Source organism: Panthera uncia, chromosome D4 (genome assembly GCF_023721935.1).
Source record: "Panthera uncia isolate 11264 chromosome D4, Puncia_PCG_1.0, whole genome shotgun sequence".
NCBI classification, from domain to species: domain Eukaryota; kingdom Metazoa; phylum Chordata; class Mammalia; order Carnivora; family Felidae; genus Panthera; species Panthera uncia.
Genome location: NC_064807.1, coordinates 24,029,424 through 24,256,381, shown reverse-complemented (window position 1 = coordinate 24,256,381; position 226,958 = coordinate 24,029,424). Strand labels below are relative to the sequence as shown.

Below are 226,958 nucleotides of genomic sequence, written 5' to 3'. Positions count from 1 at the left end.
TTCACCAGAAAGAGTCCACTCTGTTCCTAAGCCAAAGCCTATAGATGGAACACTTTACACACAATAAGAAGAGAAAGAACTTCAAATGGTACTAAGAAAACCAGGATAATATAATGCCCCAGAAGCCAAGGGTGAATTTCAAGGAAGTGGTCAATTTTATCTTATTTTTTTTTAATGTTTTTTAATGTTTATTCATTTTTGAGAGACAGAGACAGAGCACAAGCAGGGGAGGAGCAGAGAGAGAGAGAGGGAGACACAGAATCCAAAGCAGGCTCCAGGCTCTGAACTGTCAGCACAGAGCCCAATGTGGGGCTCGAATTCACTGACTACAAGATCATGACCTGAGCTGAAGTCGGATGCTTAACCGACTGAGCCACCCAGGTGCCCTGGAAGTGGTCAATTTTAAATGCTATAAATGGATTAATCAAAAAGAAAAGAAACAGAGGAAACTTGCACAGTAGTGAACCATCTCTTTTCTGTTAACCTTTCTTGGGGCTTTAGTCTATTGATCACTTCAATAGAGTCAGGGGAAATGAAAATAATACAGATGTCCTATCTTCAAAAATCCATTTTACATTCCTCCTTCTGTATGTATGAAAAACTACAGCCTCCTCTCTAGCAATGTCTACTGTCCATACGGTGCTCTAGCCAACTTTTGCAACTTTTCCTCCAGAGTACCTCTTAACCCGCTGTTTTTTTTCTTTTCTTTTCTTTTCTTTTTTCTTTTCTTTTCTTTTTCTTTTCTTTTCTTTTTTTCATGCTCATTTATTTATTTTGAGAGAGAGGGAGAGGGAGGGAGGGAGAGAGAGAGAGAGAGAGAGAATGAGAGAATGAGCTGGGGAGGAGCAAAGCGGAGGAGTAGAGAGAGAGGAAGAGAAAGAATCCCAAACAGGCTCCGTGATTCCAGCTCAGAGAGAGCCTATCATGGGGTTTGATCTCACGAACCCTGACAACACAACCTAAGCCTGATACTTAACCAATTGAGCCAACCAAGTGCCCATTAACCCACTATTGCTGTAAGTTTCTGCCATACCTTATCATGACAGAAAACAGAAGATGTAGCAGTGATTGTTGCCAAAGCTTGAGATTTAATGTAGCTATTCAGAATGATGGCCTTCTTGATGACTAGAACAGTTTAGCTTGGATACTGTTTAGGAGTAGAGGGAAAGGTGATGGGGACAGAACATCATTGATCAAGGCTCCTCCCTCTGTTAACCTTGAAAATGCAAGCTTAGGGAGTATTTAGAGGTCATCTTGATCTCTTCAAAAGCCTATGCCTGTGGGTAGAGCTGCTGGCAAAGATTTTCAAAAGAAATAAACTCAGCCAGACTGTTCCTTTGGCTCTTTGCCCCTTTTATTTTCATCATCCTTTCTGTGGACACAATGCCCATCCTACAACCATAAAGACAAAAGTCATATACGAGGGAGAGTAAGACCAAAAGCAAGGAGCCTAGTTCCTTGCTGACATTCTCAAATGGCTGCATCAGCCCTGGAGTGCCTACCTCTGGATTTATTATATAGGAAAATCCCCTTTTTATTTAGTCACTATAGCCCGGTTTTCTGTCGAAGTACAATACTACCCAGCCATTTGATTGTCCGCCTTCCTCACCAGATCATGAGACGTCAGCAACCACATCTATATTTGCTACCTGTAAGATAGGAAGCTTTCATAGGAAGTTCTAGAAAACTCAAAATTGCCTTAAACTATAAGGAAGTTTAACTCACGTAACGAGATCCAAAAGTGAGATAGACTTAAAAGTTGACATAATTCAGGGGTACCTGGCTGGCTCAGTCAGTTAAGTGTCCACCTCTTGATTTTGGCTCAGGTCATGGTCTCACAGTTCATGGGATTGAGCCCTGCATCTGGCTCTGCACTGAAAGTACAAAGTCTGATTCTCTCTCTGCCGCTCTCTCTGCCCCCCACCTCAAAATAAGTAAACATGTTTAAAAAATCTTTAAAAAAACAAGTTGACATAATCCCATCACTCCAGCTCCATTACTCTGCTATTCTTTTTGCCTCCTCCGTGTGTTAACCTCACACACAGGTTGCCCGTCAAAAGGACGGTAGCAATTTCACACCTCATATCCAAGCTCAATCACGTCCAGAGGGAGCATGAATCACTTTCTAAGTTCTCCTGGAAAAGCTTTTCTGAAAGCATCCTACACCCCTATCTTTGCAATTCACTGGGGTGAACTGGGAAACATATATGACCCTAACCCAGTCCCCTGCAAGAGGGTGAAATTGTCCTTAGACCAGTCCAGACCACTCCTGGAGCTCAGGACGCTGAGCTAAGTGAGCTGTGAGTAAGAGGGATTCCTGAACAACATCAGGATTCTGTTGGGAGGGAAGGAGGGAAAGAATGCCGAGTAGGTAAGGACTCCCTTTTTGTATTCCCAACACCCTGTATATTTTTGGGGAGCGGGGGAAGGCAAAAAAAAAATTTTTTAATGTTTATTTATTTTTGAGAGCGACAGAGCATAAACAGGGGAGGGCAGAGAGAGAGGGAGACACAGAATCTGAAACAGGGTCCAGGCTCTGAGCCATCAGCACAGAGCCCGACGCGTGGCTTGAACCCATGAACCGTGACATTGTGACCTGAGCTGAGGTCGGACGCATAACCAACTGAGCCATCCAGGTGCCCCTCAACACCTTGTATATTAAAAAAATAAACCCACCTACTGCGCAAAATGTATAATTTATCTCAACAATAAGTTGAGAGAAGGAAGCATGTTTTACTCATGTATACTACTCCTAGCGTTTAACTCAATATCCTGAACATAGTAGGAATTTAAATTGTTGGGTTTTTTCTGTCAATGAGAGGAAACAGCCTAAATTATATAACCGTCCTGGATTCTTTTGAGATTGCTAAATTTTTCTTGCTAATCAATCTCTTTGACTCCCATGACTTAGAGCTGCTGGGGTAGACAGGAAAAATCCCAAGCCAACAGATTTACATTTATTCAACAACAATATTAATGTGCTGGTGACTTTGTCTGGAAAAGCAAATCATAGTGAAGTCCTTAAAGTTTCTTTTTCTTACCAAAATGAAGAAACTGGAGGGATGATGTTCTGCTTCTCTGGGGGCACAGTTGTCAAACTTAAAAATTCCAAATCCTCCCCAAATTTTCCAATTCCAAGATTCCTTACTGTCAATAACTAGAGATGACTACTGTTGATTATTTTTAATAGTTGAGTTTCAAGGTGTGAACATTTCATATTATCCATGGAGATTTAAGTCTCTGAAGAAGAACAAAAATACATTTTTGTTCTATATGAAAATACATATACTAAATTTTCATCACTAGGCAAATTTGGATCATCACTAAACTGACTTGGGTACATCTCTCCTCATCCTATTAAAAAATATTTTTTTTTTCAGTTTGGGTCTGTAAGGTGAGACTTCCTCTTAACAATGTCTTCTCAGCAGGGCCACTGATATAGTCACTACTTGACCTGAATGGTTGGCATTGGTGAGTTTGGTTCACAGTGCCCCAGAGCTGGGGATTGATGAACAAAGGTTTGAATCTCAACCCAGAACACTGCTGTCACCAGGGACTAACCACTGAACCATACAACTCTGTCAAAACAAGGAACACAACCGCCGCTTTTGTCACAGCCAGGACTAAAAGAGTCAGTAAGTAAGCACAATTCCAGGCACATAATGTTAACCTAACAATTTAATACACTTGTTTTCTCATCCATTTCTCCAAATTTCCCAACTAATCCTAAACGTCCATATGGCCTCCAAATGGGCCAGGAATTTAGCACGAGAGGCGTGCCTGGGAAATGGAGTTGTGGGGGACCCGTCAATCCGTGTCGCAGCCTGGGGGCGATTCAGCCCCCTGCAACGACTGGCGCCGTCACGCTCGTCGCGGCCCAGGAACCCGGATGCTGGGGGTCGCCGAGGGCGTCTTGCCCCCACGTCACCCACCCTGAGAGGCGAGGGGCCGGGGCCGAAGGCAACGCTGCGCACCGCTCGCAGTCATCGCGACTCAGGCCACCGCGCCAAGCCGCAGTACCACGTGCCCGAAGAGAGGGTGCAAACGTGCACAAAATGGCGGAGCAGTACGCCGGGGCAGGAGGGAGGACAACTGCCTGCCAGCTCCCGCCGGACCCTCCGGCCAGTTTCCGGGTCTTCGGAACCGGAAACGGGTCCCAGGCGCGCGCCCGGGCGAGAGTGGGCGGGGCAGCCTTCCCGGAAGTGCCTCCGGTCGCGGCCGGGGGCGCGGCCCCGTGGCCTCCGCTGTTCAGCTTCGGAGGGCGGTGGAGGGAGGGGCCCCAGAACACAGCCGCTCTGTCCGGTGTCAGGGCGGCTGGGCGAGGGCGGTACCCCGTTAGGGCAGCGATCCCACGGTGGGTAGGGAAGGAGAGCTGCAGAGGGACCCGCGCCCTTCCCCGCTCAGAGAGGGAAGCGAGTTTGGCCAGCCGGCGGGTGAAAGCGACGTTCCCCAGTCCCAAAGGGAGGGGCGGAATGGACGGGCCCCTTCCTCCCCGGGAGTCTGCAAAATTCATTGCAGAGAACAGTCGGGATGTGTTCATCGACGGCGGAGGCGTGCGGAGGGTGGCCAAGCTGCTGCTCGCCAAGGCCTCGGGGCCCGAGCTGCGCCTGGGGGGCTGGAAGGCCCTTCACGAGCTGAATCCCAGGGCGGCCGACGAGGCCGCGGTCAACTGGGTGTTCGTGACAGACACGCTCAACTTCTCCTTCTGGTCGGAGCATGAGGAGCACAAATGTCTGGTGGGGTACAGGGGGAAAACGTACAGCGGGTACTGGTCCCTGTGCGCCGCGGTCAACAGAGCCCTCGACGAAGGTTGGTGCCCCCTGCCAGACTTGCGGCAGGGTTCGGTTCAGCGGGAGGGTCCCAAGGAGAGGGTCCGGCGTCTGGGTTAATACGGCGAACTTGACGTTCTTCATTGCTTAAAGTGAAGCACTTCTTCTCTGTTTAAAATAGAAGTGTGAGAGGAGGCTGGCTATAAGTCCATTCTCAGTGAGAAATGATCCTAATGTTTATCATCAGCACAGCTAAGAATAAAAGTCAGTTTCCTAAAGAAAATCACTTTGATGACATCTGAAGAACAAAGGGACACCTATAACATTTTATGCAGTCAAAATACATCTGATGTAATATGACAATTGTTAGAAACTGATGAATAAATACAGATGAGTAAATAAAAAATGCTTCTGATTTTTAAATTCTTCATCCACTTTTCATGCATTCCTGTAACACTCATTTGCTCTCCTATTGTATGTTGTAAAAGCTAGGGTCTAATGGATATAAAAGTATGACATTGTTCCTCTGCATTTTCTTTTCTCCCTAAGGGATCCCGATAACTAGTGCTTCCTACTATGCCACAGTGACCCTGGATCAGGTTCAGCACATATTCCGTTCTGACACGGACGTTCCCATGCCTTTGATAGAAGAGAGGCATCGGATTCTTAATGAAACCGGGAAAATTCTGCTTGAGAAGTTTGAAGGCTCTTTTCTTAATTGTGTCCGAAAAAGTGAAAAAAGCGCTCAGAAGTTAATGCACCTGGTCGTCGAAAGCTTTCCTTCTTACAGAGATGTGACTCAGTATGAGGTGAGTTGCTTCTGTTGGAGATTTTAGAATTCTTAATTATCTTCTCCTAGTTAACTCTTTTACTTCCAGAACTACTTTTGAGAATAAACACTTAAAAGTTGAAGTTGCTTCCTTGTGGACAAGGAACAGGAACAAAATTGTTAAGTAGTGTTCAAGAGGTTACTTCTTTTATGTTTTCTAGTTAGTGTGTTTCCTTTATTCTTTTGTTCCTTTTTCATTGTCCTTTTAAAATGTTTCAAACATAAAAAACACTGGACCTTCAATATGATGTTGCTACTCAGGAATAATGAGGGCCTTCTGGAACTTCCAAAAATTTAGTTCATTGGATGAAAATTAGAAAATATTTCTAAATTCTCTCTAATAAAAAGTAATTTTTGGCAGATCTAATGTATATATACATACTGTGTGTTTTCTTTTTCACACAGAGTACTTTAACAGTGTTATTTATTTACTTTAAATAGATGATGTACTTTTTTTTTATTTAAAAAAAATTTTTTTTTTACGTTTATTTATTTTTGAGACAGAGACAGAGCATGAATGGGGGAGGGGCAGAGAGAGAGGGAGACACAGAATCCGAAGCAGGCTCCAGGCTCTGAGCCATCAGCCCAGAGCCCGACACAGGGCTCGAACCCACGGACCTTGAGATCGTGACCTGAGCTGAAGTCGGACGCTTAACCCACTGAGCCACCCAGGCGCCCCGATGATGTACTTTTAAAATGGCTAACATTTGGTATACCCTCCCAGTATACACCCAGAGTCTGTTTTTGTAAATTAAAAAAAAAAAAATTTTTTTTTAACGTTTATTTATTTTTGAGACAGAGAGAGACAGAGCATGAACAGGGGAGGAGCAGAGAGAGAGGGAGACACAGAATCTGAAACAGGCTCCAGGCTCTGAGCTGTCAGCACAGAGCCTGACGCGGGGCTTGAACTCATGACCCATGAAATCATGACCTGAGCTGAAGTTGGACACTTAACCGACTGAGCCACCCAGGCATCCTGATCGTTGGACTCTTGATTTCCACTCAGGTCATGATCCCAGGATTGTGGGCTGGAGAGCCCCGTGTTGTGCTTGGTGCTGGGCATGGAGCCTACTTAAGATTCTCTCTTTCTCTCTCCTTTCTGCCCGTCTTGTCCACTTGTACTCGCTCTCTCTCTAAAGTAAAAATGGATAAATAAGTAACATAAAAAATTTAAAAAAAAGATATGTAAATAATAAGGGGCACCTGGGGTGTGTAATTCTTGATCTTGGGGTTGTAAGTTTGAGCCCCTCATTGGGTGTGGAGATTGCTTAAAAGTAAAATCTTCAAAAGTTAATTAAATAAAAGATACGTAAATAATTGAAGTACTTTGAGAAGTTAACTCCAAATCTGGAGGAATTCTGGACCTTTTGGGACTACTTTTGAATTTCAGAAAGTGTTAAAATCAAATGTATGTTTTTATTCATGATTTAGATTTTCTAATTGCAAGAGTATAACATGTTTATTATAGCATTTGAAAAGTACAGAGAAGCAGTCTCTATTCTACCAGGAGGTAATCACTGTTCATAATTTGGTCTTGCTACATGTGTGTGTTTATGTGAATGTCTATACCATGGGCTGGGGACAGTTAGGATCATGCTGTATAAACTTTTAAAAGTCAACATATGAACATCTTTTCTATGTCAGTTCTTTCACAGCACAATTTTTTTCCATTTTAAAAAATATATTTTTAAAGCTTATTTTTACGAGAGACAAGAGAGAGAGAGAGAGAGAGAGAGAGAGAGAGAAAGCGTGAGTGGGGGAGGGGCAGAGAGAGAGGGAAAGAGAGAATCCCAAGCAGGTTCCATGCTGTCAATGCAGAGCCCAATGTGGGGCTTGAGCCCACAAACCATGAGATCATGACCTGAGCCAAAGTTGGATGCTCAACCAACTGAGCCACCCACACACCTCACATAGTACCATTTTTAATGACTTCACAGTATTCCACTGTATGGCTATCCAATCCCATATTTATTTGCCCAACTATTTTACCACAGTAATTGTATTTGATACACAGTTTTATTTTTTATTTAAAAAAAATTTTTTTTAACATTTATTTTTGAGACAGAGAGAGATAGAGCATGGACGGGAGAGGGTCAGAGAGAGAGGGAGACACAGAATCTGAAGCAGGCTCCAGGCTCTGAGCTGTCAGCACAGAGCCCGACGTGGGGCTCGAACCCACGAACTGCGAGATCGTGACCTGAGCTGAAGTCGGAAGCTTAGCCGACTGAGCCAACCCAGGCGCCCCCACAGTTTTATTTTTTTAATTGAATTTTATGTCTTGTTGTGTTCAGTTGTATGTGATAATAAGCAATACTGCACAATAGTTTAACACTTGTAATTATTTACTTAGAATGGAATCCTAGTAGTGGAATTGCTGAGTCAGAGCATGGCCTGGATTTTCAGACTTGTAATACATAAAAATGCTAACGGTTCTCCAAAAAGATAATAACAAAGATGATCAGCAGCAGCATATGAGAATGCCCTTTTCCTGGCCCCTTCATAACATGGTTATGGTATTGGTTGCTATGTTTTTAAATCTTTAACAAGTTGCATAAAATAGTCACAATTGTTTTTCGTCAATATTTATTTACTGAGATTATCATTTGTTTTTAAACATTATAAATAAACTGATAAAATTAGAAAGTTTAAATGCAGACAGATTTAGATTAGGGATTTCCTAACCCGGCTGTATTCTAGAGTCAGTCAAGAAGCTTTAGAATTCAGATACTGTATATGTACTTCCAAAGCAGCTCTGAATTAGATTATTTAGTAACCATGTTAAAAGTCCTAATAAATTGCTTTCCTTAGGTGATAGTCTTTACTCTGACATACTGATAAACATACATGAAAACAAGAACTTTTTTGATACTTTAATCAATAACATTTTATGTTTCTCTTAAACATTTGTAATTTTTGACCTTTCTAATTTGTTCATGATAAATTTATTGAAGAAAATCAACTCATGGTCATGGATTTTTTTCATTGATAATTTTTTATGAAGTTACTATTTTGAAAATATTCACAAAGAAATATTATAGAACACATAGGGAATTGTTATTTTGGATTTGCTGGTATTTTCAGTGAGATCAATTAATATTTTAGAGATGAAGACTCTGATTACTAAAATCATTTGATTACTCAAACCGTATCAGTTTGTTAAGAAAATGTTTTATTGATGACTTGAATTTGTTTTTAGATTCCTCACTTGAATCTTATGTTTTGTTTTGTTTTTTCATTTTAAGGTATTATAATCTAATCTTTGTGATATCCTAGTTGGCTACCATGGCAACAGTGGTCATGATGTGACAATTTATGTTTTGTTCCATGCTAGCACTGATTTTGTTACATAAGTTGGGTTCTTATATTTTTCTAGTTTGACCTGTGAATCTTGTTAAAAACAGGAGACAATAGCTTTTATCTATTACAGAAAGCATGATGTATTAATTGTGTCTGATATATAATTTTATTCTGGGTTTTCTTCTATTTTGTTTTTAAAAAAAATGTTAATGTTTTTTATTTAATTTGAGAAAGAGCATGTGTGCGAGTGAGGGAGGGGCAGAGAGTGAGAGTCAGAATCCCAAGCAGGCTCTGCACTGTCGGCACAGACCCCGACACAGGGTTAGATCTCATAAACTGTGAAATCGTGACCTGAGATAAAATCAAGAGTCAGACGCTTAACTGACTGAACCACCCAGGTGCCCCCACAATTTTGTTTTGTATATTAACTTTTATGTCTTGCTCGTCAATATACTAGACTTGAATATAAACCTAGTTCCCAAATGTAAGTCCAGTCCAACAATTGCCAGCCTGTCATATTTTGATAGGTTTGGGAATGTTATTCCCAAACGATGTAGGGATACTTCTTAATGGTGATTTGTTCCACCCCCCGACCACCCCCACCCCCCGCAGCATTCAATTTAATTTACAGACTTTACATCATGTCAGAAAATGAGCATATGTGTTTGCCCTGGAAAACAAAATACTGAATTTCTTAAAGGTGGCCTTAAACAATTTACTTAGTAAAAGTAGGTCTGGATTGATTGCAGTGGGTATACCTTAAGGTCAGGCAATGTTAAGTTATTTCTCACTGGGACAAAGTATCATTGGAAGTGTTTTTGGTTTTGTTTTGTTTTGCTTGTAAGTAAAGGAATCTGTATTATCATCCTAAGGAATTTTCACATGGAGCCTTTCCTTGAAGAATTTAATTTCATTTTTTACTTACTTCCATTCTCTTACTTAACACATTCTCCAAGGTGGTCAGGACAAATTTTGGGAGCCAGTAATACTGATTATTTTCCTTTAGCAGACAAGCAGTTATAAAAGATGATTTGAGATTATTACCTTTGGTATTAGGACTAGGAGTAGATTCTAATTCTAATCTGTGTTTTGGTATTAGGACTAGGAGTAGATTCTAATTCTAATCTGGGTTTTTCCATAGTTTATGCTGATCTGTATTTGTACTTTTATGGAGAACTTTTTGGTTAAGTTATAACCCAATATCCTATAATGCATGGCTAAATTTGTTTCTTCCTTGTGTAAATATAATTGGAAGGTAGTTTTGTTCTGTGGGTTTACAAATTGATATTGACTGTTTCCAGAAAGGTAGGCTTGATAAATTCTGGCTGTTCAGCAGTTATGTCTTTATCTCTGAAGTAAGTTAATCTGAAAGATAATAGTTAAAAAAATGAATGTTGTGATTCTCTTCAGAGGTGAGTTTAAGGATGATTGTTTTCCTCTTTATACTCTTCTGTATTTTACACAATTAATGGGAATTATGTTCTAATCAGAAAAATTTAAGAAACTGTCTAAATAAATGCTGTCTAGCCATTAAAAAGAATAAGCAGGTGGGTTATAGTGGTGCAGAAATATGTATGTGAAGTAATGTCATTGAAAAGGAACACTAAATAATACCACAATTACCACAATTATAGTTTATGTGCCTTGAAAAATCTAGGAAGTAAATTTGGAGTGAAAGATAATTTAATATTTATTAGACTCCCTTTTTCTTCTAGTCAAGGTCTATAAATTCTCACCAACAGTAAAATTATTGCAGCCTTGAAAAATGTTTTCAATGTGTGCCTTTCTTTTTATAGCATGCATAAAGCTTTCAGATACCCAGGTAGCATTTATATTTTTTTCATTCATCAGGGGAAGAAAATTTCTTTCTACAAACGGGCCCAAATCCTCGTGGCAGATACGTGGAGTGTGTTAGAAGGAGAAGGAGACGGCTGCTTTAAGGACATCTCCAGTATCACCATGTTTGCTGACTATAGATTACCTCAGGTTCTTGTGCACCTGGGAGCCCTGAAATACTCAAAGGAACTATTGGAGAAGCTTCTCAAAGGTTTGCCAACTTAATTAAGACGGTCTTTCTTATCTAGTTTCTTTCACAGAAGTTCTCCTTTCCTTTAAAAAATAAAAATAAAAAAGCACTTGTTTAGTGTTAAAAGCACATGTAAAGAAAAATGCCAGGGTAATTGAAATACAGAGAAAATTGCTTTTGGTTGTTGTTTACACTGCAACGGAATATGGATATTGTAGGAAATTGTTCCATTTGGACATTATGATTTCAGGGCCTCACAATAAAATGAAACCCAAATTTCTTTGACACGAAGGTGTGCAACACTGAAGTCCTGAAGGTGCAGTATCTGAAGAGTGTTAGTTAAGCACTGAAGAGCACACTATATTGTGAAATATGAGGTGGGCTGAGAGATAGGGAATATGCAGTGGGTTTCAAGTCAGGAGTCCCCAGGGTCTGCCGCTGGGTTACCTTGCTTAAGTGACTCACTTTTCTAGGCTTATTTATTTACCATTATTGGATTTGAGGAATCATTCTCAAGAGTGGGAGCCTTATTATAATAGATGAGTATAGATAATTGTGTGAAAATTAGCTTTTTGGTGTTTTTTTTTTAAATTTTTAAAATATTTTTTTTTTTTTTTTGAGAGAGAGAGAGAGAGAGAGAGAGACCGCGAACGGGGGAAGGGCAGAGAGAGAGGGAGACAGAGGATCTGAAGCAGGCTCTACACTGACAGCAGAGAGCCCAATGCGGGGCTCGAACTCATGAACCGTGAGATCATGACTTGAGCTGAAGCTGAATGCTTAACTGACTGAGCCACCCAGGTGACCCAGCTTTTTGTGTTTTAAACATTTCTGTGTATAAGAAAAATAATTACATAATTTTCACATTAATTTATCTCTTTGGGATGCAATCTTTTCAGCTACTCTTTATTTTTAAAAGCAAGTAGTTTTTATGCCTAACTTTCTCTTGTGAAATAAATTTCAATCACCCAAAACAGGAATAACACAGAATATAAAGGTACCATTGTTGCCGTGGTTGTTTCTACCAGTTTTTTATGCTGCCTTGGGCCATCCATTTTGTCCCTCTGTTTCTTCATTTGAAACATCACAAGCTATTTTATGTCATAATGCTCACATCCTGGATCATTAATTGCTGGATACCTTAAACATTTAAGCATTCAGGGCTTCTTTTCCATGTAGCTATATGCAGCTGATCTTTTTTTGGTGTATACACTGCTCGCCCCTATCCGTAAACATGCTCTTGCCTGGTTTCCCTCACCCAAATTCTCTTTTTTCCAATTCAAATCCTACACGCCCGCAGGGGCTTAGCTCAAATGCTGCCTCCTCCGCCTAGCTTTTTCCAGCTCTTCATAATTTGTCCATCTCCTTCTGAATGTATGTAGCACCCAGTTGTCTCTGCTACCGTGAAGAAAACCCTGCTGAGGAGGGATCACCGGCATAGCTGAACAGAGTTGTCTGAACATTCTTGTGCCGTCCACTTCAATTCCCAAGGCCATTTCCCAGGCATCCAGCTGCAACTGTCCAGCTTCTGAAAGGCTGTTCTTTCATCCTTAGCCAGTCTGACGTAGCGCGAACTAATTTCTCTGCCTCTTAGTTTATTTAAGCAAAGTTGGGATTTTTTTCCAAAAGTACTTTCCTAGCAAACTAGAGAAACAAACTATAAACATAAAGGAGTACACACTAGTATAGTACACTAAGTTTTAAAAACTAAAGTGAAATCTAGAACCAGGTAGCTTGACTAGATGAGGTAGAACCTTCCTTAACTGGTCTTCAGTGATACTTCTTCCAGATTTGAGTTGCGCTGCACACTTATAATGTTTTTCCTCTCTTTTCTTCTGAATATCTCCAAGGCAGCCCTTGGAAGACCTACCCAGATTTCTGTCCATTTTATCTTTTTTTTTTTTTTTTTAAATAAATGTGGTCTCTTCACTGTAGTATGAATTTAGATGTTGTTTCTGTCCATTTTATCTTTAACCCCTCTTCATCAAAGGCATATTTTTTTAACCATTTATAAATACTGTGCAATTTGGCTAAATTTATACTCTTCACTGTGATTCTAGGGCTGACACCAGTCATGGCATTTAAGGCCCACCCTAATCCCGTATGACCTTATTTTAACTTGATCACATCTGCAAAGATCCTATTTACAAGTAAGGACACATTCACATGTACCAGGAGTTAAGACTTGAATGTGACTTTTTGGGGGACACAGTTCAACATAGTTATTTACTGGATGGAGTGGATATAAGTAACACCATTTTGTTTTTTAACGTTTACTTATTTATGAGGGAGAGAGACAGAATGCAAGCAGAGGTGGGGTAGAGAGAGAGGGAGACACAGAATCCGAAGCAGGCTCCAGGCTCTGAGCTGTCAGCACAGAGCCCGACATGGGGCTCAAACTCACGAACCATGAGATCATGACCAGAGCCAAAGTCAGATGCTTAACTGACTGAGCCACCCAGGCGCCCCTAAGCAATACCATTTAAGACTGGAGGTGACAGAGTGGAACCTAGTGGGGCTGGGGCATTGCCCTACTTTTCAGTGGATCACAGGGCCTCTTAGGTACTCTGAAGCTCTGTGCTAGGGTGCAGATTGGTGGCCAGAGGCCAAATGTAACCTGCAGGTGTGTTTTGTTTGTCCTCAACCATGTTTTGTTTTGTTTCTAAATGTTTATTTATTTATTTTTGACAGAGAGAGAGAGAGAGAGAGAGAGAGAGAGAGAAAGAGAGAGCGAGCCAGCAAGCATGAGCAGGGTGGGGCAGAGAGAGAGAGGGAGAGAGAGTCCAAGCAGGCTCTCTGCCATCAGCTCAGAGCCCTAAGCAGGGCTTGAATTCACGAACTGTGACATCATGACCTGAGACGAAATCAAGAGTTGGCTGCTTAACGGACCGGGCCACCCAGGTGCCCTGGACTCGACAGTGTTTTGAGCACTTGTAATTAGTTACTAACACTTGACAGATTTCACATGAAAATCAAGCTTTCTGACTTTTGTAAAAGTAGAGAAATGTGGACTTACCTTTAGAAAGGGCAGCACACATTCTCTACCTCACCAGTTTGCATCTGGCTGCTGCCTTCACTTACTCTGTCTCTCTGATCCTTACAGGCAGTTCAGTTGTTGAGCCCAGTTCTAGTCTCAGTGGCAAAACGTAGTCAATGCCCATCCTGCAGGATCAGATACACCCCGGAGTGGGGCACTGGAGAGACTGCAAGTCCTATGGGAGCTCTTGGCTACATATTAAGGCAGGGCTGGTGGAATGATCCTGAATCCAAAGAACAATGGTGGTTTTCCTTGCTCAGGTTAACAACTTTGATTTCCTGGGTTCTCCTTGATGCATTTAGGATGTACCTAAGACAATGTTCAATTTGTTTTTAGATGTTTATTTACTTTCGAGAGAGAGAGAGACAGAGCGTGAGTGGGGTGCGGGGGGCCGGGGGGGGGGGTCGTGCAGAGAGAGAGGGAGACACAGAATCCAGATCAGGTTCCAGGCTCTGAGCTGTCAGCACAGAGCCCGACTTGGGGCTCAAACTCAGAAGCTGTGAGATTATGACCTGAGCTGAAGTCGGACACTTAGCCTTCTGAGCCACCCAGGTGCCCCAACAATGTTCAATTTTCAAGTGGGGAAGGGAGGTATTGTTTTTTTGGTCCCCTTGGAGTCCCCCAAATTTTGTAATTTTTTTTCCTGGCTATCAAATCCAATTTTAAATCCTTTGTTTTCAAGAATTTAATAATCTTGCCATCATATTTTTAAATTTATGGTTACCCCAAATTCATGTAGCAAATATTTATTGGGGAGCTAGTATGTACAAGGTGCTACGCTAGGTCCCAGGAACATTAGGACAAGCCAGACAAGGTCCCTGCTCTTGTGGAACTTGTAATTTAGAATTAATGCCTATTTTAGAAGTGGTTTAAAGTCTAAGTAGATTTTATATCACTGATTTAGTGCTTCCTGCTCTGTTTTTCCCCCCTTGCAGGAGAAATGCTCTCGTATGGGAATAGGCAAGAGGTGGAAATCAGAGGGTGCTCACTGTGGTGTGTTGAACTGATCCGGGATTGTCTTCTGGAGCTTATTGAAAACAAGGGTGAAAAAACCAGTGGCGAGATCAATTCCATTCTTCTGGATTATTACTTGTGGGACTATGCCCGTGACCACAGGGAAGATATGAAGGGAATTCCGTTTCATCACACGCGTTGTATTTATTACTGATCCAAAGTGTAAACTGACCCAAAGAAAACTCCTTGCATTTTTATATCCCATAATCACTTGCACAGTTGTGCCTTGGTACTAAGAGAAAGTGGCAGAGGTTATAGCAACAAGAAAATTGATTACCAAGTCTCACTTAAAAAAAAAATGTTTCCTGACATATCACTCTGTATTCCCAACTTTGCCTTCTTGTTGAGTTTTGGTCATATTTTCTCTTTCTGTGGACACATGACAGGAGTGTGAAGGAACTGTAATGCTTTCTTTAAATCTCAGATTTCTTAAAATGAATCATGCTTTATAATGTGATTACTCTTCAGTGATAATATTTCATCCATTCAACTGGTATTTTTCCTCAAGATGTGGTAATTTCCTACATACCTTAATCATGTGATATGACAGGGGGTGAGGGGGTAGGGTCTTTGCTGTCTGAATGCTGCTGCTCTCGTACAAATCAATCTTGACAGCTAATTTTAAACGTTTTATTGGTATTGACAGTGGGTTTTGCAGCTTAGGAGATCTGTCTAGAATTCTTTTTTTTTTTTTTCCAGAGCCACTATACTGAAATTGAATAAAGATTTTAAAATTTTTTCTTAAGCCTGGAATGGATTATTTCATTAAAATAGAATTTACTACATATAATTTTAAAAGGTTTACAGATTTGATTATTTACTTTATGTTACAGAAATCTCAATATCTACCAAGCACTCATTTCCCACCTTTACCCCACCCCCCTGCCTTCCTTCCAACATAATCTTGGTTTTTGTTAGTTACCAACCTTGTCAGCTCACCCTGACTTTGTGTGAATGAGAAAAAAGACATCCTTTCCCCAAGCACTTTACTGCCATCTGCTGAAAATTGATCATAATAATCCTACAAGTGGCAATGAGTGAAGGTGAACGCCCCTCCCAGCCCCCTTTGTTGTGCACTGCACAACTTGCACCACCGTGCTTCTGTTTCCATCCCTCCCCTACCATGACTCGGGAAGGTGATCCCATCCCCATTTCCAAAGGTGGACCCTACTGAATATGAATGGTTTACTCGTGATAATCCTATCCTCTGCCTGTGATTGCTTTAGTAGTGGGTATCTTAATTTCATTCTGGCCAGAGACATCAAAGGGGAAGTCTGCAGGGCAGCTTCTGGGAAAAGGTTTCTTCACTTTGAAGAAAGAGAACTAGGAGAAGGTCCCTCTTCCTCTGAGCAGAAGCTGTAGTAGCCATTGTATGGAGCCAGAGCCCTGCTACACCTGCCCTTCCTGAACCTGTCCTAGCCAAGGACGTCATTCCTGAGATAGTAAACACATTATTATTGCTATCATTTTGAATTAGCCTTCTGAACTTGTACTAGAAAATATCACAACTAATAGTTTCCAATTTAACCTGCTCTCAGGAGACTCCTTCTGCGTCCCTTCCTGCACCTCTCCCTGTCCTGCTTATCCCTATGCCCTTTCTTCCCTTTCCTCTTTTTTCTCTCTTCCCCCTCCTCCCTTTATCCTGCCTCTCCCTCTCCCTCCTCTCCTGTTTCCTCTCTCCTTCCTCCTCCAGGCCTACTCCATCATGTAAAGATAGGGAAAGTAGCCCAGGGCTACATGGTGCTCTCTGGTGTCCAAGACAGCTGTCTCTTCTTTTGTGCCACTGAGCATAGCTTGGACTCATGACCCAAAATGACTGCATTCTAATCTAGGCAGCAGGACTTAAGAAGCAATGAAGCTGAAGAGTGCAAGTGTTGCCAGGAAGGTTCTAGCAGCTACCACATGTGTTTTTGCTTTCGTGTCACCGACTAGAACTCAGTCATATGACCACAACTCACTGCCAGAGAGGGCAGGAAAGTAGTCCGTATTCTAGGCGTTGTGTACCAGCTAAGCTCTGGAAGAAGTATGGATGGATATCAGCAAATAGCAAGTTTTCACCACCATGCCTGGATTTTGGAACTTTCATACCTGATACAGGCTAAGAATTTAAATAACATTTCACCTGATGTGTTTAACAGCTGCTGATCAATTTGCAGATCTATTATTTCACTGGGGATTGCAAAATAGTAATGTTCTAACATTCTTGGTTTTGTGGGTCTGGTGCAAGGATAACCACTCTTGATGGATTTGAGGGTAATCTGGGGAACATAATGAATGTGGAGCTGGCCACTGGCATTCTGGAAGATAAGAATATTGAAATAGGATCTGGAAATTTTTTTTTTTTTTTTTTTGTCTCTTGTTTTGGTTGTGTTGATTCATTCTACACACCCTCTGAAAGATAGTTAATGTGCATGTGCACAGCCCCGGGAGTCCCCTCATCAGAGCCCTCCATCTAGAGACCACTTGGTTTACTGTCACTAGCATAGCTGGAGCATTAGTTCTTATTCTTTGATGACTCGGTTTCCTTTAGTAGCTTTTGCTTTGTAACAAGTTCAAAAACATTTTGGCCTTTTTTTTTCTTTCATATTTCACTAATTATTTTTTTTTTTTAATTTTTTTTTTCAACGTTTTTTATTTATTTTTGGGACAGAGAGAGACAGAGCATGAACGGGGGAGGGTCAGAGAGAGAGGGAGACACAGAATCGGAAACAGGCTCCAGGCTCCGAGCCATCAGCCCAGAGCCTGACGCGGGGCTCGAACTCACGGACCGCAAGATTGTGACCTGGCTGAAGTTGGACGCTTAACCGACTGCGCCACCCAGGCGCCCCCATATTTCACTAATTCTTCAGTGGCCACCAGATGACTTGCCTGTATAAACTCAAGTACGTTAGCCATGGGACCAAGTCAGTGTCCTCCAGCCAAAGCAAGGGGGGGGTTTAAGAAGCCGCGTTCTCTCTAGATTGGGTGCTGTCAGAAAATGGCAATTCGACTCCTGGCTATCTCAATAAACCTTGTCTATAAGGAGGGCAGGCTAGAGCGAGGAAAGAGTTGAAATTGGTAAGACAGATGTCATTCACTTTAGCCAAGATAGAAGCACGTTTGGTACTACGTGCATGGCACCATGGCCTTGTTTTTGTCTGTGCTTGGACACATTTATCAAGGGGCCTTATTTCACCTCACTTTATCATAGTCTTGGGTAGTAACCTTGTCCGATGTGGGTGTTCTGGGGGATTGTGTTCAGCAGGAGCACACCACGTGGAGCTGTACCAGGCCAGCCTTCGTAAGGGGCTGTTTTTGACCCTTCTGCAGCCTTTAGCTTCCCCCTGATTAGTGCTAAAGAAATTAATAGATTTCATTCGATTGAATTCAGAAATCGTTTATTGGGCTCCTTCACTGTTCTCCCTCCCCTGAAGCTGAATGGGTAATAGTTTAATAACCTGGTTGAGGAGGTACAGGTTTCATGAGCCACAGTATGCTATTTAGGAATCAGCCCTGAGGCAACTGCACCTTCTTTTTCCTTGTGAGTCTGTAATCCATCTCTCCCAGATCTCTTAGATCACTTTTTTTTTTTTTTTTAATTTTGGTTTTAGGGGCACCTGGATGGCTCAGTCGGTTAAGCGTCCGACGGGCTCAGGTCATGATCTCACCGTTCGTGAGTTCGAGCCCTGCATAGGGCTATTTGTCTGCTGTAAGCACAGAGCCCCCTTTGGATTCTGTGTCTCCCTCCCTCTCTCTGCCCCTCCCCTGTTTGCACTCTGTCTCTCTCTCTCTCTCTTTCAAAAATAAACATTAAAGAAATATTTTTAAACTTTGGTTTTCGATGCCACTATCAAAGATAAAACCTGAACAAGTAAGGGAATGGATCTCGTTCAGTATTTGCAATATGAAGGGCACCCCAGATCCAAAGACTAGAGTCCCTTGGCAGGGTGATGGTGGCCTAGCCTTTTATAGGGAGGAGTAGACAAGTTACAGGTGGGGGGATTTACAGGTGGGGTTGTTTTGCAACCAGAAGTCTCAGTTCACTGGACAGGATTTCCCAGTGATTATCTCCGTGTCTAGCTAGTTTCAGGGGGACAGACAGTTCTAATCTTAGGTAATCATTAACAATACAAAGAATGAGGAATTGGAGAGGCTGTGTCTGGCCTTGTTAGCAGGTTTAGGCAAAAGAGAAAAGATACATGTTGGACCCTGTCACAGGTGAACAAGGGAGACATGAGACTCAATAGTTAATCTTATTTAAGTCACTTAGAGAAGGGTGGTCCTTTTGGATAAACTGTTTCCCAGAACATAAAAGGGTGGGGGATTTCAAAAAACAAAAGGCTGGAGAGGGGCATGTAATAGGTCAACTTATAAGATATCGGAAAACTTATTGTATATAAGTTCGGCTTAAACTCACCTTTCATAAATAATTGAGATAAAAGGCTTATATAGTTCCCTACTAGGGTTATCGGAAATTACTAACCGCCCTATCTCACTTCTGTAACCTCGCCTGCTTGCTAAATAGATAACTTAGGATGCAAAACGCTTCCCCACCCCTTCTACCAAGATCTGGCCTAGGCAAGACCAACATGTAAAAAGTCACGTACTCGCTGCCCCGAGGCATCTTAGGTGTCTAAACTATGATTGATCATTTTAAACCCTCTTAGGACAAAGACCTTTAAATTGATAGGTTCCCGCCCAAACTAACGTCTGTGTGTCACAATATAATTGGCTACCATGAAATGTTGTAAATTGTAATTGGTTACGTATTGACTTGCTAAAATCCATATAAGCTCACTACTACCTTTGTTCGGGGCCATTCTCTGCACTTTCCTCCTTAAGATCAGGAGATCAGATTTGGCCTGGCTGTGAATAAAATCTTGCCTCGCTTCTAATCGGCGTCTGGTGGTCTTTTTCGACAGCACCCTGTTTCAGGGTGCCTGGGTGGCTCAGTTGGTAGGGTGTCCAACTTGGGCTCAGGTCATGACCTCGTGGCTTGTGGGTTCGTTCGTGCCCTGCGTCGGGCTCTGTGCTGACAGTTCAGAGCCGGGAGCCTGCTTCGTTCAGATTCTGTATCTCACTCTCTGCCCCTTCTCCGCTCATGCTCTATCTCTGTCTCTCAAAAATAAATAAATGTTAAAAAAAAAAAAAAAAGTTAAAAAGAAAAGTTTGGAGAAATTTAATGTCAGTGTTTTCTTAAAGTACAGACCTCAGGTTGAATGTTGTCACCATCAATTCTTTCTTGTGCCTGGGTAATTGGTTGGAAATAAATTAGGCTGTCACGGCCTAGACAACATTTTTATTTGCTCATTTATTTTATTTGCTCTCAAACCATGGGAGGTAATGACCCTCAAAGTAAGGAAGTCCAGAACTGTGAATTCTCCACAGTATAAAATGTCTGGAGTTAAGATCCAAGGGCCCAGGTTGCCCTCAGGGGACTCATTATATGCTCACTGCCTTGGTTCTGTCATCAGCTTTTGAACAAATCAGTTAAAATCTCTATGTCTATTTAATTTACATATGAAATGGGATAATCTGACTCTGATTTTTTAGTTCTGGTTCCAATTTCCTTTTTATTCATTTTCTTTTATTTTTTTAATGTTTATTTATTTATTTTTGAGAGAGAGAGCATGAGCAGGGGAGGGGCAGAGAGAGAGGCAGAGAGAGAATCTCAAGCAGGCTCCACGCTGCCAGCACAGAGCCCCATGCAGTGCTTGATCCCACGAACCACAAGACCATGACCTAACCCAGCAAGAAGAGCTGGACACTTAACCAACTGAGCCACCCAGGCATCCCCCAATTTCCTTTTTAAATCATTTTATAAAATATATGCATGCCTCAAATCATTTATAGGATGAGGAAGGATGAGACTGTGGTAGTTCATTTTATGTGTCAGGTTGGCTAGGTTACAGTGGCCAGTTGTTTGGTCAAACACCAGTCTAGATATTTTTCAGATATGACTAACATTTATAATCAATAGAGGAGTAAAGCAGCTACACTCTATTAAATGGGTGGGCCTCATCCAATCATTTGAAGGCCTTAAGAGCAAAAACGGAGGTTTTCAGAAGCAGAAACAACTCTGCCTCAAGACTGAAACGTAGAAACCCTGCCTCACTTCCCCACTTGCTCATGCAGATTTTAGACTGAAGACCATAACATCAATTCTTATCTGAATATCCAGTTTGCTAGCTTGCCCATCAGGTTTGGGGCTTGCCAGCTCCCACAGTCACAAGCCAATTCCTTAGAATAAGCCTCACTTTTTCTCTCTCTAGAGGGATGGAAGGGTAGATAGACAGATATAGATTATATATCTATCTCCATTTCTCTATATATTCTGTTGTTTCTGTTTCTCTGGAGAACCCTAATACAGGTATGAATAAGTAATATGGCAAAATAACTCCTATCTAATTCAAGAATATTGAATATAATTTTTTTAATGTTTTATTTATTTTTGAGAGAGAAAGAGAGAGAGCATGAGCAGGGGAGGGGCAGAGAGGGAGGGAGAAACAGAATCTGAAGCAAGGTCCAGGCTCTGAGGTGTCAGCACAGAGCCCAACACGGGGCTCAAACTCACAAGCCATGAGATCATGACCTGAGCCCAAGTTGGAGGCTTAATAGACTGAGCCACCCACGTGCCCCAAGAATATTGAATATAAGATTAAAAATTAATAAATTTATGGTGGGACTAAATCATTTGCAGGATTTCTTTCTGGTATAAAATTCACTGACTAAAGTCATTAGAAGTTTGGAGAAATATATTATTACGGCATTCATCCAAGTTTCTCTTTTTCCCATAAACTACATTCCTTCTTTTCCTTTTCATTTCTGCTTTTTAAAAATGTCTTTATTTTGAGAGTAAGAGAGAGAGAGGAGGGAAGGGATGGAGAGAGGGAGGGACAAAGGATCTGAAGTGGGCTCCAGGCCGACAGCAGAGAACCCGATGTGGGACTCGAATTCACAAACCGTGAGGTCATGACTTGAGCTAAAGTTGGTTGCTTAACCAACTGAGCCACTCAGGCACCCCCGCCCCTTTCTGTTTTGATTTATCCCACTGGGTTTAGTTTCAAGTGAAAGAAACCAGGCTGAAACTAGCTTAGTGAAAAATGAAATGTATAATGATATAAAAAAAAAAAAAAAAAAAGAGGGTCACCTAGGTGGCTCAGTTGGTTAAGCATCCAATTTCAGCTCATGTCATGATCTCATGGTTTGTGGGTTCGAGCCCCCCGTCAGACTCTGTGCTGACAGCTCAGAGCCTGGAGCCTGCCTCAGATTCTGTGTCTCCCTCTCTCTCTGCCCCTGTCCTGTTTGCGCTCTGTCTCTCTCAAAAATAAATAAATACTTAAAAAAAAAAAGATAAGTCCAGGGAAAGGGCTGGCTTTCCCCATACCTAGTTATGGTCCAGAGATTAAAATGCACAAAGACCACACCTTGTTTTTCTTCCTGCACTGTTGGAAGAGCTCACTCTAACAGCTAGTGATTCCAGGTCACAGAGTGCAAATCTTTGCCAGTAGCACAAGCCAAAGCCTGGGGCTTGGCTGCTGAGCCTGGCTTGAGTCCCAAGTCCCCTACCACTGTGTCCCCGCTGTGGCCTGGGGCAAAGGCCAAGTGATTGGCTGGCCTAGCAGGTAGAACAGGGGCAATTCTTGAGGAAATAGAGGAGGTAGGAAGAAGAGGAATGGTAGGCAGCCCCCAAACCTTGTGTTCTGCACCTTTGGAAGTTCAGAACTCTTCAGCAGATGAGGATCATTTCAAGTTGGGAACTCTGCCGAAGAAAAGCTGGGAAAGGGGTAGGGCTGCATTCTGAATTGGTCTAAGAAAACAACTAATTCAATTTCCTGTCTGAAGGTGGGAAAAACCTAGTAACTCCCTTTCACTATTCCTATTTTAACATTCTCAGGATAGACTGAGGATTATTTGGTAGGTGAATTAATTAGTGTTCTTTGGTTGCAGGAATGGAATTCAATTATTAAGGCACAATAACTTTGATGAAGGCTGAGTTAAAATGAAAAGAAACAATAATGGTTTCCTAATGGTGTTTAATAAGAAGTCTAGAAATACTCTGAAGAGTGAAAATGGTCTTTGGACAGTAAGTAAAAAATATAAAAATCTATGAGTTTATAATCACCCTTTCCCCATACTCCAAAAGAAGAAACCCTATTGGTTGACTTTAGAGCTTGCTAGGGACCAATTCGTTATTCTCAAAATCAATAAATGGAAGGGAAAAAAATCAAGCACGAATCCTGTCATTCCTGTATTGACTGCTGTACTGTTTTCAGATTAACCCCATAGAGGGAAAGCTCTTCTTTTTTTTTTTTTTTAATTTTTTTAATGTTTATTTATTTTCGAGAGAGACAGTGTGAGTGGGGGAGAGGGAGAGAGAGAGAGAGAGGGAGACATAGAATCTGAAACAGGCTCCAGGCTCTGAGCTATCAGCACAGAGCCAGATGCAGGGCTCAAACTCAGGAATGTGAGATCATGATCTAGGCCAAAATTGGATGCCCAACCAACTGAGCTACCCAGGAGCCCTTTCTTTCTTTTTTTTATTCTCAAGTTAGATAACATACAGTGTAGTCTTGACTTCAGGAGAATTCAATGATTCGTGGCTTACGTAAAACAAGTGCCTTCCTTAATGCCCATCACCCATTTTCCCCACCCCATCAACCCTCAGTTTGTTCTCTGTCTTTAAGAGTGTCTTATGGTTTGCCTCCCTCTCTGTTTCTATCTTTTTCTTTCCCTTTCCCTATGATCATCTGTTAAGTTTCTCAAATTCCACATATGAGTGAAATCATGTGATATCTGTCTTTCTCTGACTGACTTATTTCACTTACCATAATACCCTCCAGTTCCATCCACATTGTTGCAAATGGCAAGATTTCATTTTTAATCACTGAGTAATATTCCACTGTGTGTGTGTGTGTGTGTGTGTGTGTGTGTGTGTATACATCTTCTTATATATGTGGTATATATATATATATATATATATATATGCCACATCTTCTCGATCCATTCATCAGTTGTTGGACACATTTGGGCTTTTTCCATAATTTTCCATAATTTGTTGATAGTGCTACTATAAACATTGGGGTGCATGGGCCCCTTCAAATCAGCACTCCTGCATCCTTTGGATAAATTCCTCGTAGTGCAATTGCTGGGTTGTAGGGTAATTCTATTTTAATTTTTTGAGGAATCTCCACACTGAGAAACTCTTCTTTATAAAATAATTCCAGCTACTAAATGTGAAAAGGAAAATTAGAATTATAATATTACCATTTTGGAATCCCCAGTGAAATAATAGATCTGGAAAATGATCATCAATGTCTGTTCAAGCCATGAGGTAAAATGTTGATGGGGAACTTTTTAAATGGATGGATTAGGCTGGAGGCATGTGAACTCACTAGTAATGTTAACATTGCTCAAAGTGGAATATGCAGACATTATGTGCTTCCTGGTGTGTTACAACAGGAAGTATACAGACCTGTGTGTATGAATTACTCTTGCCAGAAACACTGAACTATGAATCTAATCAGGAATCTAGATCTAACTGCTAGTTTTCAGGAAATGTAGGAAATACAGGAACAAGTTAAAATTAAATGACAACACAAAGATGCGATTGCCAGATCTAAGAATGTGAGTGTTCTGAAGGACAAATGGTGCTGTTTCTTCAATAGATGAAAGGTTTTTTTAAAAAGCTATTTAATTTTTTTAAATATATATTTTTTTCAAAACTATGGGGGTTGGCAAAAACGTGGAGAAAAGGAAAGCCTTGTGTGCTGTTGGTGGGAATGTAAATCAGTATAGTCACTGTGGAAACAGTATGGCAGTCCCACAAAAAAATAAAAATAGGATTACTATATAATCCAGCAATTCCACTTTTAGGTATATACCCAAAAAAGTTGAAAGCAGGATCCTTTTTTTTTTAAGTTCATTTATTTATTTTGAGAGAGAGAGAGAGAAAGACAGAGAGACAGAGCACATGCACACACATATGCGTGTGACTGCGGAAGGGGTGGAAAGAGAGAGGGAGAGAGAGGGAGAGAGAGTGTCCCAAGCAGGCACCACGCTGTCAGCACAGAGCCTGAAGCAGGACTCGATCCCATAAACGGTGAGATCGTAACCAGAGCCGAAATCAAGACTTAGACGCTTAACCAACTGAGCCACCCAGGTGCTCCTGAAAGGAGGATCTTGAGGAGATACGTGTAGTACATGCTTGTGCATAGCAGCATTACTTGCAATAGTCAAAAGTTGGAAAACAACCTACGTGAGAGACAGGTAAAGAGACAAAATGTGGTATATCTCTATAATGGAATATTACTCAGCCTTTAAAAGGAAGTTCTGACACATGCTACAACATGAATGAATCTTGAGTACTGGAGTTGTTCTTTAACGGGTATAGAGGTTCAGTTTTGCAAGATAAAGAGAGTTCTGGGGACTGGCTGCATAACAATGGTGAATGCACTTAATACTACTGAATCGTACATTTAAAAATGGTTAAGATGGAAAATTTCATGTAATGTGTATTTTACCACAATTTTGAAGAAGGTAGAAGATAACTGTTATTGAATACAAGATAATTAAGGGACATATCAACTGAATGCTACATGTGGACCTGATTTGATCAAATACACCGTTAGAGAGTAAGCAAGGGAGAGAGATACATTATGTAGAGAGCGACACTGGAGTTCAATCTTTGGGGAGGCAGTGTTGACTTTGTCATCGGACACACCCAGGCTTTGGTCATGCCTCTGTCACTTATCAACCATGTAACCTTGAGCAAATTACTTGTTTTCTGTTTTTAATTTTTTTTTTAATTTTCTTACATTTATTTATTTTTGAGAGACAGAGAGAGACAGAGCGTGAACAGGGGAGGGGCAGAGAGAGAGGGAGACACAGAATCCGAAGCAGGCTCCGGGCTCTGAGCTGTCAGCACAGAGCCCATGTGGGGCTCGAACCCATGAACCGTGAGATCATGACCTGAGCTGAAGTCAGAGGCTTAACCAACTGAGCCACCCAGACGCCCCTGTTTTTAATTTTTTATCTTCTGTAAACACTTATTGTATCTCTGCAATGAGCTTTATATTTACTATCTTTTTAAAATGTTTGTTTATTTATTTATATTCTTTTTTTCTTGGTGGATGAGTTTTATTTTACACCAGCAGACTCAGAGGAGATCCTTCTCCAGAGATCTGAGCCTATTTATAATTTTTAAAATTTTATTTATTTATTTTGAGAGAAAGAGAGCTGGGGAGGGACAGACAGAGGGGAAGATGGTGAATTCCAAGCAGGCTCCTTGCTGTCAGCACGGAGCCCAGTGTGAGGCTTTATCTCACAAACCATAAGATCATGACCTGAGTCGAAATCAAGAGTCAGAAGCTCAACCAACTGAGCCACCCAGGCATCCCAATATTTACTTTCTGTTAAACACTGACTGTGCTCAATAGTGTGGACAAAAAATAATACATGGTCTCTGCTGATTCTGGAAAATTGATCAATGCAACAGAATAGAGAACCCTTCAAATAAGCCCATGAATATGTGGGAGTTTGTCCTATTTCATTGGTTCTAAGACAATTGTTTTTTACATTTCACTTCTATATACATGAACTATATGAAGTTATATGAAATATATTTTCTAATTCAAAATAATCTGACTTGGGGTTTCTGTTACTCATAACATAAAGCATGCTAATGATAAACTTTTCAACAAAGTTTTTTTTTTTTTTTTTTCTTAAGTAAACCCAAGTTGGTTTCTGTTCCTTGGAACGAAGACTCTAATTGATTCAACTATAAAAATAACCTTTAGGGGCACCTGGGTAGCTCAGACAGTTAAGCATCTGACTTCAGCTCAAGTCATGATTTCATGGTTTGTGGGTTTGAGCCCCCATGTCAGGCTCTGTGCTGACAGCTCAGAGCCTGGAGCCTGTTTTGGAGCTCTGTTTCAGAGTCTGGAGCCCTCCCCCACTCACACTCTCTCTCTCTCAAAAAATGAATAAACATTAAAAAAATTAAAAATACCCAGATCAGTGATGTATTTCGGATATCATTTAAAAAATGACCATTAACTCAGTGTTGCTGACAGTTACCATTTCAGTGAATTTTGTTGAATATTTTTACTATCTTGTGTTTTTATATGTGTATTTCTCCCCTGAGCAAAATTGAGAAAATTATCATTCTAGCTACCTAACAATTTTTTAAGTGATTTTATTTTTAAAGAATCTCTACCCCCAACCTGGGGCTCAAATTCACAACCCTGAGATCAAGAGTCACATGTTCCACTGACGGAGCCAGCCAGGTACCCCTCTAGCTACCTAACAATTTTTGAGTTCTATCTGCTTTATTCCTACTTTCAAACTTCACAACAACTTTATGAAGTAGGGGCAAGTTTTATCCCAATTCCAGGTGAGAAAAGTTGATATTATTTTGTATCCTTAATCTGTAACCATTCTCCTATACCAATTTTTTGTAAATATGAGTTTCAATGAGTACATAATATTCTTTTTTAAATGCACTATTAATTTATCAATCCCTTTCATTGAACATATATGTAACTTCCAAGTTTTTGATATTACAAATAGTATAATAAACATTCTTGCACATGATTCTTTATCTATTTTCTTAGGAAGATGACAAGAGATGCGATTATGTATAAAAGTGACTGTCTCCCTAAATACTTGCATTTACATTGTGAAAAGTTGCTGCCAACTTTATAGGTGAGAATGGTTTGTTGTTTTAATTTGCATTGCTTGATTTATTAGTGAAGTAAAATGTCACTGAAATGCAAGCCAGACTTCAGCTTTCTTGTAATCTGCCTTCTAGGTCCACATGGTCAATCTCTGGTTTTGTCCAGCACTAGACTGGACTTGAGGACTGGCGTATCTTTTATTTATTTATTTATTTATTTATTTATTTATTTATATGCTTATTTTTATTTCATTTATTTATTTATTTATTTAAATAACATTTATTTATTTTTGAGACAGAGAGAGAGAGAGCATGAACAGGGGAGGGTCAGAGAAAGAGGGAGACACAGAATCTGAAACAGGCTCCAGGCTCTGAGCCATCAGCACAGAGCCTGACGCGGGGCTCGAACCCACGGGCTGCGAGATCATGACCTGAGCCGAAGTCGGACGCTTAACCGACTGAGCCACCCAGGTGCCCCTATATGCTTATTTTTATTACAGGTGCCCTGGGACTAGCATATCTTTCTTTTAAGTCCCTACAAAACAACCCTCTGTCACAATGCCTCAGTTAGCAACACAGACTTTATTAAAGATTTTGCAGGAGAGGGGAAGGGTCCATGCTGCACATGTCTCAGCATACAACCTAAAGATCCCTGTTAGCCATTTCTGTTCTCTCTGGAATTCCCTCAGCAGCTATCCTCTCCTTCTCTGAGCCTCTTCTTAACACCTTCCCTTCCTCCATCTTCCTCATTCTTTCTCAAGAGCACTCAAATAATTCTTCTCTTGGTCTCATATGAGCAACATTATCCTCTTTCCTGAAGCCTGGGTACCAACCAACTCAAACCCAGCTGTGGACTAGCAAAGCATCTTCTCAGCAAAATTGTGTCTCTCCATTCCAGCTGTTAAAAGGTAATATTCTCCATGGCATTGAAAGAGGACTTCAACTACCTCCATTTTGACCTCAAACTTCGAAATTAAGTTCTTCTTTCCAGCTTATCTCCCCCCTGCCCTGCGTTTTAAAGTTTATTTATTTATTTTGAGAGAGACAGAAAGAGTGTGAGCAGGGGAGGGGCAGAGAGAGAGGGGGAGAGAGAGAATCCCAAGTAGGCTCCATGCTGTCATTGCAGAGCCCGATGTGGGGCGAGAACCCAAGAACTGTGAGATCATGACCTGAGCTAAAACCAAGAGTTGGAAGCTTAACCAACTGAGCCACCCACGTGCCCCTTTCCAGCTTATCTCTTAACTTAGGCAAAGGATCCTGTGAGCAAAGCATCCCCTGATGGGAATTGGAACTATCCCCCTCCCCCCAAGCAATAAGGACTGCCCTGAGCAAGCAAAACCCCACGTGACTGACCCCAAGACAATGATTAATTTGACCTTCACTGCCTACTTGCACACACCCACCAAACTTTTGACCCACATTTCCCTTATTTAAACGTGGAAATATCTTCAGCACTTTGGAGACAGTCTTTGAGATGCTAGTCCGTTGTCTTCCCAGTGTTGGCCTCACTGAAATAAATTCCTTTCCTGTTTCACCACCACTAGTCTCTCTGCCTTTGGGTTTTGTCAGCGCCCAGTGGCCGAACCTGGTCGGTTTGGGCCTCCCCGAGCCAGGTGCTCTTGCGCTTCTGTGCTCGGCTGCATCACAGAAAGGCTACAGGAAAAGGACATCTGTGTCCTACATAGATCACTAGAGAAGGTGTGAAGGATGTATTTGTGAGGGCAAGACTGGAGACATGGAGAAATCATAGGTTCTCACCCTGCCAGGTGTGAAAGTGCAGGCTGCTCCATTCCAGTGCCAACCACCTGCCGCATTCAGCTGCTCTGCTTCAGTCTAGAGAGGAACAGAGGCCCATTAACCAGCCTCTACCCCTAGTCGCGGGAAGGACACCAGAAGGCCAGTTGCCTCTTGGTGCAGCTCTCTGGGTCACTCTTAGAGCCTCCTTTGACTTAGTAGGAAAGCCTCTCATGTGTGAACCCTCTATTCCCCACGCCACAAGGCCGAGACCCCATGACTCTCTCCTTGGCACTCCCAAGTCCCACTTATAAAGACTTTGAAAGGAGATAGGGTTGGAGTTGGAATGGAGTCAGCTTTGTTCTGCTGTCATCCTGGATGGTGTGGGAGGAGATGACAATGACTGGTATCCACTTTACAGTTTGGGGAACTTTACAATTTGGGGAACTACCAGACAATGACTGGTACCCACTTTACAGTTTGGGGAACTCCTTAAAAAAAGGAGTTCTAAAGATTCAAAATAATTAGTGAATTCACATTTTTGGGTTTTAAAAATTCAAAATACAGGTTTCCCTGCTACCTGGAAGTAGCATGGTCCTGCAAAAACTTTTGTAAGCCAAAATGGTGTAAAGCAAAGAAGCAATTACCCTTAATTTTTATGGAAAAAAATTTTGAGCATTCCAAGACGCCCAAATACCTTCTCTTTTATTTTTATTTATTTTTATTTTTTATTTTATTTTATTTTTTTAACGTTTATTTATTTTTGAGACAGCGAGAGACAGAGCATGAACGAGGGAGGGTCAGAGAGAGAGGGAGACACAGAATAAGAAACAGGCTCCAGGCTCTGAGCTGTCAGCACAGAGCCCGACGCGGGGCTCGAACTCACAGACTGTGAGATCATGATCTGAGCCAAAGTCGGACGCTTAAATGACTGAGCCACCCAGGCACCCCAAAATACCTTCTCTTAATTCTTTTCTGATACCTTAGGGCACATCTTGCTAACAGATGCACAAAATAAATCGAGATAAAGCATAGATGCTCACAGACAAGTTCAAAGCTATGGGGGCTTGATGCTGAGGTGCTCAGTATAGTTCCCTTGAAGGCAGTTGGTGGGGCCACTCTTGTTTCCCCGGGTGCCTGCTGCCTCTATACTATAAAGATTGGCTGCAAAACAAACCTATTGTGGCTTTCGCCTTTTATCATAAAAGCGAAAATCCTCTTCAGATTTCTTCGGTTAATGAAAAGAGGTAACTAATGTAGATCTTTCAGCCAAGAGGTATAATGTGAACTTTTGAAAAGCAGGGGATACTTGTAATTCAATTTAATAACTAAGCACTTTTTTTTCCACCTTCACTTCTAAGTTCCATGAGAGAAGGGATGCTTTTTGAAAATGCTTAGATTGTGGGGCGCCTGGGTGGCTCAGTCAGTTGAGCGTCCGACTTCAGCTCAGGTCATGATCTCATGGTTTGTGGGTTTGAGCCCTGCGTTGGGCTCTGTGCTGACAGCTCAGAGCCTGGGGCCTGCTTCGGATTCTGTGTCTCCTTCTCTCTCTGCCCCCTCCCCCACTTGTGCTCTGTCTCTCTCTGTCTCTCAAAAATAAATAAATGTAAAACAAGAATTTTTTTTTAAATTAAAAAAAATGCTTAGATTGTGAGGGGTGCCTGCCTGGCTTAGTCAGTAGATCATGCGACTCTTGATGTCAAGGTTGTGAGTTCAAGCCTCATGTTGGGTGTAGAGATTACTTTAAAAAAGAAAAGAAAAATCTCTTGGGAGAAAACACTTAGATTGTGCTATTAAAAATGGGAGGCATTGAGGCATTTAAAAGTAAATAGGAGGGGTTCCTGGGTGGCTCAGTCAGTTAAGTGAGCGACTTCATCTCAGGTCATGATCTCATAGTTCTTGAGTTCAAGCCCAGCATGGGGCTCTGTGCTGATAGATCAGAGCCTGAAGCCTGCTTCTGGTTCTGTGTCTCCCAATCTCTCTGTCCCTCCCCTGTTCATGCTCTTTCTCTCAAAAATAAATAAACATTACAAAAATTTTTTTTAAAGTAAATTAGAAAAGTTAAACATAGAATAACCATATGACCCAGATCCCAGGTCTATACCAAAAGAACTGAAAACAGATGTTAAACAAATACATGCACAAATACTTGTACATGAATGTTTCTAACAGCATTACTCATATTAGCCAAAAGTGGAAACAAACAGCGTGTCCATCAAGAGATGAGTGGATAAATAAAAGGTGGTAAGTCCACACAATTGAATATTATTCAGCATCAAAAGGAATAAAATTACTGATACATGCTACAACATGGGTGGACCCGGAAGACATTGTTTAGCCAAAGAAGCCAGACACAAAAGGCCACAAGTTGTATGATACCCTGAATACAAAGTGCCCCCAATCTGTAGATTCATACAGACAGAGAAAGTAGATTAGTGGTTGCCAGGGACTGCAGGAGAGGGGAACTGGAGAGGCTGTAAACTGACACGGGGATCTCCTTTTGTGGTGATGAAAATGTTTTGGAACCAGAGGTGATGGTTGCACAGCATTGAGAATGCCTTCATGTACACCTTAAAGCGGCTCGATGTATGTTATACGAACTTTACTTCAATAAAAATAAACTGAATTAGCAGCTAAAATATGAAAACGCAACGTGAATCTTTCTTACGTAAAGTTTACAAACTGGTGGGTAGTGACTTCGGTCCGGCACGCTGAAAGCAGTCCCCTGCGAGTTGGCTTTGTAGCCACACCTGGAGGTGGTCTCTAGGCGGCCAGCGCAACGCTCTTCTCGGTGGGGCGGGGCTCCTCGGGGGCGGGGCTCGTCGGGGGCGCGGCGCAACGGCCGGCCGGGAGGGGGCGCGTTGGCTGCTGGTTTCGCCGTTGCCGGGAGAACCCGCGACAACAAAAGGCGCGGGCGGCGGCCCGGCGGAGCGGAGCTGGGGAGTCCTGTACTGTGCTCGCCGCCGGAGATCAGGGCTTTCTCGAGCCGGTCTGTAAGTGGCGCGCCGGCCTGGCGGGGCTGATGCGGCCGGGTGCGGTGCGGCGCCCTCCCGCCCTAGTGCCGCAGCGCCCGCGCTCTAGCCGTTTCGGGGAGGGGGCGCCGCCTAGGGGTCGGACGTCAGGGGCCGCCGCGGGACGGCTCGGGGACGGGGGCGGTTGGGGGGCCGGCAAAGCCGAGGGAGGGCGTCGGAGGGGGCTGAGGTCGTTGCTGGGACCCCTGGAGAACGGCATGGGGAAGTTGGGTCCCCCTAGGTAGACAGGCCCGGGGATTAGGGACGTGAGCGAACGCCGGACGGGAGCCCCACCGAGGCTGATCCTGTGTGTTTTTTGTGCCGGTGCTTCCAACTTCGGGAGCTAAACGGGATGGGAAGGCCCATCCCCCCTGGGGGTTTCGTTTTGTCTCTGGTTTCCTTTTTCCGTTGCGGATGTTGAAACTTTGGTGCAACGCTGTAGAAGTCTGAAAGCCCTCTCCCTCAGAGGCAGGTTAGATTGAGAAAGAGGGTACCCAAATTCTTTGTTTGGAACACTTTTTTTTGTTTTAGTCTCTACACCCAAGATAAGCCTCGAACTCACTATCCCGAGATCGAGTAGCAGATTCCGAGGCTAAGCCAGGCAGACACACCAAAACACTTTTTAAATAACACTTCGCCCCCTCCAAGTTGTCAAATTTTTGTTTTTCCACTTCACTTTCTATATTCTTTATCTAGTCATTTATGCATTTGGGACCTTTTCTGAGATCCTTTTGTGATTCATTGTTAATTTGCTGGGAAATTTCTTACAAAAATATAATTAACAGACCACAATTTTTAGCCAACCCACTACTTCTGAAAAGCCGTGGGCACAGGATAGAAACAGTATTAGAAGACACTTCTTTTTGATGAGTGACATGGCATCATTGATCAAAGATTCTCTTGCCTTTACTCAATTTCAAAACTCCATTGAGTATGCCTAAATATTACCAATCAGATTTCCCCTTTCTTTACATTTCTTGGCGGGACAATACACATGCTTCTGGTTACTGCAGCTGACCAGAATCTAAAGTATAAATGCTATGGATTTTTTAAATGCTTAAATTCTTGAATATTACTCTTTTGCAAGCCATATGTTTAAGGGCCTTTATTTATTGGAATAGAATAGAATTTCATTTGCCCTTGTAGCAAAATTGTTTCCTATTGCAAAAACCAAGAAAGTGAAAATATCCCAGTTACACTCTGCACCTTTTTTTTTTTAGCAGTTTTGTTGGAAGTAGTTAGGTTTGACTTAACATAGACTATGACTTTTGTTTTAATGTGATGCCATAAACAGACTTTAAAAAGCTAATCTGTATGATAAAAAACTTCAAATATAGATGTTCAGAGACATTTGAGAGAACCAACTCATTCAGCATCTTTGTAGTTTCTTTGGAAAAGTTTCCAGTACCAAGTGACTGCGGAGTCCTATAGGATACAAGAAGGATTTATCATACATACGAGTATTTTTTCACAGCCGGTTTTAACTAGAATGATTAAAAGTGACAAGATGGGGTGCATCTCTTTGTTTTGGCCATTACACATAGCATGTTGACTCTGTTTTGGGATTTTACAGCCCAAGGGAGCTGGTATTTTTTTTTACTCTCTGAGCTTTTAGTAGACTAATGTATTTGTTACTGTGATCCTTTTCAGACTTTCCCACTCACGAAATTATAATCTGCAGTACTGCTGCAGAGTTTTTTAAAGGCTAGTGAATATTAAATATGTCTTCATTATCATCTCCATAGCAAGTAGTGCCAAAAATGTTATTTTAGTCTGTTAATAGTCTACTAGGTTACTTAATGATAGTGTTCAAGACTCTCCTTCTCGAAAGAGCCCAGCCACACCCCAAACTGATTATTTTTCATTATCTGCACTTGAAAATTATCATAGACTGTTTGTTACATTTTCTTTTTAGCTTTTATATGGTGTAAGCTTTATCCTACCAAGACTGAACATTCATGTACAAGTTTTCATAAAAACATATATTTTTATTTCTCTTGGGTATATACCAAAGAGTGGAGTTGCTGGGTCAAATAATAACTCTGTGTTTTTGAGGAACTGCCAGACTCTTCCGAAGTGGCTGCATCATTTTACAGTTCCATTGGGAGTATGCGAAGGTTCCATATTCTATACATCCTAATACTTATTTTGAACTGTCTTAAAAAAAATTAAATATATTAATATCCTTTTTTTTTGAGAGAGAGAGAGAGAAAATGCGAGCGAGTGGGGGAGAGGCAGAGTGAGAGAACCTCAAGCAGGCTCCACACCTAGTGTTGAGCCCAACACAGCACTTGATCTCACGACCATGAGATCATGACCTGAGCCGAAATCAGGAGTTGCTTTTTTTTTTTTTTTTAATTGAAGCCTTTTTTAAAATTGAAGTGTAGTTGACACACAATGTGACTTCAGTTTCAGGTGAACAGAAAGTCTATATGTTATGCTATGCTTGCCACAAATATAGCTATCATCTGTCACCATGCAGTGCTATTACAAGACCATTGACCCTATGCTGTACTTTTTATCCCCAAGACTCATTCATTTCATAATTGGAAGCCTGTTATCTCCTACTCCCCTTCACCCATTTTGTCCATCCCCCATCCTGCTACCCTCTACTACCGTCAGTTTGTCCTCTATATTTATGGATCTGATTTTGCTTTTTGTTTGTTTGTTTTGTTTTTTAGATTCCACATATAAGTGAAATCATATGGGGGCCACCTGGCTGGCTCAGTCAGTGGAGCATGGGACTCTTGGTCTCAGGGTTGTGAGTTCAAGCCTGACATTGGGTGTAGAGATTACTTAAAAGAAATAAATAAAAAAAAAAAATTAAAAAAAAGAAATAAAAAGAAATCATATGGTATTTGTCTTTCTCTATCTGACTTATTTCATTTAGCATAATACCCTCTCGGTCCATCCATACTGTTGCAGATGTCAAGATTTCATTCATTTTTACGGCTGAGTAATATTCCATTACCTACACACACACACACACACACACACACACACACAATAAAATCTTGGATTGTGAGTAACTTGGTCTGTGAGTGTTGCGCAGGAGGAGCAAACATTTCTCATAAACTTTAACTTGATAAATGAGTGATGTCTTGCAATACAAGTAGTACATGATGCCGAACATCACGTAATCACAGCTGAGCCAGTGGTTCTGATATACAGGTACTTTGGATTACAAGCCTGTTTCTGGAACAAATTGTGCTCACAAACCAAGGTTTTACTATGTATATTTATATCCCCCACATCTTTTTTTTTTTTAAGTTATTGATTTTTAGAGAAAGGGTGTGTGTGTGACCTGGGGAGAAGGAGAGAGAGAATCCTAAGTAGGTTCTGCACTGTTAGTTCAGAGCCCAACATGGGACTTGATCTGACGAATCATGAGATCATGACCTGAGCTGAAATCAAGAGTCAGATGCTTAACCGACTAAGCCATGCAGGTACCCCATATATACCATGTCTTTTTTATCCATTCATTTATTGATTAACACTTGGGTGGCTTCCATAGTTCCATATCTTGGTTACTGTAAAAAATGCTGCAAGAAACAGGTACATATGTCTTTTTGAATTAGTACTTCCATATTCTTTGGGTAAATACCCAGTAGTGGAGTTACTGGACCATATAGTAATTCCATTTTTAATTTTTTGAGGAACCTCCATACTGTTTTCCAGAGTGGCCACACAAGTTTGCATTCCCACCATTAGTGCTTGAGGGTTCCTTTTCCTCCACATCCTTGCTAACACTTGTTATTTCTTGTCTTTTTGATTCTAGCCATCTGACAGGTGTGAAGTGATACCTCATTGTGGTTTTGATTTGCATTTGTGTGATGATGAGTGATGTTGGGCATCTTTTTTCATGTGTCTGTTTGCTATATGATGTCTTTTTGATTATAGCTGTGTTAGTGGGGTTAGAGTAGTAATCTTATTGTAGTTTTGATTGCATTTCCCTGCTGGCTAATGATGCTGAGCATCTTTGCTTGTGCTTATTAACCACTTTTATATATTTGAGGAACAAAGCTTTTAAATTTGATTAAATCCATTTTATCTGTTTTTCCTTATAAAGCTTATTGCTTTTGCTTTGGTGTTACACCTGAGAAACCATCGCCAAATCCAACATTACTAAGAGTCATTCTTGTGTTTTCTTCTAAGAGTTTTATAAGTTTCAGCTCTTACATTTAGGTCTATGAATGATTTTGAATTGAATTTTGTATATGATGTGAGTAGGAATCCAACTGCATTCTTATGCATGTGGACATCCAGTTGTCCTATGACCATTTATTGAAAAGTCTATTCTTTCCCCCCATTGAATTGTCTCGGCACTCTTGTCAAAAATCATTTGCCCAAAATATGAGGGTTTATTTCTGGGTTCTCAATTCTTCTCCATTGATCTTTTAGTTTGTTTTATACCAGTACCACACTGTCTTAATTACTGTTGCTTGGTTTTAGAATTGGGAAAATGTGTCCTCCAAATTTGTTCTTTTTCAATATTGTTTTAGCTATTCTTTGTCCTTTGAATTTCCATATGGATTCTAGGATAAGCTTGTCAATTTCTGCAGTTCAGCTAAGATTTTGATAGGTGTTGCATAGAATCTGTAGATCAGTTTGGAGAATATTGCCATCTTAACAATACTGTCTTTCAGTCCATGAACATGAGATGTTTTTCCATTTATTTAGATCTTCTTTACTTTCAACAATCTTTTATAATCTTCAGAGTATAAGTTTTACATGTCTTTTATTAAACTTATTCCTATGTATTTTTTAAGTTTATTTATTTATTTTTTTAATGCTTATTTATTTTTGACAAGAGAGAGAGACAGAGCATGATGGGGGAGGGGCAGAGAGAGAAGGAGACACAGAATCCAAAGCAGGCCCGAGGCTCTGAGCTGTCAGCGCAGAGCTTGATGCAGGGCTTGAACTCACAGACCACGAGATCACGACCTGAGCCGAAGTCGGATGCTCAACCGACTGAGCCACCCAAGCGCCCCTTAAGTTTATTTTGAGAGAGAGTGTGAGTGGAGGAGGGGCAGAGAGAGGGAGAGAGAGAATCCCAAGCAGGCTCTGTGTTGTCAGCGCAGAGCCTGACATGGGGCTCAGTCTCACGAATCATGAGATCGTGACCTGAGCTGAAATCAAGAGTCTGTTGCTTAACTGACTGAGCCACCCAGGCACCCCAGTATTATATTCTTTTTGATGCTACTGTAAGTGGAATTTTTAAAAATTTTTCAGGTTCCTTATAAGTATAGTGGGCACTTTATTTTTTGATATATTTATTCTACCAGGAGTCTTCAGAAATAAGTATACCATATTTTAGAAGTAGAAAAGCAGTGTTTCAGTTTTGATTATTTTTGAATAATCAATAACTTGGTTTCAAGTTATATCATAGAAATCCTTGAAACTATTTTCATGGATTTATTTCTGTTATTTGTGGCAAAAAGATGTTACTTTCCAGCACATAGCTATAAAATCTAGTAAAGGGTTTTCTTTCAATACGGGTGTACAATTATTCGGTTATTTCCTTGTCTTAATTTTCTAACTCTCCAGTTATTCAGTATTTAGATTAATGGACTGGGAAACCTATTTTTACTACAGAAAGAATGGCACAATAGAATCCCATGCACTTATCACTTTGCTGCATCATTTACCAACTCATGGCCTCTACTCCTTAGATTGTTTTGCAATAAATCCAGACATTTCATCTGTAAATTATAGGTGTATTTTTATAAGACAGATTTACTCTTTGTAACCGACTTATATTGGAGGAAAACCTGCTTTAATGGACTTTGCTTGAGAAGATGGTTAATTTATTAGGATAGAGAAGTCAATAACTAAATTTTGTTTTTATTTTGTTACACAGGAGTCCAGAAATTACATAAAATGGATATTTCTCACACTAGATACTGAATATTAAGTAAAATCTAAGTTGCTATGGAAGAAATACCAGTAAAGGTTGCTGTAAGAATCCGACCTCTGCTATGCAAAGAAGTTCTTCATAATCATCAAGCTTGTGTGAGAGTTATTCCAAACACCCAGCAAATTATCATTGGGAGAGATAGAGTCTTTACTTTTGATTTTGTTTTTGGCAAGAATTCCACTCAAGATGAAGTTTATAATGCATGTATAAAGCCACTAGTGTTGTCGCTCATTGAGGGCTATAATGCAACCGTTTTTGCCTATGGACAAACTGGATCCGGGAAGACCTACACCATTGGAGGAGGCCATGTTGGTAAGATTCTCGTCCTACCTTTGACTTTTATTTGAGACACTAGAATCAAGCTAAAATATGATAGTGCCTGACACATAGTAGGTGCTCAGCATATTAATTGAATGAAATAAAGGATAGTCAGATGAGTTCATAAGATCATCATCTTTGAAAGATTTATTTTTAAATATTGGTGTTTTAGTCAACAGTTTTTATTGTATTTGCTTGAGGAAACAAGTTTAAGACAATGTTCGGTGTTCAGCCCTTTCCATTTTTTTCCAGTCTTATTGAGATATAATTGACATATACCATTATATTAGCCCAAGGTGTACAATATAATGATTTCTATACATGTATGTATTGCAAAATGATTACCACAGTAAGTTTAGTTCACATCGATCACATCATATAGTTCTAAATTTCTTTTTCTTGGATAAGAACTTTTAAGAGCTAATATTTTAGCAGCTTTCAAATACACAATACAGTGTTGTTAACTGCAGTCACCAATATTGTATATTATTACATCCTCAGAACTTAGTTATAACTCAGATTTTTTACATCTTGACCACCTTCACCCATTTCCCCCACTCCCTGCCTCTGACAAACCTTTGTCATTTTGAACAGAACTTCAAGTAGAAAGAAATGAGTTAACATGACCAGATTTTGGTCTTTTAACATAGTCCACTGGTAAATATCAGAGTCTTACAACCAAGACTTAGAGGCAGTAGGTAGAATTTGTTATGTGGTTTAAAGTGCCTTTTTTTGGGGCACCTGGGTGGCTCCGTCGGTTAAGCGTCCGACTTCGGCTCAGGTCATGATCTCACGGTCCGTGAGTTCGAGCCCCGCATCAGGCTCTGTGCTGACAGCTCAGAGCCTGGAGCCTGTTTCAGATTCTGTGTCTCCCTCTCTCTGACCCTCCCCCATTCATGCTCTGTCTCTCTCTGTCTCAAAAATAAATAAACGTTAAAAAAATTTTTTTTTAAAAATAAAGTCTTTTTTCCCCCTATTTTTTAGCAAATTTTTATTTTATTTTTTCAGCTTTATAGAGGTACAATTGACAAATAAAATTGTACGATATTTAAAGTGTACATCATGATGATTTGATGAATGTAAACATTGTCAAAGGATTCTCCAATGTAGTTAACACATCCATCACCTCACATAAAAATACAGATTTCTATTTTAAATACTGAATATTTTAGAATATAGTTTCTCCTGCTTGTAATTCTAGTTTGGAAAAGGTGAAATTGTTAGGATTTCTTGTAGAGCTGGAAGGAACCTTGAAAATCATCTCTCTTTATTTATAAGTGAGGAGCTCCAGCCATGGAGCAATCACTGAAGGGCTTGCTCAGCTAGAGGGCTAGTGACAGCTGGGATTGAATGCCAAGTCCTCTTTTTTTTTTTTTTTTTTTTTTTAATGTTTATTTATTTTTGAGAGAGAGACAGAGTACACTAGGGGGATGAGGCAGAGAGAGAGGGAGACACAGAATCTGAAGCAGGCTCCAGGCTCTGAGCTGTCAGCACAGAGCCCGACGCGGGGCTTGAACTCACGAACTGTGAGATCATGACCTGAGCCGAAGTCGGATGCTCAACCGACTGAGCCACCCGGGCGTCCTGCCAAGTCCTCTTTTGAGGACTTGTTTACTGTATTGATTTTTTTTTTTACTAAATGCAAACTTTTGAATGTTGTACATATGTATGTATTATTGTCTAAAATTATTGCTACGTTCTGTATACATGTAATGACTCTTAATGTATTTTCTACTTTCCTGCTTCTCAAATATAGAATATGTGACTTTCAGAAACATCTCTTATTACATGTAGGGACTGGTGAGGGGTAGAGTTGGAGTCTGGCTGAGTTGAGGAAGCCCTGATTGCAAAGATTAAATGGAGAGGCCGTTAGTGCCCAGTACCCCCCCACACCACCATTTTTAGAATCAGTATGACATAGGATTAAGAGGTTAAAGATACTAGGTTATTTTAGGGTCTCAAAAAATTCAAATTTTCTGTTATAAGTTGTGGGGGTTTTTTTTGTTTTTTTTTTTTAGGGCTGTAGCCCCTTTTTTAATTGGCAAATGTTTTGCGATCTTTAAGACTCAGTATGTTCTTTTTACTAATAGGAGTTATGTTTAGAGCTTGGTGACTTAAGTATAGCTATATTGTTTTTTATTAAGAAGCCATACATACAATTTTAATTCTTTAAGGGAAAAAGTTGTTAAGTTTATCTATTCTTGGGACATCTGGGTGGCTCAGTCAGTTAAGTGACAGACTCTTAATTTCGGTTCAGGTCACGATCTCACTGTTCGAAGCCTGCATCAGGCTCTGCACTGACAGTGCGGAGCCTGCTCGGGATTCTCCCTCTCTCCTTCTCTCTCTGCCCCTCCCCCTCTCTCTTTCTCTCTCTCTCTCTCTCTCTCTCTCTCTCTCTCTCTCTCAAAATAACTAAATAAACTTAAAAAAAATATTATAGCTGCTCTAAAGTACTTTATACTTGATAACACCCTTAGAAACAGTTTTTTATTTTATCCCCTAGGTTTTCTTATTCTTTTTATTTTTTTAATATATATTTTTAAAAATGTTTAACGTTTATTTATTATTGAGAGACAAAGAGACAGAGCATGAGCAGGGGAGGGGCAGAGAGAGGAGGAGACACAGAATCGGAAGCAGGCTCCAGGCTCCAAGCTGTCAGCACAGAGCCTGACGTGGGCTTGAACTCACAAACTGTGAGATCATGACCTGAGACGAAGTTGGACGCTCAACCGACTGAGCCACCCAGGCGCCCATCTTTTTATTTTTTAAAAAAATCATTTTTTTCCCACCATGTTAAGTGTACTCTTTAATCCCCATCCCCTCTTTCCCCCATCACCCTACACACCTCCCGTCTGGTAACCGTCAGTTTATTCTCTATAGTTAACAGTCTGTTTCTTGGTTTGTCTCTCTTTCTTTTTTCCTTTGCTCATTTGTTTTGTTACTTAAATTCCATATATGAGTGAAATTGTATGGTATTTGTCTTTCTCCGACTGACTTGTTTCTCTCAGCAGTACACGCTCTAGCTCTGTCCATGTCTTTGCAAATGGCAAGATTTTATTATTTTTTATGGCTGAATAATATTCCATTATATATATCTGTGGTATCTTCTTCATCCATTCATCTATTGATGGATACTTGGGCTGCTTCCATAGTTTGGCTATTGTAAATAACACTGCTATAAACATAGGGGCTTAAACAAAGGGGTATCCCTTTGAATTACTGTTTTTGTATTTTGGGGGTAAATACCCAGTAGTGCAATTACTGGATCATTAAGCAGTTCTATTTTTAAGGTTTTGAGGAAACTCCATACTCTTTTTCCACTGTGGCTTCACCAGTTTGTATTCCCATCAACGGTGCAAGAAGGTTCCTTTTTCTCTACATCCTTACCAACACTTGTTTCTTGTGTTGTCGATTTTAGCCATTCTGACAGGTATGAGGCAATATCTCATTGTAGTTTTGATTTGCACTTCCCTGATGATGAGAGATGTTGAACATCTTTTTTTTTTTTAGTGTTTATTTATTTATTTTTGAGAGAGATAGAGTGTGAACAGGGGAGGGGAAGAGAGAGGGAAACAGAGAATCCCAAGCAGGCTTCACGCTGTCAGCACAGAGCCCAACATGGGGCTCGGACTCATGAACTGTGAGATCATGACCTGAGCTGAAATCAAGAGTCAGTTGCTGGGGTGCCTGGGTGGCTCAGTTGGTTGAGCGTCAGACTTCGGCTCAGGTCATGATCTCACGGCTTGTGGGTTTGAGCCCCGTGGCAGGCTCTGTGCTGATAGCTCAGAGCCTGGACCCTGCTTTGGATTCTGTGTCTCCCTCTCGCTCTGCTCCTCCCCCACTCACGCTCTGTCTCTCTCTCTCTCAAAAATAAATAAACATTAAAAAAAAATTTTTTTTTTAAGAGTCAGTTGCTCAACTGACTGAACCACCCAAGTTCCCCTCGAGGATCTTTTCAGGTATCTGTTGACCATCTAGATGTCTTCTTTGGAGAAATGTCTGTTCATGTCTTCTGCCCATTTTTAAATTGGATTATTTGTTTTTTGGGTGTTGAGTTGTATCAGTTCTTTCCATATTTTGAATACTAATCCTTTATTGGATGTCATTTGCGGATATCTTCTCTCGTTCAGTAGGGTTGCCTTTTAATTTTGTTGATTATTTCCTTTGCTGTGCAGAAGCTTTTTATTTTGATGTAGTCCCAATAGTTTGCTTCTGCTTTTGTTTCCCTTGCCTCAGGAGACGTATCTAGTAAGAAGTTGCTATGGCCAATGTCAGAGAGATTAATGGCAGTACTCTCTTCAAGGATTTTTGTGATTTCAGGCCTCACATTTAGGTTTTTAATCCACTTTCAGTTTGCTTTTGTATATAGTGAAAGAAAGTGGTCCAGGTTCATTCTTTTGCATGTAGCTGTCCAGTTTTCCCAGCATCATTTGCTGAAGAGACTGTCTTTTTCCCATTGCATATTCTTTTCCTCCTTTGTTGAAGATAAATTGACCATATAATTGTGGGTTTATTTCTGGGTTTTCTATTCTGTTCTATTGATCTATGTGTCTGTTTTTGTACCAATACCATACTATCTTGATTGCTATAGCTTTGTAATGTAACGAAGTCTGGAATTGTGATTCCTCCAGTTTTGTTTTTCTTTATTTTTTTTTTTAACATTTTTTTATTAAATTTTTAAAATGTTTTTTACTTATTTTTTGAGAGCGAGAGACAGAGTGTGAGTGGGGGAGGGGCAGAGAGAGAGGGAGACACAGAATTCGAAGCAGGCTCCAGGCTCCGAGCTGTCGGTACAGAGCCCAATGCGGGGCTTGAACCCACGAACTGTGAGATCATGACCTGAGCCGACGTCTGATGCTTAACCAACGAGCCAACCCAGGCACGCCCCTTTTTAAGAAATTTTTAAAATGTTTATTTATTTTTGAGAGAGAAAGAGAGAGAGAGGCAGAATGCAAGCAGGGGAGGGGAAGAGAGGAAGGGAGACACAGAATCTGAAGCAGGCTCCAGGCTCTGAGTTGTCAGCACAGAGCCTGACGTGGGGCTTGAACTCATGAACCGTGATACCATAACCTGAACTGAAGTTGGATGCTCAACCGACTGAGCTACCCAGGTGCCCCCAGTTTTGTTTTTATTTTTCAAGATATCTTTGGCTGTTTAGAGTCTTTTGTGGTTCCATACAAATTTTAAGATTATTGTAGTTCTGTGAAAAATGCTGTTGGTATTTTGGTAAGGATTGCATTTAATGTATAGATTGCTTTGGGTAGTATAGACATTTTCACAGTATTTGTTCTTCTAATCCATAAGCATGGAGCGTCTTTCCATTTCTTTGTGTGTCTTCAGTTTCTTTCATCAATATTTTATAGTGTTCAGAGTACAAATCTTTCACCTCTTTGGTTAAGTTTGTTCCTAGATATTTTATTTTTGGTGCAATTGTAAATGAGATTATTTAATTTTCTTTCTGCTGCTTCATTATTAGTGTATGGGAATGCAAAAGATGCCTGAACATTGATTTTGTATCCTGTGACTTTACTCAATTCATTTATCAGTTCTAGGAGTTTTTTGGTGGAGTCTTTAGCATTTTCTATATATAGTATTGTGTCATCTGCCAGTAGAGTTTTACTTCTTCCTTACCAATTTGGATGCCTTTTATTTCTTTTTGCTGTCAAAGTGCTATGGCTGGGACTTCTAGTGGTGAGTGTGGTCATCCTTGTCTTATTCCTGACCTTCAGGGGAAAAGCTCTCTGTTTTTTACCATTGAATATCTTGTTGGCTATGGGCTTTTCATATATGGCCTTTATTTTGTTGAGATATATTCCCTCTGGACCTACTTTGCAGAGGGTTTTTATCATGAATGGATGATGTTCTTTGTCAAATGCTTTTCTGCATCTGTTGAAGTGATCATATGGTTTTTATCTTTTCTCTTACTGATGTGACATACCACATTGATTATTTTGCAGCTTATAAACTACTCTTGCATTCCAGGAGTAAATCCCACTTGATCGTGGTGTATGATTTTTTAAAATATATTTTTGAATTCGGTTTATTAATATTTTGTTGAGGATTGCATCCATATTCATGAGAGATCTTGGCCTGTAGTCATCTTTTTTGTGGTGTCTTTATCTGGTTTTGGTATCAGGGTGATACTGGCTTTATAGAATGAATTTGGAAGTTTTCCTTCCTCTTGTATTTTTTGGAATAGTTTGAGAAGAATGGGTATTAGCTCTTTTTTAAATGTTTGGTACAATTCACAGTGGAGCTGTCTGGTTGTGGACTTTTGTTTGTTGGGAGTATTTTGATTCCTGACTCAATTTCATTGTTAGTGATTGGTTTGTTCAAATTTTTATTTCTTCCTGCTTCAGTTTTGATAGATTATATGTTTCTAGGAATTCATCCATTTCTTCTAAGTTGTCCAGTTTGTTGGCATATAGGTTTTCATAATATTCTATTACGTTTGCTTTTATTTCTATGGTGTTGGTTTTTATTTCTTCCCTTCTGTTAGTAATTTTGTTTATTTGGGTCCTCTCATTTTTTAAAGGAATCTTTCTAGAAACTTATTCCCTGGCTCTTTAAAAATTATAATAATGTGCATTGTAAAAAGTGCAATTGCAAGTGATGCTTAAGAAATTAAATTAGGGGTGCCTGGGTGGCTCAGTTGGTTAAGTGTCAGACTTTGGCTCAGGTCATGATCTTGCAGTTTGTGAGTTTGAGTCCGGCATCGGGCTCTCTGCTGTCAGTGCAGGGCCCACTTAGGATCTTCTGTCCTCCTCTCCTGCCTCCCCCATAAAAAAATGAATAAACATTAAAAAAAAAGAAACTAAAATAAATGAAAACTAGTCTCATCCCAAGGAAATAACCATTTGATGTATAGTATTCTAGAGTGCTCTAGACATTTTTCTAGGCATTTTACAAATATTCATGTAGTTTTATTCTTGTTGTTTTGTTTAATGAATTATTATACCATTATTTCTATAACTTTCTTTTTGCATTTAACAATATAAAGTATTTCATTTCTTCACTTTTGTGTCATAGAAATTTACTCATTTTTTTCAGACTATATAATATTCTACAGTTGGAATGGACCATAGTTCCTCCATTCCAGTTTTTATTTATTTCTGAGAGAGAGATAGAGTGTGACCAGAGGAGGGGTGGAGAGAGAGGGAGACACAGAATCTGGAGCAGGCTCCAGGCTTCGAGCTGTCAACACAGAACCCAGTGTGGGGCTCCAACTCAACGAACCATGAGATCATGACCTGAGCCGAAATCAGACACTTAACCGACTTCTTCCTTACCAATTTGGATGCTTTTATTTCTTTACGTTGTCGAATTGCTATGGCTAGGACTTCCAGTACTATGTTGAATAAAAGTGGAACTCTTTTGCACTGCTGATAGGAATGCAAACTGGTGCAACCACTCTGGAAAACAGTATGGAGGTTCCTCAAAAAATTAAAAATAGAACTACTCTATGACCCAGCAATTGCACTACTAGGTATTTATCCAAGGGATACAAGAGTGCTGTTTCGAAGGGGCATGTGCACCCCAATGTTTATAGCAGTGCTATTGACAATAGCCAAAGTATGGAAAGAGCCCAAATGTTCATTGACTGATGAAGGGATAAAGAAGATGTGGTGTATATATATATATACAATGGAATATTACTCGGTGATCAAAAAGAATGAAATCTTGTCATTTGCAACAATGTGGATGGAACTAGAGGGTATTACGCTAAGCAAAAGTAGAGAAAAACAAATATATGACTTCACTCATATGTGGAATTTAAGATACAAAACAGATGAACGTAAGGGAAAGGAAGGAAAAATAATGTAAACAGGGAAGGGGACAAACCATAAGAGACTCTAAAATACAGAGAACAAACTGAGGGTTGCCAGCAGGGTGTTGGGTGGGGGGAAGGGCTAAAGGGGTGAGGGGCAATAAGGAGGACACTTGTTGGGATGAGCACTGGGTGTTATATATAAGTGACAACATCTGTTGTTGCCTGAGTTAATTTTAGCCATTCTGACAGGTATGAGATCGTATCTCATGTGGCTTTGATTTGTATTTCCCTAATGATGAGTGATGTTGAACATTTTTTCATGTGTCTGTTAGCCATCTGGATGTCTTCTTTGGAAAAGTGTCTATTCATGTCTTGCCCATTTCTTCACTGGATTATTTGTTTTTTAGGTGTTGAGTTTGATAAATTCTTTATAGATTTTGGATACTAACCCTTTATCTGATATGTCATTTGCAGATATCCTCTCCCATTCCGTCCATTGCCTTTTAGTTTTGCTGATTGTTTCCTTCACTGTGCAGAAGCTTTTTATCTTGATGAGGTCCCAATAGTTCATTGTAGCTACTTGTTATTTTTATTTTACTTTATGTTTTTAATGTTTACTTTTGAGAGAGAGAGAGAGCAGGGGAGGGGGAGAGAGAGAGAGAGAGAGAGAGAGAAAGAGAAAGAGAAAGAGAAAGAGAAAATGAATCTGAAGCAGGCTCCGGGCTCTGAGCTTTCAGTGCAGAGCCCAATGTGGGATTCAAACCTACAAACTGTGAAATCATGACCTGAGCTGAAATCGGATGCTTAACCGACTGAGCCACCCAGGCACCCCTGGTGTCTGATTTTTAAATAATGCTGTTTTTTTCCTCCTATAAATAATTTATTGAGCATTTGTAGTGCCTAGGGCACCATGCTAGGCCCTGAGGCAGAATAATCTTTTTTTTTCAATAGGATGCCTATTTAAACTAATAGTCATTTTCCTGCTTCTCAGCACCTTGGATTTACTGACTTGTACCAGAAACTAGAACATTCTCTAGAAACTTTTGTGTGTTCTTTAAATAACATACAATAGCTAAATGATAGCTGTTGATGTATAAAACTTTACAAGTTCTCTCTCCGAAGGTGTCTCTGGAATATAAGTGTAACGTTGAAAATATGGCATTTAGGTTACCAAAATACCTATTGAAGCTTTATGATAAATATTTGAAATTCAGTGTTTTGGTAAGTTTTGAATTATTGTGTTTTGTTATCTTTTGAAGTGGGAAATGAATCAGCTGTTTCTAATCGACTTTATATTCTGGGTAATCTACAATGTGTATATTGCACTGTAGTTCATAGGTGCAACTATTGGCTAGTTCCTGGAAACTCAAAAAAGAATCTTCACTCTCTTGTATTAGAAAAAGCTACAGCTTTCTTTATTTGCCACACGATGGCAGTCTTGCATCTTAAATTAGGTGAAAGGTAGTCCAAGTTAATAGAGGTTCACATTTTCAGGATGTTTGTTGCCAAAAATCTAAACATTGGTAATTTTAAACCTGGAAGCTAGTTATTTTTAAGGTTCATTTGCAAGCCAACCCTTTGCGCTTGAAACATATTTTCTATGGAACAATGCTACAAATGCTGGGTAGGTTTCTAAATTAACTTAACTTATTTAACCTTAAGTCCCAATTTGTTCTTTGACTTGTTTCACACTTTACCTTGTAATTTTTAAAACTATTTAAAAAATTGTTGGGGCGCCTGGGTGGCTCAGTCGGTTAAGCGGCCGACTTTGGCTCAGGTCATGATCTTGTGGTCCATGAGTTTGAGCCCCGCGTCGGGCTCTGTGCTGACAGCTCAGAGCCTGGAGCCTGTTTCAGATTCTGTGTCTCCCTCTCTCTGACCCTCCCCTGTTCATGCTCTGTGTCTCCCTCTCTCAAAAATAAATAAAACGTTAAAAAAATTTTTTTTTAATTGTGGAAACTTTTATACATCAATATTATAGTTTACAGTTTTAAAAAATTTGTAATATAGAGAAATGTAAGAAAATAGATGTATACATTATAAATTTAGGGTTTTGGCTTTTCTTATATTTTAATTTTCAGATGTCCTTTCTTTCTCTAAATTTTTAGCTTCAGTTGTGGAGGGTCAAAAGGGTATCATTCCTCGAGCTATCCAAGAAATATTTCAAAACATCTCTGAAAATTCTAGCACTGACTTTAATATCAAAGTGTCTTATATAGAAGTATATAAGGAAGACCTAAGAGATCTTCTAGAATTAGAAACATCTATGAAGGATCTTCACATCCGAGAAGATGAAAAAGGAAACACAGGTAAATAGCATTGACTGCCTTCATTACCAAATAGATGTGATTTAATTCAGTTTCTGGATATATTCCAAAGAATCTTTAAAACAGACATAGAAGCAAAAGGAATTTGTTTTTTCTTTAAAATTGAATACCTTTTTAATTCCCAATATCCATTAAATCACCCAGGTGAAAAGTAGTTCAGACTGGTTGGTTAAATGAAGTTAGTAAGTTGTAATTCAAGATAGTTATATTCTATAATTGTCCCCGCTCTGGGCTGAAGATCAGTGAGACTTTGAAATAGGCTAAATTAGTATTTGTACTTTTTTTTTCTCCCAGAGTTTCTCCCAGATTGGAGACGGCTTCTCCCTTTGGTGTTTGTCCAAGTTGATCTAGAATTCTCCTTTTGTCCTCTTTGATTTTGTCCTGTACTTTGTTGTATTTTTCAAGATCTTTCTATGCTAGCAACTTGTTAATCTCATTAAATATCAATTTGTTTGGAAATGGGAGAAGGTTCGAATGGGTCAAAATGCAAGTATTTTAAAGCATAGCACCTCCTGCTTTTCTGATTTAAAGGGTTATATGTTCAACATAGAACATTTTGAAAACATAGAAAAGTTTAAGGAAGAAAGTTATTAAAGATCAGTTTTAATCCCAGAACCCAGAAAAAGTAACTTCTGTTTTTGGTGTGTTTCCTTCCAGATTTCTTTTCCCATGCATGTATAATTTTTTTTAATATACTTGCAACCCTACATATAACATCGCATCTTATTTTTTCATGTAATATTTATATGGTGAGCATTTTCACACAACATTAAATATTTCTCAAAGTTATGAGTCTTCATGGTCATGTAGTAATTTGTCTTCTAAATGTATTATACTTTACCTAATATTCCATTGTTGGACATTTAAGCAGTTTCCAGAGTTTCATTATTATTAACAACAATGACTTGGATGTGTTTCTAAGAAAGGATACTTAGGTAGAACCTTCTTGGAGAAACAGGATCCTGCTTGAGGAGTGTCCCCTTGAGGGAATCTCCTCGCAGTAGGAATGTAAGGTCGTTCAAACTGCCTGCAGGGGGCAGTGAAGTTTGTTGCCTTTTTAGCCCTGGCTTGGCAGCCCTGGAATTCCTCAATGTTTGAAAAAATTGGTTTTTGTTTTCTTTTTAATTTTTTTTTACATTTATTTATTTTTTGAGAGAGAGAGACAGAGTACAAGCGGGGGAGGGGCAGAGAGAGGGGGAGACACAGAATCCGAAGCAGGCTCCAGGCTCTGAGCTGTCAGCACAGAGCCCGACGCAGGGCTTGAACCCACGAACTGCAAGATCATGACCTGAGCTGAAGCCGGTCGCCTAATTGACTGAGCCACCCAGGCACCCCTGTTTTGTTTTTGAGAAAGAAAGCATACATGGTAGTCTATGGTCTTATTAGATAATTCAGTGTAGTTTATCTTTTCTGGACAGAATCCAGGCCAGTGTTTTGAGCTTCTATATCATATAAAAGGTAATTCTTGAATGTTTTTATTTTTTGTTAAAGATACAAAAATAATACATATTTATTGTAAAATAGCCCATATGCTGTCACCCCTGATAAACTTAATAGCTGTTATCAGTCCTGCAAAAGTTTTGGAAAGATGTGACAAATGCTCTTAAGACAAATTGCCGTATGTTTTATACGGTATTCCACTCACAACCAAAATGTATTTCTTTGACATCCTTATTTAGTTCCTTCGTGTAAAGCACTGGTTGGCATCCAACCTAGATGCTGCACAATTAGCATCACCGTGGAAGTTTTTTAAAAAATACTGATTTCCAGGGGCGCCTGGGTGGCTCAGTTGGTTAAGTGACCAACTTCAGCTCGGGTCATGATCTCGCAGTTCGTGAGTTCGAGCCCCGCGTTGGGCTCTGTGCTGACAGCTCAGAGCCTGGAGCCTACTTCAGATTCTGTGTTTCCCCCTCTCTCTACCCCTCCCCTGCTCACGCTCTCTCTCTGTCTCTCAATAATAAATAAACATTTAAAAAAGTAAAAAAAAAAACTGATTTCTGGGCCCTGCTTTTCAGAAATCCTGATGAATTTGTCTGATCGGGCCTGGGCATCAGTACTTTCTCTTTTATAAAACTTCCAGATGATTTGCAGCTAGGTTTGAGGACCATGGATAGTGCTAAGCTGTAGCCTAACATTAAAAAACTTTATGAAAGTTATCCTTTGATTTACAGTTACATTGTCATACTTTATAATTGGTGATGTGTTAGCATTCCCTGTTTGTAGTATAAGTACTTTAGAACTTTCAATGAACTAGGTTGTTAAGAAAGTGTCATGATGGAAATAATGAAGGCAAAATGATTATTTTTCAAGAAAACAGTGACATAACCGAATCTGAATAAAGAGGAAACATGGCTCTGTAATTCAAGCACAGAATCAGGAGCTTTATGACTCTGATTCAAAGCCCAAATCCACCTTCTTCTTTTTGAAGTATGTTTGGATATAAGCAAATAATGTGGGTGGTAAGCTTTGGTTTATTTTTGGCTCTTATTCTGCTGTTGTTGAAATAGAAACTTTTTTGCTTTTTGTGAATTGCCAACATGTTTGTTTATCTTATACTCTGATATTATGTAGGTTAAGCCTGTTTTTAAAATGAATAACCAATTTATTTATACTGAAATTTTCATGTATCATTGGTTATGACCACACAGTACCAAAACCCTTAAACCTAAGGATGGTTTGAAGACTCAAAAGAAACGGATTTCTTTTAATTAATCTACCACTAGTTAATTCTTTTGAGTTAATATTTAATTAATCTATTTAAATAAGTCTGTTAGACTCTATAAGTCAAAATACTGGATTAAAGGGTTTTTCTTTTCTCAGTCATCTTAAAGAATTGAGTGTGATATGTGACTCCAAAGAAACCAGATTGTTTAATACACACACACACACACACACACACACACACACACACATATATATAATATCTTTTAGAATTTAAATATCAAAATGAGTGCTGTCTATTAAAATAGTTCCTTTGGAAGATTATCCAAAATTACTTAATGATATTGCTGTCACTATTGTTTGAAATGCTCTTGATTTTTTAAGACACTTTCTTAGCCTGGGAAGTTTAGCAAATAATAACTGTTGTGGTTAAGTTTAAACTCTACTGGGTTTTGATTAAAATTTGGTTTAAAAACTTGCTGTTGCTATTTTAAGTGATTGTTGGGGCCAAGGAATGTCACGTGGAGAACGCAGATGAGGTGATGAGTCTCCTGGAGATGGGGAATGCAGCCAGGCATACAGGTACCACCCAAATGAACGAGCACTCCAGTAGATCACATGCAATTTTTACAATCAGCATTTGTCAAGTAGAGAAAACTACAGAGGCAGCTGAAGATGGATCGTGGTATTCCCATCGGCATATTGTCTCAAAGTTCCACTTTGTGGATTTGGCGGGCTCGGAAAGAGTAACTAAAACCGGGAATACTGGCGAACGGTTCAAAGAATCCATTCAGATCAACAGTGGGCTGTTGGCTTTAGGAAATGTAATCAGTGCTCTTGGGGACCCACGCAGGAAGAGCTCCCATATTCCATACAGGGACGCTAAAATCACCCGGCTTCTGAAAGATTCCTTGGGAGGCAGTGCCAAGACTGTCATGATCACTTGCGTCAGCCCATCCTCCTCAGATTTTGACGAGTCCTTAAATTCCCTCAAATATGCCAACAGAGCACGCAATATTAGAAACAAACCCACCTTAAACTTCAGCCCCGAGTCTGACCGTATGGACGAAATGGAATTTGAAATCAAGTTGCTTCGAGAAGCTCTGCAAAGCCAGCAGGATAGCATCAGCCAAACCAGCCAGATCCATCAAGAGGGGACTCCTGATAAAAACAGGATCCGGTCTCTTGAGGAACAAGTAGCTCAGCTACAAGGAGAGTGTCAGAGTTACCAAACCTGTGTAGAGGAAGCCTTTACCTTCCTGGTGGACTTAAAGGGTGCTGTCAGACTGAACCAAAAGCAGCAACACAAACTGCAGGAGTGGTTTAACATGACCCAGGATGTCAGGAAGGCAGTGTTCGCCTCGTTCAGAGGGAGCCACGGCGTCGGCAACCTGGAAGAAGGACCACAGCATGTGACAGTTCTCCAGCTGAAGCGAGAGCTTAGGAAATGCCAGGTATGTAGACACCACTTCCGTTAGTGACTTGTTTAAGGACTCCGTTTATTTGGGCAAGGGTCATTTTGGGATTCCAGAAGTTTTTAAAAAGGATTATATGTAAATTCTCATTTGCCTTTTGCTCAGTCTCTTTTTCCCTTTTCCTACTGCTTTGTCCTCATTTTCCTTTCTCTTTTAATGTTTTTTTAATTTTTTTAAGTTTATTCATTTCGAGAGACAGAGAGAGCAAGTGGGGGAGGGGTAGAGAGAGAGGGAGAGAGAGAATCCCAAGGAGGCTCCACAATGTCAGCACAGAGCCTGACACAGGATTCAAAGTCAGGAAACTCGAGACCATGACCTGAGCCGAAACCAAGAGTCAGATGCTTAACTGACTGAGCCACCCAGTTGCCCCTCTCTTTCAGTATTTTAACTTGTTACATTTATGAAGTAGAATCTTGGGGACCTGGTCATTAATTTAGAGGGTGAAGAGAAACATAATTTCAGAAACAAAATGAAGTACTTTATTGAGTTTTTATCCCTCTTTGAGTCAGTGGTTCTTGAAGAAAAAAAAAAAAACTTCACCCCTTGAGTGTGGAATGTTGAGTTTTTAAAAAAAGTTTATTTATTTATTTATTTTGAGAGAGTACAGCAGGGGAGGGACAGAGAGAGGGAGAGAGAGAATCGCAAGCAGGCTCTGTGTTGTCAGTGCAGAGCCTGATGTGGGTTCGAACCCATGAACTGCGAGATTGTAACCTGAGCTGAAATCAAGAGTCAGAGGCTGAAGTGACTACTGAGCCACCCAGGCACCCCGGAATGTTGATTTTTTTTTAAACAAACAAAATCATTGTATGTGACAATATTTAAGGGATGTAGGTATGTACATGTGTACATATTATGTACATTGAGTTCTGAAATACATTTGTCACTTTCCATTCAAAAACCTGAAGATTTCGTGTCCCTAGGGAAATCACGGAAAACAAGATGTACCTATTCTGCTTACGTGGGGTTTGCATTATGTTGGGCAAATAGGTATTCTGCCAGTTTTTGAAAATAGGAAAACAGCTTTGTTTCTTTTTTTTTTTTTAATGTTTGTTTATTTTTGAGAGAGACAGAGACAGGATGCAAGTGGGTTAGGGGCAGAGAGAGAGGGAGACACAGAATCCAAAGCAGGCTCCAGGCTCTGAGCTGTCAGCATAGAGCCTGACGCAGGGCTGAACTCACAAACCAGGAGATCATGACCTGAGCCAGTCAGATGCTTAACCAACTGAGCCACCCAGGTGTCCTGAAAACAGCTTTCTAGAAAGAAACCTCTATTGCAGCAGTTCTTGGACTTTTTATTCACAAGGTTTTTTTTTTTTTTTTTTTAATATTATTTATTTTTAAGAGAGAGCACAAACAGGGGAGGGGCAGAAAGAGAGGCAGAGGATCCAGAGTGGGCCTGATAGCACTACACTGATAGCAGAGAGCCCAATGGGGAGCTCGAACCCACAAACCGCGAGATGAGTTGAAGTCAGACACTTAACTGACTGAGCCACCCAGGTGCCCATACAAGGTTTTTTTTTTTTTTTTTTTATGTTTTTAAAATTGAGGTCCCCTAAAGAGCTTTTGTTTATGTGGGTTGTATCTATTGATATTTACCATATTAGAATTAAAACACAAAAATTTAAGCTATTAATTCACTCAAAATAATAACCCAATGACATGTTAAGTAAAAACATTTTTTCATGAAAAATAACTATTTTCCAAATAAAAAAACTTAATAAAAGTGGAATTGTTGTACATTTTTACAAATCTCTTTTAATGTCTGGCTTAATAGAGGATGTGTGGATTTTCATATCTGCTTCGGCATACAGTTTGTTGCAATATGTTGTTTTAGTTGAAATACATGAAGAATATCCAGCCTCATTTAGATTTGTAATTGGAAAGAGGAACATTTTAATTTTTTTTCAGATAATTATGGATATTCTTCTTGGTTATTGCACCAAAACTCAACAAGTAGCGGCATCCTAAAGGTTACTTGCAATGTGGGATTTGAAACTATTTTTGTTACGTTAAGATCTGTGCATTAAAATTTTTATTTTTATCTTGCTTTTTTTTGTTTTTTAAGAGAGAGAGAAAGAGCGCATGCGTGCGTGCGCAAGCAGGAGAGGGGCGGCAGGAGAGGGAGAGAGACTCTCCAGCAGGCTTCACGCCCAGCACAGAGCCTGTCACAGGGCTCCATCTCACAACTGTGAGATCGTGACCTGAGTGGAAATCAAGAGTCAGTTGTTTGACCGACTGAGCCACCCAGGCTCCCCTTTATCTTGTACTTTGAATGGATCTTTCATCCACGTGATTTTCAATCATCACCCATCGATCATTTGGAAAATATTTGTTTACTAAGTTACGTGTATCTTCCAATCAAGGGGCAGAAAGAGAGGGAGAGAGAGAATCAAGACTTGGACGCTCAACTGACTGAGCCACCCAGGCACCCTATCTCACAACGTCTGATACTTAAGTATAAGCATTTAAAGTCATAACTTTAAAATAATGGAGTTTTTAATTTTTGTTTTGAAGTAATCTGCCCCCAATATGAGGCTTGAACTCATGACCTTGAGAGCAAGAGTTGCATGCTGTATTGACTGAGCCATCCAGGTTCCCCAAAAATCATGGATTTTTTTCTTTTTTTAAAGCAGTAACTCTGCTCTACCTTCTTCATAATAGAGCAGGCCTGACCCTTCCTGTTTGGTATAAGAAAGTGGCAGAACAGGAAATACGATTGATGGGAAGCTTGACCTTTGGAGCACTATAGGAGTTGACAATAAGGAGTACTTCATCCTTCTAAGGTGGCTGAAATGGAAGCCCATAAAACCCCCTGATTGAGGATGGTGGGGTACTAAGTTTTTCTCTCCATCTGTTGGAAATTCTGAATTAACTTGCTCTAGATTATGTACTCTAGATTAAGATTTCCCAAGGATATTAACAGTCTTTTTGTTGTTGTTGTTAACGTTTATTCACTTTTTGAGAGACAGAGACAGAGTGTGAGCAGGGCAGGGGGCAGAGAGAGAGGGACACACAGAATCGGAAGCAGGTTCCAGGCTCTGAGCTGTCAGCACAGGGCCCGACGTGGGGCTTGAACTCAGAAACTGTGAGATCATGACCTGAGCTGAAGTCAGATGCTTAACCGACTGAGCCACCCAGGAGCCCCAGGATATTAACAGTCTTGATGAAAAAGGGCACCATGATCAGATGTCTTTGGGGAATGCTAGATTGCAAAACTCCCAAGACTTCTCAGAACTTTCAAAGTGCTAGTGTAATTAATCTCAATGTGAAAGATACAATATTCAGTATTTCCCAATTAAAAAAATAGATTTTTTTTTTTTTTTTTTGGTCTGAAGTCTTGCAGGAGTAGTAATCTTGGATACCACTAAATAGCAAATAGAGAAATGATTGCTGTCATTCCTCTCCCCATATGTCTCCTTAAAAAGTTGTTTTCTAGGGGTGCCTGGGTGGCTCTGTTGGTTAAGCATCTGGCTTTGGCTCAGGTCATGATCTGGCAGTTTGTGAGTTCGAGCCACGCATCGGGCTATGTACAGACAGCTCAGAGCCTGGAGCCTGCTTCAGATTCTGTGTCTCCTATCTCTCTGCCCCTCTCCTGCTTGCTCTCTCTCTCTCTCTCAAAAATAAATGAAAAAAAAAGTTTTCTAGACTTTCTGTTTGAGACAGAATAACATAGTGGTTAAGAACATTGGTACCAAACTCCTAAGATTTGAATCCCAACTCCTTTGCTTACTTGCTCTGTGACTTTGGGAAAATACTTAACCTCTCTGTGCTAATTAAACAATAATAACAAGCACCTTGTAGGGTTCCTGTGAAGATTATTAAAACACTAGTTCCCATAAAACGATGAGAAGGCTGCCTGGCCTGGAGTAAGGCTCAATAAAGGCAGCTCATTATTATCTCTCACTTATTTTTCACCTACCTGTGCTGAGGTTATGTATCAGTGGCAGCTAAGTGATTGGACTTAGTAGCTGTACGTGGGGCCACATGCCCCACTTCACTACTGTGAAGTCAGCTTGATAAACTACTTAGCAAGACAGCAGGTCTGTGCAGGGAGAGGCATGGACATTCTCTTTGCTCAGCCCTGCTTCCTTGAGCCTGTTACACAAGCAGGTAAGTACTTAAAAATAAAATTCCTAGCCAACAGGAGATCGTGGGCCATATCACAGGTAGAATTACCACCAGATTTTTGCTAAGGAAGTGTCACTTTGAACTTCACCATCTCCTCCTTGTTAGATGCTGTCAGGTAGTGTTTCTGTTTTTTTGTTTTTAATTTTTTTTTAATGTTTACTTTTGGGAGAGAGAGAGAGAGAGAGAGTGCGTGCAAGTGAGGGAGGGGCAGAGAGAGAGGGAGACAGGATCTGAAGCAGGCTTTGTGCCGGCAGCAGACAGCCTGATGTGGGACTTGAACTCATGAACCATGAGATCATGACCTGAGCCGAAGTTGGACACTTAACCCACTGAGCCAGCCAGGTGCTCCTGTGTCAGGTAGTGTTGTAATCCTTGGTTTTTGCCATTGGTCAATTATTGGAATACTCCATATTCCATATGGTATATCCATATGGAATACCTCTTGAAGGACTTTGTTGCCTTTTTATTCCAAATTTTGAATACGAGAGCAGTATGTGAACATGAATTTACTCAACAGTTAAACACTTGAAATAAATAATAAATAATATAGCTGTAGTCTGTAAAGCATATGTAAAAATAGTTGAATATGCAGTACTACGTGACAAATTACATTTTAAGCTCAAATGTACAGTTTACCATGGGAGAGGATATTAACCAACGAGAATTATAGTTTAATCTCATTTTATGAAAGAAGTCACATAGGTCATATGTAAACATATGAAAATGAGGACGATCAGGGTCATGTGTCCTCTCCTCATTTGGTCACTTGAGGATCCCAAGCAGAGAAAAGAAGGGACTTGCCCTAAGTGGTGCTACGAGGCTGTGGCAAATCAAGGCTGGCCTTGGTCTATGGGTTCTCTGTACAGGGGCCTATCTACCCCTCTATGCCATTGCCTGAGTAGTCACGTACATACTCTGTTTTTGTGAATTAAATCTTACTTGTAAAGGGAACACTATTTTTGTAAATCAGCTCTTGTTCTTGTGTTTTCCTATAGCTTAGTAGAAAGAGCATGGGGTTTGATCCAGAAAGACCCTGGGATTGAAGGTCAGGAGTTTGGTTTATCTACTGGGTCATCTTGGGAAAAGGTTTTAATCTCTTGGTTTCTTCATGAAAAAAGAATCATGTCTATTCAGTGAGATTTTTTTAAATGTATTTTTAATGTTTATTTATTTATTTATTTATTTTTAAATGTTTATTTATTTTTGAGACAGAGAGAGAGCATGAACGGGGGAGGAGCAGAGAGAGAGAGGGAGACACAGAATCCGAAGCAGGCTCCAGGCTTTGGGCTGTCAGCACAGAGCCCGACGCGGGGCTCGAACTCACGGACCATGAGATCGTGACCTGAGCCGAAGTCGGACGCTTAACCGACTGAGTCACCCAGGGGCCCCGAATTATTTATTTTTAATGTTTATTTCTTTTTGAGAGAGACAGAGACAGAATGCGAGTGGGTTAGGGGGCAGAGAGAGAGGGAGACGCAGAATCCGGAGCAGGCTCCAGGCTCTGAGCTATCAGCACAGAGCCTGACGTGGGGCTTGAACTCATGAACTGTGAGATCATGACCTGACCCGAAGTCAGACACTGAACCGACTGAGTCACCTAGGCGCCCCACAGTGAGATATTTTTAAAATGTCAAGTCACTATCTAGCATAAAATACACTTAAAAAAATTATTTATTTATTTTGAGAGAGAGAGAGGGAGGAGGAGAGAGAGAGGGAGAGAAATCCAGGCAAAACTCTGCACTCTCAGTGCAGAGGCCAATGCGGGGCTCAATCCCATGAACTGTGAGACCATGACCTGAACTGAAATCAAGTCGGACGCTTAACCAGCTGAGCCACCCAGGTGCCCCTAGCATAAAATTCACTCAACAAATATTAAATTTCTTTCAGTTTATTTAATTTAAAAATTGTTTTAAAAGTATTACTTGCATATCTCAAGTTTATTTGAAAGCAGGCATAATTCATTGGAAATTAAGAAAACTATTTGTTTAACCATATTTTAAAATATCTTCAAAATATCTCTTCATAGTGAAAGTGCATAAAATTACCAAATATTTGGGGCGACTGAGTGACTCAGTCAGTTAAGTGTCTGACTTTGGCTCAGGTCGTGATCTCATGGCTTGTGGGTTCGAGCCCCGCATCAGGCACCGTGCTAACAGCTCAGAGCCTGGAGCCTGCTTTGGATCTTGTGTGTGTCTCTCTCTGCCCCTTCCCTGCTTGTGCTCTCTCTCTCTCAAAAATAAACATTAAAAAAAATTTTTTTTTGAATTACAAAATATTCTTTATTTAAAAGATCCAAATGTGTTCTTAACTCTATAGGTCAGTTTGGAAAATGTGACCTCTTTGATTTTTAAAAACCCACATTTAAAAGTCTCATGGCAAAAAAAAAAAAAAAAAAAAAAATCTCATGGCAATTCTAGCAAACTTGTAAAAATAACTCCTCCTGAGTGTAGTCTAGAATCAAGTGACTGTTTTTGTTTTAAAATTCAGGAAATAAAAACCAGGAAAGTCTTTGTATCTTTATGGTAATTAATTCTTAGGTTATAGCAATGACAGGTCCTCGAACTGTTTCTGCCTTTCTTCTACAGAAAACAAAAAAAATTGCAAATGAATAGGATGAGAAAAATTTCGAGAGACATTGTCAAACCATCATGAAATCCCAGTTTTTGTGGTATTTTCTGGGCTGTCTGGAGTACTTTCTGTGGTGAATCTCTTGTGCTTTCTTTCCCTCCTCCCAGTGTGCACTGGCTGCTGATGAAGTTGTATTTAATCAGAAGGAACTGCAGGTGAAGGAACTGAAGAATCAAGTGCAAATGATGGTCCAGGAAAACAAAGGACACGTGGTATCTTTGAAAGAAGCACAAAACGTCAATAGATTGCAGGTAGAGTTTCTTGACCTATCTAGTGCTGTAGATTTAGTTGAATAGTACTTGGCTAAAAGAATAGCATTTTAAGTTTATTTATTTGAGACAGAGAGAGAGACAGTGAAAGAGAGCAGGGGAGGGCCAGAGAGAGAGAGGGAGAGAGAGAATCCCAAGCAGGCTCCACACTTTTAGTGCAGAGCCTGATGTGGGGCTTGATGTCACGAACCATGGGCCAAAATCAAGAGTCAGATGCTTAACTGACTGAGCCACCAGCCGCCCCAGAATAGCATTTTATTTTATTTTATTTTATTTTATTTTATTTTATTTTATTTTATTAACTTTATTTTTTAAAGGAGATATTTCATCCCAGTTATTTAAAAAAAATTTTTTTTTTTTAACATTTATTTATTTTTGAGACAGAGAGAGACAGAGCATGAATGGGGGGAGGGTCAGAGAGAGAGGGAGACACAGAATCCGAAACAGGCTCCAGGCTCTGAGTGGTCAGCACAGAGCCTGACGCGGGGCTCGAACTCACGGACCGCGAGATCTTGACCCGAGCCGAAGTCGGACACTCAACCGACTGAGCCATCCAGGCGCCCCTCATCCCAGTTATTTAAAAAATAAATTTTTTTAATGTTTATTTATCTTTGAGAGACAGAGAGAGAGAGAGAGAGAGAGAGAGATCATGAGCGGGGGTGGGGCAGAGAGGGAGGGAGACACAATCCAAAGCAGGCTCCAGGCTCTGAGCTGTCAGCACAGAGCCCTATGTGGGGCTTGACCCCACGGACTGCAAGATCATGACCTGAGCTGATGTCAGACGCTTAACTGACTGTGCCACCCAGGCCCCCCGAGGAGAAAACATTTTTATTGTTAGCCTGACTTTCACAAATATGAAGGTGATACACAACTTAATTTGCATATCATATTACAGTTACCTTTTCTCCATGTTTTTCCATTCTGCTGTTTGCCAAGGTAACAGGCAACATGATGTTGTTAAGAGTTGGAAAGTAAACACATACTTTAAAATTTATTAGATAATCCTTTTATACTCTTATCAGTGATTTGCTCTTTAACCTTTGTTAAACTTTATACTTTTCTATCTTAGCTTCCCTAGTGTCTCTAAATATTATACTTCTCGGCTGTGAACACCCCCACCCCCATCCCTGGTGGGGCACTTCCCACAGCCCCAAACAGTTAATTTCATTTAAAGCCTTTAGGTTCCTATCAGGGAGGAATAACCTGATCCAGCACAAGTTAGATTTTGATTTTGACATTTCATTTTTGTTTCCTTTTTTAACTCTTCTCATTCTATAATAGTTTAAAAACATAAAACATAAAACACAATGTACCATGCAGTGTTGTAACACAAAGAGAGCAGCAGCTGGGTAACCAGCTGGTAAATAGTAAACTGTCAAAAAATAGTCAGCTCTCTGCCCCTTAGAAGTCCTTTGTTGGTCCTGATCAGAGAGAGCTGCTTTCCTCACTTGATAGTATTGCTTTCCTTGGTTTGCTTTGTGGTTTTACTCTGTATCTTTGAACACTACAGTTTACTTGTTGGAATTTTAAGAAATTTAATCATTCAGTACATATATTCTTTAGTATCTAGTTGCCTTTATTGAAAGTTTTTTTTTTTTTTTTTTTTGTTCTGATTCACCTATCATGTTGTGTAACTGTAGCCTGTTTAGGTTTATAGACATATAGGATTTCATTGTATGAATATATGGCAATTTATGTTTCTCTTCTACTCTTAATGAATGTTTTTTGGTGATGGACATTGTATTTATTTTATTTTCTTTGTTTTTTTTTTTTTAAGATTTTATTTTTTAAGTAATCTCTGCACCCAAAGTGGGGCTTGAACTCATTGATCAAGAGCCGTGTGCTCTACTGACTGAATCAGCTAGGTACTCTCTTTTTTTTTTCTTAATTCTGGTATAATTAACAATGTTGTATTAGTTTGAGGTGTCTAATATAGTGATTCAATAATTCTGTACATTACTCATTCAATAATTCTGTCCTTACTGGGATGGACATTTTCTCATAGGTGTTTGTTGGTGCACACGCACATACATTTGTTTTGGATTTGTTCCTGGAAGTTGGATTGGTAGGTCATAGAGAAGGCGAATTTTCAACTTTAACAAATAATATCAAACTCTTTTTCCAGTTTACACTCACACCGGTACTGTATGAATATGCCTCTTGCTCCACATGCTTATCAATGTTTGTTGTTAATTTTTTTATTTCTCTGAAAGTTTCGGGTTTTTTTTTAAATTTTATTTTTTAAATTTATATCCAAATTAGTTAGCATACAGTGCAACAATGATTTCAGGAATAGATTCCTTAGTGCCCCTTCCCCATTTAGCCCATCCCCTCTCCCACACCCCCTCCAGTAACCCTCTGTTTGTTCTCCATGTTTTTTTTTTTTAAATGTTTATTTTATTTTTTTGAGAGAGAGAGAGAGAACATGAGCAGGGGAGGGCAGAGAGAGAGGGAGACACAGAATCCGAAGCAGGCTCCAGGCTCTGAGCTGTCAGCACAGAGCCCGACGCGGGGCTCGAACTCACGAGCCTTCGAGCTGTGAGATCATGACCTGAGCCGAAGTCGGCCGCTCAACCGACTGAGCCACCCAGGCGCCCCTGTTTGTTCTCCATATTTATGAGTCTCTTATGTTTTGTTCCCCTCCCTGTTTTTATATTATTTTTGTTTCCCTTCCCTTATGTTCATTTTTGTCTCTTAAAGTCCTCATATGAATGAAGTCATATGATATTTGTCTTTCTCTGACTGACTACTTTCACTTACCATAATACCCTCCAGTTCCATCCACGTAGTTGCAAATGGCAAGATTTCATTCTTTTTGATTGCAGAGTAATACTCCATTGTATATATATACCACACCTTCTTTATCCATTCATCCATCGATAGACATTTGGGCTCTTTCCATACTTTGGCTATTTAGATAGTGTTGCTATGAACATTGGGGTGCATGTGTCCCTTCGAAACAGCCCACCTGTATCCCTTGGATAAATGCCTAGTAGTGCAATTGCTGGGTCGTAGGGTAGTTCTATTTTTAGTTTTTTGAGGAACCTCCATACTGTTTTCCAGAGTGGCTGCACCAGCTTGCATTCCCACCAACAATGCAAAAGAGATCCTCTTTCTCCGCATCCTTGCCAACATCTGTTTTTGCCTGAGTTGTTAATGTTAGCCATTCTGATAGGTGTGAGGTGGTATCTCATTGTAGTTTTGATTTGTATTTCCTTGATGATGAGTGATGTTGAGTATTTTTTTATGTGTTGGTTGGCCATCTGGATGTCTTCCTTGGAGAAGTGTCTATTCATGTCTTTTGCCCATTTTTTCACTGGATTATTTGTTTTTTGGGTGTTGGGTTTGATAAGTTCTTTATAGATTTTGGATAGTAACGATTTATCTGATATGTCATTTGCAAATATCTTCTCCCATTCTGTCAGTTGCCTTTTAGTTTTGCTGATGAAAGTTTCATTTTTTTTTAAGTTTTAAATTCTAATCCCAGTGTAATTTACATACAGTGTTATATGGTGTACAATATAGTGGTTCAACAATTCTATACATTACTCAGTGCTCATTATGGTAAGTGTACTCTTAATTCCCTTCACCTATTTCACCCATCTCCCCACCCACCACCCCTCTGGTAACCATTAGTTTGTCCTTTATAGCAAAGAGTGTTTCTTGGTTTGTCTTTCTCTTTTTAAAATTTCCTTTGCTTGTTTATTTCTTAAATTTCACATATGAGTGAAATAATATAATATTTGTATTTCTCTGACTTATGTCATTTGGCACTTATAGTTTCTGGATCCATTTTTGTCCTTGCAAAAGACAGGATTTCATTCTTTTTTATGGCTGAATAATATTCATATATATACACATCATATATATATGATGTGTATACATATGCTATATGTGTAAATGCCACATCTTCTTTATCCATTCATCTATTGGTGGACACTTAGGCTGCTTCCATTTCTTGGCTATTGTAAATAATGCTGCTATCACTATCAACAATAGCCAAATTATACAAATACACACACACACACACACACACACACACACACACACAGACACCATGGAATATTACTCAGCAGTCAGAATGAAATTTTGCCATTTGCAACAATGTGGATGGAACTAGAATGTATTATGCAAAGCAAAATAGTCAGAGAAAGGCAAATATCATATGATTTCACTCATATGTGGAATTTAAGAAACAAAACAAACAGGGGAAGGGAAGGAAAAATAAGATAAAAACAGAAAGGGAGTCAAACCGTAAGAGACTCTTAAATACAGAGAGCAAACTGAAGGTTGCTGATGGGGTGTTGGGTTGGGGGAATGGGCTAAATGGTTGATGGGCATTAAGGAGGGCACTTGTTGGCATAAGCACTGGGTGTTATATGTAAGTGATGAATCACTAAGTTCTACACCTGAAGAAACTAACTTGCGTTTGAACAAAACAAATAAATAACACATTAAAAAAATAATACTGCTATAAACATAAGGGTGTATGTATCCCTTTGAATTAATGTTTTTGTATTTTGGAGATAAATACTCAGTAGTGTGATTACTGGATCCTAGGGTAGTTTTATTTTTAATGTTTTGAGGAACCTCCATACTATTTTCCACAGTGGCTGTACCAGTTTGCATTCCCACCAGTAGTGTAAGAAGGTTCCTTTTTCTCCACATCTCCCTAACACCTGCTGTTTCTTGTGTTGTTGTGTTTTAGCCATTCTGACAAATGTGAGGTGGTATCTCATTGTAGTTTTGATTTACATTTCCCTGATGATGAGAGATGTTGAGCAAATTTTCCTGTGTCTGTTGGCCATCTGGATGTCTTGTTTGAATAAATGTCTGTTTGTGACTTCTGCACATTTTTAAATTGGATTATTTGTTTTTTGGGTTGTTGAGTTGTATCAGTTCTTTACATATTTTAGATATTAATCCTTTATCGGGTATATCATTTGCAAATATCTTCTCCCATCCAGTAGGTTTACCTTTTAGTTTCATCGATTATATCCTTCACTGTACAGAACTTTTTTATTTTGATGTAGTCCCAATAGTTTATTTTTGCTTTTGTTTCCCTTGCCCCAGGAGACATACCTAGTAAGAAGTTGCTAATGGCCAGTGTCAGAGAGATTACTGCTTATGCTGTCTTCAAAGATTTTTATGGCTTCCAGTCTCACATTTAAGCTTTCAGTCCATTTTTAATTTATTTCTGTGTATGAAAGAAAGAGGCCCAGGTTCATTCTTTTGCACGTAGCTCTCCAGTGTTCCTAACGCTATTTGTCAAAGAGACTGTCTTTTCCATGCATACTCTATCCTCCTTTGTTGAAGATTAATTGACCATATAATTGTGGCTTTTTTTCTGGGGTTTCTGTTCTGTTTTGTGGATATATGTGTCCATTTTTGTGCCAGTACCATACTGTTTTAATTGCTACAGCTTTGTGATATAACTTGGGAATTGAGATGCCTCCAGTTTTGTTTTTCTTTTTGAAGACTGCTCGGGCTATTCAGGGTCTTTTGTGGTCCCATAGAAATTGTAAGATTGTTTGTTCTAGTTCTTTGAAAAATCCTGTTGCTATCTTGATAGGGATTGCCTTCGATGTGTAGATTGCTTTGAGTAGTATAGACATTTTCACAGTATTCTTCCAATCCATAAGCATGGAGTGTCTTTCCATTTCTTTGTGTGTCTTCAATTACTTTCATCAATATTTTATAGTTTTCACCTATACAAGTCTTCCACCTCTTTGGAAGTTTCTTCCTAGATATTTTATTATTTTTGGTGCAGTCGTAAATGGGGTTATTTAATTTTCTTTCTGCTGCTTCATAATTAGTGTAGAGGAATGAGACAGATTTCTGAACTTTGATTTTGTATCTTGTGACTACTGAATTCATTGATCACTTCTAGCAGTTTTTTGGTGGAGTCTTTAGGATTTTCTGTATATAGTGTCATGTCCTCTGCAAATAGAGTTCTACTTCTTCCTTACCAATTTGGATACCTTTTATTTCTTTTTGTTGTCTGATTGCTGTGGCTAGGACTTCCAGTACATTAAAGTGGTAAGAGTGAGGGGCACCTGGGTGGCTCAGTCAGTTAAGCATCCAACTCTTGGTTTCATCTCAGGTCACGATCTCACAGTTTATGAGATCAAGCCCCGCATCTGGCTCTGTGCTGATGGGAGCCTGCTTGAGATTCTCTCTGTCCCCCCTCTCTCTACCTCTCTCTTTCTCAAAATAAATAAATATTTTTTAAAAAGTGGTGGGTACCTGGGTGGCTCAGTTGATTGAGTGTCCAACTCTTGATTTCAGCTCAGGTTATGATCTCACAGTTTGTGAGTTCAAGCCTCACATCGGGCTCCATGCTGACAGTGCAGAGCCTGCTTGGGATTCTCTTTCTCCCTCTCTGTCTGCCCCTCTCTCCCTTGCTGTCTTCCTCTCATTCTCTCTCAAAATAAATAAATAAACTTAAAAAAATAGTGGTAAGAGTGGATATTCTTGTTTTGTTCCTAACCTTTGAGGAAAAGCTCTGTTTTTCCCATTGATGTTCTCTGTGGATTTTTCATATAAGCTCTTGATTATGTTTTGGTATGTTCCCTCTAAACCTACTTTGTTGAAGGTTTCTGTCATGAATGGATATTGTACTTTGTCAAATGCTTTTTCTGCATCTGTTCAAATGACCATTTGGTTTTTATCCTTTCTCTTATTGGTGTGATATATCACATTGACTGTGAATATTGAATCACCCTTGCATTCCAGGAATAAACCACACTTGATTTTGCTGAAGGATTTTTTTAAATGTATTGTTGGATTTGGTTTGCTAGTATTTTGTTGAGGATTTTTGCATCTATATTCATGAAGGATATTGGACTGTAGTTTTCTCTTTTTGTGGTGTCTTTATCTGATTTAGGATCAGGGTAATGCTGGGCCTCATAGAGTGAATTTGGAAGTTTTCCTTCCTCTTGTATTTTTTGGAATAGTTTGAGAAGAATTATTCTTTAAATGTTTGGTAGAATTCACCTGTGAAGCTGTCTGGTCCTGGACTTTTTGTTTCTTGGGAGTTTTTTGATTACTGATTCACTTTCATTGCTGGTAATCTTCCTAAATTCTTTAGAAGGATTCTTAGTTCATTGATTTTTAGCTTTTCTTCTTTTATAATATGTGCATTTAAGTTATGGATTTCCTCCTAAGTTTACTTGCTCAAAATATTTCCTTATATTTACTATGACTTTTATCTGACTCATGGGTAATAAGTTACTTTATTTCCAACACATGGAGGATTTCTTTTTATGATTTTTTGGCTTAATTGCATTGTGGTCCATATGATTTCAGTCCTTTGAATGTGTTGAAACTTGCAGGGGCGCCTGGGTGGCTCAGTCGGTTGAGCGTCCGACTTCGGCTCAGGTCACGATCTCGCAGTCCGTGAGTTCGAGCCCTGCGTCGGGCTCTGGGCTGATGGCTCGGAGCCTGGAGCCTGCTTCCCGTTCTGTGTCTCCCTCTCTCTCTGCCCTGCCCCCGTTCATGCTCTGTCTCTCTCTGTCTCAAAAATAAATAAACGTTAAAAAAAAAAAAAGAAACTTGTGTCATGACTTAGCATAAGGCCAATTTTTGTAGGTATTACAGACGTACTGGAAAGGAATATGTATTCTGTAATTATTGGGTGGTGGTAATCATGTTAATAATATCTATATTTTTATTCATTTTTGGGTCTTTTTGTTATATCAGTAATTTAGAGTGGTGTTACAATCTTTTGCTACAATTTTGGATTTGTCTTCCTTTTCCATAAAGTACTAACAACTTTTTTTATTGTTTATTTATTTATCTTAGCACAAGCAAGGGAGGGGAGAGAGAGAGAGAGAGAGGGAGACAGAGAATCTGAAGCAGGCTCTGAGCTTTCAGCACAGAGCTGGCCGGAGGGCTTGAACTCACAAACTGTGAGATCAGACGCTTAACCAACTGAGCCATCCCGGCTCCCCAGTACTAACAATTTTTGCATTATACATATTGAAGCTGTGTTATTAAGTACATAGAAATGATGACTGTTATATCATTCTGGTGAATTGACTTTTTTAATATTTTTTACCTCTTCCAGTGGCTTTTGCCTTAAAGTCTACTTAGGTATTCACATAGCTCTACCAGCTTTCTTTTGATTAACATTACCTGGTGTCTCTTTTCCACCTTATTTTTAATCTTTGTGGGTCTATTTTAGTTGTGTTTCTTGGAAGCAGCAAGTTAGATAATTTTACAATCCCCTGACATATTGTAATCTTTTAATTGGATTACTTAGTTCATTTCTGAATTTAACATAATTCCTTTCATATTGTGGTTATAATCCCACCATTGTGGTTTTTACTTATCCTAACTGCTCTGCATTCCTTTTTCTCTCCTTATCTTTTTTTGGATTAATTGTGTTTTTTAAATTTTTTTATTTTTACTTCATTAGCTTAGGTGTTGTACTTTTACTCTTTTAGTTATTGGTGGTTACCCTAGAGAGTGTACCATGCACTCTTGATTTAATAAAGTCTAATATTATTGGTATTTTCACCCTTTCCCAGACAGTGTAAAGACTCCATATCACACCCCCTGCCTCAACTTCTATGCCATTGGCATATATTTTAATTATCTGAATACATGAATTTTTAATAAGGTTGCTTTCTTATAGCTTAGCATGAGCACTGTAAAACTTCAGGTTTTTTTTTCCCTATTTAACAGTATAGTACGTGTGAAGTATTAAGATGAATGACAGTTTCTTGTTTACATAATTTTGTGCTGATAAAACAGAGATTGATGTTAGAGCTTTCTGGATTGGGTATAGTTGACAAAGTTTCTCTAGAGGATATGTAGAAACCTAACACACACACACACACACACACACACACTCCTGACACAATTTGTTCAGCCTTTGCTTTCCAGTTCTGTTTCCTCCCAGGACTACCAGCTACCTATCTTTTATCTCTTTGTGCTTTAGGCTTTCTTTTGCCCTGAGTAAAGGCTTTCACTTCACTGCACCTGTTACCAGTCAGTCTCCTTTGCAGCCACCTCTGCCATTCGTAGTTCTTTCTCCACTTTTCAACTTTCTTCTTTCCTGTTCCTGCTTGGATTTCACTCAGGAAGGCCAAAGATTTATAGAGATCAGCTAATCAGAATGCTTCAGGTTGGCAAACCAACCAATCAAAATATATGGGGCATTTACTTTGAGTATTTAATTCTTCAGTCTCTCTTTGTCACTGCTTACTATTCAAAAGTTTTTATCACTCAGAACCGTCTGGGGAACACCAGAAGGCTAGTCTGTGGAGCAGTGAGGTTTTATGGTTCTGTTAAGGTAGTCATGAGTTCGGGCAATGTACAATTTATTTTTAATCATTACACACTTACTGGGGTTCTCTATTTTAAACATGTTCATCTCTCTTTTACAAAGAATGAAAAAATAATAGAACAACAACTTCTTGTGGATCAACTGAGTGAAGAACTAGCAAGACTTAATCTGTCAATGACATCTTCAGCTACGGAAACTTGTGGAGACGGGCCAGACACCAGGACACCTGGAAAGAGGCCATGTACCGTACCGTTTGATACTCGTTTGGGGCATTATATTTATATCCCAGCCAGATCAGATTCCAGGAAGGTAATGTCTAAACATTGATTTCTTTCTGGTTTTGGTTTTGATACGTAAAAAATATGTATAGTATCACAGGATATTTGTACAGTCTCAGCACCTTCTCTTTTTCTGTTTGGTTTCATGGACTTTTATGTATATTCTTGCTTTCAGTCATGCTTATTTTTAACAAAAAATGAATAAATAGGAGAACATATAGTTTTATTTGGAAGGAATAGTTGAAGGTGATGTCTGTATTCACCAAGGAGAAAAAGCTATCCTTTGCCATCATATTTTCAGATGCCATCATATTTTCATATTTTCATGTTTTAGTCTGATATCTTCATTAATTTTTTTCTGTCTTTAACCACACCAAGTTGAGATGAGATTGGAGGGTGCTTAGTTTGATTTATTTGGTCTGTTTTATTATTTTCAAAATGATATTTGTCTATTATCCGGTCTTGCCAAGCTGACATAATCAAGACTGTGTGGAGATCAGTATGAAGTTTCATTTTAATTTTTATTTATAAATATGTGTGTGGGTGGTAAATATATGTACACAGATTTCTCATGAAAAATCAAGGAATCTCTACTGGAATGGAAATCTCTAGTGGAGAAGACTAAGTAACAGATTCATGAATTTTGGTGTCTATTTATTAATTTTATGACTGGAAAGGATCCGAAGGCCATGTGATGGTTACCATTAAAGGGGTAAGAAATATGGGAAGCGTCATAGGCTTTGTAGTCAGGTAGGCTTGGCTGTGAACACAAGCTCTTTGTATAGACCTGTACGTGTGCCTAAACCCATGTGGGCCCCCGGTTCCTTATCTGTCAGACTGGGGGAAACGTGGGTGTGTGTGGAGGACTTACATAAGATAGTGATGCTAAAACTGCCTGGTACACTGTGTCTTCAACACACGCCTATGGGGTGCGTTACTGTGTCCCAGGCTCCGTGCTTCAGAGTAAGACAGGTGCTATCCTTACCTGTGTGGTTTTTAGCTCTGAGTGGTTGAGTTTTAAAAATTAAATCACTGTTCTTATTATTTCAGTTTTCCTTTGTAGAGTTATTGACATTTTCTTTTTAAAAATTTTTTGTTAACATTTATTCAGTTTTGAGAGACAGAGAGCACGAGTGGGGGAGAGGCAGAGAGAGAGGGGAGACAGAATCTGAAGCAGGCTCCAGGCTCTGAGCTGTCAGCACAGAGCCTGACGCGGGGCTTGAAGTTATGAACTGTGAGATCATGACCTGAGTTGAAGTCAGCCGCTTAACCGACTGAGCCACCCGGGTGCCCCTGAGTTATTGATATTTTCTTTATGGGTGAATACACAGTAAATTTTCATAGAACATATGGGATGAAAGGTAAATTTTTGCAGGATTCAAATTTGATAACTATGATTTCAATTTAATAATTATATATCGTCTTCTGTACTTAAGCGATTTATTTATTAACTCTTGGCTAGTAATGTGAATAAATTTTCTGTTTATTCTTTTATTTTTTATTTAAAAAAATTTTTTTAATATTTATTTACTTTTGAGAGACAGAGACAGAGCATGAGTGGGGAAGGGCAGAGAGAGAGGGAGACACAGAATCCGAAGCAGGCTCCATCCAGGCTCTTAACTGTCTGTCAGCACAGAGCCTGATGCGGGACTTGAACTCACAAACCGTGAGGTCATGACCTGAGCTGAAGTCAGACGCTTAACCGACTGAGTCACCCAGGCGCCCCTCTTTTATTTTTTTTAAAGAACATTTGTTTTCCCATGATTACAAAAGTTGTACATATTTATTCCCTCTCAGTCTCTCTTTCTTCTTTTTACTAGACATTCACACACACATACACTCTGTGGGCTCTTGAGAAAAGTTAGACCCTTGTTCTTATTTCTAGTTGTTTGAATAGGCCTGAAACAGGCATGAGTGGAATAACGACTTCCGTGGTTATTGTTTCAAATTATCAAGTTATGAGTTTTGTTTTGTTTTTACAATTTTCCTTCCACCCCAAAAGATCTCTGCTAGCCATTAAAAGGAGGGGAAAAGAAAGAAGATGCAAAAGTCATGTGATCGGCAGTTTTAAGAACTCTTATTCCTACCACGTGTCCAAGAATCTAGGCCCCTTTTCTTGTTTGGGCTGGTTACTGCAGCAGACATGAGAAGGCAGGCTTGCGTGGGAAGACACATGGCATGCCAAGCCTTGTTGGTGTCCTGTTTGTTCTAAAAGTGAGGGGAAGTTTTCATATTGAATACCGAAATGAACTAAATTACTCCCAAGAGGACATCTGAAATACCATTTCATTTTCTCCTGGATTTGTATCTCCTTGGCAGAAATCTAGCTAATATTTTCTTTTTCTTTTTTTTTTTTTTTTGTGTTTTTTTATTTATTTTGAGAGAGAGAGAGAGAGAGAGAGAGAGAGAGAGAGAATATGGAGCGGGGGGGCAAAGAGAGAGGGGTAAGGAGAGAATCCCAGGCAGGCTGTCAGCACAGAGCCTGATGTGGGGCTCAAAGCCATGAACCATGAGATCTTGACCTAAGCCTAAATCAAGAGTCCAGCTCAACTGACTAAGACACCCAGGCACCTTAAAAATATTTCTTAAATGCTTGTGTATACATATTGGAGAGAAAAGAGCAAAAAGATCTTATTTATTTTAAATGCATTATTTGTTATATTATGCGTATACTCATATACTTTCATTACTGGCTTTTCTCACTTAATATATCATGAACATTTGAGAGTTATTAAATATTCTTTTATAACATATCATGATTTTTAATGGCTGAATAATATTTACCTTAACATATTATCTTAATATATTGAGATATATTATCTTAAATGTTTATTTAATATATTTTATTATATTAAATATTTAATATAATATTTTAAATAATATTTATCTTGTGTACTTTTTCCTATTATTGCACATTTGTTTTCAACTAGTTCTTAATCTGAAAAGTTAAACACCAAAATGGAATTTTAGAACATATCTACTTATGCAGAATTCCTAAAGAAATTGCCCCTCACAACTAAGTAGTATATAGGTAAATGAAAGAAAAAGTTTTAGTATTATTTATCAAACTAATAGGAAAAAAGAGAAAAAACTCCTTTGTCTCAATAGATACCAAAGCTCATCAAATGAAATGTAAAGTTGAATCTTGATTTAAATCTAAAGAAAAAATGTAACAGAGGTGTCTACTTTCTTAACATGGTAAATACGATATACTTGAGGCCAAGAGCCAGTATTATACCCACTCAGAGGGCACTTTGGAAAGAAAAAAATTAGAGGGGTCAGTCAATGCTTAGGTATAATACAATATCACAAATACTGATGAAAATCTGCCATGTTTCATTGATAGTAAGACTCCCGTTGTTTTCACATTTTATCATCTTTGATGCCAGGGTATGTTTTATAATTGATGGCATGTCATAGTTTGACAGCTTTTTTTCTTTCTTGATGGGATAAAAATAATGGTGTCTCTTATAGTTGATGGCATTTGAGATTCGATGAAATCTGATATGGAGTGGAAATAAAAGCGATAGGTAACTAATACCACTTTTAGTACTTCATACGACTGTATGCTAAGAAAACCGACCAAGTATTCTTAAGGGATATATTTAAAAAATCTGGAGACTCCAGGACCAGGGAGAAGAAGTGCTAAGGGAATACTTCACTTAAAACTGCCAAAGATGTGGGGCACCAGGGTGGCTCAGTTGGTTAAGGGTCCTGCTTCAGCTCAGGTCATGACCTCAGTTCGTGGGTTCAAGCCCCACGTCGAGCTCTGTGCCGACAGCTCAGAGCCTGGAGCCTGCTTCGGATTTTGTGCCCCTCCCTCACTCATGCTCTGTCTCTCTGTCTCTCAAAAATAAATAAATGTTAAAAAAAAAAAAAAAAAACTGCCAAAGATGATTCCAGAGGCCCCAGGGCCCTGGCAGCCATTGCTTCAGCAGAGGTCATGTTATAAATAAGAGCCAAATATGGGTAGAATAGTTGAACTCAGTAAGCTTTAAAATTCTCTCTAGCTTTATGGCTATATAATTCTAGAGAAGAAAATGGTTAGAATAAAATGTTGGCTTCTAGTGTATACACCTCAGTTAATCTGAATTATTAATCAGCTTATTTGAGTACTTATATTAGTGATTAGTACTGTTTGGGGTGTGGTTGAAAATGCTAAAGCGGGGAGCTATGGAACGCAGAAGCAACTAAAGGGAAGCAGGACTCAGTACTTAGGTGAGAAGGTGCCAGGTTTTATTGCATTGGGTGGAATGACTGTTAAGGAATTAATTTACTAAATATTACTAATTGTTGTAGAATATATTTGCTGTTCATTATTAGGCTGGCTCCTTTGGGGTTTTTTGTAGAAAGAAATTTTAAAAGCAGATTACAATTCTAGAGAACAATGTTTGACTTTGAACAGAAAGTATTATTTGCTCCTGAAATAATTCGCATTCCTCTGATGAAGAGAAACCTTGATGCCTGTTTGTTTTGGGGCAAAATGGACATGCGGGGTAATTGTGCTTGTTAGAGAAAAACTTATTGAGTTGGTTCTTCTGTAAATAATTCCCCTCCCCCCTCCCTCAAACCCCAGGATTGGGAGTCTACCTAGAAAACTTTACTCTGTGTCTATCATGGTATCAATGTGACCTTATTAGGTGGCCAACAACAGAGGCACAGAAATCAGGTATCAAGGAATCTTCCATATCAGGCGGGCTTTTCTGGGAGGGATTATGTGAGGGACCTCTATCACCTGAATCTTGATACTCTGTGATATACACATTCCACTATATGTCATAATTTTAATAGCTTCTAATGAAATCTGTTCATAAATGGAATGTTTCCTCTAATATTTTATTGTCTGCCTTTTTTGAGAAATTACTCTGAGGTTTGGTTACAGAGAGGTGGTGAAAAAGGAAATACTTGTAACAAAAACTAGAAGAAGAGTATAAAGGCAATTTCTGTTTTCTGTTGTTGTTTTCCAAGGTCATTTTTTGAGAGCTGAAGGCGCATTGCCAGTAAGAAGCATGTTATCGTATGGAAAGCTCCCAGGCTAGCCCAGGAAAATCTATTTATCCATGATACATATTAATTATGTCACTTAGAGCATTAAGTCAGCTATCCCTAACCGCCACCTGTAAAGTGTGAATACATGCATTTGGATTTCCTCCAGGGTAGTACAAATAGGTCATTGCCTCCTATCACACTGTCTGGGTTTCACTTTTGTTGGGAAGTACCCGTGCAATGTTTAAGAGCAGTGATGTTTTCACTCGTGCCTCTCTTTGGTTTCATTTTTGAATAATGTTTTCCATGAAGGTATAATTGAAGATAGCTTTCTAGAAGGAGGAAGAGCTGTGTAGGTTCTGAAGGAAGTATGTGTCTATGGGGTAAAACGGCATGGTGAAATTTACTTTGACTTTTTTTGGGAGAATGGATATTTTCGGTGATTGGCTGTTTCCATGTAACTATCTAATAACCTCTTTAAAAATATTTTGAGTAATAGGATAAAAATAAACATAAAAAAAATCACTTTTTTCTGTTGTTGGGTGGGGTAATCACTTGTAAGGTCTACACAAGTCCTTCTGTGTACTCTCTGGATCGAGTAGTTGCCGGATTTCGAACACGAAGTCAGATGCTGCTGGGTCATATAGAAGAACAAGATGAAGTCCTCCACTGCCAATTTTCTGATGACAGTGATGATGAAGAATCAGAAGGCCAAGAGAAATCTGAAATTAGGTATGTTAAATATAGACTGATTTCATAAGCATAATATATGGTGCAATAAATATAGATAGATATAGGGGTTTTATTCATTAACATGTATCTTTACCATTTAATATAAGCTTTGCCTAAAGCACTGTCTACTGTGTCTAATGTGTTATGAAACCAGCATTTGAACACAAGTCATCAATCTTAAAATTGAAAATATTTTTGCATTTAGGGCTTTTATAGCTGTTGGATTTTAATTTTCAGAGAGAATGTGTTTGGATTTCCTGATTTTACTGCCACAGTGGCAACAAACATGAATTTTCCCCTGAGTTCAGCCTGAGGGAGACATCCTTTTATTTTGAGGAATAATAGAAAAAACTGTTTATGTAATTAATACTTTTTTAACATTGTGGTCAGTTCTGGGGAAACTAATTTGAGGGCATATTAGAAAACACTAACAGACAAGTTACCTTTGATCCTGATTTTTTTGTTTTTAGACGTAGAAGTCGCTCGTGGATTCAGAAGCGAAGTTCTGTTTGTTCTCTTGTTGAATTGAATGATATTCAGGATCAAACACAAAAGTCAAGTTTGGGGAATGAAGGTACACAGACTTTCTCAAGTAATTTAGATGTAATGTTTATGACACTTCTCTTTTTCTTTAGTCAATAATTTAATTCGCAAAGGTGGGAACTTGGTAGGAGAACTTCCTTTTTGTTCTCTGTTCTCCCTCCAAGTTTTCACTTGCTACTCCTTAATTAAAAAAAAAAAAAAATGTCCCCAGTTAATTCTGGCTAGAGTTATAGGATAAATGTCTCAGAATGGGGATTTTTGTACCCAAACTTGAGTTGATATTCACATTGTTCATTGATGACAGTAAAATACATTAAAAAATTTTTTAAATAATTTATTTAGGGTTATTTATTTATTTTGAGAAAGAGTGTGTGTGAGCAGGGGAGGGGCAGAGAGAGGGAGAGAGAGAATCTCAAGGAGGTTCTGCATTGTCAGCACAGTGCCCGATTCAGGGCTTGAACTCAAGGACCACAAGATCATGACCTGAGCCGAAGTCGGACACTTATCTGACTGAGCCACCCAGGTGCCCCTAAAATACATTTTAAATAATGTACCAGGTATCTGCTGCTTCCCTGGCACACCTGCCTTCCAGTAGTGATGTATGTGACCTTAGAGCCAACTTAGTCTGCTGAGTGCTCATAATGTTGTACTACACAGCTGATGAGAATTTGTATGCATCAAATAAGCATAAAATATGTTTGTGTTGCCAAAACTATGTTGTAGTAGGAGATTTTTAACTCATTTCTCTTGGCCTATGAGTGGTCAGACACACACACAGAAAAGAGCATAGCAAATACAAATAACACAATAGGTAAGTCCTCCACTATGAAAATAGAGAGTATTTTATCTTTTAAAGAGCCTATGCCTGTTCTATTAACAGCACATTGACTTTATGTCACAAATAAAACTGAAATAAATTTAAAAATGTATAAATAGAGAAGTGCTACTCAAGTAGCCATCCTTGAGCTGTTTGTTACTGGTCTACAGCCAGGTAAGAAACTCACGCCGAATGTAAATCAGTGCACTAACTTCTTCACTGAGGGAGTCTTGCTGTGGGGGAAAAAAGTCCGCTGAATTAAAACAGTGACATAGTTGACTTACGTTCCGGTAACCAACAGTGCTGGACTACACCTTGGGTAGCGTGGTGCAGACAGACCACATTCTCTGATGACCATTAAAGTAGAAGTTAGTGGGAAAAAATTTCAACTCTCTGCCCACCTGGAGATTTTATACCTTTCTTAAATAACTCAGGTTAAAGGAAAACTCAAATCACATACCTAAGGACAATGATGACCTATGTATCAGAACGTACAGGATGTGACTAAAACTTGCTGTCAGCTAGAAAATGAAAGTCCCAATTGCCATGTATTTTTTCCTTTCTTTCTTTCCCTTTGTGTTTGTCTCTTCCTCTGCTTCCTCTAGACTGCTTCTTTCTGCTTTTATTTAACTCCACTTCTGTGGAAAATTCTATGGGCAGGAAGTTTTATTTCTCAGTTTTGCTTCTTTTTCTTTAAAGATTTAAAGATTGAATGTCTCCAGGAGAGTCAAGAGTTGAATTTGCAAAAATTAAGGAATTCAGAACTCATACTTACTGAAGCCAAACAGAAAATGAGAGAACTTACAATTAACATCAAGATGAAGGAAGATCTAATTAAAGAATTAATAAAAACAGGTAATAATGTCCTGTGAACCAGCTTATATAAGAAAAGCATCTAAAATTGCTTTTTTTTTTTTTTTTAATTTTTAACGTTTATTTATTTTTGAGACAGAGAGAGACAGAGCATGAATGGGGGAGGGTCAGAGAGAGAGGAAGACACAGAATCTGAAGCAGGCTCCGGGCTCTGAGCTGTCAGCACACAGCCCAATGCGGGGCTCGAACTCATGGACCGCGAGATCATGACCTGAGCCGAAGTCCGATGCTTAGCCGACTGAGCCACCCAGGCGCCCCTAAAATTGCTTCCGATGTTGCAACATTTACTTTAGTTTTTGACACTGAGGACTATCCACTGTAGCTTAGAATTTGGTATAACAAGGTGTGTTTCATAGCCAGTAGGTGGAGGTTAGTTACCAGAAGAACGTGGTTACATTGGGATTTCATCTGCGAATTGAGAGAATTCTGTGGACTTTGTATCGTGTTGCAAGTCTATGGGCATTTAATGTTTTTTGCCACTTTTTAAGAAACATTATATTAGGTACCTGGGAATATGTCTAAGATGTTTTCTAACCCACTTTAATACTTATTTTAAATTATTAGTCCTCATTCTCTTGGATAGTTCATTTTTAACGTTATTTATAAACTTTATATTAAAAAATTTTTTTTAACTTTTATTTCTGAGAGACAGAGGCAAAACACAAGCAGGGGAGGGGCGGAGAGAGGGAGATACAGAATCTGAAGCAGGCTCCAAGCTCTGAGCTTTCAGCACAGAGCCCGACATGGGGCCCACAAAGCATGAGATAGATCGTGACCTGAGCCGAAGTCGGATGCTTAACCAACTGAGCCACCCAGGCGCCCCTAAACTTTATATTTTAAATGTAGATCATTTTTATTTCTCTCAAGATGTAAGGATGTATTCTTGAGAGCTATTCTCTCAGTGAGCCAAGCTTTTAGCTCTTCCCCTTAGTCTCAGATTCTGCCTGGTTGGGCATATGTCCCACATCCTCCCCTCACCCTTAGCTACATTATCAGGCTTGCCTCGGAAAGCACATCTCAGGCTTTCCCCCCCCCCCCCCCCAATAGACTCAAAGTGTGAGCTTTGACTGCTTTGAAATTCAGTAAGGAATTGAAGGGATAAGAGTTTTTTCTCAGTTCCAATGAACATTGGTCCCATTTAAAGGAACTGAAGGAAATATCATCTTCCTTTTCCTTAAGCCAAGGCTGTAATTACCCTCAGATTACATGAATTATGGTGGCTCCTAGGGCAACTTGCCTTCCCACTTCCCTCCTCTTTCTGATGAGCTTGTTTTCTGTCTGGCTGGCGTCTCTTATCCTCCACTCCATAACTGCTGTGCCAAAGTGTTTTCCTTCCTCAGTCCTAGTGATGAATGTGCTATATACTGTTCCAGGCCTAGGTGTCCCAGATGGGTTTTTTGTTTTTTTTATTTTTTATTTTGTTTAATGTTTATTTATTTTCAAGAGAGAGAGAGAGCGAGTGAGCAGGGGAGGGGCAGAGTGAGAGGGAGACACAGAATCCAAAACAGGATCCAGGCTCTGAGCTGTCAGCACAGAGCCTGACGTGGGGCTTGAACTCGGGAACAGCAAGATCATGACCTGAGCCGAAATCTGATGCTTAATCGACTGAGCCACCCAGACGGGGTCCCAGATGTTTAATTGAGCTTGACTATGTTCCTTCCTCATAGGCAGGATCAATGCCAGTACATCTCTCATAGGAATGTCTAGGAACTGATTTAGGATTTAAAATTTTTTTTTCCATGTTTGTTTATTTTTGAGAGAGAGAGAGAAAGAGAGAGCATGAGCAGGAGAGAGAGGGAGACACAGAATCTGAAGCAGGCTGCAGACTCTGAGCTATCAGCACAGAGCCCCACGCGGGGTTCAAACTCACAAACCATGAGATCCTGACCTGAGCCGAAGTCAGACACTCAACCCACTGAGCCTCCCAGGCGCCCCTGATTTAGGGGTTTAAATAGCTTCTCCATCAGGGTACTGCCTGTGAAAGTTAAGGATATGTACCTTCTGGAATAAATGATTTTTAGATAGGTCACACCATCATGAGATCTCTCACTAAACGAGCACGCTCTTGTAGCCCAGTATGTTTATCCTGGTTGCCTCAAAATAGAGGCTACCTGAATGTACACAGAGAAGGTCCTCTTCTTACTTACGAGAACCAAGGGCAGTTTGGAGCTGTCCTTAGGGATGGTGATGAGAAAAAGGGTCAACGTGTGCTTGCTTTTCAAATCCTCCTCACCGAAGACTTCCCCCCAGTAGCAACTATTTCAGCCAACAATAAGTGACAACTATACTGTATTTCATCAATTCTAATCACATTCTTTCACATTTGAATATCTCTGAAATCAGGATGCACCGTTACCATCAGTGGCATCCTGGCATTTTACCATGTAACTGGTATAATGGGCACTGTACCTTTTTTCTCTGTGACTCATAAAATATTGGTGTGTTGAGCAATATATGGGGTCTTTAATTAATTAAAATATAGTAGTCATGTGCATTTTAATGTTAGTCAAATAATCAGAGAGTTATAGAGACAGAAGAAAACTCATAGTGCATTTAGTTCAGTAACTCCTTTTTACTAATAAAAATTAGAGATTTTCAGGGTAGCAGAACAAACTGGCCCTGATAATTATTCATCCCATGAGCTTTGGATTCAGTTTTCCATTGCCATGGGTTTGCTAGTCTAGTTCAAGGATAAGTTGACTACTCAGAACAGATTAAAACCAAACTTTTAGGGCCTAGTAGCTTAGAATGAAGAGAGATACAGAAATATCTATACTCTTTTTCATCTCTGTTCCAAGTATAAGAAAAGCATTGAAAAAGAATTCATCTTTAACAAGTTTAGTTGAGTGGAAAAGGAGGGGGCCAGCTCTAGAATGAAAGTTTCATAACAGATATAACAATCAAATGTATTGTGGGCCTTTTTGGATGGTGATTAAAATAAACCACTTGTAAAAGACATTTTGAGACAATTGTGGAAGTCTGAATAGATTCAGGTAGGGATTAATATTGTTAGGTGTGAAAGAAGTTTTGGCTATGTCCGTGTTTGATATAGATGTATTGAAGTATGTATAGGTAAGATGACATCTTTTTTTTTTTTTTTTAATGTTTATTTTTGAGAGAGGCAGAGCATGTGTGGGGGAGGGGCAGAGAGAGAGGGAGACACAGAATCTGAAGCAGACTCCAGGCCCTGAGCTGTCAGCACAGAACCCAATGTGTGGGGCTCAAACCCACAAACCATGAGATCATGACCTGAGCCACTGAGGCGCCCCTGGCTTTTTTTTAGAGAGAGAGCATGTGTATGAGTGGGAGAGGGGCAGTGAGAGAGGACAGAGGATCCAAAGTGGGCACAGTGCTGATAGCAGCGAGCCCGATGTGGAGTTTGAACTCATGAACCATGAGATCATGACTTGAGCCAAGGTTGGACGTTTAACTGACTGAGCCACCTAGGCGCCCCTGCTTTATAATTCTTAAGCAAATAAAAACAGAAGAAAGACATAGATAAAGCAACTATGGCAAAATCTTAATAACTCTTGAATCTCAGTGATGGGGGGTTCATCATTCATCATATTAGTTTTCTACTTTTGATATGTTGGGAATTTTTCATACTAGGAAAAAAAAGATTTAAAGGTAGCAAGAAACCAAAGTGTAGTTAGCAAAAAGCCAGAGTCACCCCAAATATTTTCTTACCTGGAGTTTGCTGCCCGCAAAGCTACACTGCAAATTCAGAAAGTCAGAAATGTCACACACACACACAAAGATGAACCTGTGACGGAATGGCACCAGACAGGAACAGCCATTGAGCAACTAATTATTAAGAGGCCAGGTGGCAAGTTGTGTTTGATGGAGATGGGTGGGGACAGCTGGATACGTAATGCTCTGCCTTAAATAGATATACTGCCCAGCAGGATTTTGAAGAATAGAGCATTTTAAAGATTTTGTTATTTTACTTGGCTGTTTGTTTTTTTTTTTTAACATGCTTTCTAATTGTTATCACTGTGGTGAAGGTAACCATGCCAAGTCTGTAAGCAAACAGTATTCTCTGAAAGTAACAAAACTTGAGCACGAAGCAGAACAGGCGAAAGTGGAATTAACTGAAACAGAGAAGCAGCTGCAGGAACTAGAAAACAAAGATCTTTCTGATATCGCCCTGAAGGTAAAATTACAGAAGGAGTTTCGCAAAAAGATGGACGCCGCAAAGCTAAGAGTCCAGGTAATTTAAAAAATGTGATTGAGCAAACTTCCTTAGGGGTTTACTGCTTGTGTACCTGGTTAGGAAAGAAGTAGGATTCAATTTTTCCCAGCAGGAGGAACTGGATGGCAGCTTTTCTTTTCCGGTGTGCTGGCAGATTTGCCTGCTTTCTATCTGGGTACTACATCCTTTGTTTGAAAAGTGTATTATTTTAAACTTTTTGTCAAAAACCATGGTAAGAAATAAAGATAACCGCAGAAGTTGTGTTCTTTTCTGAAGGACAAAAGATTGATGATTAAGGAATATATATAAAACATCTGGGATGTATATGGCATTCTGTAGACATGCCACAAATGCTAATTATTTCAGATAGTTTTCTGAAACCATAACTGATTGCTTTACGAAAGGTTAGTAATTGACTCCTACATCTCATCCGTGATTTCCTAATGCCGGATTTAACTATTGCCTCAGAAGCGGCTACCGTTAAAAGTTGTATTCTATGAGAAATATTCCATTACAGAAAGATTTTGTGTATAATTAAGCCGTTTTCAGATGCTTTTGGGATGACCAGAGTGCTTTGTTAGTCTGATTATAATGAATCTGCTAGAATGTTGTCTCCATTTTTTTTCATTCATAATCTATTTACTTTAATGTTGTTTCCACTGTAGGTAGAATGGAATTGTCGTTCACCTATTCAGAGCATTATTTATTTATTTTTGAAACTGTGCCACAATTGTACTCTCAACAAGGGCTGTGTTCATTGCATATGAACAGAACAAAAACCAAATCCCTCCTCCTAGGGTTTTATGGTTTTTAAAAAAATGTTTGGTTTTGTTTTGAGAGAGAGAGCGTGAGCGGGGGATTGGGGCAGAGGGAGAGAGAAAGAGAGAATTTTAGGCAGGCTCCACACTTTGTGCAGAGCCTGACACAGGGGCTTGGTCCTATGACTCTGGGATGATGACCTGAGCTGAAATCAAGAGTCTGCCACTCAACTGACTGAGCCCCCTAGGAACCCCCCTTCTAGGGTTTTTAATGCCACCTCCAACATCTGGCCATCCCCACTAAAATGTTTAGCTAAGTAGCCTCTCAACACAAAGTTAAAATAGTATGACTTAACGTGTGAACTACTTAGAGGAGGGCTACTTTCCTTCACCGTACTTGTTTTCAGAATACATATTTCCATTTAGCAGGTCACCTCAGAGAGTCTTGGGATCTGTTCTTTTTCACTTCTTGACCCTTAAAATTAAGGCTGCAATGTCTAACAAAATACTCCTTTTAACAAAATATTAGTAGAACAAAACAGTTAAGATTTTTCCTTTGTGTTTATTATGAAATTTTACTTATAATTTCATAGTTTTATATCCAAGCTTCAGTTCTGACTGTAATTCTTATACTCAATAATAGCCAGAATGATTGGTTTCTAAAGGGGTATCATATACATGTATGGTTTAAGCCTTGTTTGTGGATTTAGCAAAGATTATATGTTCAGTTTCACACAGCTAAAATGATTGAATTAAAAGATTAAGTGAAAGATTAGAGAGTGCAAGTAGGGGAGAAGAGAAGGAAAGGTGGCGGGGAGAGAGAGAGAGAGAGAGAGAGAGAGAGAGAGAGAGAGAGAATCCCAAGCAGGCTCTGCGTTGTCAGCACAAAGCCTGACTCAGGGCTCAATCCCACAAACCATGAGATCATGACCTGAGCCGAAATCAAGAGCACTTAACCAACTGAGCCACTCAGATGCCTCTAAGTGAAAGGCTATTAATAGGGTTTGAGAATTATCATGTTTTTTTGTTTTCCGTGTTTCTTGTTGCATATTCTTTTCTGCTAAGAGGACTGATAAGGAAAGGAAAGAAGACACAGAACACAGTTAAGCTCAAAAGAAATATCCCATACAGCCGAGGACTGAAACAGGATTCCCATGTAGTTTTAGAAATGTCTGGGCTTTTGACCTATTCATGTACACCCAGTGGGGATGGGGACGATAAGGAGGAGGATGATAGTTACCAGCTTCTAAGTGTCTACATACCAGATGTTTCACAAGTATTAATCATTATTTACCCCTTTAGAATGAATATTTTTACCCTGTTTTACAAATGAGGAAACTAAGTTGTAAAAAGGTAGAATAGCTCAAGAATCTCATAGTGGAGGTGACAGTAACAGTTTTCAGTATGCTAACATCTCATGCCATTTTTATTTAATTAATTATTATTAGTTTTAATGTTTATTTATTTATTTATTTTTTATTTAAAAAAAATTTTTTTTTCAACGTTTTTTTTTTTTTTATTTTATTTTTGGGACAGAGAGAGACAGAGCATGAACGGGGGAGGGGCAGAGAGAGAGGGAGACACAGAATCGGAAACAGGCTCCAGGCTCCGAGCCATCAGCCCAGAGCCTGACGCGGGGCTCGAACTCACAGACCGCGAGATCATGACCTGGCTGAAGTCGGACGCTTAACCGACTGCGCCACCCAGGCGCCCCATGTTTATTTATTTTGAGAGAGAGAAAGAGCACAGGCAGGGGAGGAGCAGAGCAAGAGGGAAAGAGAGAATCCCAAGCAGGCTCCATGCTGTCAGAGTAGAGCCCAATGTGGGGCTCGATCTCACGAACCATGAGACTATGACCTGAACCAAAATCAAAAGTCAGATGCTTAACCAACGGCCACCCAAGCACCCCTCATACCATTTTTAAATGTTGAAATACTAGTGTTTTTATTAGTATTATAAAGTTATTTCAGTTTTTAAAACAAATTGTTTTAATTTAAAAAATCTAAAATCTGGTTTTTTAAAATTTTTATTTATTTATTTTGAGAGAAAGAGAGGGGCAGAGAGAGTGAGAGAGAGAATCCCCATGCTGTCAGCACAGAGCCCGACACAGGGCTTGGTGTCATAAACCGTGAGATCATGACCTGAGCTGAAATCAAGAGTCGTATGCTTCACTGACTGAGCCACCCAGGTGCCCCTAAAATGTGTATTCTTATGTCAAGATATATACAGAGACCTATATGATGCATTAATTCTTTAATACTAATAGCATTAAAGGTGCACTTTTGAGCATGTGTGGAATAAATACAAAAGATGACGGCAACCTATCTTACTTTTTAAATAAGATTATCAGTACCTATACCTTCAGTATTATGTGGAAAGACACCAAACTGCTAATATTATCATTTTTGCTGCAGTATTGCAATTACTATCAAAAGTAAGTGTGGCAAAGCCACTGTCCAGATTTACGGATAGGAAACTACAGAGTCCTGTGGTCTCCAAGCTAGTGGTACTCAAAGTAGTTTGTCTGCAGATTGTTTTTGGTCTCTGACGAGATAAAGGCAAATGGGAGCATAGCTCCCTTCATCAAAGAAGTCTTAACATATGGGGCGCTTGGGTGGCTCCATCGGTTAAGCATCCGACTTCAGCTCAGGTCGTGATCTCACAGCTCGTGAGTTTGGGCCCACGTCAGGCTCCGTGCTGACAGCTCGGAGCCTGCTTTGAATTCTGTGTCTCCCTCTCTCTCTGCTCTTTTCTGACTCTCTCTCTCTCTCTCTCAAAAATAAATAAACATTAAAAAATTTTTTTTAATAATAAATGTTATGTATTTGGAAAAAAAAAAGGCTTGACGTAAACAGCGTCAGCTGAATCCGATAGCATGCTTAGCGGTGCAGGCTAACAACGAGTCTGGGACTAGTACTGGTTCACAGACTACAGTTTTCGTAGTGCTGTAAGTTACAGTGCCTCTGTGAATACCTAGTTGAGTTTAAACAAAATATGTTTTTGCCGACAACTTACTGCCAAAATAAAGGGAACAATTAATTGTAGTTTGCATAATTTACAAATGACCTCACTTTAACTTTTTATGTAACGTAACACGTACTTAGTGCAATGCTAAGACACATAATACACGTTTAATATGTTTGCTCAGGAGTAAATTGGAACACTGATATTTTATATTAGTATAAACTCTTAGTAAATGTTCAACATTTTTTATGCTATTCAATTATATTTGAGCTAGATGAGGAGAAGCTTTATTTCAAATAATTAAACTGATAATTATAACGTTGGTCACTGTCAGGGAAAACGGTATCTGTACTGATCATCTTAACTCCAGGATTAATTATTTAGGCTATAGCTGGTTATAAAAGAAGAGCACAGTGGACTACTTTGCAATCACATAAAAAGAACAGATCTCTGTGAGATGATCTCTAAGATAAGTGGAAAAAAAGGAAGGTGAAAATCAGTCTGTTTAGAATATATCTGAATTCATTTGCATGCATATAAATTATTTCTGAAAGAATATTTAAGAAATTGGTAATTTTGTGTCGGGAGCAGGACAGTAGATTTTGGGTCAGAGATAAGTCTTTAAATATATAGTTCAGTTTTATATTCTTTTAATTTGTATCATTTTTAAACTAAAACACGCAGTAAAAAAGCAGAGACATCAAATTTGTTCTGTTTGGCTGTCTGTTTCAGGGAGTCTCATCATTCTCTGTATCTGGTGAAAATTATGATCGTGGCCCAATTGTAAAAGTAGACATGTAGTAAACAATTATGAACCTATCAAAAGTAACGAAAATCTAGGCAAATGCCTACCTTCGCCATAGAATGAAAAGTTTAAGTTTACTTGAGGTCTGTGGGAGATTCAGCTTTTCATTTTGAAATATTCCATATGCTCACAGGTCTTACAGAAGAAGCAACAAAATAGTAAGAAATTGGCATCACTGTCAATCCAAAATGAGAAACGTGCTAATGAACTAGAGCAGAATGTAGATCACATGAAATATCAAAAGGTACAGCTGCAAAAGAGACTTCGAGAAGAAAATGAAAAAAGGAAGCAACTGGATGCAGAAATTCAGCGGGATCAACAAAAAATCAAAGTAATATTGTCATACTTTCCTGCAAGCATAAGTATGAAATGTTAAATGGCTCATGGCTGATGAAGCCACTTGGCTTCTGAGGTATCTGACCTTGCCCTTTCCTTGGCTGCTGTCCTCATTCACTCAATGCTTGGTTCATTTACATAGTAAAACCTATTTATTGAATTCTGAGTACTGTCTTGAAGGCTTTTGCTTCATAGAAGAAGGTAGGTACAGTGATAACAGTTTCTCTGACTAGGACCTTTACTTTACTTGAGGCTGTCAAAAACATAAAGCTGACTTTCCAAAAAAATACCTGACATTTGATAGGATTTCCCATTTCCAAAGTGCTTTGACCTCCATGTGACATCATGGGAAAAAGCACAAGGTAAAATAGTATCATTTCATTAATAATGAACAGACGAGTGATCAGACCTGTATGCCCAGCAGTTCTATAGAATGGATTGGGCTGTGGAGGAACTAATGGTGTCAGCCTGGGCTCTGGGGCCAGGCCAGCATGGGTTCAAATCCCAGCCTTCTCGGTTCCTGGCTGGATTGTTTATTGAGAAAATCACTTACCCTCTCTGAGTCTGTTTATTCTTATCAAAAATGGCCTCAATCATACTTACCTCACAGGACTTTTTTGAAAAAGAGGAGGAGGATCATGATCATAGCAACAGCAATAACAAATACTCATCTAGCATTAGGTACCGGGCTCTTTTCTATTGAAATGTTAAGCTGAACCCAAGACTTGGAACATAATTTAAGCCAAGTTACTGATTCTTTTTTTTTAACAGCTGTACTGAGATATACTTCACATACCATACAATTCACCCATGTAAAATAAACAATTCAGTGGGTTTGGGTATATTACATTATTAATTTTTATAAGGTTTGGCAAAATAGACATGAAATTTATTATTTTAATCAAGTTAAGTGTACAGTTAGTTCCATGACACTGATTACATTCATAATGTTGTATAACTGAGACCACTAGCTGTTTTCAAAACTTTTCTCCTCTTTCCCCCAGTGCCCTGGTAACTTCTCATCTGCTTGGGTCTCTCTAAATCTGCCTGTTCTAGCTATTTCATAAAAATGGAATCATACAAGATTTAGCCTGTGTCTAGCTTATTTCACTTTTCATAATGTTTTCAAGGTTCATCCGTGTTGTAGCATGTATCAGAACTTCATTATTTTTTGCAGCCGAGTAATATTCTGTTTTGTGGACATACCACATTTTGTCCATCCGTTCATCTGTTGGTAGACACTTGAGTTGCTTCCACCTGTTGGCTACTGTGAATCATACTGTGGTAAAAATCGACCTGTAAGTTAACTGTTTAAGTTCGAGGAGTGGAATTGCTGGGTCATATGATAATTCCATGTTTCATTTTTTCAGGAACCACCATTTTCAATAGTGACAACACCATTTTACATTTCCACCGGCAATGTGTGAGGGTTTTAATTTCTCTGTATCTTTGCCAACATGTGTTATTTTCTGTTTCTTTTTTATTATAGTTATCCAAGTGTGAGTGAAGTGGTATCTCATTGTAGTTTTGATTTGCATTTCCCTAATGACTAATGATGTTGAGCATCTTTTCATGTTCTTATTGGCCATTTGTATTACTTGTGTGGAGAAATGTCTATTCAAGTTCTTTGTCTACTTTAAAAAAATTTTTTTTTTAATGTTTACTTATTTTTTGAGAATGACAGAGTGTGAGCAGGGGAGGGGCAGAGAGAGGGGGAAACACAGAATCCGAAGCAGGCTTCAGGCTCTGAACTGTCAGCACAGAGCCCGACGTGGGCCTGACGCAGGGCTTGAACTCACAGACTGTGAGATCATGACCTGAGCTGAAGTCGGCTGCTCAGCCGACTGAGCCATTCAGACGCCCCATTCTTTGTCTACTTTTTAAATGGATTATCTTCTTATTTTTAACTTGTAGGAGTTTGTTTATGTACTCTGGACATTAAACTCTCTCACATACATGACTTTTATAAATTTTTCCCATTCTGTAGGTTGTCTTTAAACTTTTTTTTTTTTTTTTAAACAGCAGGTGAATTCCTGTCTGCAAGATTTGCAAGGTAAAAAAAATATTTTGTTTATTTTTTTTGAGAGAGAGACAGAGCATGAGTTGGGGAGGAGCAGAGAGAGAGAGGGAGACACAGAATCTGAAGCAGGCTCCAGGCTCTGAGCTCTAAGCACAGAGCCCGATGTGGGGCTCAAACTCATGAACTGTGAGATCATGACCTGAGCTGAAGTCGGACTGACTGAGCCACCCAGGTTCCCTTAGACTTTCTTGAAAATAGTTTTTGAGGGGCGCCTGGGTGGCTCAGTTGGTTGAGTGTCCGACTTCGGCTCAGGTCATGACCTCGCGGTCTGTGACTTGAGGGGACGTGAGCCCCGCGTCAGGCCCTGTGCTGACAGCTCGGAGCCTGGAGCCTGCTTCGGATTCTGTGTCTCCCTCTCTCTCTGCCCCTCCCCTGCTCATGCTCTGTCTCTCTCACTCTTAAAAATGAATAAATGTTAAAAAAAAAAAAAGAAAATAGTTTTTGATGCAGCAGAATTTTAAATTTTTTATGAAGTCCATTTTATGTTTTCTTTTGTTGCTTGTGCTTTTGGTATCCTTTAAAGATTCTACTGCCAAATCTAAAGTCACAAAGATTTACCCCCTTTGTGTTCTTCTAAGAGTTTTACGGTTTTAGTTTTTATACTTAAGTCATTGATTGATTTTGAGTTAATTTTTGTATATAGTGCGAGGTAGAGGTCCAACTTCATTCTTTTGCATGTGGAAATTGAGTTGTGCCACCATCATCTGTTGAAGAGACTATTTTTTCCCCATTGAATGGACTTGGTACCCTTGTCAAAGATCAATCAACTGTATTATGGATATATTTCTTAGCTCAGTTCTATTCCATTTGTGTATATGTCTGTTCTTATGCTAGTACCATACTATTTTTACTACTGTAGCTTTGTAGTAAGTTTTGAAATTGGAAAGAAATCCTTCAGCTTTGTTGTCCTTTTTGAAGATTGTTTTGGTTATTTGAGGCCCCTTGCAATTCTATATGAATTTAAGGATCACCCTTTCCATTTCTGCAAAAAAGGCCTTTGGAATTTTAATATGGATCAGGCTGAATCTGTAGAGTCCTTAGGGAATACTGACACCACATGACAATATTAAGGCTTCCTATTCATGAGCATGGGGTGTCTTTTATTTAGGTCTTCTTTAATTTCTAATTTTTTTAAATGTTTTATTTACTTTTAAGACAGAGAGAGACAGAGCATTAGTGGGGATGGGGCAGAGAGAGAGGGAGACACAGAATCTGAAGCAGGCTCCAGGCTCTGAGCTGTGAGCACAGAGCCTGACACGGGGCTTGAACTCAGGAACCTGTGAGATCATGACCTGAGCTGAAGTTGGATTCTTAACCAACTGAGCCCCCCTTCTTTAATTCCTATCAGCAATCCTTTCTGATTTTCGTTATACAAGTCTTTTACCTCCTTGCTTAAATTTATTTCCAGATATTTTATTCTTTTAGATATTATTGTAAATGGAATTACTTTCTTAATTTCTTTGAAGTACTCAGTCTTAATAATGTAATTATTATAGCAGTAGTTAACATTTATCTTCAGTTAATACTATTCTAAGCAGTATGTGCTTTATCTCGTTTCTTTTTTTCTTCAATCTTTTCAACTTTTTCTTTTCTCCTGGATTCTTTCTTTTTTTTTTTTTAATTTTTTTTAACGTTTATTTATTTTTGAGACCGAGAGAGACAGAGCATTAACGGGGGGAGGGTCAGCGAGAGAGGGAGACACAGAATCTGAAACAGGCTCCAGGCACTGAACCATCAGCACAGAGCCTGACACGGGGCTCGAACTCCCGGATGGCAAGATCATGACCTAAGCTGAAGTCAGATGCTTAACCGACTGAGCCACCCAGGCGCCCCTCCTGGATTCTTTCTTTAAACATCTTTGGGGCTCCTGGGTGGCTCAGTCGGTTAAGTGTCCGACTTCAGCTCAGGTCATGATCTCACAGTCCGTGAGTTTGAGCCCCATGTCGGGCTCTGTGATGACAGCTCAGAGCCTGGAGCCTGCTTCAGATTCTGTGTCTCCCTCTCTCTGACCCTCCCCCATTCATGCTCTGTCTCTCTCTGTCTCAAAAATAAAAATAAACAGTTAAAAAAAATTAAACATCTTAGATTTTTCTCTTTTTTATAGTTTATTTTATTATTTTAATATTATTTATTAATGTATTAATTGTTAATTATTAATAATAATTATTAATAACTATTTATTGATTTAATATTTATTATAATATTATATTTAATATTATATTTAATAATATAATATATTATTAATATTATTTTAATGTACATCCAAATTAGTGAGCATATAGTGCAACAATGATTTCAGGAGTAGATTCCTTAATGCCCCTTACCCATTTAGCACGTTCCCCCTTCCACAACCCCTCCAGTAACCCTCTGTTTGTTCTCCATATTTGAGTCTCTTATGTTTTGTCCCCCTCCCTGTTTTTATATTATTTTTGCTTCCCTTCCCTTGTGTTCATCTGTTCTATGTCTTAAAGTCCTCATATGAGTGAAGTCATATGATATTTGTCTTTCTCTGACTGACTAATTTCGCTTAGCATAATACCCTCTAGCTCCATCCACGTAGTTGCAAATGGCAAGATTTCATTCTTTTTGATTGCAGAGTAATACTCCATTGTATATATATACCACATCTTCTTTATCCATTCATCCATCGATGGACATTTGGGCTCTTTCCATACTTTGGCTATTGTTGATAGTGCTGCTATAAACATGGGGGTGCATGTGTGCCTTTGAAACAGCATACCTGTATCCCTTGGATAAATGCCTAGTAGTGCAATTGCTGGGTCATAGGGTAGGTCTATTTTTAATTTTTTTGAGGAACCTCCATACTGTTTTCCAGAGTGGCTGCACCACTCTGCATTGCGCAGCTTGCATTCCCACCAGCAATGCAAAAGAGATCCTCTTTCTCCGCATCCTTGCCAACATCTGTCTTTGCCTGAGTTGTTAATGTTAGCCATTCTGACAGGTGTGAGGTGGTATCTCATTGTAGTTTTGATTTGTATTTCCCTGATGGTGAGTGATGTGGAGCATTTTTTCATGTGTTGGTTGGCCGTCTGGATGTCTTCTTTGGAGAAGTGTCTATTCATGTCTTTTGCCCATTTCTTCACTGGATTATTTGTTTTTTGGGTGTTGAGTTTGATAAGTTCTTTGTAGATTTTAGATACTAACCTTTTATCTGATATGTCGTTTGCAAATATCTTCTCCCATTCTGTCAGTTGCCTTTTAGTTTTGCTGATTGTTTCCTTTGCTGTGCAGAGCTTTTTATTTTGATGAGGTCCCAGTAGTTCATTTTTGCTTTTGTTTCCCTTGCCTCCAGAGATGTGTTGATTAAGAAGTTGCTGCAGCCAAGATCAAAGAGGTTTTTGCCTGCTTTCTCCTTGAGGATTTCGATGGCTTCTTGTCTTATATTTAGGTCTTTCATCCATTTGAGTTTATTTTTGTGTATGGTGTAAGAAAGTGGTCCAAGTTCATTATGTTGCATGTCCCTGTCCAGTTTTCCCAGCACCACTTGCTGAAGAGACTGTCTTTATTCCATTGGATATTCTTTCCTGCTTTGTCAAAGATTAGTTGGCCATACGTTTTTGGGTCCATTTCTGGGTTCTCTATTCTGTTCCATTGATCTGAGTCATCTGTTTTTTCTCTCTCTTTTTTTTTTTTTAGGTTTATTTATTTATTTTTGAGAGAGAGAGGGAGAGTGTGCAAGTGTGTGCACTAGTGGGGAATGAGCAAAGAGGGAGAGAGAGACAGAGAGAGAGAATCCCAAGCAAAGCTCCACAATGTCAGCATGGAGCGTGATGCAGGGCTTGAACTCATGAACCGTGAGATCATGACCTGAGTAGAAATCAAGAGTAGGTCACTTAACTGAGCCGTCCAGGCACCCTCAATCTTTTTTTGTTTGTTTGTTTATTTTTATGTTTATTTTTGAGAGAGGGGGAAGGGGCAGAGAGAGGGGGTCACAGAGGATCCAAAGCAGGCTCCATGCTGACAGCAAAGAGCCCAAGGCAGGGCTCGAACTCACCAACTATTGAGATCATGACCTGAGCTGAAGTTGGACACTTAACCAACTAAGCCACCAAGATGCCCCCTTTGTTTTTTGTTTTTTTTTTTAATTTAGTTTTTTAGTTTTGAGAGAGCAAGCAGGGGAGGGGCAGAGAGAGAATCCCAAGCAGGCTCTGCGCTGTCAGTGCAGAGCGCAGCTTGAACTCACAAACTGTGAGATCATGACTTGAGCCGAAATCAAGAGTCAGATGTTTAACCCAGGTGCCCCTAGATTTTTCTCATCTTAAAATTATCCTTCTTTAACCTTATGCTTTTCTCTTTCTCTCTTCTCACCTTTAGAACCGAACTGGTTGGAAAAGTTTACTGCATCTGTTTCTGTTTCCTCTGCTTCCATTCATTCTCTCATCCTCTCCAGTTTGGTGTCTGGTTCCTGTCTCTACCATCTACTTCAAAGCTTTTGAGAAATTCACTAGTGCTTTCTCGGTCACTAAAGTCCTTAAAACCTCAGCTGCATCCAGCGTAGTTCACCACTCCTTCCTTCTTGAAATATTTTCCCCTTTGCCTTTGTGAAATTATATTCTTGTTTTTTTCCTCTGACTGCTTAATCTCTGTCTTTGCTAGTTCATCCTGCATGATCAGTACTTAATATATGGGAATTCCCCAAACCTCTAGGCTTATGCCTCTTCTGTCTTCTGTCTTTGATGACCTCATCTTTTTCCATGGCTACAATTTAACTCTGACAGCTTTCAAATTTAATCCTTAACCCCAGATTTGTACTTAGAGCTCTGGATTCCTATATCCAACCATTGACATCCTCATTAGGTTGTCTTATAGATTAAATTCATGATCTTCCTTACTTATCTCACCACAATTCCCCTCCCTGCTCCCTTCATAGGGGAAAATACATAGTTTTCCATGTGCTTTACCTAACATTTCAATCCATTCAAATAGGTAAGCTAGCAATCATCCTTGACTCTGTCTTCTTCCTAAGAAGGAACCACTAAGTCCTATATAGATTATATCTTCTGAATATCTTTAACCTATTCAATTCTCATTTCTACTACCGACAACCTAGTCTCTTTCTTATGGTCCTTCCTCCAATGTGAGGATTAGGTCTGCCTGTCAGTCACATGACCTTTGGGTCTCAGCTTCTCAGCTCTCTTAGATCATGGTTTAAACCAACAAGACATAGCACTGTCTAAGTCTCTATTTTGGGAAAAGAGAAAACTCTTTTGGTCAGAGTCCATACATAGTCTTCTGGAATGCAAATCTGCCTGTAACTTAAACATTTTACATTTTCATCTAGGGCAGTTTTGTTGCTTCTAGCCATATCTCTCATTCTAGGGAAACGACCCTATGTAAAGGGAGAATGACTATTCCAGAAAAAGGAAAAAGTCTATTCCAGAGATATATTAAAGTTTCCACTACTTCATGCAAAAACAGAAAAGCTGTTCACAGTCTTCTGTTTGGGGCTAACTTTCCAACATGCCTGTTTCTTCATTCTCCCTTTGACTAAACCATTTCCGGAGAATACCATGACGTCTGTGTAGGTTCTCCTTGGAGTACCAGTTCTTAACTGAAGTCCGTGCATAGGCTGTAAGAAAAAGTGTGGGAACCCTTGAAACTGTGGGTCATAGTGTGATCTTGAGCTTTTTACCTCTCTAAACACCAATTTTCTCCAGCTATCAAATGGAGTTTTTAATAGTCCCTGTCTCAGAAGATTATCGTGAGGATTAAATGGGACAATTAAATAGATATGAAAGCCTGCATCATACCTGGTGAACAGTTACTTTAATATTATAACAGGGATTATATCGTAAGAGAATGGCAATAACGTCGAGAGTAACATGTAGAGAGGATGACACCTACTATAGTACACTCACAAGAAGAGGAAGGGCAGAGTGTCTGCTCCAAGCAACTATAAGGTGCCTTTGTTTCAGCATCTTGGCGTTGCTGCGACTATGACGGGGGCTAAGTTATAACGACGGACGAGAGGCTAGGAAGCATGAAAAAATTAATGGGTAAATATAACAGGGTCGTATTCACTTGTAATACAATGCAGGTGAGCAGAGAAAATTTATTTAGTCTACAGCAGACCTGTGTTCTTTATGACACCACCACCCCTCTCACCCTGCCCAATCCACATCACGATAATTGCTGGAAGTCTAGGAACAAAGTAAATGTCCAATCTGTTCAAACCTTACTCTGGTAATTTAACCATTTCCTGTAAGTAACTCTCAGCTCTCTTGAATAAGAATATTCAGTCCAGTGTATGCGATGGTCAGGTATACAGCTTTTATTGCATCATGTGGAGTTGAAGAGAAAAGGATCACCTGAATTTCAGTTGGTCCTTGTGTGTGACTGGCTGGAATGTGCTCTCTCTTGTCTGCTTTTCTTTGCTGGGTCCCAATGATGAAGCCCCGAGTTGGCATAAACTTGTAGTCTGGTCTCACTTCCAGTTTAGAGCATGGAGGTGCTTTGGCTTCATCTCACCTCCTCTGGCATTATGAATCCCCATTGAAGCTACTAGGTCCCCATCTATCTTGCTAGCCCAGTGGCCTGTCCTCTTCTTCACTTTTGGGGTCAGTCATCGTGGGGAAACGGTCATTGGTTCTCAGGATCCACATCACTTGACGCCAAGGAGTCTATATGATGTCTCTTTCTGTTTTTTCTTCTCTTTTTCTTTCTTCTTCTTCTTTTAAATAAATGTTTATTTATTTTTGAGAGAGAGCATGAACAGGGAAGGGGCAGAGAGAGAGGGAGACAGAGAATCCCAAGCAGGTCCCACACTGTCAGTGTAGAGCCCGACGTGGGGCTCGAACTCATGAACTGTGAAATCATAACCTGAGCCAAAATCGAGAGTCTGATGCTTAACCGCTGAGCCACCCAGACACCTCTCATCCCTCTTTCCCTGATCGAACTTTTCTGCTCTTTCAGCGAGGCTGGGCAGCCCCCTGTGGGTGGGTCCTCTGCACTACCGTCTGCATGTTGCCCCTCTGCCCCCAGTGATATACCTTACTTATCACCCCCTTTCTGGGCCAAAATTCGGAGGGAGGAAAACTGGAACACACATCTTTCTTACCATCTCTTTCTTTCTTTCTGCCATTCCCAGGGCTAGAACATGATAGAGTTTCCTTTTACTTCCTTTATATCAGTACTTCTGAAATTACCTGTGGAGAAGGTGCAGTTTTCATTTTATTATTAGCTTGTCAAGCCCATTTTAGTATTAAAATGAAAATGAAATAAAAAATTAAAATATATAATAAGTCAATCTTTTAATTATTTATTGTAACTATTAATATTCAACAGACATAAAATTATTCTGTCCAATTTTATAAAGGTTTCTAAACGCTTTCAATTTCTGTAGTTTTATCCATCATGGACCAATAAGCAATAGTAATGCAGACCAGCCCACTTTGGTTCATGGCCTCCTTCCTTATTCCTGCTAAGGTAGTGGTGGACAGAGGCATCATCTCTAAACCCAGGAGAAATGGGTTTTAAGAAACCCATCTTAAAATGTGGATGGAAAATAAAGGACCATGATCTATCTTTTTAAAAAAATTTATTTATTTATTTATTTTGAGGGAGAGCACGAGTAGGGGAAGGGCTGAGAGAGAGTCAGAGAGAGAGTCCCAAGCAGGCTCTGTGATGTCAGCACAGCTAGATGCGGGGTTCAGTCTCACGAACCATGAGATCACGACCCAAGCCGAAATCAAGAGTTGGACACTTAACTGACTGAGTCGCCCAGGAGCCCCATATCTTTTTTTTTTTAAGTTTATTTATTTAAGCAATCTCTACACCCAGCGTGGGGCTTGAACTCATGACCCCGAGATCAAGAGCTGCATGCTATACTGACTCAGCCTGCCAAGCACACCCCATCATCTATCTTGAAAGGCTGTTCTCATGCACAAAATCCTATTTCTGAATGACAGAAACTGAATATTACTTTTCATATTTCTACTGTCATGACTTCTAGTATCCCCATGGCAGATGGGTGCCTTGGGGAGACTAACTAAAAGGTCATGAGCTCAGAAAGGCAGAAGAGAAAAGCACATTTATAATTTTCAGACTCTTAACCTGCTGTGCTGATTTGTAACACTGGCAAACAATGAAAAAAAACCAAGTGATGTTAGTAAACCTTGATTTGCTGTGAGATTTTATTGCTTCAATGAGGGGCTAACATAATTTTCCTCTCCAGTAGCCCCAACCTTCATCTACGCATTTTCTTTCTTTTTACAAGGAAGAAAGTAAATGTGAAGAAAATGATTATCTGCATAAATATTTAATGATGGCCAGGAAGTAAAAGCAATAAGGTGTTTTTAATTTCTGTTCTCTACAGGAACTAAAGTCAAAAACAGAACAGGAAGACTCTCTGACACTAGAAACCGAGGACCTTGATGCATTTAAGATGAAAAAGAGAAAAGGTTCGTTTGGAAGTATAGACCAGTTCCAGGTTTGTCGATTCTGTTTAGTGTTTCCTGCTTTCTCTTTGCTTTGATGGTTGTTTAAATAGAGGTAAAAAGTGGTGTACTCTGAATAAAATCTTCAAACACTGGACTTTACCACTGGACTACAAATTTTCTAATTATTTCTCCCAAAGCTTTTCTGTTATTAAAAAATTACTCTCAGGCACTTGAGCGTCCAACTTTGGCTCAGGCCATGATCTCACAGTTTGTGATTTGAGCCCGCGTCAGACTCACTGCTGTCAGCACAGCTTGGGATTCTCTCTCTCCCTCTCTCTCTGTCCCTCTGCCACTTGTATCTCTCTCTCAAAAACAAAATGAACATTAAAAAAAATTACTCTCTCATCCAGAAATGTGCTTGTATTCTTTTTTCAGTAGAATGCATTTATTTGGGGGCATCTGGGTGGCTCAGTTGGTTGGGCATCAGGCTTTGGCTCAGGTCATGATCTCGTGGTCAGTGAGTTCGAGCCCCACATCAGGCTCCCTGTTGACAGCTCAGAGCCTGGAGCCTGCTTTGGATTCTGTGGTCCCCCTCTCTCTGCCCCTCCCCCCCTCAAAAATAAACATAAAAAAAAGAATGCATTTATTTGAATGTTGTAGAATGTAAACATGAAATCCATGTTCACTGGATTGTATTTATTCCCATGGAAACAATACATTTCTAAAAATCAGAGCCCTCCATTCAAACATAACCAAATTATATATGCACCATATATGATGTATTAAAAGTTATTGTTTTAGTGCCACATTTATTTTTTTAAATGTTTATATATTTTTGAGAAAGAGTGAGTGGGGAAGGGGGAGAGAGAGAGGGAGATAGGGAATCACAAGCATACTCCACACTATCAGCACAGAGTTCCATGTGGGGCTCGAATTCATGAACTGTGAGATCACAACCTGAGCCAAAACCGCAGGGTCGGATGCTTAGCCAACTAAGCCACCCAAGTACCCTGTTTTAGTGCCACATTTAAAAAGTGATATCTATAAACTAACTCAAAGTTCTAGGAAACAAAATTTTATTTTTATGTAAATTCAAAATGGCAGTTCTAAAAATCTTAAAAACACTGCAGTTAAACCTAATTACACTCAAACGCTAAATACATCACCTTCTGAAAAATTTATTTGCTCTTTCTTAAATTTTATGTATTTTAATAGTAAAATTGAGGACATGAATGTATTCCGAGTTATTTATTTTACCTAGTATGTTTTAGACATTGGTTAAGCGCTATCACTCTGACATTCTGTGCTGCTTGGTAATAACATTTCTGGGCAGAAAGGGTATGTGGGAGAGTAGGAGAGGTAGGAACGCACAGAGCAGTGAGACCTGTTTTTCAAAACACTAAGGATCTAAATTTTAAATGAATACAACAATAAAAAGATTTCCACAGCTTGCACTATATTGGGTTAAAAATATTAATAAAACAAAAACAAAACTTCATGTTTTTAAACACTGCAAAAGAAAAACCCACTTTCCAGAATTTGACCCTAAATAAGAACAAGATTATAAAGTAATCAATATGGGTATCCAAAGAGCTTAGAATAGGATATTGATTTGTTATGAAGCTCCTTTATAAGGAAGTATTTTTTGAATTGTGTGATAGGAACTGTGTGATAGGAACCTTTGCTATTAAAGGAGAAAACACAAATCAAGAAATTTTCAGAAAACTTACTAAGGTACAGTGAATTGTATAAATCGTAACCTTTATTATATCAAATGCAGAAAAATCCACTCATTTATTATTTCCCTAAAAAACCTGTATTATGTGCACTCCTACCCATTCTTCAAAGCACTGCCAAAATATTTCTTACTCTGTGAGGCCAGCACTGACATTTCTTAGAGCCATTCCAGTCCCTCACTCCCTTTTTGCTGACATGGTACCTGGGAGTTAGCTGTATACAGCATTTATTAGCAACAATCATAATTTTTCAGGTTTCCCTCCTATTGGAATGGACCTTACAAAAGATCTGTTATTAATTTTTCAAACCCCACTCCAAGTCAAGGAATGTTCATAGAATATGTTTTAGCTAATTGCTAGACTTCATAGGTTCTCCTGTATGGAGTTTCTAAGGTAGAGCTGGATATAACAAAACAAAAGTGTCTCTATAGTTGTTCTGGGATATCCTTCCTGTTTCTTATAAACTGTAGAGCTACTATTATAGGCTTCAATATTACTTCAATATTATTTGGATGTGATAGTGCTTATAGGGCCATGCTATCTAGGTCTGGATGGAGGACTGCATAGCACTGGATCTACTTTGCTTTGGCCACTTCCCTCTCTTTTCCTCATGCATATTCACTATCTCATTGTTTTGTTGTTTTTTTAATGTTTATTTATTTTGAGAGAGAGCACAAGCGGGAGAGGGGCAGAGAGGGAGAGAGAGAACCCCAAGCAGGGTCTGTGTTGTCAGCACACAGCCCGACAGGGCTCAGTCTCACAAACCGTGAGATCATGACCTGGGTCAAAGATCAAGAGTTAGACGCTTAACGGACTGAGCCACCCAGACACCCCATCTCATTTTTTAATATAGATTTCTAAGCACCATTTTCATCAATTGGAGAAGAACTGGAAAATAGTACTGAATGATTTGTTTCCCTATTATCTGTTGTTTATCTGGCATTGCTTCATTACCATGTCCGCAGTGCGGATGGGCGCTTGGTAGAGCTGATCTTGGACAGTCATATTCCATTCATATTTTTTTCTTTCTGGGTATCCTCGATTTGAGAGAATACTAAGATACTTGTTTTGGAACTCCTTCCAGCTCATTTTATCTTACAATTGATGTTGACAGGCTACAGTGCAGAGTGGATTTCCATGCTCTATTATATGTGTCTTCCACCGTGTATTCGTTTACTTACTTCGTTGATTAGTTAGTTGGATCAGGCATTCATTCAGTCATTCATATAACATTTTATTGAAGACCGGTCATGGGCCAGGAAGTATAGCAGGCCTTGGGGATAGAGAGTTAGAAAAACAGTCTGTCCAGTCAGTCAAGGAACTCAGTCAGTCGGGGAGACAGACTGTAGAGCAACACACAGTGTAAGTGCTGTGATGGAGGTATGTTCCTCTACGACAGAGAAAAAGATCCCCCAGCCTGTTCTCAGAATTACCTCTTAATATATGTATGGAAAAATTGTCAGTCCTTTTGTCAACTTAGAAAATCCCAGACTCAAACATGTTCGGAGAATACATCTTAATTCCCTATAAAACACAGCAAGATGTTAACTGGAACCACTTCCTAACGATTTTAGACAGGAACACTGTTTTATTATTCTCACCAATAGTTTTTAAATGTTCATTTAAGGTATTTTAGCCAATCTGAAATGACATTATTACAATATACATCCTATGGCAGAAGAAAAACAAATGATGTAATAACATTTCTTTGAAATTTTAATGTAGAAATTGGATGAGCAAAAGAAATGGTTAGATGAAGAAGTAGAAAAAGTCCTGAACCAACGCCAAGAATTGGAGGAGCTGGAAGAAGATTTAAAAAAACGAGAGGCCATAGTTTGTAAGAAGGAGGCCCTGTTACAGGAGAAGAGCCACCTGGAAAATAAGAAGTTGAGATCTAGCCAGGTATGCTATTTGTTATGCTCTTGGATTCTGTGTGTAAACTAGGATTACCTTTCTCTCTAAGAAGTAAAGCATACTACTATGAAATTAGAAACCAAAAGAAAACTCTTCTGGTTTTCAATGTATTTTTGCATATTAGTGCTTATTTAATGACCACCACTAAAATCTATTGCAATTTTGAAGTCGAATGTTCGATGTCCATTGGTTCAATGTTCTGCCAAGTATATTATTATTAACATTTTTGGGTATTTGAAAAATTATGGTAAAATAGACATAACATAAAATTGGCCATTCTGACCATTTTTAAGTGTGTGATTCAGTGGCATTAATTACGTTCACAATGTTATACAACCATCACCCTATTTCCAAAATGTTTTATTACCCCAAACAGAAAGTCTATAACCATTAAGCAGTAACTCTCCTTTTCTCCCTGCAACCTCTATTATTAAGTTTAGTGGATATTTAAGGAATAAATTGTACCATTTGATGCTGTATAGAGAACACTGGTAATTTGGGAAAATAGACTTAAAAATGATCTAGCTATTGGGGTGCCTGGGTGGCTCAGTTGGTTGAGCGTCCTACTTCAGCTCAGGTCATGATCTTACCATTTGTGAGTTTAAGCTCCACATCAGGCTCTGTGCTGACAGCTCGGAACCTGGAGCCTGCTTCAGATTCTGTGTCTCCCTCTGTCTCTGTCCCTCCCCTCCTCGCACTCTGTCTCTCCCTTTCTCTCAAAAATAAATAAACATTAAAAAAAAATGATCTAGCTATCACTACTACCCAAAGTTAGGGGTTTGCAGGGTTGCTGTAAAAGAGAGATTTTATGTGATGAAGATTTGTTCAGTTTTCAAATTATAATGACTTGGGGACCTTTACAAGAACTTTTGCTGGAGAACATGGGTTTTATGAGCCAAAGAAGTGATTTTTATGAAGGGGTTTGCCTCAATTTCAGGTTTTGAAAAAGGAATGATTATGGAAGGAATAGAAGAACCAGGGGATACGTTTTTTGGATGTAGCTATGTATATTTTCAACTATAGCAATAACAGCATCTGAAAATGAAGCTGGCTTGCCCCAGACTTGAGGAGGACTTTCTGCCCATCAGGCCGAGGACAGTCTATACATTGAGTAATTGAATAGCGAGGACCAATGACCTGCCTCTTTAGTAGACCTTCCTTTCAGGCTCCTTTCAGTAAGATCTGAGATGATGGTCGTGTGTTCTTAGCCTCTCCACCTCAATACAACAGGCAGACAAGTGTGGAAACCTGAACTTAACCTCTGCTCTGTCCTCCTTTCCTCATTCATGTTGAATAGCTATTGGCACCCAGGGATAGGGGCAGCCCCTCTAACCAGGCTTGTTGTTGGTGCTATATTAGGTAGCTTGCTCACGCTGGCTGTAAGGGCCAAGTTTTATTTTTACTTTTATATATTTTTTTATTTTTTAAGTTTATTATTATTACTTTTAAGTAGTCTCTACACATCGCATGGGGCTCAAACTCACTACCCTGAGATCACAGGTTGCACCCTCCTCCAGTGGAGCCAGCCAGGCGCCCCGTCAGGGCCGAGTTTGAAAAGCTACCCCTCAAAACATGTAAATGACAGCAAGAGAGATGAACACATTTAAATATCAATGTGTAAATAGAAGAAAATAAACTGGGACCTTTACTATACGTTCCATATCACAAAAGAAAAAAGAGGAAAAAACAAAAAAAAACCCTTTCTCCTGAAATAAGTTTACTTCATGATACAGGGGGGAAAAAATTGAAGTTTTCTACTTTGAACAAGATGTAAAATTTAGGAAGCAAGAACATACTGAGGTAAGTAGAGAGTACAAATAAATGAAACCCACAACAGAGCAAAGCAAAATTGATTCTTTGAAGATTGTTTTAATGAAACAGAAGAGAAACTTGATGATGTTATACTGCTGGGTTCTTTTCTGAACAAAAGGCGTGAATAGATTACATTTTTTTCCAGTGTTTTAAGAAATATTTATAAGGTTCAATCCTATGCATTTTGGACATGGAATGTGATATAAAAAAAACTATTTTCATACCATATACGATTTCAACTCAAAGTAAATCGAAGACCTAAATGTAAGAGGTAAAACTATAAAACCCTTAGAAGAAAACAAAGGTGTAAATCTTTGTGATCTTGGGTTAAGCAATACTTTCTTTGCTATACCTGAAGCAAAAGCAATAAAAGAAACATTAGATAAATTGGACTTCATCAAAATTAAAAACATTTGTTATGCAAAGGATACCATCAAGAAAGTTGGTGTTGAAAAGACAACCCACAGAATGGGGAGAAATGTTTGCAAATCATATACTTGATAAAGGACTTGTCTCTAGAATATATAAAGAAGTCTTAACTCAGTAATAAAAAGACAATTCAATTAAAAATGGGTGAAGGATCTAGTAGACATTTCTCAAAGAAGATATACAAATGGCCAATAAACATATGAAACATCAGTAGCCATCAGGGGTATGCAAATCAAAACAGAGATGAGATACTCCTTCACACTTACTGGGATTGCTGTAGTCAGAAAAATAGATACTAAGTGTTGGCGACAATATGAAGAAATTGGAATTTTAATGCACTGCTTGTGGGATTGTAAAATGGTACAGTTGCCTCGGATAACTATCTTACAGTTCCTCAAAAGGTTAATCATAGCATTACTATGTCACCCAGCCACTCCACTCCTAGGTATATATCCAAGAGAAGTGAAAGCACATGTCTACACAAAAGCTTGTACATGAATGTGCATAATAACAGCATTATTCACAATAGCCTCAAAATGAAAAAATTCAAATGTCCCATTAGCTGATGAATGGAATAAACAGAAAGTGATATATCTATACTAGGGTATGTTACTCAGCTATAGAAAAGAATGAAGTTCTGATACATGCTGCCACGTGGATGAACCCCAAAAGCATTGTGTTAAGGGAAAGAAACCAGTCACGAAAGACACATGTTGTATGTACATGTAATTTATATCAATGTGCAGATGAGGCAAGTCTGTAGAGACAAAAAGTAGAATAATGGTTGCTTAGGGCTGAGTGGGGAATGGGGAGTGGAATGACTGCTAGGGGGCATGGGGTTTTATTTTTGAGGACAATGAAAACGTTCTAAAATTGATTGTGGTGATGGGTGCACAACTCTGTGAGTATACTAAAAGCCATTGAATTATACACTTAAATCGGGGACTTAGGGGCACCTGGCTGGCTCAGTCTGTAGAGTGTGCAACTCTTGGTCTCAGGATTGGGAGTTCAAGACCCATATTGGGTATAGAGATTACTTAAAATAAAATCTTTAAAAATAAATAACTAGGTGAATTGTTCGGTATGTGAATTAGATCTCAATAAAGCTATTACTCAAAAAAAAAGCTATAAGCCCATAAAGGAAAAAAAAAAAAAGATACAGAAGACTAAAGGTTACCAAAAAGTGTAAGATGGGAAGGTATAGGTAAGTAGTTACTTACTTAGCAGAAGAGGCTGGAATCCAAATGCCTTGAGAGCTTAAGAGGGACATGAATGAGAGCTGTAGCATGAGCTTTTTTTTTTTTTTTTTTTTTTTTTTTTGAGAGATAGAGCATGAGCGGGATAGGGGCAGAGAGAGAGGGAGACACAGAATCCAAAGCAGGCACCAGGCTCTGAGCTGTCAGCACAGAGCCCAGTGCGGGGCTCAAACTCACAGACCGCGAGCCAAAGTCAGACCCTTAACCAACTAAGTCACCCAGGCACCCCTAGTATTTTGTTTGTTTTTGTTTTTTTTAATAATACCTTTATGAGAGGAGTGCCTGGGTGGCTCAGTTGGTTGAGCATCCGACTTCGGCTCAGATCATGATCTCATAGTTTGTGGGTTCAAACCCCGCATCAGGCTCGATCTCATAGTTTGTGGGTTCAAACCCCACGTCAGGCTCTGTGTGATAGCTCAGAGCCTGGAGCCTGCTTCGGATTCTGTATCTCCTTCTCTCTCTGCCCCTCCCCCACTTGTGCTCTGTCTCTCAAAAATAAATAAATGTAAAAAAAAATTTTTTTTTAGTAATGATACCTTTATGAGATAGAATTCACATAGAATACAAAAAGACTCCGAAATGAAGGGACTAAGATTTTCAGAAGGCAGAAGTGAGGCATAGGATGGAAACGACATCATCAGGAAACCACCCTTTTCTCACTTCGAAGACCAGACGGTTTATTTTCTGAAGCTTGAACCAGGTACAGCAGATCGTCACGGTAAGTCAGAATACTCAAAAGAGGTAATGAATAAAAGTCAGTCTACGTAGGAATCCTGAGATAGCCATTTCCTAACACCTACTTGGATCCCAAAATGCTGACAGCCAGATTTATACTTCCAAACAAGACATTGTTGGATTTTCTGAAACAGTCCATGAAGAAAGACCTAAAAACACCCTTGGGGGCCCCCAACTAAGTGGCCAGACCCCAGATACATCCCATGGTGACAAAGTATACCTACTACAGAACTTATCAGCATTTTCATACCTAACTCTTAAATGTGACATCCATGTCAGGAATGCTACTAACTTGAAAGTCAGAGTCCAAAAGAAAAAAAGAAGGTCAGAGACATCAGAAATAGAGGAAGGAGCTGAAAAAAACTTTCAAAAAACCTTTAATATTCTCAGGGTGTTGAAAGATTATATAGTCTATCCATAAAATGAGAACTGCTAGAAATTTAAACATTTTATTTTTAATTTTTTCAACATATGTTTTATATTCTAGAGAGAGAAAGAGCATGCGAGAGGGAGAGAGGGACAGAGAGGGAGATAGAATCTTAAGCACGCTCCACACTCATCACGGAGCCCAACACAGGGCTCAATCCCATGACCTTGGAATCATGACCTGAGCCGAAATCAAGAGTCAGATGCTCAACTGACTGAGCCACCCAGGCACCCCGAGAACTGTTGGAAATTTAAAGCGTTGGAGGATAACATTGAGAAAATATCCCAGAAAGTAAATAAAAGAATAAATTAATAGAAAATAAGAGAAAAAAATTTAATTGGCAGATAAATCCAGAAGTCCAACGTCCAAGAAATAGAATTTCAGAAAGCTATAACAGAGAAAACAGAAGAGGGGACTATCAAAGACAATACAAAAAATTTTCCCAACACTGAAGATGTGAGACTCTAGATGGAAATTGGTCATCAAGGGCCCAGCAAAATGAGTGCCAAAAGCTTATCACTGAAGTTTTAAGTATACTGAGGAAAAAAAAAAAGATCCTGAAAACTACCAGATAGAAGACATGAGTCACTTGTAAATCTCAACAATCAGAATGATATTGGACTTCTCAACCTTCTTCAGTAGAAACTAAGACCTGCAGCAGTCTTCCAACTCACAAGGAAAATTATTTCCAATCAAGACTTCTTTTGAGCCTAACTCTGAATCAAATATGAAGGCAGAATAAGGGCATTTTCAAGTGAAAAGAATGATCTCTGACCTCATCTCTCAGGAAACTACTTGAGGATATGCTCCACAAAAATGAGGGCATCAGCTATGAAAAAGGAAGACTTGGGGTACTGAAAGTGTGATCCAACATGGAAATTCCAGGGATAATACTAAAAGGAAGTTCCAGAATAACTAGTCCAGTTTGGAGCAGGAGGATGGAGATTTCAGGCAAAATGTTTCCAGAAAAAGAATAGAACAAAAAGATGACCTGATTTAAGTTTTGGTCAAGTGAAAAAAAACAGTATTGAGAGGAACTGTGTAATTGTATTGGAGAAGAATTAGTAGAACATACCAGCAGTCATACCCTATGGAAAATGATAATTTTATATGAGACATTTGAGCTGTGAATAATATTCACAAAGCTATGTGAACTGAATATTGATTTAACATAAAACTGTAATACACCTTATACTGGGAGACTAGAGGGAGGGGAAGTAGAGGAGGCATAATAGTGCCAAGTGCTCGTCTTCCATAATAGTCCATCTGTGGGCACTATTTGAAATTGGTTATGTTATTTAGAAACATGGACATTAACACAAGCAGAAATAGCTAGAAAGGTTGAAGATAGTTGTTTCTGGAGAGTGGGACTCAGGTAAGAGGGTGGGGTAGGGAGCCTGCTTTTTTAAAAACTTTTAAACCTGTGGTATATATACATGTAATTACTTAGATGAAAATCCATTTTAAGAATTTTCTTTTTTTAATGTTTGTTTATTTTGAGAGAGACAGAACATGAGCCAGGAAGTCGTGAGAGAGAGGAAGAGAGAGAGAATCCCAAGCAGGCTCCACACTACCAGCGTAGAGCCTGACGCAAGGCTCACACTCACTGTGAGATCTTGACCTGAGCCAAAATCAAGAGCTGGATACTTAACTGAATGAGCCACCCAGGTGCCCCTTAAAAATTTTCTTAAAAAAAAAATTCTTTTAAGTTAGGCCATAATGAAGATCTCCATTACTCTAATTGGCCATATTTTCTGACCAGAATGAAATAAGAGCAGAAACAAATTATATGTTTAAACAACAAACCAAATCTCAACCTATAGAGAAGTTATAGTTACAGACCATATAACTGTGTAACAGGCCAAGGAAGAAAAGTTTAATTTAGAAAATAATACAAAAGAAAAATATTACCTCTTTTTTAAAAAAAATTTTTTTAACGTTTATTTATTTTTGAGACAGAGACAGAGCATGAACGGGGGAGGGTCATAGAGAGAGGGAGACACAGAATCTGAAACAGGCTCCAGGCTCTGAGCCGTCAGCACAAAGCCCGACGTGGGGCTCGAACTCACGGACCGTGATATCATGACCTGAGCCGAAGTCAGACGCTTAACTGACTGAGCCACCCAGGCGCCCCCCAAAAAATGTTACCTCTTAAAACCAATACTCTGTAGTCTGGTATAGCCAAGCAATACTTGGCAGTAAATTCATCATTGGAATCTCCATTAAAAAAAAAAAAAGGCATTCGACTTAAGATTTTAAAAAATGAACCCCCCAGCCCAAAAAACTCCATAAGAGAAAACAATAATGTGGAAGCTCAAAATATATTCAGTTAGTAACTTTTTTCTGTTTTTCCTAATTTATATGCAGTTTGGGTTTCTAATAACTGTCTTTGGGGTGTTTGGTTGATTGTGTCTTTTTAGGTCTTAAACACAGATAGTTTGAAAATATCAACTCGCCTGAACTTGTTGGACCAAGAGTTGTCTGAAAAGAATGTAGAGCTGCAACGCAGCACGGCTGAGGAGAAAATAAAGATTTCTGAACAAGTTCAGGCCCTCCAGAAAGAGAAGGATCAGCTACAGAGACGAAGAAACAGTGTGGACGAGAAACTTAAAAATGGTAGTGTGTTGTCACCTGAAGTAAGTCAGTATTCTTTAGAACTGGAAGTGCTCTATGATGGGTCACTTGGATGATTCCCTCCGTCTTTGTTAACTTAAACATAAAAATGGATAAATCTGGTAAACTCTGTTTTCTTGAAACTTTGTCAGATGTAATGAGTTGAGCTGGCACCCATTAGGTGCCATAAGCCATGCTTGACCAGAGACTGTAATATCCTCACACAGGGGTCCGTGAACATGGCCTCCTACTGGCATCTCCACGGATGGGAAACTAACATTTACCTTGAGTAGGGACTTTCTCAGCTGGGGTTTCTCATCTGACATCACAGAACACAGATGAGCTGAAGAACTCTTTTTCTCAGTTCTTCCGAAGAGAGCACCTACCTCCTCTCTCTGCAACTTTCTTGAACGATATTAGGTAATTCGTTACATACATGAATGACTAGGACATTAAGGGTTAATTCCTTCAGAAAGGCCCAGCCTGCAGGAGCATATTCCAGCCCAAGTAGATGCATAGAACTCAAATCCCAATAAAAATACCTTTGAGTTGCAGTTTTCATTTGGGAGAGCTTATGGCTCCTCTCACCTTTATTTTTTTAAACTCTATAAAAGATAGTATATTTATTGGCTGTCACAATTGTCCCAGACTTTGTCTTTTTTCAAAATTTTACATCAGTTGGCAATGGTACTTATCCCTTACTTTATCAGACAAGTATGAGTTTTTGAGCCTACATGTTCTCTACAAATATTTTGTAAGTTTATTGATTTATTTTGAGAGGAGAGAGAGAGTACAAGCAGGGGAGGGGCACAGAGAGAGAGAATGCCAAGCAGGCTCTGCATTGTCAGCGCAGAGCCAGACATAGGGCTCCAACTCACGAACTGTGATATCATGACCTGAGCCAAGATCAAGAGTCATATGCTTAACCAACTGAGCCCCCCACATGCCCCTCTATGCAAATATTTATTGTTGCTGTCCTGTCATGACCAAAGCAAGAGAAGATTGTTAAGGGAAAGTGAGTAGCTGGGGATCACGCACCTTGCCGAATCTCGTATGGTTTTAGATTGGAGCAAATGGGAGATGGAAGTTAAGGGGGCTGGGTAAGAAGGAACAAGAGCAAAGATTTCATAAATGAGATTGTTGTTCACTGTGTGGATGAAAGAAATTGAAGACTACCTTGATTGGGGGCTATGTGGCATTATAAGCTTCACTGCCCAGTTTAATAACATGAGTAGCTGAGAGGATCACAGAATCAGACTGTCCTCCTGGGGCTGTTAAATTGGAGCCTGGCCTTGTAGATCGAGAGGTATGAGAGCCTAAGATACTGCAAAATATAATATTAGTATTTAAGGAATTCTTGCCTGCCCAAGACTGTTACCGGACCCTATAGAAGAAACCAAAACAGTAAAAAGCATTATGCTTCTTTTGAGAAATTCATACTCTATCTGGGGAAAAGAGACAAATATAAGAAAACTCTAAACCCTGAAGAACATAAAAAAAGCAAGTTATAATAATGTAATAAAACTATACTTATTATATTATTTATACAAAGCAATGCAGTGATCACGTGGGGGGAAGATTCATCAAGGCAACTTTGGTGCATTAGAAACTTGAGCTGAGGGGTGCCTGGGTGGCTCAGTCGGTTGGGTTTCCAACTTCAGCTCAGGTCATGATCTCATGGTCCATGAGTTTGAGCCCCGCATCGGGCTCTGTGCTGACAGCTCAGAGTCTGGAGCCTGCTTCCAATTCTGTGTCTCCCTCTCTCTCTGCCCCTCCCCAGCTCAGGCTCTGTCTCGCTCTCTCAAAAATAAATAAATGTTAAAAAAAAAAAATTTAAAGAAACTTGAGCTGAATTATGAAAACCACGATACTGGCAGATAACAAGAAAGAAGGCCATTGTAGATAGAACACCATAAATAAGGCATGGAGAAGGGAACGAGCAAATTATTTTTGCAGAAGGGGTAGAAGTTCCATTGTCACTATCAAGAAACATTTACATTTCTATTTCATATAGAATTCTGTAACTAAAAAACATTATTTAGGGTTTTGTGGGGAAAACACAGCACCATGCATAATACCTGTGTAGCAGCCAGTCTGGATTGGTTTGAGGGAATGATGAGCCTCCTACAATTCGTGGGGTTCCATCAGCTATGGGAGCTTCCGTGCAGCCTTCTTCCACAAGGTTGGTTCTTCTTAGTGTCAGTCTCAAGTGGGCTCTGCTCTCACTACTGTCTTAATGCCAAGATTAACATTACCAAACAGATCTGCCAATAGCAGGTGATCAGGAACATGAGATTGTGATGTGACACAAGACATCAGTAAAATCTAGGTGCAATAGTTGGCTGTTTCGATGTCTTTAAACTAGCTTAGAATTATTTTCTCTTGCCACAATAGATTAAAACCGTTTTCATAATGGGAAGTGATAGAAAGATTTTAGATTAAACTAGTACAGGATTCTGCAACAATTTAATACAGACAAATACTTCGTTCTGTGGGTAAATTCCGTAAACAAATTTAAAAAAATACTTCAACTCCATTTTTCTAATAATTCACAGCAGTTGCTCAGTGAGAGGGGCATAGGAGAAAATATAAGAACTATTATGTTTATTTCACTTGTACTTTCAATTTCATGTTTTATCACTAAACTGCATGCATATAACTTGCGGAGAAAGTTTATTTATGTTTATTTCACTTGTACTTTCAATTTCATGTTTTATCACTAAACTGCATGCATATAACTTACGGAGAAATATACGTATATACAGTGCTTAAAAGTGTTTACTTTATGTGTGTTTGGTTTTGGTTTTGGTTTTCCGCTGATAGGGATGTGTGATCTAAACTGTTTGGAGACCCCCTGCTTTAGGTGCTTGTTGCTCTCAGTGTGCTCTCTGGATCTGCAGCAGCCTCACCTGGGAGCCTGTTAGAAATGCAGAGCCTTGGGCCACACCCAGACCTGCTGAATCAGAAATCTGCATTTTAACAAGATCCCTGGTGCATGTGTGAAAAAGCAGTGCTCTGTGATAAAACATTAGTCAACTCTTGATAATCTGTCATTTGCCTCCAGGCCATTTTTCATCCTGGAACAGTTTCCCATTGCCATTCATCTTGCCAACCCACACCTCTTGCTGGGTTCAAGGGAATCACGAATATTTATACACTGCAGCCTCACTGGATTGGGCCATCCTCAGGGTTCTGTATTCATACTGCCTTATATTATCTCAGTACTTCCCTAACTTAGATGCAAACTATAGAAACTAAATTTGGGCCAAATTGTTCTCAGACATATATAAAGGTAAACTCTTGCCACATTTGTTTTTGGAAAATATCATAGTATGCATTCAAAAGTTAAATATGTTCTTTGGATAGTCCACTTTTATTTTCTGGTTCCTCTTATCCATTCACCAATGTACCTTTCAGGACTTAAGTTTGTTTTTCTTAAAAAGGTGAATATTATTTTCTTCCTGATGGAGTGATTATCAAATCATCAAATCCTTGATGGTTAGTGATTGCACAGAGAAACAAAATAGCTCTTTCAGGAGATATTTTATAAAATTTTTTTTTAGTAAGTATTACTCAACCTCCCACTGGAATGAGTTAACATACCTTTTCCCTGGATTCCAGAAAAGGAGTTCTGAAAGTCAGTCTATTCTTTAGGTAGATCAGAAATATTAACCTTATTTTCTCTTGAAATGCTGGGGGAAGGAGTGGAAAGAAATATTTCGATCACATAATCAGACATATGAAAATATTTTTTTCTCCTTTTTCCTCATTAACTCATTCAGCAGATACTTACTGAGTTTAAACTGTATGATAGGTACTGTGCCAGGCAGTAAGGACTTGAGTATGGACAAGATGGTCTGCCTTCAAGGAACTCAAAGTTGTGGTAACCCTCCACCATACATACAGGTATACAGAAATATTTATCCAAGTCTCACCAAGTTTGAAATAATTTCTTGCCAGAAATTTGGACACCCCCAAATATTATGTGTTTGGATAGTCCAAAGAACTGACAGGGATTCATCAGGTTTGTTGTGGGTTTTTTTTTTCCCTACGAAGGAAATCTTCTCTAGCATATGAAAAAAGTTGTACCACCACCATTTTTAATGCCTTTGTTTGCCCCGTAATGACATCTCATAGGAATTTTATGAAATGTTTCATGTCCTTAAATTCTCACTACTTTTTTTTTTATGCCATAATCTTTTCTCCCTAAGAGATTCTCTTCTGATGACTAGTCCTTAATAATTTATTCTAAATCTATTTCTTCTTTCCCTCCTGGCAGTCTGTTATTTCGATAGATCTTTGAAGGGATACTAGGGAGTATCCAGATCTCTCGGACACATAATATACACTTTAGGAGCTGTGGAAGGAGACACCTGGCAATAGTGCTGGTCCTGGAGGCTGAGGCTTTGTTCAAGTGTATTTCCTGGTTATTGGCATTTGCCGTATGACCTTGGGACGTTTCATAACTCGCCTAGCTTTTGCCTTTTCCATTTTACTACACAAAGTTTATTGCAAGCATTCAATGATTCTATGTTTTATATATGTGTGTATACACATACATTGTGTAGCATTGCAGGCACTCAATAAACATTATTAAAATTTAGTAGACAAATGGTAATGTTTGTTAGACTCCAATAGCATAGTTGAGATCTTAGTGTATGACCAAGTCCAAGTTGTAGTATTACATTTAAAATGGGTGATTTCTATTATATCTAGGAAGAACATGTTCTTTTTCAACTTGAAGAAGGGATTGAAGCTTTGGAAGCTGCAATTGAATACAAGAATGAAAGTATCCGGAATCGCCAGAACTCGCTCAGAGCTTCATTCCAAAACCTCTCTTGTAGTGAAGCAAATGTCTTGGAAAAACTAATTTGCCTGAGTCCCATTGAGATTAGAGCTATTCTTTTCAGATATTTCAATAAGGTTTGTTCCTGAGGGACAGGATTTTCTTATAGAAGGGTGGGTCAGGATGCTTATATGTCTCACATTTAAGAAATTGAAAGGCCTAAAAATTTGATGGCATAAATACCATTGAAGTATGATTTCCCATTCCCAGTACTGAGTGTAATCATCTGAAAGTTTTGTGCATGTCCAACTTCAGGAGGTTCTTGAAGTTGGAAGGGCCTTTTGAAAGAAGGGCTTTTTGTAATAGTTTTAAAAACCGAAGAATTCAAGTTCTATTCCTCAGTTACTATTTCTTGGATATTTTCTAGATTTGCTTGTTGCTGCTCAGCATTCATGAAAAATCAAGGGCCCTCCAACTTTGGGTTCCCTTTCCTTCGTTGCCGGGGGGGGGGGGGTTGTACCTGTACATTATCATCAGACCTGTGAACTGAAATGAAGATAATAGTAGATTTTAGCATTAACCTGAATGATGTCTTCTCTTAAGGTATATATTATGAAGTGTTAAACAGATAACTCTTTTCTCTGAAAGGTATATTCAGTGTAAAGGAATATCAGACAATTAATGAAAAATAAAACACTGGAATTTTAAAATAAAATTCTAGTTCTGTTAGACAAGTGAAATAAAGATGAAAAAATTAATGGAAATGTTATACACAGCCCTCTTCTTGAATAATGACTGTCAGTAGTAAGCTACTATCATTGATCAGAGTGCATCCTTATTACCACATGTATGAAGGGCAGAAAAATGGTGTGGTGCTGTCTGAGGCTCTGATACAGAGAACTCACGGGTTAGAGCACAGGTTCTTAACCCAAAGCACCCAGGTTAAGGTCAGTGGGTTTTCTGACCCTGGGAACCTGAGTATTTATTTCTAGACAGAAGGTCATTACATTAGTGAGTTCTGTGAAGTATCTTCACTTCACAGCAGTGCAGAGAAGAACCCATTGGACTAAATGCACAGTCTGAGACTGAACTCTGTATTTACAGTTTCAGAAAAGTCTGTTACTTATTTATAACATCCATTTTGGAGTTAAAACTGGGAATTACGTGGATGTTACAAGAGTCTTTAGGTTCCTGTTATCTTCTTAGACTGGAGAAATAGTTATAGGATTGTAAATATAAACTGCAGAGACCATGTCTAAGAGATGATGGAGGGGGTGATAGAGCCACATTATATTTAAAATGAAGCTTGTAACCAGTTCAGAATCCCAACAAACTCAAAAGGCTATTGGGTTATTTTGTGGGTATGTTACAAAGCATTCGCTTAGTTATTCCATGGGGACTAAGGGAGTTCTTTAGGTAGCCTGAGAGAAGTAGCTTATTATATTAGGCTATTTAAGACAAAGTTAAAAGGTCAAAAAATTTCTTTGCTAGGTGGTCATTTTGCGAGAAACTGAACGGAAACTACAGTTAGAGAATGAAGAAGTTAAAATGAAGATTCTGGAACGGGATAATATGGTTCGTGAGTTGGAATCTGCACTGGAACATCTGAAATTGCAGTGCGACCGGAGACTGACTCTCCAGCAAAAGGAACATGAGCAAAAACTGCAGCTGCTGTTGCATCATGTTAAAGGTACCTGCCCCTTCTGGTCAGTTGTGGAAAAATGATGTGTCAGAGGGGCTAGGAAAGGAAGATAGGACAGAATTTGATTAATGAAAACTCCCAACATGAAAAGTCAAACATGAATAAATAGTTACTACTTGTACTTGTTTTTGTGCTTTGCATGTTTACCACACGTAGGGGATAGTTGGGTTACCACACGTGGGGATAGTTGACTGTGATGTAGGGCTATTCATGCTTGAAATGCCATCCCTCTGCCTGTCCCTAGTGCTACACACAAGAACCCCCCCCCTCAGTTTGTTGTTGGTCTATTTTTTTTTAAGTTTATTTATCTTGAGAGACAGCAAGCATGAATGGGGGAGGGGCAGAGAGAGACGGAGAGAGAATCCCAAGCAGGCTCCACACTACCAGCACAGAGCCTGACGCAGGGCTCAATCTCATGAACCCTGAGATCATGACCTAAGCCGAATCAAGAGTCAGACGCTTAACCTACTGAGCCACCCGGGTGCCCTGTTGTTGGTCTATTTTCTATGTACAAATGTGGGATGACTTCTAGCTTTGTGGTACACAGTTGAAAAGTTTCTGTCGCCAAAGGATATAGTACCTTGATATTTAAATTACTTTCCCTCCAGAAAATTAAAGCGATAGGCTTTGTCAGATTTCTAGTTATATTTGTCACAGTACTCAGTTAGTTGTAAGTTTTATGCATTAAGATTATTTCTTAGGTCAAAATTAGTCTACCATCAGTGGACACATACTGTTAATCAGTGCACAGTAGTTCAGCCGTCAATTCTGGTGTGAAAAGAGCAGTCATAGCAGTTGGTCCTCATGTTACCTGCCATTTGGCCAGTACGTAGTTGCTATGGCAACAGAAGCGCTGCCTGGCGATGCTAGTAATGCTTCAATCCAGGCTGCTTAGCTGCTTAGTCTTGATTCTTGTGAATCTATAGCTGGAAATGGGTTAAACAATGGAGAAACAACATGAGCAAGCAGAAAATTGGGAAATATATAAATTTGAGTGTTGAAGCAGTGTGCCTCTAAGTTAATTTTATAGCCAGTTAATTAGCAAGCGGTTGTCTGATGACAGGATTTCCTTGACAGGATCCTATACATCACTTCATTCAAACAGCTCTCCTTACCTTATTTTAGTTCTGTCTTAAGTCTCTATAAAGTGATATTTTAATAGATTTGTGGGGGTTTTCTTTGTTTTTGTTTTTGTTTTTGTTTTAGAGAGAGAGAGAGAGAACATGAGAGTGGAGGAGAGGGGCAGAGGGAGTAAGAATCCTAAGCAGGCTCCACCCCCAGCATGGAGCCTGACACAGGGCTTGATCCCATGACCCTGGGATCATGACCTGGGCCAAAATCAAGTGTTGGACGCTCAACTGACTGAGCCATCCAAGCACCCCTTATTAGAATTTTTAATGTATTTTTCAAGTGACATGCATTGTACCACAAAAGCTCATGCTATAGCCAAATAAGAACATTTTAAAAATCATTCATTTCTATAGCTGGGATAAGTTTTTCATAACAAAATGTTAATAATTTATGAATTTTCTAATTTCAACTAAATATGGTATGTAAAATTAAGTTGACATATATAATATTTTTAAATACCTAATTATTCTGAGAGAGAGAGAGAGAGAGAGAGAACACATGCACACACACAAAGGGGAGGGGCCAGAGAGAGAGGGAGCGACAGAATCCCAAGTAGGCTCCACACTGTCAGCACAGAGCCCAGTGCGGGGCTCAGTCTTATGAACTGTGAGATCATGACCTGAGCCAAAATCAGGAGTTTGACGCTTAACTGGCTGAGCCACCCAGATGCCCAGATGTATTCTTTATGAGGATTCTGATTTATGGTGTTATTAATTTCAAGTATTTTTTTTAACTTTTTTTTTTTTTTGAGACAGGGAGAGACAGAGCATGAACGGGAGGGTCAGAGAGAGGGAGACACAGAATCTGAAACAGGCTCTAGGCTCTGAGCTGTCAGCACAGAGCCCAACGGAGGGCTCGAACTTACGGACCGCGAGATCATGACCTGAGCCGAAGTCGGCCACTTAACCGACTGAGCCACCCAGGCACCCCTAATTTCAAGTATTTTTTAAAGATTTTTTTTTAAAGATGTTTTTAAACTAATCTCTATATCGAACATGGGGCTTAAACTCACAACCCCAAAATCAAGAGTTGCACACTACACTGAGCTAGCCAGGAACCCCTAATTTAAAGTATTTTTTAGGGGCGCCTGGGTGGCGCAGTCGGTTAAGCGTCCGACTTCAGCCAGGTCACGATCTCGCGGTCCGTGAGTTCGAGCCCCGCGTCAGGCTCTGGGCTGATGGCTCGGAGCCTGGAGCCTGTTTCCGATTCTGTGTCTCCCTCTCTCTCTGCCCCTCCCCCGTTCATGCTTTGTCTCTCTCTGTCCCAAAAATAAATAAAAAAATGTTGAAAAAAAAATTTTTTTTAAAGTATTTTTTAAAGTTTATTTATTTATTTTTGAGAGATTGAGAGAGAGAGAGAGAGAGTGCACGAGTGAGCAGGGTAGGAGCAGAGAGAGGGAAAGAGAATCAGAGCCTGACACGGGGCTTGATACCATGAACTGTGAAATCATGACCTGAGCTGAAGAGTCAGATGCTTAACCAATTGAGCCACCCAGGTGCCCCTAAAGTACTTTTAAATACAAGATAATGAGTTAATTTAAAATATCCAATATACTTAGATCACATTTTTCAAAACAGCCAGTTACAACAAAGGATCATTACAAACAGTAGGACCATTTTGTAAATTTACCAATAGGAAAAAGTAGGTCGGAAAGTATTTATTTTCAGAGGGTCAATAACTAGGTTTTACTGATTCTAAAACATACCCAATAGGGACAGTTTATTAGACATTCATAAATATTAATTAGAAGCTTTAAGCTATATTGTAGCATAAACTACAACTCATGCTATTTTCCGGTCTTTTTGTATGGTATTTGCTTTTGTTATTTAATCTTTCTGTAGCCTCTTTTGACAGGTTTTTGGAGTTTTTTTTTTAGAGGTAGAGGCTTGGCTGTAGATTTCTTGAGCCTATGACTTTCCATACATCCACGGTTCCTGATAGGAACTTTAAGTGATGCAACTGATGGACAGGTTCCAAACATGAACTTTTAATGGAAAACACCTTATTTATGCTGTTCTAAGGATAAATCTAGTGAGTGCTACTCAAAAAGCAGTTATGAATTGTGAAAATGTGGTAATTGATAGGGGGTAGGGTGGAGAAGGTGACTAAGGCTAGAAGAATCCAAGTTGTAGCTGCAAACAAATCCTTTCAGGTACCAGATACAGGTAACATACTTCTGACTCATTAAGTATAGTCTGGAGACTATGTTAGAACATAATTTTCAGCCATTTATTTTAAACTGATTTGAAGTGTAAATTTCTATTTCATAGAGCAAGAGGGGGAAGGCATTATGGAAACTTTCAAAACATATGAAGATAAAATCCAGCAGCTGGAAAAAGACCTTTATTTCTATAAGAAAACTAGCAGAGATCTTAAGAAGAAACTTAAGGAATTGGTAGGGGAAACAGTTCGGCGGCAACAAGTACCATCTGAACGTAAGACCTTTAGTGTTACTTGTCACGCTGACAGTATTTGGTGTATCTAGTATTTGGTGACTGACTTGGAGTTTAGCCTTTTCCAATTGATGTGGTTATTTAGAATTCGATATTTAACTTGTATTGGTCTCGGTAAACAAAAATAGTCGTCTAGTCCTGATCATCAGGAAAATGCGAATCAAAACCACAAGGTGATACCACCTCACACCTGTCAGGAACTATATGTAATGTTCAAATCAACAACACAAGGAATAGCAAGTATTGGCGAGGATGTGGAGAAGGAACCCTCATGCACTGCTGGTGGGAATGCAAACTGGTGCAGCCACTGTGGACTTCCTCAATAGTAGGGAGTTTCCTCACATTAAAAACAAAATTACTATATGATCGAGTAATTCCACTACTGGGTATTTACCCAAAAGTTTGAAAATACTAATTCAAAAAGATATGTGCACCCTCATGTTTTTTGCAGCATTATTTACAATAGCCAAATTATGGACTCAACCCAAGTGTCCAGTACATATATATCATGGTATATATGTATGTACACCATGTGTACCATGGTGTATATGTATGTATGTATATATACATATATACACATACATATATACCATGGAATATTCATAAAATATTCCATAAAAAAGAATGGAATGGAATCTTGCCATTTGCAAGGACATGGATAGATCTAGAGGGTATAATGCTAAGTGAAAAAAGTCAGAGAAAGACAAATACCATATGATCTCACTTATATGTGGAATTTAAGAAACAAAACAAATGTTTGAAAAAGAGACAAACCAGAAAAACAGACTCTTAGCTATAGAGAACAAACTGGTCGTTACCACAGGGGAGATGGGTGGAAGGATGGGTAACATAGGTAAAGGGGATTAAGAGTACACTTAACATAGCAGTATATAGAATTGTTGAATCACTGTATTGTACATTTAGAACTAATACAACACTGTATGTTAATATACTGAATTAAAATTTTTAAATTGTCTAATCTGTGGATGCCACAGAATCACAGGGGAAGTGAACGAAGAAACAAATGTAGATGTGTGAAGGAAATGTCACATATTTATTGGCTGTCATGTGCCATGGGCTTTTGTATCCCCTTACTTAAAATAACCCTATAATCTAAGATAGCTGTTGTTTCCTATATTATCATAAATTAAGTGTTCTGATTATTACAAAAATGTAAAATAAATAGTGAATACTACAAGTAAAGGTATATTGTGTATATTTCTAAGATCAGTCAGGTCTTTTTCACCATGACCTCTTGAAATTCAAAAATATAATAAAACTCACTGTTGAGCCAAAGATGCTTTCTTGCCTAATTGCATGTAGTTATGTAGAAGTAGCACCTTCCTAAATGAAATGATATTAAATGATATAAAATCTTGCAAAAGTAGAAAGTGCCATGATTAAAATATACCCTCCTCAAGTCTGCCAATGAGAGAAGAATCTGTATTTCTAAAATAATATATTTTACATTTCGTAAAAGAATTAGCCTTCCTATAGAGAAAGTATTCTAATAAGTCAAGTACGGCTCATGCAAAGTTGACTTTACAACCTTTTAGGAACACAGGCCTATTTTGTATCTATAAAGAAGACCACTTAAAGATGGGTACAACAAGATTGTAAAGAGACCAGTGAAAAATTATATATATGCATAATGAAAAGATACATGCTGAATATATAATGTAAGCAGAATTAACATAGCTTTAAAGTTTAAAACAGTAATATCTTAGACAGATAGTTCTACTGCTACATTATATTTATGATATTTATAATTTATAGACATTTTCATGAGTAGTTCATTCAACCCTTAAACTCAATGTAGGCCAGTGTCTGCTAATCCCATTTTTAGAGAAGAGAACTGAAACTTAGGTCAAGTAACTTACAAACACAACAGTAATTAGAACATGGTCTAAGGTCTTTTGTCTTACAACTCCTGGTTCAATATTCTAGGATAAAAGTTGTTGTAGATAGAAATGTGATACAAACATGCAGATCCTGCCAGAGAGACTACATTTTTTTTTATTTTCAAGGTAGTAATGGAGAGGTACTGATATAATTAAAACATTTACTTGAAATTCTGCCTGCAGTATATAGCTGAACCTTGTACTTGAAACATGACTTATAAAAATTTGAAATGGAAACAGGTATTAAGTAGCAAACAGAACAATCAGCATAAGGCCATTTTAGCTTTAAAAAAATCCACTTTCAAACTCGAGATATCTGAAATTAGATATTTAGTGTTTCAGTGTCCCATGTTTGTATTACTGAGTCAACTAGACATCTCTTAAAATGCCAGTGTGGTATGGTGGTATAGAGGTTTAATCCTTGTCCTGGATCCTCGTCCTGCTCTTCAATGAGACAAATGCAAAAAACTTTGAAAAAGTTAAATAATCTTGAAAATATATAAAGTGATGACACCTGTCTGACCAACTTACTTGGGAAGTCTAGCCTTTTTTATTTGTTTATCCGTTTTAAAGTAAATTCTACTCCCAATGTGGGCCTGAAACTCACGACCCTGAGATCAAGAGTCATATGCTCCATAGACTGAGCCACCCAGATGCCCTGAAAAGGCTAGTCTTGATAGTAATGTTGAAGATATCAGTTCAGCTAACCTGCTGTCCCACCTAGAAACACCTTTTAAAAAAAATTTTTTTAATGTTTATTTTTGAGACAGAGGGAGACAGAGCGTGAGTGGGGGAGGGGCAGAGAGAGAGGGAGACACAGAATCCGAAACAGGCTCTAGGCTCTGAGCTATCAGTACAGAGCCCGATGTGCGGCTCGAACCCACAAACCATGAGATCATGACCTGAGCTGAAGTCAGATGTTCAACCGACTGACCCACCCGGGCGCCCCTAGAAACATCTTAAATACTTTTATTTTTTTAGCTCTAAAAAGTAATATAGTTATTGTAGAAAAATTTGAAAATATAGAGACAAAGCCAAAAAAAATCACCCATAATTCTACCCACAACCATTAACAGTTAGCATAATTCTTTTTAATATTGTCCCCATACAAATGTCAAAAAAGTTACAGTTGGAATCCTATTTGAGATATAGCTTGTACTGTATATATCCTATCTCGAAATGCTGCTCTAATATAATGACATTAAACAAGGTTTGTTTGAATTATAAATACAGCGATTTAAATATATCAAATTCTGAATTCCCTAAAAAGTATTATACATTTAGTACTCAGTATCCTTAATACATAGCTGGCTTGGTATTCAGTTCATTGGTTTTTGATAGTAGTCTCTTTATTTAAGTTTATTTATTTTGAGAGAGAGAAAGCACGCGGGGGAAGGGCAGGGAGAGAGGGGGAGAGAGAGACTCCTAAGCAGGCTCCACACACAGTGCAGAACCTGACGCAGGATCATGCCCATGAGATCATGACCTGAGCCAAAATCAAGAGTCAGATGCTCAACCGACTAAGCTACCCAGGTGCCCCAGAAATCTATATTTTTATATGTAACTTTCCAATTGAAAATGTTGGGGTTAAAAAGAAAAAATAATTATCAAAACAAAAACAAACCCCCCCAAAAGAAACAAAACAAAAATAAATAAAATACACACAGTAAGGAAAAATAAAATGTTGGGGTCACATGTTGTTTCATAGGCTAAATAAAGCACGTCTGTGGGCCAGATTTGGCTTGGAAGCTGCCAGTGTGCAACTTCTGTTTTTATACTTGGTATTCATAGGACAAAAAGTACTAATCACGTGCCAGTGTATGTTAGAGTTGGCATTTTTCATCATATTAGGTCTAGGGCCTATATGGACTTCTTTTAAGTAAATTTTTATCTTTGATATTAGATAGTTCTTTGATTTGAAGACCTCTAGCTTTGATCTCTTCACTCACTCCTGTCAGTCATTCCAGCAGGGTATCCCCACTGAGGAGATATGCTGTCACCTCCATTTTGATGGTGGATCCCCAGAATACCCTGAGAGAGCATAACCCTGCCATCATGCTGGAACTTCTAACCAAGATTAGATTTTCACACACGTGATGCCATGTCCCCAAAGATTCCCCAGACATAGAGCCAGTATTCTCCAATGCTGGCTTCACTTAGCCAAGGTTTGGACTGTGGTTCACAGTGGCAAGCCCAGTGGAGGGCAGGCATGGAAGGGCACCGGAGAGGCCCAAAGTACTCCTGTGTTTCCAAGGAGAAACAAAATCAGTAGGTGACTGTTTCTCAATTTTGTTCCATGAATTAAAAGTTCTCAGCTATTCACATTCAAAATGTCTATAAGTGAAATAATAATTCGTATTCACACTTCTGTTTGTCTAAAGAAGTCACTTAAAGGGCGCCTGGGTGGCTCAGTCGGCTGAGCATCTGACTTCGGCTCAGGTCATGATCTCGCAGTTTGACGAGTTTGAGCCCCGTGTCGGGCTCTGTGCTGACAGCTCAGAGCCTGGAGCCTGCTTTGGATTCTGTGTCTCCCTCTCTTTCTGCTCCTCTCCTGCTCACACTCTGTCTCTCTCTCAAAAATAAATAAAGATTTTAAAAAATTGTTATTTAATCTGAAAGACATCATTTATATTGAGTGATAATAGGATATCCTTAAAATTCCTGTTTTTGAGGAAAGCTCTAATTTTTTTTTTTTTTTGCTTTTTGGGTTATTTTTAAGATCGTGATGCTGGAGATGGAGTCCTGAACCCTGAAGAAGCAGTCATGGTTGCAGAAGAATTAAAATGGGCATCCAGAACTGAAAGTATGAAGTTAAGTGGAAGAGAAAGAGAATTAGACAGTTCAACAAGCAGTTTAAGAACACAACTGAATCCTCAGAAGCTCTGGGAAGAGGCCCCGGAATTACCTCCAATCTGTAGCTCTTTAGCACCCACTAGTGGGCATTTGCTAAACAATGAGGATAAAAAAGAACTAGACGAGTATCATTTCATAAAATCTCACAGTCGACCATCACCCCAAATCCAGCCAGTGGGAAACGCAGGACAGCTTCATGGTGTCACGTCTGTAAAGTTATGTCGTAAAGAGTTACGTCAGATTTCTGCCTTGGAACTATCACTACGGCGTTCCAGTCTTGGAGTTGGGGTTGGATCTATGACTCCTGATTCCATTGAAGTAGCTAGGAAGCCGAGTGACTTTAAAACATAGGCATTTGATAATACAATTTTCAATTTAGTAGAGGTGTAAGATTCCTTTTTCTAACCTGTTAGAAATTAAAGCTTATGCTCACTAGTTCTTCCCTCAGGATAAAGGAAGAAGGGAAGGAAGGAATCATTTTATATACTATAGATGTGTGTATCTTCTGTGGTATATTTGGGGAGTTTTAATGACTTGCAGATATTTCCATAATAACGAAATGAACACGTTTTCCCATAGTATCAAATAATGGAATATTTAAATATTTCCCCTTATAACTTTGCTTAAAATTTCTTTCCAGGCATATGTAAAGAACAAAACATAAAAGTAGGATTATAAACTAAAATATCCATCAAATGTATATTGCCATATAATATAAAAGTATGTTTTAATACATTAATTATATCTTACAAGTTCATATTATTATCATTCTCAAATATAAATAAGTGTTTGTTATTTTGGAGAGATGCAGTTAAATATTGCTTGTATGAGCAGGGGAGTCTCCTGCTGCATGTGTTTTGGCATAGCTGAAAATCTGTGCCAAAATGCAGTCTGTGGATGAAGGTAACTGATTAGGTTTATGGTTAAAGTTAATTTATGGTCCTCAGTGTCCACAGAGGTTAGGTGATCAGTCTAGACTTTTTAAACATGGTTCTCTGCTTTTTCTGAGATTGTTTTCAGAATGTCATATTGTTGGTTTGCTAATATTATGGAATGTAAGTCTTTGTCTCTCTCCCACCCTGTCTATTCAACATATATCTCATTAGGCTACTAGATTTGGGGGAAAGAATGCAGTTCCTTGCCACAGGGAAGCAATAATAGAATAACAATAAAGCATTCCAGCATTTCAAGGCAAAGATACCTGGTCACAGGGAGTATGACTATAAACTTGACGTCTAACCAGAGGCTCTATAGCTAATGATCTGTTGGGCTTACTGGGAGATTTTTTTCTACGGCCTGCTAGGTCAGGTCATGCACACAGGCAGGCCAGACTGCATTGGGACTGTAAATATGTAAATGAAAACTTTTCTTCATGATTTTTTTTAGTCTAAATCTTACTATATAATCTAAACTTCAGTTTGGAATTAAGAACTGAACACTGATTGGCCCAACAAACGGTTTGTACTTGTTCATCATACTTTTTAATCACGAAAACATCCCATTATAATGACCAGAGGTATTTTGTTACTTTTTGTTGCTGCTGTTGTCATTTGTGTTACTTTTCCACATTTTCACTTGTAAAATAAAATTTTTTCTTAAACTAATTACTGTTTGGGTTGGGCAGTAGTAAAACCACCCTGACTTATGGATGTCTACTCAATTAGAGTCACCCACTTCCTTGCTGACTCCAGTTTTTCTTATGTGATGCTGCTACTAATATTTTTCTTTTGTCCTTTCCTCTGTTGTTATTGACCCTACCCATTCTTACCTAAGACCCAAACTGTCCCTTTGTGCTCAAACACTTATGGTTTTGTTTTTCTGGTTTCTAGGCCTTGGGGAGTAGGGTTCCTTGTTCTCATTGCTAAAAACCAGCTCCTAGAGGAGAAGAAAAACAAAACAAAACAAACTTCTAAATCAGTGAATAGTTTGTGTATCTCTTAAGCATAGTACTGAAATTCATTTAAATTGTAGATTAAATAGGGGTGTTTGGGTGGCTCTGTTGGTTAAGCATCTGATTTTGGCTCAGATCATGGTCTCATGGCTTGTGAGTTCAAGCCTCGTATCAGGCTCTGTTCTGAATGTGCAGAGCCTGCTTCAGATCCTCTGGCGTCCCCTCTGTCTGCTCTCCCTCATTTGCTCTCTCTCTCAAAAACAAACATTAAAAAAAAATGTAGGTTAAATAGACTGCTGTGGACTTACCTGGGAATGGACTTACCACAATGTCCAATATTGGCCCAATGAGAAATAACTTTAGACAAGGAATTTACAAACTAACTTGGAAAATATATTTTAAGCAGAGACTATTTCAAGTCAGATTCTGGTTTTAAGCTAGTTTCTTCTTTTTGCCTTTAGTTTGTAGGATATATGCTCAATATATAGCATGTGTAATATATATATATATATATATATATATATATATATATATATATACACACACACACACACATAATGGCAAAGGCCAGTGCCTTAACAAAGCACAACAATGATATATTTATTAATGAATGCATAGTTATTAATTAAGGTCCTAATTGTAAATTCCTTATAAATTAAGTAATGATTTAGAAATTATTCATATAAGAATATATTCTAACTCTGGAATCTTGCTTCCCTAAGAAATTGACATATACTTGTTTTGCCTGTGGAAACATAAAAGTATTTTCTAAAAGCTAACTCACTAACAAAGCAAAAAAATTTATATCAAACCAACGGTGATTAGATTTGATAATGCAAATGTGAACTGACTTCTAAATAAGAAAGGTACAATTTTTCTTCCTTTTGGTTAAACATATATCCTTTATATGCTATAATAGATTTCATGTACCTACACAAACACATACCTATAAGTAATGTCCTGAACAATAAATATGTTCTGGAAGTGAACTTCCATGTCATTCTAGCTTAGTGCCCTCACAAAGGAAAGAAGAATTATGACACTTCCCCCAAGGCAAGTAAACTTATTTTTTAACAAATGCTACTAATAAATTTTACTCAGTCATATGCTTTCCTTAGTCTAACAATTTTGTCACTGTATTTGCCTTTTAGAGTGTATATAAAATATGTGTGTGGTTTTCTTTTTTTGTTCATTACAGGTTTTTCTCCACTTAGAGCATTTGGAAGGAAACATATTTGCCTCTGTAAAGTACTAGTTCCTTCTGTAACATCAGAGTGTTACAGGTAACAGAGTTGGAGAATCGTATAAGGATGGGAATTCTGGGTGGCGAGAATATCAATGAAGGTGATTTTGTGCTTTAATATTTGTTTTCTTTTGCTAATGGGTTTTTTGGTTGTGATGTTTTTGTTTTGATTTTTGGTCCCTCTGTTCTTCATATCTTTATGGACTTTGCCCGAAGAGTCAGGAAAAATACAAATGATCTTCAGTAGTGTGGACTTTATTGCCATTAGTCGTTGGCTTATTTGTATTAGTTCAGGTCAATAATGTGGTAAATGCTTATTTAAGAGTAGCTATTTTACCAGCCTGTGAGTTTGAGTCCCACTTCGGGCTCTGTGCTGGCAGTGTGGAGCCTGCTTGGGATTCTCTCTCTCCACTCCCCTCTCTCTCTGCCCCTCTCCTGCTTGCACTCTCTCTCTCTCACAATAAATAAATAAGAACTAAAAAAAAAAAAAGAATAGGTGTCTTATATGAAAGAAGTTAATAGAGGTCTTATAGTAAGTCTTAGAATGAATTGCTAGGGAGTCACATCCTTAGTGGGAGTTTTGATTCTATAGTCAACCTAAATTCTCATGCATCAAATGCAAGAATGACCCGTTTTGCTCTTTCATTTATTCCCTTAGGTACATGTGACTCTTAAAACACTGGTGCATCAATATCTGAAAGTTCAGTGTCTGCTTGTGTACCATTCTTCTCTCAACTTCACTGGAATATTAAAAAATATTAATTATGTATATTTTCCATTTAAATTTATAACAGGCCAAAGGTTCCCTTCATTAGTACTAACACATTCTTCAACACTTATATTTTCAAAAATTGAAGACAAAGGTGGGGGCACCTGGGTGGCTCAGTCTGTTAAGCAGCTGACTTCAGCTCAGGTCATGATTTCACCGTTCATGGGTTTGAGCCCTGTGTCTGGCTCTGTGCTGACAGTTCAGAGCCTTGAGCCTGCTTGGGATTCTGTCTCCCTTTCTCTTTGCCCCTCTCCTGTTCGTGCTCTGTCTGTCTCTCTCAAAAATGAATAAATTTAAAAAAATCTTTTTTGAAAAGAAATGTGGGAATGGATCCTTCCACAATAAACACCTCAAGTGCATTGGATATGTAATACTTTTGAGCTCGTATGGGCAGTAGTGTTTTCAAAGGGCAGTAGGGGCAACTGCCCAATGGGGAGGAATATTTTATCACTGTCATTGTTTATCTCGATGCTGACAATTAAAAGCAAGCTGGCTTTTCATAAGTTTCAATGTTTTAAATACTCTACAAACAATGCACCCCTTTGTCACTGGCACCAGGAGGGACTGCCTGCGTTCCTTGCTCTTGGAATGCAGTGCATACATGGTGTTTGATTTTTATCATGATCTTTGTGTTGACCCCAACAATACCCCAACATGGAGGTAATTAGAACATGAGAAATTATCAAAAGAAAGCTCAGAAAAACTTGATGTTGGGACGTCTGGGTGGCTCAGTCAGTTAAGCATCTGACTCTTGATTTCAGGTCAGGTCATGATCTCATGGTTCATGAATTCAAGCCCCACTCAGGCTGTGCTCTGTGCTGGTGGTGAGAAACCTGCTTGGGATTCTCTCCTTCTCTCTCTGCCCCTCCCCTGTTCACACATGCTTTCTCTTTCAAAATAAACTTAAAAAAAAAAAACAAAAAACTTGATGTTATAATATTGACTTTTGATATTTTCCATAGTTCTTTGTCCCTTTTAATATTTTTTTTCCCTAGGAATTTCCATAATGAGTCAAGAGAAAAGCCCCTATGTGAAATGTTAGCAGTGTAATATGATTGAGTCTAAATGTATTGACTTAGACTTAGCTATTATGTTCTACTGGTAAATTGTGATACACACTTCTACTGAGTTTTATCTACAGTACTTTATTATTTTTTTTTATGTTTATTTATTTTGAGAGAGAGCAAGAGCAGGCAGGAGAGGGGCAGAAGGAGAGACAGAATCCCAAGCAGGCTCCACGCTGTGAGCGCAGAGCCTGTCACAGGGCTCAATCCCAGGAACCATGAAATCATGACCTGAGCCAAAATCAAGAGTCAGACACTTAACTGAGCCACCCAGGTGTCCCCTCTATAGTACTTTAAAAGAAAAGTACAACAATCTCACAGGCTGTTAATACTGAGCAAGATCCTTATATGCCCAAGGAACAAGTTCATTCACAACAGAAGAGTAGAAAAATAAATATTTTTTAAAATGTTTCAGGGGTGCCTGGGTGGCTCAGTCGGTTAAGGGTCCAACTCGATTTCGGCTCAGCTCATGATCTCGCAGTTCATGAGTTTGAGCCCCGCCAGGCTCTGTGCTGACAGCTCAGAGCCTGGAGCCTGCTTTGTATTCTGTGTCTCCCTCTCTCTCTGTTCCTCCCCTGCTCATGCTCTGTCTGTATCTGTCTCTCAAAAATAAATAAATGTTTAAAAAAACTTAAAAAAAATGTTTCATACTTATGATTGTTGGAAATTTAAAACTCCATTTATTAGTTAATACTTGTGTGATTCAAGTAGAACAAAAATGTATTTTAAAACAATATTTGTATACTGTATTAATGTGTTTTCAAGCTTATTACAGTATATACAAAGGGAGGTATCATTTTTTAAATGCAAAGTAGTAAATATTGTTAGAATTTATTTGATCCGAAAGTCTTTTAAAAGAACCACTTTTTAGACCCTCCCCCCTCTTTCCCAATTATCAACAACAAATTATAGGACAATTACGGCTTACTTAACCCTCATTTCCCATAATGTTCTAGGATTCAAATAGCTCTGATAAGAACACTAGGTAAAAAGGTTTATTTTAAAGCATTCTGTAGACCAGAAAAGAGTTTTAAAAAATATTTTGAGAGAATATATTTTATTTCTCTGGCAACAACACTAAAGCTTAACTTCAATCTTCGGCTATCTCTAAACCCTGAAGAATACTCTCAGTATTGAATTTGCTTGTTGAAAATATACATCCCAGTTTTTATACCAGTTCCTTTTCCTATGATTGCTAAAATTCAGGATTATATGAAAAGAAGCCATCCTTGATAGGATGGAAATTGTGGAGCTATTCAATAGAGAATTACAAAAAACAGTTTTGGATAGATTCCAACAGCCAAGACATAAACCAAAGAAAATAAAACTTAAGCGATTTTACCATTGAAGAGCCATGAATAGTATGCCAAAACAAACACTGTAGGCAAAATTGCCAGGATTTATCTTTATACAACACGTAACCATTTTGCTTAATTTTTCTCTCTGCTAAAATATCCTTGAATATTTCTACTGAAAAACCTCTGGATAAAAGACTTCCATTCATGATTACAAACCGGCAGCTATTGGCCTGCCTGAGAGGCTGAATTGATGTTATTCATTTTTGTTTGTGGTCTGCAGTGGCATTTCACTGTCCACCATGAATTTGGCTGATTTATGTAATAAATGATATGTATTAAAATGGTCAAAGTTTTTTGTTTGTTTATTTTACTCTCTAGCATGATTTTTCTAGATGGGAAGAATGCGAACAGTGTAACATATTTATATACGGAGAGGCTGATCTCCTTTTGAAATCCCCATCAAACTGGGGGTTGGGCAGCGTCTGAATTGTTCCATCTGAAGCCTGGAGCTAAGCCTATCTGTTTCACTGGACATTTTCCCAACTAGTACCAGGTGTCACCGATTGTAAAATACAACCACAACATGACCAGAATGACTCAGGTTAACATCTGAATGGAGTGCATTAAATAATATTTTTCTGAAACACCAGCCTTCTCTTAAAAAAAAAAAAAGCAATTTATGAATCACTCCCTTGTGTTTTAAATCAAAATCTTATCAAATGCAACTCAAAGTAATTAATTGGGAGGGAAATTGCTAATTTTACCATAAGGCACATAGTCTGTTACTTTATCAAATACATGAAAGCACTTTGAAAACTAAAGCATCATATATGTTTATGATGGAATTATAAGTGGGTTTTCCATAGAATTGGCTGTCAAAGTGGGACATTTTAGCACAAATATGGTTGCTCATCTTATACATATATTCTAAAATATTTTTAAACAAATTATCAGAGTTTTAGTTACATTTGTTAGCAACAGTCGAAACAATGGTGTTCTCTGGAAAAGTTTCATGTGAAATCTATTCTCCCAAGAAAATATTTTAAAGACTTGGCTGAGTCTGTTTTATAAGCATAAGAAGTGCTTCATGACAATTTGAGTTATGAATGAAAGAGTATGTTTTTACTGGGTTTTTAACCACCAGTTGTTTTTTTTTTTTTTTTGCCTATTTGTTCCTTATTTATTAAGTAACAATTACATTTGTGAGTTACTAATGAAATCTGGCAGAAAGTAACTTCTTAAAACTGAGAAGAATGTTTTCCATTTGGTAGTCACAAAGATGTTTTAAACTCAAATTTTCCCCTCAAGGAAACTAAAACAGTAAGTTAATTTTGGGTACATGTATAAGTATGTGATCAAATTAACAGCAAAGTTAGTCTTTGTTTGGCATTTGATGCTCTTGGCTACTATATACAAGAAGCAGATTAGAATTAAATCTGACATTACCATGGTGGTCTCTCCTTCATATGCATTTTGAGGGAAGCTCCTTCCCCTCAGTTTGCAAGTATCTGCCAGTGTTACAGAATATTTTGTTTCTTTTTAGATCAGAGCACCCAAGACCTGCACAGCCAAGTAATCAAAGAACAGGCCAAGACTTGAAGAGTAATGGAACTTACAGTCAGAAGTATTCTAGTGGATTGTGAACAAATAAATCAGAAGGGAAGAATACTAATGTACACTTTCCCTGGAAGAGTTACCTTCAATGGTACTGAGGTCTTCTCAGTAAGGTTTATTACAAAGCTTACTATCTCCCAGGAGAAGGGGAAGTAGGTATAAGGAATTGATTGTGTGAGTTTAATTGACCAGGCCACAGCAAACCAAAACACCCCTTAGAACCAGGGCCAGCGTCCTGGGATTTCGCTCTTATGTGGGGAAGGATCTGTGCCTCTTCCAAAGGGTGAACCAGTAACGGAAGTTACTTGTACATCACAAAAAGGGCATCTATGTACTACAGATTGAAATTTTCCATAGTATTTATTTTATAAATAAAGCATTTTTCCTGCTTAGTGCTTTCTACTAACTAACCTATTATTGTTGAGGACAGAGCTGAAACTCTAGCCCTGTCAGGGAACTTACATTCCAATGATAAATACTATGGAGAAGATAAAGCAGTGTAAGGAATAGAGAATCAAGGAGATTTTTTAATTTTATTTTTTTAAATGTCCATTTATTTTGAGAGAAAGAGAACATGGGGGAGGGACAAAGAGGAAGAGGGAGAATCCCAAGCAGCAGCATGGAGTCTGATGGTGGGGTCTGATCACATGAACCATGACATCATGACCTGAGCCAAAATCAAGAGCGAACGCCCAGCTAACGATGCCCAACTTACTGAGCCATCCAGGTGCTCCAAGGAGGTTTTTTTTAGAAGGAAATATGCTTCTGAGCCAGGCACACACATAAAGCTGTAAACTCACAGACATAAAAAGTGCTTTTCAATTGACCAAAGGTACACATGCTCAAAAGCAGCAAGCATCAAAAACTGTATCTGAACACAGAAATCATATCCAACTGGTTTTTTTTTTTTTTTTTAAGTTTACTTATTGTTCTGAGATAGCTCAAATGAGGGAGGGGCAGAGAAAGTGGGAGAGAGAGAATCGCAAGCAGGCTCCACACTGTCAGTACAGAGCCCCACGAAAGGCTCTATCTTACCAACCGTGAGATCATGACCTGGGTGGGTATGAAGAGCCAGATGCTTAACCAACTGAGCCATCCAGGCGCCCCCACATCTAACCAGTTTTTATGAGAGGGCAAGAGCACTAATTTTTCAGGGCCATTTTGCCCTTCCATAAATAGAAAACTGCTCTATATCTACTGCTTTGATCACAATTGCTTATCATTTTTTTCCAAGTTTAGGATCACATTTCACTTAAAAAAATTCAAATTGATATATAATTCACATAAAATTTATCATCTTAATGTGCACAATTCAGTAGTTTTTAGTATACCTAGTATGTTGTGCAATCATACTAATTCCAGAACATTTTCATCCCCCCCACCCCCACAAAAGAAAATCTTTCCCTATTAGCAATCATTCCTAATTTCCCCTTTCCCTCATCCCCTGGCAACTATCAGTCTACTGTCTGTCTCTTTGGAATTGCCTATTCTTGACATTTCATATCAATATCATATAGTATGTATCCTTTAGCATTTGCCTTCTTAGGATAATGTTTTCAAGATTCACTCAGGCAGCATATAACAGTATTTCATTCTTTTTTACAACTGAATAGCAATCCATTGTATGGTTATACCACAGTTTGTTTATCCATTCATGAGCTGATGGACATTTGGGTTATTTCCACTTTGGGGCTATTATGAATAACCATGCTATGAACATCTGTGTACAAGTTTTTGTGTGAAAATGTTTTCAATTCTCTTGGGTATATGCCTAAGAGTGAAATTGCCAGGTCACGTGGTAATTCTGTTTAACTTTTGGAGACACTGTCAAACAGTTTTTGACAGCAGCTGTATCATTTTACATTCCCACCAGCAGTGTATGAGGGTCAGCTCATCAACATTTATTATTGTCTGTCTCTTTTTATTATTATTATTATGGCCATCATAACAGATGTGAAGTAGTATCTCACTGTGGCTTTAAGTCACATTTCCCTAATGACTAATGACACTGAGTATTTTTTCAAGTGTTTATTGGCCATTTGCATGTCTTCTTTGGAGAAATGTCTATTCAAACCTTTGCCCATTTAAAATTATTTGTCTCCTCAATGTTGAGTTGTAAGAGTTTTTTTATATATTCTAGATATAAGTCTCTTATCAGATTTATGATTTGCAAATATTTTCTTCCATTCTGTGGGTTGTCTTCACTTTCTTGATAGTTGCCTTTGTATTACAAAGTTTTTACTTTTGATGAAATCCAATTTATATTTTTTCCTTTGGTTGTTTGTGCTTTAGTTGGCATAGATAAGAAACCATTGCCTACTTCAAGATCATACAGATTTACATTTTGTTTTCTTCTAAGAGTTTTATAGTTTTAGCTCTTACATTTATATCTTGGGTACATTTTGAATTAATTTTTGTTGTATGATGTGAGATAGGGATCCAACTTTATTCTTTTGCATGTGGATATACAGTTGTCCCAGCACCATTTGTTGAAAAAAACTGTTTCTCCCTTACTGAACTATCTTGGCACTTTTGTTGAAAATTGATCACAGATGTTTGGATTTGTTTTTGGACCCTTGGTTCTTTTCCATTGGCTTATGTCTTTCCTTCTGCTAGTACCACACTATATTGATTACTGTAGCTTTGTAGTAAATTCTGAAGTTGGGAAGTGTCAGTCCACCAGCTTTGTTATTTTTCAATGTTGTTTTGGCTATCTGCGGGTCCCTTGAGTTTCCATATGAATTTTGGAACAGCTTATGCATTGCTGCAAAAAAAAAAAAAAAAAAAAAAAAAGCCTGTTGGAATTTTGATAGGAATTGCATTGAATCTTTAGCTCCATTTGGTGAGTACTATCATCTTAACAGTATTATGTCTTCCAATCCATGGACATGGGCTATCTTTCCATTTATTTAGATCTTGTTTTCTTTCAACTATGTTTTGTAGTTTTTAGTGTAAAGTCTTATGCTTCTTTGGGTAATCTGATCCTTAATGTTTTATTGTTTTTGATGCTACCATACATGGACTTGTTTTCTTTTTTTAAAATAATTTTTAAATGTTTATTTTTGAGAGAGAGATGGGGGGAGGGGGGAGGGGCAGAGAGAGAGGAAGACACAGAATCAGAAGCAGGCTCCAGGCTCTGAGCTGTCAGCACAGAGCCTGATGTGGGACTTGAACCCACAAACCATGAGATCATGACCTGAGCTTAACCAACTGATCCACCCAGGCACCCCTGGACTTATTTTCCTTTTTTTAATTAAAAAAATTTTTTTTAATATGTATTGATTTTTCAGAGACAGAGAGAGAGAAACAGAGCACAACTGAGGGAGGGGCAGAGAAAGAGGGAGACACAGAATCAGAAGCAGACTCCAGGCTCTGAGCTGTCACACAGAGCCTGACACAGGGCTCTAACTCATGGACTGTGAGATAATGACCTGAGCTGAAGTCGGATGCCCAACCGACTGAGCCACCCAGGCGCCCTGGGCTTATTTTCTTTATTTCCTTTTCAGATTGTTCATTGCTAACGTATAGGAATACAACTGATTTTTGTATATTGATAATTTGGTTTCCATTGATTGTTAGAAATACACCATACCACAAATCAAGGGATTTAGGTAATGTTTACCCATACAAACTGACTAAATGAGCAGAAATCCCAACCTGTTGTTGCTTCTGTTGATAAATTTTTAGCTGGTTATTTTAAAATTCTTCCTCCAAGAATTATTTCTATTTTGTTCATCTGGGTTAAGGGTGGTAAGATCATAGAGCACAGCTAGGTAATTTGGCATATGTAATCTCCAGTCTTAGGTCTTTCACATGTACTTTTCCTATTTAAGTAAAACACAAAAGGAATAATCTTCAGCACCCCATCTCTCTGTATCATGAGGATATTTCTATATAGTCCTCAGTGTGTATATTTTAAAGATTAATGATAATGCAGAAAAAGCTAATTTATTCAACAAATTTCTATGGGCTAGGTCTTCTGCTAAGTGCTAAATGCTAAAGGAAAAAAAAAAAAAGGTGAATAAATCACAGACCCATCCACCAAAGAGCATATGGTATATTGAGGAAGGACAGACAATAACATTTTGACCGTTTGAATGTACACAATGAGCCTGGCATTGTAGTGACATACAAGTGAGTAAAACAGGCCAAGTTCCTGCTTTAATGGGGCTCACAATATAAAGGAGAATATAATGGCTCTGATAAAAATATAGAGGGTACTATGAGAGTATAGAGGAATGGCTTTTAACTTTTAGGGGTAAGGGAAGGCTACCCCAAGAAGGTGACTCTTGTATCTTTTTTTTTAACTTTATTTTTTATTTTTTAAAATTTACATCCAAATTAGTTAGTATATAGTGCAACAATGATTTCAGGAGTAGATTCCTTAATGCCCCTTACCCATTTAGCCCATCCCCCCTCCCGCAACCCCTCCAGTAACCCTCAGTTTGTTCTCCATATTTAAGAGTCTCTTATTTTGTCCTTCTCTCTGTTTTTATATTATTTTTGTTTCCCTTCCCTTATGTTCATCTGTTTTGTCTCTTAAAGTCTTCATGAGTGAAGTCATATGATTTTTGTCTTTCTCTGACTAATTTTACTTAGCATACTACCCTCCAGTTCCATCCACATAGTTGCAAATGGCAAGATTTCATTCTTTTTGATTGCTGGGTAATACTCCATTGTATATATATACCACATCATCTTTATCCATTCATCCATCGATGGACATTTGGGTTCTTTCCATACCTTGGCTATTGTTGATAGTGCTGCTATAAACATGGGGGGTGCCTGTGTCCCTTCGAAACAGCACACCTGTATCCCGTGGATAAATGCCTCGTAGTGCAATTGCTGGGTCGTAGGGTAGTTCTATTTTTAGTTTTTTGAGGAACCTCCATACTGTTTTCCAGAGTGGCTGCAAGAAGGTGCTCCTTGTATCTTAATGGAAAAGTTGGCTTTTAGAAGGTATAGGAAGGAGAGGAATATCATTTTAGATCAGGAAACCACTTTGCAAAGGCTAAGTGGGAGACAACATCACATACTCAAGGAACTGCATGCTAGTACATTGGGGACCCCAAATAAGTATCTGTTGAATGGCTGAATTAGTGCTGGGTATGGGGGATGGCTGGGAATGAGGACAGGCAGACAGCTCAGACCACAACAGGCCCACACCAAAGAATCCAAAGTATGGAAAGCCTACCACATTTATTCTGTCCAATTTATACAGCAATTTGGACTGATCTACTTTTGCTGCTCCAGATCCTTTAGACATAGACAAATGATGTACAAAATACCAGAAGAGAACTACAAACCCATTAAGTAGAACTAATTATTTACAAATAATTTATTTACAAGTAATTTATATTATTTTTAACTATAGTTCAGATACATATCCATTGTTCACCTATAGTTCAGATATATACCCATTGTCCATATATATATACAGGATATATATATATAGATATATATATAGATATATATATATGTAACTATACATAACATCAATTTTAATCACTGTAAGGCGTCTGAGGAAAAAAAGAGTTTTTGGTCTAGTGTAAGAGGATATTTTTAAAAATAATTATTTTTGGAAGTATAAAATAATCTTTCACAACATAATTCCATATACATGTAGGTCATTTTTCAAATTCAAGTTAGTGACATTTGACTTCATATAAATAGTACACTATAAATAACACCACAGTAAGGGCAAGGGAAGGAGGTAGCTGAGTCAAAATACAGCATTAACATTTCTATTTTGCAGTGGACAGTGTGAAGGTAGAATGAAAAAGGTTAGCTTTCAGTGCCTCAATTTATTCAATATTCTGGGGGGAAAAAGGTATTTTTAAAGTCCTAATCAAAAATTAGGTTCTACTTACATTCTTAGTATTTCTGTGGGATGATAAACGGTCAGTTTGTTAAACTGGTTGAATTAAAAACAACAATACAAACTTCCCCTCCTTCCACTTACCATTACTTTTTCAAAAAGATGTAATTTTTATTTTTTTCAAAGTGACAATGTATATGGTTTAAGAGTCAAATAATTACTAGGCTTATGACAATAAACAGAAGTCCCTGCCCCATCTATCATTACTCTCATGGCTGTTTCCAAAGAAAAGTTGTTCTGCTACTTAATTCCACATTTCGAAAGATCATATTTCTATTGCCACATCTTAGGTTTTCAGTTTTAGTCACTTTGTGCCATTTATTAATTGCCCAGTATGTTTCCATCACACTGTTCAGTATTTATCATATATATTTTAATGTCTATTATATGTTGTACACAGTGCCCCATGTTGTGTCAGCCAGGAGAGATTAATTATGCTGCTTTAGGGGCACCTGGGTGGCTGAGTCAATTACACGTACGACTTTGGCTCAGGTCATGATCTCACAGTTCATGGGTTCGAGTCCTGCATCAGGCTGTGTGCTGACAGCTCAGAGCCTGGGGCCTGCTTCGGATTCTGTGTCTCCCTCTCTCTCTGCTCCTCCCCTGCTCACTCTGTCTCTCTTTCCTTCCAAAATAAATAAACATTAAAAAAGATTTTTTTTTTTTTAATTATGCCGCTTTAACAAACTACCACCAAAACCTCAGTGGCCTAAGACAATAAAGGTTGACTTCTTATTTCTACTGCCTATCTGATGGCAGGTCAGCTGCAGTTCTGTTCCATGGTGTCTTTACTCAGGACTTACATGGCCAGAGGCAGCCTCTATCTGAGCAATGCCCATCTGTTCAAGGACAGAGACAAGGCTCCTGAAACTTCTGGCTGGAGTGACATATTCACTGTGCCCCTATGTCACTGGCCACTGCAATTCACAATGGAGCAGGGAAGTACAATTCTCCTCCAGGGAGGTAACATCAAATATTCTGTCATACGGCCCACCACCAATCTTTTGTTTCCCCTGGAGTTTATAATCCCCTCTTTCTGGGGTTGCTTACTTTCCTCTATACTTGTCACCATTTCATCTCTATATGTTCTATCAGAGCTTTGAAGTTTTGTTCCTAAGGTTCAGACATGTTAGGTAATCGATCAGTTCTGTGTTTTTGTTTTTTCTTGGTGACATCCCTTCTGGAGCCTTCCATTGTCCTGTGTTGGAATGGACTGGCTACTCTCCAGGCTGCTACATGGGTGTTATCCTGGAACCTCTCTCTTCACCTTCATCTCGGGAATTCTGTTTTCTCATTTTGTTGTAGCTCCTGTTTATCAGGTCCTATGTGTTTCCGTGTCTTATTTTACACCCTGATCTTGGTGGGGTATCTCCCTCCAGTAGCTACCTGAGCATATGTGAGTTAAAATTTTTGAGATTTTTGTTTCATTTTGACATCTTTTTCTGTTCCCTGCATTAGCTCTATTTGCTCTATTTCTTCTTTTTTCCTTCCTTTCTCCCTCCCTCCCTCCCTCCCTTCCTTCCTTCTTCCTTCCCCCTTACTCTCTCTACTTCTCTCTCTTCTGTTAGTTCATTTTAGGACCTTTCATGTGAGAAGGTTTCTTCAAATACCTAGAACCTGAATTTGGGAATAACACAGGGGAAATATGTCTCATGATTTAATATGTATGACTTCATTTAATTCTGCTTTTCTGTGGAGTGAGTCACCCCTGTCCTCAGCTCTACCTGGTATCCAGAGGAGCTCTGAGTCAACCTCTTCAGAAAGTAAACATCCTATCTTCTACTGAGTTAAGGCAGTGTGGAATGGGAGAAGGGATTCGGGGGAAGGAAGGATCTGACTGTTCTTTATACAACTTTCACAATAAATTTCGGTTTTCAGCCCCATTTCACCTCTGCTTTCAGAGTTATGGCAGCTCTAGTTTCAGAGCCTTTCCTCATCAGAGTCTATGATGTGAATGGGTCCACCCTGGCTGGCTCTACCCCCCCTCCCAAAAGCTTAGGTATTAATTTTCTCAGTTTCGGTAAGTTATTATTCATCCATCTGCTTTCCATGTTCCTAAGGTTTGTTGACATCCTTTTTCAGCAGGGATCTTTTCCTCTTTGGTTCATGTTATGGGTTTATACTTTTATTGCCTAACTGTTTTTTTAAGATTTTATTTTAAGTAATCTCTACGTTCAACATGGAGCTTAAACTTACAACCCTGAGATCAAGAGTTGCAGGTTCTACCAACTGAGCCAGCCAGGAGCCCCTGCTTCACTGTCATTTTAATGAGGTGTCTGGAGTAAGTGGAGAAAAAATTGTGTTCCATGTACCATGTTTAACTGGAAGTCTCCTTACTGTTAGGTCTTAACATGTATAGATGTAATGCACATATTTTCTAAGTTGGAAAAGTCAAAGTATAGTTATAGGCAATTCCATAAGAATTAGATACAATAACTATAACTTTTACTGAGAGCTTTTATGTGCTAAGCAGTCTTCTAAATGCCTCTATGTACTGTATATTATATATTATATATTATATATTATATATTATATATTATATATCTTATCCTCACAATAACCCATGAGATGGGTGTTGTGATTCAACCCCCATCAGTCTGACTCCAGAGCCCGTAGGTAGATAATGTGGTGCATCATTTTCTAAACTAGAGGTAATCTTATTATTTTCAATTGGTCAGGTTTCTAGTGAATTGCTATTTATTGTTAAGTTATACCTAAGGTTTTTCATGCAGATTTTGAACATTTACAGCCCATTATTTGATGCTGCATAGTTAGCTAGTATCACATTTGATGTATCTATTTGAGGATATATGTTGGAGGTAGAACAGAGTAGTTTATGACAAATTTTAAAGCATTCATTTAAACTGGGAAGCCTGGCATGTGTTTGTTTTATAATACAGACAGATGGGCATTTCCTCTTAAAGAAAGCAGTTACCATCTGTAATCTGAGAGGTCAAAGAGAAGCAATCACAAATCCCACATTAGTAACACAAAACTTAAAAGCGCCTGTTTAAATGAAACATGACCTCTGCAAGAGTTTAACACACTAAAGCACTGATGGCCTTGAACACCCTAATTCCGAGAACTCAACCCCTCGTTCTTTGAAGATTTTGGTACCAGGCTCATTACCACTCTCTCCAAGGCTATTCACTACTCCAACATGACTAACAGTCCTTTGATAATTCTTTGTGAGATAAATACATTCAAACCCTTCCTGTCTTTCAATTCCTTGACCAGCTCCCTTCAAATGATCTTATGCCATCTGCTATCTCAGCAACCCACTCTCATGATCATTCCCTACACCTTGACATTGCTGACAACTACAGCCCCACGTCTAATTTTCGTCTAATTTTAATTTCAAGGCTCCTCCTCTCCAATCCATCTCTTATCTTTTAAGGTCACTCTCTAGAGTACCAAAACTCCATTCTTCAACCTGATCAGAAACACCAGTCTATACACCCTACCATCTTTGCACTTTTCCCTACCCCTCTCATAGTCTTACCTCTTATCTGGCCTGAAATTATGATGCCCCCTTTCCTTCTACCCTTAGCCTCTTTGTCTATCACTCCCCATTTATACTTACCTGGCTGAATCTCTGTCCTGGTTAATCCCAAACCACCTACTCAGTGTTTGCACATAAGCAACAGAATATGGCTGGAGGAAAATGCACAACCATATTGACTGGTCTGACTGTAAGTTCACGACCACTCACACAGGCAGACCCTTAATAGTGCCTGAAAACCCTACTATCCTTCCCTAGTCAATTGTCTCTCCCACAGTCAGACTATTTCACATTTCCTCCCCCTCCCAACCCCCCCACTTCAGTTATTGACTACATTAGCTAGAGGAGGCTAAGTAGACCCCAAAATGTTACAGCTCCAACTTAATAGAGAAATGTATATCTTGCTCACATGATAATTGGCAGTGGGTGTTCCTGGTCAGTGGGCAGCTCTCCTTCTTCCAGGCACCTTCTTTCTTGTGGCTCTGTCACCCCCAGGGGCTGGTAGTCATCTGCATAATCCAGCTGGTGGAAAGGAAAAATGTATGGAGACACGCTGGCCTGGTAGTGGCAGACATCATTTCTGCTCACATTCCACTAGCAATAACTTAATACTTGACCATACTAACTGGAAGAAAAGCTGAGAAAAATATAGTCTGTGTGCCCAGGAACAAGGGGAGAAGAGCCTGTGACGGACAATTAGCAGTCTGCCAGAATGATCTTGCTTCTTAGTTCACAGAGAAAATAGAAGCAGTTAGAAAAGAATTTCTATCAAATCCATAAGCCTACCTACTTCCATATGCCCCATGTATGTGGGGACTGGGGGATGGGAGGTGGGATTATATTTCTAGGCTGTCGTTCCCTATCACAAAGGAGCAATTTCCAAGCTTTTAGTGGGAACATGGTCGGTCAGAGGATCATACCACCCAGTTACAAAATTCAAGTATACCTTCTTTCCTCGTGCACTTTAACCTCTGTGGTATTAGATATTGTCAATAAACACTTCTTCCTGCCCCTGCCTTTATGTGACTCCAATTTACCTTGCTTTGGTGATTCTGCATTATCCTGATTCCCCTCCTGCTTCCTCCTCCCTCTCTCTTTGCTGGTTTTCCTCATCTAGATTAGATCCCTTCTTTATTTGTTGGCTTCTCTTACCTAGGTCACAGTTTCTCAAACTGTAATGTGATACAGATCACTTGGGGTTCTTGTTAAGGATGCTGATTTAGCACGAGTTGGGGATGAGGGGGACTGAGATTGTACCTTTCCAACAAACCCCCTGGTCATGCCAGTACTGCTAGGCCACTGACCACACTTCAAGTAGCAAAGTTCTAGTGAAGATGTTCTCCAAGATTCTACCCTTTGTTTTCTTCTTTTCTCTCACAGTGATATCATTGATAGGCTGCTAACTTACCAACCTGTTTTCTAGTTCAACCCTCTTTCCTATATTTCAAAGCTTTTATTTCTAACTTCTTACTATCCACCTCTATCTGGCTGTCTCAACAATCTTTCAAACTCTTAAAGTGTCCAAATCTCAACTGATCTTTCAAAAAGCAGTTCCTACTTCTATCTCTATTTCTTCTACAATTACCTAAACTCAAAGCCTCCACTATCTTCGATTTTTCTCTTCCACCTTCATATATGTTCTCATGTTATCCCCTCTTGCTGTAAAACCAATTAATCAATCGCCAAATTCTGTGGATGCTGCTTCCACATCATCTTCTAACCAAGCTCTTTTAAATCCTTCCTGCCTTACCTTTAGTTCAGACTCATCATTACCTTTCACCTGGCCTATTGCAGGTCTATTTGGCAGTTTTCCCACCTCTGATTTCTGTATCCATTCACAGAGATGTCAAAGAAAAGGAAGGCTTTTAAACCACGAAAACTCAAAGTACTGTATTAAATACAAAATTCTCCCACTTGGCATAGGGCCCCATTCCTGTTTGTCTGTGCCACTTCTCAACATGTCCTGGAGTTTAACCATTTGCTTTTTCCTGACCATGACTTTCATTATCAGTCTTCATATATGTTCTCATGCTATCCTTCTTGCTGTGAAACCATTCCCATCTCCTCCAAGGTCAATCCCAAATGCCTCCTCCTCCATGCTGCCTTTTCTTTCCTGATATCCCACACAATTAGTTTTTTTTTTTAATCTTCAGACTCTTTGTGTTTTTCATAAGGCACTTATCACGGTTTGTCTTTTATTGTAACTTTTATTTCTTAGTCTCTGAAGGCAAGAATAACATCTTTAACCTCCCTAACTCTGCAGATGTTACCTATGGGAGTGTATGTGTCTACTGTTAGTTAAATCAAAGTGATTTAGGGAGATTTTGTGATCGATGGCAAGCAGTACAGAATTTGAAGTCAGTACAGCAGGGTTCCGGCTCTGACTTTTATTAACTGTGAGGTTTTGGGTGAGTTACTTGGCTTGTAAAATGAGAATCCTACTACCTGATGGAGCACCAAGAGACAGAGAACGCTAAAGTGCTGTGTAACTCTACAGAAAACTGAGCAACGTTGGTTATTTTCCTCACGGGAGAGCAGATGCAGTCTTGTTACTGAAATCTTGATTTGCAGAACCATCCCCACTTCACTAACGGGACGTGAAACCCGGTCCACCAGGTCCCACGACCTTCTTCTACTCCAAGGCCCCCAGATTGCTCTCCGCGACGCAGGTGAAACGGCCCAACTGCGGGGAGTGGCCCGGAGCCCTATTCCCTCGGGAGGCCTCCCTCCTTCCAAACGCCCAGGGAAAGCCCTTCTCTTCCCGGTAACCCCGAGGACCGCGGCGCCGCCGCCTACGCGAGCCGTTTGGACCCTGCCCGGCCCCCGTAGCTCCCCTTCTCCAGCAGGTGGTTCTGGTTCTCTCCCCCAACTCTGGGCGCTCACGTCACCAGCGAACCTCTACCCACGCGCCAGCGCCGCAACCAACCGAGAAAATAAACAAACCCCCGCGCGCGGCGGCGGGCGCGCCTGGCCCCGCCCCCGCTCCGCCCCGCGGCTCTCACGCCGCCCCCTCCGCCGGGACTTCCCTCCCGCCCTCGGCTCGCAACCGCGCTCTCCCCGCCCCTCACCGCAGCCTGCAGCCGCGCTCCTCTCCGCGGGCCGCCTAGCCCGCCTAGCCCGGCGCCCGCTCGCGGGGCCCGTTAGTGCCCGGCGCCCGCTCGCGGGGCCGCCGCGCGACTCCCGCCCGGCGCGAGTTCGCCCCCCGCCCCTGCCCCTTGACCCAGCCTAGTCCCAACGCCCAGTGCGGCCGCCCCAGGAGCCGCGGGAGCGGCGGCGGGGAGGGGAGGAGGGAGAGGAGGGCCGAGCCGGCGGCCGGGGAGGCCCGGTGAGTACGCGGAGGGCGGGCCCGCCTCGCGGGGGACGGCTCCGGCGCCCCTGAGGCGGTGGTGGCGCCTCGGCCGCGCCGCTCCGTGCGCCTCGGGCTCGGCGCTTGGGGACTCGGCCTGAGGCGACGGGCCCCGCTGGTCGGAGCCGCTGGGCAGAGGGCGCGGGGAGGGCCGCTCCTCGGGAAGGGCCGCGGCCCCGCCGCTCGGCGCAGGGCTCGGGGCGGAGAGGGACCCGCGCCTCCTCAGGCCCCGGCGCCCGGGCCGTGGCTGCGCCTCCCCAGACTCCGCGGGGCCCGGGCCCGGGGGCTACCGTGGTGGCGGGGCCGCCGGGTGACAGGTGCCGTCGCCCCCTCCCCGCCGCGGGCATCGCGCTGCCTCGTCGAGCCGGGCGCTCGGAAATTTCTGGAGCCACGACCGGACTCGCTGTTTTCTTCCTTTCAGGTTTGGAAGCCGCATCTCTGCCCGAGTTAGGTCTCGCCCAGCCCTGTTTCTTTCTCCGTGTACTTTGTGCGAATAAGTTTTGGAGCCTCGGTTGACAGCCTCTGGGTGAAATTTGGCTGTCGTTCATGAATGAGGTATAGTGTATTACTTTTTGAATAAAGTGCTCCTTCTCCTCCTCCCCGCTAGCTGTTGAAAAGTAAATGAGAAGGGTTTTGAATTTTGTTTCTTGCCGTTTTTCGTTGGAACAGCCGTCAAAGAATTTTTGTCAGATCTCTAGCCTTCGGGGGGCTTCGTAGATGTTGAACAGTAATGACAAAAATGGCTTGTTCGATTGTCTTTTCTCTCAGCTTCTTTGATTTTTCACTCTTACCTTAGTCAGACTTTACGATTGAGTGGGTGCTACGGCTTTCATTAGAAGCACTAATTAAAGATAATCTTTCTTTTACTCAAAAGCCAGTGACATTTTTTCTACATCATTCACTGTTGTCTATTTCTTTATGTAGTAACGGTGCTTGTGATTGTAACCTGAATCATCAGTTTAACATATTTGACTTGCAGCAATAGGAGTGTTGGAGAAACTTTATGGGAAATTGAAATATTAAAAAATACTTAATCTGTGGAAATACAGATTTTATTTCTCAACAGGTTTGTAACTGTCATTGATATTAATCATATATCCTAATTAATGGGAGATATTCTTTTTTTTTTTTTTAAGTTTACTTTACTTTTTAAGTAATCTCTACACCCAACGGGTGGCTCAAACTCGTAACTCTGAGATCAAGAGTTGTGTGCTCTACGACTGAGCCAGCCAGGGGCCCCTAATTAATGGGAGGTATTCTTAATTGTTATAAGTGGTTATAACAGACTTATCTATAAGGTACCAATTTAGTGGCTTCACTCTGTGGACTAAGAGCAAGAAACTGGAAGTTGACCAAAAGCATATTGGAGCAAATGAAAATACACTTAGTACTTGCTTGTACTTTTTGCTAAAATTAGGCGCAGATTGGATTAGGGAAGCAGTACTTAACTATGAAGAAAAAGTGGAATTTAGGACATACCCATTAAATTTACGTGGCTTGTTTGTAGTAAGTGTGTTGGGAGCAAGGTTTTGGTATGTACTTGGCAAGTGTTGGTTGTGAACTTTATAAGAAGCCAAAGTGAAAGATTGCTTAGTTGTGTTGCCTTGAGGAACAGAACATGAAATAATACGTTAACATTTTTTTCACCAGGTACTGAATCACTGATACTCAGTGCCATTTCATTTTATGCTCAATCTGTTTTTTTATTTTATTTTTTATTTTTTATTTTTTTTAAGTTTATTTATTTTGAGAGCAAGAGCACAAGTGAGGGAGGGGCAGAGAGAGAGAGAGAGAGAGAGAGAGGGAGAGGGAGAGAGAATCCCAAGCAAGCTCCGTGCTGTGAGTGGGGAGCCCAACAAAGGATTCGATCCCACGAACCCATGAAGGGGTTCAAATCATGACCTGAGCCAAAATTAAGAGGCGGTAGCTCAGCCGGCTGAACCGCCCAGGCGCCTCTCAATCTGTTTTCCTAAATCTAAGTTATATTTCAAGGAGGCCACTACCTCGTATTAATTTCTTTTTTTGATTAGGCCAAACTGGTTGATAGTGTTAATGGAAGATGATTATCATTTTATTAAAGAAATATATTTGGTTGTTGATTGAGGATTTTATACAGGTGTCAATTCTGAATTGCCCTAATTGTGGTTCCCAGGACTGAGATAGGGCTACTGCTACCATTTTTCTTGACCCTACAGAGCTCACAGTCTGGAGGAATGAGGTCATAGTGGCAGTAGTCCTCAGAACTTTGGTGGAAGAGCCTGAGAGTACTAACCATTAATCCTGCTGTTTACAGTTTAGGTTATTCATTTTTAGAAAGAGTTTATTTAATTAAGTACCTGGTATATCCTAATTCTTTTTAATCAACACTTTAACCGGTATGTTTCTTAAATATGTTTCCTGAACAAAATCGGTTGTGATGATCACTTACTAGAATGGCATTTCTAATGAAACAAATTTGAACTGCTAATAATCATTGTTCGTTCACATTTGCATTATGGGAATGGGGGGTTATCTATAGTGCACTTTGCACTTTCTTTTGCTGTGCATTCTTCTTGAAGACACATATTTCATTGCATAGAGAGCTGTGTACTTGGGGAATATAAATATTTTTTTTAAATTCAGTGAAATTATCTTTTGTGTGTCCGGTCCTGTGGTTTTGTTAGGGATTGACTTTCAGAATGTTGACATCATGATTGTAGGTGGCTAGGCACAAGGGTTAACATAATTTTAATGGGATCCATTCAACAAAGTAAATATAAACGTACAGAAATATTACAGAGGGAATGATTAATTTGAGGCAGGTCAGACAAAGCTTCATAGAGATGCTGGCCTCTGAGTAGGCTTTTGAAGGATGAATAGAAGGTGTTTTTTTTTTAATGTTTATTATTATTTTTGAGAGAGAGAGAGAGAGAGAGCAAGCGCACAAGTGGGGGAGGTGCAGAGAGACACACAGAGGTACAGAATCCAAAACAGGCTCCAGGCTTTTAACTGTCAGCACAGCCCGATGTGGAGCTCAAACCCACGAACTGTGAGATCGTGACCTGAGCCAAAGTCAGATGCTCAACCGACTGAGCCACCCAGGCACTCCAAGAATGAATAGAAGTTTTAAGTGGAAGAGAGAGAGGGCATTTTAGGCGAAGGGAACAGAAAAAAGATATAAACAAGTAAAACTAAAAGTGTGTTCAGGAAATTTTTAAGTAGTTTATTTTGTTATAGCATCGGAGGAAGGACAGTTGCTATAGAAAGCCCTAACGTATGCTATAATATTTAATAAGTCAAATAATTGGCCTTTTGAATATTGAGTATATTTTTAAATGGAGATTTCACTATAATTTGATATTGCTGTCATCTCAAGTATAGAGCAATTAATAGTTTTTACTAATGGTAGTCTTTGAGAAATTATAGAATATTGCACTTATAGGTTACAAGCTGCCTGTATATTTACATTTGTGAACTTACTTGTGTTCTTGTGCATTTTCACCTGAAACATTTGTTTTTAAATTGTTTTTGGGGGCGCCTGGGTGGCTCAGTCAGTTAAGCGACTGACTTCGGCTCAGGTCATGATCTCACGGCTTGTGGGTTCAAGCCCCGTGTCGGGTTCTGTGCTGACACCTCAGAGCCTGGAGCCTGCTTTGGATTCTGTGTCTCCCTCTCTTTCTGCCCCTCCCCTGCTCACGCTCTGTCTCTCTCTCTCAAAAATAAATAAACATTAAAAAAAATTTTTAATTGTTTTGTGAATTTTCTTTTGTCTTCCTTCAGCTACCTAAGTTAGCATATGTTATTTTTATTTTTTTGTTGAGGTAAAATTGGTATATAACACATTAGTTTCAGGTGTACAGCATAATTTATGTTTGCATATACTATAAAGTGATCGTCATAATAAGTCTAGTTACCTACTATCTGCTGTCATATAGTTAACCCCTTTCATTCTTTTTCACCTATCCCCTAAACCCCTTCCCCTCTGATAACCACCAATCTGTTCTCTGTATCTATGAGTTTTATTTGTTCTTTTGCTTTTTAGATTTCACATATAAATGAAATCAGATGGTATTTGTCTTTCTCTGATTTAGTTCACTTAGTATAATACTCTCAAGGTCTATCTATGTTGTCACAAATGGCAAGATTTCCTTTTATGTGACTGAATAGTAAGTGTGGTATATAAACCACATTTTCTTTATCCATTCAAACATCACTGGACACTTAGGTTGTTTACATATCTTGGCAGTTATAATATACTTGCTAGTGGAATTGCTGGAACATATGGTAGTTCAATTTTTAATTTTTTGAAGAATCACCATACTGTTTTTTCATAGCAGCTGTATCAATTTACATTCTCAACAACAGTGCACAAAGCTTCCCTTTTCTCCCCAACCTCTCCAACACTTGTTATTTCTTGTCTTCTTTTTTTTAAAGTCTTATTTTTGAGAGGGAGAATACAAGAGGGGGATGGACAGAGAGAGAAGGGGACCAAGAATCAAAGCTGGCTCTGTGTTGACAGCTGAGAGCAGAGAGCCCGATGCAGGGCTCAAACTCACAAACCCTGAAATCATGACCTGAGCCAAAGTTGGACACTTAATTTACAGAGCCACCGAGGCATGTCTCTTGTCTTTTTTGATAATGGGCATTCTGACAGGTGTGAGATGACATCTCATTGTGGTTTTGCTTTACATTTCTCTGATGATTAGCAATGTTGAGCATCTTTTCATGTGCCCATTGGCCATCCTTCTGACTTCTTTGGAAAAGTGTCATTCAGATCCTCTGCCCATTTTTTAATTGGATTTTGATGTTGTTGTTGTTACTGAGTTGTATGAGTTCTTTATATATTTTGAATAGTAGCTCCTTATCAGATATCTTCTTCCATTCAGTAGGTTGCCTTTTTTGTTTTGATAATGGTTCCTTTGCTGTGCAAATATCTTCTTCCATTCAGTAGGTTGCTTTTTTTGTTTTGATAATTGTTTCCTTTGCTGTGCAAAAGCTTTTTGTAATCCCATTTGTTTATTTTTGCTTTTGTTGCCATTGCCTTTGGAGTCAGATCCAAAACAAATACTGCCACGGGTAATGTCCAGGAGTTTACCACCCATGTTGTCTTACAGGAGTTTTATGGTTTCTGGTCTCACATTTAGGTCTTTCTAAATGTGAGTTAATATTTTGAGTTAGTATTTTGTATGGTATAAGATAGTAATCCATATAAGATAGTGGTTCTGTTTCATTCTGTTGCATGTGGCTGTCCAGTTTTCCCAGTACCATTTATTGAAGAGACTCTCCTTTGCTTATTGTGTATTTCCTCCTTTGTGTAAATTAACCATGTTTGTGTGGGTTTTCTGGGCTCTATTCTGTTGGTCTGTGTGTCTGTTTTTATGCCAGTACTATACTGTTTTGATTACTGTAGCTTTGTAGTATAGTTTGAAATCAGAAGCATGATATCTCTAGCTTTGTTCAAGATTGCTTTGGCTATTTGGGATCTCTTGTGGTTCCATACAAATTTTAGAGTTATTTGTTCTAGTTCTGTGAAAAATGCCTTTGTAGTTTTGATATGGATTGCATTGAATCTGTAGATTGCTTTGGTAGTATGAACATTTTAACAATATTAATTTTTCTAGTCCGTGAGCACAAAATATCCATTTATTTGGGTCTTCCTCAATTTCTTTCATCAGTGTGTTATAGGTTTTAGTGTACAGGTCTTTCAGCTGCTTGGTTAAATCTATTCTTTTTGATGTAGTTGTAGATGGGATTGTTAATTTGTCTTTCTGATAGCCTTTTTGTTTGTTTAAAGATTTTATTTTTAAGTGATCTCTACATTCAACATGGGGCTCAAACCTACAATCCTGAGGTCAAGAATCACATGCTCTCTGGGGCGCCTGGGTGGCTCAGTCAGGCGACCAACTAATGCTCAGGTCATGATCTTGCAGTTTGTGAATTCAAGCCCCACGTAGGGCTCTATGCAGACAGCTCAGAGCCTGGAGCTTGCTCTGTCTCCTTCTGTCTCTCTCCCCTTCCCCACTCACACTCACTCTCTCTCTCTCTCTCTCTCTCTCTCAAAAATGTGAATAAACATTAAAAATTTTTTTAAATAAATAAAGAGTCAAACGCTCTGAGCCAGCCAGGCACCCTGCCTTTAAGTTATTTTTAAAAGGAGACTCAAAGGGAAGAGGGGAAATATACAAAATAATCATTAAATTTCTGGACTAACAACGTGATTTGTATAGTATTTTAGTAATAGATAAATGGCTGTTTAATTTACAGCACTAGCCACCACATTCATAGACTGACCAATGTTGGCAGCTTACAGGATGTCTGGCATGTGTTTTTTGCCTGGTGTATCTTAATTATGTCCATGTCACTTAAGGGTATATAAACATCTGGACATTTGAGTATTTGGATTTTAAAGACCATATGAGACAGAAAGAAAAGGGAAATAGTAGGGGGAGGGAGAAGAGCTCTATTTGAACCTGTTTATCCTAATATCTCTTTGCTGTGACTATAGATGGAGATGTAGAAGTTTAGGACACAAGACTGAAAGAATAGTGTTCTGAAGGAATAGTAACTGTAGCCATTCCCTGAACTAGTGTCTTTATTTTTATTTTTTATTTTTTTTAATGTTTGTTTATTTTTTGAGAGAATGAGAGAGAGACAGAGACAGAGCACGAGCAGGGGAGGAGCCGAGAGAGAGCGAGATGCAGAATCTGAAGCAGGCTCCAGGCTCTGAGCTGTCAGCACAGAGCCTGATGTGTGGCTCAAACCCATGAACTGTGAGACCATGACCTGAGCTGAAGTTGGATGCTTAACCGACTGAAGCACCCAGGTGCCCCTGAATTAGTGTCTTTAAAATGCCTGATATTTTCATGGTCTGCCTTTCTCCCCTTTTCTCTTCAAGGTTTACCAAAAAAAAAAAGGTTTCAAATGAATCCCTGGATTGTATAACATGACTATCTTTTTGTAACTTCTGAAAAGTTTGTTAATGCAGGTAATGTTCTCCTAAAAGTGTGCAGTCAGTCTTTGACAACTGCTGTCTGTCATTTGTCTTCTTCATCAGTAACATGAAGACCAGGGGCATCTCAATGTCAATCTGACCTGTAGTTGGCCCTTTTTAAGTTTTGATACAGGGCAGGAAAAAAAATCAATATTGCAGTGATTACCTTATATTTACCCTTTTGAATTTAGGTGTAGATGACCATTTTCCCTTTTCAAAATGAATTTTTTTCTTATAGAAGAAATATGGTCATTATAGAATATTTAGGGAAATAGTGAAAACTGTAGAAAAGACAGTAAGCATAATGAGTAATCCCATGGATTTCCTTCTTTTTGGTATGTATGGAAATAATATTCATATTTACAAATTGGGGATTGTTTTTATATTTTTATTTCCTTCTTTCATTTAAAATTTACATTTCCTTTCTCCTCCACTTCTGAAGTACTAGTTAGTGTACCTTTGACATGGTGCATAGATTTCTTTCATGGCTATTGAGGTAGACGATGTGTTAGCTCTTACCTTTTTTTTTTGTTTTAAATGTTTATTTATTTTTGAGAGAGAGAGAGATGGGGAGGGCAGAGAGAGAGACAGACAGACAGAATCCAAAGCAGGCTCCAGGGTCCAGGCTCTGAGCTGTTTCCGCAGAGCCCATTGTGGGGCTCGAACTCATGAATCGAGATCATGACCTAAGATGAAGTCGGTTGGACGCTTAACCAACTGAGCCACCCAGGAGCCCAATTTTTTTAAGTACAGCGTGCAGCACAGATGATCCAGCCCTTCCAGTTGTTTCATTTCCCTACCCCCTATTCTGTTCTCCTGTTTTACATCCCTGCCTCTGACCAAACAAGGAAACATTATCCATGAACATTTCTCTTTCCAGCTATCCATTCTTAAAGTATTTTAACACATGGTTGCTGAAGTGTAGCATAGGTAGCTGCCTCCTCAGAAAAACATTTTTTTTGTCTTTTCACTGTTTTTCAATTAACACTATTCTAATGCTTTCTTTTCACTTTGTTGTTCTTTTATTATTTCTTTACATTCATTCAGGAATTGTTTATTGTTTGTCTGCTGTGTTTAAGACGTAGTCCTTACTGTGATTTTTGGGTTTCAGGTAGATGGGTGTTTCCCTTCTGCCATTTGTTAGGCATAATCTTCAGGTGTTTGACTGTCTTCAGTGGTTGACTGCTTGACCACTACTTCTCAGTGCCTAAATCCTTTTTCCTTTCATAAATTAAAGCCTTAGCTTTGAGAAGGGCTGGATGTTAAGTTTCATAACACTTTCTGCAATGGAGTCAGACAAGCTTAGCCAAATTTTTAAATAGCTTGTGCCTGTTCTGTGCCTTTTAGGACCTGGAGACATACTTTAGTTAAAAATCATAGTAAGAACACCAGTAGATGTTTGTATTTGAGTGCTTCTGCTGTACTGGCTACTGTTCTAAGCTCTTCACATATATTATTTAACCTTTACAACAACCCAGTGAGCTATGTGCACTCTTGTCCCTATTTCACAGAGGAAGCAGGTGGATTGCTCAGGAGCTCTAAGCAAGCAGCAAGTTGACCAGGTTTGACTAGGCCTTCTTGCTCCAGGTCAGCACTCATAAGGTAGCGCTTTCCTGCCCTCTGACTTCTGCAGTACAAACATAAAAGACCAGAGCATCTCATTGTCCCCAAACTGGGAGGAGATCTACAGCGTCTTTAAAAGAGCTGGGTGGAAAAAGGTGTTACATTTTCTTTATAGTATTTGATTAGGATAAGTAAGACAAAATATAAAGTATTAGGAAAGATATTAAATGTTGAATTTGTATAAAACTTCAGAATCTTTTCAGGGTTTCTAATGAGAAAATTGTGCTTGCTTCTGTGAACATAAATTTTTAAACAGGTTTATCCATGAAATAAGAATATACAAGTGGGTGTTATATGTAAGTGATGAATCACTAAATTCTACACTTGAAACCAATTTTACCATATATATTAACTAATTAGAATTTAAATAAAAACCTGAAATCAGAAAAAATATACTATTCCTGACCCAGACTTTTAGATGATGTTTTCTTCAAATTGAGTTCTCATTGATATTTTGTTTAGCTGAGTAGGTAATTAAAACAAAACAAAACAAAATATTTTTGTTGTATAACTGTTCAACAATTTGTAACAATTGAAAATATTTTTAGAGAATTTAAAAGCATTTCTCTGAAAATGTAATAAAGAATTTTTTTTGTGATAAAATGAAAGGAGTTCAATAAGACTTTGTAACTACAAGTGTTTAAAATGACAAAACTCTTTTTGTCATTTTAAATGACAAAAATGAAAAAGCAAATGCTTTTTCAGAAAGCATGTGCATTGTTTGAGCAGTCACCTTGCAGCTAGATTTATGCCATTAAAAAGGCATATCACCGGCAAGTGGGAGGAAGTACCTGCCACTTGTGAACATAGAGCTTTCAGGCCATTACTTGGAACCTTGCTCACTAGGAGATTCTGTGCTCTGCCCCTCCTCACAGCAGCCACTGCTCCCTGTACTGCACGGCTTGCATTTGGGGCACCTAGAACACAAACTCTTCCAACAGTTCCTTGGACCTGCCTACTCTGATGGGCACCGGTGCCTTCTACACTTGTCTGAGGAAGTAGATTTCCAGGGGCTCCTGCACTGCCCTCTTCACAGTTGACAAATAACTGCAGAGCAGCATGTGCAGGCGCTGTCCTCTGGGGAGCACCACACGAGGCTGCCTGCATCTGATGGTGATGGGCCCAGCATCTCTGAATCATTCTCCAGGGTTTTCTTAGGTGCCCCAAGGACTGAGGGAAACAATATTTGAGGATACGTTGGTCAGAAAGCTCTGCCCTGTGCCACAGAAAGAAAATTTCTGTGAGCTTTGTGGAGATGTTTTATTTTTTTTTAAATATTTTCTAAGGTTATTAATTTTGAGAGAGAGAGAGAGAGAGCGTAAGAGGGGGAAGAGCAGAGAGCAAGGGAGAGAGAGAATCCTAAGCAGGTTCACGCTGTAAGCACACAACCTGATGCAGGGCTCGAACCCACAACTGTGAGATCATGACCTGAGCCAAAATCGAGTCAGACGCTTAACCAACTGAGCCACCCAGGTGCCCCAAGATGTTTTAGATAGACAATTGTGAACATTTAGCTCATGTAGAACAATCTAAATGTGAAATTCATGGTTTTGATATTAGTCCTAGAATGGAAAATAAATTTATTTGTGCAAGAAATCAGTCACGATAAGGCCAGATTATGCTGTAATAACAACCTGAAAATTTCAGCAACCTAAAACAGCAAAGTTGCTTTCTTGCTTAAGCTACATATCCATTACAGGTTAATAAGGAGATTTTATTCATTGTAATTTCAGACTCCATCAGACTTGACTGATGGAGACTCCAGCTCAGCATATATTTCCACAATCACAGAAATAGGAACCACATTCTGGCTTTTAAAGCTTTTTAAAGCTTATATTTCACTGGCGAAAGTAAATGACATGGTCATGCCTCCCATTCAGTAGGAGAGTGGTATGTAATTCTCCTTCAGGGAGGGGCAGTAAGTATTTGTGAATGGCTAACACATGCAATTTATAGTCCCAGGAGTTAACATTAAATGTGGCAATAGTTGTTGAACAACTGTACAGGATCTTTGTACCTAAAGTGCTCAAAGCAACTAAAACTTAAAGGATTTGGGGTGTCTGGGTGGCTCAGTCGGTTAAGCGTCTAACTTTGGCTCAGGTCATGATCTCACGGTTCCTGAGTTCAAGACCTCCATAGGGCTTTCTGCTGTCAGTGTGGAGTACACTTCAGATCCCTTGTCCCCCTCTCTCTCTCTGCCTCTCCCCAGCATGCGCACTCTCTCTCTCTCTCTCTCTCTCAAAAATAAACAAACTTTTTTTTAAAAAAGGATTTTAACGTGGCATGTTAAAGTTGAAGCAGTATTAATGCTTTCCATAGTGTTTTTGAGTCTTGAACTTCTTTTTCGTTTTGTAATATGGTATATTCTCCTGTGTAGTAACTTAATTCTCATGCTTGCAGCAAAGATTTAAGTCTAATAATATGTCGTAATTGGGGCGCCTGGGTGGCTCAGTCGGTTAAGCATCCGACTTAGGCTCAGGTCATGATCTTGCAGTTTGTGAGTTTGAGCCCCGTGTTGGGCTCTGTGCTGACAGCTCAGAGCCTGCAGCCTGCTTCAGATTCTGTGTCTCCCCTTCTCTCTGCCCCTCCCATGCTCATGCTCTGTCTCTCTCGGTTTCTCAATAACAAATAAACGTTAAAAAAATTTAAAAATATGTCATAATTTATCAATGTGATGCCATCTCTATATGTCATGGTATTTAATCTTAATTTGCATATAGGGTATATGAACAATAAGTATTAACATGGTTTTATAATAAAAATACTCTGATTTAGTAGCTACTAGGTAGCATCTTCAAATATCAGCTCTTTTTTTTTTTTTTAATTTTTGTGCATTGTTTCACAAAAAAATTGAAAGCTTTCCAAATAATTTTCCGGATTCTTAGGTTAAGATGGAAGTTTGAATGCATGCTTCTCATTTTTGTTCCCTCATGAAAACATATAAACTATAGTGTGTGGTTAGCTTTCAAAATGGACCTCAGTGATTCTCACTTCTAGTATTTGTACTTTTGCATAGTCCTCTACCATACTGAATAGGGGGGAACCTGTGGAAAAAATAGGATATTTTGGAAATGACAGTAGCTGGTTTGGATATGAGTACTGTGCCTCCAGATAGATATGTTAAAACTGTAAAGACAAGCAAATGAATAACACGAAAATTAGGATAATTATCTCTGGACAGGGTGAGTTGGATGCTATTGGGGAGAGGCACAGGGTGAGTTAACATTCTGTTAATCTTAGTGCTGGGTAACTGGAATGTTCATTTATTTAAAAAAATTTTTTTACTGAGTTGTGTACTTGATAGATTTCAAAATAAAAATGAACAAATTTCTGAATTTCACAATCTATTAAGAAAATGTGGTTCTTTTTGGGGCACCTGGGTCACTCAGTTGGTTGAGTGTGAACTTCAGCTCAGATCATGATCTCAAGGTTCGTGGGTTCGAGGGGTTGAGCCCTGCATCAGGCTCTGTGCTGACAGCTCAGAGCCTGGAGCCTGCTTTGGATTGTGTCTCCCTCTCTCTCTGCCCCTCCCCTGTGCTTGTGGTCTGTCTGTCTGTCTGTCTGTCTCTCTGTCTCTCTCTCAAAAATAATAAACATTAAAAAAAAGAAAATATGTTTTTTTTTTAATTGAAAGAGTACCAAGTCTAGGAGTCTTCTAGTAGTTACGGGGCTTCTTACTTTGAACTTGCAGAGCAAGGTTCAGCAAACCTAGGTTCATGTCGTGACTGCCAATAACTTGCAGATTGACCTTAGGCAAGTCACTTAACCAGTCTAAGTACCAGTTGCCTCCTCTGTAAAACTAAATGATTTGGGTTAGGTATTACTGCAAGACCTTTAATATCCTAAGTGTATAGGTGTACTCAAGGTATGCTGAAACTAGTGAACCAGAAGATAATGTGGAAGGTGATTTGAAAAAGTTTCCTTTGGTTCTCTATTTTGTTGTCAGTTCTGTGACTTAGTAGCAGTCTCCAGAATCAATTTTAAGGTAGTATTTTGTGAATGATAGGAGTGTTTTTCCTTTTCTACTCCTTTTTTCCTGTCTTGGAAGTTGGAGATTAACATGTAGTTAGTTGGGCTGAGGGTCTCTGCAGTGTAAAAAATATTCCTACTTCATTGTAAACCATGTTGGTTTAACATGTTCTCTGTACATATGTATATATTACAGCAGTACACTTAAAAAAAAAATCATGAATTTTTGAAAACCGTATATGGAAAAACGAATACATTTTATTGGTGGTAGTCTTGCGATAGTTGTGAAATCTCATATCTTTTCTCTATTTTCTATTTTACAGTTGTATATTGCTTACTTAAATTAGAAAAGAATATCATACCCAGGCCTTATGGGTATGAATCCAAATATTACTAAATCCAAGGGTGCCTGGGTGGCTCAGTTGGTTGAGCCTCCAACTCAGTCTCAGCTCAGGTCTTGATCTCTGGGTCATGAGTTCAAGCCTGGTGCTGGGCTGTGCATTGAGCTCCACACTGGGTGTGAAGCCTACTTGAAAAAAAAAACAAACAAAAAACCCCCCAAAAAACCCAATTATTACTAAATCCAGTGTTGGGAGAAGTGTGTGTGTGTGTGTGTGTGTGTGTGTGTGTGTGTGTGTGTTGTTCTCGAATCTAGAACAGATTTTTTTTTTAATTTTTTTTTTTCAACGTTTTTTATTTATTTTTGGGACAGAGAGAGACAGAGCATGAACGGGGGAGGGGCAGAGAGAGAGGGAGACACAGAATCGGAAACAGGCTCCAGGCTCCAAGCCATCAGCCCAGAGCCTGACGCGGGGCTCGAACTCATGGACCGCGAGATCGTGACCTGGCTGAAGTCGGACGCTTAACCGACTGCGCCACCCAGGCGCCCCTCTAGAACAGATTTTACTGAGCATATTTACTCATCTGCCTCTTGTCCTTCCCTACAGGAATTATTCTTGACAAAAGTATTTTAAAATAGAAATCGTTACAATGGCCTCAGCAGTACTTAGTTCTGTTCCCACGACTGCTTCTCGTTTTGCCCTATTGCAAGTAGATAGTGGCAGTGGTTCTGATTCTGAGCCCGGAAAAGGCAAAGGTCGGAATACTGGAAAGTCTCAAGCAAGCAAATCAACTACAAATGAGAAAAAGAGAGAAAAAAGAAGAAAAAAGAAGGAACAACAACAGAGTGAAGCAAATGAGGTAACAATTAGAACTTTTTGTGTCTGCTCTCCCAATAGACTGTGAGCAGAAGTCCAAACCAAGGGGTCAGTGAGAGCCAGGCTCTCTCTGAGACTCTGAGTAGAGCCCTTCCTAGGCTCTTCCTAGCTTCTGTGGCTGCATCATTCAGTCTTTGCCTCTGCTGTGACTTAGCGTCCTTTGTGTGTCTCTGTCTTCACCTCTTCTTGTGGGGACAACAGTCATATTGGTTTAGGGCCCATTCTCATTCAGTGAAACTGTATTATTGTAAGTTATCTTGATTACCTCTGCAAGATCTTATTTTCTAAATGAGGTCCCATTCACGGACACCTGAGGGTTTTAGGCCTACTACATATCTGTTGGGAGATTACAATTCAATCCATAACAACTTCTTAATAGTTTTATCTCTTGTTTCACTTGCTGCATCTCAGATCATGATGATGTGACTGTTACTTGAGACTGGTTTAGCCAGTCCACTTTTAGCTCATCATGTTATTTTGTGGACTAGGCCCTGTATTTTTAAGGACTAGCAAAGTAGTTGCTGGAGTTGTTTAAACTTTTAAATTTGTAAGCCATTAAACTTTAATCTTTTTTTTTCTTTAATTTTTTTAATGTTTATTTTTGAGAGGGAGAGAGACAGAGCATGAGTAGCAGAGGGGCAGAGAGAGAGGGAGACACAGAATCTGAAGCAGGCTCCAAGCTCTGAGGTGTCCTCACAGAGCCCGACGTGGGGCTCGAACTCACAAACCGCAAGATCATGACCTGAGCCGAAGTCGGACACTTAACCGACTGAGCCAGCCAGGCACCCCAACTTTAATCTTTTTGAATCCCACTGTTTTGCTTTTTTAAAAAATGAAGTATAGTTGACATACAGTGTCATGTATGTCATGTATGTATGTTTTAAGTACTTTGCATCTATTGACACAGTTAATAACAACACAACAACCCTGTAATAATCAGTAATGATATATTATCATTATCCCCATTTAAAAATTTTTTTCTTTTACTTGGGGGTAGTTGACACATACTGTTACATTAGTTTCAGGTGTACAGTATAGTGATTCAACAGGTTTATCCATTATGCTATGCTCACCACAAGCCATACAGTGTCATATTAGCTTCAGGTGTACAACATAGTGAAAAGTACACTTGTTATCCTGTTTTACACTTCTATAAACTTCTTCCTTTAAGTAAAGTAGAATCATTAAAATCATGGTATAATAGAATACAGTCCATTTTCACTTATTGTTTCATTTAGAAACCCACCAATATTATCTAAATACCTGTGAAGTTACTATTTTACAAAGATTAAGAAAAGCACAAATAGTGACTCTGAGCATAATGAGTGGAATAGAAATATTATTGACTTCTTAACAAAAAATCATTAGTATTCTAGAATTGGTAGACTGAATTTAATGATTTTTGTTCATTTGTTTCATAGCTCAGGAATCTTGCTTTTAAGAAAATTCCCCAGAAATCCTCCCATGCCATTTGTAATGCTCACCACGAGCTTTCATTACCAAACCCAGTACAGAAGGATTCACGAGAAGAGAATTGGCAAGAGTGGAGGCAAAGAGATGAACAGGTACAGCTAAGTAAATCAAATTGTTTTGCTTTGTATTTTGATGAATGTGTGCATTTTTATTTAATTATTTTTTAAGTTTATTTATTTATTTTGGCGGGGGAGGGGCAGAGAGAGAGGAAGAGAGAGAATCCCAAGCAGGCTCTGTGCTGACAGCCCAGAGCCTGAGGCAGGGCTCGAGCTCATGATTTGAGATCATGACCTGAGCCTAAATCAAGAGTTGGAGGCTTAGCTGACCGAGCCACCTAGGCACCCCAAATTTATGCATTTTTAAAATGGCAGTGTATCTGAATCCATGACAACACTATTCTGATGAGCATACTGTATTGGATTAATTCACACATCTTTTGCTTTTACTGAGAGGCTCTGTTTTTTATCTAGGAAAAAGTTGATATATTTGTTATTTTATGTAATTCAAAGCAGTTATTTTGTGAGTTTTCAGTTTATATGCCTTTTTACAAGTGAGGGAGAGATACAGAAGGTAAAACAACAAGATTGAATTATTTCATGTCAAGAGATGAGTATTTGTAGGGTCAGAGGTCTCTTGTTAATACTTAGTCACAGTTTTGCTTAAAAAAGAAAAACTTTGAAGGTAAACTTCCTCTTCAACTTTGATGTAACATAGTATATGACATTTGTTAGTTTAACTTATTTATATGGTATTTTGTGCTTCTATTAAATAGATATCAGTAATAACCAAATCAGGTAATTTTTAAGACCAGTCAGTTTCTTTTTCTGTGTGGTGTTCAGGAAAATAACATACTAAGCCTAGAATGTACTCTAGGAGATACTGGATGTATGAGAAATGAATAGTTACTTATTTGCTTACTTGTTAAACTGTCATTTAATCCATTGGGAAGAGGTATTGTTTTATCAGATATTTGACTTAATAGAGTGCTATACCTATCATGCTTCAGTTACTAGTTTTAAAAGATTTAGAGTATACTAAACTGTGCTCTTAACACATCAGCTGTATTAGTTATCACATTTTCATTAGGATTGTGTAGTGCCTTAGGCTCATCATCACAAGCATCAGTTATTATACAAGAGCTGTTTGCAGATGCCATTTAAAAGATATTTCCAGGCAGTGGATACTAGATACATTGTCTTGTATTAAACCCTCTAGTTTTTATTTGATTATTTCTTTTTTTCCTTCTATGGCATTTATTATGACAAATTCTTACAAGTATAAATGTAATGATCTACTTTGTTTAGACAGTAATAGAATTTACCAGTGTCTTCACCAGAGAGAATTTCTCCCAGTGGCCCTAAGAGCACTGGAAAATTAATGAAGGAAAACTACTCAAATTTGCACCAAAATCCATTTTGTGTAATGTGGGAACCTGAGCACAGATATTTGATTGCCCTTCTTCCTGCCCCTACTGATTGCTGCCAGAATGACCAGGTAATTATGAAAAGAAAATAGTTGACATGGCCCTGGCCCTATACAAGAATATCATCCCTGGCTCAGGAACTTTGAGGAACTTCTGCTGGATATGCTATTGATGGGCCACTTAGGAAAACCTGGTAGCATATTTGGAAGTCTCACTTGCAGAAAATAATCAAGGTCATGAGAAGTAGAGTAGATGCTAGGATAATTAACACCGATGAATAGCAAAGAGATAAAGGCAGACCTTGGAACAGATGGACAGTAAATCATTTGGAATCTATTTTACTGTGTGGAATAACAAATTTTAAAAGTAGGGACCAGGCAGTGACTAAACGAGGCAAAAAGCCTGTAGAATGGTGGGTGTTCTCCCTGACACAATAAAGAAACAGCACAGTGAGAAATTCCAGTATTGAGGACTGAGCCAGACAAAAAGCTGACTATAGAAAGCTAGCCTGTTATGTGGCTACTTTTTTCTTTTTTTTTTTTTTTCAACGTTTATTTATTTTTGGGACAGAGAGAGACAGAGCATGAACGGGGGAGGGGCAGAGAGAGAGGGAGACACAGAATCGGAAACAGGCTCCAGGCTCTGAGCCATCAGCCCAGAGCCTGACGCGGGGCTCGAACTCACGGACCGCGAGATCGTGACCTGGCTGAAGTCGGACGCCCAACCGACTGCGCCACCCAGGCGCCCCATTTTTTTCAATCACAAAAGAGAAATTATGCTAAGACAAACTTTCCTACTCCTAAATCACCAAGGTGACTTTGGCTTCACAGAGCCTCAGCATAAAATCTGACAGCTGGAATTAAACAGCAACCAGGTGGATAGTAAACAAGCATCCACTCCATCTACATATGAGCAAACAGTGGAACTTAGTTGATCTCATCTCAGCTGAAGAAGTTTGTGCCATGTGAAAGGAAAAGAACATTGTACTTAGTCTCCAGAGTGAAAGCATACTTTGAAAAATATTTATTACAGGGAGCAGAAGTTGATTATAGACAGCACCTGTTCTTTTAATAAAAACCAAGGAGCTAGACCATTTTGTAAAAGTCAAGGGGATTAGTAATGATATATATAAGGTGAGGTGAAAAAGTGCCAAAGAAGTTGAAAAGAGGGGCGGGTGAAATAAAAAATTTGGGGGAAGTAAAATCATAGAATCTAAAATTTCATTAGAAAGACTAAAGAACAGAGTATACACTGAAGAAAATTGAGTCAATTGTATGAAGGAAAATTTGAGATAAATTTTGCCAATAAAATCAACCTAATAGATTGGAACACAGAACTGAAATCCAACAGAGGCAGAGTTAGGGTCCCTAAAACAAATAGAATAGAGGCAATCATTAAAGGTAATGTTGATAAAAATTTTCTTAAAGGACTTGAATCTGAGCTTGAAAGAACTTTTAAGCCTTTTTCAAAGGATTTTTTGGCAAAACTTTTTAAAAATTCTCTTAAAAGTATTTAATTTTAAGAATAAGAGACACAAAAATAATACTATAAATATATGCATGGGAGAAAAAGGTAAAAAATTAGACCAGCTACTTTAAATGGCAGAATTAAAATGTTAGGACCAAGAATTCTGTATCTAGCCAAGATGTCATTTTTTTGAATGCTCAAGAAATATATTCCCAGACATGGAAGGGCTAAGGAGGCATACTGCCATTATTCTTTCTGCAAATTTTTCTGAGATACACTCTTTGCCAATTAAGACAAATCTAAATAAAGAGCACAATTGGAAAGTACCAGTGGCGAACATTGAAGCTAGTTCAATACATAATTAACTCTAAGTAGTGTTTGTAAATTGTTATTAATGAGAACATAATTCACATGAAGAATTTGTCTAAAATGGAACGGAACCCCTGTTTTTGAACACAAAAATTAGTAAGGAAGTAGGTTGGGGAAGCCAATAGGTATTTTAAGATTTTTCATATTGATGACAAGATACATAGTTCCAAGTGTGATTTTTTTTTTTAATTTAAAAGAACTATTTATACACAAGACTTTTCATTCTATAAGTTTTAAATCAGTTGAAGAAAAAGAATTAAACCTGGTCCATATAAGCAGAAGTTATAAAGTAAAGGAAGATGCAAGGAAGCCTTTGAAATAAGATATGAAAAAGGATAATAGACAAATAATTTGTTTTATAAATAAATATAAATAGTTGAATTTACCCATTAAAAGACCAGTGGGGGCAAACTGCCTGGAACACATTTTGATCTTAATTCTTATCTTTTCCTTAACATTAAAAGTTGTGACACATTGACCTGAAAGAATAGGTTCAGACTATTCAAGATATTGTATATTTTGCTGAGGTATGTTATGGAAGTTGCTAGAAATTGTAGAGATAATCTTCAATGCAATATTAGTATCTTAAGAAATGTTTGTATCTCATTTTCCATTTTGTAGACTTACATCCATCTCAGCATACTTCAGAGTTGGAAAGATAGTGTTATATTTCCTATTTCTTTGCAGAATGGTATACATCAAAAGGAGGTATATGCTTTGCACTTGAAATGCACAAGTTTTATGTGATATATGAAGTATGTGAATTATATCTTAGTAAAGCTGTTTTTAACAAAGATGAATAGGCCTGCTTTGATTTGGTCATATTTATAATTTTTACTACTTTTAATATTGAATTAAGATCAAGAGACATACTGTTCAGTAATACCTGTTGCCTGGGAATAAATCTGTGGAGATACTGTTCAGGTACAGTTATACCTCCTTTATTCATGATACATTGATATTACTGATTCCAGTGTACCTTTTTGTAACTCTACATCATGGCTCAAAAATAATTAACTGAATAGAAAAATTTCTTCTCATGATAAGTTTTTAGTGATAAACCAATCAAAATTTGTGTGTTTCTTCCTCTTACTGATTCAAACCGCACATCACTGGTTTTATCTGACTCCGAAGTGGATTATCTGCTAGCATGTGTACAATAGTAATTGTTCTTTCACACTGAATCCTCTACTCCATTTGATTAAAGGTGTTTTGCCAATAGCTTGTTCTGTGTTTGTGAGTATACTATTTGTCATTAACCTGATGGCTGGTATAATAAGACCCTTGGCAATTGTTTGACTTGCATGTGTGTCTCTATATCTCTATAAGGAGTGCAAATTCAGATGAATCCTCTGTATTTTGGGGCTCTTTTTTTTTTTTTTTTTTTTAATTTTTTTTTTTTTCAACGTTTTTTATTTATTTTTGGGACAGAGAGAGACAGAGCATGAACGGGGGAGGGGCAGAGAGAGAGGGAGACACAGAATCGGAAACAGGCTCCAGGCTCCGAGCCATCAGCCCAGAGCCTGACGCGGGGCTCGAACTCACGGACCGCGAGATGGTGACCTGGCTGAAGTCGGACGCTTAACCGACTGCGCCACCCAGGCGCCCCTTGGGGCTCTTTTTTTAGCAACAAAATTCATCACTTTTCTTCTGGAAAAAGCATTACTTGGTACTTGTTCTGGAAAGACTCCTACAATTCATTGTGCTTTGAAAGTGAAACAAAAACTGGTGTCTTCAGGCTTCAGGTCTGACCATGTTTCATAGCAGGCAGCTAGGAACAAATAGGTTGACTCAACAAATCAAAATTTCAAATAGTCACTGTCTTAATTTTCTATTTATAATTTTCCTTTTCAGTTGCTTATATGGTATCGCTCTTGTCCTGACACAAACAGATATATATTCTGTATTCACTGTATTTGTGTCCTGTTTATTTAAAAATTCATGGTGTTTTTTATAAGTTGCAATGTTTATAGTTCTGTTTTCATTCCTACTTTTAATCCCTCAGTATATGATTAAACCAGTTTTGTTCCTTAGAGATACAATAGAGCATACAACAAAAAATGCAGACAAAAAATGTAAACGACACTCCAAGAATAAATAAACACTAAAAAAAAATTTTTTTAAGGGGCACCTGGGTGGTTCAGTTGGTTAAATGTCCGACTTCAGCTGAGGTCATGATCTCGTGGTTCATGAGTTCGAGCCCCGCGTCAGGCTCTGTGCTGACAGCTCAGAGCATGGAGCCTGCTTCCGATTCTGTCTCCCTCTCTCTCTTTGCTCCTCCCCCTCTTGTACTCTGTTTTTCCTCTCTCTCAAAAGTAAAAAAAAATTACAAAAAATGTAAACAACACTCAAAAGACATCAAGATACATTAACTAAAATGAACTGAACCTGATAATTAGTGTGTACACATAGATCCAATTTTTGTAGAACATTGACAACCTTTAAAATAATAATGTTCAGTAAGACTATTACAAGATTTCTGGGAAAATAATTCTGCTTTCCAAATTAGTGAAAGATAGGTGGTCCACACTCGGAAGATCATGGAGTTAGAGGATCACAGGGCACTGCTGCTGTTGTGACTAAATAAACGGTTGGGTGCAAGCATGAGAGGTCTTCAGAATGATGTTCTGTGTTGTGTTATAAAATCCTGTTCCCATGATGCCTGTGGGAAATGAGGAGTAGCTCTTCATTTTGAATTGGTTTTGCTTGAATTTAAAATGGGTAAAATTGTTATGGTACTTAGACTTACAAATCAATTAAAAAAAAAAAAAAATCAATTTTTAAAAATCTAGTTCCAAAATGTTTACCGTCCTTTCCATCTTTCATTGGTTCTTCATACTCTTTAACTGATCATAAGCCCTTGAGCTATAGGTTTGTTTAAATAGAAAAAAAAAATGTTTTACTACTAGATGGGGAGTAGGAGTCAATGAAGGAAGCCAAGAGGAAGGGGCTCTGAAGTACTCCATCTTGGGCACATGTAAGTATTTTCTTCAATCCTATAGGCATTGTAGTACCTACCTACCATTTCCTCTTTTTCTTCCTTTCCTCCTCTTCTCATAAATGAGGAATTCTCTATTTGCAAGCTTAATAGAAGATACTTTTTAAAAATCATGGTGATTTTTGCATTTTCTTGCCTGGTACCTGTCTTTTAGGCTCAGACTTCTTTTCCCCTGTTGGTTCTGCCTGTACGTGTTCTGATAAATTAGGTTGACAACTGTATTTATAGTAGTCTTATGATTAATTAATGCTGTAAGATATGTTTAGAGAATTTAGAATCATGTTTTCTTTCTCTTTCTTGAAGTTTTAGTCTTATGCTACCGTTCTCCCTGTTATCTAGGATCAAAAATCTTATCTTTGATTCATTCTTCTTTCATACTTCATGTTCAGTTAGTCTTCTAAAACTTGGCTATTCTTTTCTAAGATACAGCCTTTATTTTCTGTACTTTTATGTTCTGGTTCTATATGCTGAGATTACAGAGAGTTAGCCAAACACATTGATTCTAAGCCTTTATTTTTATAAGGGTTCAGTTTATTTCTTTAAAATTACTTTTATCAGCATTTCTCCTTCAGCTGCCCTTAGTCTGTAATTTTTAGGGAGTGTCTGGAATCTAATTCTGCCCTACCTAAGCAACCTCATTTTCCACTATACTCCAACATAGAGAAGGGGAATTCTAATTCACTGTTTGTAACTCTTGTGGCAGGCAGGCACTGTGCTAGGTACTTTACATGTATTAATAGCTTTAAATCTTGAAAACTACCCTGTAAGGTTGATATTTCTATTTCCTTTTTTATATGTGAAGAAACTGAAATTTACAGAACTTCTGTAATTTGCCCAAGGTCACAGCTAGCATACATGGAATTGGAATTTAAATTATCCACCTGTGTGATCTCCCAAAGCCTGGATTTTGTCCATGTCTTTCTTGTATTGAATTCACACTTTATCAGGTATCCCCTTTCTTTATCAGTGTCACCCATAATACATTATTTTTAATATCATATCTTTGTTTACTTGGCTCTTTCCTCCTGAACTTCTTCTATTCCCTTTTCTACCTGTCCAAATTATATCTGTCATTTAAGGACAGACTTAAATCAATGTCTTTTCTGTGTATGCCTCTCTAAATTTTATTTGTTGTATATGTTTTTTCCCCACCACTTTTGTAGCACTTTCAACATCTTATTCTATTTTCTGCACTTCATATGTGTTAGTCCCCAACTGGAGTAGAAATTCTTTAAGGGCAAAAGCCATACATATGCTGTTTCTTTAAAGCCCTACAGGCAAAGCACATAGAAGGTTCCCTGATACCTTTTTTTTTTTTTTTAAGTTTATTTATTTTGAGAGAGACAGAGACCGCATAAGTGGGAGAGGAACAGAGAAAGAGAGAGAAAGGGAGAATGCCAGCACAGAGCCTGATATGGGGCTCGAGCCTATGAAACTGAGATAGCGACCTGAGCCGAAATTAAGAGTTGGACACTTAACCAACTGAGCCACCCAGACGCCCCAGGTTCTCTGTTATCCTGTTGGATCATACAGATATTTTTGGAAGATTTGTTCTAGTTCTTAGAAACTTAAATTGAAACTTAAATCATTTTTGCCTACTTATGTTTCCTTGTATACTGGTTGATGTTAAAAATTAAAAGTTCTAAACTGCTATTTAGAATCAAATGCTGAAGAGAACCATAGTTTTCACTTTAAAAGTTCTATCTCATTCAGTTTTTATCATACTATTGGAATCAGCTACTTTAATATTCAAGTGCTACTAGTTAATGGAAAAAAGAATAATGACATCTTGCAAGACTCCCAACTCTCTAACCTATTCTCCTGCCTGCTAACTTATTTTTGGAATATCGGTCAGAATATGTAATATATTGGAAATAATATTAAATGCAATTTTTATAAATGTTAAATGTCATTAATATGGATTAAAAGTTTAGTGGTTAATTGAATCAACTTTGTTCAGAATAAACTCAAGTCGTTTTGTTACTTTTTCCGTGTTGGGATGACTTCTTGGCTTTACATACAGAGAAATATTTGTACTCAGTGGCTTTGAGTTTAGACGGAGAAATTGATATAAACTTGTGTAACACATGAATCCAATTCTTTTTTACCTTATAACTGTATATTGTTTTTGAATGTCCCTTTGTATTGTAAATTACTTAAAAGGTTAGTTTATTTTTCCTGATTATTACTAATTTGGGTTGAATTAATCCTTCAGTTTGTTTTAGTTATTTTATAGAACTATGTACAATTTACTCTGGGCTTACGGTATTTTCTAGTGCTATAATCCCTTATTTACCATTTTAATTCTAATTGCATTTTTCTCTGAATTAGATTAATTTTTTTCTGTGATAAACCTACTCTTTCCCCCCCCCCTCTTTTTGTTGTCTTAGTATAGGTTTAGATGAGATGCTTCCAGAGGTATGATTTGGTTAGGAATAAAAGCTTTAGTTCATTGTGTCCAGTGTTACTGTTTTTCCAGTTTTTAAGTTATCCCTTGGAAATATATCACTCCTTTTTGGAGTTGGTTTCTGTTTTGGTTTAGATTTTTGTTGTTGTTATCAAGCAGTAGAAATAATTCTGATTAACTTGGCAGAGATCATTTGTTGAAAGGTTTCACAGATCTGAATTAAGAACCAAACAAGTAGGCCTTGGGGAAGATGGAAACTAAGAATTCTGGAGCACTTAGAGGAGTGACCTAGTACAACTAGTACATGCTCATTTGTAGAGGGCTGTCACATGACTAGACCCCACTTGCTTTGTGTTTGTTCTCAAAATTTAATTGCTAGGAGATCAAAAGAGTTGGATCCCTTGCCCCCACACTGTCGTTGATGATGGTAGCTTGGATTTTGTGTGAGTTTGTTGGTGGGTGGTATATAGGATTATATAATCGGCTGTCCTACTAGAATCATAGGACTTTGGGATGAAATACAGTTATTCACAGGAGTAAAGGAATGGTTTCTGAACAGACAGAAACAAGAAATATCCACTAAATGTGTGCTTTTACTATCTAGTCCACATAGGTCAACACATACATGTACACAAGTCCAGGAAGTTTGTGTTGTGACTCTCCTGTGTACAGCTGCAGATATAACCTTATCTCCGTGGTGGAAACCCGAAGTCCCACCCAACTACTGTAGCAATTCTGCCTGGCAATTAAGAAAAGTAATTCTTGGAGAGTAGTTTGATTAGAGGGTAATGAAAGCTGTATTATAAGAAGTTAAGATGAGAAAGACTGGTGGGAAAGAGGAACCAAAAGATATAGATCAAAAATTAAAGAATCATTTTTTATAGTATTAGATTACCTTAAAAGGTAGGGCAACCAAATAAAAGGATATGAGTAAAAAGATGCACTATGAATAATTATGCTATAACATCAGGGATATACCAGGACATTTGGTCACCTTTTAAAGTTATTTGGTCACCTGTTTAAAGTTTCTGTACCCATGGATTAATCTGTATTAAGGGAATGGTATGTTTTATAATGCTGATTGTGTTATTTTTTAGTATTTTTGAGTAGTAATCCCTATTAAAATTTTCTGTGTCTTAAACTGGATACCATCATCGACATCTAATATATTGTCAATTTCTTTGTAAGTTTTTTTTGCTAAAGGGAAAAATTGATATATAAAACATAATTGACAGTGAATAGGGAAGTAGAAATATCAAAATTGGAAGTTTTGCTTTGGTATCTTCTGTAAAATACAGGGTTCCCTACTTTGGCATGGAGAGATAACTTTGGAGAACCCAGGTTATTTTTTAATGCATTTGTTTTCCTTTCTGTATATATAGTCATAGTTCTTTTGCTTGTGTGGCATAATTGTGAAACTTTCTTTTTGTTTTAGCTGACATCTGAAATGTTTGAAGCAGATCTTGAGAAGGCATTATTGCTAAGTAAATTAGAATATGAAGAGCACAAAAAGGTATTTACACATTTATTGATTTAGATATTTCAGAAGTTTAATTGTTCAAAGGTTTGGACCAACCTTCCTGAATTTTATATAAAAGTTCTCCATTTAAAGCTTGTCCTAAAAATTCATCATCAGAACAATATTATTATGAAATTTTTATAATAAGATTACTTCTCAAGTTTTGAGAGGCAACAAAAACATGAAGACTGAACTTTGGTGATTTGGAATGTTTCCTTAAGAAACTCTTGCACCTTAAGAAATTCTTCCTTAAAAAAAGGGTCCCACTTCTTTTTTTTTTTTTTAAGTTTATTTATTTATTTTGAGAGAGAGAGAGTATGAGCCAGGGCGAGAGTGGGTGACACTGGGATGGCAGTGCAGAGAGAGGCAGAATCCTAAGCAGGCTCGGCGCTGTCAGTGCACAGCCTGATGCTGGGCTCAGTCCCACAAACTATGAGATCAAGACCTAAGCTGAGGGGCACCTGGGTGGCTCAGTCGGTTGAGCATCCAACTTCGGCTCAGGTCATGATCTCGCGATGTGTGGGTTCGAGCCCCGCGTTGGGCTCTGTGCTGACAGCTCAGAGCCTGGAGCCTGCGTCGGATTCTGTGTCTCCCTCTCTCTCTGCCCCTCCCCTGCTCATGCTCTGTCTCTCTCTGTCTCAAAAATAAATAAAAACATTAAAAAAAAATTAAAAAAAAAAGACCTAAGCTGAAATCAAGAGTTGCACGCTTAAACTGTGTAACTAAATTGTGGTATTGGCTTATGTGCTGAAAAGCATTGTATAGCTTGTAACTATAGGAACATTTAAGTTAAAGTAGTGTTGCCTTCTAATGTCTGTATTTAAGTTGAACATTTATTATTTTCATATCATTTGACATTTTAGTCCTTTATATGTATTGGGAATTTTTTTGGTCCATAAAATGTATTCAGTTTGTGAGTATAGTTGATCATAAATGACCCTGATCATGCTTATGGGCCTTTAGACTATGTCATTGTACACTAGCTCCTTCAGTTAAGATGAAGGGAAGAGAGGAATTAAAATTCACAGCAGATGATTTTGCTTTTTATTTATAGTGCAAGGGAAAAGGATGAAAGTTGCCAGTAAAGTGGACTTTGTGCATTGTGTATGTTAGTTTCATTTCCCATGTCCCTATTCCTGTTACTCTAATTAATAAAGACTAACTATAATCTTTATTATTAGTTGTCCATTTAAGCACAAAGCTGGCAACTAGAAAAAATGGATACAGCTAGCTTTACTACGATTTAATAATTTAAATGGACTTTCAGTTATACTGGAAAAGTGTAAAAAAAAAAGTTCTCCTGACTTGCTTAATCAGAGATAAAATTTATCAAATAGAATATTATCATACAATAATGATTTATTGTTGTGAGATACATGTCTAGATTCTAAAGCTAAAAGAATTAGCTATATCTTTAGAGGAGTAGAGTAGATGGTGTTGATAAAATATCATGATCCCTGCCGGTTTTCTTAACACAATCATAGGCCTGTTACCCAAAAGCATTGGTTCTGTCAGAGCATAATGACTCTCAGAGAAGGGAGGAACTCCTTTTGTATGCAGTAGCTAGTTTGATGTGATTCCATTAACGTAGTCATTGAGTTTTAGGTCAATATCCAAAAAAAAAAATTACTATAATTATTTTAGCCTAACTGTCTTTATATTAACTAAAGTTTGGGATGGCATTTTATATTCTGTTCTATTACTCATTCACCAATATTTTTTGAGTAGCCAAAATGTGCTAGGCACATAATACAAAGATAAAGATATGGTCCCAGCCCTTGAATTTAGTAGAGGGAAATGTACATGTAATTACTGTGTATAGTATTCACAGACGAATGTTTTCAGTGCAGTGGTAATTCAGAAAGATGGAAGAATTTTCTTTGCCTTTGATGGGGATGAGTTTTAGAAAAGGATTTTTTTTTTATGTTTATTTATGAGAGAGAGTGTGTGTGCACACGCCCATGCCTGCATGCAGGGGTGGGGCAGAGAGAGAGGGGGACAGAGTATCTGAAGTGGGCTCTGTGCTGACAGCAGAGGCAACCCAGTGTTTGAACTCATGAACTGTGAGATCATGACCTGAGCTGAAATCAGAAACTTAACTGACTGAGCCACCCAGGCACCCCTAGAACAGGATTTTTAAAGAGGAGTCTTACAAGTCATATAAAAGGTCACAGTGTAGGCAAGAGAAAGTAGGCATTGTCAGAGAAGGGGTGGCAAGAATACAGGATATGTGTGTATGAAAGGGTATAGCATAGTTGATTCGGAGTTGCTAGAGACACTTTCTGAAGGATAGGATATAAAGAATCTTGAGCACCAGGTTAAGGAGATTTGGCTTTATAAATCTGTTGTCAGAGAGCTATTGAATATTTTTAACTGTTAGATTGATTTCAGGCTTTCATTTTAGAAACTCATGCTGTAGCAGTGTAGAAGATAGATGGAGGGGCTAAAATTAGAGGGTGTTGCAATGTCCAGCAGAAGATAGAGAAATGACAGAAGGTCTGAAGAGAACAGATGTAAGAGATCTTTAGGAGATAAACTCAACAAGACCTCATGACTAATTTGTATATAGTGTGTAGGAAGAACAGATAGAAGTGACTCAGGTTTCTAGTCTACAGAGTTGTGTGATGATGGTAGCATTAAACAGGTGCTTTGAGAGGATCCAGTAGGGAAGGCAGGGTGAACATATTTAGCTTGGAGATGTTTACTGAACATTCCAATTGAGTTGTCCGTACATACCAAAATCATGAGTGTATCATTAGAGCTTTAAATTTTGAGAAACAATGGTCATAAAGCAAAAGAATAGCTTAAGAGTGGAATAATGATGAGAAGAGTTTGGAGAAGAGAAGCCAGTGATGGAGACTGAAGAGTAGTTAGAAGTGTATTGAGGAAACTAAGAGGTGTTTGAAAAAATAATGTCTTTGGATTTGGCATTGAGAGGGAGGTTGACCTTAATTTTAGTGGCAGAGAACAGAGGAAGCCAGATTTGACAGGGAGGTGAGAAAGGAAGTTGACTATAGATGATTGTCTTAAGTTTGGTCCTGAAATAAAGAAGAGGTGGCAACTAGGAGAGGTTATAAACCAAGGTATAGCTTTTTGTTTTTATTTTAATGTTTAAGAGGCAAGAGATTGAGTTGAAAAATAAAAAAAACAGCTTTTTATACAATTTGGCTAGTTTATTTGAGAGAGAGAGATAGCATGAGCAGGGAAGGTGCAGAGAGAGAGGGAGAGAGAGAATCCCAAGCAGGTTCAGCATTGTCAGCACAGAGCCCTATGTGGGGCTCAAACTCCTGAACCTTGAGATCATGACCTGAGCCGAAATCAAGTCGGATGCCTAACCGACTGAGCCACCCAGCTGCCCCTAACGTGTTGACTTTTTAATTTGCTATTTATCTTTAAAAAATAAAACTTTAAGAAATATATTACCTAATGGTATGTTGATTTTTTTTTTTTTTTACTAGTGTTAACCAATTTTAATTGTTGGTAATTCTTTTTAGGAGTATGAAAATGCTGAAAGTGCTTCAACTCAATCAAAGGTTATGAATAAAAAAGATAAAAGAAAGAATCATCAGGGAAAAGACAGGCCTCTTACAGTACCACTAAAAGATTTTCAATCTGAAGGTAATATATGTATGAAATCTATTATGCTAGAGAAACTATTTTAAGTCTTTTTATATGTAAGTTGTAAGTTCCTTGCTAGTTTTTAAAATAAGTAAGAATCGTTTTTTTAATGTGTTACTGAGATTGTGAAAAATGTAGCCCTGTTTGGAAATAAACAATTGGGGGAGGGGGGGTGTGTAACTTAAAAGCAGTCATTAAATCCCCATAAAGCTTCAGTATGAATTTATCTTTTTGTATTAGAATTTGTCCATTTTCTAAAACTCACTGAAAATAAAAATTGTACTTGTAGTCTTTGAGTCATCTTGAAACGTTGTTGTCCTTATACATAAAGTGATTGGACTTACAGTACACCTGGAATAGTATCTTCAGGTTTCATCCACTATTGGTCAACCTCTTCAAATTATCTAGAACTACACCTTAGAAAGTTAAAATACAAATTTTTAGGAGACTTATTACCAGAAAACTTTATAATATCATTTATATTTTTTTATTGAACAGAAAGACAAATTAAAGGCAGATCATAAAACACATTGCTTTTGATGTGAGAAATGGTGAAAACCCTAAGTCTGTGCTGTAAAATATGGTAGCTACTACTCATATGTGGTTATTTAAATATAAATTAATTAAAATGAACTAAAATAAAAAATGCCTTAGTTGTGTCAGCCACATTTCAGGTGCTCAGTAGCTACATGTAACTAGTGGCTTCTACATTACAACAGGTAGGGAACGTTACTATCATTACAGAAAATTTTATTGGACGGTGCTTTGCTTATGTCAGAATAGTTGCTGACAAAATGAACTGCGTTTGTTCATTGACAGAGTGATCTATTTGATTCATATGAATTTAGCTCTTAATACATTGGGCATTTGTTCTGTTAGGATTAATAACACTATAGTAATAATCTAAAAAGAACAATACAGTGAAATACTTTACCATTTTCAGAAACAAGCCTATCTGTGAAATTTGGAATACACTTAGAGCATTGTTTTGCTTTGGTGTAAGGATCAAGACAGTTTTTCCTATAGTCTGCCTCTCTTATTAAGTGTTTTTTTTTGTTTGTTTGTTTAGGGGTTAAAAGAAGAGATGTATGTTAAGTTTCTTATTTGAGGTTAAAAGAAACAGGTGTATGTTAGAGTTTTCAGTTTTGGTAAGAAAGATTTTATATAAGATGTATTATTAAAAACTAGTCAGAAACATGAAAAGAAAGCTTTTTAAAACTTTATTTTTCATATGTTTGATTATAAGTACTATGTAAATTTATTAAATGGATTGAGAAAGACATCAATATGATGCTGTTCTGGGGAAGCTAGACAACTATTTCAAGATATGATTTAAAAAGTTATGATTATTCCTCAGTTTCTTGCATCTCATTGTATGCTAAGTAGAACACACTAGAAGAATGACTTTGATGTTAGGAATAAGTAGGAAATTAGAAATAAATAGGATTTGGTAGTTTGAGTTGAAACTTGTGATTTTGACATTTACCATACTTGTAGACTCTGTTCCGATCAACAAATGCTTTAGAGAACTGGGCCAGCTTTTAAATTCTCAGTCGTAAGAATGCTCTTCTATTAAATTATTGTTAGTCCTTGAGAATAGAAAATTTCTGCTGTGCATAAGAAGCAATGTTAGATATTAGATATCCTGATTATCTCTAATTTAAATAAGACCTCTTGCTCCCTCTTTGTACTTGAGTTTCAGCCTTGTATCTGTGTGGACTCCCTTATGTCTTTCTTTTCTTCATTCTGTAATCCTTTTCCAAAAATGCTGTGTTGTTACTAAGTCAATGATTTGTGGATCTGGATATTTTTCTTATTGCCTTCTTTTTTGTATTCATTTTATAAATATATGTCACTTTTTAAGATTTTTTTATAGTATTATCAAAGCACTATGATGTATATTTTTAAAACTAAGAGGTTTAAAGGACCCAAATTACTCTTCTACTTTTTTCCCCCCACAAAGGCAGTGATCTGTACAATTTTGCAGTTATAATACCCTGTGATTTGATTTTAGACATGTTTGTTCACCTCTTTGGCCAAAAAAAAAATTGTTTAACGAAAAACCTTATTATTTGGAATTCAAATGTGTAAAATTTAATAATACCCTGTGGTATGGGTGGCATTTACTGGGATATAAAACGTAGTCCCTAAGCTGAGCAAATTAGTAATTATGTGTTGAAATTTAACATCTTATCCCTAGAGAAGAAATCTGATATTTTAGACAACCCCCAAATGACTTCTTTAACTCTTATTATAATTTTGCAAGTCTTCTCAATTACTTTGTTTGAATATTTTTACATACTGGGTATTAATAATTATTAATATTAATAAAGTATTAATATTATTGTTAATTTTATTCAGTGAAATGTCACCATTTTTTTTTCATTTACAGATCACCTTAGTAAAAAGACTGAGGTAAGTGTTACTGTAACCATCTTTATTCTAGAAAATACTTGATGATTTTAAGAATAATAAGTCAGTGTTTGGCAGTGCTTTTTCAGATCTAGCTATTTAAAGGACAACCCATAGGTTTGTTGTGAGTGAATCCAGTCATGTCTGGCAATTATAAGGATGTAAAATATATTGCAGTAGATTGAAAATACTATTTCCATGGAGGAAGTATATTATTTGGCTTTAGTATCCTAATTTGTGTCTGTGTGTGCATGCACGCGCGCACACACACACACACCCCAAAAGGTTACCACATGTAAGCTTAAAATTTTAGGGAAAAGTGGTGTAACACTCCAATCTTTATTAAAAACATCCTGAAACCATGTCTGAAGATATTTAGGAATTATGGAAATTATGAGGTTAGCTGTGATTCTGTAGTTTATACCTATGGATCATATGCTACTCTTACCATTCACCATCACAAGTAGCACCACCCACACGTAACTTCCTAGGGTTATTGATTGGTTTTCTTTTTTTTAAAACTCCAGGAACACCTGGACTTAAGTTGCTGACTTTGGCACAGGTCATGATCTCGCAGTTTGTGAGTTCAAGCCCCACTCCAAAGTGGGGATGTTCTGTGCTAACAGCTCAAAGTCTGGAGCCTGCTTTGGATTCTGTGTCTCCCTCTCTCTCTGCCCTTCCCCACCTCACGTACTATCTCTGTCTTTCAAAAAATGAATAAGCATTAAAAAAACCTTTTTTTTTTAAGGGGTGCCTGGGTGGCTCAGTCAGTTAAATGTCCTGACTTCAGCTCGGGTCGTGATCTTGTGGTTTGTGAGTTCGAGCTCCGTGTGGGACTTTGTGCTGACAGCTCAGAGCCTGGAGCCTGCTTTGGATTTTGTGTCTCCATCTCTGTGCCCCTCCCCCGCTCATGCTCTGTCTCTCTCAAAAATAAAGATTTAAAAAAAAATTTTTTTTAATAGTTTTTTTTTAAAAAAAAGACTCCAATACCAGATTTTACAAACCTTTTAGAATTGGGAGGTACTACTATAAAATATCTTCTAATATTGAGGGAAGTACTAATAAAATGTTAGTGTTATTTTCACTTCTTTAGGTACTAACTTGAAAGCTTTGCTATTCTGTTATGTATATATTCTTGTTAGTAATTCTATCAGTTGATTTTTTTTCATGGTCAGATGTTCCTTGATTTCACTTTATAGTATATAAATGGTTTTTGACCATTTTTGGTGTTGTTTCAGGTATTTACTTGACAGGTCAGAGAAATGAAATCATCTCTAAGAAAACCACATCTGAATAGCTCTGTGACTATAGTAATAATATAGTCCTTAACTTTGCACACAAGCAGAAAATTGATTTATTAAAACAGATGGTAGAATTTTTTTTAATTTAAAAACCACAGTCACCATTTCTTAGATTAAAATTTAAATGACCACAAATACAGTCTGAGTATTCATTGCATGTCTGAAGTGTGGAAAACATGTACTTTTGAACTGAGTCTATCTTTTAATCCATTGACTTCTTTGGAGGATAACTTTATGCAAATGAGAAAGCAGGTACAAATGGTACTCCCTATTCCTAAGAGACTACCAGCAACTGTTAGTAGAGGGAAAAATAATTTTTATAAACTGTTCCATGCTTATTTTTCCTGCTTTCCTGATTTGAAAGAGGAAAAAATAATGCAGAATGACAGGATCTCATCTATTTAATATATTCAATCTAAGTTGTATTTAAACAAGCATAGGTATGTGACACAGCATATATTTTGTCTTTCATTGTATTTTACAGCTGTTTTCTGATCATCTTCTGTTAAAAATAATTTGATAGGTAATAAAATTCACTTTGAGTAATCCTAATGATTAAGACATTTCCTACTTTTGTAAATGCAGTCTAATTATAATTTATTTCCTATGTAACTATTTTAAGAAATTGGTCAAAAGAACATGTAATTCACATTATCCTTTGACACTTGTTAAAAATATACCAAAGTTATGTTCCATTTCCATTAGAGGTATTACTCACTTTCTTATGACTTGAATATTTAAATGTTGCAATGGTTATGCCATTGCTCTGGGAATCTAGATGAACTTTTTCAGAGAGTTCAAAAATAAGCCTGAAAAAATATTTCTGATTTCAAGTCTGAAATGAGATCTGCTTTCTACTCCTAAAAACATATGAGTCTTTGTTACAGTGTATACTCAATAATTGACTTAATTCTTCCTATCTCTAATATGTTACTTATGCCAAGAGATTTTTTTTTCCCCCCATGGGAACTTTAAAATTCCTAACTTCTGTTGAGAACAATATGCATCTCATCCATTCCTTCTTAAATCAGGTATTTAGTGGATAAAATTCAAAAGAGAAAAGATTTTTTACTTTATTATAGATGATGAGGGGTACTTCTGGTATATTCCTCTAACTGCCAACTAAACTTGTTCTTGGGTTACATCATTCCCGTTTTGCTTATTCCATCCGTCTTGATTTTGTGTTACTAATCTCAGTGCTTTCTTTCTAGTCCCAATTATTTATAATCTTTCTCACCATGAAACATTTAGAATAAAAATGACACTATCAGGACTAGAAGATGGGAACAAGTTTTCTTCATTAAATGTCCAGGACATATTGGCTGCCACTGCTATACCAGTCCCCTACCCATTCTTCACTACAGTATAGTCAAGAATATCCCATGAGAATTCTAGACAAGAAGAATGAATAATAGAATAGGTGCTTGTATATACCTCTTAGAAACCTTAACTAATCATGCCTTTTAAGGAGCATTATTTGATCCTTAAAGTTGTTTTTGTTTTTAATTTTCTTGTGTTGTCTTTAAAAAAAATTTTTTTTAACATTTATTTTTGAGAGGCAGCGAGAGACAGAGCATGTGCAGGGGAGGGGCAGAAAGAGAGAGGGAGACACAGAATCTGAAGCAGGGTTCAAGCTCTGAGCTGTCAGGACAGAGCCTAACATGGGGCTCAAACTCACAGCTGAAAGATCATGACCTGAGCCGAAGTCAGATGCTTAACCGACTGAGCCACTGAGGTGCCCCTATTATGTTGTCTTTTTAAACGCCAGTGCTGCAAGGTGGAGTGTCTCATAGGTACTGCTTTCTCTTTAGCTCCACTTTTATCTTGCCTTCCCAACCGCAATCCTGGTACCATTCAGTAGCTTTAAAATTTTTAGTGATCATCATATGTCTTGAAGTCTAAAAGGTCAAGTCTTCAGTACTCTTGAATAGACTATCTTTAAAGAGTACCCAAGAAGTTGTAATAGTGGTTAGCAAAGGGAGGGGAAGGAGGGCTTATTGGGAAAGGAGAAAGGCTTACTTTTCCCAGTGTAAATTGTTGAAGTTTTTTATTATGTCTGTGTAATATGTATTTAAAAATTATATCAAAAATAAAAAGCAATGGAAGAGTGAGGGAACTAGGGAACAAACCTGGTTTTATCTGGCTCCATAGCCTGTTTCCTTTTTGTTGCACAGTGCTTCTTGTATGTCTACCTTAGATGTATGAGTTTGGAAGAATAATTTATTCATTTTAGGCCTTAGTTATGTTAGATGAAAAGTAACATTTCCAAAATTATAAATGATCAGTATGTGACCAAATAGTATGTGCTAAAAATTGAACCCCATAGTTAACACTACCAAAACTAGTTAGACCATTAAATTTTAAAAGCAAATAAATTCTACCAAGTTAAAAACAAAACAAAACAAAACAAAATACCTCACCTAAAATCTGGCTTTACATTAGCTCTTCAGCCTGTTTCCTATTTCTCAATGTCCTGAACTGATTTTTGCTCCCATGCCTTTCCTTATTTGTATTTATTATATTTGTTGTTAGTTCTCTTTGGTTGTAAGTAAGAAGCCCAACTCAGTCCAGCACAAGCAAGAAAGAATTGCTTGTTTGATTGGTATAACCAAACCATGGAAGGTTAGGGAAAGAACTGGCCTCATAGTTGACTGGATCCAGGGATTTATGGAGGTTTAGGATTTTTCATTTCTCTCCCAAGTCTCAGTTGCTATCTATGGCTTCACCTCATGGTAGATCGCATGGTTACTGGGGGATCCTGGGGTACATCTTTACAGCTTTTCCTGTAAACTGTTAGCTTTTGAGGCTAACAGATTGAAGTTCAACTTTTCTTTGAGGAAATGAGGGAAGCAGAAATATTCCCTACATGGTATGGTTTACTTCCTATTATATCACATTAGGGGATGTAGAATGGTTATTTTTATAATAATAAAATTGATCTTGAAGAATTGGCTATTACTTACATAAATAACTGATTGAATAAATATATAAAAGAGAAGAGACAAATCTTCCATACAGAAAATTACAAATAATTTACGCAGATATTCCCCTTCCAAGAGAGGGAGCTTAACTCCCTCCACTCTTCTTGAGTATGGGTTGTACTTAGTAACTTGCTTCCAAAGAATAGAGTACAGAAAGGGAGGAAAATTAGTTTTACACTGTAGAAACCTGGTAAACAGAACCTTGACCAGGTGATCAATATTAATATTATTAGTGATATTTCATGTTGATAGCATGCCATCTTGATATGATGTGATGAGAATGACCTATACTTGTGTGATTTTCCTTGCAAAAAACACATAAAACCAGTCAAACAAAAACATTAGACAAATCCAAATTAAGGGACATTCTGCAAAATACCTGACCTGAATGACTAGTATTGCTCAAAACTATCAAGGTCACTAAAAACAAAGTCTGAGAAATTGACATTGACCAGAGAAGGCTAAGGAGACATGACAACTAAATGTAGTATATCCCAGGTGGAATCTTGGAACAGAAAAAGAACATTAGGGGAAAAGTAGTGTAATCCAAATAAAGCGTGGAATCTAGCTATACTATTGTACCAATGTTGGTTGTTTAGTGGGAAAGCATACTATAATAATGTAAGATGTTATCAACAGGGGAAACTGAGTAAGAGATATATGGAAATTGTACTATCCAAAATTTTACGTAAATCTAAGAGTATTTTAAAATTAAAAGTTTAATTTAGGGGCACCTGGGTGGTTCAATTGGTTAAGCGTCTGACTCTTGGTTTCTGCTCAGGTCATGATCTTGCCGTTCATCAATTCGAGCCCCATGTTGGACTCTGTGTTGACTCTGGAGTCTGCTGGGGATTCTCTCTCTCTCTCTCTCTCTCTCCCCCCCCCCCCCCAACGCTCTGGTTTCTCAAAATAAATAAATAAAAAGTTTATTTTAAAACTTGATCAGTGGGTTCAAGTGTTGTCAACCATTATAAAGTTTCCCCTTAATGCTTTTAGCAACTATTAATGATTATTTCCTTTATCCATTATGTTTTTAGAGCATATTTTTCATTAAATTAAAATTTTTACTTCAAGAATACATGCATATAGTAATAATTGAATGGTAGAGGAGAATTTATGAGACCAGTAGTCTCCCAGCCATTGCTCTTCCCTTACTACTTAAAAAAAATTTTTTTTAATGTTTATTTTTGAGAGAGAGGGAGAGAGACAGATCGTGAGTGGGGGAGGGGCAGAGAGACATGAAGACACATAATCCGAAGCAGTCTCCAGGTTCTGAGCTATCACCACAGAGCATGTGGGGCTCGAACTCAAAAACTGTGAGATCATGACCTGAGCGGAAGTCAGACGCTTAACCGACTGAGTCACCCAGGTGGCGCCCCTTACTACTTTTTAAAAATCATTCTCATATGTCATGATTGACCCTGCATGAAGCATGCAAAAGTGTTTAGAGCTTTTCTGAACATACTGTATTTTTTCATGCTGCCTTGTCTACCTATGTATTCTTCCCTACCATCTTTCTCAGTGGTATCTTATGCATGAATAGTTGTTAGTTCTGGGATGGGAGCGAAGTCAGGAACAACCCATGTCGCCATCTTGGTGATGTCACTCCCCTTCCATCTTTATTTGGCTAACTATGCTTCAGAACTTGGCTAAAGAGTCATTTTTTTCCTGGTCTTATTTAGATGCCCAGGGTATTCTGTATGTACTTCATAGCACTCAACACTTTTATCATTGTTTTGCTTCTTCTCTAGAATGAGTTCCTAGAGGTCTGGGACTATATGTTGTTGATTTAGTTTTCCTGTTAGTTCTAATTCCCTTCACATAGTAGGTAATGTAAATGGCAGTTGGTTGATGAATGAATGAATGTCCTGCTTTCTCACTAAAACCTTCTCTAGCCTTTTTTGGGTCTGTTTCTCCCATATATTTTTACAATATATCAGAAGCACATTGATTTTATTTCTTCTGTCTGTTCAAGCACATTGTTAGGGCCTTCCATTTAATGGAGCATTGCATGTAGGTAGAATTCTGAGACTGCATCCTTACTCAGCAAGAAAAAATTCCACTATTGATTAATTATGTGTGCCATTTATAAAGAGGAAGAAGTGGCTGCATGTCTTACAGATACTTGCTATTTCTGACATGTCTGTAGAAGAGCACTTAATTGTATTTATTATTATGTGTTAATTTTCGTGTTTTTCAGTAGATAATGAGTTCCATGAGAGTAGACCATATGTAGCATAATAAGGGCTTAATAAGTAAATATTTCAAGTTTAAGACTTGAATCTACCAGGATCTATCTTAGGGAGGAGAAGAAAGTAGACTTACATCATATATAATGTCATCTTTAATATAATAGCTCATTTAATAATGCCATTATTTAGATTTCCCCTTGGAAAAGTTAAAAGCACTCAAATGTAGCAAAAGAGAAATCGCGCATGTAGATAGAGCATTTGAGGTTTGCATGTTACTATATATTAATGTATCTTAAAACTGTAAAGCTGGGAGACTGTTCTTCTAAAGGTGCCTTGCATCCCCTGGAAGTTTAAAAGGAATGTTGTTCAAGCATTAATATTTGTCAGTTTATTCTATAAATGATGTGTTCTTCAATTAGGAAATAGGGACTCAGTAGGAAGGTAGGTTTGTTTTTTTATTTTATTTTTTTAATTAATTTATTTTTTTTAATATATGAAATTTATTGTCAAGTTGGTTTCCATACAACACCCAGTGCTCATCCCAAAAGATGCCCTCTTCCATGCCCATCACCTACCCTTCCCTCCCTCCCACCCACCCCCATCAACCCTCAGTTCTCAGTTTTTAAGGGTCTCTTACACTTTGGCTGTCTCCCAGTCTAACCTCATTTTTTTTTTCCTTCACCTCCCCATGGGTTTCTGTTAAGTTTCTCAGGATCCACATAAGAGTGAACACATATGGTATCTGTCTTTCTCTGTATGGCTTATTTCACTTAGCATCACACTTTTCAGTTCCATCCACGTTGCTACAAAGGGCCATATTTCATTCTTTCTCATTGCCATGTAGTACTCAACAATAGCCAAATTGTGGAAAAAGCCTAAATGTCCATCAACTGATGAATGGATAAAGAAATTGAGGTTTGTTTTTTTAATTGAAGTATAATTTACACACAATAGAATGTACAGGTCTTAAGTGTGCAGTTTGATGAAGTTTGACACATAAATATAACTATACGAACCTACATCCCTAACAAGGTAAAGAACATTTTCCATCACACCAGTAAGTTCCCTGCTGCCCTATGCCATTTTCTCATGTACTCTGCCCCCTCTTCCCACAGGCAACCAGTGTTGTGATATCTATCACCATAGATTAATTTTGCCTCTTTATTTAAAGTAAAGCATACAATATGTTATTCTTTGGACTGGCTCTTTCCCTCCCAAAATGTTGAAGGTTTATCAATATTGTGTGTATCAGTACTTTTTTTCCTTTTCATTGCTAAGTTGTATTCCATGGTGTGAATATATCATAATGTGTTTATTTATTCTCCTATTAATGGACATTTAGTTTCCATTTTTTGCCATTATGAATAAGGCTGTTAGAGCATTTTTTAAAATCAATTTATTTAGGTGTAATACAATAAAAGCTATCCATTTTAAGTGTATAATTCAGTCGATTTTAGTTTATTTAGAGTTGTGCAGCCATTACCATAATCTGATTTTAGAATATTTCTATCACCCCCGAAGAAACCTTGTGCACATGACCAGTTATTCCCCATACCCCTTCTGCCCAGCCAGCCACCAAGCTTCTCCCCCACCCCCACCAGCTTAAGTAACAAGTAATATATGTGGTCTGCATAGATTTGCCTGTTCTGGACATTAAGTATAAATGGAATCATACAAAATGTGGTTTTTTGAGATTTCTTACACTTAGCATGATGTTTTTACAAGTTTGTTTATGTTGTAGCATGTATCAGTGCTTCATTCCTTTTTATTGCTAATAGTATTCCATTGTATTTGATTTTATTTACACATTCATCAGTTGGACATTTGGGTTGTTTCTACTTTTTAAATTATACATAATACTCCTGTGAACATTCAAGTCTTTTTATGAACATAGGTTTAATTTCCCTTAGGTAAAAACCTAAGAATGAAATTGCTGTGTCATGGGGTAGATGTATGTTTGTTTTTCTTTCTTATTTTTTATTTTTTTATTTTTTTAAGTTTGTTATTATTATTATTATTTTTGAGAGAGAGAGAGAGAGAGAGAGAGAGAGAATGAACAAGCAGGGGAGGGGCAGAGAGGAGAGAAAGAATCCCAAGCAGACTCCGTGCCATTAGTGCAGAGCCTAGTGTGGTGCTCAAACTCATGAACTGTGAGATCATGACCCGAGCTGAGATCAAGAGTCCTGATACTAAACCAACAATGCCACCCAGGTGCCCCTATTTTTCTTTCTTGTTTTTAAATTTGAGTGTATTTGGCACACAATGTTATATTAGTTTCAGGTGTACAACATAGTAATTTGACAACTTTGTATGTTTTGCTGTGCTCACCACAGGTGTAGCTATCATATATAGCATTGTTATAATATCGTTGGCTATATTCCTTATGCTGAGTCTTTTGTTGCCTTGATGTATGTATGTTCAACTGTAAGAAACTACTTACAGTTTTTCAAAGTAGATGTACTATTTTACCCTTGTGGAGTTATAGGAGTTTATGAAATAAGGAAAGTTATTTTTGCATTCCTGGTAGGGAGGCTGACAAAAGGTTTTTATGATGCTAGCTTTAGTTACTTTCACTATAAATGAAGATACAGTTTCAATAATTGTTTGTATTTCTATATGCCACTAACAGCAGACAGTGTAATTAAAATCAGTATTTTTTTTTTACAATAATACATTATAATAACACCTAGCAATAAATTTAATAAAGATGTGGAAGGCCTATATTGGGAAAATTTTAAACTTTATTGCAAGAGAGTAAAGACTTAAATGGAGGAATATACCTTGACTTATTGTCATAAAGATGTCACTTTTTCTCAAATTAATTTATAAAATCAGTGCAATCCCAATCAAAATCACAAGTTAGTTTATTTTTTTTAATTTTTATTAAAAAAATTTTTTAGGGGCGCCTGGGTGGCTCAGTCGGTTAAGCGTCCGACTTCGGCTCAGGTCACGATCTCGCGGTCTGTGGGTTCGAGCCCCGCGTCAGGCTCTGGGCTGATGGCTCAGAGCCTGGAGCCTGCTTCCGATTCTGTGTTTCCCTCTCTCTCTGCCCCTCCCCTGTTCATGCTGTGTCTCTCTCTGTCTGAAAAATAAATAAACGTTAAAAAAAAAAATTAAAAAAATAAATAAATAAATTTTTTAATGTTTGGTTTTTTTTGAGAGAGACAGAGTATGAGCAGGGAGGGGGAGAGAGAGGGAGACACAGAATCCAAAGCAGGCTCCAGGCTCTGAGAGGTCAGCACAGAGTCCCACATGGGTCTTGAACTTAACGAACCATAAGATCATGACCTGAGCCAAAGTCGGATGCTTACCAACTGAGCCACCCAGGCACCCCACAATTCAGTTTTTTCTTAATTGAAGTAAAGTTGACCTGCAATATTACATTAGTTTCAGGTATATAACGTAATGATTCAACATTCATTCATATACCTTACAGATTGCTCACTACAGTAAGTGTAGTTACCATCTGTCCCCATATAAAGTTATTACAATATTACTGAGAATGTTGCCTATGCTGTACTTTAAATCCCCATGATTTATTTATTTTATAACTGGAAGCTTGTGTATCTTTAAATTTTTTTTTTAATGTTTATTTATTATTGAGACACAGAGACAGAGAGAGACAGAGCATGAGCATGGGAGGAGCAGAGAGACAGGGAGACACAGAATCTGAAGCAGGCTCCAGGCTCTGAGCTGTCAGCACAGAGCCCGACATGGGGCTCAAACTCACAAACCACAAGATCATGACCTGAGCTGAAGTCAGATGTTCAACCAACTGAGCCACCCAGGCGCTCCTGGAAGCTTGTATATCTTAATCTCCTTCATCTATGTCTCCCACGACCACCCCCTTGTCTCTGGCAACCACCAGTTCTCTGCATTTATGAGTCTGTTTCTGTTTTGTTTTGACAATTTAGGTTTTTTTTTTTTTAATGTTTATTTCTGAGAGAGAGATTGACAGAGTGTGAGCAGGGGAGGAGCAGAGAAAGGGAGACACAGAATCCAAAACAGGCCCCAGGCTCTGAGCTGTCAGCACAGAGCCTGATGCAGGGCTCGAACTCACGGACGGCAAGATCATGACCTGAGCTGAAGTCAGACGCTTAACCAACTGAGCCACCCAGGCGCCCTGACAATTTAGTTTTTAAACTGAAAACTAAAGCACTTGTAAAACATTAATATGGAAATGCAAAGGACCAAGAATAACCAAAACATTCTTGAAGAAAAAGATAGGAGAATTTGCCCAACCAGATATCAAAATTTTTCATGATTTTTTTTTAATGTTTGTTTATTTTGAGAGAGAGGCAGGTTGCAAGTTGGAGAGGGGCAGAGAGGGAGAGACAGATTCGGAAGCAGGCTCCAGACTGAGCTGTCAGCACAGAGCCCCATGCGGGGCTCAAACCCACGAACCATGAGATCATGACCTGAGCCAAAGTCAGACACTTAACCGACTAAGCCACCCAGGTGTCCCTCAAGATTTTTTATAAAATTAATAATTAGTATAGTAGGTATAGGGATAATGATAAATAAATAGCCATTAGAAAAAAAATAGCACAGAAACAGGCCAACCACTGTGTAACCTTGATCTGTAACAGAGTGATGTGAAATAGTACTGGGTAAAAGATGAACTTTTTAAAATAAATTATTTTGGGGCAATTGAGTATTTTTATGGAAAACAAGATTTGATTATTACTTCATATCATACATAAAAATTTCTCCACAGTGGATCAAAAACCTAAAAGTCAGAGGCTATGTTATAAAGCTTTTAGGTGCTAATATAGGAATATTTTTATAACTTTAGGGTAGGAAAGACACAAAACCCACTAGATTCAAATTTATACATTAAATGAAGGACTTCTTTCCATCAAAATATATTAGAAAAGTGCAAGGATAATCTTCAGCATAGGAAAAGATTTTTTTCCAAAATAGAGCTCAGTTGAAGAATGGATGAAAAAACAAGTACTCACAAAAGAATATATATATATATATATATATATATATAGCCTAAAAACATATGAAAAGATGTTTAACTTCAGTATTAATCATGAAAATGCAAATTAAAACCACAGTGAGAATATTAATTAACCTCCAGTTTGGCAAAAACCAAAGCATCTCATGATTTGAATTGTTGGTGAGGATACGAAATAATGGTATATAATGCTTATGAAAAGGTGACTTGTTACAAACAGTTTTGTTCCACATAGTACTGGAAGTCCTAGCCAGGGCAATTAGGCAAGAAAGAGAAATAAAAGACATCCAGATTGGAAAGGAAGAAGTAAAACTGTCACTATTTGTAGATGATATGATGTTGTGTATAGAAAAGACCCAATAAAGACCTCACCAAAAAACTGTTAGAACTAATGAAGTGTATGTAATCAATATACAAAAATCTGTTGCATTTCTATATACTAATAATAACAAATTATCAGGGAAATTAACACAATCCCATTTACAGTTGTATCAATAGAATACATAGGAATAAATTTAACCAAGGAGTTGAAAGACTTGTACCCTGAAAACTATAATTGATGAAAGAAATTGAGGAAGGCACAAATAAATGGAAAGATATCCCACGCTCATGGATTGGAAGAATTAATACTGTTTAAATGTCCAAACAACCCAAAGCAATGTACAGGTTTCTTTTTTTTTTTTTAATTTTTTTTTTTTTTACCATTTATTCATTTTTGAGACAGAGAGAGACAGAGCATGAACAGGGGAGGGTCAGAGAGAGGGAGACACAGAATCCGAAACAGGCTCCAGGCTCCGAGCTGTCAGCACAGAGCCTGACGTGGGGCTCGAACTCACGGACCGCGAGATCGTGACCTGAGCCGAAGTCGGCCGCTCAACCGACTGAGCCACCCAGGCGCCCCAATGTACAGGTTTCAATGCACTCTCTATCAAAATTCCAGTGGGATTTTTCAGAGAAATAGAACAAACAATCCTAAAATTTGTATGGAATCACAAAAGACCATGTATAACCAAAGCAATCTTGAGAAAGAACAACAAAGCTCGAAGTATCATGCTCCCCGATTTCAAACTGTACTGGAGTTAAAGTTTGGTATACCAAACTTTAAATGTGGCATAAAAACAGACACAGATCAATGGAACAGAATAGAGAGCTCAGAAATAAATCCACACATATGTGGTCAATTAGTTTATGACAAAGGAAGCAAGACTATAGAATGGGGAAGGACAGTCTCTTCAATAAATGGTGTTGGGAAAACTGGACCAATGTCTTATACCATACACAAAAATTAACTTAAAATGGATTGAAAATATAAATGTAAGACCTAAAACCATAAAATTCCTAGAAAAGTTAGCAAGAAGAAGAAGAAATGAAGAAGGAAGAAAAATGAAATCTTGCCATGTGTGATAACATGATGGACCTAGTGGGTGTTATGCTAAGAGATACAAGTCAGACAGAGAAAAACAAATACCATATAATTTCATTTATATGTGGCATCTAAAAAACAAAACTGAGAAACAGAACTCATAAATAGACTCATAAATAGAGAAGAAACTAGTGGCTGCCAGAGGGGAGGGTGGTGGAGGAATAGGTAAAATGGAGAGATTAAGAAATACAACTTCCAGGCAAGGATGTGGAGAAAAAGGATCTCTTTTGCACTGCTGGTGGGAATGGAAACTGGTGCAGCCACTCTGGAAAACAGTATGGAGGTTCCTCAAAAAATTTAAAATAGAACTACCCCTGACCCAGCAATTGCACTACTAGGTATTTATCCAGGGACACAGGTATGCTGTCTCAAAGGGGCACATGCACCCCAGTGTTTATAGCAGCACTATCAACAATAGCCAAAGTATGGAAGGAGCCCAAATGTCCATCAATGGATGAATGGATAAGGAAGATGTGGTATATATATACAATGGAATATTATTCAGCAATCAGAAAGAATGAAATCTTGCCATTTGCAACTATGTGGATGGAACTAGAGGGTATTATGCTAAGTGAAATTAATCAGAGGAAGACAAATATCATATGAATTCACTCATATGAGAATTTTAAGACACAGAACAGATGAACACAAGGGAAGGGAAGCAAAAATAATATAAAAACAGGGAGGGGGACAAAACATAAGAGACTTTTAAATATGGAGAACAAACAGAGGGTTACTGGAAGGGTTGTGGGAGAGAGGATGGGCTAAATGGGTAAGGGGCATCAAAGAATCTACTCCTGAAATCATTGTTGCACTATATGCTAACTAACTTGGATGTAAATTTAAAAAATAAAATAAAAATAAATTAATTAAAAAAAAGAATTATGTGTGTGAGGAAGCGGTTGAAACACTCTAGGCAAATAAAGGACCATATAAATACTGAAAAAAAAAATACAACTGCCAGTTATAAAATGAAAAAGTTACAGGGAATAACATAAAAGTTCTATAAGCATAGGGAATATAATAATATAGCATTGTATTACAACACGGAATGGTGACTGTACTTACTGTGGTGAGCATTGTGTAATGTATAGAATTGTTGAATCACTGTGTTGTACACCTGAAATGAATTTAGTATTGTATGTCAACTATACTTCAACTTAAAAAAAACTCCTAGAAGAAAACCTAGGTGGTAAGTTGGACACCACTGTTGGCAATGATTTTTTGGATTTGACGTCAAAAGCAGAGGCAACAAAAACAAACAAGTGGGACGACATCAGAGTAAAAAGTTTTTGCACTCCAAAGGAAACCATCATCAAAATGATGTGGAAGAAATGGATGGAAGAGAATATTTGCAAATCATATATCTAATAAGGGGTTGGTATTCAAAATATATATAAAAAAGTTGTACAATTCAAGAGCTAAAGCCCAAACATGTTGTTCACTAAAAAATGGGCTGAGGGGGGCACCTGGGTGGCTCAATTGGTTGAGCATCCGACTTTGACTCAGGTCATGATCTCGCAGTCAGTGGGTTTGAGCCCCACATCAAGCTCCGTGCTGACAGCTCGGTGCCTGGAGCCTACTTCGGATTCTGTGTCTCCCTCTCTATCTGCACCTTTCCCACTCGTACTTTGTCTCTCTGTCTCTGTGTCAGTCTCTCAAAAATAAAAACATTTTAAAAAATGGGCTGAGGATATGAATAGACATTTTCCCAAAGAAAACATACAGATGGCCAATAGGTACATGAGAAGATGCTCAACATCACTAATCATCAGGAAAATGCAAACCCAAACCACAATGAGATATCACCTAACACCTGTTAGAATAGCTGTTATCAAAAAGGACAAGAAATAACAAATGTTGGCAAAGGTGTGGAGAAAAGGGAATCCTCATGCGTTGTTGGTGGGAATGCAGAGGTGCAACTGCTATGGAAACCAATATGGAGGTTCCTTAAAAAATTAAAAATGGAACTATTGTATGACCCAGCAGTTCCACTTCTGGGTATTTATATGAAGAAAAGAAAACACTAATTTGAAAAGATACATGCATCCACATGTTCAGTGCAGCATCATTTATAAGAGCCAAGACCTAGAAACAGCTTAAGTTTCACCAGTGAATGATTGGATAAAGAAATCATGGTACATGTATATACAATGGAATATTCAGCCATAAAAAAAAAAATGAAGTCTTGCCATTTATGAGAACATGGATGGACTTTGGCATTATGCTAAATGAAATAAGTCAAAGACAAATAATATATGATCTCACCTATATGTGGAATCTAAAACAAAAAAGAAACAAAAAAACCCCAAGCCAAGATCATAGTTACAGAGAACTGATTGGGGGTGAGGGAACAGGCAAAATGGGTGGAGGGAAGCAAAAAGTACAGTTACAGTTGTAAAATAAGTCATGGAGATATAATGTATAGCATGGTGACTGCAGTTAATACTGTATTACTTATTTGAAATCTTAAATGTTTTCATCATAGAAAAAATGTTCTGTAACTGTATGGTAACATGCTAATTAGACTAAATAACTGTGGTGATCATTTTGCAGTATATACAAATGAATTATGGTTATATACCTGAAACTAACATAATGCTATATGTCAATTATACCTCAATAAGAAATATTTAATTAAAAATTAAATAAAAATTGTAAGTAAAAATTAGTTTTCCAAACTGAAGTTGATGATGCCCATAACCCACAACCCAGCACTTTTACTCCCGAGTACATACTCTGTAGTAATGTGTGCTTATGTGGACCACTATACCTATATGAGAGTTTAAAGCATCATTGTTCGTTAAGATCAAAACCTGTAAAGAATCTAAATGCCCATCAACCATGAAATAAATAACAAACTGGCAAATTTACTCAATGGAATACTAGTCAGCATTGAAAGTGAATGAATTATTGTTATCAGGAACAACATGATTTCATAAAAAGTTCAAAAACAAGCAAAATTGAACTTAATGTTTAGGGATGCATGCATAGGTTGACAGGCAATAAAGTCAAAGAGATTATCACAGAAAGTTCAGATAGTCACCCCCTTAATGGAGAAGAAAGGAGAAGCAAGGAATCTTCTGGAGTGCTAGGAGAGTTTTATAAATACCTTGACAGTAACTTGTAAGCATGTCATTTTTTATAATCTTCAAACTGTATATATGCTTTGTATGTGCTTAACATGAGTAGACGTAAGGGTATTATGTTAAGTGAAATAAGTCGGACTGAGAAAGACAAGTACCATATGATAACACTCACATATGGAATTTAATAAATGAATAAAGAAACAAAAAGAATCAGACCTGCAAATATAGAGAACAAACTGATGGTTGCCAGAGGACAGTGGAATTGGGGGGGGGGGATGGGCAAAATGGGTGAAGGGGAGTGGGAGATAACAGACTTCTAGAATGAATAAATCATAGGAATAAAAGGCACAGCATAGGGAATATAGTCAGTGATATTGTAATAGCGATGTATGTTGACAGATGGTAGCTACACTTGTGAACATAACAATATAGAGACGTTGAATCACTATGTGGTACACCTAAATCTAATATGACGTTGTGTGTCAACTATACTCAAATTTAAAAACTCAAAAAAATAAAAGCTTAAAATTGGATTTTCTTTATGCAAGTGGCAAAAGAGAAATTATTTTTCAAAAGGATACTATTTGCAGTAGCAACAAAAAAAATTACAAGATACTTAAAGATCTAAGAAAAGTATGAAGAAACTATATGGAACAAATTATAAAATTTTATTGAAAGACAAAGATGATCTACATAGATAGACATGCTGTTTGTGTGGATAAGCGTTATTATAATGAAAGTAACAATTTTTCCCAAATTGTCTTTGCGTTTCCAATGAAAATCCTAAAAACTTTTTCCCCCTAAGAACTCAACAGATTACTAATATTGAAGAACAAAGGCTGCATAATAGCCAAGAGCTCCTTAAAGAAGAACTGTATTTAATGTATTATCTATCATTCATCAATATTCCACATATGCAGTGGTCTGTTTTTGGGCTGTTTCGGTGATTGATTTGTTCCTGTGCTAATTCCACGATGTGCTCATTACTTAACATCATAATGTCTTACATGTGGAAAAGCAAGGGACAGTTGTTAGTCATATTGGGAAAAACTAAAATTGATCTCGATATTTTATCATTCATTCAAATCTATTCCACGTAGATTAAATACTTCTATGTGAAAGGCAATTAATTGTAAACCCCATACAACTAGAAAATATGGAATATATATTTGACTCTATACATAGAGAAAATCTTAACAAAAACACTGTAAAATGAAAGGTTGGTAAATTGTTATTCAAAATGAATAACTTATATTTTCAAAACTTATATTTACAAAAAGCAAAAAGATCATAAAAAACCCATAAAACAAAGTTGAGAGAAAGTATTTTCAAAACAACTCCTAGAAAATTATTATCCAGATACAGAAAGAAGTCCTATTACATGATTAAAAAGGAAATGGCTGTCTTGTTTTCTTGCTATCTCAAAGGATAGAAATTTTAAATATAGGTAAAAGACATCAAGCATTTTATAAAATGGAAATACGATAGCCAAAAAAATCCCGTAAAAAATGTCCAACCTTGCTACTATCAGAAATGCAAATTAAGACCACTCTGCAATACCTGATAGGCAAAAATTACGAAGTTTGAAAATCTTAAGAGTCAGAGGTTCTAGATGAATGGGATTATGGGTCAGTTTACATTGAAGGGAATATAAATTAGTATAAATGTTGTGTTTTTGTAAAGTCGAATATACATTATAACCGAGGTAGCAAATATTCTAGGCTTTGGGGCACATCCTATCTTTATCACAACTACTGAACTTGGTCACTGTAGTATAAAAGCAGCCACAGGCAATACATAAATGAATGAGCATGACTGTGTTTTAATATAACTTTCTTTACAAAAAAGGCAACAAGCTTCTTTTGGGCCATAGTTTGGTAACCCTTGATACAACTTACAATTTACGATTTAGTAGTTTACTTGTTCATAGGTATAGATGCCCTAGAGATACTTATGTGTGTCCTGGGAGCCTGGCACATGTAACATGGATGAATCCAAAAGAGAATGATGAGTGAAAGGTCTCAGACTACATCAGAGTGATAACCAAATTATAAATCTTAAAATCAAGCAAAAGAAATTATTCTTGCCAAGTATGTTTAAGTCACAGATGAAGTAAGCCTTAAGATCTGACTTCCATTTTAGGAATCTAGGGATTACATGTACAAATTAAGTGATACCCAAAGGAAGCAGTCAGGCAAATCTAGGAGATGGATAATTGCGGGACAACTGGCTTGGTTTCTTCAATAAGAAAGTATTATGGAGAAGGAACAGTGGAGTGTGGGAAAGGAGTGTTCTGGATTAAAGGAGATTTAAGAGATGACCAATATAATTTTGAACCCTAGTTAGATTAGCAATAAAAGACATTTCGATAATAACTGAAGCAATTTAAACTAGGTATAAGATAATATTATGAAGCAATTTGAACTAGGTATAAGATAAAGAATATTTTTGTTAAGTGTGATGATTTGGTTAAAGTAGAAAATTTTTTGTAATTGCATGTGAATTTTAAGGTGAAGTGATGTCTAGAATGTAAAAATCAAAAGGAGGTGGGATAAATTGTGAAGGAAAACCTTAAAAATTATTAAATGCAGGTGTAAAGTATGTGGGTGAAAATTTCATAATAAAAACCATGGAAAATGAATATTGTTTAGTAATACATCCATAATACACTAATATAATATGGAAATAATAAATCCTAAACTTATATTAACAGTTACTCTTATGTAGGGAACAAGGTACTGGTAATGTTCTAGTTTTTAACTAAAATGGTGCTATCATGGATGTCCTTTTTTAAAAAGAAACAGTCTTGGGGCATCCGGGTGGCTTAGTCAGTTAGGCGACTGACTCTTGGTTTCACCTCAGGTCGTGATCTTATGGTTTGTAGGTTCAAGCCCTGCATCGGGCTCTGCACTATGGCACAGAGCCTGCTTGGGATTCTCTCTCTCCCTCTCTCTGCCTCTCCCTTGCTTGTGTGCGTTTTCTCTCTCTCTCTCTCTCTCTCTTTCTCTCTCTCTCTCTCAAAATAAATAAAATATAATAAAAATAAATAAAAAGAATCTTATTGAGTTATAATTTACCCTTTGTTAAGTGTATAATTCAATACTGTAACATAATAAATTTAAAGAACTTTGCAATCATAACCATAGTCTATTTTGAGATTTATCCATGTTACATTGTAGCATCTGTCAATAGTTCATCTCACTTTATTGCTGAATAGCATTTCATTGTATAAATGTTTATTCACCAGTTGATGGACATTTGCTGTGAATACTTGATACATGTCTTTGTGTAGATATTTGTTTTCATTTAGGTGGATACTTAGAAGTGAAATTGATGGGTAGTAAGGTCAAGCTATTTTCCAGAATGTACCATGTATCACTCCCACCGGTGATATATGAGGGTTCCAGTTTTTCCACATCGCTGCCAACATTTGCTGTTGTCTTTTGTTTTGATGATAGCCATACTAGAACATATATCTCATTGTTTTAATTTGCATTTCCCTAATGACTAGTGATTTTTGAGCATCTTTTCATGTACTCATCAGCCAGCCTTACATCTTCTTTGGTGAAATGTCCATTCATATGTTTTGTTCATTTTTAAAGTATATTGTCGTACTGTTTTGTGAGATTCCTTTACACATTCTGGATATAAGTCCTTTATCAAATATATGATTTGCAAATATTCTTTCCCAGGATGTGATTTACCTTTTTATTTTCTTAATGGTGTCTTTTGAAACACAAAAGTTTTTAATTCTGATGAAGTCTAGTTTATCATTTTTTTCTTTTATGGATTGTGCTTTTGGCGTTTCATTTAATACTCTTGCCTAACCCAAGTCCACAGTGATTTACTGTAGAAACCTTATAGTTTCAGTTATTCCTTTAAAGCCTATGATCCATTTTTTGATTGTGGAAAATACATATAAAATTTACCATCTTAACCAATTTTAAGTGTATAGTTCAGTGATACTGAGTACATTCAAATTGTGCAGCCATCGTCACTATCCGTCCCCATAAATAACTCGTTTCATCTTATAAAACTGAAGATCTGTACTTACTAATAACTCCCCATTCTCCCGTCCCCACAGCAACCACTATTCTACTTTCTGTCTCTGACTTTGACTACTCTAAGTACCTCATATAAGTATAATCATTCAGTATTTGTCTTTTTGTGACTTATTTTACTTAGTTTAATATCCTCAAGTTTCACCCATGTTAATACATTATTGCAGAATTTTCCTTTTTAAGGCTGAGTAGTATTCCATTGTATGTATTTACCACATTTTGCTTATCTATTTGTCTGTCAGTGGTCACTTGGATTGCTTCCATGTTTTAGCTGCTGTTAGTGCTGCTGCTGTGAACATGAGTGTGCAGATACCTCTGAGACCCTGCTTTCAATTCTTTTGGGAATACACCCAGAAGTGGAGTTGCTAGATCATAGGATAATTCTGCTTTTAATTTCTCAAGGAGCAGTCATCTTGTTTTAAACAGTGGTTGTACAGTTTTACATTCCCACCAGCAACTTGCAAGGGTTCTGATTTCTCCACATTCTTGCCGGCACTTGCTTTCTAGACACACCATTCTAATGGATATGAGGTGGTAATTCACTGTAGTTTTGATTTGCATTTCCGTAATCATTAGTGATGTTGAAAATTTTTTCATGTGCTTATTGGCATTCATATATCTTCTTTGGAGTACTGTCTATTCAAGTCCTTTGCCCATTTTTAAATTGGGTTGTTTGTTGTTTTTTTGTTATTATTGAATTTTAGATGTTCTCTGTATATTCTGGATATGAATCCCTTAGTAGATATATGATTTGCAAATATTTTTCTTTTTCTATGGGTTGACTTGGTCATGGTGTATATAATTCTTTCAATTAGTTGTTGAATTCTGTTTGCTAATATTTTGTAGGGACATTTATTTTTTATTTTTTTAATTTACATCCATTTATAAAAGACATTGGTGTATAGTTTTCTTGAAGTGTTTTGTGTCTTGGTATCAAGGTTATGCTGCTTTATGAAGCATTTTCTCCATTTTTGGGAAAAGTGTGAAAAGCATTGATACTAGTCCTTTAAATGTTTGATAGAATTCACCAGTCAAACCATCAGGTCCAAGGCTTTTCTTTGTTGGGAGAATTTTGATTACTAATTACATCTCTTTAGTAGTTATAGGTCTATTCAGATTTTCTATTATTCGTGATTTCTTTTTGGTAGGCTTTTGTTTCTAGGAATTTGTTCATTTCATCTAGGTTACCCAGTTTATTTGGCATATAGTTGTTCATAGTCTTCTTTTATAATGCTTATTTCTATAGAACTAATAGTAACGTCCTGTTTACATCTCTGATTTTAGCAATTTGAGTCTTAGTCCATCTAGCTAAAAAGATTTGTCAATTTTGTTGATCTTTTTAAAGAACCAACTTTTGGTTTCATTGATTTTCTCTTATTTTTCTATTCTCTATTTTGTTTACCTCTAATCTTATTTCCTTCATTTTGCTAGCATTGGGTTTAGTTTTTTGTTTATTTTTTCTAGTTCCTTAAGTTGTAAAGTTGAGTTGTTGATTTGAGATCTTGTTTTTTAAGGCAAGCATTTATAGCTATAAGTTTCCCCTTTAGCACTGCTTTTGATGCATCTTGTAAGGTTTGATATGGTGTGTTTTGGTTTTCATTTGTCTCTAAGTATTTTTCTAATTTCCCTTGTGATTTCTTTCTTGATCCATTAATTATTTAAAACTGTGTTGTTTAATTTCTGCAATTTTGCGAATTTTCCACTTTTCTCTGTTTTTGATTTCTACGTCCATCCCGTTGTTGTCTGAAAAGATACTTTATATAATCTGTCTTTTAAAAGCTATTGAGACTTCATTTGTGGCCTCATATGTGGGCTGTCCTAGGAAATGCCCCATGTGCACTTGAAACGAATGTGTATACTGTTATTGTTGAGTAGAGTGTTCTGTATTTGTTAGATCTAGTTGGTTTATTGTGTTAAGTTCTTTATTTCCCTACTTAGCTTCTAATTATTCTCTTCATAATTGAGAGTGGGTTATTGAAGTCTCCAACTATTACTATAGAACTGCCTATTTCTCCCTTCAATTCTCTCAGTTTTTACTTCATATATTTTTATGGGTATGTCATTGGGTATGTAAATTTTTATAATTGTTATATTTTCTTGCTGTATTAGACCTTTTATTAATATATAATGTCGTCTTTGTCTCTTGTAAACTTTTTTGATTTTAGTCTGTTTTGTCTGATATTCATTATAGTCTCTCCTGCTTTCTTTTGGTTACTATATTCACAGTATATCTTTTTCCATCTCTTCACTTTCAGTCTATTTGTGTCTTTAGATCCCAAGTGAGTCTCTTGTAGAGACCATATAGTTGGATGTGTGTTTTTATCCATTCCGCCTATCTCTGTCTTTTCATTAGGGAGTTTACTCCATTTACATTTAAAGTAATTATGGATGATGAGGGATTTCTATCAGTGCGCTGTTTATTTTTTATATGCCCTATAGCTTTGTTGTCCTTCATTTCCTGAATTACTGTCTTTTGTGTGTAGTTGATTTTTTGTAGTGAAATGTTTAAATTCCTTTCTTGTTTCCTTTTGTGTATATTCTGTAGCTATTTTCTTTGTGATTACCATGGGGATTACATTTAACATCCTGAAGCTATAACACTCTAATTTGAATTTATAACAGCTTAACTTCATTAGCATACAAAAACTCTGCTTTTTACACTGCCATCCCTAGCCCTTTGGTTGTTGATGTTACACAATTACATCTTAGTACATTGCATGCCCCAAAACATAAACTAATGATTATTTTATGGGGTGCCTGGGTGGCTCAGTCGGTTGAGCATCTGACTTAGGTTCAGGTCATGATCTCGTGGTTCATGAGTTCGAGCCCCACATTGGGCTCTGTGCTGATGTGCTGACAACTCAGAGCCTGGAGCCTGCTTTGGATTCTGTGTCTCCCACTCTCTCTGCCCACCCTACCCCCGCCCACTTGTATGCTGTCTCTCTCTGTCTCTCAAAAAGGAATAAATGTTAAAAAAATTTTTTTAATGCATTAGTTTCCTAAATCATATAGAAAACAAGATTGGGAGTTACAAACCAAAGTTATAGTAATACTAGCTTTTACACTAATTGTTTTTTCTTAAAAAAATTTTTTTTAATGTTTATTTGTTTTTGAGAGACAGAGCACGAGTTAGGGAGGGGCAGAGAGAGAGGGGGAGACACAGTCTGAAGCAGGCTCCAGTCTCCGAGCTGTTAGAACAGAGCCTGATGCAGGGCTTGTGCTCACAAACCCAGAGATGGTGGCCCAGGCCAAAGTCAGATGCTCAAACAACTGAGCCACCCAGGCACCCCTAATTATTTTTTCTTTAAATGTATTAATCTTTTAAATCTTTCGAAAAAAAATCTAGTTAAATACATTGTTATAGTAACACCGGCTTTTATCATACCAATATATTTACCTTTATTTAGGTTTATGTTTCTCTGAATGGCTCTGAGTCACTGTCTTTTCTTCTACCTTGTCAGGACTCCCTTGAGCATTTCTTCCAGGGCAGGTCTGGTGTTTACAAACAACCTCAGTTTTTGTTTATTTGGGAATGTCTCGATTTCTCCTTTATTTCTGAATGACAGTTTTGCCACATATAAGATAATTGGTTATGGGGCACCTGGGTGGCTCAGTCATTTGGGTGTCTGACTCTTGTTTTCGGCTCAGGTCATGATCCCAGGGTCATGCGGTCAAGCCCTGCGTTGGGCTCCATGCTGAGCCTGGGGCCTGCTTAAGACTCTCTCCTCCTCTGCCCCTCTTCTCTGCTTGTACTCTCTCACATTAAAAAAAAAAAAAAAGGTTGAAAGTTTTTTTTCTTTTAGCATTTGAATATATTGGCCCATGTTTTCTGGACTCCAACGTTTCTGAAGACAAATCTGCTGATGATCTCAGTGAAGCTCCCTTGTATGTGGTAATTTACTTCTTACTGCTTTTAGGATTTTTTTCTTTGTGTTTTGAAAGTTTGTTTATAGTGGGTCTTGGTGTGGCTCTCTTTGAGTTCATCTTACTTGAAATTCTTTGAACTTCTTAGATGTTTATACTCATGTCTTTCATCAAATATGGCAAATTTTCTTATTGTTTCTTCAAATATTTTCTGTTTCTTTGTCTTTTCTCCTTCTGAGACCCCCACAATGTGTATATTGTCCTGCTTGGTGGTATCCTATAGGTCCCTTAGAGTGTTTACTTTCTTCAATTATTCTTTCTAGTCTTCTGCCTATGTAATTTCCATTGTCCTATCTTTAAGTTCACTGATTCTTTCTTCTGCTAGTTCAGTTCTGCCTTTAATTTGTCATTTCAGTTGTACTTTTCAGCTCCAGAGTTTTTTTTTTTTTTGGTATCTTTTCAGATTTTCTGTCTCTACTGATATTTCCATTTTGTTCACACATTGTTTTCTTGATTTTTTTCCACAACTTCCTTCAGTTCTTTGAGCATCTTTTTATGATAGTTATTATAAAGTCTTTGTCACATAGGGTGCCTGGGTGGCTTAGTCAGTTAAGTGGCCGACTTTGGCTCAGGTCATGATCTCGCAGTCCGTGAGTTCGAGCCCTGCGTCAGGCTCTGTGCTGATAGCTCAGAGCCTGGAGCCTGCTTCGGATTCTGTGTCTCCCTTTCTCTCTGCCCCTCCCCCAGTCGTGCTCTGTCTCTCTGCCTTTCAAAAAAAAAATGAATAAATGTTAAAAAAAGAATTTTAAAGTTTTTGTCACATATGACTGTCATATGTCTTTTTCAGGGACAGTTTCTGTTGATTTATTTTTTGCCTCTCAATAGGCTGCACTTTTGTATTTCTTTGAATACATTGTGATTTTTTTTGTTAAGTGCTAGACATTTGAAACTAATAATGTGGTAACTCTGGAAATCAAATTCTCCTTCCTTGGATAGTGGTGGGTTTTATTTAAAAAAAACCTTTTTTTTTTTTAAATTGTTGTAGGCTATCTCTGTTCAAAGGATCAACATGAGGTGTAAACTTAATTTCTTAGGTCTTTTCTGGGCCTTTTACCTTGCACGTGCACAGTCACTTTTTAATTTTCCCCTTCTAGACATTTGCTTTTGAGTGTCCTAGTTTTTAATGTCTGGCTCCCAAAAGTGAAAAAGCAAAATATGAAGGAGGGAAAAAGGGCACCAACCCTTTGAATCCAGTGGAAGTCACTTCAGCTGGAGGGGGAGGAGCTTGCAACAGTGTGAGGAGGTACAACTACAATGGCTGCCTGCCTCTTTGTTTCTTTGTCTGCACTTCTGTGATCAGAGCCGCAATCAGTGACCAGAGCAGATTCCCATTATTTGGAGGACAGGGTCCTTTTTTGCTCACCCTAGTTCCCATAAATTGTGCAAATTGCTCCACAAACATTTCACACAGATGCCTGCCACATGACTGAGGACAGGGGATGAGTAGCTGCTACTGTACTAAGAGCTAAAATTAACCAAAATTCATCTCAGTTTACCATCTAAGTCTTTCCCTGGAAGTTGCAAGCCTTCAACAGATTCCAGAATTCTAAAATAGTTACATCAGATAGATTCTATCAGTGCAGTTGTCTAGATGAGGTGCTTCTTTCTCCACCATCTTCCCAGGATCCTCTCCAGGATCTGTTTTGAGTTAATTTTTGTATTCAGTGTGCAAAAAGAAGCCAAATTCACCTTTGGCGTGTGTGTGCCCAGTTGTCCCTGCACCACTTGTTGAGAATACTCTTGTTTCCTTAAAGGAATACCTTGACTCCTTTTTAAAAAACTGACCATATATGTGAAAGCTAGGATCTAGACTCTGAGTTATGTTCCAGTGATCTATAAGGCTGTACTTATACAAATACCATACTGTCTTTCTCACTGTATGCTTGGCACATAATAGATGTTCAGTATTTGAGTTAAATTGAAATTGAATTGGCTCAACTTATTAAAGAGTCTGTGTTCTTACATTTGCCACATGTTTGCCTTTTTTCTGTTGGGATGTGTGTGTGGTAAGGGGAGTTGTGGGTAATTCCTTTTTGCTTCTTTTCCCCCTAGTTTCCTATCAAACTATATTTTGAAAAATTCTATCCTTATTCTACAAAGACATTTTCTGCTTCACTGAAAAATACTCCAGGACAGAGTACCTTTGGGATAGGCATGCTGTAGTAACCCTCTACAGCTAATGGTAGTAGCCTTCAAAAAACAACGATGTTGACTAGAACTGTACTCTTTAGAGAAGTGACATCCAGAGGCCTATTAGTTGCCATCATGTTATTCCTTCCGTCAAAGCTTAGCTGTTTTAAGCATTGTTGTATTTATTGCTTTAAAGTAAAATCTTACCAGAATATACCGGACATATTTTATTAAGCAGTAGACTTAGAGTTATATCTGTACCATGTAACAATAGAATGACTCATGGGCAAGTTATTCAACTTTCCTGAGGCCATGATTACTTTGTGACAAAATAAGTCTTGCTCTATTAATCTCTTATGGTAATGAGAATCAAAGTGATGCTTGTGTGTTTTGCAAAATGCAAAGTGATACACAAACTTTTTAATGTCATTTGTTTATTTCTTAAGCAGCAATACACATCTTTATTTCTGTAAAATGCTATCTTTTTTTTAAATGTTTATGTTAAGAGAGAGCCCCTGCACAGGGCCACACATGCGTGCATGAGGGGGAAGAGCAGAGAGAGAATCCCAAGCAGAGCCTGACTACAAGGGACTTGATCTCAAGACCCGTGAGATCACAATCTGAGCTGGAAGCAAGGGTCAGATGCTTAACCAACTGAGCCACCCAGGCACCCCTCTTTCAGATGCTTTCTAAGATAATATGAAAGGAAAGGAATTTGAACTGTTGGATCATTTGCTTACAAAAACAACTGAAATGGGTAAAGTTTGAGTGTTACAGCTCAAGAATGTGGGACATATGTGAAACCAAGGAGAATAAGAGGAACATTTCTTTAGTCTCTGTCTTTATGACAAGAAGTTGTAGAGGAAATGCTGCTTTTATTGGAGAACATGTAAAATTTCTAATTTAATGTAATTGAATAGATTGTGATAAAATCTTGTTTCTTTATCACTGGTATGTAGAATTTATGTAAAAGTTATTTCTTAAATATAAAAGATTGAGCAATACAGAACTACAGTAATCAGGGTTGTGTGGTATGGCATAAGGGTAAACATATAGGTTGACATAATAGAAGTGAATCCAGAAGGAAACTCTTTATGAAACCAATTTATGTTCAATTGGTTTTGTATAAGCGTGCCAAGACAATTCAGTGGAGGAAGGAATGATCTTCACAATAAATAATGCTGGATATCCACATGCAAAAGAATGAGTTTGGACCCTTCGTTCACATCATACACATAAAAAAATAACTCAAAATGGATTACAGACATAAATGTAAGAGCTAAAACAGTAAAGCTCTTGGAAGAGATTATAGGAGTAAATCTTCATAACTGAGTTAGGTCATGGTTTCTTGGATAAATTGGACATTGTCAAAATTCAGAACTTTTGTAACACAAAGGTCACTATCAAGAATGTGAAAAGACAACCCATCGAATGGGAGAAGATATTTCCAAATCATATATTGGATAAGAGGCTTGTATCCAGAATATGTAAAAAAACTTACTACTCAAAAATAAAAGGCAATCCATTTAAAAAGTAGGCAAAACATCTCAGTAGACGTGTTTCCAAAAAGATACACCAATGTCCAATAAGCACATGAAAGAGATGCTCAGCCCCATTAGCCATCAGGGAAATGCAACTCAAAGCCACAGTGAGATACCACTCACACTCACTATAATGGCAAGTGTTGGTGAGAATGTGGAGAAATTAGAACCCTCATGAGTTCTACTGATGGGATTATAAAATGGTATGGCTGCTTTGGAAAACTATCTGGCAATTCCTCAAGAAGTTAGACATAGAGTTACCACATGTCCCAGCTACTCATAAGTATAAACCCAAGAGAATTGAAAACATAGCCACACAAAAACTTGTTCTTAAATATTTATAGTAGCATTATTCATAACAGCCCAAAAGTGGAAACCACCTAAATGTCCATCAGCCAATGGATGGAGAAATGAAGTGTAGTGTATCCATCAGTAGGATATTATTTGGTAATCAGGAGTGAAGTATTGATACATGTCATAATATAGGTGAACTTTGAAAGCATTGTACTAAGTGAAAGAAGCCAGTCACAAAAGGGCACATGTTGAATGGTTTCATTTATATCAAATATCCAGAGTAGGCAGATCTATACAGACAAAAGGTAGATTAATGTCATGCAGCGGACAACTAAGGGTGAAGGTATTAGGAGGAAATGGGGAATGACTGCTAATAAGTTCAGGATTTGTTTTGGGGATGATGAAACTTATTGTAGTTATGGTTGCACACTTGTGAATATATTAAAAACCATTGAATTGTGCATATTAAATGGGTGAATTGTATGGTATATGGACAAATTTTTTTTTTTTTTAATCAAGCAGTACCCAACTCAAAAAACTATGAAGAGAAGGACATCTAAGAATGTGCCTCTACTATTTATCTTCTGGAGACAAAAAAGAATCAGATGGTTGTTTATCTCTTAGTTACCATTTTTCTTTCATTCTCTAGTCTTGTAGTGGCTGACTAGGTTTATTAAATACATCCATTTTTGTGTTGAATGATAGTAAATCCTAATTCATTTTTGACAGGAATTGAGTTCTCAGACTTTATCACATGATGGAGGATTCTTCAATAGACTGGAAGATGATGTTCATAAAATTCTTATTAGAGAAAAAAGAAGAGAACAGCTTACAGAATATAATGGAACAGATAATTGCGCAGCTCATGAACACAACCAGGCATGTAAAATAGAAAATTCTCTTAAAATCACAGTGAAATTAAGATGCAATTTTCCTTTAAAAAAAAAAAACTTAAGCAGTGGAATCCAATTATGATATGATGCTACAATTTTAGGGTATTATCGTAGTCATTATCCCACATAGATTCTTATGTTATCAAGTGTGAGGTCCTCCATTCATTGAATATTGCTGAATGTGTGCTATGTGCTAGGTACTGTTAGGCACCAGTACAGGGAGTGGGAATACCGAGATGGGTGAGACTGTCCTTCACTTAGATACTCAGAGCAGTGGGGATAGGAGTAGGCAGACCTATACAGTATCATTCAGCATGATGAAGGCTTTGAGAGAGAGAAGCACGATAAACACGAGGCTTTGAATAGAGAAGGTACTAGCTCCCTCCCTGGGGGAATTGTGAAAGGTGTCTGATGAATTGACATTTGGGATGGATGTTGAATGATGAATAAACTGTAAGAGAAATAGAGGGAGCCTGCGGGAAGTGCAAGAGCAGAGGCCCAGAGCTGCATAAGCCATAGAGCGAATATTCAGAAAATAGAAGATTTTGCACTGAGATATGTACAGGGTATGTGAAGGTGGGGTAACAGGGCTGGGGAAATAGATTGGGTTTAGATTATGAAGGTCTACTTCTGCATATGCAAAATTTTTCAAAATTAAAAAAATTAAGATTTTCTCATAGTATATCATTGAGTGTAATGGGGAAAAGAAAAAGATTAAGACCATTTAAAAAATACTTTTCTCAGGGTGCCTGGCTGGCTCAGTCAGTTAAGCAGCCGACTTCGGCTCAGGTCATGATCTCGCGGTCCGTGAGTTTGAGCCCCGCATCGGGCTCTGTGCTGACAGCTCAGAGCCTGGAGCCTGCTTCCGATTCTGTGTCTCCCTCTCTCTCTGACCCTCCCCCGTTCATGCTCTGTCTCTCTCTGTCTCAAAAATAAACATTAAAAAAAAAAATTTTTTTTTTAAATAAAAAATACTTTTCTCTCTTTACCTCCTTCCTCTCTCCATTGTGCTCCTTTCTCAGAAAAAGAAAACCCTTCTTTTTGCCAAGGTGAAAATCCTCTTTTATTATACATTAATATGCCAGGAATTTTCAAAGGTAGAAAATAAGTCAATCCTAATAAACCTCTGTTTTTTAAAAATTTTTAATGTTTTATTTGAGAGAGAGACAGAGACTGAGCGTGAGCAGAGGAGGGGCAGAGAGAGAGAGGGAGACACAATCCGAAGCAGGCTTCAGGCTCTAAGCTGTCAGCATAGAGTCTGATGCGGGGCTCAAGTCCACAAACCACGAGATCATGACCTGAGCCAAAGTCGGATGCTTAACCTACTGAGCCACCCAGACGCCCCATCTTTTTAATTTATTTTATTGTATTTTTTTTTAAGTAGGCTCCACACCTACATGGGGCTTGAACTCATGATCCTGAGATTAAGGGTCATGTGCTCTACTGACTGAGCCAGCCAGATGTCCCTAACCATTTTTTTTAAAAGTTGATTTATTTATTTTGAAAGAGGGCATGAGCAGGTGAGAGAAAGGGAGAGAGAGAATTCCATGCAGGCTCCACACTGTCAGCGCAGAAGCTGACATGGGGCTCGAACCCACAAACCTTGACATCATGACCTGAGCCAAAATCAAGGGTCAGGCACTTAACCAACTGAGGCATCCAGGCGTCCCCTCCTAATTCAACCATCCTTAACACAACATGTTTCATTTTTGAATACTGCTTTTCTAGGAAAATACCACATGCATGAGTATTTAAAAATAATTATTGGGGCGCCTGGGTGGCGCAGTCGGTTAAGTGTCCGACTTCAGCCAGGTCACGATCTCGCGGTCCGTGAGTTCGAGCCCCGCGTCAGGCTCTGGGCTGATGGCTCGGAGCCTGGAGCCTGTTTCCGATTCTGTGTCTCCCTCTCTCTCTGCCCCTCCCCCGTTCATGCTCTGTCTCTCTCTGTCCCAAAAATAAATAAAAAACGTTGAAAAAAAAAATAATTATAACAATAGGGAATATAGTTTTGTAGCCCCTTTTGTAAACCATGCATTATATTGTCAAATCAAGACAGTATAATTCACTTGGTCATTCATTGCCCTATTATTGAATATTTAGATGGTTGAGAATTGGTCACTTGATATTCATTGAACATCTTCTTATGTTTAGTTTTTTTGATGAATTATTTTCTTGCAATTTTTTTTAAAGATTTTGTTATTTTAGGTAATGTCTACACCCAATGTGGAGCTCGAACTCATAACCCCCAAATCAAGAGCTACACACTTCACCAACTGAGCCAGCCAGGCACCCCTCCTTGAAATAAATTCTTAAAAGTAGTAATTATAATTGAATCAAAGGATATAAACATCTGTGTTGCTCTTGATGTGTATCAACATTGTCTTCTAGTAGCAGGGTATGAGCTTACTAGATTGTCCATAACGTTACCAGCATTGGGTAGATCATCCACTCCTGGTCTTATGGACTTGAGGGCTCTGTTTTATTAATTGCCCTTGTGGTATATCTTGCTCTTTTGTTCAGTTGATACCCATACTCACTATGTCCAAACTCATGCCCATCATTTACTCTCCAAACCAAACATTTGGCTTGACTTCCATCATTTCTGTTTTTGGTTCTGTCATTTTATCCAGATATCCAGACTCTAAACTTCTTTTATTACTTTTCTGTTTTTCAAGGTTTGGGAGTTTTTAATCATTGAAATATTTCTCAAATCTATCTTCTCTTCTATTTTCATGAACACTTTTCTAATTTTGGCCCTCATTATGTCTTACTGGTATTATTTCAGTAATTTTTGACAAGTCTTCCTGCCTCCTGCCTTCCAATGGTAGGTGTAATTCCTCTTATACACTGCCACCAGATGGCTTTTTAAAAAGTGTGACTTCTACCATGCCACACAAGCCCTTAAATGTCAATGTCTGTTGAATCAAGTACAATGTCCTTGACCTGATATGTAAAGTCCTCAGTCTGTGCTTTTCAAACTGAGAGTTCCAACTCATTTAACAGGTCCAGAAATCAATTTAGTAGATTTATAGATAGATAGTAGAAAAATATAGTAGATAATAGAAAAAAAGTGTCAAGAGTATATAAACCATCTACCTACTCGTATTTTATGAAATTTGTTCCAATGCATATATGTACACATACACAACATATACCTACATACACTGACATGTATGTGCATTCTGGGTCATGATCTAAAACATTCTTTAATGTGGGTCACTGTCATATAAGCTGGAAAGCATTGTTCTGTGATATAGTTTCAACCTAATTAACTCCAACTATATTCTTTCCCAGATTTTCTCATAGCTAGAGCAGAGCATACCTGTCACAGAGTGCTCAATCCTCCCTAGCTTTGCTCAAGGTTCATGTCACATGCTATCTTCTCTGTGAAGCTTTCTCTCACTGCCCCACCCTACACGCGAAACATAGAAAATCTGGATGTGATCTTTCCTTCTTTTTCTTACTAGACAGCATTTTGTTTTTCTTATGGCACATTTCACAGAGCACATTTTTATTATAACAGATTACAAATCCCTTGTGGACATGGACTTTATCTTCTACATCCTTGTATCTTCATTATAGTATAATATTTTCTACTTAGAAGATATTTTTTTAAGTTATTTCTTGAAATACAGGATTTTATAAAAATGAATGTACATTAAAACAGCATGATTTTCTCGGGGCGCCTGGGTGGCTCAGTCAGTTGAGGGTCGGACTTCGGCTCAGCTCATGATCTCGTGGTCTGTGAGTTCGAGCCCCGCGTCGGGCTCTGTGCTGACAGCTCAAAGCCTGGAAGTCTACTTCGGATTTTGTGTTTCCCTCGCTCTCTGCCTCTCCCCCGCTCATGCTCTGACTCTCTCTCTGTCAAAAATAAATAAAACATTAAAAAAAAACAGTATGATTTTCTGTAAAGTGGAGAAATGATAATAGCAAAAATTAGTACTTGAGAGGTTGCTGTATTAAACATTATTTAAAATGATTATTTCATTTAATTTGCACAGTTAACTAGAAGTTGGTAGATGTTATCTCCAGTTTGTAGATTCAGTGGGAAAAAATGACCTTAATTTTATTCACCTGAAGAAAACTACTGATAATTTGTTGTGGTCCTGCTTTTCTAATGATATATACTTTTTTCCTCCAATAATGTGGAAACCGTTCTATGGACCACTTTTTAGCTAAATAAATATGGTGAGCATTTTGAGTTATTAAGTAATAATTCTTATACATTAAATAATTGAGTATTTTAAAACACTAAATTGCTTTCAGTTACCCACATTGAGAAAGAAAAATATTTTAAATGTACCAGTTTGAGATAACATTTCTTTGCTTACTGGCGAAATTGTGTACTTTCTCATGTTTATTGGTTATATGCCTGTCATATGGTTGTGACTGTTTTTTCCAGTTTCTCATTTACCTTTTGATTTCGTTATAGTATTTTTGTGGAAATTTTTCATCAAGTTAAATCTGTCAGTCTTTTCCTTTCAGTTTTTTCCCTTTGGTATGTTCAGAAGTACTTTCCTACTCAAAGATGATAGATATTCATCTAGATTTTAATACTTCTGTGTTTCCATTTTTTCAAAACTAGAATAGTAATTCATATTATTCCATACTCAGTATAAAACAATTTTGATAAAAGGAAATTTTAGTTTTTTTAAATGTTTATTTATTTTGAGAGAGAGAGAGAAAGCAGGAGAAGGGCAGAGAAAAAGGGAGAAAGAATCCCAAGCAGGCTTCACACTGTCAGCACAGAGCCTGATGTGGGCCTCGAACTCACAGACTGTGAGATCATGACCTGAGCCAGCTGAGCCACCCAGATACCATAATAAAAAGAAATTTTTAAATGATAAAGTGAAATTTCTATAATCTCACAAGAATAAATCTCCTAAGAGTTATTACATTTTTAGTGTATATACTTCCAAATTTCTTCTTTGCATATGGTATCATAATATTAAGACCCTGTGAATGTTTTATAGTTCTATATCATTTTTAGTGACTTTGGAGTTTTCAGTTTTGTGAATTTACCACGTGTTTAGCCTGTATCCTGTTGTTGGGCATTTAAATTGATGTCCAGGGGTGCCTGGGTGGCTCGGTAGGTTAAGCATCCAGCTCTTGGTTTCAGCTTAGGTCAGGTTATGATCTTATGGTTTGTGGCTTTGAGTCTGCTGTCAGTACAGAGCCTGCTTGGGATTCTCTCTCTCCCTTTCTATTTGTCCCTTCCCTGCTCACTCTCTATCTCCCCCTCCGCCTCTCAAAGTAAATAAATGTTTAAAAATAATAGGGCTGCCTGGCTGGCTCAGTAGGTTAAGTGTCTGACTTCAGCTCAGGTCATAATCTTGCAGTGTGGGAGTTTGTCAGCATCAGGCTCTGTGCTGACAGCTTGGAGCCTGGAGCCTGCTTCAGATTCTGTGTCTCCCTCTCTCTCTCTGCCCTCCTCTCCTCAAAAATAAACATATATATATATGTGTATATATATGTATATATATATATGTGTGTGTGTGTGTGTGTGTGTGTGTGTATATATATATATATATATATATATATAAATTGAAGTCCAGTTTTTTTGTTGTAATAAGTCTTCAGTGAACACTCTGATATTCTCCCCACCTCACTTACCTATTGAAGGTAAATTCCTAGAAGTGCAGTTCTTGGGCCTAATATATATATGTCTAATTTGGATCCACTCCCCTTATTCCTTAAACTAGAATCTTGAAGCCTATCATCCTCACCTGCCACATTCAACCCCCAATAAATACTGTAGATTCTGCTCCCAAATAGTTTTTCCTATGATATACTTCTCTCTATCTAAACTTCTAATCTCAGGCATAATCTTTTCTGACCTGGGTTTGCAGTTGTTATTAAAGGGTCTTTATATCTTTCCTACCCACTCTAATCCATTTTCCACAGCAGTCAAAGTGATCCCTGAAAAACATAAATGTAACATAAATATAAATCTGATAGTCCTGCTCAAAATCTTTCACTGCTTCACAAGCCTCTCCAAGATTAGGCTTCTGTCTTCTACTATCTTCCCCCTCACTAAACTCCAACCATACTGGCCTCTTTCCCCTTCAAATTCGGGCTCTCTCCTGCCTCAGAGCCTTTAAACATACTGCTCTTTCTACTTGGAAATCTCTTACCTCTACTTTTTGCTTAACCAGTTCCTTCCCATCTCTCAAAGTTCATCTCTTTTTTTTTTTTTTTCAAAGTTCATCTTAAGTGTCACTACCTCAGAGAACACTTCCCTGATCCACCAGGGAATAGTCCACATTATTCCCTTTATAGCACTGTGCTGCTTTTCTTCATGGCTTAAAACCTTGCATTGATGTTATATCTGCCTCCTCTGGGACAAGTCCCAGAGAGCAAGAGTCAGTACACACAGCACCTAGCAGTTAGGTGTAGAGTTTCTGTAGAGTAAGTTAATGTTGCCACATTAGTCATTAGATAAATAGAACCAATTTATACTCTTATGTGACTGTAAGATGATTTTTTGCATTTAAATTTGTTTTGGTATGTGGTGCAGGATGGCAGGGATTTATTTAACTTGATTTTTTCCCCAGTTAGCCATTTATCCTGTAACCTACATTTGTTCTGTAATTCAGCCTTTTCTCACTTCTTTAAAATACCGTAAGTATGTTACAATAAATTCTTATATCTCGGGGTGCCTGGGTGGCTCAGTCAGTTGAGTGTCTGACTTCGGCTCAGGTCATGATCTCACAGTTCGTGGGTTCGAGCCCCGCATCAGACTCTGTGCTGACAGCTCAGAGCCTGGAGCCTGCTTCAGATTCTGTGTCTCCCTCTCTCTCTGCCCCTCCCCTACTCATGGTCTGTCTCTCTCTATCAGAAATAAATAAACATTAAAAAAACATTCTTATATCTTAAGTCTCTTTCTGGAATTTCTTTTCTAGCACAGTGGCTCTGTCTACCTACGTGCCCTGACCACACTACTTTAGTTATTTTTGCAATATAGTGTACAATTATTCGGTAGACAAATTCCTCTTCATTGCATTAACGTTTTGTTTCTGTTCTGTATTCTCCTGGATGAAGTTTTGACTGGAATTTCAATTGAAATTTTATTGAACTACCTAAATAATATTTAGTCTTCTCATCTGCAAACATACTTTGTTCCATGTCCTCTTTGGTATTTTATAATTTTCTTTATAGATCCTAAACATTTCTGAATTTTAATTTTAGAGATATACTTTTTAAATGTTTATTTTGAGAGAGACCATGTGCGTACATCAGCAGGGGGAGGGGCAGAGAGAGAGGGAGAGAGAGAATCCCAAGCAGGTCCATGCTCAGTGTGAGCCCAATGTGGGGCCATGACCTGAGCTGAAATCAGGAGTTGGATGCTTAACCGACTGAGCCACCCAGGTGCCTCTAGGGATATTTTTTATAGCTACTGAAGAGGAATTGGTTTTTCTAGTTATATTTTCTGCCTAGTAATTGCTGATATACAGAAAAGCTGTTAATTTTGGGGTTCTATTATTATTTGTTACTTATTATATTTTATAATCAAGTATAAAATATAAATTATAAAATAAGTATAAATTATAATTGATTACTTCTCGTACATTTTGAATTCTTTTGAGTTTTAAAGATAAACGAATAGCAACTTGTCACAGAGCACTTTTTTTTTTAATGTTTTATTTATTTTTCAGAGAGACAGACAGAACATGAACAGGGAAGGGGACAGAGACAGAGAAGGAGACACAGAATCTGAAACAGTCTCCAGGCTCTGAGCTGTCAGCAGAGAGCTTTACATGGGGCTGGAACTCAAGAACTGTGAGATCATGACCTGAGCTGAAGTCAGATGCTCGAAATGACTGAGCCACTTAGGCTCCCCGTCACAGAGCACTTTTAATATGTTTATCCCAGTATAGAAATATTTCAAAGTTTGATATTATTCTGTTATGCTTGTAGTTTGAGATTAATCATAAATATCTTATTTGCTTTTACTGTAATAATTACAATTATAATTGAGTAGAAGTGGAAATGTAGTCAACGGTTTAGGGTTGCTTTAGAAAATGAATTAAAATTGGGAAAAATCAGGCTTTTTCCTCTTAAACGTTCACAAATATTGTAAATATTGTAAACCAGAAATGGTAGAACTATCTTAGTTCTAAAATAGTGTTTTTCTCTCTTAGGAAGTAGTTCTGAAAGATGGAAGAATTGAAAGACTAAAGTTGGAACTTGAAAGGAAAGATGCTGAAATCCAGAAGCTGAAAAATGTGATCACTCAATGGGAGGTTTGTATTTATTTACTGTTGTAAACTAAAATAATTCTCTTACATGGTACTTTTCTGTTTTTCTTACATGTAAATATGTGTAATATTTGATCAATAGAAATAACATTTCTACTGTTCAGGTTTTTAAACTCTCATTAATGATATAAAATCTGAATAACAGTGTAATTTTCTTCTCATGTTACAATATATATAACATTAAATTTTCCATTTTAACCATTTTTAAGTATACAATTTATTGGCATTAATTATCTTCACAGTGCTATGTGAATAACCACTATCTACTTCCAGAACTTTTTCATCATCCCAAGCAAATTCTGTACCCATTAAATAACTGCTGTTCTTCTTTTGTTGCAGCCACTGGTTACCTGTAATTCCAATGAATTTGCTTTATTCTGGGTACTTCATATAAATGGAATTATATAATTTTTGTCTTTGTGTGTCTGGCTTATTTCACTTAGCGTAATGTTTTCAAGTTTCATCCACGTTTTTTGCATGTATCAGAATTTCATTCCTTTTATGGCTGAATTGTCCATTGTACGTGTATACTACATCTTGAATTTTACTCATCTGTTTGTGGACATTTGCATTGTTTCCACCATTTGACTGTTGTGAACAATGCTGCCATGAACATTAGTGTACAAGTATTTGAGTCCCTGCTTTTAGTTTTTGGGTATATACCTAAAAGTAGAATTGTTGGATCACATGGTAATTATATGTTTAACTTTTGGAGAAACTGCCATATTGTTTTCCATAGCACCTGCAACATTTTACATTCCCATCACCAAAATACATGAAGGTTCCAATTTCTCCACATCCTTGCCAACATTTGTTATTTATACAGTTTATTTTAACCACAAACCTGCATATTACTCTTTGATTTGCTTCCTTAGGCTTTTTTTTTTAATCTCTTATTCATCTCAAGTGTCATTGTTTTTTGACTAATATTTATTCACTCAACAGTTATCTGTTGAGTGCCTATAATGTGCCAGGTGCTTTTCTGGGCCCCACATATGCAATGGTGAAAAAAATGATAACTCAAGTTCGAGCTCTGATGGTTCTTACATTTCCCTTTCTCCTCTACTTATGCCTTTAGGAATCATCCCTGCTAAAACCTTTTTGGACTGCATCCACCCATCTCCCTTAGCTTTCTCTTTGTGGTTTATATTTTCCTTTTCCTTTTCTCCTCTGTGCCAGGCACAGAGAAGAAATACAAATATGAGGTACCAAGAAGCTCATAGTCTAATGAGGAAGATACACATGTAAATAGTTGTAGTACACTGTAGAATTTATAGAGATTTGACAGAGTGCTCCCAAATCACAGAAATAATCCTGAATTAGTTGCTGCTATTGAAAATTGCTAAGCTTTTCACAGAAGAGATGGTATTTCCAGGTAGAGACAGTACCTACAAAGGCATGGAAATGGTAAGAAATATATTGTTGCTGAAATTTAGAGAAATGGAAAGTTGTAAAAGGTTATATTGGAGATGTTATTTGGGGTCAGTATTTGAAGGCAATTGGATTTTATTTTATTTATTTGTTTAATTACAGGAAGGTAAAACCACAGAGCAATATCAGCCATGAACAAACATGCGGAAATTCTTAACAGGATCTTAGCAACTTGAGTCCAATAGATTTTTTTTTTTATTCATCAAATGAATTTATAACTGAAAATTAAAATTTAAAGTTACTATTGAAAGCAGTAAAATTTTAGTTGACCATGGCTAAACAAAAAATATATATAAGCCAAGAAATTTAAGTACCTTTTTGTTCTTTGATGTAATTCTTTTAATGGAACATTTCCCTTCTGGTGACAGCTTTTAACATTTAGTTTATATTTATTCACATCAATCTGGGCCCTAGGTAAAAAGAAATTGTCAGGTACTATATACATCTATATCTTATAAATATATTTAGGCCAAGTTTTTAGATAAGAATTGAAATATATATTCATGTAGCACCAATCTAGTGGTTCTAATTGCAGTTCTTTTTTGTCCTGCTCATAATTTATGAAGCTTTGTTTTTTTTAATTTTATTTATTTAATTTTATATTTTTCATCATGGTGGGTGTACTCTTTAATCCCCATCACCTGTTTCCCCCATCCCCCACCCATCTCCCCTCTGGTAATCATCAATTTGTTCTCTGTAGTTAAGAGTTTGTTTCTTGGGTTGTCTCTCTTTTTTCCCCTTTGCTCATTTGTTTGTTTGTTTTTTTAATTTCACTTATGAGTGAGATTATATGGTGTTTGATTGACTGACTTATTTCACTTAGCATTAAACTTTCTAGCTCCATCCCTGTTTTTGCAAATGGCAAGACTGCATTCTTTTTTACAGCTGAATAATATTCCATTATAGATAGATAAGATAGATAGATAGATAGATGCACACACACACTCACCACATCTTCTTTATCTATTCATCTATCGATGGACACTTAGGCTGCTTCCATAGTTTGGTTATTGTAAATAATGCAGCAATAAACATAGGGGTGCATGTATCCCTTTGAAGTAGTTTTTTTGTATTTTTTGGGTAAATCCCCACAAGTGCAATTCCTGGATTATAGGGTAGTTCTGTTTTTAATTTTTTGAGGAACCTCCATCTGTTTTCCAAGCTGCACCAGCTTGCATTCCCACCAACAGTGCAAGAGGGCTCTTTTTTCTCCACATCCTTACCAACACTTGTTTCTTGTTGTTAAGTTAGCCATTCTGACAGGTGTGAGGTGATCTGTCATTGTGGTTTTGCACTTTCCTGATGACTAGTGATGTTGAGCATCTTTTCACGTGTCTGTTAGCCATCTGTATGTCTTCTTTGGAGAAGTGTCTTCTGCCCATTTTTTAATTGGATTATTTGTTTTCGGGGATCTTGAGTTGTATCATTTCTTTATATGGACAGTAACCCTTTATCAGATACGTCATTTGCAGCTGTCTTCTATTCTAATGGCTGCCTGAAGGCATTTGGATTTTAGTAAAGGTCTTTAGAAAGGGAAGTGGCATGAGAATTGTTTTGTGGGAGAATAATGCACATGGCTGAAGCCTTGAGTGAAGGTAGTCTGGTAAAACAATGAACAGGTATTGAGTGTGAGAGGAAGAGCACATTTTCAACTGGTTTGGGCAGTGGTAACTAATACCCCATTTTGTATATGCTTAGTTTGAAATAGCTGTAGATGTAGGCATAGATGTTCAGGATGCAGCTGAACACAGTTGACTCACAACGTATGTATCATTTAACTTAAGTGCTCTCTTTTTCATGAAATTAAAAATACTAATAAGGCACTATATGTTTCATTTGTGCTCTTACAAATTGCATGGCACTAGTGTGTTATACATTTTGTTTTTATCAATACATTTGCTATTCAGGGTTATATGTACAAAACTATATATGCTATTTTTATGGTCAATATAAAGATTTTTCATGGGTAATTTTGCTCATTTGCAATTTTTGCTTTATGAGCTGACTTTAGACTCTAAGGCTGGAATAAGAGGTGTTTCTGTGTATACTGATCTATATCTGGGACAAAAGGCTTGAGCTGAGATAGCCTTTAGCAAGATATTAACATTGATTAAAGCCTTGAGAGAATTTCTTACAGTTTCATATTCTTAGGGGATATATTTCTATATTCATAGTGAATATACTTATAGTTGACTTTGTATGGTTTTCCCCTTCATATTTCCATGTGTCCATCTGACTTACTGCCCTCATTCATTTCTAAGATTCTCAGAAGTTCTATTACTTTTATATTTACTGTGGTATTTACTTCTGTTCGATGTATTGACTGCAGTTATTACTGAGTATCATTACTGGTTATCAGCAATTTACTGAATAGAGTGTTTAGTAAAAGCCATTTTTATCTTTATTGAACTTGATTTAAAATACATTAAATGTGTTTTATAAGAAATATTTTTGAATCGGTAACTTCTGTACTTACCTATGTACATGTTAAGAGAAGAAGTGACAAGTTTCTTATACTGATCTGCTTTCTTTCGCTGATCTCTTGTTTTTCCATACTGTATTAAATATAGTGTTATGTCTAATGTACTAATATGTTAAGTATTTATAAATAATTAAGTCCATTTAAGATATGTTGAATAAGTGTAGTGGAGTGGGCAAATTCCCTGGAATAAAGATGTTAATGTGGGAACACAGTTCCTCTTGTTCATAAGTATAAAATTGTGCCATTATGTAGTATGAGAAGCTAAGTCATTTAGAAAAATAGAAAAAGAATTGGAAGGTATTTCAGTAAATTATTAATTCATACCATCCAAATTTACCTTAACAATATATAGTTAGTGAAATAGTGAGAAGACATAGTACTGCACTGTACAATTGAGTAACCACTATGTGAGTGTACCTAGTCACCTTTTCAGTAGTTTAGTAGCCACATTTTGGACAGTGGCAGGTATAGAACAGATACAGAAAGTTCTAGTATAGTACTGGACAGTCTTGGTCTGGAGCTGTGAATCATTTTTCTTTGTTTTTACCTAATTATTTTGAATTGTGTAAGGATTTTATTTAAGGAAAAAAAGAGAAAGACTCCAGGAAAATTTAGTCCTAAATTTTGTCCAGTTTTATCTCTCTCTTCTTGATTTTTCAATATCCTATAATATTAATTTCTGTTATTGTACCAGGGATTTAATTTAGGAGTAGACAGTTATGAATACATTTTCTTCTTTCAAAAGTAATTTCTGTCTTTCAGCAAGCCTAGAATTCATAACTTCATAATTCATAGTAAATCATTAATTACATTATTTACTTTTAAAAAATTAAATCTTTTTTCTTTGACTATTAGGCAAAGTATAAAGAAGTAAAGGCAAGAAATGCACAGTTATTGAAAATGCTTCAGGAAGGTGAAAGTAAGTGATTTGTGTGTTTTTAGAATTAAAAGTTAACCTTAAAAAATATTTGAAGATAATTTTTCAAGATATATGATTTATTAACTCAACAAAATTAAAAATTTTATCAGAGTGATACAAATTGAATTATTTCTGATAATCTTATTATTACAAGTCACTCTTACAGCGCCTTAGTATTATACAGGTTTATGACTATTTGGGTAAGAGAAAGCTTGAAATTTCCGTTCTTATAAAGTACTGGACTACATTCAGCAGGAAAATAAGAATAGACCTTGCTTAAGATTCTCTTTTTAATTATTAGAGGAGAATGCTTATTATTTTGGGTTTTCCTTCTCCCCTTCTCCCCAACTCCTTATACTTTTGTTGCCACTCTAAACTTTGGCAGTAGTTCACCAGCAGGAAGCCAAGGAAATCACTCAAAAATGATTAGAAATATTCAGATTAGTAAAGTAGATGCTATGTGAAGCCCCTCCCCACATCAGTTGCACTCCTGATTATGTATACCTAATGATACTTACCTTGAAAGTTCTATGAAGATTTTCCACTCATAACAGAAAAGGAAGTGTGTGTTAAGTTTTTAAATTTTTTTTTAAGCTTTATTTATTTTTGAGAGAGAGGGGGAGAGAGAGAGAGAGAGAGAGCGAGAGCGAGAGAGCGCGCACGCACACATGAGTGGGGGAGGAGCAGAGAGAGGGAGACACAGAATCTGAAGCAGGCTCCAGGCTCTGAACTGTCAGCACAGAGCCAGACGTGGGGCTCGGAATCACGAACCGTGAGATCATGACCTGAGCCAACTGAGCCACCTAGGCGCCCCTGTGTGTTAAGTTTTTAATATGAAGCTTATGCAAAAGAAATTATAAATAATAAAAGACATATAGAAAGATAAGAATAAGAGAAAATCTTCTGAACAGACAAAATTAAGGCCTATAAACAGTTTTCCCTGTTAATAAGTGTCAGTGATAAACCAAATAGATCTCTTATGAGTACTGTATAATGTTCAAGAAATGGTGAGACTCACCTTGAAGAATAAGCAAGATAACAGAAATTGAAGATCCTGGGAGTATAATTGTCTAGTCAAAATTTAAACTATGTTAAAAAACAGTTATCAAAACAATATGAGTAAAAACCAGAAATTATGTTCAATTGAACAGAATATATAGTGTTGAAATAGATTCAAGCTTGCTGTTTTATAACTTTACTGTTTTTTGTAATATAATTTATACAGCTTAACTATGATGAAATGGAAGTTAAAGAATAATGGGGAAAGGTATTATTTGGACAATTAGATACCAACATTCTGAGATCACTTTAGATCTGTGCATGTTACTGAGTTCTGTGCAGATCATTTAATAAAATTATGAAAATAAAGTAATTGTTTATAAGCTGTATTTCTTTTTTTTTTTATTAAAAAGTTTTGTTAATGTTTATTCATTTGTGAGAGAGAGAGAGAGCATGAGCAGGGAAGGGACAGAGAGAGAGGGAGACACAGAATCCAAAGCAGGCTCCAGGCTCTGAGTTGTCAGGACAGAGCCTGATGCGGGGCTCAAACCTACAAACCATGAGATCATGACCTGAGCTGAAGTCCGACACTCAACCAACTGAGCCATCCAGGCACCCCTCTGAGCTGTATTTCTAATTAAAGAAATTAAGGGTATCATTGGACATTGGATGCATGATTTTTAAATATGTAAAAAACAAAGTAATATTTATATTTAGAGAAACATTTATGAAAAGTAAGAAAGTTAAATGATAAAAGCTTTCTCTCATTTAAAATGGCTACCAGTAAATGACTTCAGTGTCCATGCTATACTATAAAAAAATCCAAATGAGATCACCTGGCTGGCTCCGTCAGAGAATGCAACTCTTGAACCCAAGGTCATGAGTTTGAACCCCACATTGGATGTAGAGATTATTATGTTTTTAATTTTTTAAAATTTATTTATTTTGAGAGAGGCAGAGAGCAGGGAGGGGCAGAGAGAGAGATCCCAAGCAGGCTCCACACTGTCAGCTCAGAGCCCATGTGGGGCTTGAACTCACAAACCGCATGATCATGACCTGAGCCCAAACCAAGAGTCAGAGGCTTAACTGACTGAGCCACCCAGGTGCCTGAGATTACTTTTTAAAAAATCCAAATAGAAGAATTTTATATAGAACCATTACATGAAAAATAGAGTACATTAGAGCATATATACTCTAGCATTTATAATGTAAATGTAGGGGCGCCTGGGTGGCTCAGTCGGTTGAGCTTCTGACTTCCACTCATATCGTGATCTCAGGGTTCATGAGTTCGAGCCCTGCCTCAGGCTCTGTGCTGACAGCTCAGAGCCTGGAGCCTGCTTCAGATTCTGTGTCTCCCTCTCTCTCTACTCCTCCCCCACTCATGCTCCGTCTCTCTCTGTCTCAGAAATAAACGAACATTAAAAAAAAATTTATAATGTGAATGTAAATACAGTCAGTTCTATTATAATGCAACATATGTTCCTAACAATCACCAATTTCTGCCTAAGTACACAATTAAAACCACAAGGATTATGGGGGAATGGGATTAGGAGTGCACAACAGTTAAAAAACTTCATCAGAGACGTGTTAAAAAAAAAAGATAGGAATCTAATTAAAACAGTAACACAGTTTTATACATGTTAAAATGGTTAAACACAAATACTATAATAAGTCTGGCACTTTACCTGAAAGACCTGAAATTTGCTTGAGAAAATAGGTTTCAGAAGGTCTGCAGGTTGTGTTTACTGTGAAGCAGTGGAAGGATAGAAAGTTGGTATTATTCTGAACACTCAGGGAATGGAGATAGCTGAGAGATATTTGAGGTGTGTGCATGGGTGCAGTTTTCTGTGTTCGTGAAATAATGCTCAAGCAACTGTAAAGTTCGCGTTATGTTCAAGTTGTTCCCCAATACAGTAATCTCAGTGAAACAAATTTGTGTTTTCAAAACAAGCATATTATTATAAAACTGACTATAATTGAAATATTACGTAATTATTAAAAATTATTCTCAGTGAGTGTGTGTAATTCTGGGGATTGGGGAGTAGAAAACATAATACATAAAAATTCCCAGGTTGAAGGGCATCTGGGCTGGCTCAGACAGAAGAGCGTGCAACTCTTAATCTCAGGGTCATGGGTTTGAGCCCCACGTTGGGTGTAGAGATTGCTTAAATTAAAAAAAAATTACCAAGTTGAATCTTGAGAGCCTATGATTTGGTTCTTGATGCAGTGTCTCACCTTCATTAAACTATAAAAAATACATTTTAATTGCAGTGTTATATTATATTGGTAGAGCTGTGGTGATATCAGTACTCATGTAGTTGATCTTTTCCTCCTTCACTAAATTTATTACAGTCTTACCTGTTTGGTTTCTCCTAGCTTGTTTTCAAAGTTCAGGAGTTAGTTTTTCATGCATTGGCCATTACCATGGGTTAAAGAAGTTGTTAGCCATGTGGGGATTTTTAAGGCTTAGGAAACCTTGGCACCAAAATGTAGAGCTCGTGCTTCCCCAAAGAGGGAAAACCTCTCGACAAAGGAATAGTTCTAAAAGTCCACAGGCTTATGTAATCAGTTATGATCATATGAGCTACATTTATTTGACAGTGCTGTATTGATATGAACAGTCAGATAAAAATCATTTTTGTGGGCCTTACAGTATTGCTCGCCCTGACAATTTGACAAAACAAAACAAACAAAAACATTCTACATTGTTTTTAAAATCTTGCTTTAAGACTAGTCAAAGTATTTTATCCCTTTGAGAAATTGTTTATGCCCTTGTTCTCTGTAGTATAGTTGGAAAAAATTAGTCTTTCAAGATACCTTTACAATTAATATTTTAACACCACAGAAAATGTAAAATTTCCAAGAAAAACTGCTATAGTAATAATAATGATGAGAATTTACCAGTGAAAAATAAGAGCTATATAGAACTAAGGAATACATTGATTCAGTACAAGGACAAATCTTTGCCCAATTGCACTGCTGTCTTGGTTCACTAAAGTATTATTCAAGTGTTTGAGTGACTGAAAACATTACACTGCTGTTTTTCCTTTCTTGTCAGTGAAAGATAAAGCAGAAATACTGCTGCAAGTTGATGAATCACAAAGTATCAAGAATGAGCTAACTATACAGGTAAGAAAAACTATGGAGTATACAGGACTGGTTTCCTTAAGCTATTACACTTTAGTCCTAAATTATGAAACTTGATTAAACAAAAATACAGCCCATCAACACTGCAGTAAAGTGATATAAATTACACTTTTTTATTATTATGTAATAGCAGATGGATGAAGATTCTGTTTTCCATGCTGAGAAGGTTAGGTGTGTCCTGAAGAGTAAGGGAGGATAGGGTTGTATTTCAGTTGATGCCTACTCTAAATATAGAGATAAAAAGGGCAGGTAGAACTTACCCAGTCATGAACCGTGACTTTCTTCCTTTCCCATCCTTACTTTGTCATTTTCTCTTGGAATATTGAGCTTCTCCTGTCTACTTTTAGTAGACAACTGAGTAAAATGCCTAATTGAAATTGTGTGTGTGCTCAGTGGTGGGAAGGTGGTTCTCCTGTGATCCCTAGTCATCTAGTAGTCAAATTCATCCCCAGGAGTAAGTGTTAAGAATTAAGAGTATTTGCTTGAAGACACGAAGTCTTTTTTAAATTGAATGTTTGGTTTTAGGTGACTTCACTTCATGCTGCATTAGAACAAGAAAGATCGAAAGTGAAAGTATTACAAGCAGAACTAGCCAAATACCAGGTATGCGTTTCTAATTTCGAAAGTGTTCTCATCGCAAATAATACACTTAGGATAGATACTGTGTGAGAATAAGGTACTATTTTATTCAGTCTAAAATCTATTCGCCAAACATATTAATAATGTTATTATTGGGCATATCATTTACACTTTAGAAAATGTTAGGGTCATTCTAGATATTGGTATTTACAGTACTAACTAAATTCAGAAAAATCCTTGGTATGTGATATGGCATATGTGCCAGTGAATCATATCGAGGGAAGGTACATAATGACATTTGTCCTATTATATAAATTTGATCACATTGGTACAGCAGTTTCTCCTAGATATCTTTATTGTAAAGATATCTTTTCCCTTTATAGTTAATAAATATGTGAAGTGATACTTTGAGATTGTGTGAATATCCTTTTCTTTTTACTAAATGCTTTTAGCATCCATTGATGGTGATTTTTCTAATTCTGTTATTTCTTCTGCATTTACACCTGGCATTCAGCATTTTTTTCTGGACAAAGCAGTAAAAAAATCAGTTATTTGTTTCAGTATATGTGTATATGAAGTATATGTGTATAAAAAGCATTTTATGTATGTGTGTCTAAGTCATGATATAAAATGTTAATTAATGTGGGGAGTCATAAGTCAAAAAGGTTTGAAAGCCACCACTGTTGGCCTGGAGAACATAGAAGTTGTAACAGCCCCAGGTTTGACATCTCATCATTCCCGGAAGAATTCCCTTTGCCTGGGAGACTTTGAAAAAGTCATATCATTGATCCATTGATCATTTTGTGTGTGGGTTTTTTTTTTAATCTTGTGGAAAAGCAAGGTAAGAGTTTTAAGCTACGTGACATTGGTACCTATGCATAGTGGGTATCTACTTTGAGGAAAGCTTTTAGTAAGTGTATTTGTATTTTCCTGCTACAGGAAATAAATTTTATTTTTGATACATGGCATTACACATCTCAGGTCCCACATAACCTCTTCATACGTTTTTTTTTTCCTCTGGACAAATCTGTGCATAACTTTTATTTGGTCAGGAATGAATCATGACATTCTCATACTTGATTTTTTTATTTAAAAGATTGATGAAGAAATGTTTTTGACCACTAGGAGGGAAGTTATAGGCAGAACAAGGATGAAAGCAACAGAGAATAGCTGCCAACACTAGTAAATGGGTCTGGATTCCATGGGCCTCTGACCACTTTAACCACAGCCAAGTACTGGTTCCTAAACCTGGCTGACCATCAGAATCACTTGGGAACTTTTTGAATTACAGATTGTTGAGCCCATTTCTAGTAATAATAAATAAACAGATCTGGGACAAAGTCTAGACTTCAGAGTTTTTAAAATATCACCACTTAGGTGATTCTATTGATCAACTAAATTTAGGCATCATTGCCATAATTTATAAAAATGGAGAAGAAAACTGTAAAATTATTGTAAGGAACCATTATTTTGTGGTTAAAATGAGGGGTAGAATAGTTCAGGATGATTTTAATTTTCCTCTTTGCACCTTTGTACTTTCTGTATTTTTACAATGAGTATTTGCTTTTTAAATCAGAGTCAGGCAGAAAATGATACGTTAAAAATAATGAATGTAAAATACTTCTTATATTTTGAGCTCCTACCTCTTTGCTTGGCTCAAATCAAACACCATAGATGGAGTTTCATTTGGAGCAAATTAAATACAGATTCATGTATATCACTGAGCAATATGAAAAGTAGAGTCTGCTTTTCAACCTGCTGATGAACAAAATCAGATTTCTGATGCTAATATGAACAAGACTAACTTGAATTAAAAATTGAATTATCCGAGAAGGTAATAACTGAATTAGCAGATTTGCAGATTATATGGAGCAAATTATTTATTTTAGAAGTGATCAAAAATTGCACTTTTAAAAAAACCTGGGACAGTCCAAATGAGGTCTAAAAAATATTGGTAGTCTTACTAAGTCTAAACTAGTTCAAGTAGAAGTAACTACTTCATACAACCCGCTTTAACCATTTGGAAAAAAATAACCTTATAAAAATAATTTAGTGGTCTGCACATTCAGATTTGCAACAACAAAAAAAAATGTTTCCTTCTCATACTCAAAAATGCCTTTGGTCTCATTTATTCTTAAAATGAAAATGCCCCCAAAATGATACTTCCTAAATAATTTGCCCTATTTTTCTTTACAGGGTGGCAGAAAAGGGAAAAGAAACTCTGAATCCGACCAATGTAGGTGATTGCATTAGCCTTTGAGGTCAACACAAAAATTAACACTTTCAGGGTTTTGCAAAAATGTATATATTTAATGCTGTGCAACTGCTAAACTATGCAGTTTTTGTTGAAGAAACTTAAAGTGATTAGCTCACTAACAGTCTATAATTTTATGTCCTTTTGGCTTAAAGTGAAAAGAAGAAAAATAGAATTCCAGCAGAATTCACTGATTATTGTTTACTATCCATACTTCGTATCACTTTAGTTTTTCATCAGTCAATAAAATTAATTTACTCTTCCACTAATATGTTTGAGTTTTTAAATTTCAGAAACGGTGTGTAAGTAGTATTAATTGGATTGTTGAAGTTCAGTGACCATTTACTCAGCACTTTGTGCATGCTAAACTCTACAGGACATACAAAATGAGTGAAAAGTGGTGGATACCCTCCAGTGGACATCGAAGCTGGGGACGACAAAAATACGTATGCATTAGAGTGACTAGAGCGTCGATAGCACATTGTTTGGAAATTGAGAACACTTGCATGAGCTAGTTTCTGCAGGGTGGATCTCTTTTCTGTAAATTTGCTGGGAGGCATTCCAGGCAGAGGGAGCAAAATCTGTGCTGAAATATTTGTTTAAAGAACAGTATGTCTTGAGGACAGAAACATGACACACTGAGAATAGAGTGTTGAAGTCGGGGAGGAGTGAATGAGAGATCTTTCACTGGTATCATCAATCACTAGAGTGATTAGTGGTTTGTGGAATTGATGTTTTTCTTTTTTTAGTGTAGTCAGTGAAACACAAATATGATTCCTAAAAATACAGAGGTTTTTTGCTTGTTTGTTTTACAACAGAGATGAATACATAAATACTGGTGTTGGCCTCCTTTTTTTCTTTTTTTTGAAGAAAAAAATAATGTCATCATTGCTTTTATGTCTGGCTTCTAACATGAGGCTAAATGAACCTTGCAAAGAATTGGGACTTCTTATTTCTCCCTGTATTCCTAGCACTTAGTCCTTTGTGTGGCACAGAATAGATACTGGATAATTATTTAATAAAGTGGTAAAGCCTTTTAAGATAGTTTTACCTTTACTAATTTTACCTTTGATGAAGAATAGGTACCATCAGACCTCATAAGCCCCCAAATAGAAAATAAAAAAATCTTACTCTTATTGAAGTGTATATTCACTATTGCATAAAAGAAAAAGTGCCTTGTTGAGTTTTTCTAGTCTATATGAATCCATTAGATTTGGCTTATGATTTATAACTCACCTCTTGATGTATGCTGAGATTAGCTTTCAACAGTCCTTCTACAGAGGGAGAAAGGAGAAGAAAGTGTCTTGAGATGCTAAAGAACTATTACCTTAGTTGTGCATTATTAAACTATTTAAAAAAAAAAAAAGAATAGGTACCATCAGGGACACCTGAGTAGCTCAGGCAGTTAAGCATTCGAATCTTGATTTCAATTCAGGTCGTGATCTCACAGTTTGTGAGTTCGAGGCCCTCATCAGGCTCTGCGCTTGACAGTGCGGAGCCTGCTCGGGATTCTGTCTCTCCCTCTCTCTCTACCCCTCCCCTGTTCACGCTCTCTCACTCTCTCTCTCAAAATAAATGAATAAACTTAGAAAAAAAAAAAAAGAATAGGTACTATCAGAGCCTAATCAATTCAATAAATATATATGGTAATATTCCATGATACCATATTTTTCAACCCAGTGATGAACAAAATCAAATTTCTAATGTCTTATATGAACCAGCTAGACAGAACCTGAATAGTTTCAGTTATAATTGAATTACCCAAGGAGCTAATGAACTGAATTCCCAAACCATACTGTATCATCATCTGCTTTTGATTTTCTGTCTGCACATTATCCATTTAGTACATTATCTAGTTTCTAGCACAGTGCCTGGCACAAGATAGATGCTAAGCAGATATGCCATTTTCTTTCTTTCTTTTTTTTTAATTTATTTATTTTGAGAGAGAAACAGAATACACAAGTGGGGGAGGGACAGAGAGCGAGTGAGAGAGAATCCCAAGCAGGCTCTGTGCTGTAAGCACAGAGCCTGATGTGGGGCTCGAACTCATGAACTATGAGATCACAACCTGAGCCAAAGTCAAGAACTTAACCAACTAAGCCACGCAGGTGCACCCAGATATGCCATTTTCTACTATTGTATATTGGTTTAAAATCACCTGGGCACATAGAAACCTTCATTGATCATCCTCTTTTGAGTTGGGTCTTCTCTGGAGTACTGTATTCATAGTTCTGTTTTTCTCCCTGAATTTTCTTTTTCCTGATTGATACATTCACTTCTGTGGCTCAATCTACCACTTGTAGGCTGATACCTTAGTCTCACCAGGGAAAGCTTTATCTAGTAAGAGATAGAAAAGACAATCTGTGATCAAGTGGTGGTTTCTTTTACATTAAATTGATTTCTCAGGCATTTCTTCTATTTTTTTAAATGTTTTTAATGTTTGTTTATTTTTGAGAGAGACAGAACATGAGTATGGGAGGGGAAGAGAGTAAGGGAGACAGAATCTGAAGCAGGCTCCAGGCTCTGAGCTGTCAACACAGAGCCCAGTACGGGGCTCGAACCCACGAACCGCGAGATCATGACCTGAGCTGAAGTCGTATGCTTAACCGACTGAGCCACCCGTGAGCCCCTCTCAGGCATTTCTTTTAATAAATATTATTACTTAGATTATCTTCAATTTACTAAATGCTCAATGAAATTATTGATAGTTTAACATGTGCCAGGTGTTGTGCTAAGTATTAGAGATGCAAGTATATCCATAATCAATTGGAAGGAAACAGAAATGTAAGGAAATACTTATAAAATATTCCAATAAATAATAATACTGATATGTTCAATTTGCTATTGGAGTACAGAAGAAATGCATCTTACCATTTTAAAGGGGTATCTTGGTCAATTTATTTTATTTTTTAGCCTTCACAAGAAAATTTAAGAATTTATTTGCATTTTAATGTATATATTCAAAAAGATTTTTATTTTTTTTAATGTTTATTTTTGAGAGAGAGAGAGAGAGACAGAGCATGAACAGGGGTAGGGGCAGAGAGAGAGAGGGAGACACAGAAACTGAAGCAGTCTCCAGGCTCTTAGCTGTCTGCACAGAGCCCAGTCCGGGGCTCAAACTCATGAATCGTGAGATCATGACCTGAGCTGAAGTCAGACACTGAACTGACTGAGCCACTCAGGTGCCCCTTCAGTTATTTTTAAATTGGAAGCAATTTTCATTATGCTATATTGAAATGAATACACATTTCAGAATTTTCAGTAAGCCAGTGGATATCATTTCTTATTAGGGAATTCATTTTAATTATTTCAAATTCCATTAATAAGGTCTTACTTAAAATGTGATTATGGCAACATAGCT

The 226,958-nt window shown here is 38.0% G+C and overlaps 3 protein-coding genes and 3 long non-coding RNA genes across 20 annotated transcripts; 4 read left to right on the top strand and 2 right to left on the bottom strand.

Moving 5' to 3' along the window:
* Positions 1-2,943: 2,943 nt before the first annotated feature.
* On the bottom strand, positions 2,944-32,228 carry LOC125937706 (uncharacterized). The gene is made up of 3 exons (XR_007462496.1): positions 32,027-32,228; positions 4,761-4,937; positions 2,944-3,240 (listed from the first exon to the last, which is right to left on the bottom strand). It is a non-coding gene; the product is annotated as an uncharacterized LOC125937706 (long non-coding RNA).
* On the top strand, positions 4,041-15,708 carry QNG1 (Q-nucleotide N-glycosylase 1). The gene is made up of 4 exons (XM_049650765.1): positions 4,041-4,809; positions 5,319-5,578; positions 10,747-10,942; positions 14,891-15,708. The coding sequence occupies exons 1-4, from the start codon at positions 4,056-4,058 to the stop codon at positions 15,121-15,123; spliced, it is 1,443 nt and encodes a 480-aa protein (XP_049506722.1). The 5' UTR covers positions 4,041-4,055; the 3' UTR covers positions 15,124-15,708.
* A 32-nt stretch (positions 32,229-32,260) lies between the features above and the next one.
* On the top strand, positions 32,261-125,029 carry KIF27 (kinesin family member 27). 4 transcript variants are annotated; one of them, XM_049650203.1, is made up of 18 exons: positions 32,261-32,347; positions 38,230-38,598; positions 48,457-48,684; positions 51,859-52,817; positions 59,702-59,845; positions 69,258-69,464; positions 74,982-75,151; positions 75,622-75,725; positions 77,211-77,366; positions 81,389-81,594; positions 86,237-86,434; positions 96,855-96,968; positions 100,380-100,556; positions 107,648-107,863; positions 112,557-112,763; positions 114,118-114,316; positions 117,730-117,894; positions 122,533-125,027. In XM_049650203.1, exons 2-18 carry the CDS (start codon positions 38,301-38,303, stop codon positions 123,015-123,017), a joined length of 4,233 nt encoding a protein of 1,410 aa, XP_049506160.1. In that variant the 5' UTR covers positions 32,261-32,347; positions 38,230-38,300; the 3' UTR covers positions 123,018-125,027. The 4 variants fall into 4 exon arrangements, with proteins under 4 accessions (XP_049506160.1, XP_049506077.1, XP_049506237.1 ...); XM_049650120.1 differs by having other exon boundaries at positions 32,264-32,351; XM_049650280.1 differs by having other exon boundaries at positions 32,264-32,351; positions 48,484-48,684; positions 122,533-125,025.
* LOC125937568 (uncharacterized) lies at positions 94,557-143,082 on the bottom strand. 5 transcript variants are annotated; one of them, XR_007462446.1, is made up of 7 exons: positions 142,994-143,082; positions 140,335-140,447; positions 115,063-115,254; positions 111,444-111,532; positions 109,919-110,104; positions 95,598-95,685; positions 94,557-95,207 (listed from the first exon to the last, which is right to left on the bottom strand). It is a non-coding gene; the product is annotated as an uncharacterized LOC125937568 (long non-coding RNA). The 5 variants fall into 5 exon arrangements; XR_007462460.1 differs by lacking the exon at positions 142,994-143,082 and adding an exon at positions 141,078-141,458 and having other exon boundaries at positions 94,557-95,210; XR_007462473.1 differs by lacking the exon at positions 142,994-143,082 and adding an exon at positions 141,078-141,457 and having other exon boundaries at positions 94,557-95,204.
* On the top strand, positions 125,095-130,627 carry LOC125937757 (uncharacterized). The gene is made up of 2 exons (XR_007462505.1): positions 125,095-125,901; positions 130,475-130,627. It is a non-coding gene; the product is annotated as an uncharacterized LOC125937757 (long non-coding RNA).
* Positions 143,083-143,167: 85 nt separating the features above from the next.
* Positions 143,168-223,866, top strand: GKAP1 (G kinase anchoring protein 1). 8 transcript variants are annotated; one of them, XM_049651879.1, is made up of 14 exons: positions 143,168-143,250; positions 143,693-143,826; positions 144,251-144,337; positions 156,781-157,033; positions 158,472-158,615; positions 168,623-168,700; positions 172,201-172,324; positions 174,717-174,739; positions 203,365-203,514; positions 211,670-211,771; positions 216,555-216,618; positions 220,676-220,746; positions 221,290-221,367; positions 223,540-223,866. In XM_049651879.1, exons 4-14 carry the CDS (start codon positions 156,824-156,826, stop codon positions 223,585-223,587), a joined length of 1,092 nt encoding a protein of 363 aa, XP_049507836.1. In that variant the 5' UTR covers positions 143,168-143,250; positions 143,693-143,826; positions 144,251-144,337; positions 156,781-156,823; the 3' UTR covers positions 223,588-223,866. The 8 variants fall into 8 exon arrangements, with proteins under 8 accessions (XP_049507836.1, XP_049507650.1, XP_049507774.1 ...); XM_049651693.1 differs by lacking the exon at positions 144,251-144,337; XM_049651817.1 differs by lacking the exon at positions 144,251-144,337 and having other exon boundaries at positions 203,365-203,518; positions 211,674-211,771.
* The last annotated feature ends 3,092 nt before the right edge of the window (positions 223,867-226,958 follow it).

Excerpts from the sequence above, each read along its gene's own strand:
- QNG1 (XM_049650765.1), top strand. The coding sequence starts at position 4,056 with ATGGCGGAGCAGTACGCCGGGGCAGGAGGGAGGACAACTGCCTGCCAG. Across the intron at positions 4,810-5,318 it reads CAACAGAGCCCTCGACGAAG|GGATCCCGATAACTAGTGCT; the intron begins GTTGGTGCCCCC and ends TTTCTCCCTAAG. Across the intron at positions 10,943-14,890 it reads ATTGGAGAAGCTTCTCAAAG|GAGAAATGCTCTCGTATGGG; the intron begins GTTTGCCAACTT and ends CCCCCCTTGCAG.
- KIF27 (XM_049650203.1), top strand. The coding sequence starts at position 38,301 with ATGGAAGAAATACCAGTAAAGGTTGCTGTAAGAATCCGACCTCTGCTA. Across the intron at positions 75,726-77,210 it reads GTCAAGTTTGGGGAATGAAG|ATTTAAAGATTGAATGTCTC; the intron begins GTACACAGACTT and ends TTTTCTTTAAAG. Across the intron at positions 100,557-107,647 it reads AGAAGTTGAGATCTAGCCAG|GTCTTAAACACAGATAGTTT; the intron begins GTATGCTATTTG and ends GTGTCTTTTTAG.
- GKAP1 (XM_049651693.1), top strand. The coding sequence starts at position 156,824 with ATGGCCTCAGCAGTACTTAGTTCTGTTCCCACGACTGCTTCTCGTTTT. Across the intron at positions 168,701-172,200 it reads AATATGAAGAGCACAAAAAG|GAGTATGAAAATGCTGAAAG; the intron begins GTATTTACACAT and ends AATTCTTTTTAG. Across the intron at positions 203,515-211,669 it reads CAGCTCATGAACACAACCAG|GAAGTAGTTCTGAAAGATGG; the intron begins GCATGTAAAATA and ends TTTCTCTCTTAG.